Source organism: Hippocampus guttulatus, chromosome 20 (genome assembly GCF_054856545.1).
Source record: "Hippocampus guttulatus isolate MCC_2025c chromosome 20, RoL_Hgut_1.0, whole genome shotgun sequence".
Lineage (NCBI taxonomy): Eukaryota > Metazoa > Chordata > Actinopteri > Syngnathiformes > Syngnathidae > Hippocampus > Hippocampus guttulatus.
In genome coordinates, this window is record NC_141280.1 from 9525664 (window position 1) to 9808365 (window position 282702).

The 282702-nt window shown below is 44.2% G+C and overlaps 9 protein-coding genes and 4 long non-coding RNA genes across 32 annotated transcripts; 7 read left to right on the top strand and 6 right to left on the bottom strand.

Moving 5' to 3' along the window:
* Positions 1–883: 883 nt before the first annotated feature.
* On the bottom strand, positions 884–23845 carry LOC147187953 (estrogen-related receptor gamma-like). Of its 2 annotated transcripts, XM_086100384.1 has the most exons (9): positions 23512–23845; positions 23314–23397; positions 12056–12274; positions 11540–11697; positions 11129–11245; positions 6395–6511; positions 5857–6024; positions 3423–3692; positions 884–2599 (listed from the first exon to the last, which is right to left on the bottom strand). In XM_086100384.1, the coding sequence occupies exons 3-9, from the start codon at positions 12259–12261 to the stop codon at positions 2355–2357; spliced, it is 1281 nt and encodes a 426-aa protein (XP_085956510.1). In that variant the 5' UTR covers positions 12262–12274; positions 23314–23397; positions 23512–23845; the 3' UTR covers positions 884–2354. The 2 variants fall into 2 exon arrangements, with proteins under 2 accessions (XP_085956510.1, XP_085956509.1); XM_086100383.1 differs by lacking the exons at positions 23314–23397; positions 23512–23845 and adding an exon at positions 16819–17022.
* Positions 23846–25382: 1537 nt separating this feature from the next.
* LOC147187954 (G patch domain-containing protein 2-like) lies at positions 25383–37293 on the bottom strand. 5 transcript variants are annotated; one of them, XM_086100841.1, is made up of 10 exons: positions 37137–37293; positions 35767–36010; positions 34845–35395; positions 30969–31033; positions 30682–30873; positions 29253–29349; positions 29129–29168; positions 28576–28640; positions 28408–28492; positions 25383–27694 (listed from the first exon to the last, which is right to left on the bottom strand). In XM_086100841.1, the coding sequence occupies exons 1-10, from the start codon at positions 37184–37186 to the stop codon at positions 27464–27466; spliced, it is 1620 nt and encodes a 539-aa protein (XP_085956967.1). In that variant the 5' UTR covers positions 37187–37293; the 3' UTR covers positions 25383–27463. The 5 variants fall into 5 exon arrangements, with proteins under 5 accessions (XP_085956967.1, XP_085956970.1, XP_085956966.1 ...); XM_086100844.1 differs by having other exon boundaries at positions 28408–28496; XM_086100840.1 differs by having other exon boundaries at positions 29129–29183.
* Positions 37294–40844: 3551 nt separating this feature from the next.
* lpin1b (lipin 1b) lies at positions 40845–57579 on the top strand. 2 transcript variants are annotated; one of them, XM_086100712.1, is made up of 19 exons: positions 40845–41042; positions 43420–43623; positions 43703–43798; positions 47410–47699; positions 49016–49114; positions 49191–49314; positions 49399–49657; positions 50325–50418; positions 50932–51116; positions 51192–51285; positions 52049–52118; positions 52510–52596; positions 53031–53228; positions 53698–53846; positions 53953–54039; positions 54131–54283; positions 55022–55136; positions 55440–55543; positions 55622–57579. In XM_086100712.1, the coding sequence occupies exons 2-19, from the start codon at positions 43432–43434 to the stop codon at positions 55794–55796; spliced, it is 2571 nt and encodes an 856-aa protein (XP_085956838.1). In that variant the 5' UTR covers positions 40845–41042; positions 43420–43431; the 3' UTR covers positions 55797–57579. The 2 variants fall into 2 exon arrangements, with proteins under 2 accessions (XP_085956838.1, XP_085956839.1); XM_086100713.1 differs by having other exon boundaries at positions 55440–55563; positions 55622–55801.
* Positions 57580–58268: 689 nt separating this feature from the next.
* On the top strand, positions 58269–67731 carry gnpat2 (glyceronephosphate O-acyltransferase 2). Of its 3 annotated transcripts, XM_086100663.1 has the most exons (16): positions 58269–58449; positions 58749–58964; positions 59078–59254; positions 59329–59458; positions 61309–61436; positions 61510–61585; positions 61776–61927; positions 62017–62135; positions 63994–64235; positions 65107–65370; positions 65443–65522; positions 66356–66502; positions 66627–66726; positions 66790–66883; positions 66993–67051; positions 67180–67731. In XM_086100663.1, the coding sequence occupies exons 1-16, from the start codon at positions 58438–58440 to the stop codon at positions 67230–67232; spliced, it is 2049 nt and encodes a 682-aa protein (XP_085956789.1). In that variant the 5' UTR covers positions 58269–58437; the 3' UTR covers positions 67233–67731. The 3 variants fall into 3 exon arrangements, with proteins under 3 accessions (XP_085956789.1, XP_085956786.1, XP_085956788.1); XM_086100660.1 differs by having other exon boundaries at positions 66627–66883; XM_086100662.1 differs by having other exon boundaries at positions 61309–61430; positions 66627–66883.
* On the bottom strand, positions 59604–66518 carry LOC147187957 (uncharacterized). Its single transcript, XR_015097689.1, has 3 exons — positions 66377–66518; positions 63966–64232; positions 59604–61406 (listed from the first exon to the last, which is right to left on the bottom strand). It is a non-coding gene; the product is annotated as an uncharacterized LOC147187957 (long non-coding RNA).
* Positions 67732–71373: 3642 nt separating the features above from the next.
* LOC147187958 (uncharacterized) lies at positions 71374–77891 on the top strand. Its single transcript, XM_086100664.1, has 9 exons — positions 71374–71452; positions 73970–74049; positions 74416–74586; positions 74651–74716; positions 75662–75856; positions 75926–76006; positions 76785–76860; positions 76955–77075; positions 77431–77891. The coding sequence occupies exons 1-9, from the start codon at positions 71374–71376 to the stop codon at positions 77510–77512; spliced, it is 951 nt and encodes a 316-aa protein (XP_085956790.1). The 3' UTR covers positions 77513–77891.
* A 177-nt stretch (positions 77892–78068) lies between these two features.
* LOC147187959 (intersectin-2-like) lies at positions 78069–106750 on the bottom strand. 10 transcript variants are annotated; one of them, XM_086100130.1, is made up of 40 exons: positions 106621–106750; positions 103833–103979; positions 103597–103651; positions 98905–98994; positions 98754–98817; positions 98301–98470; positions 96593–96781; positions 95382–95481; positions 93838–93986; positions 93664–93727; positions 93375–93512; positions 92066–92172; positions 91702–91964; positions 91218–91367; positions 90996–91136; positions 90239–90326; positions 89996–90135; positions 89236–89316; positions 88666–89006; positions 87727–87931; positions 87518–87672; positions 87347–87410; positions 86867–86958; positions 86746–86786; positions 86507–86673; positions 86389–86422; positions 86190–86320; positions 85417–85513; positions 85096–85287; positions 81868–81989; positions 81158–81264; positions 80896–81079; positions 80504–80602; positions 80263–80430; positions 79943–80155; positions 79752–79873; positions 79212–79294; positions 79029–79112; positions 78788–78961; positions 78069–78465 (listed from the first exon to the last, which is right to left on the bottom strand). In XM_086100130.1, exons 3-40 carry the CDS (start codon positions 103628–103630, stop codon positions 78311–78313), a joined length of 4998 nt encoding a protein of 1665 aa, XP_085956256.1. In that variant the 5' UTR covers positions 103631–103651; positions 103833–103979; positions 106621–106750; the 3' UTR covers positions 78069–78310. The 10 variants fall into 10 exon arrangements, with proteins under 10 accessions (XP_085956256.1, XP_085956254.1, XP_085956253.1 ...); XM_086100128.1 differs by having other exon boundaries at positions 86190–86317; positions 86867–86982; XM_086100127.1 differs by having other exon boundaries at positions 86867–86982.
* LOC147187960 (uncharacterized) lies at positions 92059–98802 on the top strand. The gene is made up of 3 exons (XR_015097638.1): positions 92059–92194; positions 95347–95514; positions 98731–98802. It is a non-coding gene; the product is annotated as an uncharacterized LOC147187960 (long non-coding RNA).
* Positions 106751–107300: 550 nt separating the features above from the next.
* On the bottom strand, positions 107301–114637 carry LOC147187961 (ATP-dependent RNA helicase DDX1). Of its 2 annotated transcripts, none has more exons than XM_086100888.1 (26): positions 114548–114637; positions 114405–114456; positions 114246–114309; positions 113872–113901; positions 113702–113798; positions 113407–113454; positions 113228–113311; positions 112865–112948; positions 112692–112768; positions 112531–112603; positions 111762–111838; positions 111555–111669; positions 111339–111477; positions 111144–111204; positions 110966–111064; positions 110790–110879; positions 110522–110710; positions 110306–110357; positions 110081–110227; positions 109916–110007; positions 109766–109838; positions 109562–109634; positions 109444–109486; positions 108044–108139; positions 107826–107946; positions 107301–107662 (listed from the first exon to the last, which is right to left on the bottom strand). In XM_086100888.1, the coding sequence occupies exons 1-26, from the start codon at positions 114561–114563 to the stop codon at positions 107532–107534; spliced, it is 2223 nt and encodes a 740-aa protein (XP_085957014.1). In that variant the 5' UTR covers positions 114564–114637; the 3' UTR covers positions 107301–107531. The 2 variants fall into 2 exon arrangements, with proteins under 2 accessions (XP_085957014.1, XP_085957013.1); XM_086100887.1 differs by having other exon boundaries at positions 112865–112951.
* A 279-nt stretch (positions 114638–114916) lies between these two features.
* LOC147187962 (NBAS subunit of NRZ tethering complex-like) lies at positions 114917–207567 on the top strand. 2 transcript variants are annotated; one of them, XM_086100779.1, is made up of 53 exons: positions 114917–115275; positions 115673–115724; positions 115883–115919; positions 116244–116321; positions 116577–116624; positions 117307–117350; positions 120777–120910; positions 121798–121931; positions 123694–123792; positions 125238–125376; positions 125844–125909; positions 126016–126144; positions 127468–127531; positions 128967–129160; positions 130313–130588; positions 133461–133586; positions 133667–133818; positions 133894–134028; positions 139124–139202; positions 141798–141902; positions 141985–142121; positions 143270–143356; positions 144246–144399; positions 145255–145440; positions 146797–146970; positions 147348–147481; positions 148596–148658; positions 151205–151327; positions 151514–151616; positions 152311–152388; positions 152457–152611; positions 153537–153649; positions 155271–155384; positions 157299–157412; positions 158366–158523; positions 159131–159214; positions 160140–160304; positions 160979–161086; positions 163290–163413; positions 165801–165877; positions 167207–167344; positions 175051–175274; positions 175733–175843; positions 178048–178301; positions 180228–180574; positions 182472–182714; positions 185104–185306; positions 186011–186100; positions 186947–187130; positions 196417–196553; positions 198807–198960; positions 200329–200454; positions 205634–207567. In XM_086100779.1, exons 1-53 carry the CDS (start codon positions 115183–115185, stop codon positions 205901–205903), a joined length of 7116 nt encoding a protein of 2371 aa, XP_085956905.1. In that variant the 5' UTR covers positions 114917–115182; the 3' UTR covers positions 205904–207567. The 2 variants fall into 2 exon arrangements, with proteins under 2 accessions (XP_085956905.1, XP_085956906.1); XM_086100780.1 differs by having other exon boundaries at positions 115883–115913.
* An 11640-nt stretch (positions 207568–219207) lies between these two features.
* On the top strand, positions 219208–232581 carry LOC147187963 (uncharacterized). The gene is made up of 3 exons (XR_015097584.1): positions 219208–219475; positions 220159–220231; positions 232514–232581. It is a non-coding gene; the product is annotated as an uncharacterized LOC147187963 (long non-coding RNA).
* LOC147187964 (protein LRATD1-like) lies at positions 228889–230545 on the bottom strand. The gene is made up of 2 exons (XM_086100405.1): positions 230432–230545; positions 228889–230245 (listed from the first exon to the last, which is right to left on the bottom strand). Exon 2 carries the CDS (start codon positions 230206–230208, stop codon positions 229396–229398), a length of 813 nt encoding a protein of 270 aa, XP_085956531.1. The 5' UTR covers positions 230209–230245; positions 230432–230545; the 3' UTR covers positions 228889–229395.
* Positions 232582–241166: 8585 nt separating the features above from the next.
* On the top strand, positions 241167–275141 carry LOC147187965 (uncharacterized). The gene is made up of 3 exons (XR_015097645.1): positions 241167–241223; positions 268010–268133; positions 273961–275141. It is a non-coding gene; the product is annotated as an uncharacterized LOC147187965 (long non-coding RNA).
* The last annotated feature ends 7561 nt before the right edge of the window (positions 275142–282702 follow it).

Below are 282702 nucleotides of genomic sequence, written 5' to 3' on the forward strand. Positions count from 1 at the left end.
AAGTTATTTTCAAAAATATTTTAAATCCGAACCAATGGCGTGCATGCATTAGTTGAAAAGCTTTTATCTCGAAAGTAGCCAACACCGCTCACTGAGGGCAGATTACCGTAATGCACACGATTAAAAATCGCTGTGGCGGCTGCCTTGACTTCAATTTTGTGAGCGGGGGCTGGCCTTACCGCAGTAACCTACTGGACGTGCACACATGTATACACACGCATGTCTCGATGAGCAACAACTACAACGGACCCGAACATGAACGAAACAGAAAAATAAATTGGATACAAGACCAGACTGAGTTTGTAAAAAGGAAATCACTGCATACCTTAGCGTGAGACCTGACAGGAAGGCAGGAACGAACCTTTGGAGCGCGGCAAGTGCAGAAACATCACTATCGTAGATTCCAGATTCCCATTTTTTTAAACAATGACATTAGTGTATTGCAGATTAAACAAACACGAAAGAAAATCAGCAAACATGGATGTATCTCAACAGCTCTGATCGCTAGCTGCAATTGGAGACAGCTGTTCGCTTAAAACCTCCTGTGATGCAGGTCAGGCGCCACCATAGCTTAAAGATGACCTGTTTATTTATTCATTTTAATACTTGCGGGTGGACCTGAAATTGATAGGATAGCTAGGGGGCAGTTATACTAAAACAAAATTATGTAATAGTATAAAAAAAACTCATCATAAAAAGACACAAATCTTTTAGTTTTTCCCCATTTCTCCCGACGGCCCTCGTAGTTGACTTGGGACCAGTCCGCGAACTACCGGTCGACTATGACTTAGTAGTTGGGCACTCCTGCTATCCAGCTATCTGAAACATCTACTGAAGCACATTAATTACTTCATTTTTGTATGTTAAAAGGCGACACAATGGGTGCAGGGGGACGGTCTTTATTGCCCAAAATATTCACCTGAGAAAGAAACAACACAAGTGTCAACCGCTGGGGTAAGACACACGATGCAAAAAAAAACAAAAACAAACAAACAAACAAAAAAGACAGTGCATAGTTAAACCGTCAAATAGAGAACATTTTGATTAAGTCTTAAATTTAGTGGCAAGGGGACTACAACTCTAGTATAAGGCCTTCATTTACAAGCAGAATATTTTGCCAAGAGTCTCCACACAAAACAGGCCAGCGTGACTCCAACGTTCAAATACGTCATGGCAACAAGGGGAAAAGGAGAGCACGCGTTTACGTCCGAACATAGAAGGGACAGTTTCTGTTTGACAGATGTGCAGGAATTTAGTAGGAAATCATACACGCACAAAAAAAAAAAATACTATTACAAACTGGACTGCAAAAAAATTTTTAAAAAAATACCCACCAACTGGTGAGTGGGAGGATGGATGGATTAAAAAAAAACAAACAAAAAAAAATCACCAAATTTTGTTGTTTTTTGCAAGTCATGCAAATGGTTTTTTTTGTGTGTTCTAAAAATTGCAAAGATACTTTTTCTCCAACAAAATCCTCCTAAATTCCTGCAAGAATGAGTTTTTTTTAAATGTTATGGTTACCATTTTAGTTTTTTGCCATAGTTATAAGATACTGTACTGTATGAATGTTTAGAACACAGAAACTTTTATAAAGTCCGCAGAAGGCCATGGTAAGTTGATGAGTAAAACAAAAGAAGATATTTATATATGACAAACATTTGAAAATTCTTTTTGGGGGCTTTTTTTTCTTTTTAATGAGGTGATTCATCTCTGCCGTTTTGTTTGTCGACTTGCCCACAAGTTGCTTTTGAAATACACTTCGCTTGAGCACAGTTTCTTTCACTGAAATGTCCTCGAGGCCCCGTTACGTACGTCGCTCTGCCGCTTTCGAGTTTTGAATCACTTGTTTTGGCGAGACTTTCGACGTTCTCCTTGCGCAAGGAACTCGAAATGCATCCGAGGAAGCTTCCTGAAGGAGGACTTCATCCACAAGGAGCGTTCGCCTCATCCCCGCGTGCTCTTTGTCCATTTTGCGGGAAGTCACATGATCGTGGTCCCCAACCCGTTTTTCCAACACGGACTGGTTCATACGAATACCACGCGACTTGAAAAACTCCTAAGGTGGGACATATCGTGGAGTGCCCCCTCAAGTCTTATTCATTACAAGTTGTTTTTGTTTTTCACTCAGGTGACAGCACATCTGACGCTCTCTCGTCGCTCAAATTCCGGCTTGTAACACAAAGCCCCTAATAAATAAATAAATAAATACAAATCAAGAAAGCGACGGCTCCTAACTTTAAAAAAAAAATAATAATAAACGGTAAGGCAGGGCACTTGTAAGCCAAGGTACTGATGGATTTTCAAAGCGGAAGTTTCTGCGGTCTTGAGGGTGCGCGAGCGCCCGCCGGCGTTCAGGCTTTGGCCTCCAGTAGCTCGAGGAAAAGTTTGTGCATGGGTACGCGACCATCCCGCTTGATGCCGCAGAAGTGCTGCACGGCTCGGGCGGCCGTCTGCCGCAGCAGAGGAAGGCTCATGATCAGCTTGCCGGCCCGCCGAGGGTCCTGCGCGTGGCGGGCCGCCTCGTAGTCCTGCAAGGCCCCCTGGAGGACGTCCTGGAGGTGCTGGACCGCCTCCGAGTCTTCGATGTGTACCGAGTCTGTGGGGGGGCCGGACAAAATGGAAAATTCACAATCTCAAAAGACGTTTGGTACAAACAACATGTGACGGTATTTACAGTAAATACAGTAAAATACTAAAAGAGACAATGATGGAAAGTAATCCCCCCCCCACCCTTTAAGCTAATGGTGGGGCATACATTGCAGTGCCCCAGGAGTCGTACGGTGGGGCAAAGCGAGGAGTGCCCCTAAAATCTCGCCCCACTCGTTTGCTTTTTTTCTTTGTTGACCAAACCGATTATTTGCGTGTTTATTTTACTCAATCCCCTGCGCATTCACATTTTCATAACCCCCCCCTCCCCTCCACTGCAATTATAAGCAAGTATCAATTATTTGCATTTTTCATATCTCCTGAAAAGATGGGGGAGGGGGGGGCACTGCATACTGTGATTATTTTTCAAACATATTTTGTTGCAATCCAACAAAATATGTTTATTTTGAAAATTGTTTTCAGGCTTACTGTGGGTGACGTGACGCTTTCATTTTAGTGTGAGGTGCACAGCTGAGTCTCTAATGGGGCACAAAATGGTGTGCCCCATTAATCTTAGATTGCATGAAGACAGAAAATGACTCATAAATCATGTCAATGGTCATCAGAATGGGCCCGGTGGTCCAGTGGTTAGCGCGTCGACCTCACAGTGCAGAGGTACCGGGTTCGATTCTAGCTCTGGCCTCCCTGTGTGGAGTTTGCATGTTCTCCCCGGGCCTGCGTGGGTTTTTTCCGGATACTCCTGTTTCCTCCCACATTTCAAAAACATGCATGGCAGGCTGATTGAACACTCCCAATTGTTCCCATCGGACTACCTGAGTTGACGAGCGCGATGGCTTTGAGGAGGACGAACTCTTCCCTGTCCAGACTGACACTTTTGTACTTCTTGACCAGCTGCAGGATGGCGTTGTTGAGGTCCAGCAGGCCGGCCATCTTGGACTGGTCGTGGTCCATCACATAGTCCTCGGCGTACGCCAGCCTTTCGTCCAGCGCCAGCGAGCGGAAGACCACGCGCAGGATCAGGATCTCCATCCAGCCGCTCTGCAGGAGACTCATCTGATCGGCAAGCGACAGCGACGGGAAGCCTGTCGGCATACATCCCAGACCCGTCACTTCGCATACGCGTTCGAATTCCAAATCGCAGCTCAACTTGCGGCCGACCGTTGGCCCCGCATGAAAACTAGTTGCGCGACATGCGGCCACGTCCCTCCGTGTGAAAAATGAAGATTTTCACGCGGAGGCGCAGGACACGAGCAAAACATCGACCGAGGGATGACTGAGGACACGCCCACTTTTACTGAGAATTACACACATGAGGACTATTAAATCCTACGGGGACACACGCGTGCAAACACACAAAGTGAAAGAAAAGAGGCCATTTTAAAGAGCGAGGGGTGCGCCGTGGTGGGGGAGTGCGCATTTAATAGCGTCAGTGACATTTATTTGGATACACTGCACCTTCCTGCCTCTGATTCATTGCCCGTGTGGGTTAACAAGCACATATGGATCCACATCATCCAACTGCGTGACATGACAACTAATGAAGTGATAGTTAACCCTTTCAGGTTACACGGTGGATGTAAGGGTTAAGCTAAACCAGGGAGCGAGTGCGCTCACCCGCGGCTGCTGGTTCGTCAGCGGCGCAGGTAAGTGCTACTCAAATCCAGTTTATTATTATCGCCGTTAACTTGAGCATGTGCTTTAGCCTAGCGCACACCTTAGCTTAGCACAGCTCCTGGCAGGGGCAAAAGCACACAAGTGATGCCGCTGAAATCTTATGGTGGGGTAAAGAGAAGTCTACCCGGATATTTTCTGCCGGGGCAAGCAGAGAAGTACAACTAACGCGCAAGTCAAACAAGAGTGTGCTTATTAGTGCTTGTTAGCGTCGAGTGTATCATCATGGTAGTCGTGGTCACGGTCACACAGTCATGCAAGAGACAGCTCCAAAAGACCAAATATGAGAGCGGCTTTTTAGCCCAGCGGCCGAATGAAGCCTCCGCGCCGCTTTGGCTTCCATCAGCGTCCACGTTGCCGGCAGCTGAGGAGGCGGCCCGGATGTGGTCACCTTCCTCCAGGGGCCGGCAACTCAGATGGCTCGGACCGGGCCTCCGGCGGTGGCCTCGTGTGCGACCGTCACTCAGCCCCCCGCCCCCCAAACGACATGACAGCGCCATTACGCTGACAAAAGGAGACTTTTGCATTCGTATTATTATTTAATTAGCAGTTTTGTGTGTCTCATTGATGTATCATTTGTATTCAGGCACTTTTTTTTTTATACCAAATAGGGTTTTGTCAGGATACAACGTGTCCCTTTTTAACCCTGAAAGATTTTTACATGATTGGACGCAATATGTTTATTCTTAAATATGAATTCCTAGATGCCAGTTTGCTTCCAAAAGACTGCCAATGTGCTCTTAAGCAACGCAACGGGCCAGCAACTGTTCTGACCGACGGCTTCCCCCACCACACGGAATGAAATATATATAACTGAATAAACGTTACAATTAATGGCATTGTCGACTTTTGGCTTTCCCCATCAGAAATTGAACTTGAAAACAAAATACAATTGCAATCAAAATATAATATATTAATATAATTTATTTGGAATAGAAAAACAATAATAGGGCAGTTGAGTGAGCCCCCTGAATTCTGCCTAGCAACAAGCAGCCAATCACATTTGAAGAGAAAGCTACGCAATTTAACGTTGGCGCTCCTCCGCTCGCCGGATCTGAAAGAGACAGACGACGACGGCGGCGGCCCTGGGGAAGGGAAAGCTCCTCTTCCAATACTCAGAAACACGCAAGGACAAGACGATGTCTGTGCTGGAATGCGCGCAGGCGCAGGTGCACGCACACATGCACATGCACGCTAATGCTTTGTTTGTATTGTCAGCAATTCAAAGACCAAACAAGACGTAAAAAAGAAGCAGGTGCTTCCATGATGATGTTGAAAACATGAACAATAAAAAAAATTCCTTTTTTTTTTTTAAACCATGTTTTTCATGTGTTCTTCACTGCCCCCTTTTAAATAAAGTCGTAAAGTGCTAGTTTCCCTTTTAAAACAAAATTCGGCGAAGCACTGAATTGGCAGAGAGGCCGGCGGGAGTGTTCCCAAGTCAATTAAAACTTCCAGGTGGCTTGCGGGTCATTCGGTGAATTTTATTAGGAACACGCACACACGCATGTGGCGGTGTGTCCTTTCGAGCACAACAACCGTGGTGATCTTCTTAGCGGGATAAGGAGTGCATACCTGGGATGTGTTTGGCCCAGCCGATGTTGACTACCAGCTCGCGGTCGGCCAGGTCGCACAGCGTGGTCAGCGCCTTGATGTCGCTGTCGGGCACCGTCGGGTCGGCCATGGCCAGGATGGCCTCGGGTTCGGCCAGCAGGAGCAGTGACACCACTTGGTTATCGCCGGCTGGAACGCGAGCAAAACACGTCATAATTAGGGGTGTTCCATACCAGTACATGTATTCACTCTCTTGATGCACTGAGGAAGACTTGAAGTGATTGTGAGCGCGGATGACATGTTCGTCTCTGTGTGCCCTGTGATTGGCTGGCAAGCGGTTCAGGGTGTCCCCCCGCCTACTACCCGAAGACAGCTGGGATAGGCTCCGGTACGCCCCGTGACCCTTGTGAGGTTAAGCGGATCAGAAAATGGAAGGATGGATTTTCAACTTTTGATCTGGAAGCCAAATGTCTCCAGAGCACAACAAAATCAAAGGACTTGATTGAAACTTGCCGTTCCAATACTTTCGGCAAGGACTATATTCCCAAAATGCACTTACGCGCTTTCTTGTGCGGCAGGACACCGTGCAGGTGGCGATAGGAGCAGTCGCCGTCGTCGCCGTCCATTCGTCGCTTGTACTTCTGCCGTCCGCCTCGAACGCGATCCAGACGCACACCTGTGAGGCCACCCCCCCCCCCCAAAAAAGAGCAAAACGTTGTCACCACAGCTCACTTCAACCAACGTCGAAGCCTCCCTTTGAAAGAATGATGGGAAAAAAATGGAAAACTGATTTCTCATATCCAAGTGTTTTGTCGTCATCTTATGTGTGGTCCAGATGGTGGGATTAGAAGTTCAAGAAATGGATTGGCAGCCCTTTGACCTTTCGCCACATGTCACGGCAGGGGAAGGAAATACTAATTGCGGATTAGCCCGGGCACTTGGCAGGTGCCAGTCCAGGGTCACAAGACGCTGTGTGGGTGCGTCAAATGTGACAAAAGTGCTCGCAGTAGTCTGTTACTAAATGAAAAACCCTGTAAAGTAAATTGAGAGATTTGTGTTTAGACATGAGGGAGTGAGAACGACTCAGATGTGGAGCTCTAGTTTTCAAAATGTCACTTTTCTGGATTATTTTAGCCGTTTCGAAAACAGGGCCATGTGACACACTTGGACGTCCAGCATGAGTATGCAAAGTGGAGTTAGCTAGCTAGCCTACAATCTGAAAACGCATCTTCCCTTCTGATAGCCAGCAACGAGCGCCTCGTTGTTGGCTATGCATGCAAACACAGTGAAAAAGGCACAATAGCAAAGATGGGGAATTTTTTTTTGTTTTTAAGTCAGCCTTGACAGTCAGCATGTCGACGGCTTCGGGCTGGTGTGACCGCTTTAGAGCGCCTCGTTGTCAAATTTGTTCTTGACCAATTCAAACCAGTCCAACTTCAAGCCTCACATTCTACACCTTGACGTTTGTATTAATAGCACTGCATTTTTTTTTTTTTTGGTTTGGCATCAGCTGCTCAGCAGTCCAAGAAAATTCCCTCAGAAATGTACATTCTCTCGTTTGTTGCGCTTTCTGTATTTTTAGGGTGCGAAGCACGCCCGCATCCGATGACTGGCGCCATGTGTACATTTGTCGCCTCACGTGAGAAGTGCGGGATTGTTTGGAGTAAAGACATGAAGGAGAGCCGAGGCCAGGCGAGGCGGGAATTGGCGAGGTGGCCGGGGCTAGTTTTCCGGCGCCACAGGCCGCGGGACGCCGATGATCGCGGCCGCCCGAAGCCCCCCCTCCCTGCACCGAGACCCTCGAAAGCAGTGATGAAAGGGTCCCGAAATAGATCAAGAGACGCCAGAGTGCCTTTATGACCGTTTGTTATCCACACAAACTATTCTTGGCCTCGCTTCCTGTCAGCACATTCCGATGTTAAAGTTGCACTTCTTATTCGCACGCACCAGTGGTACGTTTCATTATCGCACCTCGTGGATCTTGCAATTATCCGTACTTTGAGTTTTCATTTTTCCAAATGGCTTTTTTTTTTTTTTTTTACTCCCTTCAGTTGAAGACATATCTATGTTTTATATTGCTTACTTTGAAAATGAGCTGGTTCCTTTTTTTTTTTTGCCCTGCGCAGATGATGACAAAATTTTTTCAAAAATGATCTACCCCGTTGAGATTTTGATGGGTTCATTGGCCTTACGAGACAAAAATAAATCGGGGCTAGCAGCGGCATAGACGAACGTGAACCAGGGAGCATTAAAGTCCCACTCAAGGGGAAAATAAAAATATCTTGTAAAGTTGAGCCACCACACAGAAAAGTGTGATTCACAAGCCTGCCAAATTGAAACGATTAAAAAGAGAGAAAAAAAGGACAAATTTAAGGCACCGTGGGCACAAACCACGCCCCACTCGCTGTCAATTGTCAATCAAATTGCACTGCTGCTGCAAATGAAGGCACACATATATTCATATATAGTGGGAAGGCAACGGATGTTATCTGTTGCTGTTTGAAGTAAATCAGGAAAAGTGAAATGTTAAGAAACAGTTTAACTCCATAACTGAGTACAACAAAAAAGTTTTTTGCACCTATCAAGAAACAAATCTCCAAATTCACTTTACACGGTTTTTATGTTGACCTGGTGGAATTTTGACAATAACAGCCAACAATACGACAACATTCGAGACGACACAAAGCCGGTTTCGTGTTGGTTATTGTGGTAGTCGTTTTTTGGGGGGGTTTTTAATAGGCACACATCTCCTGCGACCGAGTGTGGCCCAATTAAAGCTGTCTGGGCCTTTATTGCGGCCTCTCCAGGGGCGGCGGGCATTACGAGGCGCACTGAAGCGCGTTACGAGCACCGGCTCGCCTTCCGCAGAGCTACGGGAATCCCGCGAGGCATCTGGAGGAATTTACGAGAGCGGGTAAGGGGAGGGAGCGAGGGAAGGGCGATGCTGAGATGCCACTGATGCTCAGAGCGTTAAAAAAAAAGATAATGAAGACAAAGTTGTGTGTTTCCATGTCAGCTTGGACAAATACCAAGTATAGTGTAGTGCAAATCTCATCAAGTCATCAACAGCTGCAAAGAGTGAAGAATATTGGACATACAGTGATACCTTTACTTACGAACGTCTCTTCATACGAAATTTTCAAGTTACGAAACACCTCAACAGGAAAATATTGCCTCTTGTTACGAAAGAAAATTCAAGATACGAAAGGTAAAAATACAGTATGGGCTGCTACTTGCAACTCCGAGTTTCCCGAACGCAACATACTTATAGCTGCTCTGCCATTGGCTGTTACCTAGCATTTTCCTGGCGTCCCATTTGCTAAGAGGGACCTCTACCGGATGTGTCAAAGTGTGTAGAAATAGATATGTGTCTATGCAGCGTTCTCATCATTTGCCTCTCGGGCCAAGGGGTGTTCAGATTGTTTTACGTAAATGTGAATCACCCAGAAAAAGTGTTCACCAGTCGGGCGATCGCTCACTAGGCTGATGTTTGCTTGGACATTTCCGAAGGATTGTTATAAGCCAACAAAAGCAAACGTCCTCGGATCACTTCTTTACAAAACGCCAGGCAAAAGCGAGAACATGAACTAAAGGGGGCAAAAACCAATGAGGACGCAGTTAAAAGTTAAATGACCATCATATTTATTCTTGACTCTTTTTTTTTTTTAATATTATGCTCTCATTGCGGAATAATCTAATTGCAGCATGTATTTGCTACATATTTTGATGCATTTTTATGCTTTAGAAAAGATTTATGTCTGAATTTTGGGGGTGCTTCGAACGGATTAGGGCATTTACATGGAAAACTCGTCTCGACTTACAAAATTTTCGAGGTAAGAAATTTCTCCAGAACCAAGTAATTTCGTAAGTAGAGGTACCACTGTATTATATTCGGCATCCCAAATATTGCATTTTGAGATACAAAATTTGGTGTGAAAACGACACATTTTTATCCACTCGCTGTTGACCGAAAATGACATCACAGTGCCCGGCAGGGTAAGCAGCGTCGGTTGATTTCTCGTTTTAGAGGTTTCTCCACTGGGCTATCATTTTACCTGCGTCCAGCCAGAACTTCACCTATTCGCTGTCAGACATGAATGTGAGCGGACCTTCGTCACCATTAAATGCGACCTTAACCCTCTACCAGCCATCCTAAAATATTTGTTGTCCCCCCCCCCCCCCCCTCCACACACACACAAAAAAATCAGTTAGCAAATCACGATATTTTGTTCAAATAAAAACACTCAACTTTGTCTTTTGTCATTATCATGCAAAAAAGTTTTGGACAAGATGCAGCATTTTGTCACTAAAATCCTTTTTTTGAAGCAAGAGTGAATAAAATTGAAAACCTTTTGATAGGAATGATAGCCACAAAAATGCTTTATTTTTTCACACCAATCCTCTGTTTTGTCATTAAAACACTTTTTTGTTATGGTAATGCTATATTGAAGGAATTCCTAAAAAAAACCTCTAACTGCTCACAAAAAAAATGTTATTAGGATGCTATAGTTGATGATAAAAATGGTACACAAGAGCACTATTTTGCAACACACACACACACATATGCCGGTCCTCACAATGTCGTGAGTACAAGAACATACACACACACACACAAAGCTTTCATGTGCTCGAGCCTGCTTTTCTTTCTTTCATTTGGTCCCCCGCTTTGAGTGTGTGCGTGCATATGAGTGGTCATCGCTCATGTTTTCCTTTTTGAGTCACTTCTAAATCGGGACAACAATATGTCAGCGGACAAGCGGACACACAAGAGCACCTGACCACTGGTTGGTGTATACACACACACACACACACACACACACACACACACACACAGCGCAATGTACACATCGCCCAAATATTGGCACCCACAAACAAAAAAATACAAATGGAGTGGGAACCTTCACTTATGAGGTGCATGACCAAACTCCTAACTCAATACACAGTAACCCCGCCTCCATCACGTGGTCGCGCTATTCCGCAGATTAGTTTTGGGGAAAAAAAAACAAAAACGGGATTTGTTTCAACACAAAGAGGGCTCTCTGTCACACTGCGTGTATAATATTTTTGTTGTCTCCATTGCGCTTTTTCTCTCAATGTTTTTAAATGTGTGTTTGGATTGTCTTCAAAGTGTGTTCAAAAGCGGATGTCACTTATTGCATTGGTGGTCTGGAGTGGGGCAAAGGGCAATTACTGCATTACTGACAACATTTTGACCCCCCAAAAAATAATAATCCAAAAAATGGCGGACCTATGGCACATCCATTTTTGGTTGTTGGGTGTTTTCAGGGCTCACCTTCCCTCAGCATGCCGACGGCCAGACACTTGACGAACCGACACGCCTGGCACGACTTCCTCCTCCGCTTGGTGATTTCACATTGGTTGGAGCCGGGGCAACTGTACTCGATGTTGCCTGAGCCACAAAAAAAAAACACGCGGTCGCTCCTCACTATTGACGTTTTGTCTGTGCCGTCAGAAAGCAGATTTTCGCAAGAGCTTCAAGTAAGAAGTGGCGGACGTGGACGTGCGCGGGCGGAAGCTGCCGGTTGACTTGATTTGCTTGTTTAGCCCCAAACAAGCGCTCGCAAAACTGGTGTGCGGCAGGCACAGGTGCGAGCGCACACCGACCATAAACACCCACCGCTAACTTGAAGTAAAACACATTTGAGGGTAATCTTTTAGAATTGCCGGTTTTCAAAGCGCTCACCCTGGATGGTCCTCTTGAAGAAGGCCTTGCAGGCCTCGCACGAGGCGACACCGTAGTGGTAGCCCGACGCCACATCGCCACACACCAGACACAGGCGCTTCGCCACGGAGCCCAGCAGGAATTCGCATTTCACTTGGGCCTCGTCCTCCACCAACCGCCTAAACAGCCGCACACACGCCGAATGATAGCACCGCTACTCACAAACGTTTCAACCATAAAACAATAAAAACCAACAAAAATGAACAGTTCTCTTTGCCACTTTTGAGTACTGGATCTGGTGGGTCTCTGCCCCACCTTGGCATAAATGCAACCAAATCTGATTTGGATTTCTGTGCTTTTTTTTTTTTCTTTTAATACCTGGCAAAGATAAAAAATGTGAGTTTGCGTTACTATTACAAATGAACACAAGGAAAAAAATCACAAGCTTTGGCCACAAAAACCCAAATCTATTGTTGAATCACTGCTTCCCTAATGCGCGGGTGTACCTAATACTGTGACCAAACCAAAGAAAGACACCTGATTGGCCCTCCGCTGTGGGCGGAGCCCAACTCATTGCCGTGACCGTGGCCCTTGGTCGGGGGCCCGAAGCTGGAGTTGGTGTCCGAGGACGAGCTGGCGGGGCTGGGCTGGGGCGGGCTGGCGTCTCCCTGCGAGCTGCTGGGGCTGGATGGCTCGCGCTTGATGGACGAGGGACACGGGGGGTCCGGACCCCTCACCGACATCCTGCCCACGTGTCTGCAAGAGGACAATCATTAACCTGGGCCGCGATACCAGTATGCAACATCACTACTGGAGTACACTGGAACCTCTGTTTCTTTTGGATTCTTTTTTTTTTCAGTTATTCATTTCTTGGGACCGATGCGTGTTGGTCTGAATCATTTCATACTGTGAGTTGCATATAAAGGGTTCAATGGACTCGTACTCCACAATACAAACTTTAATTCCCAACTCAAGGCAACGAGCCGCCCTGTCTGCTCGGCCACACTCAGGCAAACCTCAGCATAAAATAAAAATGCTTAAAAATAAAAGCATGTGGACTAGAAGAATAACAGTTACAGCACACGTTCTTATTTAACAGTCACGCTCAATGAAGAAGAGTAAAATCGCTTTGGGTGCAATTGCTCTGTAACCCAGCATAGGACCAAATAAAATGTGGTGATATTGGTCTGCTTTTATTTTGAAGGCTTGACTGTTGACAGGATGTCTTACACCACTTCAACCCTTTAAATTATTATTATTTTTTTAACACAGGTCAAAATTGCAAGTGCTATTTGGTAATGGCAAGAAACATGATAGAATCCAAGAAAATGTCTCCCCTCTGCGCTGTATATGCAAAAGTCGTCGATAAGGTTAAAAAGGATTTTAAGTGTTCTTTTTTTACTTCATTGGTCATTTCAGATTGCTTTGTAGGGTGACTATCATGCATGTTAATATCTTTGGATGTCTGAGGCATTGTCATTAATTCTTATGGGAAATATTATTTTGGATTTTGTACAATTTGCTTTTCGTCTGACTTTCTGGAACCAATTAATCACAAAAACTGAGGTTCCAGTGTAGTCGGCGAACATTTAATCCGTGCATTCATCCATCCAACCGGCAGTTTGGGATTGGCCACATTATGCAAACACGGCGGTAAACCACTACACTGCTTTGCTTTCAAAGAGGGGAAATGCCCAAGCAAATTTAGGGAAATATTTTAGGGCTTGATCTGCACTCGGGACAATGCCGCAATCCAATAACATCCAACATGTAAACTTCTTTTAAAATACCAAAACAATTGTCCCCAAGTTGTGAACTAAAAGTGTGTTAGCTGACAGAATGTGCGCCTCTCAAAAACACATTCACACACACTATGTGGCGTCAGACCTTCACGTGTGGGAGTCAAAATAAGAAGCAAAGGCACTCACGTGATTGGGAATACGGTGAAGAACATGCGTGCGCACACACACACGCACACAGCCAGTCGCAGTAAAAAGCATGCGTCTTCATAAACACCCTGACACAGTTCAGCATGCAACTGTTTGTCATCAGGCCCACTCGGGGAGTCGGGGGGCGGGGGGGGTGGAACTCCTCGACTGAATGTCACTCACATGAACACACACATGCACACATGTCAATCTGCTTCCTGCCATGTAAATCTCAGCCTCACGGGCCACAAGTTATTTGCTTGGTCAAAGTCTCTGGTTACTCAGTGAACCGCCGCCACGCGTTCGCCGACGCAGCGCCGCCACAAGACCGCAAGCATGCAGGCACGCGCAGATTTTTTTTTTCCGATGTTGTCAGTAGGGGTCGTTGTGTGCAGAATTTTCGGGGGAGAAAAAATATATTTGCCTTGGCAGAAGTATACATTTTTCTATCTCAAAATGCGGAACGAGTATCACTGGTAGTACAAGGGCTCCCTCTAGTGGAAGACAAAAGCATCACTGAATTAAATACTAATACATTCACAACATATAAAACACAGAATTGGAATGAAGCTTGTTGCTATCCGGGCAACCTGTTGGCCTTTTTATTCCCCAAACCAGAACAATATTTTATTTTTACTTTCAAGCACAGTACATTTTGTTTAACAGCAGTTCAGTTGTATTTAACTTTTGAGCGCAGTACCTTAACCCGTGTTAAGGTCCAAACTGCTTTTTATCACTTTTATCACACTTAGACCTGAAATGTACTTTGAAGTAATAAAATTGGGCACGCCCCAGTTTAAGTTTGAATACAGTGCATTTCCATCTCGCGGTATTCCATCGCTCATCCTTTTCCAATCCACTTTGGGACTATAAATAAACAATACAGCGCAGAGCTTTCAAAGGACTTGCGGTAACCTTGACGATCCATCACGGGAGTCCATATTGGCTTGTCAAGCACGGAGTGACATATACGCGCAGCCATAGACGCCCCACTCGTCATTAGAATGCCCGACCATTTAACTCGACTAATGAAATGGCATTAAGAGATCATGTGATCATCACCATAAAAGCCCATCAAAAGATGACGCGGGCGGGCCGGTGAACGTAAATCAAAGGTAGCGCACTTCTGCCCACGCCGGGACTCCTTTTTTTTTATTGTGCCTGAAATGAGGAAGAAAGCCAGTCGCCGGTCATTAACTCATACGTGCGACCGGGCGACGCTCATATTTACATGGGAGGTCATGTCGGGTTGTCCCTGTCCGTTTTCAATTCCATTTTTCCAATGTCAACAGCAATCAGCCAACCTGTACGTCATGCGAACGTCTTCCGAATGCTTTGGAAATTCTTGTTCTTTCGCTGTGAGCAATTTCCCCCCAAAAGGATTACGCAACGGCTGAAAGAAAAAAGCTTAGCATCTGCAATCATTGTTGGGGAATAAAAGCATGGAGGGACACATTTGGTGGTTTTACCAATAGATGGACTGGAACATTTTGCGTTTCACCAGGATCGCATGGTTTCTATAAGAAGTCATGTAGAATGGATTAGAACCACAATAGAACTTTGCCATTATTTATAAGTTGTATTTATTAATAAAACTCTTATTTTACGATTTTGTTTTTTACTGAACAGTGTGTAAAATTTTCCTTTTTTTCTTACACTAAATGTTAAATAAAAAATTATTGTAAACAATTTCAATCAAAATAATGTCAAATTAAATTGTTTTCTAGATTTAATCAAATAAAATACATTCAGGCCATTAAATATATGAATATATAAATGTCAATAATATTGAACTTTTTTGTCGACAAAATATTTGACATTTTTTTGTATTAGTCCAAGCCTTCCACCAAACAATCAGAATTTAGTTGGGAGAAAAAAACCAACAGTTTATGGCCATACATTTTCTATTTTTATTTTGTGTTTTCGAATAGAAATTGATTTTTATTAGTTGAAACAATTGTTCATTCAAAAGAACCCCACCCCCCTCCAAAAAAAAAAAAAAAAAGCAAAACAAAAACAAAAATGTGAGCGCTGTTCATAACATCCCTTATGTGGGAGTTGTTTCCCACCAAACTGGTTCTACTCATTCACCATCACCAGCAACAAACAAGCCAGCTGCGTAACGGTAACCATTGCAACTATTACCATCGCAAACAAACCTCCACATCAGGTCGGAAAACAATTCCTTAGCTTAGCTTCTACCACAGGACAAAGAGAGAAACACAAACTAACTCTAGGTTGAAAAAGTATCTTCCAGCTTTAGGAATGCAACTTGATTGCAACCTGAGATAAATATGGGTGGTGTTCCACAGGGCTCCATACAAGGTACAGAGCTTTTTAGAATGCACTCCACATCAATGTCACCGTTTTCCAGTAGAACACTAGTGGTGCGTTCCAGAAGTCTTGAGGAGAGGTTCACTACACATAAAACCGGGAAAAAAAACTAGAAACGGTAGATGTAGATTTGTTGGTTTACGATGATGCCCGCCGACAAGATTTCAAAATTAGATATGAGCAGTTACTGTGTTTAATTTGATTGTGTTTTTCCACACTGATATTTGCTGTAATTATGACATACTGCGTTGGCGTAGGTTAGTGATTTGCGTTGACAAATTCCGGTTACGTCACTGGCGGAGGAACAGAACTCCGTCGAAAACCAATGATCCTTTAATCGTGCCGTTTGGTTTATTGGACTTTAGAAGATTGTGATTGTCAATCAGTCTGAATTTCTGGCTTGTCCAATATGACAAAACGGTAATTCTCAAAATTCTCAATATAGGAAGAGCAACGACAATCATATTCCGGGATGGGTACATTTTCCTAAAATGTGGCTCTTAAAATGTATTCATTCAATTCTTTCTCAAGCTTTTTTTAAAAAGGACAGACTAAATTAATAAAAATAGCAAATTTAAAAATTAATCATCAACAGTTTTACATATTGCTGGTATCACGTAGAAATCTCAAATGTCCTTATTTTGTACATTACATATTTTGTCACAGGTCTATATTATTGCTCGGTCCACATGTGAGGGTGTTATTTTTTTTTTGCAAATGGTTGAACAAAAATGCCGTTTTTTGGGTCTCCTGAAAAGTGCTGATTTTGAAGGTAACAGGATTCTGCCCAGAAAACAGTAAAAAAGGAAATAATTATTTCAACCTAAATTGAGCAGAAATTAAACAACTAATAACAAGAATGAATTCATATTTTATTGTTCAAATAATTGGAGACATTTGAACTTTTTTTGGGAGGGTGAGGAGAAAAACTTTGCCCACCCCTGCTCGAACTTGTTTTGCGGTACGCAAAAGAAAATGCAGTCCAGTTTCAGAAAGAAGGAGTGGCTACCCAAGACAACCTTGATGGTGCGTACTCACTGTGCGTCAGGGTGGTACGTGAAGCACTCGGGGAGGTAGAGGTCGACTAAATCCATGTGGGCTTATGCCACCATGCTCCGAGGTGGGGTCAGGAAAAAGCTTTTTAGTTGGGGTTCAGACCAAGCGACAACCTTCCTATCAATCTTCGGGCTCCCCCGTTGTTGTGACTCCAGCAGCCGAGTGACAATGGTGCCTGAGCAAAGACGGACCTTGTCAAGGTCCGGCCGCACCATTTGAAAGGGGCACCCCTCCCCTCTGCGCTGCGCAGAGCCGGCGCGCCATTGGCTCTCGGCTTGGCCAATGGCAGCCGGCAGGTGGATCAAGTCGGAGAGGAGGAGGAAGAACAGGAGGATGTCATCATGTGGCAAGGATGACTTCACATGGGGAGCATTCTCAGGTATTACTTTCTCGTGATTAATATAAAATAAATAAAAATGACAGAGAAGCATGCTGATCCACCATTTCGAGAGAACAGATTTTTGGAACTTGTTGACTGTTAGCAGTTTGCAAAAGCGGAGTTTTTATTATGCACCTTTTTTTTCTTTCTTTTTTTTTTTACTGCATCGTGATTGAACTTTCAAGACCCACACAATATTGTGTTCTCTGACAGAATAAGCACCAAAAGGAAGCCGCCTCTTTCACCGGAGGAAAAAAAAGGTTGCTTCTCGCTTTAGTACACAATCACCAGTAGAACATAGGTTTCACCAAAAATGGACAAAATTTGTATTTTTGTGAACAGAAACAGAACCCAGACTTTGCTTTTGCAACACCCAATAAAAAACAAAAACATTATGAAGGCCTTTTGATGGTAAATTGAAAATGGGCAGATAACCAACTAAGAAACACATCGTGAGCGACATTGACATTAGGTTTTGTTTTGTTTGTTTTTTTACATGACATGGCGTTCGCTTTTAACTTCATGAATTTTCTCATGATCGCAACACAGACTTTCTACTGCAAGACATACAGTACTCTTTATACCTTACATATACATGCACTCTTGGAGTGCCGGTTGCCTTCATCGGTCCAACTTCATTGGCCGAGCTTTACCACCAAATCGTTATCTTCTACTCAAAAGCAGTGTTGATCTCACACCCAAAGCGATGCAACATTGCGCTCTAGAGGCTTACAAACTTGAAATTCACAGACAAGCTAACCGCTGAAGAACATCGTTGATAAATGTATACATCGGTGCCAGTGAGCATTTGGATTCCAATTGATGGAAAACATGTTTGAAGGCTTTGTTTGGTCTGCATGCCAATTATTACAGTCTTGTCCTTTTTATTTCTCCTCTTTATACATAGCTTATGATTCCAAAAAGATTAGTTTGTTGTTGCACACGTGAAACGTTTCCTCTGTGTGTGTGATTGCGCCCAGCACGCCTTACAGCGTCTGTCACTTTGCGTGCGGAGTGGTGAACAGCCTCACATTAGGCACCCAGCCACAGCTGATTAGCTGAAAATGCCACACTGGCTTTAAGTCACTTCAAGCCTGCTGTCCTGATGCTGCCAGGAAGACGGCGAGGAGGCACTCGAGAAACTGTTTTCACAGGAAAGTTGCCGCACGTTACCCAAGATGAGGAAAGGCGAAATATGTAGAATATACGGTTCGTGTTGTCGTGCATCTGCCTTTAAGAGGCGGGGCCTAGTGGGGTGGCCTGTGACATCATAAGCATGTGAGTATCTGGGTATGTGCTGTGGGTGACAGCAGCTCCCGCGCATGTTCATGTTTTATCGTTCTCCAGACATGAACCGAGTGCATCTGTGACTGTGGATCCCCTTTCCCACATGTGGGGGCATTACGGGAAGTACTGTGAAAGAACTGACAGCTTTATGAAATGCGATATAAGGGGAATATTGTACTCTGCATGAAATGGCGGCCATTTTAAATGTAGCCCACATGAATTGGACACTGTGCTCTATTTCGATATGGTTTCTGGTCCAAACGCAGGTGAATCGCACAAGCTTTTGTGTGTTAATGACGTAAACATACACACACACACACGCCCACGTAAGAAAGAGGAGCATCAGGATACAGATCCCGTAAGCGTAATCTACTTAGGTTTAGGTCCGACGCGAAGCCATCCGTCACTTAGCGAGACTGAGGCAAAGAGTCTTGACAGCGTGTGCAAACATCATTGTTTCAGTGCGCCGCCGCGGCAGCCGAAATGCACACAAACGCACATGCGCGCGCTCCCGCTGGAGGTTTTCCCAGAAGGCGGCTCAAGCGGGGGAAAACGAAGGAGAGACACAGACGGGGCAAAAAATAAAACGACAGCGTAATAAAGAAAGTCAGGCCCATTAGTTACAATCAGCTGATTTGAAGAGACTGCCGAACGGACGACCAATTTGGAATCAGATGACTTTTGTTGAATTGATCTAGATATCTGAAGACGGGTCAAAGTTCACTCCAACACACACATAAAAAAAAAAAATAGCACATTTGTCATGCTAGCTGGCCTCAAGGAGCTCCGTGCGTTCGCGCTGATGGAGCTTCGTGAGAATCAAAAGGCCAATGGGCAGTTGAGCCGAATTTTTTTATTTTTTTTTGGTCGAATCAGATTCCAGCTTCAATGTGTTGTCCTCACAATGGGAGGTCCTGGTCAGAGATGGGCATTCTCTGGGACCCATTTTGAGAATGGCGGACAGAGTACGAGAAGGTTTTTTTTTATTTATTTAAAAAGGACGAACTAAGCAAGGCCGGATGTGGGTTTCTGTCCATCTCTTTAATCGTCCCGAACTGAGTTAAGTATGCGGTGTCAAGAGGCAAAATAACAAGGCCAGCATGGAGCCAAACACTGTATTTTCTGAACAGGCTATTAATAGCACAACACTAGTTCGTACGAATCAGTCGCCATGACAGAACTCCTCTCCTTCCTTTTTCATCTCAACAGTATTTTTATAGAATCACTGCCACCTAGTGTACAGTCAAAGAACATAAAGTACCTACAGAGCTCACCAACGATCAATCCAGCCGATTAAGAAAGCTGGCTGTGTTGTATGTTTATCGGTGCCATTTGAGGCACGGATTTCTAAAAGTAAAGTTTTTATTATTATATCATCATCGTCGCTATTTTTGCTACGTGAAATAGTAATTTTGAGTTGCTCATCACTAAGACATTCAAAATACAAAGAAACAGTGATGTCATTTTTGTTTGATTGAGTCTTATCTGCAACAGCCAATCACGGTGTTATTGAGAATAAGATTCGGGACGCAGGCGTATACGCGATGAATATGTTCATGTTTGCATGCAAGAGTCGACGCGTTTCTCTTGTGAAGTGACATAAGATGAATTAAAACTCATTCAGTACCAGCCAATTCTAGACCAAGTCTGAAAAGATGTTTAAAAACGTCTTTGGGATTGAATGAGTTAATCCCATCCCCCATGCATTTCATGTGCCCCCTTAAGGCTGGGCTCGGGTCTGCCTCTGCTGTTAGCCTCTCTCCCAAATTGTCATGCACAGACGGACGTTGTTTTTTTTTTTTTTTTTTTTTGGGGACGGAAGCGGTTTAAAAGGATGAGGACGGACGGAGATGGATTGTTATATGAATGAGGACAGAGACGATGACAGAAGGGTACCCAGGTCGTAGACGGAGGATGGAGGACGGCCCAGCAAAACAGCGTAACGTGCCCATCTCTGGTGCTGCCCTACGTTACGTCAACTCTGTTAGTAATGGGACTGATTCTTGAAGCAATCAGATTTCAAATTTGTCCTGGCGGATCGAGAGTGATGGCCCTCGATGACATCAGAATTTCCCTGGGCAAAAATTGTTACACCCAATTTTTGATGCGTCTCGTGCGAGTGGCAGACATGAGCCTTACTTTTGTGTTCCAATCTGCCATATTATGCGTGCGTATGAATGTCAAGTCAAGTCAACAGTATTTATAGAGCACTTTCAAACAGCCATCGCTGCATACAAAGTGCTGTACATGGAGCAATTTAACATGCACAATAAACAGTAAGACAAATCGGTAATAAAGGCGGTAGAAAGCACCAAACAGTAAAACCAAGAACAAATCTAAGTCATGCTGAGTCGAATGCCAAAGAATACAAGTGAGTTTTGAGGAGGGTTTTGAAGATGGGCAGCGAGGAGGCTTGCCGAATGTTTAGTGGGAGGTCATTCCAGAGAGAGGGACCAGCAACAGAAAAGGCTCGATCCCCTCTGAGCCTCAGTTTAGTTCTTGGTACTTCTAATAAAGTCTGGTCCACAGACCTGAGGCGCCGGGCAGGTGTGTAGGGGCGGATGAGCTCAGAGAGGTAAGGTGGCGCGAGATTATTCAGAGATTTGAAAACAAATAAGAGGATCTTGAAAATAACTCTAAAATGAATGGGGAGCCAGTGAAGGGATGCCAGAGTAGGAGTTATGTGCTCCCTCTTACGAGTACGAATGTGTGTGATACACTTCACAAACACGACACCCGTTTGTTACACACACACACACACACACACACACACACAACGAGGATGATGATACATGCACCCACACGCGGGGGTCCGGCATACAAACACAGCGCGGAAAATTTTAATTTCTTTGTCCACAGGTGGTTTGTTTATCGCTGCTTGCCTGTCAGCAGGTCGGTAATAAACAACATTAAAAAAAATGAAAAAATAAAAAACGAGTTCCACTTGCACAATCTAATGAGAGCCAATGCAAATGACAATAACACTTAGTTCAGTGAAGTGTAAATTTCACAATATTCATTATTTAAGTTGTAGCGTGTGTGAGGATTTTTATCGCCGTGTGGTGGGTGAAGCTCACTGGGTGGTCTTGACACCAGTTGCCCCGCTGCTCCACTCACTCTCTCTACTAATCCTTCACATTGGCATTCTGTCCTAGTGTCCTCCCTCATGTGATCTCTCACCCACACACCCACACACACACAAAACTGGGGGATGTGGCTGCATTCAGAAGCACATTCAAAATTGTGTTAAAAGGGTATTCAGCAAACACCTGTCACCAGTTAAAGTGCCTCTGATTAACCCCAAATAAAGTTCAGATGTTCTAGTAGGCTTTTCCAGACTTTGGGGGGGGGGGCAGAGACATCTTCATCAGTGAGGAGCTGGGTACAAAAAGATTTCCAAGGTGTTAAATATACCATGGAACACACTGAAGATAGAAAGCCATCATCAAGTGGAGGAAACGTGGCAAAACGGTGACATCGACTTGCCACCAAAGATAATGAAAAAACTGTCAAGATGAGCTGTAGGAGTTTACGGAAAGTACTGGCTGTTTAGTACAAATGAGAACAATCTCCTGTCTTTTGTACTTTTGGTGGTGCGCCGGTGCTTACATTGTCACAGAACACAATATTTTGTGGATCATGGTAGATCAGTTAATTCAGGACCACCCAATTCTAGACCAAGTCTGAAAAGACTTGAGTTAAAATGCTGGAAAATGGCTGTTGATACATTGAACTCTGCTTGGAAAACAGCTGGAATGGAGTGAAAAAATGTATCTCTTAAAAATAAGGCCAGATAACTGGTGAGAACGATGAACCGTAATACAGCAGGGGGATCACGGTACATGTAAATATATAATTGATTGGCAGTTTACTACAGAAAAAAATATATATAACCTGGTTCACGCATATCTAAGAGAATTTCTTCTTGGAAACAGCAACCCAAGAAAACCCCTTGGACTCATAAATTGGAGAAAGGCTGATCAAAGCAACCCGTGCGAAAGATGAAACTTGATGAGGCTTCCCTATGAATAGCTTAAAGATGCGCATTTAGCTTTGACCTCCATCCCAACCTTGTTGACGTAATAAAAACGGTGACAGAAAGTTCCTGAAGCGAGGTTGTGCAAGGGGCATTCATTCGTTTCCCCACGGTAAGACACAGCGGACGTGTGATCATGTTGCCGTGCAGCTTTTGGACACAAGCGGCAAGACGTTTCATGCACTGATGGTGTTCAAGGTCAAACATACAGCAGGGGAAGGAGGAGGAATCCGTGAATGGCCATCAATTAAAAAAAAAAAAAAAAAAGTTCAACATGTACATGCACCCCTTGCCACCTGGGGTAGACCCACGGATTTATTGGACAGGCAGACCGCCACAGCTCCTCAGTACGTTGCAGCAACATTAGTCTTTCTTCACAGTGGATAAAGAAGATACACCTGTGAGTATGATTATATTATTCATCTTCCTGATTCTCTAATGTTTATCTTCAAATATCCGTCGCTTCACAGTGACTACCGATGCTAATCGTGAGCCCGTCAGCAAAGCAGTTTGAGTTCGCTGCATAGTGCTTGCAGCTCAATTTTTTGCTAGCAAATCAAAACAAAAACCGTCTCGCATCAAAAAAATTAAATAAATAAATAAAAAGTTATGTCGGGTCAGTTGTATCTCAAGACACCGATTTAGGAAAGGAGCGAGTGACTCCAAACACAGCCATATCGACGCGATGCCGGATACCACAGAGACGCACGAGTGACAAGGAAGATGCTGTCGCACAGTCGCTAACAAAACGCGTATTGAAAAAGCAGACGCTTACCTGGGAATCACGCCTACATCACCTGGGCCGTCCGATCTTCACACTCCTTGTCCTAACGTGCGACCATCCCCAAGTGGACCGTTGCTGATTGGGCAGGGAGCCAAAAACCAAAAAATCAAACACAAGCATCGAACTACTAAACATTTGTGGGGGGGGGGGGGGGGGGGGGTGTTAAATAAAAACCAAAACAGCACCTACTTCCTTCTCCTTCCTTGACGTCTGATACTTGCTGTCACTTTTCACACACTGGACACCCTGCTTGCCCCTCCTGCTCCCACGTCTGCAGTCAGTCAGTCTCAAGGACAAACGCTTCAGTCTCCCCGCCGCCGGGGGCTCTGTGGCTCGGCGATGCCGCAGACACACACGCGCACACAAACACGTCAACACACACACTTGCCTGCATGGGGTTGGGGGGTGGGGGAGTCACCTACCTGCCTGCTTGGACAGCTCACAGGGGAATCCTGAAAGTCAGACGCAAAGTGCGTCCGGGAGAATAAAGGGCACGCAACCCTCCCATTTTCTCATCAAGGCGAGACTCTTCCAGTCGCAACGGGAGATGGTGAGGAAGGGATGGGGGAGCAGGAATGTCAGAGGAGAAAATGGGAGGAGGATGGGAGAGGAAGAACGTGAAATGGAGAAAGATGAGAATAGGCAAGGGAAATTGTCATGTGTTATGCATTATGAAATGTGAAATAACTCTGGTGGGTGGAAATGGTTGCATAAACATTTTTTGAGTTTTTTGCTCATGACCTTGAAAACACGGTAATCCATGCTAGATCACACTTCACATTGCGGTGTCGCGGCTTTTCCTGTTAATCACATTCATATTTTGTGTTGACATACGTTCCCAATGTGATTTCAGTGCATTTAAATAAGCTTCGATGTGATTACAGCATGCGGGAAGGCTAGTAGAAGGCTTCGACCTCAAAGCACGTGTTTTTAAGTTTGACGAAAGGAGCCATGCTAGCGCAAAGCCCCGTCCACACAAATGGCTGCCCCATTGGACTGCTTTAAGAAAAAAATAAAATTGTATACCTCAACTCAGGGAATGCCAGGAGTGGATGAATGATAGCAGCAAACTATCGAGTTCGCTACAATCGCAATTGCAAACCGCAATTGCGCCCGGACAACAACTGATGTGAAGAGCGGCGGAGGGGTGACCCAGGCCAGATGCCGTCATGCGGCACGGTCAGCCAAATCAGGAAAACTGAAAATGGAACAGGGCGGCCCGGTGGACCGCTGTTTAGCGCGCCGAGCCCACAGTGCAGAGGTACCGGGTTCAATTCCAGCTCCGGCCTCCCTGTGTGGAGTTTGCATGTTCTCCCCGGGCCTGTGTGGGTTTTCTCCGGGTACTCCGGTTTCCTCCCACATTCCAAAAAACATGCATGGCAGGCTGATTGTACATTCTAAATCAAGGGTGTCAAACTCATTTTTGGCGCCGGCCACGTTCAAATTACTGTATCCCCTGGAGGGCCGTTTTGACTGAAACCATTGAAAGTAGTCAAGAATAACGGTTGATTCAGCTATTGTTGAAGTTACTATCATGAGGGGTTTGGTAATAAGAAAATGCTTGGAACATATCTCTATTACATATGAGAATTAAAAAACAGTTGGTAGACATTTTAGAAAGGATCATGGAAGTTGACATGTTTGAGCAGCTTTCGCGGGCCACATAAAGTGATGTGGCGAGCAAAATCTGGCCCCCGGGCCTTGAGTTTGACACATATGCTCTAAATTGTCCCTAGGTGTGAGCGTGTATGGTTGTTGGTCTCTGTGTGCCCTGCGATTGGCTGGCAACCGGTTCAGGGTGTCCGCTGAATACCGCCCGAAGACGGCTGGGATAGGTTCCAGCATAAGTGGATCGGAAAATGGATGGATGGATGAAAATGGAACAGTCGGTTGCTGTATCTCTGCAAATGAGTGCGACATTGTTCCCCGTCTTTGCACGTTGTCAACAATTATTTTCAAACATGTATCATGTCTGAAGAAACAAAATGTCTAAATTCACTTTATGGGGTCATTAGTGTTGTACAGTTGTCAGTGTACCAAGAATCAGCGTCATCCTCCGCTTGGTGTCGAGTCACTTTATTGGCCCTCTCCTGTACAAATGAACGTCATCATCTTACAGGTCAGGATCACAGAGTCACACGAAACAAAAAAAAACTATGTTTAAAAAAAAAAGCATTCATTTCAAAGGAATACACAAAACAAAAACAAGATTATAATCCTTAAATCTTCTCTTGATTTCCATGGTAATCCAGTGCACATCCTTGTAGGTACATTACTAGTTTAAAACGATTTCAATCAGCCACTTGTTCTTTATTATTATTATTATTCTTTTACTTTATGGGAAGCCAATTTCCAAACCTTTACACTGTGGAACATTAAAATTAGTGACACGTCAACAACGACCATCATTGAAACCGTTGGATGTACTGAATTTCCACAACGATAGGGTGCACTTGAATGGACGGGGCGGCTAATAACGCGGGGGCGCCCAATTTATCCACTGAGTTCTAAAATCTGTGAATGTTGCGGTGTGACGGTGGCGGTGTGAAAGGAAAGGCGGACGTAACGGAAGATGGCATGCGGATGTTAAATGGGAAGGATGGGCGTGAAAGAGGATGCTCAAGGCACGCCCACTAGTAGGTGGCTATAATCGGACCCCCCGGCACCTTTGAAGAGACACGCCTACGAAGAACAGTTCAAATTTGCACGACCGCCGCGAGAGTGGCTGCCTTTCCAGCAGCTCCTATATTTTGTTCTTCTACTTCCTTTCATAACTTTGCTGCCGTGAATTGGGAATTTCTCCATTGCGAGACTAATACAAGTTTTCTTATCTTAAACTTCAAGGGATCAGTTACGCAGAGGAACATGGCAATTAACTCATTCAGTACCAGCCAATTCTAGACCAAGTCTGAAAAGACGTTTAAAAACGTCTTTGGGAGTGAATGAGTTAAACAGCCGCGAGAGAATTTAAGATAGACGAATCCATGCTTCGCAAGTAGAAGAAGCAGGAGACAAAGCTGAGTCCCCGCGGAAACAAGGCAAGGTGTCCCGAGCTGGAACACCAACTCGAACAATGGCTTCACAGTCCCAAAGAACAGCCGGGAGAACCGTCTCTACAGTCACCATTCGACTGAGGGCAAAAACGCTTGGAGAAGAAATGAAAATCCAACATTTTCAAGGAGGTCCATCTCGGTGCTTTGGTTTTATGAAACGGCGCCAACTATCCATCTGGACAAGGACGACTGTGGCGTGGTAACTTCTGGCAGACTACAAAGGAAAAGCTGGCCACCTTCCTTTCCTGCTGCCGTAAAAAGATTGCAGACAAACCCATCCAGCTCAACCACATCACCAACATGGACGAGGTGCCGCTCATTTCGACAACTAGGTGAACCACACTGTCGAAAAGAAGGGGAGTGGCACGGTAGAGATACACAAAGAAGTCTGCATTTACTGTTGATCTTGGGTGCCATGATAATGGGCAGAAAGTTGTTTCCATGCCTTAGCCCGTCCCTTAGATGGACTTGTGAATGAGGATCGATCCAAAAATAGTGTGAACACATTGTGAAATAAATAAATTACCACCGAATTCAGTTTTGCTCCCGTTGCCTTTTTAAAAACATACGCTAGCGTGCGTGCATGCTAGCAGCTTTTTTGGAAGCTAGCATACATTTTACCAGGCCTCCGTACAATAATGCAGTGTGTCTTGTGTATGAATTAAAAACAGAAAGCGCACCCATAACTGACACCGTGCCTTTTAAGACAGTGCACCATATTGTCGTGAAAATACGGTAAAAAAATTAAATCGTTTAAATTTGTCCCAAAGAGCTGAACATACGTTACCTTGAAGAGCAAAACAAACACGCAGATGTTTTTTTTTTCCTCAAGATGAAGACAACACGGAGTGATGTGCATCCATCCACACGTTATAACTTCACCTCATGACACTATGAGAAATCTTGACGTATGCTCCAGATTGCGCTCAACAATTTCACTGACCTGCGCAGTCCAAGCTGGCGTTCATCAGTGGCTCAACTTTTCTGGTGGCCTGAACGCTTGGTTGATGAGGCAGAAAAGGTCGTAAGATCTCAGTCTTGGCTTCGGGTCACTTCCATCTCCCCAATATGGGGAAATCAAGTCTTCGTCACGCAGATATCCCCCCCCCCCCCGCAGCTTTGATGTCACACGAGTTGGCTCGTCGGCGATCAGATGAAACCCAACCGCGTGCCTTTCGGTCTCTGAAGGGCCCGGATGGGCTCAGTGATGCCCCGCCCCTCGGGACCCAGGCCCACACCCGGAGTCCATCCCATGCTCTGCAACATGCGGTTGCCCAGGTTGGTGTCAGGAATAGGCAGCGCGCTCTCGCCCACCACAGCTGAAACGAAGGGGATGGCGAGCGGACACAACAGTATGATTAACGGTGGATCTGCTCTCTGGCTGGAATGTAACAGAGTCAAGAAATTCACATTTTCATGTTCAATGTGAGAACATGGAGAGGTAGCTCAAAATTCTAAAAATCAAAAGAAAACAGAAGAGTTGAATTCATTTGTGATATAAATTATATTTCACTGCGCACACTAAACATTCATACGTGATCTTATTAGCGACAACAAAGGAGGAAATGTACAACAAATTGTGACACTAAGAGGAAAGTGTGTCCACCCTGAAGAGATTGTGGTCACTTTGCTCCATCTCTTCCTGGAAGTCGAGTCGCGAGAGGTCTACCCATTATGCCTTTTTAATCCTCGCTTTATTTGCACGCAGGGTTAAGCTGCTCTCTCGTTTACACTCTCCAGGGCCAACTTCCGGGCGGGTCCCGGCCAAAAACCTTTCACATTTGCTCTGGCACTCTCGGGCACTCTCTGGTACTCTCTGGCTTTTGAAATGTTGGGCAGAGTGGCTGATGAGCTTATCCGACATCTCTTGTGACTGACAGCCGAGTCTGGTCCGGTGGAGCTTCAACTAAGCTCCGCCGGACCAGACTTTTTTGTTTGTGTTTTTGACTCCTAAATGAGAATACACTTTTTAGTTTTTCATGGACAGCTGATATGAAAGACAAGATGAGGCGTGAGTTGCGCATTCAAGTACCTGAGGGAGCCGTGGACCCGAGGGGGGCTGCCTTCCGCCTCCGCTTGACGTCGCCCATGCACAGAGAGCCCAGGTGGCCGCTTGTCTGTCTGCCAAAACAGATGAAGAGAGCCACATTTTGGAAAGAGGAAGCGGATGAGCAATCAGCTACAACTGCGACGTCCTCACCTGTTGGCCGTTTTTACCGAGCAGCTCCTACGATGGCCTCGATCCGTCCGAGGGTCCCAGTGTAACTGAAGCGGGGGGGGGGGGGGGGGGGGGGGGGCAATCTTAAGAAATGCCAAACTACACTGAAGACCACTGCATGCAAGCTTTTAACTGTTCCCTTTTTTCATGATACAGTGAAACTCCTCTAAAACGAAATCATGTTTGCAGCAAGAAATTTTTCACAACAGGGGGGTTTTCACTGTAGCAAATTTGATCTCAGATGTACACACACACACACAAACGAATGTGTACACGAACACACAAACGTATGTGCATGAAGATTTTTTTACACTAGGGGGTATTTTCACCCAGGTTTCGTTGTAGAGGAGTTTCACTGCATATCAATTCATGGAACAAGGGAGACAAAGCCAAACATTTTGTTTGTCGAGTATAAAGTAGTAAAGGCTCTTGTAACCTTCTCAAATTGGCCTCGGTGTGAAATTCAGAGGCAGCAAAATGGCTTCTATTTCATCTCCGATGCGTCTATCTAGCGGCATGTGTCCTCAAGACTCACCTGCCCATGTTCCCTCCTCGAGCTTGAGCTGAACCACGGCCTGTTGAGGGCAAAACTTTAGCGGATGTGACATCAGAGCACCTCTTCGAATCAAAGCCGCATTTTGAAAAGGAGAGTAACTCACTCGTGACCGTTGTCGAAGGCCTGACTGCTGCCGCCCTGCAGCAGGTCGTTACAGGGCCTCGGGTGCCCGTGGAGTCGGCTGAGCCGGGCCTGGAACCCTGATGGGCAGCAACGATAAATACAGTACATCTCCAAATTGAAATAAAACACTGCAATCTAGTTGTATGCCGGGTATAACAATGTATTCGTATTTAGCACAGTGTGCTAACAGGAAGCTCCAAAAACACATGACGAGACGCTGTTATCCTTGTGCAAGCACAATCAGAGAGTTGGTGGATTTGTTTTTTGGCGAATGATATCAGAAGAAAAAAAAATGGGACAGTTGAAATTTCGGGACACATCCTCAGTCATGCTCCTCTAGCTCATGGAGTGTTTTGGCAATTCACACCTTCACAGGAGGCGGCCAGCGACAGGCTGATCAGACCTGAGCTTGCGTCTCATGCCCAATTAGTCATTAGAGTTAATCCATGGCAGACCTTTTCATGCCATACTGAAAGATGATTTCCCCCATTCTTTCCAATTTCTTCTCCACTGTGCCTCGAAGTTGCTTGAGTCTCAGGGCCAGGTCATCATTTACCAACTCCCACATCTTTATATCAGCACAGCCAGGCCATTTCAAACGTGGTTTGTGCCCTGGAAGTCTCCGCCTGACTGCAGTTCATGAAGTCTGTATGGTTTCCGCCTCTGATATTTGGTCCACCATTACTTATGAGATGGGCGGCCCGGTGACAAGTGGTTAGTGCGTCGACCTCACAGTGCAGAGGTACCGGGTTCAATTCCAGCTCCGGCCTCCCTGTGTGGAGTTGCATGTTCTCCCCGTGCCGGTGTGGCTTTTCTCCGGGTACTCTGGTTTACTCCCACATTCCAAAAACATGCATGGCAGGTTGATTGAACACTCTAAATTGTCCAGTGTGAGCGTGGATGGTTGTTTGTGTGTGCCCTTCGATTGGCTGACAACCGGTTCAGGGTGTCCCGAAGACGGCTGGGATAGGCTCCAGCATCCCCCGCAACCCTTGTGAGGATCAATGGATCAGAAAATGGATGGATGGATAGTTATGAGTTTGAGTCTACTTCATCCATGACAGTGGTGTTGTCGCACTGCAAGCTATGGTTCAACATTAGCTTTGGTTTGTCCCTGGTGCCCCCTACTGGTAGAATCAAACACAGACTCTCACAATTAAATCCACATTTGGCGTTACTCTGCCTTCCGAGTGCTCCATTTGATGTTTTTTATTTTGTTTTGTTTTTAAACTTTTGAGCTGACAGTTGGTCCATTATTTTCTTGATGTTGCAAAAATTTTAATGGCAACATGACATCATGTATCAGGCTTCAATCATAGTGCAGCTAACAGACGTGGTAAAACAACCAGTACGATTTTTTTTTTTGAAAAATGTATGTTATGCTGACATGTGGGGTTATCAGTGCCTACCTCTCCTGGTGTTGGAGCTCATGAGGGGGAAGGAGCCCGTGAGGATGTTGCTGAAGACTGGGTCGTTCAGGTCCAGGTCCTCTGCGCAGGCGTCGCTCTCCCACCACGGGATGACACCCGCCACCCCGCAAGCACCCACACTGCCCGAGCCGGGTTCACCTTCGCAGAACCAGTCGCTCTGCTCGTCGTCACCTGCAAGTGACATTTGCATATGAACGTCTCCTGAAATGCTATTTTGTTGATGCTAATGCAGTGTGAAGTGAAATATGACCGTGAGGTGCAAGTACCTTGCCGGCCTTCGTCGTTGGTGTAGAGGCCTCCGTCGCTGCTGTTACTCACGCTGCTAGTTTCACTACAGGTACAGAAGGACACAACATTTTGTTTTGGAGATGAAAAGAAAAAATACATTGTGGGATGGATTATGGTGGATTTTGATTGTCATTAATTTATTCAGGCGAGGGCTTTGACCGGTGTTCAAGATTAACACAATATTGTGTTTCGTGTACCGAACTTACGAAACGGCCAGCTCTCTTCTAACACCAGGAATAAAAAGATTGCTTCTTGCTTTTTCTGTTCATTAGTGATCAGCAGTAGAACATTAGTACAACTACTGGTTTCTAAACAAAAAGCGGAGGAAAACAAAAATCTCTTTCGGTTAATTTGTTGTCGCGTTTCAGTTAACGTTTTGGATGTATGCATTTTTTTTAATATTGTATCAATGTTATTTTATTTTTAGTTATGTATCAAATTATTCTTTCAAAAATTCAAATTCTCTCATTGAAATACATTTATTTGTTTAAACGTTACCATATATTGGTAATGTACTTTTTATAGTCTTTTTTTATGAAATTCCATCCATCCATCATCTACCGCTTATCCGGGGCCGGGTCGCGGGGGCAACAGCTTTAGCAGGGAAGCCCAGACTTCCCTCTCCCTAGCTACTTCTTCCAGCTCTCCCCGGGGGATCCCGAGACGTTCCCAGGCCAGCTGGGTGACATAGTCTCTCCAGCGTGTCCTGGGTCTTCCTCGGGGTCTCCTCCCGGTGGGACATGCCCGGAACACCTCACCAGGGAGGCGCTCAGGAGTCATCCGAATCAGATGCCCAAGGCACCTCATCTGGCTCCTCTCGATGTGGAGGAGAAGCGGCTCGACTCTGAGCCCCTCCCGGATGACCGAGCTTCTCACCTTATCTCTAAGGGAGAGCCCGGACACCCTGCGGAGAAAACTCATTTCGGCCGCTTGTAACCGGGATCTCGTTCTTTCGGTCACGACTCATAGTTCGTGACCATAGATGAGGGTTGGAACGTAGATCGACCGGTAAATTGAGAGCTTCGCCCTTTGGCTCAGCTCCTTCTTCACCACGACAGACCGATACAACGTCCGCATCACAGCAGACGCTGCACCGATCCGCCTGTCGATCTCCCGCTCCCTCCTGCCCCCACTCGTGAACAAGACCCCAAGATACTTGAACTCCTCCACTTGGGGCAAGATCTCCTCCCCGACCCGGAGGGGACACTCCACCCTTTTCCGACTGAGGACCATGGTTTCAGATTTGGAGGTGCTGATCTTCATCCCAACCGCTTCACACTCGGCTGCGAAACGCTCCAGTGAGAGTTGGAGAGCCCCGTTTGAAGGAGCCAACAGCACCACATCATCTGCAAAAAGCAGGGATGCAATACTGAGGCCCCCAAAACGGACCCCCTCAACGCTTCGGCTGCGCCTAGAAATTCTGTCCATAAAGGTTATGAACAGAATCGGCGACAAAGGGCAGCCTTGGCGGAGTCCTACCCCCACTGGAAACGATTCCGACTTACTGCCGGCAATGCGAACCAAACTCTGACATCGGTGGTATAGTGACCGAACAGCCCGTATCAGGGGGTTCGGTACCCCATACCCACGAAGCACCCACCACAGAACTCCCCGAGGGACACGGTCAAACGCCTTCTCCAAGTCCACAAAACACATGTAGACTGGTTGGGCGAATTCCCACATACCCTCGAGGACCCTACTCAGTGTGTAGAGCTGGTTCACTGTTCCACGGCCGGGACGAAAACCACACTGCTCCTCCTCAATCTGAGGCTCAACTTCCTGACGGACCCTCCTCTCCAGCACCCCTGAATAGACCTTACCAGGGAGGCTGAGGAGTGTGATCCCTCTGTAGTTGGAACACACCCTCCGGTCCCCCTTTTTAAAAAGAGCGACTACCACCCCGGTCTGCCAATCCAGAGGCACTCTCCCTGTTGACCATGCGATGTTGCAGAGGCGTGTCAACCAGGACAGCCCCACAACATCCAGAGCCTTGAGGAACTCCGGGCGGATCTCATCCACCCCTGGGGCCTTGCCACCGAGGAGCTTTTTAACCACATCGGTGACTTTAACCACAGAGATAGGAGAGCCCACCTCAGAGTCCCCAGGCTCTGCTTCCTCCAAGGAAGGCGTGTTGGTGGAGTTGAGGAGGTCTTCGAAGTACTCTGCCCACCGGTTCACAACGTCCCGAGTCGAAGTCAGCAGCGCCCCATCCCCACTGTACACAGTGTTAGTGGTGCACTGCTTCCCCCTCCTGAGACGTCGGATGGTGGACCAGAATTTCCTCGAAGCCGTCCAGAAGTCGGCTTCCATGGCCTCACCAAACTCCTCCCACGCTCGGGTTTTTGCCTCGGCGACCACCGAAGCTGCGTTCCGCTTGGCCAGTCGATACCCGTCACCTCCGACAGAAAAGCTCTGTCGGAGGTGGGAGTTGAAACTCCTTCTGACAGGGGATTCCGCCAGACGCTCCCAACAAACCCTCACAATACGTTTGGGTCTGCCAGGACGGACCGGCATCTTCCCCCACCATCGGAGCCTACTCACCACCAGGTGGTGATCAGTTGACAGCTCCGCCCCTCTCTTCACCCGAGTGTCCAGAACATGCGGCCGCAAATCCGATGATACAACTACAAAGTCGATCATCGAACTGCGGCCTAGGGTGTCCTGGTGCCAAGTGCACATATGGACACCCTTATGTTTGAACAAGGTGTTCGTTATGGACAATCCGTGGCGAGCACAGAAGTCCAATAACAAAACGAAGTCCCCCAGCAGAACAAGGGAGTCCCCAGCAGGAGTACTCTCCAGCACACCCTCCAAGGACTCCAAAAAGGGTGGGTATGCTGAGCTGCTGTTTGGTGCATATGCACAAACAACAGTCAGGACCCGTCCACCCACCCGAAGGCGGAGGGAGGCAACCCTCTCGTCTACCGGTGTGAACCCCAATGTACAGGCACTGAGCCGGGGGGCAATGAGTATGCCCACACCTGCTCTGCGCCTCTCACCGTGAGCAACTCCAGAGTGGAAGAGAGTCCAACCCCTCTCGAGAGAACTGGTACCAGAACCCAGGCTGTGTGTGGAGGCAAGTCCGACTATATCCAGTCGGAAATTCTCTGCCTCACACACCAGCTGGGGCTCCTTCCCTGCCAGAGAGGTGACATTCCATGTCCCAAGAACTAGCTTCTGCAGCCGAGGATCGGACCGCCAGGGTCCCCGCCTTTGGCTGCCGTCCAGCTCACATTGCACCCGACCCCTTTGGCCCCTCTCATGGGTGGTGAGCCCATGGGAAGGGGGACCCACGTTGCCTCTTCGGGCTGTGCCCGGCCGGGCCCCATGGGTGTAGGCCCGGCCACCAGGCGCTTGCCAACGAGCCCCACCTCCAGGCCTGGCTCCAGAGGGGGGCCCCGGTGACCCGCGTCCGGGCAAGGGAAACCTTGGTCCATATATTTTTCTCATCATAAGGGGTCTTTGAGCCGTGCTTTGTCTGGCCCCTCACCTAGAACCTGTTTGCCATGGGTGACCCTGCCAGGGGCATAAAGCCCCAGACAACTTAGCTCCTAGGATCATTGGGACACACAAACCCCTCCACCACGGTAAGGTGACAACTCACGGAGGGGTTTATGAAATTCCAACAATTGTATAATGTATTTCGTGTACTTTTTGACATTCTATTATTTAATTGGACAACTTTGGCGTGTCTTCTCATGACTGCACTTTCTGTCTATATGGCGCAGACCAAGATGATCATCATGAACTTGTGACCTCCTCAAATCACTCATGTGACTTAGCAAGGGTGACAAAATGGCCTCCGGGTGGGACAAGGACGGGGGGGTGGGGGGGGAAGTCCAAACACTAACCACCTGTCGCTCATCTCCTCATCAGAGCCCTTGTGCTCCTCCAGCTCCATCTTGTCCTTGCATCCTTCCCCCACAGATGAAACGGGCTCCTCGCTCTCCACCACCACTCCTTCATCGGCAACCTCCACCCCCAGCCTGTGGGGGGCCAGCTTCCTCTTCTTCATTCTATTCTTACTTCCCGTCGGCGGCAACGGGCCGCCGCCACAGATTTCCATGACCGCCCGGCCCTCGCCGGGGCTCGGCCGGCTGGGCCCGGCGCCCGCTGCGCGAGCCTTGGGGACGGACGGTGGGGCCGGCATCACTGCGGAGGGGGGGTCCGGTTCGGCGGGGGGATCCACGGCCATGCGCTTGACCTTGCGTCGTCGCCTGAGGCTGCGGGTTCCCTCGGCGGACCCTAGCACGCCCGGGTCGTCCGGCCAAAGGGGCCGCTTGCTCCTACCCGCGTCGGATGTCTGCGGCGTGCGGCGTTTGGGGCCCAGCTGCTCGTCCGAGTCGCTGTTGTCGCGAGTGTGGTTGTTTGCGGTGGACACAATTCCTGTGCCAGCACGGTAGTCCTGCGCATTAAAAAAAAAAAAGTTTCAGAAGACCACAGCCAAGGCTAAACATTGTGCTTGACTTGTGTAATTGAAAAATCCTGTTCCACTCTAGTCCTCTAGGTGGCGGTAATGGTGGACACAGGCAAATGGCTAACTCACCTCAATTTGAGACAGTCCAAAAAAATCACTACAAAAATTGTACAACACTTGGCAAAAATTATGCAATCACTGCTTCGGGAGGAATTATGTGACAGAAAACAATTTGTAATCAAATTTAAAAGAAAATTACATGCACAGCAATGGCATTGGTTTATGTCAGCATATGAGCTGTTGTTCATTTCTCTTAGTCAATCCTTAATAATTGCAATCGTGTTGCAGAGTGGACTCACCTTGTGCTCTTCAACGCTGGACTCTGAGCCCTCGCTCAGGTGGGCCGTCTCCCAGGGCGGGTGCGGGTTGTCGGAGCGCCGTTTGCGGCCCCGGCGCTTACGGGCCTGTCTCTTTAGCAGGCAGCCCACGTTCAAAGCGTGTTCTCCGCCGTCACCAAAGCCGCCGCGAGCCGCCTGCTCCGAGCTCTCCTCCAGGGCTGACACCAGATCATGGACCAGCTCGTCCATTGTCCGGCGAAAGTGCCTGAAGAGAAGACAATTGTGTTTTAAGTGGGGTACACGTTTACTGTCAATCAGGCCTAATTTGAGTGAAGTGATCCCAAATTTTCACATTGTTTTTCGCTGACTTTCTCCTGTCTCGCCATGACACCAATGTATTTCTACACGGAGTGGTGCGACTGCAGTAGCATTAGCCCTTGAGGAAAAACGATCCCTGCGAAGCTTCGAAGAAAAGATTTGCTTCAACCTTGTTTATGTCAGATTTGTAGCATGCTGTGAGAAGTGCCAGAAGGGATTTTTTCCCTCATGGGAGAAGAGTCAGGGCTGTCAATCTTAAAAGTTCAACCAGTTATATGTGTACAATGATGAATCCAATTGTGAGTTGGGCCAAGCGACAAACACCATGATTGTACGCTGTTACAGTGCTTTTTTGACAGTGTAATTCAGAAATCGACTGGAATTTCGTATGTTGACAGGACGGACAAGGACGAAAATGTAATTCTCCTGCAGCGAATGCCTTTGCTGGACGTGTTCTATTTAGGACTACTTGTTTTGACAATCGAACGGGACCATTTTCAAGCGGCCAGTCGCTCAAGGACCCACAGACATCTGTCCCCATTTGGGAAGTTGACTGTCACGACACACATTTAGCAATTTGATGACATTATCTCAAAATCATGACAAATTACCGCTACTCCTAGAGTTGGCTTTATAACTCAAACGATCTGAGCAAGTAATTTACCCGAGAATTGTCACTAAAACATTAGTGTCACATACTTACGACAAAAACTCTGCTTATAAGGCCACCTCTAGTTTTGTCGCGTTTTGTTTTGGCAGCCATAAAATCAACTTGGCTTATTAGCTTTGGATGCTAATAACACTCGTAGTTACTAGTTGCTCATTTGTAACTCTTGACTGCCATTTAAAAACGCAACTAAGCTCTAATCGCACTCGTCCAATGCCACTTACGTTCATTTATTGTCTTTTGACAAGAAGCAAAAGACACGCGACAACGACGAAGCTACGATGCTAACCGGATAGCACTGTTAGCTAAGCCGACCTTAGCCGGCTGCTGCTTTCAGCGTCAGACAGCAACAATTTCTTTTCTTTTTTTTCTCCCCCCCCCCACCCCACTCAACAAAATGACCTACCAGCCGTTCCCCGCTTTGCCGATGCTTTTTCGGTTAGCCGCACGGAACATTAAAGCCACTAAATGCCGTGCACGTTTAACCAGAAATGACGAAAGGACATTTAAACATCACAAGCAGCATCCTGACACAAAAGCGAAGCCAAGGAGGACAGACAACACTGAACGCAACCATAGGTGTGAGGGGCCTTCACTTACACTTGGAAAGGCGGACACTCACGGAGAAACAGCTGCTGTCATACAGAGAACTTAAAAAAAATACGTTCATAGCAAATAACTATTTTCAGAAGAATTATATGTGGATAAAAACGTGGCTCCGTCTGAATTAATCGGCAATCATAGGGTAACCGCTTCTAACCATAAGGCGGGCGTTTGAAGTAGTTGTTTCGATTGTATTACTCTTTTATGTTATGTGTTCCGTTGGATTGTTATTTTCCGATAAATGTTCTGGAAATCGCTTTTTCGCCATTTCACGATTTTATATCTGTTTTTAATTGTAAAAATCAAGTGGAAACAGCATAGATATAGTCAGTTTGAATGAACACAAGAAAAAATGTCTTGAACTAGGTGGATTTAAATATTTGTAACGGTAGTCCTTTTTAACATTGTTTTGAGGGTATAATATTACGCAGGAACAATCATTAAATAAGTTTAAACAAGTCTGGGGGGAACTTGTACTCTCCCATGCAATGACGTCTTCCAACCACTTGGAGTCAGTGTTAATCACCACTGGGGGGAAAAAAGTTGCCAGCTGGCCACTCAAGTACATCCCAAAAGGTTAAAGGTTAAATCGTGACTAGAGCGTAACAGTAATCAGAGTGGGCACCCCGGCAGTCTTGAACCTCAGCCGGCGGTAATCTGATCTGATGTTGGACGTCAATGACATTGCGGCCGCGGTTAACGACACGGCCCCTGAGACAACAACAGGTGTCCCCAAGAAAACGGAACAGTGGTCCAGGAAGGTCTATATGACTCTTCCGTGTTTGTGTACATCTCCAAATCAAACATTCTGAGAAGCCACTACAGCAAGTGTCGTCTTCTGAAATGCCGAAGAAGTCAACGGGTCTGACTCACTATAAGCGGGGGCCGGTCTCAGGTTTCCCTGACTTGAGGGACCCAGGTAAATTTAGTCGGTCGCACTTGCATTTTGGATCTCAGACTCATTGAGGCCATCACGGAGTGAGGATCACCGGACTTAAACGCATTTGTGGATACATACAGTACGATGGTGGAATCATGACATCGGCAGAGGAGGGTGAAGAGCTGGAAGAGGCCATTGAACACTATCCCACTGACAAAACATGGAGTTGGGTAATAAAAGCATGTTAGAAGACGCCAGTGTGGACATCGAGCGTTGGGAAGTCGAATGTGGAGTGTGTCGGGAAAAATATGACCATTATATTTTCGATTTGTGGATTACATCTTTTGTAACATCTCGGCTCCCAGTAGAATTTGCATGTGCTTCCTTTTCCTAATTACGTCTAAATAAGAAAACAAAAACAACACAAAAGAAGTATGGCGAGCCTTTTGTATTTGGTCCTTCTCTCACCTTTTATTGAAATGTGAACTAAAACAGACGGAAATAGGGGTGGAGTCATCTTTCGCCATATCGAGGACTTAAAGTCTCATACTTCTCAGAGTCACAGATGCTACAGTGCTACGTGAGGATAGCGACCCAAACAAAAATAATACCCGCACCTATTTTGTATCTGTGATGTGCACAAAAATTTCAAATCTATAAGTAAATAAACATGTTAACTACTTTGCACATTTACTTCTGTCAATCGATAACAAGAACCTTCTGTAAATCTGTTTCAGTGGTTCATCAGCATTTTAGCAAAAACGAAATATTTTGCGCTCCGTGAAAATTGGTTAGGATTTGCAGTGCAGGATATTGGTTGGCACTACTGCCTCACAGTTCTGAGGTTCTGGTTCCGAATCTCGACTTTGGACTTCCCGTGTGCGTTTGCATCATCTCCCTGTGCTCATATGTTGTTGTTTTTTTTTTTCCCTGTTTCCTCCCTAAACATGCATGACTCTAAATGTAGCAAAATTGTGAAGGTGTTTTGCATAATGTTAATGTTTGTGTCACATCATATGACGCTCAGGCCACAACACCATGGCCCAATCAGCGGCCTCCCAATCAGGCCACGCTGTAAAAAGGATTATTGCACGCTACAGTGATACTGTTGAGTCAGCGAAAGGGCGAGAACTCCCGCTCCAGGGCCAATTTGATCATGTGACACCTCATTTGCATACTGCTTTGTAGAAACGCGGTGCCAGCTTGTGAGTCAGCAGAAAGGCCACCAGTCAATTTTTGGGTTCAGAATTCACACATAAGCAATTTAGGCAACAGGAGGCTTTTTAAATGGGGAAAATGAGGCAAGAGGTGGCGGACTCAAGTCACGAATTCATGGTCTTTGGATTGTTTTTGTTCGTCCTGTATGCTGCTGTAGTTTACTGAGCGGGTCATACATCAAGTTGTCGGGCCTCATTCTTGGCAAGGCATCTCGTTCCTTGAAACCTGTCTAAGAAAAGCTGTCAGTCTTGTGTGTCCTCAAAGGGCACCGTCACTATGTGGCGGCACTGATACAAGCTGCAAAAACTCAGTGCCTATTAAAAGGATGATAAAAAAAGAAGAAATTAACCGCCCATTTCCCCGCTTGCTTGTCACAAGGCACAACCTTTCTTCCCAGATTGCAAAAAACGTGCTTCAAATTACGGAAACATCATTAGAGTCTGTTTAACAGCTCGTAAATGTAGGCCTGACATGATGCAATGCACAATTAACAAATTACCCACATTCGGCAAGAAGAGATGATGTAATGACAGGATGTTGGCTGTCAGCCCTCTGCATTCACACAAACACACGCCTACGCATTACATGTGGCAAAAGTACAGATGCCTCCTTCACTGAAATAAAAGCATTAGAAAGTACTACTACGCATCAAATATAGGGAGGGACTGTACGTTAAAAGTCAACAGAAAATTGCACTTCAGTACAGGCACCTCAACAGTTCATTACTTCCCGCCAATGAAAAAAAAAAGTAATGCAAATATTTAAATAGTATGTTTACGTTCACAGAAGGAGGAGCTGAGGAGAGCGAGGAGGAAGGGGCCTGAGGGTATGGTGTGGAGCCTAAATTTGACGCTAAAAACCGCAAATAAGAACTGTGGCGTCTAGGTGTGCTGTGATTGGCTAAGAGGATCACCTCATAACATCAGGCCGGCACGGTGACGTCAGCTGGTTTGCCGCCATAGTCAAAAGAGGCTCAGGTGGTGGGGGCGATATGAATATTTTTACATTTGGCTCGAATATCGCATTTGTACAAATAATTGATTTAATATAATGACCTATGTTGCAGCTCATTATTTTATATCCTTTAACTAAATTACTTACGCCAATGCAAGTGGCTGTAATTCCAGTCGCCAGTTCAATTTAATTTTTCAATGTCATTTTTGTTCATTTTGCTCATAGTTTTATTAAGTGAATCTCCCTTGCATCTGTCTATCTACCTACCAGCGATCTGTCATCGTATCTAGCTCTTTTTATCGCTTTAAAAATACACTTCAGGAAATTATCTGTCACCGCTGTCGCCCTTTCAGCGGTGATTTTAGCAACGCAAAAGATCCACGCTGATTGGCCGATGGGCGGGCGCCTCTACTGTAGCGTACGAGCAAAAACTGTGGTAAGCAAACAGCCAGTTTGCCAAGTGATGCGTCAGCTGTCCGAAAGACACACTGCTGCATTTCTACTTCATATCATGATCAATGTAGGTCACGTTTCATCACGGTGAGATGACAACAGCCTGTAGCGTTAAAATAGATCATGAACAGTGATCGAAGGCAAGTGACTATTTTATAATGCTCCGCTGAGGAATCTGTTTCGTTTTGTCAACGTAATCAGAAGGTAAGAGACACTATGTTTGTATTTCCACCTAAATGTCATTTACGGCCCCTATAGTTAAGTTATTGGACTTGTATAATTCTTGTTTTGTTTTGCTCTAAAAATGTACTAGTGGCAGATCAGCTGTCAAGTAGTGCACTGTTTTCCTTAGCGACTAGTAGTAACATTTTTCTACTTTTGGGACTCTTTCTTTCCTACTAGTGAGGACAAAGAGTCTACAGTATTAGTACATCGATCTAGTGCTGGATATCAGGGACATCCAAACTTGAATGTAAGACACTTATGAGGTCGTAGTGTAGCGAGTGTGCCTATTAGTGCATACTAGTAGATCACAAGTGACACTAATAGTGGAAAAAAATGTAGTGAGGGCAAAGAGTGTATTAATACAAGGACCTTAAAGTTAAGATGGATATCAAATACATGAAAGGACTATAAATGCTCGAACATGTATTTTCAATTTGAGTGTCAGAACCCAATTCATGAAAAAAAATGAAGGAAATGGTTTGCTTTTGTTTTCACTTCCCATGTGACATCACTTTGCTTCATTTTCACGACAACTATTCAGTATTATGAGCACAATTGGCTTCACTTGTTTTATGCTAGAATAAATAATAATCCACTGGTGAAAGGACACTTTGATCCTCTCCTATTTCATCTATAACTGCTTCAGACAAAGTGTATGCAGGAAAGTGGTGAAGATTGCATGACTGTCTGTGTCCTATGTGCTGTGTTGTACTATTTTTGTTATTTTGACTCCAAGATGGCACCACGAGAGTGGCTGCCTTTCCAGCAGTTCCTATATTTTGTTGTTCTACTTCTTCCTTTCATAACTTTGCTGCTGCGAATTGGGAATTTCTCCCATGCGAGACGAATAAAGGGTTCTTATCTTATCTTATCTTATCTTATCTTATCTTATCTTATCTTAATTGTACATAAAGTTATCCCATATTTACTCCTATATCACTACAGAGCATTTATTCAGCAATAGTGGCCTTGCAAGGTTTCACTGAGAGAGACGGTGAAGAATAATGTTGAAGGGGGGGGGGGCGGCAGCCGGTTCCCAAGCTTGGACGAGATAAGTCATCAAGGAGCGGTGATGCCAACGGAAGATGGAGCTTGTTAGGCTCCACAGCTGTGTAAAACAACTCCCACTCTACCAAGCACACAGGAGTGCATCAATATTATATATTCTTTGGATTGAAGACTTGGCCCTCAAGAGCGGAGGAGGAGGGAAAGGGAGTTGTCGATGGCGTTAATACCTTATTTTTTCAGTTCCAAAGTCAAAGCGCTGTCGCTTCTCAGAAAAATGAAAGAGCTCGAGTGGCAAGCCAGGATGAATCGAGCCTTTAAAAATAGCTGCAGTCCGCAGATGAACAATTTTCAGTTTGCACTAAACATTGTGCTGCGTTCAAAATCAATTGTTGTCAACTCAGCTGGCCGAGGCAAATGAAGTGACTGAATCGGAGTCGTGCTCTTGCGCAACACCATCCTCAGCTTTCAACACACAAAATGAAACCCATCTTCATCCGATGTGCATTAGCACATCTGCCTCACAGTTCTATGATTCTGGGTTCAAATCTCAGCATTCCTCTGTGGCGTTTCTTGTCTTCTTGCGTGTGCTTGTGTGTTATTATCTCGAACGTCAAGAAGGTAACATATCGCCATCGTAGATGCTAACAATCAATGTGACATGCTGTAATTACACTCACTTCTCTGACACCCATGTCACTCACCAGGCTAGTCGCTGCTTTTTGAAGCCATAAACACTCAAAGGTACAGCTACTACACCCTAATGACGACAAACACGATGGAAAATGGTTACATACAATCCATCCCTTTAAGTCTTTGGGACCACTTTTGGGGAAGGCCCTTTTCCATTCCACGGTCCATAAAATCCCTCTTGCAATTTTGTGGGGCAAAAGAAGCCAATCAAACACTTTTAAAGATGAATAAAAGTTTATAAACGTACTCCCAAAATATTGTCAAGTCATGCCTGAAATGTATTTGTCACTATTCAACGTCCTTCTCCCACTTCTTATTATTCACGATGCAGCTCCAGTATTAGTTTGTATGACATCACTTTTTAACCACATGACCTTTTTTTTAACTCGGGTGTCAGGAAAAGGCTTTGACAAAATTCCCGCACTTTCAGGGACGGGCACACACAAAGGCATTCTTATTTCCTTGGAACCAGAAGGTATCTGAGAAGAGATTTTTAGAATTCCCGCCCTCAAGTGCGACCAATCACGCTTCTTCAGATGTTGTCTATATTTAAAGGAGACATACATATCATGCAAAACAGTGTAAATGTTTCCAACTGTTAAAAAAAAAAAAGTATAATGTGTCCTTTTTTTGCTTGTGTTCTGCCTGTCCCCACCAGACCCGTCACACCATGAACTACGTGGGCCAGTTGGCGGGTCAGGTGTTGGTGCAGGTCAAGGAGCTGTACCGAGGCCTCAACCCGGCCACGCTGTCGGGCTGCATCGACGTCATCGTGGTGCGGCAGCCCGACGGCTCCTTGCACTGCTCGCCCTTCCACGTCCGCTTCGGCAAGATGGGAGTCCTCCGCTCGCGAGAGAAAGTGGTAAGCAAATGATGAGGCACGCAAAGAAAAACACACCGAGAAGTTTTAAAATACAGATGTGTATATATATATTTTACAGGTGGACATGGAGATTAATGGAGAGCCAGTGGATCTACATATGAAGCTCGGAGACAACGGGGAGGCCTTCTTTGTCCAGGAAATGGAAAATAACCAGGTACAGGAAATTAGAGTGGCTGCTGTTCACTGTACTATGTAACCCTCACTGCAAGCGATGCTGACTCAGCACAAGGCTCGAATCAACCGCCATTCACTCCATGAACTGTGCCGTCTTTTCACAAAGAAAGCATCAGAGTCAAAGGAACAAACAAAACTGACCGAGATGACACAATTACTTCTTGCTAACTTATACAGAAAAACCTAATGGCTACCTTATAGATATTTTTTAATATCAGGTGTCAAGGTAAGATGAGACTTGTTTAACTAGGGCATGACATTTAACTCATTCAATCCCAGCCATTTTCACTGGAGCAACCCCGTCAATCCCAGAGTTTTACTGGATTTTGACTGATCTTGCAAGGCCCACAGAATATTTGGTTCTAATGCTATATAAACGTGGACCCTACCAAAATAAATTTTGGACTCTCTTCTTTCAGCAGGAAAAAAAAAATATTTCTATCTTTTTCCATTCTTCAGCAATTGGCATTACAAAATGGCTAAGTTTTATGAAAATGGCGATTCCTGGGCAAAAAACGGAGAAAAAGAGCTTTTTGTAAAAGCATGCATTTCAAGCACGTGAGGCACCACTGCCACCTACTGGTCGCTTTTTAAAATGAATTACAATGCAAACGGCTTATTCTCATTCACTGATTGCATCAGACCCTCCTCCTCTCTATGGCGCAAAAAAAAGACTTAGTGACAAAGACAAGTACGTCCTTGGTAGGCGGGGCCTAATTTTAAAAAGACGTCTTGTGGAATGAAAGAGTTAATAGAGCAAGTGTTGCAGCTCCGAAAAAAGGAGAGCTGCGGTGTTGGTTTTTTAAAACATACACTTTATTTATGCTTTTAACAGTCTCGAAAAACACAGACACGTCTACGTCCGACTACTTTGCCTTCTCTTCTGTCGTTCGACTCGAGAGGCGTTCAAAGACCGCCTCCGAAAAACGGAAATTAATGATCACTTCAATGACACTAAGGAAAGCGAACATAATGCACCAAAACTGAAAATCAAGCGAGGAAATCATAAAATAAATTATATGGGGCCGTTTGTGAACACACAACAAAGGAATGAATTACAAACAATTCTGAAACAGTCCAGTCTCCTACACAAGGGCGACCTTAGGAGGTTTTTACGGTCTTCAATTGGCTGTAGTTTGCAGGGGTATCAAACTGCAACGCAGACTCGTAAGAGTTGTTTACCTACTTTGCCTCCCTCACAAATGCATTAGCGACCCCAAAATAGCAGAAAGAAATGGTTAAAATGTCAAAGCTGCAAACTAATTTCAAACACACTCGCCTGCATCACAAACACTCTGACGCGCAGTCCCAAATATTTTACACATAGTCGGTTTGGGGAAATCAGGTCACGCCGCATATGTATGTGGACTTGGCACGGCCGCCAGGAATTTCCGTTTTTCCTTTTAGAGTTGGACCACGTTCCTCCGTTTCCCAGAAAGCGTTTACTTATACTCAAGGAGCAGTAAGGCCATAAATCTTCTGCGATCCCCTGATTTTAATGACCCCCGCTAAACGATTTGTACACATTTGAAGATATTTGCTGAAAACGTGCGAAGGCTGACAACAGTATGATCAGTTGCAGAAGTGTAGCATTGAACTATTTTCCCACCATTTTCAGATTTTTTTTGGGGGGGGTGGCTGAAAGTGTGCCGCCCATCTCCCCTCCCCCACCCGATGAGCGAGAAAGCATAACTGAGCAAAAAGTGCAACGTGAGAGCCAGCATGTCGACAAGGGTTCCGCTCTGGCGTGGAGACTTACGAGCGCCTCGTTGTTGCGGCGTGGAAAAGCCGCCAGAGGCTTTCAGCGGATATATTTGGGCGGCTCAAACATGTAGTTACGATATGTATATAGGCGCAAGAAAAATGCTCGACAAAGCATTGTAGAGGTGTTTGATTGACAAGTTAACAGTTGAGCGGTAGGTGATTCCATACATTCAGCGGACATGCACTGGAGTGACGACAAAACAGCTTGATTTTTCACAATTTCCACTCTTCGTTTTGTATGGAGCACTTGACGGATTTGTGTTTAATCATTCAAAATTTGGCCTGGTTCTGAGCAACCTTCTTCTCTACGGCGTGTCATGTGTACATTTGTTTTCAGTGTAAAGGGGATGGAAAGTCTTCCGAGAATGTTGGAAGCCAGTCACAACTCAAGTTCGTGGAACACATAAAAGCAGAGGCAGTTTACCGATTTCTTGGAAAGCGGAATTTTTTTTGTGTGTGCGCGTCGGCCCTTTGGGGTGTATGAGGACTTCCCATGCACGTGACAGAATGTGCTGCCAAAATACATAAATAAGCTAGAAACTACCGAGACGGAGGAACGTCATCAACAAGGGAAGACTGTGGTTTATTTCAGGCGGACAAGTGTTAGGTTTCCGGCTTGAGAAAAGCAGAGCAGGAAAGTAGGAGGTTCCCCCCCCCCTCCCCCCTTCTACTCTCTCCATGTTGTTTACTTTCGAAAAACGTGACTACGGTTACACGCACCACGACATCATCAGTCGTCGACCTCACTTGCTGTCTTGTGCCAGGAGATATAGACACACAATATGGAGCTACAGTAAAAGTTCCTGGAAAGGGCTCTACTTTCACGGAGCCAACTGCTTTTTTTCCAGCTGCTTTTTATAGTTCAGATTGTACTCGGAAACATTAGGAAAAGAAGGAACACCTTTGCTCATCACGCCAACAGCCATAAATATGCATACAAAAGCTAGATAAAATGCAAAACCACAATTTGTAGTTTTCTTTTTCATGCTGAGATGTTGTCATGGAATTCTCAGCATTTCCAGATTTCTAACTTTTGATGACAAATGGCAAGTGTATGGCAGCGCAAGAAATATATATATGTTCAGCGATGGTTGTTTTAAAGTGCTCTATAAATACAGTTGAGTTGAGAAAGCTAATGTAGCAGTCGACGACAGACTCATAAAAAGATGGTCAAGTTAACCCGTTGTCTTCATGCTAAACTCACGTCTCAAGGGATAGGAGGACGTCCTGTGTTCATAATGTTTTAAAGATCAACTGTCACGTGTAAATAACCTTTAATTAAACAATCTACCGTTCAATTTACTGGACTGTGACTTCCTGTTTCCACAAAACAGCGGCGCTATCAATACTAAGCTGGCATTAGCACTGCAAAGAAACCAATGTTAGCCGTGGTTGATAAACTGGTAGCATGACTCTGTCATGTTACAATAACATTAATGGTTTTAAATTTTATTTTTGGGAATCTACAATGAATTCAATGTCTAAAAGAATTCATAAACTTGCCTTTTGAGCAAAAATGTTGCTAATTCCGCGTTGCTTCTGAATACAGTAGTTTCAATTTCCTGAGGGGCATTTGCTCTGCTTCTGTTTACAAGCTAATCTTTTATCCAGTCATTAGCAAACAAGAGATGGTCATCTTTTCACCCGCAGAGTTTGATATTCCAGCATAGTTGCAGCAAAGCTCCTGAAGCTAGCTTAAGCTAATAGCTCATCACATCGCTTCAAGGTTTTGCTGGTAAACCTTCATGTGCACAGGAAATGAATGACACCTCGTCTGTCGTGCCTTTTGTCTCTGATTGGTTGCATGCAATGAATTGATCTCACTAGGAAGTGGTTCCTTCTTACCTGGCCACCTCTCCCATCATGTCGGACGGTCTCGTTCTGATGAGCTCCTCGCTGATGGCGAAGAGCTCGGGGCCTCCCGTGCAGACCTTGGGCTCCACGGGGAGCAGCGGCGAGACCGGAACAACGGCGATGATGATCATGAAAAAACGAAGGAAGAGGAGGAGGAAAGCCCGGACAGACAGCCCGAAGAGGGAGGAGAGCGGCGACTACTCGGAGGACGAGGACATGTTCACTATTGACATCAGCTCTGATGAAGAAATGGAGAACAACAGGTGAGCAAGAGGAAAGTGAGCCATGCTTCCGACCCTTTTCGTAAAACGGGAGTGCTGTGAAATACAGAATGGATTCACGGCATTTCCATTCCTTTCAATGGGGAGAGCAAGATTAAGATTAAGATTAAGACATCACTGTACAGTGTTTACAAGAGTGTGAAAGAGGCTCGTCGGCAGCCAGTCACACGAAAATAAGTGGAATGTCACGCAGTAAACAATGGAGGGCATGCAGTATTTGGCATGCGTAGTGAAAAAGTGGGGGTATGATACGTTTTTTTTTACAATGGAATTTGTTATGCTTGGTAAAAACGAGGGCTATGCCCCACATGTAAGTATGAGTGCACATGACTCAGTCAGCTAGCAATACATCACTGAGGAAAGCCATATGGAAAACATCTGCACGTGACCGTTTCCTCGCGAAGCACACCGCCAAATTCAAAGCCTTGAAGCGTCTTGGCCAACGTGCCGTTCCGAAATTCAGCTTGTGTAAGGCCAGCCTTCCCAGCGGGGGCACATCCAACATATTGTTGTAAAGAAAATTTGGGGGTTGAGTTCCCCTTTAAGGTTTAAGCGTGTCAAAAATATTTACGTTTACATCCATCATCGTCACATTTAATATGATATGTGCAAGATCGGCGTGAGGTCTAAATTTGGACTGGAGCGCTATCAAAGACAAGACTGGAGAATGTTTAACTCGACACGTCCGACCTCATTTTTTAGAGGGGACGACCCAGTGAAAGGCAATTTTGGGTGCCGTTAATGTTGCAAAGTTTACATGTCTCAACCTATATTTCCAATTTGCACAACCCAGAACGCTGCTACACGTGTGTTTCATATTTTGAGTGCATGTCGGAGGGTTGCACGTTCCAACATGAGCTTCTTCACAAAGTGTTGTCCCCCCCTGAGCAGTTTAGTGAATTCCAGCCTGCAAAATCAATGAACAGAATAGCAGCAAATTGAAAACAAATGTGGTTTTTTTTCATTTTTAGGATGACATTTTTAGTATTATTTTGGTTTGAATAGAAAACCATTGACAAAAAATACTAACATGAGACAATATTTGGCATAATCAAATATAAAAAATAAAATAAAAGCATAATCATTAAATTACATCTTAAAAAAAAAAAAAAATTCATCATCCAAAAAATGCACTGAGCCCATGCACCAACTTTGGCAATAACCAGTAAAAGTTTTTGAGAATTTTGACTGACAAGAACCCTTGAGCGGTAGCAAAATAGCAGCCAACATGACCTACTGACAAAACTTATTTTTTTGTTTCGGTTATATTACTGACTGGTACATGTTTTGTGTTTCAGGCTCTCTTCCAGGGAAGCGGCAGTCGGGTCCACCAACATTTCTTTCAAACAATCTAGCGTTTACGCTCGCTCCGACAGCGACTGGAGTCCCCCCCAGAGGTGCCTAATTTGCTCAGACCTAAATTCAAAATGTGTGCGTTATTGTGTTGTAACGTCTTCCACCCCGATTTCTCAGCCCTGGAAACTCATGTCCCGCTTCTCCCAAAAGTGATTCTGAGCTCATGATGAAGCCGTCCACCGCAGGCAATCAAGATTCAGCCATGCACTGGCCGTGGGGGGAATTGCCACAGGCTGCCACTGTAAGCAGCATTATTAACACTTTCCTCTACTCGTAAATGTTTCATGTCCTCGGGATGTAATGTAACCTCCAACCTCCTCTCCAGCCATCCTTCCTTTCAACGAAAGCCGAGCCGCCGGCAATCGGTCCCGTGTCCATCCCGGTATCGCAGAGCACGCATTTCAGAGCCATTCCTCATCAGGTGTCCGAACGGCCGGCCCATGGCGAGGAGCCGGCCGTCTCCAAGGCGATGGAGACGGACTCTGTGACATTGACGGATGGTGCGCCGTTCCATGTGACATCAGACTTGGAGGACGTGACGGGACGGCCCTTGGGAAAGACAGACTCCCCGTCCAAGAAAAAAGGTAATACGAAATATGAGTTTCATTTGGGCCGGCACGGTGGTCGCACGTCTGTGTCACAGTTCAGAGATGCAGGGTTCGATTCTGGCTCCGGCCTTCCTGTGTGGAGTTTGCATGTTCTCCCCATGTCTGTGTGGGTTTTCTCCAGGTACTCCAGTTTCCTCCCACATTCCAAAAACATGCGTGGCAGGTTAATGGAACACTCCAAACTGTCCCTAGGTGTGAGTGTGAGCATGAATGGTTGTTTATCTATGCATGCCCAGCGATTGACTCGCAACCAATTCAGGGTGTACCCCCCCTGCTGTCCAAAGACAGCTGGGATAGGCTCCAGCACGTGACCCTTGTGAGGGTAAGTGGATTCGAACATGTATATTTTTTGGGGGTATATATATATATATTCACACACACACACACACACATATATTTTGTGTGTGTATATTTATATGTACGGTATACTGTATATAAACATACACACACAGTGTGTGTCTGTCTCTCAGAAATGCAGAAGAGTTCGCTCAATGACACATTTTCAGAAATAGATTGACTTGGTTGTTTAATTTTACACAAGATGGGTGGATATACTGGACACACTTCAGATACCCAGCTATTTGCGCACGGGACATTAAAAAGTCAGTGTGAATGCCTGAAATGAAAATGTGTGTTTTTGTAGATAAAAGGAGCCGCCATCTGGGCGCTGATGGAGTTTACTTGGATGATCTCACAGAACTGGAGCCTGAAGTGGCCGCCTTGTATTTCCCAAAGAGGTATAGCATGTGCTTCCTAAGACTGAAACCACCCTTTACAGTGGTTATCTTCCACTCCTTAGTCATCCAAAAAATACAACAGAATTGTTTGTCATGTGTTTTCTAATGTGAATTAATGTGATATTATACTTTATAAAAAGATACAGTAATAAATTAATAGAATGTAATGAACTTGAACAGTTTTTGCCACATTTCTGCTTCAATTCAGTGGACATTGTACTGCTCTTTCTGGCATGTCTGCTTTTGCAAGTGGGGGCAGTATGGTACAGATAAAATTTCTGAGCTCTTCAGTACATCAATTAAAATTAGTAGTTCTTTGCAGAGGACAAAGAAAATACCCTTGTGCGTTCTGTTACATTACGCATCTACACGAGTCACTCCACCGTCAAGTTAAAGCATAAATCGTCCGTCAGACGATGGCTCAAATCTCAACGTGTTCACGGCAGGCCTTGGTCTATCTGCGGAGGATTAACGGATTAATTTCGAAGTTTTTTTTTTTTTGTCTTGTCACAGTGACAGCGGCGCAACAGTTCGGAGCGTGTCGGACCCGATCCCCCGCAGCTCTAGCCTCTCCCCGCAGTCGCTGAGCTCCGGGGGAGACAGCGGCGTGGACGGCTTCAGTGACCCGATGGGCGACTTGCCCTCCATCGCCATCTCGCTTTGCGGCGGCCTCACCGACAACAAGGAGATCGGCAAAGGTAAGGAGGCTCACGCAGGATGGCCTCAGACGCCACAAACCAACTAACTGTCCACTTCCGTGTTTACGCTCACAGAGCAGTTCCATGCCAAGATCATCTCGTACCAGCAGTTTGTTCAGAACCCGTCGGTCATCGATGACCCCAACCTGGTGGTGAAAATCGGCTCCAAGTAAGACGCGGAATATGGGAAATTAAATCACAGTCCACTCAAGTTACTGGAGAGGAGGGGGGTGGGGAAGTGGCAGTAAAACAAGCCAAAATCCCAATGTCATTGTTTGCGTAAAGGTATGGTTTAACAAAATGCAAGAGTTTAAAAATTCACTTAAGTCTTAAATACAGATTTTAACATTCCAACAGGGGTAGCTGCACTAATTTTTGCAGGTTGGGCATTCTAGAGTACAGAAGCCTGAATAGAGAATACCCTGGAACCTGCTGATATCTAATTTGAGTCACCAAAACACATGTTGCGTAACTACGACCCGGAATGGAACACAGAGTACTACTAAGTCAGCATGATAGGAAAGTGCGAAGCCATGTACTATGTATTTCATGAGCAAATTCCTTGTCGTGCTAGTTGCATCTCTAATCATCCAGAGGGCAAGCCTGGCCTGTTGTAAATCTGGTTGTCAATAACAGACTCGTTGAATCAAAATCGAATGATTGAAACTTGCTTCATGAGGTTTCCTCTAACTCTGCATTAGGGTGGGGTGAGTTCATTGGTCTGGATGTACCCCCTGATATTGGCTGGCGACCTGTCCACGCATGACCTCATGTGTAGGACCAACACTTTAGAAAACCACTTTTGTATCGGATCTCAAAAAGCTCTGCAGGTGTACCTAATGAAGCGGCCAGGGAGAGTGTTCAACTGTCATGAGCTGAGGTTGTTTTTTTTTCTGAACGGATATAAATACACCTGCGCTTTCCTTGCTCAGATACTATAACTGGAGCACTGCTGCCCCCATCATGCTGGCGATGCAGGCATTTCACAAGCCACTGCCAAAGGTAGGACACGTCTCACAGACACACTCACTACAAATGACGCACTTGCGTCCGTTCGCATGAGCTCAATTTGTTTCTTGCTCGTACGTTACTGGCACATAATGTACAAGTTGAAGGTTACCTTACGTCAACTCTTCCTTCTGTCCCTCCTCCCTGTTCGTTTACAACCACATTTATCCGTTAGTACACATGCCTGTCTATTATTTACTCCGCCTTCCAGTTCCTTCTGTGCCGTGTCGCCGATCTGCTGGGCTACAGCTTTGTAACTTCATTTTCAGCATCATTATTTGTCACCACTATTAGGATTTTTCTTTTTGCTCTGCTTTTGTTGTCTAAGTGGATTTTTTTTTTGTTTTCCCCCCTGCTGTTTTGTGTTTCTCGTGATCCACTCCAGGCCGCACTGGAAAACATCATGAAGGAGAAGATGCCCAAGAAAGGAGGGAGGTGGTGGTTCTCCTGGAGAGGCCGCAACAGCAAATCGGTACGTTCGCATAGTAGTGCTGCAGTACAGTTTAATTTGTTCCGCTCTAGTAATGCAAAGCATTTGTATCTCAAATCATCTTTCCCCATTGAAGTGAATTGAAATGCAATTAATCCGTTCTAGCCTCCCTCCCCCCAGAAAATTATGTCCTTTTTTAGGAATATAGCACTCTGTAAGATTGTACTCTCTCTCTCTCTCTCTCTCTCTCTCTCGCTGTCCCTCGCTGTCTCTCTCTCTTTCTCTGTCTCTCTCTCTTACATATAAAGATAGATAGATATATTCATAAAAAATGTAAAGAATTACAAAATTTGTGCATCAAGAATAAATAAGAAGATTTGCACAACTACTCTCAGAAGTAGTAGTAATTTTTTCACAGGGGATCATCTCTTGTAGCATTTGGTCACATAAACGTCCGAGTGTCTCCCTTTTGCTAGGATTCCGTCTCGGAACGCGGGGCCTGCGGCTCGGCCGAAGTTGGGCCGTTGTCTAGCCGGCAAAAAGAAGAGTCATCGTCCAGCGATGAAGATCACAGGGTGGCCAAACAGACCTCAGCCAGCATTCAGTCAGAGGCCGGAGTGGCCGTGGGAGGCGTGTCATACAAGAAGACGCTCAGACTCACTTCGGAGCAGCTGGTGAGATGTTTACTCATAAAACCATACCGTGTTCGCCGCAAGATTACGATCCGTCTTTAGCGCCCTTTTTTAATTTTCAATCAATCTTTTTTTTTTTTTTCCTTTCTCAATGTTGTAGATTTGCTACGCTTTTATTTTGAAGTTGTTGCCGGCAGCGCATGGTAGTGTTGCGAATGTAGTTGGGGCTGGTTCATATCGTAAAATGTTGGAGAGCTACTGCCCTTCGTTGTGTCCCTTACACGTCCACATTTCAAGGTTAAGGTCAAGGTCATCTTTATTGTCAAATATGCTTTATGTTTGACATGCAGCATAGATTAAATTTCTTCCTCTCAATCCTCAGTGTAAAGTGCAAACATGCTGTGCATTAAATTCACACACCTGAGAAAAGATAGCAGCTACACTGTATAAAAAGACATAATATGTAATCTGAACAGTATAAACAGTATATCTGTGTGTCCTGTCAATGCAGGTGTCGCTGCAGCTGCAGGATGGCGCCAACGACGTGGTGTTCAGCGTGACCACTCAGTACCAGGGAACGTGTCGCTGCCAGGGAACCATCTACCTCTGGAACTGGGACGACAAGATCATCATTTCTGACATTGATGGAACCATCACAAGGTGTGTGCGCGCGCGCGTGTGTGTGTGTGTGTGTGTGTGTGTGTGTGTGTGTGTGTGTGTGTGTGTGGAGACCGAGTTTTGAAGGTAAATCGATGTTGGATTGCAGATCGGACACACTGGGACACATCCTGCCCACCTTGGGAAAAGACTGGACTCACCAGGGGATTGCACAGCTCTACCATAAAGTCAGCCAGTAAGCATTCTCACATTGATGCTCTGACATTTTGGCACCGTATGATAAAAATTGCTGCTCTAACATTCTCTCTTGTCTGGTCCCGCATCAGGAATGGCTACAAACTCTTGTACTGTTCGGCCCGAGCTATCGGCATGGCGGACATGACGCGGGGATACCTGCACTGGGTCAACGAGAGGGGCACCATGCTCCCCATGGGGCCCGTCCTGCTCAGCCCCAGCAGCCTCTTTTCCGCTCTGCACAGGTACGAAGAGCACCTTGCATGTATTTACTAATACAGGGGTCGGCAACCCAAAATGTTGAAAGAACCATCCATATAGGACAAAAAAACAAAAAACGAATCTGTCTGGAGCCGCAAAAAAATAAAAGCCTTCTATAAAACTTACAATGAAGGAAACACATGCTGTATGTATGTAGGAGACTGGACTGTCTCAGAATTGTTTGTTTTTCATTCCTTTGTTGTGTGTTCACAAACGCCCCCATAGAATTTATTTTGTAATTTCCTCGCTTGATTTTTTTGTTTTGGCGTATTATTTTCGCTTTTCTTAGTGTCAATGAAGTGATCATTAATTTCCGTTTTTCTGAGGCAGTCTTTGAATGCCTCTCGAGTCGAACGAGAAGAGAGAAGGCACGGAGTCGGACGCAGACATGTCTGTGTTTGTCAAGACTGTTAGAAGCATAAATAAAGTGTACTTTTTAAAAAAAACAACACCACAGCTCTCCTTTTTCGGAGCTGCAACATGTATCTATATCTATTTGAGCTATATTAGCCTACTATCAAACTCTTTTTCCACTTTCAAACATTTTTATAAAGCTCCAGGGGGCCACTAGATGTCGCTAAAGAGCCGCATGCCGCTCTGGTGCCGCGTGTTGCCGACCCCCGCCCAATTAGGACATTTCAGTGTTACTAGTGTGACAAAACTGCGTGCTCCTCGTACAAATAAACACTCAAACAGCTTTCCGCATGTACGTACGTTGCCAGGGAAGTGATCGAGAAAAAGCCGGAGAAGTTCAAGGTGGAATGTCTAAGTGATATCAGGAGCCTCTTCTACCCCAACACGCAACCTTTCTATGCAGCCTTTGGCAACAGACCCACGGTAAATATACACACGATCGCACCCGTTGGGTAGAATTTAGACTCCATTTTTATGGAAGTGTCGCAGATAAGATGGAGTCACTCCAGGAGGTGTACATGTATAAACTCACTCACTTTCAAAGCAGAGTTCCCCATGTTTGTATCTTACAAGCGCCACAGGACATAATGTTCTGTCGTAATTCAAGCACTGGATCTACGAAAAGAATCCAAGGATCAAAATGTCCCCTCTAAACTCAGAACAGTACAGCAGTGTCTTAAAATTGATAGCATCTTATGAACCCTTGGTCTCCATTTGGATTGACAGGATGTCTTTTCCTACAAAGAAGTCGGGGTGCCACTGAACAGGATTTTCACGGTGAACCCCAAAGGGGAGCTGGTGCAGGAGCACGCAAAGACCAACATCTCATCGTGGGTCTGCTTTCCATCAGGTAAATCCTGATTATTTTTTCAAATAACTATTAATGTGACTGTGTTGTCCCCTTGCAGGTACGTGCGCCTCGGGGAGGTGGTGGATCACGTTTTCCCCCTTAACATGAGAGCCTCATCCTCGGACTTGCCCTGCTCTGACACCTACAGCAACTTCACCTACTGGAGGGAGCAGCTTCCCCTGGTGGACCGGCAGGGAACCACACCCCCCTGCACTCCTATCCTCAGCAGCTGACCCGTAGTCGTGGTGGTGGTGGTCACACAGAATGCACCAAATGGTACCTTCTTGGACTTTTTTAGCAAGCACAATGCATTGAAATGCACTTTGTGACTGAATAATTTATTCAAGGCAGCTTATTGATTTGAAGTGAGCCTTTATTTTTAGTAGAGGAGCTAAACTTGGTGCCAAATATATACTGTACCTTTATTTTCTTACTCACATGCACACACATTAGTAGTTAGTTGTACATTATAGAACGGTCCATCCCTTTTCGATAGTGCCTACTTTTAGGATTTGTCAAAAAGCTGGAGTCTATTCTAGCTAACTTTGGGCAGGGAAAGCAGGCTAGACCCTGGTTACCAGTCCATCACAGGGCATATACTGCATAACCTCCATTGTGTCCACATCCATGTCTTACTAATGACATTTTTACACTCCTGTATGACCTTTCTGCACGACGACATGTGGCAAGACTACTGCTGCACATGTCGGGGCTAGTAGTCTGCTCCAGGAGATTGCTGGTGTGTGAGGCATGCATACAATTTAGTCCCAGCAATGTTTTTCATGCAGCACAGTGGTTTCCATGTAAGGTGTAATTGCATACTAGTATGCCAAAAGTGGCGCTAGTATTAACAAAATGTTAAATGTAAAAAGAAAATAAAACATATATAAAAGGCAGGCGGCATGGTGGACAACTGGTTAGCACGTCCGCCTCACAGTGCAGAGGTGTAAGGTTCGATTCTGGCTCCGGGCTTCCTGTGTGGAATTTGTATGTTCTCCCCATGCCTGCGTGGGTTTTGTTCAGGCACTCCACTGGCTAAAATTGACATTTAAATCAACATTGACACCAGATATGTGAATTAGCCATATTGTGATGTCACAAGTGGGAGAAATTCACAAGAAGAGTTGAATTGAGCTCATTTCACACTTGATGGCTGGGCAGGCAGTCCAGAAACCCAACTAGTGTACCTCACAAAAGTGTGCACACTCCTCAATTTTCTGTAACTGTTTTATGATACCTTTATTTATAGGGACAACATTGAAGAAATGACATTTTACTACAATGTTGAGTAGTCAATGTGCAGCGACTGCATATAATTAATTATTTTCCCCTAAAAATAACTTACCACAGCCAATAATGTCTTAACCACTGGTAAGAAAATTGAGTACAGCTCGACGTGAAAATGCCCAAATTGGGCCTAATTAACCATTTCTCCCCCTCATGTGACTCTTGAGTGTTCCAAGAGTTCAAATGTTGACTCCCTCTACTCAATAGAATTTCTTTGGCTGACTAATATCAGGATAATGTGAAGCAGAGCAGCTTGTTTTTGGACACGCGTTGGAAAAATTTGAGAATGTATTGTGCATAGAAAGCAAGTTCTTAAAAATATGAACATCTTTGTCATTTCTTTGGTATTCAATGCATTTTACTGCACAAATATGTTGTTATTTTCATTTTAATGCGTCTATTCCTCACCTAGGATTTAAATGATATGTCAAAATTTATTTGCCTGTAATTGCTATCAAATGTCATGTGAAAGAAGTTACAAAGAGAATTTGACAGTATTTCTTATGATGGACTGTCAAAGTAAAACCAACTGTTTATCATATTATCTATCACCTATAATCACAGATGATGTGTATGTATATACAGTACTTTAATATGCTTCAAAATATTCATTATTCTTTCTATGAAAGAGCTTGAAATTTGTAAAAAAAAACATACATTGTGTAAACTGCCCTATCCTCACTGTTTAAAAGTTAAACAAAGTCAAATAAATGACGTTGGTTACTTGGAACAGAAGCGTATTCAGTGTATTTCTTCAGATAAAGCTAACACATAATTGGAAGTTCCATTGACGGGCTTCTGTATGGTGTTGTTATAAGCCTTACAGATATTTGCACAGAAATAGCAAAGACTAAAAATATAACAAATAAAAGGTAATTATTTTATTACCTTTTATTTGTATTCATTACTCCTGACGGGATGTGACGTCTCTTGCCTCAGTGCACCTGTACAGTACTGTAACTGTACTATACTATCATCTTGTATAATTCTTATACTGCCCCCAGGTGGCTACGGCGTGTACAGCAGAAGGAGCACCACGATGATCACTAAGTGAGGCAAATTGACAATAACGGTTTACTGTACTTACATTTTATTTAATTATATCACTATTCTGCATACTTTTAGTAATATTTTGGAGTGGTATGTTTCAATGAAACATTTCTACTCATTTCAATGGGGAATAAAATTACAGTACTGTATTTGGGACTCGATTTCGAGTTACGAGGGAGGTCACGGAAAAATACGATCTGAAATACAAACAATAATAATACGCGGAGACAAATAAATACCAATCATAAGACTTAATTAATGAGTCTATAAAACATTCAAAGATTTTGTTGTTGTTGGGGGGTGGGGTAGGAGACTGTTTTACGAGGAACAACTGAAACCGAAAGTGAAAGCATACGACCCTCTTTCACATAATGCGGAAGGTCTGCTGGCATGTGTCACTGTTTAAGTTTTACCTTTGCCCCCTTCGAGTGTTTGTGTGGATTTTCAATCGAGTTGAACGCCATAACAACCAAAAGTGAGGATTTGGTACTGGGACCGAGTTAGGTTCGGCGAGAGGCACTGGACGACCATCAAGAGATGAAAAACACGGTAAGGAGAAGGCACGTTTGACGTTGCTACAGTTGCTTGCTCAAACAGAATCAGGACTGAATCCACAAATAATAAACTGCGGCTTCTGCCCCATATATTACACAATAAGATGAAAAGGAATTAGTACTCTGTATATAATATAGAATAGATCTTGTGATAACAGGTCAACTGATTTACCTGCTTGCCATTTTTCGGATTTATTTGGGCATTTGAAGACTTGACTCTTTGTAGATACTTTATGGTCACAAGCAAATCCATATGCAATAAATAGAAAGTAACAGTAATGTGGTGATTGTCAGGAATGGAAGTATGTGCCGCTAGGCCTTCAGGAGGATGATAATGATGATGAAGAGGATATGGTGGACATATTGGAGGCAAGGAGGCAGAGCAGTGACATAAGCCATGCCCTGAGGACCTTCAGGCCACATTCCTACAGAGGTGCAAAGCCCTTCTCCGCTGATCAACTCAACACAGCCGTGCTGGCCTCCCGCAATGTACGCAGCGTAATTGTCGAGGTGAGCACGCACCCCAAATTAACACAGAAACATTCTAACCCCTTAAAAAAATGCCACAGTTTTGTTAAATTAACGAAACCAATGCGGGATTTCCAATCCGACGTGTTACCCAGGTTGCCATGGAGACGGGGTCACCACCGGAAGCAGTGAGAGCGCAGGCGGCTGCCATTTTGGAGGAGATGTCCCAAAAGCTGCAGCTTGGATTCGTGCGTTTGATGGGCTTCATGCTCAGCAAAGTCCTCAAGCGCATCTACTCCCACATCTACGTCAACATGGACGCGCTCCACACGGTTGCTACATTTGACGCGTTTTTACAATTCATTTTCATGTCACACTTTCTTTTGAAACATTTTGCAATTTGTAGCTTCAGCAGGTGATATCGGACACGCCTGTCATCCTGCTGCCCAACCACAGGAGTTATACCGACTTTTTAGTCATCTCCTACATTATGTTTACCTACGACATCCCGCTGCCTGTCATTGCTTCTGGACTGGGTAAGTAAATACTTGTTTTATGATAGCCCAAACTGTCAAGTTTTTCCAAGTAATGAGCCATCACATGGTCAATTTTTTTGCTTTGTGTTAAGAGCCCAACATAAATACCGCACTACATCCAATAACAGTGGTCAACAACATTTTTAATCAAAGATGCAAGTACATTTTCTTAATGTATTTTTTGCACTGATTCAGAATCTCGTTTTTCGTCAGTACATCAGATTTTCCTAATAATAATGAGAACATGATAATACAATATATATTAAAGTAATGTATTTAGTAATATTTATGAATGAAGGGTTAGGGTTAGCAACAGATGGAATTTTTTTCTGCACCGTCATAGCTCTAAATGGCCACGCATGGTAAAGTCTGTATTGCGCAAGCTTTTATTGGTCAAACATGAAAAAAAAGGAAATACAGTGAAACTCCTCTACAACGAAATCCTGTTTGCAGCAAGAAATTTTTCACAGCAGGGGATTTTTCACTGTAGAAAATTTGATGTACACACACGCACAACCGTATGTGTACACGCACACACAAACGTATGTGTACTCTTTATTTTTATTTCAATAGTGCATAAGTATGAGCATTCACTTATTTGACACTTCATATAGTCAGTGTAGAAAGAAAAAAGGGAAAGAAATTGCGAAATTTATGATCAGCATTCACTTTTTCACTTACATCAATTTCTTGGATAATGTCTTTTATTTTGCTTCCTCTGTCTTTTATTTTGATCACTTTTAACTTTTAAGCGGTACCAACTTATTCAAAAAACTCAAAACAAAAACAAACATCAAGCAAACAAGTGTATCTGTCAAAGGTGTTAATCTGTGGAATAACTTCGAAACGGACCTGAAAATGAGTAAATCGCTTGCTGAGTTCAATAACTAATTCAAAAAAATAGTACAAACAACCTACATCAATCAGGTCATAAATTCTAAACATTAATTAAATATAATAATAAATCTGAATTAAGTTGATAAATAGAGAAAGGTACTGCAATATCCATTATGAATACACGAGAAAATTGACACAAGAGTGCCAGGGTGTGTATGTATAAAATCCCGATACAAACCAAAAGTATACCACGGTTAAGGGTAAAAGCATGAGCCTTTATGGAGACTTCTTCCTTCTTTCTTTTGTTTCTTTCTTTCTTTCTTTCTTTCTTTTCTGATTGATATAAAAATTATCTATTTATATATAAACACATAACACGGAGTAGGCCTAGATAAAGTTCTTTACTTCTTCCTACTCCCTTGAACATAATAATTGTGTTGAATGATGACTGATTTCTCTTTCCTTTTACTATTTTACTTACCATACTTTCTGCCAATTTATTACTGTATATGTTCTTGTGTTCAATAAACAAACAAACAAACAAACAAACCCTCTCTTCCAATGTCAGAGCTCTTGTCTTAGCTGCTTGACATCCAAAGGTCCGTTTTGTAGCCATTTTAGCAATGCAACGTTCTTGCTGCGTCTGAAACTAACAATAACAAATACTTCCTGGACTTCTCCGCATGTGTAAACCGGTGTGGTGGTTACTGTTGCCGTTTCCGAACGAAGCAGTAGAGGTCGCTGTTTTGTATAACGCAACAGGGTTTTTTTCATTGTATGGGGGGCAGGAAAGTGGGAATGGTGTTCATGCATGAAGATTTTTTCACACTCGGGGGGTATTTTCACCCATGTAGGTTTCATTGTAGAGGAGTTTCACTGTACCGCAAAAATCGAATGTGCTTGAAAAAAAAAAAGACAAACCTAATGCTCTTCATGGAAAACAGCCGCTGTGATATAAACATCCAAGTAGAGACTGACCATAGCTGGGGTTTTTTGCCTTCTGGGATGTGAAGCTCTGGCAGGGATGAAGTTCATGGGCGAGATGCTGCGTCGCTGCGGCGCGTTCTACATCCGACGCGACATCGCCTCCAACAGGCTGTACTGTGAAGTGCTGTCAGAATATGTGAAAACCCTGGTCAGGGTAGGACATGTTTCTGTTATAACCAGTGAGTGTGTGGAAAATCTACTCAACTTAATTCATGTGTTTTCCATAGACAGGATTTGCGCCGGTGGAATTTTACATCGAAGGCTTCCGGAGTCGTTCACTAAAATCCTTGACACCCAAGTTAGGTGAGTGATATCAAATCAATGTTGCACAATGAGATCATAATTGCGTGTGTGTGTGTGTGTGTGTGTGTGTGTGTGTGTGTGTGTGTGTGTGTGTGTGTGCGTGTGTGTGTGTGTGTGTGTGTGTGTGTGTGTGTGCGTGTGTGTGTGTGTGTGTGTGTGTGTGTGTGTGTGTGTGTGCGTGATGGCGCAGGTATGTTGCAGATGGTGCTGGATCCCTATTTTAAAGGCGAGATTGACAACGTCACATTGGTTCCGATCAGCTTGAGCTATGACCGACTTCTCGAAGAATCTCTGCTCGCCCGCGAGCTCCTGGGCATTCCCAAGCCCAAAGAGAGCACCGTGGTCCGTCACGTTCATCGGGTTCCCTTAGGCGCCGGTCATATGCGGTCCGTCACGAGAAAGTAACCTGAGGTCATGTTCTCGTTCCGCAGGGTCTGCTGAAGGCCGCCAGGGTCCTACGTGAGGATTACGGCTGCATGTATGTCAATTTTGGTCGGCCCATGTCAGCCAGACAACTTTGTCAAGGGAAGATCGAGCCGCTCATATCCATGTGAGTCATGCTGACATTTCACAATACCGTATTTTCCACACTAAAAGGTGCATTGGATTATGAGGCGCACCTTCAATGAATAGCCTATTTTGTAATTTTTTTCATACATTGGGTGCACTGCATTATAAGACGCAATCTACAATGCATCCACTAGATGGAGCGAAGTTAACACCAACAGACCGATCAGATGTCAGTAAAACTTATTTAATAAAGCAGCGACCCAGTTCACTTAACCAACAGCAAGTTATAAAATTGACTCGTTAACGTTGAACTCTCTTGCCGCTGCTCTATTTCCGTGTTCAACTGTGTAACCCAGTGATCCCCAAACTTTTTCCTGTGAGGGCCACATAACTTTTCGCTTCTCTGATGGGGGGGCCGGGGTCAGTTTGGAACAGCAAAAGTGTGACTGCAAGAGTACCTAGATGTAAAAATGTATTGCTTTCCAGAAACCCACACAAAATCAAATAACTTTTTTTGATACACTCGCGGTATTAAAGACGTCTTTCTTCTCGGGACACACCACCTCTGCGACAGCATTCATGCATTTCTTGACAAACTCTCCTTACCGCTGCTTGCTATCAGTTGAGCAAACCGAAAGCTAGCCCAAACAGATGGCTGGTTCAGCTGAGCTTGGCGTACAAATGTATTTTGCTGAGCTAACGTTCCTCTTTTTAGCGTTGACAGTTTGTCTGCTCTCATTTGCCCATGCAAAAAATCGTACTTGTTGTTGTGACGGGATTCATAGTGTCTCCGCAGATTGTATTCTTTGAATACCGCCACCGACAGATGAGACAGACAATCTTTTCTTTGCATTGAAAAAAAAATCGTTTCTCCATTTTGGGTTAAATTCCCTGTATTCTGAATAATTTTTTTTCTCTTACCTCACCTTTTCGCCATGATTACGTTCTCTTTGAGAGGGACGGGTTTAGGATTTTTTTTTCTGGGGTTGCCAGATAACGGCACAGACCGCAGAAGGATGGAACAAATGTCACGTTATACTGTATGTGTTTATGAAATTGTTACTAGCTAATAGTTAATCATGAAAATAGTTCATAACTAAGGAATATTTTATTGCAAAAGCCAAATTTTATGATAAAATACAAATATACATAGATGAAAAATAAATCAAAAGACTCTCTGGTATTGTTCAGGGGGGCCGGACCAAATGTGGAGGCGGGCCGGATCCGGCCCGCTTGCCGTAGTTTGGTGACCACTGGTGTAACCGATCGCCTTAAGTTTGAACAGCATGTCTCGAGCAAGGAGCTATTTTGCGGTTGAAATATTACCGTAATGACCATACACAAGGCGCATCGGATTTTAAGGCGTGTTGTGAGCGTTTAAGATTAAGATTAAGATTAAGATAATAATAAGATAAATAATAAATAAATAAATAATAAATAAGATAAGATAAATAATAAGATTTAAGAAAATGGAAGGCTTTTAGGTGTGCCTTTTAGTTCGGAAAATACGGTACGAATGGTTTCAATGTTTCACAAAGCTACAAAATCAAACGCAATAAACACATTCATACACAGGCTGCCGATGGCCTTGACACACATTGAGTAGAAATGAAACCCACAAAGTGATTCACTTATGTAAGTGGGACAGTGCTCCACTTGATCCATAAGATAGTCTGGTGGGGAATTTTTTTTTTGGTCACAATTTCTGTCCAATTTACGCATTTGATATAGTTTCAAATTAAGTATAGTGTAGTGCTTATGACCTGAGTGTGTGTATACAGTGGGGCAGGTGCCCTATTTTTTTCCTGCAAATTAGTCAGACAGGAGATGCAAGGATGACATTTTCCTCCTTTACAAGTTCAATACTCACCATTTTCTCATTTGTCATGTTTCCACAGTGACGCTCTTGAAATGCCCTCAGGGGAGAAGCTGGTTTGTTTGAACCGGCTGGCTCATCTGATAGTTCGAATCCAAGAACGGGGTTCCTTCAGCAGCCCGTGGTCCCTCATGGCTTGCCTTCTGCTGCAGTGGCCGCTCTCGGTCCTGACGCAAACGGGCCTGCCTTGGTCATGCCTCGTCGAGAGGACGCTCTGGTTGAAGCGGTTGGCGCTGAACTTTGGGGCGCGTCTCAACTGGCCTGGTGGGTCCAAATGAGAGATTGTAAATGTATTGTTCAAACTCTTCTTAAGAACTAACACACGTGTTCCAATCAGCCAAACAGTATCGCACCTTATTGCCTGAACACACACACACACACACACACACACACAGTTAGTGCCATTTTGTGGCATGAATTGAGAATTTTAAAATCTTTTTGGTGGTGGTGGGATATCAATTAGTAATCCCTGTATTCAAAATGTCAGCCATACAAACTCCACGAAGGCAGGTTGGATTCAAACCGTAAACCTTAGAACTGTGAGGCGGACGTGCGAACCACTAGGGCACTGTGCTGTATAATGTTCATGTCTTAAAAAAGGAGGGTTGAGTTGTAGACACTTTGCAGCTTTGAGCGAGATCAGACAGATTAGGTGAATGGGAGTTGGCACAAGCATTCACACTCATTTACGGGGATGTTGTCTGGGATTACCGCACTGATCCCAAGAGGGACCTTCTCAAGCATCTAATGTCATCTCCCATCAGTTCAAAAGCGGGAAGTAACCGAGTACCTTGTTACTTTTAAGTACATGACTCTGTACTTGCCGATTTATTTTTGGCTGACATTTTAGTTGACTTGCTACATTTAAAACCAGATCGGAACTTTCCTTACTCAAAACAGGCTCCTTCCTTTTTCCAACCTCATCCATGATGTTGCGTAAACGAAATTGAAGGCTGCGAGAATGATTTGTCGTCAACTGCAGTGTGTCCCATGACCGCCTAAACAGTTTTGGCGCTCACATTTTTTTGGGGTGTGTGTTTTAGGGATGAAAAAAATGTGTGGAGTACAAGAATAGAAATGTCATGTATTACTTTTGTCACCTCTGGATTAGTTGTTGCCATATGTCACACACCAGAACATGTCCCCAATTTGGAGGTGATTTCGTCAGCCGTGGCTCTCCATTACCCCTCGCTTCGCCTCAAGGCACAACGTGTCTTCCTGGTCGTAGAGGAAGTGGAAGAGGTGGCGGGCCGCCAGCCAATCAGCACAGAGGACAGCGTAGCCAAGATGGCGGCGTCCATGTTGATGATGGCGTCCTACCGCAACCAGTCAATTCACCTTTTTGTCCGGCCGGCCCTGCTGGCCACGGCCTTGAGTCTTTCTCGGAGCGGCCGGAGAGGTGAGCGTGCATAAGTGGCTATTGGGTAACCATGGTAACATCAATTAAAACGATGCCCTGGTGTTATCGCAGATGAGGTCTATGCATCCTTCTGCTTCCTCCAGGACATCTTCAGGAATGAATTCATCTTTATTCCTGGTAAAGCTGACAAGGTAAATGGATCAGTCATCTGGTTTTTTTTTTATGTTGTTTTTTTTTTGGGGGGGGGGGCGGTCCATAAAACTGATAAGTATGTAATAATGCCCGTCAGCGTCAGGGGCAGTGGCCGACCTCATCCCTCAGAAATGTCCTTCTCTTTCCATTCCAAGTTCATATTTCATACACAGGAGTGATTCTTGCAAGATCGAACCAAATCGAACATCACCAAAAAACAAAACAAAACATGTCTTCCGATTGGGAAAATATGTCAACAACAACAACAACAAAATTGTGTGAAATTCACAAAGCTAGTAATTTTCACCATTGTCTCAGTTTACATTTAATACAGAGCAGTGACTCTTTCGGACAACAATGAGACAGAACATCTAGAACAGCAACAAAAAACCACTTGATCCAGCAAAATCTTCCTCATTGATGTGTTGACTTACATATTCTATAGAGCAGCGATACATCCAAGGCCAGGCTAAAAACCAAATTTGAACGTCATTATAGAATTATATTTTTATTCGAGATGAGCTGGTTCATACTGGTCGCTTTAAGGTCAGTGCCCGACCAGCCCCCATGAAAATGTACTTTAATTAACCCTTTGAGGGACAGCGGTTACTACAGTGGACAGCTTATCATGTTATCAGGTTACAGGGTGCATGAAAGGGTTAGTTTCTATTTTACTGCATTTAACTCATTCACTCCCAAAGACGTTTTTAAACGTCTTTTCAGACTTGGTCCAGAATTGGTTGGTACTGAATAAGTTAATAGAGAGAAGGCATTCTTATAGATATAAAACAAACAAACAAACAAACAAACAAGGACAAAATCTGAATTTCAGGATTTTGAGGAGGCGTGCTACCTCCTGAAGAAATGCGGTGCCCTCGACATCACCGACTCACAGGAAGTGACGGCATCCGAGGGAGACGGTGCGGAGGTGTTGTCCTTCCTGCGCTCGCTTCTGAAGCCCTTCGTTGACTCGTACCTGGTACATTTCGCCTTCTGTGATTCTAACAGGGCGGTTAAATGTGAGGAAATGGGTTGGATGACTTTTGGTGGAGTCCACCCCGGCGGCTCACGCTGGTTCTTTGATTGGTGCGTTTGCCGTCTAGGTCATGTTGAGGTTCCTCAGTGATCGGGACGCTCACGTCATCACGGAGCAAGACTTCCTACCCGCTGTGAGGAGTCTGGCAACCAAGCTCATCCTCTCAGGTAAGGAGCGCAATCGCTTTTTCATCCGCCGATATCGACTTTCTCCTGGGTCTACGTTGGCAGGCCATCTCCACACCTACGAGACCCTCTCATCCGATCTCCAGAAGAACGTCCTGGCGGCCCTCAGGAGGCTGGCGGCCGTGACAAAGTTGAGGGCGTGAGTAATGAGATTAGCCAGGGAGAAAAAAAAACAAAAACCTGTTTGGCTTCTAAGCTCATTTTGTCTACAGCCTGCTTGACTGTTTTGTCTCGTTTGTCGTTTACAGGTCAGAGAAGGCGTACAGTGTGGATAAAGACGCCGTGAGACAAATCGAAGGCGCACTCTGTAAGAAGTACCACGTTGTGCTGCAATATGACGCGTGTTCCAGTTGTTTGGGGCAGAATGTTGAGAAACTCGACCAAAAGTAGTGCAGACTTTGGGAACGGACACTGAAGTGTTTTTCTTGTCCCTAGCTGGGCAAATCCGTCCCCAGAAGCTCCAGACTGAACCTGACGCAAGATTTTAGTCTCCACTGGAACGTGTCCAGCCTCGGCACCCAGAGCACATTTTGCACTGTGACCTTCACTTGAACCTTTCCTCCTTCTCCTTTTTTGTTGTTCTTCTTTTCTTTCCGGTGTCGTCAAGAAGAGTTCTGAAGACAACAGTCTTCGTGATTGTATTCAAACCAGTTTCAAACCAGACCTTTTTAAAATATGTCTTTCGGATACGATATTTTATGTGTTAGGCTCACACAGAGAAGAAGAAAAAAGACATATATTGTGAAATGACAAATAATTTGAAATGTCACCAGAATGAAGTTGCGATATCCAAAGTATAACGATATCATTTTTATTCTATGCATCAATTCATTATTTTATGATTGTTAATTAATTACATTGTTATGGCATGGATACAAGTAGGCCTAATGTCAAATATCAAAACAAATCAAGTACGTGTTTTGAGACTTTTATTTTTTGAAACTTCTTTACATATCAATAAATGGAAAACAGGCATAACAAAATGCACCATGGACAAACCATCTTTCTTTTTTTTCCTTTGTTTTTACTTGGACGCCGCCGTCTCCTTCACCAGGAGTGAGCGAGAACCACAGGGCAAAGTTCACAGTTCATCCCTGCCGACCGACCGGCCCGCACTGCAGTTAAAAGGCCTCGTTGAGTGCCAGTTGGCCGAGCCACCCGACACTATTCTAGGTACACCCGCGCCGCTAAAATGTCGATATTATTTAGTTCTTTTATTTAGCTTTGCGTCAAGATCCAAATACCACAAAGAAGCTTTTAGTACTTCTGCCACCTTACTTGTGGAATTAATAACCATAAAAGTTAGCAATATTCAACATCGACCAAGATGTACAGTGAACTCCAGTTTCTCAACGTCAAAGAGTGAGACCCAAAGAGACGACAGATAAATTATTTTAAAGTTTGTGTCAAGTGAAAATGGATGCTATGACATCTAGCATGCTTCTTGTGCTAACACATCCCATCAGGGTTGAGTCCTGAAAATATGTCTGCTAATAGCCTCTGGTATCTCACCGGGGTTTTTCCAAGATGTGACAATGAGGCACTCTGCGAGCAGTGTCCCAGACTAGCTTTTTTTGTAGGATCTTTTTTTTGTCCATTCTGACAAGCCGCTCTGAAGCAACCACAACTGTGGACTATCCGACAAGAAAACTTTGGTGCCAAGGAGCTACGTAGAAGTGAGTTGGGGATTTTCATTTTGACTAAAGTAGTGCTTTGCTGCCATCTTGTGGCACCTATTGGCAATTATAAACCTTTTCAGGGGGCATTAATTATTCGCAGCGGGGCTGTTTCTCTAACAGTTTCCCTAAATTTTGTGAGTGGCGTATAGTTGAGCTAATAGGGTTTGATTCTTTTCGCAAAAGCGGCGCTTTTTTCCAACAGCAGGTGTATCTCACTGAGTGTCGGGCAAGCAGGCACTACGTCCGTGCCAAGGATTATCTGTACACGGGCGGCACGTCCACCTTGATCCGCAGGGCGCTGACGGGGTCCTGGCAAAAGACGGAAATGTACTCCAGCACTTTGGAGTTGAGCCTCTTCTCGCTTTCCTTGGCGCGGTGGCGCTCCTTGTCCCAGCGCTCGCGCTCGCCGTTCATCTGCGTGAAGAGATTGAGCTGGATGGCGCGCAGCGTGGCAGCCAGAACGTAGGCGCCGCCCTGCAGCCCGTGGCACAGCGCTGCGCCCATGCTCAGCGCCGCCGCCATCAGGTTGGGCATTGTCTCGCACAGCACGCACGCGCCTTCCAGGAGGTGGAGTGTGCAAGTGCGGCACGTCGGCGGAGCGCCATGCGGCGCCGGGCCCTGGTACTGGGCACTGGCCAGGAGGTGGCGGGCGCAGTCGCTGAAGTGGGCGATGGCGCGGCGCAGGGGCAAAAGGGCCAGGTACAGGTGGCACGCCGCCTTGGTGAGGGCATGGAAGAGCAGACGCAGCTCCAACACGGCATTGCCTGGCCGACAAAACGAGAGATTAGGAAGTGGCTGGGTCAGATTGGAGTCTAATCTGATGCGGTGACTAATGTCACAGAGAATTAAAGTCTCATGAGAAGTCACCTGAGCACGCAAAGCACATCGTTTGACTACAAACAACTCGAAAACAAAGAAAAGAACTACAGTTAAGCATCTTGGGTGTCACATTGACTCGAAAAACAAGCCTGTGCAAGTTAGCCATTCTAAATTAACAATGAAGATCACTACCAGTACTGGGAAGCACTTTTAAGTATCTGTAACTTCTAACTTGATTTTTCTTATGATTTTTTTTAACTCCCTAGATTTGAAAACATCGCTATTTTCTTCCTTGTTAAAATAAGATGATTAGTTTTCCAACCCCCACAGATGACGTGATGTACAAAACAAAAAAGATGGAAATAGAGAGAGGCTATGGCAAATCGGACATGAAATTTTGGTTGAACGATTAATTGATATTGTGAAAATTTATACAACAGCATGTGAAGCAGGGACCCATATTAAGAAGAATTGATGAATGATGTGAGGTCCAAGGATGATTTGTTCCACAAATGTCCATCTAATCTAGAAAAACAGATGCAGGCAAGGCATATTTTTGGTGTCCGTATCATTAGCTAATTTAGCATTAAAAAATAGTTTATTACATTAACAAAGCTAACGGAACATTTTTTGATGGCATAGGGGACGGAACCCGTGCTAGCTCGCTTGTTACTTCTCAGTAAAAACACAAAAAGATTTAATTACACAGGGAAGGTATTTTATGTATGTTTTTCATTTTATTTTCTGAAGGGAAAAAATCATGTTCACGTTTTACTATGATACTTATTTCAGAGTCTGTACTGTTTAAATTGAGTAAAAGGAGTTGTCCAAATTCGTTTTTCTATTTTTTTTCCCACATAAATCTTTTTTGCTCCCAGGCACACTACAATAAAAAGATACAAAATAACAATGCAAACATAAATCTCAGTCTTCCGAGCCCAATATCCTCCTGACTACCAGTAGTTCAAATTTGTCCTCTGTAGAGGACATTTGTGAACCTAAATATCTCCCACCCAGTGCATCCAATCGCATTAACTCCTTTTGTTACTTTAAAGAGGACATTCAGTGCTTTCCAATGACACCAAATTTGTAGGGGTTAGAAAAAGTAAGACAATGGCTTCCCTCAGTGCAAGCACTTTTTATGGGAAGAGGAAAAGTAATACTTTTTATCAAACACATTTTGTCTTGAAATGCTGTTGGCATTTTATTTATAAGCCTCTTATGAACACGTTAAAGTGTTGTTTGAGTTGTTTTAAGTGTATTTGATCCTAGTATTCAAGTGTTTAAAAAATGTAGTGGAATTTCAAAAATGTAGTTTGGAGTAGTCCAATTACTTCACATAGATTGGGGAATTTCAAAATAAATGTGATTTGACAACATTTTTTTCCTGGTAGTCAGGAGGATATGACTGGTGTTTGCGCTACACCGGGCTAGGGGGTGCTATCGGCCCATCAGGAAATTGTATAGCCCCAGTTAAGACCCTCCATAAATTATTTTCTCAGCCCTGTTATGTACCGGTCAAACCCCCCATTCGCACCTGAAGAGAAAAATCCTGGAGGTAAATTGAAATATTACATTTTGAATACCAAGTCACTAAAATTACATGGCTTGCTTAATTTATGACTTAATAAATGTATTTATGCACATTATGAATGTTAAAGTCACAAAAGCAACATTTAATTTCGTATATCGTAACGCACATTACAAACTAAACCAAAACTGAAAGTATGAAGTCAAGGCGCAAGGTTCAGTTAAAGCTAAGTAAACAAACAAAAAACAAACAAGAAAACCCCCCTCTATGCGTCTTGAAATGAAACTATATTAAAATGTTAGTGGGAGAAGGTCCAATTATTATTTTATTTGTTTTTTTACACACGTGAGCGACTTCTGTCCTCTTTACAAATTGGCAACTATAAATCCCATCAAATGGATACAAAAATAAATGTGTCCTACCGTCTATAAAGCAGAAAATCCACAGGAGGACAATACACGCTGCTGAAGAAGTGAACCAATCCATGTGACCCGCTTTTCGTACCCGGCAGTAAAAAGCCCAAAAATAGGCAACGAGAACGCAAAATAGCGTTGACTTGTGATGACGACGACGTGGTCCTGACGCCTTTGACGTCCTCACATGATTAGATGGCTGATCGCGGGGCGTGTGCACCGTGTGGACGACTCGGACGGACGGAGACACCTGCAGGACGCCCAAGGTGCCAAATGGCCGCATGAATTCGAGTTTGTCAAGCCTTTTGCTCGATCCACTGCGTCTTCTGGTCACACGAGCTCACTTTGTTTCATCTTTCTTTTCGGCTTTTAAACTTGAGGAGGAACGAGGCGGCTGTCAGTGATGTCATAACCACGCGTCACCGTACTTATTCGCTAATTGTAAGATTTTGATGTATTATTGAACAATTTCATGTTACTAATCCTCAAATATTATTAACACAAAACGAGGATTTTCAAATCCATTACACATTTTCAAATATTTGCTGTAGAATTTAATTTGAGCACAAATACTCCGCAACTGACAAAAAAAAGTATTGACACGCAACACCTTGGTGATTTCTCGAGCCTCACACCGTTTGCTCCTTATTTTGGTTTCTTTTGTGTTTGTTCTTGTATCAAACTTCTTGGTTCTCTGTATCAAACTTCCAATCAAGATCCTGACACCACACCCCAAGAAAATGTAACTAATTTGTCATTTTCCCCATCCTTTAGGCATCTTCCGTTCATTTTAAAACGACACAACGTGGATGCTGATCAGCTGAACTAAAATGCTGAGGAATTAAACGGAGAGTCCCAAGTTTTAAAGAACATCAAACAAACACTTTTTGTCACTATTGTTTAGTGTCAGGATAAACCTGACAATACAAAAAAAAGGTAACCCTCTCTGGCCCTATCAATCTTGTCTGATAGAATTATGGACAATTCCTTGTCTGAGGAAGAATAATGCCACATCCACAATGTTCCCTGGAATATTAACATCTGGAGAGGGGAAAAAAGATCATTCCTCGTTTTAGCGTGCAATTTTTATTGAAAAATCTATGCTGTGCCTACCAATAAAAATACAAGTAGAAAGCGGTATGTAGCTCACTATAAAAATGTAAAATTAGCGTTTTTTCTCAGCTTAATTTATCAAGTAATAGTAAAGTACACGTTGCATTAAAGCTAGACTGACAAGTCCACTTTATCCGAAGTTACTCAAGTAAACGTAAATGCAGCGGATTACTACCCACTGCCGCCACAAATGTGTATTTTGTGCATGCATTAAATTAAAGGAATATTATATCGTGCATTAACTATACTTATTTCATGGCCACAGATGAGAATTTTGACCGTAGCTGAGTACTCGCATGTGTAGCATGGTAGCGTCAAAGCACAGCAAATAGGAGAAATAAAATGTAAAGTGTTGTCTACTGAACTTGATGGACGAATCAAATCACATGTGGTTTACAGTATATTTTTCTTGAAAACATTAGGCCAATTACAAAATAAATGCTTTTCTTAATGTGGTGCCTAAATGGTCCATTTCTAGAGTGACCTATAAAGAATTTTTTACAAATCAGTTTTTAAATGGAACGGGAGTAAGTGGGCGTACTTTCTGTGGTTGAAAGACTTGAGCGGCCTCTGTCGCAAAGGTGTGACGTCAGGCAGTTGTCACGGCTACGAGACGTGTGCGCACTCACTCAAAACGCCTGCACGAGCAAGCAAGGACGTCATAAGAAGTTGAACAACTGACCGAAAGAAAAAGCGTTTCGGCAGGTAGTTCAAAATGTGCTGAAGCCTCAACTGTTGCTTTTTGGTTGGACTGTCAGTTTGGACTTGTAAACGCCTTGAAGTTTCGAAAGAGGTCTACCGCAATGCATCATGGGAGATGTGGCTTTGCAAGTGGCGGGAACAATGTCGTCACAGCGGGCATCGCAGGCTAGTAACAATGATGAATTTTCATTTTTTACGGCTTATTAGGTGAACCAGTAGAACAATTTTATATCATTTAATACATAAAGCAATGTATTCTTATCCACATTGTACGATTTATGTGAAGTTCAAGCGAAACAACTGAGACATTTGAAGCAGCACAAGCTGGTAATGATTTTGGAGCTGGCATTATAAACTAATCGCCAAAATGACACTTTGCTTTTACTCATGAAAGTATAACACCTCTTTGTCATTCTAATATACAGTGTGAACAAAAATTTGGTACTGTATACAGATTAAAAATATTCTTATTTTAAAAAGAACGAGGGGGAAGGGCAGGTAAGTGTAAATGGGATGGTATGGAATGTAGAAGGAAGGAGCTCACATCACACAAACTCAGCTCTGGACTTGAAATCTTAACACTTGCTTCAGAGACTAACACTGGCTTAAAAAAAGATTTGAAACATAACAGCAAACCCTAACCCGGCTTGAAATGATTATAACCTACTTTGAACCCCTTATCGTGTCTTGAAACCTAACTTTGAAACACTACCCCAAAAACACTAACCACAAACCCCAATTTAAAGCTTTATCCCCGAGTAGTAGATCTTATTTAGAAACCCTAAACTTAGCATGAAACCCTATTTTGTACCCCTAACCCATGCTTGATACATCTATAACGTGATGTCGAGTAGAATGGCAGATTTGTTTAAAATTGTAATATTGAATAGGGACATTTCAAGCACTCGCAAGATGAAACTGTTTTTAGTGGCAAGCTACTTTTGGTTCACCCTGTGTTTTCTTTTTAGACATGCGGCCAAAGAAGAAGACTAATGATGGTGTCCTCACCTATCACATCCCGTTCAATATCAGACTTCTGGCCAGCGAGGTAGGCCACTGACACTGTGGGTGCAGTGCCAATGTAGTATAGTCATGTTTAAAGCACTACATGAACTGAACTAATGTCTTATTGCTCTATTGCGTTGGTGGTTGCTTTCGAATTGTTTTTAGCATGATTATCTTCTGAATTAATTCCGTTTTAAAATATTTTTTAGGATGACAACTTGTCCTAGTTAACACTATAGCGCTGCATTGTGTGGTCAGTGTAGTCCGCTTGGCTATCTTAGTCATCTGATCCCTTCTCAAGCCCTTCCACCCCCTCCCATATGTTTTCTTGTTGTTTTTCTCCTTTGCCCAGTTGGAGATGGTTCGATTGAGGAACTGAATATTGTAAATGTGTTCACATTGCGCTTAGGGTCCAGAGTCCAAGTGCCCGCGGCCTGAGTTGAGACTTAGTGCGCCGGTGACAAAGACGAACTCTCGCTGGTGCATTAAACAGAATAAACGGGATGACGCCACGGAGGCGGCGCGTGGATACAGGCTGCGGCGAGGCACCCTCTCCTATACCTCCACCAGGCTACTGCAGGTAGGGCACAACGCTGCACTCCCTAGCGGAGATGAGATGCTTCAGCCTTACGTTTCTCTCTCAGGTGAAAATGGAGGCTGAAATTCAAGAGGCAAAAGAATTGATTAGACCCTTACTGGATATAGAACAGGTAAGATTTCAAATGGAACTGAACATATACATGTATATTTTTTTCTTTTTGAAAGAATGCATTGTATGTGCACCTACTCGTCTACACACAGTAGTTCAATGAATATTGTTTTTGTGGAAGATGATTTAAACGGATGAATTCTCAATTTTCATTCATTTCAGAGAGCCACCAATGTGTTGGGCAGTATCACACTATGCTGTCGACTGAAATTAAGATCACAACTGCTCTTGTGTTTTTTTGTTGTTTTGTGTTGCTAACCTTACGTGACAACCCCCACAACAGATTGGTTTAACTAAGGGTGCTCTCTCGAAAACCTAAATAATAAAAAGTCTGTTAGTTGTATCTGAAGATACCACTGTAGCTGGTGCCCTCTGAATTTTAGAAAGCGCCAAAACAGCAAATAAATGAGTTTTTAAGCAATTAAAGTAGTTTGGGGGGGGGGCAAATTATCATGAAGCAAATTGAGAATAGGCAGGGAAACACTGTTGCCCGAAAAAAGTTTTTCTTAACATTCTCTTTTATTATGTTTACATTGTATAAATAAAAATCAATTTTGTTATAACATTACAATATAGTATGTATAAAATTTCAATAGTGTGCTATTTTTCTTTATTAAAAACACAAAACAAAAACTGGGGAATGGAAATGAATGTGATTAGCTGGCAACCAGTTCAGGGTGTAGCCCGCCTACTGCCCAATCTCGTCTGGGATAGGCTCCAGCAGGGCCCGCGATCCTTGTGAGGATAAGCGGATCAAAAAATGGATGGATGACCGGATGGATGCGGCTGGAACGGATAAATGGCAATTCAATTAATTTCAATGTGTAAGTTTGATTTGACATCCAAGTAAACTGAGTTACAAACTTGGTGATGGCATAAATGGAATTCAGAAGTCAAGGTACTGAGGAGCTAGCAAGCAAGATGTGTTTAACTTGTCGCTGTGGAGGACTTGGAGATTTTCCTGAAGACGCAGGATGAAGGCAAGATGATGAAAAGGGAGGTGGTTCGTAAGTGGTTACACGAGGACTTCTGGGCTACGCTCCAAAAGAAGCTCGACCACCACATGACTGTCTGCAACCCAGCTGAGATCAAAATGCGCCAGAACTTGTACCAACAATTTCTCAATCACGGAAACGCAAAGGTCTGTTGACGTTTAGCCGACGCAAATTCAGAAATAAGCGCTTGGGCTCACTTTGCCTGTCGCTTTCAGGGCTATGTGTTTTTGGATATTTGTGACCTGGACGCATACAATCCGTATCTCCACCACAGCAAAAAACCACACAATTGTAAGGTGAGTTGTGTTGCATTTGTTTAGTCACGACATGCTTTTGTTTGTTTCATGTATCAGTCTGGATTTTTTTTTTCCAAGGATGCTTTCCATCTAAAATTTCATGTGATGCACATAACAAACTGCTTCGAGTATATATTTTTAAATTTGAACGTTCACCCATTTATTTTGTCTAATTCTTGTTGCGTTATCATATGAATATACAGTATACATATTTTTTTTTAAGTACAGTATTTTAATCCTGCACAAAGTGTAGGATGTATGCAATACTTTTTTTTGTTTCTTGAATGATAAGAAATGAGTGAAAAAAGTAGAATTTAAAGAAATGGCATGAATTGATTTTTACACATAAATTGGTTAAATATACACAATAAAAATAGAGACCTAAAATTTAAGAATTGCACCATTTTAATTAGTTAAAATTAAAAGTAAGGCTCTGTCGCTGTACTTTATTTAATGATTTACAACTATTTTGTATTCAGTTTGAATCAGGTGCTTTGGAGTAGGGAGGGATCTAAAGCAGGCAGGATGTGGCTCTTCAGGAACTGATAAAGACACCTCATTGATAAATATTGAAAGTGAATTAAATTTGATTTTGAATCCCCCTTTTTACATCTTCAGACTGCTCTTCATACCAGGTTGTCATTGAACATGTTTTGGATGTAGAATGTCTATTCCTGAAAGCTTCTTGATTTGTTGACGTTCACCCAAGTGATTAAGTCTTGGCGGAGGTGTGCAACTTGTTTAAAATGTGTGCCCTGCTCACAACATTCCCACACAGCTGAGGTTGGCCGAGCTGAAGGACAAGGAATCGTTCTACGAGAAGTTCAAGATGAGGAAGACTCGCTGTGAAGCAGGTGGCTCGTTTTGGCACTCAGCAGTCACACGTCACATGGCTTTATGTAAATACCCAGCGGACAATATTTTATTTGAATGTATATGTCCATTTAGGGTGTCAGTACAAGTGGATCACTCCAAGCCGAGACCAAGATGGTGACTATGCAACACCTGCGATCGACTTATTTACTGAGCAGTCACCCGACAACAGCACCACGGACAACACAAGGTCGAGGTACTACTAATACACATGATTGGTATCTTACTCTTCACAAAGAAAAATATCATTACTAATTAAAGAGAACATTATCGAAGGTCATTTGAGCATATCTCTTCTTTTAGAAGTATGTATCAAACTGGTAGCTCTTTGCATTAATCATTCCTGAAGATGTCGCTTTCAGTCTTCAGAGAGGTTGCTGTACCTCTGTACAATGTGAGGTGATAAGACATCGATATAAATTTCAGTCTTCATGGCCCTCTGGGGAAAAAACATCACTATGTGGGCCAAGAAAGCACAACTCAAAAATCTCTGTGAGAAATAAAATTAGATGAACATACCGTTAATAACTTATATGTAATGTGTTGCACAGCCTGGACATACCGTTTCATGTACGTGAGTCCTTCGCTCTGGACGGGACTTGCCATCACAGCGGCTGCTGGTTTTCCAGATGAGTAGTGCTTTTTTACCTTCATATCAATGAAGTCTGTTTTATTCACCCAATCACACACACAAACACACACACTGGCGGCGATAACGAAGCCCCAACAAAGAGGACTGTTGATATGTACGATGCACATAACTGTACAGCATGTCCAATTTATTCATTTAACATGTTGACTTTTTACACAACGTCTTTCTGTGCTTTCTGCATTGTGTACATGAGCTAACTCTACCCAACATGTCTGTACCAATAAAAGCATTCCTCAACAGGCACATCAATTATTACCGTTTGACATTGATAAGATTTTATCTGTCAAGTCTTAATCAAACATCATGAGGATAATCAGTTTGGATGATGGATGGATGGAAGTCTTAACTCATTCACTCCCAAAGACGTATTTAGATGTCTTTTCAGACGCCACACATTTAATCCCAGCTCCTCATTTTATATTGACTGTACTTGAAAAGGGTCTGAAAATGGCTATTTTCAGGCCCTTTCAGACCCTTTTGAAAATGGCTATTTTCAGACCCTTTTCAAGAACAGTCAATATAAAATGAGGAGCTGGGATTAAATGTGTGGCGTCTGAAAAGACATCTAAATACGTCTTTGGGAGTGAATGAGTTAATTGTGGATGGCGGTGTACCTAATATTGTAGCCTATAGGTACAAACGGGTTCACAGGTTTCGTTTATACTTGTGTTTTACAGTGCCGCCAATTTATATTCTCATGGCAAGGTCGCTGGTATGTGAAGGCACTTGTGAATGTGTGGCTTGTGATATTAGATTATATGACTTTAAAGTGTTATTAGTCATTTGGGTGGCGGCTCATAAAGCTGCAGGTCCAGCTTGACCCAGACTTCTCCGGTGGGGACTTCGTGGAGCAGCAGGCGACGACCAGCGGCACCTTTGCTCTCCATTTCCTTCTTGATGGTCGCCACGGGAACTTCAGTACGGCCCAGGAAGTCTAGTAAAAGATGGAAGGGCAAAAAAATTTGACACCGTGGCATTATTACCTCTCGTCCAGCAGAATGCGCTAAACATTAATTACAGTTTGTGCTATAAACTCACTGGCTACGGCAATTCGGATGTACAAAGATGGCTGTGATCGGAATAACTCTAAAATGAAGCAACGGTGCCCTACATAGTGAGTTTGCCATTTCTTGTGGCTGCTGCAATATCGTGAGTGTAGCTTATCCCTAATAAAGTGTCTACAAAGCATCTTGAAAAGTAGTCATTAAATCTAATGAAACTTTGCACTGACAGACTCAAATCTGGTGTCCACTGACCGTCCGGCGAAAACTGGTCCTTCTCAAAGATGGTGATGCACAGGACATCCTGGTAGAGGTCTTTGATGAAGAACTGGCAGTTGAAGTTCCACTTGGGGTTCAGTGTGTTGCTTATGGGTCGTGACGTGTAGCACTGGGCCCCCATGGTCAGCTCGCAGTAAGGGTTGCTCTTGCCTGTAGGGAAGCGAGCGATCAGATGCGAGTGACAACATCAACTCACTTTAGTGACTATTATTGTTACCGTTGGGCTTGCAAGCTTTGAGCTCTTGGGCCTCAGAAATGGTCACCAGGAGCCTTCCAATGCCACTTGCCTTCAGAGAACGCGCTACGAAGCCCATAGTCACAAAACGACAACATGGATATGTGAAAGGGACACGAAAGGACAAAATGAAGGCAAGTATGTCAAATTAATGTTTGCACTGACCTTGATATGCCTTCTCCCGTTTTTTCTTCTCCGTCTCGATGAAAAGCTCAGACGCCACTTTGATTTTCTGCACCCACGCCGCTCTAGCAAAACAACACGTTAGGGCCGCAAATGCTGATACAGTCCGATAAGATACCTCGGCATATTCTGATTTCCAGTAATACTCAACTACAGTATATAATTTTATACGTACATCTGGTTAGAAAGCAAAGCGCGGAGAGCCTCTGTCGCCAAACTAAACGCTTCTCAGACGGACACGAACAATCGGATTGGAAGGTGGTCGACTAAGGGCGCAAATGCCCGTTCCTAACCGTTTCTCGACGAAAATACTAAAAGAAAGCAAACTACCCATGCGCTGCACTTTGGACTAGCGCTGGGCATGAAAACAGCCTTTGGTGTGTGGCGGAGTCAACGATTGCCCTTTTTTTTTTTTTTTGCAAACGGGTTCGGCCATGCCGCTCAGAGTGCAGTGGGTTTCCATCAATAATTCTAAAACTGGCACTTTACTTTGTGATGTCCATTTCCAGTGTGTGTGCTCACCTTTCATTCAAGGTGTCAGTCTTGAGCGAATAGACACGGTCGATGTGCGAGACGAGGAAGAGCGGCTCATCGCTCGACGGGTCCGGCGGCATCTTGACCAAAACCTCATTGAGGAACAGCGGCTGTTGACAGAATAAAGACAAAACAAGTGACGCAAATGACATCACGCAGGTGTGACTGCGCTCACTTACAGTCTTGTACATCTTGAGTTGGTTGCCGCTCTTAGGGCTAAAAAGCTTGTCGGGCCCGGAGGAGGACAAGGATTTGGCGCCCTGGGTCAGGAGCAGGAAGTCGTTGAAGAGGAAGGCCCACAATTCCCGGCTGCTCTTGGTCTTGTGCAGACGGCCGCTGTGGAGCAGCTTGCGTGGTCCCAGGCAATTGGTGAGTGAGTTAAACACCAAGTGCTGCCAATAACACCAGACACAACCGTGATCATCCCGAGAGTCGTTTTTACTTCCAAAATAGTTTTTTGTTTAGGGTACAGAAATAATATGAAAGAGGCTCCTCTCACTTCAATGGCGCCATCACACAGCACGTGGCTCTGGATCCACTCGAGGCGATCCGAGTTCTCCTTCTCCCTGACGCCCTCATTGACTTGCGAGCACAGCTCCTCGGCTCGCTCCAGAGCTTCCCTGAGGGGCAATTGATCCGCATGGTGGTCGGGCGTGTGCTCGAGGATCTAAAGCGACGACATACAATATATTCAAGAAGGAGCAACAGGACGACGGGCTGAAACGTGCATCCGTATTTACGTTCTTGATGAGTAGAGGGTAGCGTGTGATTCTCTGCATGGGTTTGAGGAGGAAGCTGGACAGAGGCATTCCTTTACAGCGGTAGTTCGTGGCAATCTTCTGCTCCAGGAAGAGGAGAGAGATGCTTAGTGGGTGAATGCTGAGAGGCCATCTTACATCTCAGTCCAATCAAAAAAAGATTCAATTTTTTTTCGTTTGCAGGATATTCAAAAATTGTTTTCACGTGTGAGCAACTATATGCTCATACTACGGTACTACGATTTTCGTGACCTCTCTTGTTTTTTCAATTCATGAATAAAAATTAAACATACAGTATATTTTTAAATTTGCCACTGAGTGATAGCGCAGCGTTATGTTTGTCAAACTTGAGGATATTTGTGCAAGGAGAGTACTTTGAGGAAGTTCTTGAATTCGGGCTGGTTGTTTGTTTTGGTCTGCAGCAGGGCGGCGGCGTTGAGCTGGCAAGAGCAGAAGCGGACGTAAGGCTGCATGTGCGTCAGCTCCGACGCCAGCAGATCGCCGATCAGCTGCACTGGCATGTTGTCACCGCCCATCTTCTTGCGCACACGCAGGGCCCTGCAAAGCGTGGAAACACATGGAAGCGATGAGGCATGCACACGGAAGACATCTCATCTCAGGTGTTGACGTACGCACTTGAGCAGTTTTGTGTTGCACATGATGAGCTCTCTCCAGTTGACAAAGATGATGCCCATTTCCTCTTCCGTTAGTCGACCCGATTCTGACATAGGCTTGTAGAACACCTGACAAATACAAAATTATTTTCAAATTGGGGGGAAAAAAATCTAATTCTTAAAAGCAGTTTGCTATTTAAAACTCATTTACTCCCAAAGACGTTTTTAAACGTCTTTTCAGACTTGGTCCAGAATTGGCTAGTACTGAATGAGTTAAATCAAATTTGAAAACATGGTATTTAAATGTTTTGGTCCACCATTTATAGGGTTTTTATTTGATTACATAGGTAAGAATAAATCAAAGAAAAAATACATTTTTCCCCCTATCTTAAAAATAAGGCTTAATTTTTTGCATGTATAAAGTACAATAATCCCTAACAATCAAAGACAATATGGTTTTAATAAATGTAATATTTATTTTAAAAAAGTTTTTTTAGGCCAATCTCAAAAATGAAAGATTTTAAAGGTTTTATATATTTTAAATATTACACACCAATTAAAAAAATAGTTAAAGCATTTTACATATAATGGTTAAAACAAGATATTTAGCTTTTACAAACAAATGATTGCATAATTTGTTTTTGGCTTCTTTTTTTTTTTTGGTAAATAGGATTCATTTTGCAGTAATGATGTCATGAACACTAAATAGTGTGTTTGTGTGTGCGTGCAGACCTCCAGCACCAGCTCCAGGTCATCCACGTACGTCTCCTCGGTGTGGATGAGCTCGTGGATGTAACCTTGCCTCTTCCTTTCCCGGGGGCTCATCGTGTCCAGGGTCATCAGGTTTGCGCACCCTTTGAGATGTGCGCACACACACAGGATAACACAACCCGTATTCAAACCTTCCTTTATTATCGGCTTTGTGAATCATGCCATTTACACGAGTGAGGCACATAGAGTGGCGGGCAAGCGAAAGCGAGCACCTTTCATGATTGCATAGGCCGGAATGGAGGGAAAGAGCACAGTGGAAGACATGTTGGTTCTGCTGGTGATGTCACACAAGTGTAAAGTAAAAAAAAAAAAAAATCTGTCAAACTTGCATCAGGAAGCGTTCACGTTGGTCCATTTGAGTACGGCTGTTATGTTACATAGAAGCCCACGTTATTCTACTCTCTTGTGGGCATTACCAGTACTTAGAAAAGCAAAACCACAACATAAGGTAATCATGCTCAAGAAGGTGCCTTTAGAAAGACAATAATTCTCACTTCTGATTGACATGGAGGTAGTCATGTAACAGTATACTGCAGTGTTGCCAATATTGTGGCGTCATTTCACATTTACATTTCACATTTAATTTTTTTTTTAAATAGCAAAACCAAATCATGCTTTGCATCGAGGGAAAAAAGTTTTTTATAGTCTAGCTACCAATAGGCTTTGCTTTCACCCTGCCTGTTTTCACGCTTTTTTTTTTTCTGAACCCAACATGGACAGAATGAAAAAGTCGACTCGACAAATTTATGCCGACGGAGGTAGCATCAGAACCATAGCGGGTGAGGTGATGCAAATAGAGCCCGACCGATAAATTGGTTGGCGGTTTAATCAGTTTGATTATAGCAAATCGGCAATAATCGGTCAATGTGTAACCGATGCATGCACTTTTTACAATGCGAAGATTCCAAATTCTGCAATGTTTTAAGATTGCGTCAATTATCTTTGTGAAATTAACAAAGATGTCTGCCATTATCTAAGATGATGATACGGCTTCGTTTGCAGTCCTTATTTGCTTTTATCCTTAAAAGATCCTCATTTTAGTTTCACAGTTTTCTGCTACTTTGCCTTGAATCATATTTTTTTTCATGTGCAGTATATTGATGTCCTTATTTTCCATATTTTGGCCGATTGATAGGCGTTTGGGTTTTTAGTCCCCAATTGATATTGTCATCTGCCCCCAAAAATCCCATATCGGTCGGGTTGTAATGTTTTCTGCAATGCCAGGAGTTTAACATTCCTTGATCACTTCTCCCACCCTGGTGCGTTGAAAGCAATTGTACCTGTCCATCAATTATTCAATCCACTTGTGAATGCATTCTGGATGATCCGTTATTGCTCTGATGTGGTCATTTTATGGGATCTCTTTGTAAAAGAGGCTAAAGATGTTGTAATTCCTCCCAACAGATGCCATGCCTTGATTCTTCGCCAGGTGGCAATTTTCCGCTTTCAGAATCACAGCCATAACAGAGAGGAATGAGGGAGGTATTTATTTGAGGGGGGTGATCTTTTTTTTTTTTTTTTTTTTGTCGCTGAAACTGTGCTGCATCTATTTGAGGAAATATGGAATCTGATTGTAGTATGCCATGTCATTAGCCCACCTTGAGTAGGGTTCTATGTAAAAGCTGATAAATACAACATATTCCTTTATGGCTACAGTACAGCAATTTTACAGGGTTTTGGTGTGAAAGTTAGTTCAAGAAAATGTGCGGGAAATGAAAGAGGCAAAAGTCCTCGAAAAAAATAAAACAGGCGAGGCTGGTTCTGTTTCTGCAGGTGGCTGGGATTCCGGGTTGTGGGGCGGTGAGGAAGGAGGAGGAAGAGGTGAAAGGAGGAGGAGAAGGAGAAAAGCCCATATTGTTTGTCCTAGAGAGGAAACAAAGGTGACGCAGGAGGAGGGGAAGGTGAGTGAGATGAGAGAGAGAGCAGAGACATTAATATAGTTCGAATATTAATGTGGGGCTCTGGCATGCACGTGCGCCCGTATTAATCATGTCGATGTCAGTGTTACATGGCCGCTAATTACCTCGGGTGGAGCGCCGCACATTTGTTCAGCGATGCTAATTAAACACGCTCGTGCTTGTTAACACGACCACGAGGCGCAGGTGTTCAATAAATGAACCTTCTAGTAAATGCTTGGATTCCATTTGACAAACAAAAATGTTCAGAGCAGTCAATGTAGTAAATATGCTAAAATATAACAGAAAAGTATAGAAATATATTTCCATGATTGTATATCGGATGTATCCCGTAATAGCTGTATGTAAAATAGCAAAACCATCCTTATGGTTGGCTGTTAGCTTCCCCAAAAAGTTAATAATTGGGTGGTCCAGCATATTAACTCATTCAATCCCAGCCATTTTCACTGGAGCACCCCCCTCAATCCCAACGTTTTACTGGATTTTGACTGATCTTGCATGGCCCACAGAATATTTGGTTCTAATGCTATATAAACATGAAGCCTACTAAAATAAAGTTTGGACTCTCTTCTTTCAGCAGAAAAAATCTTTTTCCATTCTTCAGCAATTGGCATAACAAAATGGCTATGTTTCATGAAAATGGCGATTCCTGGGCAAAAAAACGGAGAAAAAGAGGTTTTTGTAAAAGCATGCATTTCAAGCACGTGAGGCACCACTGCCACCTACTGGTCGCTTTTTTACATGATTTACAATGCAAACGGCTTATTCTCCTTCACAGATTGCATCAGACCCTCCTCTATGACGCAAAAGAAAAAGACTTTGACGTACAAGTACGTCTTTGGTAGGTGGGGCCTAATTTTTGTGGAATGAAAGAGTTAAGAATTGTGTGAACCCGATTTTTTTCTCAACATTTCGGCTCATGAAAAAAAACTTTAAAATATCTGCTCGCAATGAAACCAATGACATGTGGTGGCCGACCATGTTAGCTGTTTGGGTATTTCTGGGTCAGACGAGGAGGAAGGCTACAGATTACCGAGAGGTCACCCACACACCAAGATAATAGGCTGAAACATGTTAGTTGATTACAAGAACGAAGATCAATTTCATTTTGGTTTTATAGAACAAGAAGAGGTAGCGATGTAGTCTAATTTGGAATAATTTGGATTATCAGATGTGTTTGTTAACACAATATTTTACCAGCAGGGCATTCTCTCTCATGTGATGACTTTCAGTGCTCTTTTTAAAGTCTATATGAGGTCTTTGGTGTACTCACATTGCTGACTGGGGTCGGACTCGGTGGTCATCTTGACGTAATTGGTGGGCAGCAGGCCCGTAACACCGTCGGCCTCCCCTTTCCACCAATCCGGGTTGGTCTTGTCTAAGACATTGATGAGCTGGCCTTTGGAGAAACTCAGCTCGTCAGGATTGGCCGCCGTGTAGTCGTACATGGCGATGACTTGGCACACTGCAGAGACACGGAAAGCCCTTTGAGTGGTCATTTCATATGCGTAATGTCCGTGTACTTCAGTTACGCGAGAGCTCGCTTTAGTTTAGGTCTACTACTAAAATGGATGATTAAGAAATGGATTGTGACCTGGCAGAGGTGACGCGGACAACTTGTTGCTGGAGGGTCCGAGCAGCTTGACGTGGGAGGAGTGAATCCAGCCTCTCTGACGCTTCTTGCCACGAGCCTGCGCAAAGAAACAATGGAAACAATGACTTGAATCGGTAAAAAATAAATATTCATCTGGAAGTGCTTCCCAAACATACTACTTCTTATGGTGATAAAAGGAAGCAGTTTATTTGAAGTCTGTTTTTAAAAATGTTTTTCTTGCCCAAACATTAACTACAGTAGTTATAGATAAAAGTCTGAGTGTTTATGTAGAGTGGAGGCCATTATTGAAGGAACTGGTACATTTATCCATCCATCCATTCATTTTCCGATCCGTTTATCCTCACAGGGGTCGCGGGGGATGCTGGAGCCTATCCCAGCTGTCTTCGGACAGTAGGCGGGGGGCACCCTGAACCGGTCACCAGCCAATTGCAGGGCACACACAGACGAACAACCATCCACGCTCACACTCACACCAAGGGACAATTTAGAGTGTTCAATCACCCTGCCATGCACGTTTTTGGAATGTGGGAGGAAACCGGAGTACCCGGAGAAAACCCACACAGGCCCGGGGAGAACATGCAAACTCCACACAGGGAGGCCAGAGCTGGAATTGAACCTGGTACCTCTGTACTGAGTTCGACGCGCTAACCACTGGACCACCGGGCCACCCTCGTACATTTGTCGAATTCTAATTGGTGGCTTGATATGAACTTAACGCAGTAAATCAAAATGCTGGGTGCGTTCACACCGACCTGCAGTTCCCCCAGCCACCAGCCAGTAGAGTTTTTGGCCAGGACCACAATAAGTTGTCCAGGAGACAGATTCAGCTGATATATCGTTGGGGCACCGGCAGCAGAGGAAGTGACGGCCTGGGCGATCTCTGCTGACCAATCAGAGAAGAGCACGATGGAATTCAGATCCGTGTGAGTAGTTAGAGTTTTGTATTCTCACCAGGTTTCTTGGTTGGTCCACCAGGTCTTGACACCTAAAAGAAATAAAGTGACAAGCAGCTGAATGGCAATAATATCGCCTCTATTGCAATACTTACTTCCACATGAACTAAAGTTACCTCTGGCTCCACAGGCCTCACGTAGTTGGACGGGAAAATGCCGGATTGATCGCCGATGCACCCTCGCCACCACTCCCCTTCCCGCTCCGTCACCACCACCAAGTCGCCTTCCTCAAAGGTGAGGTCGCCCGCTTCAGGGCTCTCGTACGTGTACAGCGCCACATATTCTTTGTTTTGGGCAACAACACAAGGAGGCGTTAAGTCAGACGGGACGGCAAAGCTTTGAGGGTTTGGCTTACCTTCAAGTTGAACACTATCGCTTCCATCCAGCGGGTCCGTGCTTTAACAACAGTGACACATCGTTAACTCAACTGTTGGTAGTGATAGAGAAACTGGTGTGTGTTGTGTGTGTCTCCATACTCTGCGCTCATTTCACCCTCGCTGGACGAGAGGTTGAGGTTTATTTGGGAGGAGGTAGTGGTGTTGGTGGTGGGCGACCGGCGGGACATGACCTGAGTCAGGACAGGACCTGGAAACTGAGTGGTTTTGCAATGGAATGACATCAAAGACCTCTTTGAAGGACTTTTTGTTTTCTCCCCAAATCATCCCACTTCATTCCTTGACATACATTTACTTCAAATACCCTAATTAAAAATGTTTAACGTGTTCTGCATGCTTGGCCAATAAAAATGATTCTAATTGTGATAAGAACTATAACTAATTGGACTCAATGCACTGTTTGAACGCTACAAGCATACTCCACATACCCATAGCATTTAAAAATAGAAAGATTTTCAGGGCTTTTTTTTTTTTTTTTTAAACAGCAGTTCCCCTGAAGTTTTATTTAAGTTTTTAGCATTGTACAAATGGGCCAAAACAAATCAAAGTTGAACAATTTACCTGTGATGTCTCTGATTGGAGGGGAAGAGCGCCGTTGTCACCTGTTTGTTCGCCATCTGGGACTCTTGAGTGTAAAGATGAGAAAACATCATTTAAGAAGTGCTGTCGCTGCCACACTTTGCGTTCGGTGATATGGCGTAAGATTTTTGGTCTTCTCCCAACTGAGATTACCCGGAGACAGGAAGCAGCTGCATACAGGAAGTCGGTCCGAGCGACGAGGGGCCGGGCTCGGTGCATTTCTCAGCGTAACTGTGAGGGAACCAGCCCTTGTTTCCAAGGTAACTCCCGCACAACCAACCCGGCTCGCCCACCGTCTGCTCGTCCACCTGTAGGCACTCGTTTCATCACAATCGTCTACTTGCGCGGGCAAATAAACAAACCTCTATGAGGCAGTCTGCGTCGATGCTCAGCTCATCCTTGTTGCGTGCTGCGAAGGAGTACAGTGCTTTGTAAAGCGTCACTCTGGAGGCCGCCTGCGCCTCTTGTGCTTTCTTCCTTTTCTCCTCCTCCCTCTTTTTTCGCTCCTCTTCCTCCCGCTGATGCGCCTCCTCCCTCGCCATCCTCTCCTGCTCCAGCTTTGCCCTCCTGTGTCAAAAAAAAACAAAAAAACAATCAGAATTATTGGCCAAATATGTAAAATACACATGGAATTTACTTTCCTAGTTACAACACATCCAGAGGACCACAAACAACAATGACCAACAGAGGGAAACAGAGCGGAAAGCCCACAAATTACTTTCAGATGCGGTACACCCATTTATACTGTAAGCGGCATTGACTAAAATCAAGGGTGCCCAAACCTTTTTGACCAAAGGTCTACTTTTCAAGCCAGCCAACCTTCGTGATTGACCACACGTGGACGCAGAAACACACACGCACGTGCACCAATGCACACACACACAGACAATACAACAATACATGCTGGCATAGATTCTTTATCCTCAATGAAAAATGACTAATATTACTGCAGTTCACCGGGTCACTCACTCACAGTAGTTGTTTCATTCTTAGTCGTTCAGGTGGTAAGTAAAATGCCACGGACACACTTACAAAGCCTCTCTCTCTTAGACACAGCTCCTACCCACACACACACACTCGTTTAGAAAAAGTGTGTTAGAATGAATTGAAATGGGTAAGATGAGTAATCACTGATGTCAAGAATAAATAGAGTCAGTCGGTAAACTTCAGTACTGACTATAAACTTCAGCAGTTGTAATTGATTACACAGTGCAGATTTAATACATGCATGAGAGGTGTTGGATTTTCCCTTTGTATGTATCGTCTGAACAGTGCAGTAGCCTACTTCCTAAGTCCTGTACCTGGCTTCCTCTTCCTCTTTCCGCCGCTTCTCCTGCTCTTCTTCCTCTTTCCGCCACCTCTCCCCCTCCTCTTTCCGCCACCTCTCCCGCTCCTCCTCCTCTTTCCGCTGCCTCTCCCGCTCCTCCTCCTCTTTCCGCCACCTCTCCCGCTCCTCTTCCTCTTTCCGCCGTCTATCCCGCTGCTCCTCTTCTTCCCTCCTGCGTCTTTCCTCTTCCTCCATTCTCCTCCGCCGCTCCTCTTCCTCCTCCCTGCGCCTCTTCAACTCCCGCAGTTTTTCCTCCTTGACGCGACGCAAGTCGTCCAGGACGGACTGCTGCTTGGCCTGCTTCTCCCTCAATTCCTGACAGGGGGCGCACATTGCAACAGCTGTAACCGGACTAGACTGCTCATTACATGTGATCAGATACATACAAATAATAATAATAATGCCTTGGTGAAGCAGCATGGGTGGGCATCGGTCACGCAGCGGATTTTACTTTTTATACAGATACTTACCATCCACAATATCATGAAGGGTGGAGCCCAAAAAAAAAAAAAACACATCTCAAACACAAACAAAACAAGAGAACCTTGAAGAGAAGGAAGAGTTGGCTGAGACAGGCCAGCAGGGACAAAAGTGCACGCAGGAGACAGTCATCCATGTCCTCAAGCTGAACACATGCAAAAGGGAGTGGGACAGGTAGGGAATGATGTGAGTAAAAAAAAAAAAAAAAGGGATGGATAAAGGCATCCAGGAAGCAGGGTTAAGAAGGAAAAGGGAGAGAAAGGAGTTAAAATGCAGTTCCAAGCAGAGCAGTGCCAGAAATCACACACAACAGAAAATAAATAGTTTGTGATAACATAATTTTTAAAAATTACAAGTTTTATGTGTGTAACGTAACAAGATGTATTTTTTTAATGAAACAAATGCAGTTAAGTATCAAAGACCCTACAAACGGAATTAAGTAAAGTGAGATTTCTCTTCCATACGTTTAGATTTTTCAAACTTGCTTATTCAGCACAATTTGCAGAAATCATCCTCAATTCAATTGTGATGTCATGTCTGTGTCATTCCATGCCTCTTCAGAAGCATGTAACAAAGCTAATCTTGCCTGTCCATATTGACTTCTGCAAGTAATTTTTTTTTTCCCCCCTCTCCCTACCCAGCGTTTTTCCTTTCTGAATTCTGATTGTAATTTCCCCATTGCGGGACAAATAAAGGATATCTTACCTTAATATGTCACTTTTGATGATCAATGATATTCGTATCAATTCATACTCCATCCAGGCTCACAGGTGCTGCATGTAATTTCAGCGCCCTTCCACTTTACTAATATGTCTAGCACTGACCTGGAGTTCTTTGTTGTGCTGTTCCATCTGTGCGAGCTTATCTGCGGTTTCCTTCTGCAGGGCGTCCAGCTGGTCCTTCAGCTTGCGACAGTTGACGCCTTTGTTGCTCACGTTGGCGGCCAGGGAGGCCAACGTCACCGCTGCAAGATCCACCACCCAAGTCCAACAGTTGACTTCCTTCATCCGTATTGATCCACATGTGATAGACAAGGTTTGGGGCTTTTGGGGTGGGGGTGGACATACGTAAGATTTTGTTGAGGTTCATGTGACGCAACTTCTCAGTCAGCTTCTGTTGTTCAGGAACCAGCAAGGAGAACTTCTTCTGCCAGTCCTAGAGCAAGTACATGCAAAAAGTGAGTCAAGGTTATCTACATACTTAGTGATATGACATTAAATACTGGTTTCAATTTAAACCTTAAACCTTAATGAGAGTGTGTGTGCTGAAAAGGTTAATAATAAGAAAAGTCACAAAAAGACAAAAAAATGGACAATATTTTGAAAAACAAATCTTGACATTTGAATTTATTTTAAAGTTATTGTAATAATAATTAAAGATTATAAGAATAATATTGGTAACTAATAAGTAACAATTTCTCAAAATAATAGATAAATACAATAATCTGTAAATATGATTGTTTTTTTGGACATGTAGTACACTAAGAATAACAGAAAATGATTAAAAAATAAATAAAACAGTGCATTATAAATATCAAATGTCATCATAGACTCTCTCTCTCCTATATGTGTTTGTATATATATATACCGCTCCTCCTCCTCTTTCCCCACTTATATATATATATATATATATATATATATGTATATAGAGAGAGAGAGAGAGAGAGAGAGAGAGAGAGAGACTTTGTGTGAGCGTGTATAAATTTGACTCCTACACTCAGAACAAAACGTGTAGCCCATAACAATTAAAAAATACATGATAAATTGTTTTGATGATTTTTCAGTGCCATATTATTAGTGGGAGTGTCACAATGTTTATTCGAACCTCAAACTGAAGCTGCAGCGCGTTGATCTCCACAATGCGCGTGTCTCTCTTCTGGTTGATGAGCTCCACTTCGGTCTTGCGGATGCGTCTCATGCTCTGGGCATCGCGGAGGCGGTCTGAGATCTGCTTGTGCTTGTTGCCCTGCGCAGCATAAAGCCAACGTCTTAGCTGTCTGTCCGCTCGCTCGCTGGGTGGTTGGTGGCAGACGGAGAAGCGCCTCACCACGGCCTCCAGCTCCAATTCCAGACTCTTCTTCTTGGCTCGGAGCTGAGAGAGTTCCTGGTGCTCCCCTTCACGCGTCCTGCTCAGCTCCTCCTTGCGGCTACGCTCCCACTGCTCCTGACGCTGGCGCTCCAGTTCCTGCTTGGCTGCCTGCGGCCACCAAAACAACAAGGTGGCACCATTTCAACACACTAAATTTAACTCCACTCTATACACGTACATCACACAACTGTGCAATTACAATTTTAAAGTCAGGTTTCTAATTATTCATATTCAATTGAGTTTACAATTACTTAATCTGATTTATAGATGTATTTATTTTTAAAATATATTTGTTTATAAAAACTGAAATGTGCCCTGATAGGAAAAAGCTTCGCCACCACTGCAACAAGTTTGGTGCTCGTAGATTCATTTTACAATTGTAGGCTGCAACGTGTGCTAAATTGTGTCTGTCTGATAGTTGAAAACGTAGCCTGACCCTCACCTCCTTCTTCTCCATCTCCCTCAGCCTCTCTTCCTCGCGCTGCCGCTCCACTTGGCGCTGCCTCTCCAGGCGCCGCTCCTCCTCCAGCCGTCGGCGCTGTTCGGTTTCGCGGGCTTCCTTCTCCCGCCGCTCCCTGTCCTCCCTCTCCTCACGGGCCCTGCGCTCTCGCTCCTTCCTCTGCTGCTCCTCCAGGGCCTGCCTCCGCCTCTCCAGCTCGGCGCTGCCCTTCGCAAAGTTCTCCTTCAGCTTGTCCTCAAAGGAAACTGGAGAAAGTAAAAGTTGTGCGGGATTGGTCATCAAGTGACCCGGCAAGTGCCTTTTGCTTTATCTTAGCCGCTTATATGACGGTACATGAATAACATACCACTGCTCTTGTTCTTTAGGATAGGTTCTATCTCCAGTGAGTCGATTAAAGAGGGGCTACTGTAAGGTCCGGTGCCGTTGATGAGCTCACCGCACTTGAGGCCTCCTCTGCAATAGACGGATTCATATTGTGAGTAAATGATAGGTGCTAGGGTACATTCCCTGCTGAGCTGAAGTTTTGTTTTTTAGAGTCTTAGTTTAATCACTGCCTCAAGTTTGGTTGACGTGAATCCTTTGCTGAGGAGGAGATACCATCCCAAGCTTTATCCATCATACCCTTCTGATTTAGATAGCAGGAAAATAAACCAACAGACTGTACATCAAACCGCATTAGTCAACAAAAGAACCACTCAATGGTAGGGTAAAGACTAATTTACTAATTGCTATAGACTCATTTACTAATTGCTATCTCCTGAATTTCAAAAAACGTCTTTAAAAGAACATGCTCACTACATATGAATTTCCCACCATGTTAAGTTTTGAATCAGCTTAGCTGTCAAAATGTAAATTGCGTATTGTGTTAGGTCACACACCCAAGCACCCAAGCAGTTGACCTCATGTAAAACTTTTTTGACTGACACTTCAAACATTCGGTAGAGAACAAGGCTGCAGCATTTTGGCCTTTTCTCCTGTTTTCTTTACTCTTAGATTTCCACAAGACATACTTGTACGTCTTTTTAAAATTAGGCCCCGCCTACCAAGGACGTACTTGTACGTCTAAGTCTTTTTTTTTTGCGTCAAAGAGAGGAGGAGGGTCTGATGCAATCTGTGAATGAGAATTAGCCGTTTGCATTGTAAATCATGTTAAAAAGTGACCAATAGGTGGCAGTGGTGCCTCACGTGCTTGAAACGCATGCTTTTACAAAAAGCTCTTTTTCTCAGTTTTTTGCCCAGGAATCGCCATTTCCATGAAACTTAGCCATTTTGTCATGCCAATTGCTGAAGAATGGAAAAAGATTTTTTCTGCTGAAAGAAGAGAGTCCAAACTTTATTTTGGTAGTTTATATAGCATTAGAACCAAATATCCTGTGGGCCTTGCAAGATCAGTCAAAATTCGGTAAAACGCTGGGCTTGAGGGGCTTGCTCCAGTGAAAATGGCTGGGATTGAATGAGTTAATCACTCTTCTGTGATTAAATGACAGGGGAGGCTTTGTTTAATAGTTGTGCCACCTGATCATGATTTGCCTTTTGCCATTCGAAAGTACGTGCCATGTCAAGGTGATGTGGTCTATTAGAATTCATGAAAAAAATAACAGTTGCTGCCACTGGATGACTGCAGTGATTGGAGCAGTTTTCCGGTGGCATGTTACCTCAGAGGAGGCGGTATGAGGTCTTGGGGCAGGGTGAGCGGCAGTGGGCGGCCTGTCTTGGCCGTATCCACCAGATGCATCGCCAAGATAAACTCGTCGGCCCTCAGCTGGCCATCCTTGTCCACATCTGCCAGGTTCCTGAAAAGACACAAGTGAGAAGGCGCGTTCATGTCATTTTTGTATCAAAATTAATCGAATTAAAAAAAAAAAAAGGAAACAAAATCACATACCAAAAAATATATAGCAGGAAGAAGTCATTTCAAAATAGTCTAATAAATGATGAACTCACCATATTGTAGCCAGTTGAGTTTGTGTAAGGTTGGATGCAATCAGTGCGTTTCTTACTTGAGCTCCTGAAAAAAAACCCCAACAAAAATATCTCAAACTTTTTTTTTGACTGCAGCTTTTCTAACTGTCTGCCTGCTTGAGCGGTCAGGCAGCCATTTTGTTAGTTTAGCCGTACCTGACAAGTAGCCGCTCATGAGCTTGTCCAGCGTGTTGAACTGCTGCCGATACTTGAGTCTGGACGCTTGAGGCACGGCCCAGTCGCTCGAGCCTGCCGTTGTCTTGGGGGAGTTGCTGGCCAGCGAAGTGGTGGACGAAGAGCTGGAACTCAAAAACACAGAAAAACAAGAGGGCGTACTAAGTATCTGCACAGACATTAATATATCAGATTCATTGATTCTAAAATACTTTTGTCACTGGAAACATTTACAGTGCAATGTGGGAAAAGTTTGAGAACATCTTCGGTTAAGCACGTCTCCAAGAGTTAAGCTGCCCTTCCATGTTAAAAAAATAAAAGGGTTTTGTGTTTGCTATCTTCCAGAGGCATTGTGAATCATCCCTCACACAAAAGACGCTCGGAAAACCTACAAAAGTTAACTCATTCACTACCATCTGTTTTCAAAATGGAGTTTCCTAAACTATCCGACTCGCATCATGTTGGCATTTTCTCTCCTTCACAATCGATGGCACAAGCTCAGTCTCCTTTTAATCTTTAGCATGTATTCTGTGCCGACCTGAAATCCAAAACAATCGCCATCTACTGGCGTTTGTCCATCAGTACTGTTAGGTAGAAGCTTAAAACATATACATCGGTGGCAATGTTTGGAGTGCGGATAATGTTACCGTCAAGGGCAGTCAATTAGTTCTGAATTGTTGCAAACTTTGGATGACGCCGGAAAAGATCACAAAGGGACTTTGAAAAACTTTGCTCTTCATCAGTGCATGCTAAGACAAATTGCCAATGAATAGAGAAATTTCAGCACTGTCCCGAGGAGCGGCCGTCCTGTAAACTGATGACAGGACGTGTCCTTCGGGCAGTTTGACATACGCCTACGGACTATTGACATGTTAAAACGGGGAACTGTTTTCAAATTGTGAAAGAAAAAAAAAACGCCAGATGAAGTCACGTTAAAATTCAAACTGCATGTGTTTCGAAACAGGACGGATACAAAGGCAAGTGACTTGAGTTGTACACACATTCCTGGCACTTGTTTGAACATCTTCGCATGAGGTGAGGACTCCATACAAAACTCTGAAATCAGATACAAGACCCAACCTGTTCCCTAAAGAAACATGCACGCTAACAAAGCTACCAAGGAGGATCGAGGATATTAGATACCATTGTCACAAAAAGCTTAGAGCTGACATCTTAGTTTACACCATATTATGTCTCACTCGGGCAGTGTTTTGTTTTCAAAAACAACCACAAAAAAGGCACCTTCTAAGCATTTTATTTCAGTGTAAACAATATCAGTCTGGAATGTTAAATGTCCTCCACATGGGTATTTTAGTGAATAAATTGTATGAAAGGAAACGGGGCAAATTCCCGTTCCGCTCTGTTTGCCACTCTAAACTTCCTGCCGTCTCATCTGATTTGAGACAAAAGTACTTCCTGCCCTGCCCAGCTATTATGGCGTTCAATCAATTGTCAACTCGCAACTTTTTTTTTTCTCTACGTTTTGTATAGTCAGACATTAATGGCGGATTTATTTGCTGGATCACCTGCTGGATCCAAGGTCCACGAGAGAGTTGGCCTGAGACATGCCTCTGCTGCCAGGCGGAGAAAACGTCAGCGGAGAGGAAAAACCCGAGAGAGGGAGTCCTGCGAGAAAACAGCACGAGGAGAATGAAACTGGTACACATTTTTGGTGAAATTACCACGTCCTCAAAATACCAACAAACTAGCAAAGTTGAGCCCCAAATTATTCACCTTTGAGAATTAGTATTAATTCATTTTGAAAACTTTTCACCATTTGTTTATTTTTCAAGAAATTCATGAAATATCTCATTTAAATTACGATTTGTTTTCTTCATTTTGAAAATATTTCATAATTTCTTACATATTCTTATTCTTGCGTTGCAATGTTGTAAAAATGAATCTACGATGCTTCATATCTGTCTTTTCAAAACTTGTTATGTAACACAACACCCCCCCCAAAAAAACGCATTGGAGAAAACCCCTCAATTTAAGTATAGTTAAATCACACCACTTAAATATCACACTTCCATTCAACATCCTGAGTTAACTCACACCCCTTAGAAATAAAAAAAAAGGTGAAAAACAAATCACACTTTTACTGACAGTCATTTTTCTAAGTGCAATGTCATTTTTTCCACATTCTTGTGTTATGTCTAGATGACAATTAAAAATGACCTTTACTTGCGAATTTGGTGAGGACATGTATGTATAAAGCCATACGTGACAATTTACAGTCGGCTGGTCAGCCTCGGTGGAGGTCGCCTTCAAGGCTGACATTCAGAGTGGGGGGGGGGGACTTCACAACAACACCTGTGTTTTCTTCATACAAGCAACCTGTAAACCTTGAACGTCTAATCTTATCTGCCTGCGCAAGATTACAGTCGCAGTGCTTTTTGCACTCCGCGCGGGGCGCCTCATCAGAGCACTCGTATCGCAGCCTGGAATCGGACACAAGCCAATCGAGTGCAGCCAAAGGACAGATGAGGGGGGTGAGAGATAGAAGAAAATAAGATGAAGGCTTGTGTGGGTTTACTTTAGGGAAGCTCCAGCTGCCTTCCACATGTCCAAAACATGCGCACGTTCATTGAAAATTAAACCGTCCTTTAGGTGCGAATCTACTGTCAAAGTAAGCTGAGCTCAAATCGACCAACTTGAGGTAACTTAGTTACTCAGTAAAAGTAATGCGTCTGATTCACTGTATTGCCCCCGAAATGGCTTCTCGTGCAGAACCGACCTGCGGCCATGAGAGGCGCGGGGGTGAGGAAGTGTAGGTGGCAGCGGGGAAAGCCGGCGGTCAGAGGCAGCGTCATCATGGGCGGCGCTGGTCGCAGGGGAGTGTTAGCGGGGATGGGGGTTAGGATGGACATGGCGGACATGGGCGGTGGCGGCATGCCAAACGAGAGGTTCGGCAAAGAGCCCATCCCTGCAAGGGGGACGTGGAAAGTGGGTTAGGATGCAGGGTCAGTTGTGACTGAAAAATGGGGCACATTCAGAGATGCAGAAGTCAAAAAAGGAGTGTGACTGGCGTTTCGGTAAATTTCCATGGGAATTTAAGAAATAGAGCAGTCCCACATTTATTGCATGGGATTATGTTCCAGAACTCCCTGCGATTGACGAAAAGCCGCAAATTAGCAATCATATTTGCATAAAGCATAATGCCAATACAAAACATGCATGTGAAGTGCAGGTATCATTTTTGTCAACTTGGCATTGCCATTCCCATGTTCTACTCTGTTGTATTTGGGACTCAATGTGTGGCTTTCAAGGTTGAGGCCTGGCCTGGTGAGTGAGGAGGAAGTCAGCAAACAACAGTATATATAGCCCTGATGTGTCTGCACTAAATGTAGGACAAATCGAAAAATACTTTTTTTGTTAAATTAGCTTCAATCCTCAATGACCGCCCCCAAATTCCAAGTAATCCTTATACATTTGCATAAAGCCCATAGAGGTTTCTAATACAGTGATCCCTCGCTATTTCGCGGTTCGTTTATCGCGGCTTAGGTGTATCGTGGATTTTTTCAAACATATTCATAAAAAATATATCTTTTTTTTTTTAAGTCCGCAAAAAGTCCACAAACGGTCAGCGAGAAGCAGCAAAAGTCAGCAAAACAACAATGAGTCACATACAGCAACATATACAGTACTACATGTAAAGTATATGTTTACTGTATTTTGTTATTCATACACTAGCCTAACCTATCATACCTGTCAACCTCGGATAATACCCACCCTTATAAATGATTACGATTCCCCTTACAAAGCAACAAAAACCCGTACAATGGCTTACCGCGAATGTGCACGTCATGCTTTATCAATCCGACCGTATGCAGCGATGAAAAAAAATATACGACTGAGGATTACTTTTGCTGGTTTGCCGTGACAATAGTAGCGATCGACGACGGCATTGTCGTTGGCTACCAGCAGGTGAGACGATCTGGATTTGAGCCAAAATGGTCTTTGTGAGATCGGTTCACAATTGTTGTTTTTTTTTTTTCCCCCGTACAAAAGTTGTAATACGCCGTACATGATTTGAAATGATAAAAAAACGTATAAAATACGGGGAAACGTACAAGTTGACAGGTATGACTTATACATGTTTAAATCTATTAGTGTACAGCATTAAGTAATGTTCATTGCTACAAAATTGACTTCTACATGCATGTATACCATTAAATTTGGCCTTATAAATATTTTTTATACTCATACACATGTACATGTACCTATACGGCGTGGGAGGGGGGATCACTGCTTTGCGGATTTTCATTTATCGCGGGTGATTTCGGTCCCCATTAACCGCAATCAACGAGGGATTACTTTACATTGAAAATCCTCCATCTTGTCAAATTTCTGTGGAAATTTACTGGAAAAGTTCCAGAAATGTACCACCAATTTTCCATTTCATTGAAACATGAGTCACACTCCTTTTTTTTTTTTTTTTGTACCAAAGCGGGCCGACGAAGGGTGGGGGGCCTGAGCAACAGAAAGCTGCTTCAAGCCCATCGGCAGTGCAACGGGTAAACTCTGGCCCTGCAGCTTCAGCTTAATGAGCTTCATGGCGATGGAGAACTCCAGTCTATCCATCTTGCCGTCGCCGTCCATGTCGGCGAGGTTCCTGAAAGAGACGTCACAATTCACAAGCGCTCGCACAAAATAAAATCGTCTTCAAGACATGCACGGCATGCTGCATTTGTCCCGAATCTCTGGGCAAGCTGTGAGTGATCCCCATGCCTGGTGTAACTAAGATGGTTGTTAGGTGGGTCAGGAAGTAAGAACAGTACAGGAAGTTGAAGCCAAGCAAGCAACCGAATAAAAACACAGCCAAACAATGGAAGCAATTGTACGGTTAAAGCGTTTCCATTTGTAATCAACCAGGAAGCCGAGAGGCCCCGACTCACCAGATCTCGGCCAGGACGGACGGCGGCAGGCCCGACTGCAGGAAGAATCCTCGGGCTTGTTCACCTGCAGACGGGAGAACAAAGGTCACAGAACATTCTGGTGGGACTAGCAGCTGAGAGGATCGCTCAAAAGACATTTGTACGTAAATACCTGAGACGTAGCCAAGGACGGGGGCCAGGGTGTCGAACTGCTTGTCGTGCTTCCCCCGCTCCTCTGGCGAGATGGACCACACTGATCCACCTGCAGACAACAGGTCACGTGTACATTAAATAGACAGTTTGCATTCAAAACATTACTCCAAAAAGAAAAAAAAATCAGAAAAGGAAAAAACAAAATCAAGAATAGTAAACTAAATGAATCATTTTTTAAATCATTTTTAGGTCTTATAAAATGTCATTTTCATCCCGCGCATGACGTCTGGGAGGGCACACACAACACAAAGTTTGGGGGACACATTTTGGCCTGCGCCACAGCATTTGCCTCCCAAACGAGCCGACGTCCGCCCTTGATGCATCTTTCAGCAATGATTTTTAATGCATAAAAATCCACAGTCAGCTGCTTTTACTCCTGCCGCATATCTCAAGGCAGTTTTCAGGGTGGCAATTAAACGTGTAGCTGAGCCGTACAAGTGGAAAAGATGGAGATATCAATCAATTAGTCACGGGGGGAGTTGAGCCAATTACAACGCGATGTCACAACCGGTTTTTGAAAGCGGCCCAGCTGTTTTTTTTTTTTTTTTTTAACGGGTCAGAATTGAGTGTCGGCACGTTATAGTTGCTGATGATGAATGGGGTTGTCACAATGGATTCATCAATCACTTTCTTGGACGCCCGCAAACTCGTGCGTCATTCACACATGCAAATGTCTCACTTGTTAATATTCCAATTCGAAACATTGCAACCTATGCATTATACATTTCGCCCCAGCCGAATATTCTATTCAAATCATTTCATCGTTAGGATAGTTCATACAAATCATGTTCCCACGACAACTCAGCTGCATATTTAATATATATCTCTTGAAATATGATTAACTAGTAAAGGGAGGAGGGTCTAATGCAATCTGTGAATAAGAATAAGCCGTTTGCATTGTAAATCATGTTAAGAAGCGACCAGTAGGTGGCAGTGGTGCCTCACGTGCTTGAAATGCATGCTTTTACAAAAAGCCCTTTTTCTCCCGCTTTTTGCCCAGAAATCACCATTTTCATGAAACTTAGCCATTTTGTAATGCCGATTGCTGAAGAATGGAAAAGGATAGAAACAACATATTTTTTCTGCTGAAAGAAGAGAGTCCAAACTTTATTTTGGTAGGCTCCATGTTTATATAGCATTAGAACCAAATCCAAATATTCTGTGGGCCTTGAAAGATCGTTCAAAATCCAGTAAACCGCTGGGATTGATCGGGTTGCTCCAGTGAAAATGGCTGGGATTGAATGAGTTTTAATCAATTACATAAGGACTTTTGTCATATATCATCGCTGTCAGGTGGAAAACCTGGATGTCCAAATATGGTCAATTTCATATTTTTTCATCAGTGATACTATTGGTTTGTCTCCATATTTTTTTGTTATTTTGGAACGGACCGATGGCATTTCGTTTGATTTCAACGGAGAAAAGGGATTAGATGTACGAGTAAAATCAATTTGACAGAATGAATTCAACTTACAAGTGAAAGTACCATTGTAGTTTACATCATGGCATAAGCAAATGATTAAACCAGCATGCCATTTACTAGGTTGGAGTGATCTGAATTTATTGCACTGCGACACCTTGGGAATGATAACAATAACGCCTTTTATGCCATTTAGCATCCTGACTCATCGGCCTCACCGACTTCAGGAAATGCCAGCCTGCCAATGACGGAATTTCTCCCAACGTAACCCCAACATCCCGTCTTGGCACGCACACACCAGAGCCCCCCGGATCTTGCCTCCGGATGAAACTGGATCAGCAATGTGTTCAAAATGGAGTAGACGAGAACCAACACCATCTAGCAAGGTTGCCGTCACGAAGAAAGGTGCGTTTGACCCCCTTCACCTGCTTTCCTCATTTAGGCCGCTCACTCTGCCCCACGTGAGCATGGTCAACACCTGCGCGGGTACGTTTCGTCCCACAGGCTGACCCACATTCTGGCATTGTCAGCAAAAGCTGAGGTAATTAATCGGCCGCCGGTGGATGCGACTACTGCACTCAACGTGTCGGATTTGGCGCAGCCCCGCAGGGACTGCAAGTGGCACGCGGCAAAGCTCCTTAACGGGCTCGGGAGCATTCGCAAGCTAACGGATGCTCACTGGGAAGCTGGAAGAGAAGATAAGTGACGCTCAGTCAGAAGTCTGCTTTTGAGGTTCTGTGTTAAATAAGGGCGTGGCAGTTTCAGGAAGCCTCCATGCCAGGAGGATGATAATCGTTACTCGTTAGCAGCCAAGAGAGCTAAACGTTGCATATGGTCTAAAACGAAAAGGGCAAATGTTTGGCACAATGAATTATTTTGAATTGATGACTTGATACTTGCCAGTAATTTACCTTTTTAAGGTAAGGATATTTCTTAACATAGTGAACCTGAAAAGCGATTTATCCACTTCATTATCAAGTGTCAAGTACAACTTTATTGTCAAATGTGCTGTTTCCAGCACAGATGAAGTACCTGGAACTGTTTTGTTGGAATTCCATACATACACAAGTGGAAAATATTACTTTGGATTTTGTATGAAACGGTTTTAGAGTCAAGTTTCTTAAAACTGATTCTTCCCAAAAAAAAAACCAAGGTTCTAAGGCACGTGTGCAACCACCTTGATATCATTCTTCATCTTCCAGTCAGCTGGACAAATACTTCCGCCAGCTCTCTCGGGCAGAAGAGCTGCGCGCACACTAGTGCCTCGCGGTGGCCGGACCTCGACCAAAGGTCAAGTCCGCAGTCCTTAGATGTCAATCAAAGATAATCATCGCATCCACTGCGTCCTTCCCGACGTTCGATTACGCGGCCGCGAGCTGCACTGCACCGCAGTGCTACAACGGCGCAAACAAACAAGCGCTCAAACCACACGGGTCCTCCTGTTAATATTGAAGAAATAGAACCCAGCAGAGGTTCCTGTGCGGAATTTCATTTGCAATGTTTCCCTTTGTTGTCTTGGTGCCGTGTTGAGTCAAACCTCCATAGATCAGCCTCGGTTGCCTGCCTGCCCTCGGGGGGTTGAGACCACGTGGTTACCTTCCTGACTATTTACATACTAACCGCCACACCCAGGGACGCACAAATGATTTTTGCCTGCTTGTTGATTGCGACGAAGGATGCAAACCAGTTTTGCTCATGGCTTGACATCAGGGTAGCGCAATTAAGAGACAGTGGGTCAAGTATGGTTTCCACACATTGATCACTTCCTGGACAGCAACTTCATGACACACACAACGCGTTTGGTTTTGTTTTATGGCGAATCAAAATGAACACTTCACACCAAAATGGCAGACTTGCTGATTCTTTTTTTTATATATGCCTTTGGAGATGTGTTTGTGGGTCTACTAATGACAGATATATCGACCCAATTTCCTGATGCTTGGATAAATTGGCTTCAGGGGCTGACCTTTATTGAATGACCCTGAGGTTGCCGTCCATACAAAATGGACGTCTTGTATCCTTTGAGGAAACTTCCACTGAGAAAATATTAACACGGGGAATGTGTGAAGCGTGAAGTGCAATGCGGGGGGAGGATTAATATGGATCAAAATTGGCCAACATTGTACGTCGTGATCTCAACGTACTGCTGCATTCATCACTGTCAGGTTTATATGTCCAAATGTGGTCAATTTAAATCTTTTTTTCACTTTTTTTTCCTCAAAAGTCTTTCATTTTTATCTAGCATAACGGCGATATTTTCAGTTTTTGTTTTGAAGTTTGCATAATATGGATTTTAAAATGCATCGTAATTTATTTCTATGACGTTTCAGGGAGGGAAAAAAAAATCACCTGTTGCTGACTCTCACCCTTAATTAACCCTTTCATGCACCCTGTAACCTGATAACATGATAAGCTGTCCACTGTAGTAACTAACCGCTGTTCCTGAAAGGGTTTATAAATATTACATAATGTATTATTTGCCCTGCGATTGGCTGGCAAACGGTTCAAGGTGTCCCCCACCTACTGCCTGAAGACAGCTGAGATAAGCTCCAGCACCCCCTGCGACACTTGTGAGGATAAGCGGATCGGAAAATGAATGAATGAATAATATATTATTAGATTACTCGGATTATATTATTATTCTTAATATTATAATTCTGAAAACCTGATGAATACAAGGCCAGATTTGGAATCAGCGCCAAAAAAAGGGAAAACTTTACTTGAATCACTGATTTAAAAAATGGAGTAAAAATGTGTTGAGTGGTGTTATAAACTAATTGCAAGTGTTGCAAATCGCTTCAGAACAAATCTCTGAACTCAAGGCTCAACTAGCTGAGAGGTGTCTTAAAAACTGCACCTTTCCCTTTACTCTGTGAGGGCCATGCAGCATTATGTCACCTCAAGAAAGTGGATGTTTGTTAAACAATGCTGAGTGAAAATCGTTTGTTACCATTGGTTAAGCCTGTTTGGTTAAAAACGGATAGCTGGAATGCTTTGGTGCAGAAGGACACTTGGTCGGTCACCAAATGAGTGCAGAGAAATTTGGCAGGGGACTCTACGTGCCCTGTAATATAAAATGTAATACTAACTTCAATGAAGCAATGTTTGGAAAGTTACAATTTAGGAAAATTCAGCCGACAAGGGACAATATGTAGCAATCCAAAACCCATTTGTACACACGTCATACTTGATCCGTTTGTCTACCTTCAAGTTCAACATGTGCTTTCTTACCGTCCATGGCTGCAGGTGGAAGTGTCCTCTGCATGGCTGGCTAGCTCGCAGACATCTGCAGAGAGGGAGAGCAGGCAACATGATTGGGTGAGTAGACCAAGTGTGTGCGTGTATGTGTGTTTCGCGTGCTTGGGGACAGAGCAAGCAGGGGGATATTAGAAAAAAAAAGAAAAAGAAAAAGAAAAACAACAACTACAAGAAGGAAAAAAATGAGGCTCTGACGGGAGGCAGCGTACGTCTTTGTCTCGTGTCCGAGGGCAGGTGGCGGCCTGAGCTGTCTGTCTTGATTCCCCCGGTGACGTTTACGACTTGTGCGTCGAGCGTCCACATCCACCTCGGCCTCGTCCTCGTGGCTCGGCCCGGGATCAACAGAAGCGATTTTTCTTTTCATGCAGACAGTCACATTTACAATGTTAATATGCCTAAATACAAGAAGGGATCAAAATTGTACACTAGCCATCTTTCACACAAGATGGAAAATAAGGCTGTTGCTATCAAATCTTTTCAGAATTTATTGTCCTATTAATATAATTATATCATATAAAAATTGGATGAAAACGTGATATAGTTCGCCAATTGCCACATTTCTTAGTTATCTGTAAATAAATGATTATTTTGCCATCAAAAAGTCTCAGTCAGTTTATAGTCTGAGCACTACAAGGCGCACCTAAAAGCATTTGATTTTCTCAAAAGCCGACAGCGCGCCTTATATATGGATCAAGATTCAGATTTCTTGGACGTAGTATTTTAACTGTTCTGTAAAGCGCTTTGCTACAGCGGTTGTGAAAGCTCTTTATAAATAAAGCTGTGTTGTATTGTATTGTCTTGTATTCTCTTTAGCGTAGCTCCATCTAGTGGTTGCATAATGCAACCGCAGCCACTATGATAGCTTCTACAATAGTGGCTGCCTTATAATGCGGTGCCCCCTATATATGAAAACAGTTTTAAAATAGGCCATACATTGAAGGTACACCTTATACTCCGAAGCGCCTTATAGTGTGGAAAATACGGTACTGCAGCAACTGTGCTGCACTTTCTCTTCTCTTGTGCAAACAAGGCAATGGTATCCACCCTGGTTGACAAGAACTTGAGTGCCTCAAGGTGTGTTGTTAGTGAGTGGTGTCAACTATATAAGAGTGACCTGTCAGCCTCTTTTTCCTTCTTTTTCTTCCTCTGCCCTTCTGGTTTCAAAACAACACTAACGAACCGGACAGGAAACATTTGAATTCAAATTTTCGCTTCGATTGGGTGAGTCGCGTAAAACCACAATCGCTCACTTCGACGACGCTCGGACTCGCCCTGCATGCTGATTGTCACCTGCGCTTGGATGTGCCTATCAATGCATCACTCTGTGTGCATCGTTCTGTGCCTGTGTGTGTGTACACTTTGCATAGAAAGACCATCCTGTTCGAGCACAGGAAGCTTGGCCAAGCCACTGGGAAGAAAGAAGGCTGTGTGCACGTGTGTTTGTATTCACAGTGATATTCACTTCCCCCCTGTTGTGCTGGTGCAGCCATAAATTAAGGTTAAAGCTCCTTTTGGGTCCTCTATGAACAACACAAATGTAACTAATCCGATTGGCTTATGCTGCTTTATGTCACATCACAACAACAAATAGCTAATGCAAGAATGGCACAAGATGTGCCTTAAAAAAAATAATAAAAAATTCAGGAATCGCTGCTGACACTCAGGCGAGAGGTAGGGTACATCCAAATAAGCATGTGAAGATGTGACGATGCCATCAAACAGTCAAAACGGCCCTCTTGGGGGAAACCAGAACTAGAATGTGGTCTTGTGACCAAAATGAGTTTGACACCCCTGAGCTTGAGCACATGCACTGAGCCAAGGCACTCGTTTTGCTTTTGAAAAATCTCACGGCATGCCACCAAACATAAAAAAAAAACAACAACAAATACTGACATAATAATGATTTGGTCTCAGTTCACTCTCGAATGTACCTGTTAGATCAACAAAAATCTGATACACTCACTCACAAATGGCAGCAGGTGGATACGCAAGCTAAATTGTAATTGAGTAATTGGAATCCTCCCGTCTAACGGAAAAGCATTTAATTGCTTTACCTATCAGTGAATGTCACTGGCATAGATGTACAAACAAAGATATGTTTGCAAATAATACATTTTTTTTTTAAATTGAAATTGGATGATTTCCTGTGGCACCCTTGATGAGCTCTCAGGCCACAGTAACAAATCACTCATTTTGAGCACGGGTGTCAAACTAAAGGCCCAGAGGCCAGGTGCAGCCTCATTTTTTTCCTTCCCCACTATATAGTGTTGCACTCCATGTTTTTTTCTTCTGAGTGGATTTGTTTCTATCTTCAGTTTTTTTTTTTACACCAAATCCCTTCTTAACAAATTGAACAGTATTTTCATAGTTGCTTGACACTGTTTTCCCATTTAATATATATGACACCAATAGATTGTTAGGCCAATTCTGTGTATATAATAATCTGACATTTCAATAACTTCACCCGGGAGGGATTCGGAATCGAACCAAGAACCTCAAAATTGTGAGGCAGAGTCACATCAACCACTGACTAGTAGAATTAACAATTCAACTTACAGGAAAGCAAAACCGGTGTCACAACAATAAAGATATTTTTTTAGGTGAAAGAATTATTATGTGGGGGAGGTGGTGGTGGTGGTGATAGTGGGGGGGGGGGGGGGGGTCATGCAGAATGTCATGAACAAGTGTACCTAATCATGTGGCATTTCTAGCACAAGCAGATGGGAAGAGAGGCCCACCAATATATACTGACTTGAGAATGAGGCTCGAAGGCTGGCTGCTGTTTGTCTCCAACAAACAAAGGCAGTATTTGTTTGAAAAAAAGGCAAATGAAAAGTGTCAGGCTTCAGACGCGTAAAAAAAAAGACAGCTCAGATGGGTGTCTATCCGTACGTTGAACACGCTGAGCTGTCTTTTGCACATAGTAATATTTCAATTAAGAAACAAATGCACTAACATATTCGTTGCATAACGAACGACTGCTAACGGGGTATTTACCTGTTGCGGAGGAAAAGCGGCCGGTAGTCAAGACATCCACAGGAGGGCAATTCGGATAGCAGCGGAGGAAAGAGCAAAGCGAGGAAGTGTCGAAGGCGGGGCCGACGGCCGACTGGAAGGGGGCGGAGCCCGGCATTCAAGCCGGAAGTCATTTCGTGCTTAACTTCCCCCTTAGATTTTCAACGTAAATTGTCCCGTGTCACGATACGGGGGCGCTCGCTTTACGACCGAGTGAAATCAACTATAGATTTTAGCTAGAGTGATGCACACAAGAGTTAGTGGTTAAATGTTTTCTTTGTGATTAAAATCAAAGCGTAGGAAAAAAAAAGGCAAGTGAGAGGTCAGCTAGCTTGACATTACGTCACCATGCAATACAATGAAATGTAACACGAGTTGCAAGATTTACCATGTTCTGTACATATATACAGTATGTATAAAAACAATTCGACTAGTTGTTCAATGGTTGAGACAAGAAAAGTTTCAATTGCACCCATTAAAGGCGCCAGTTACATAGAATTGTATTTTCTTTCAAACATCATTGAAACTAGGACTTATGATCTATTGGATATATTATCAAAGCCAGTTTAGACGACTGAAGAAGCTCTTTGCCTAACACTTTGACAAAAGTAACTTGAGCATACTATTGTTTTAATTCTACAATACAAGTAATGACTGGTCACTTAGTGCTCACCACAGTTTATTTCAGAAAAGAAAACGCAGGCATCAAAATAACTGCAGGCAATTTCTCACAATAAAATATTCAGCCAAATTGTATATGCAAAACAAAATATGTTTCTTAATGTTAGTGTTCTTTTTGATAACTGCACAACTCAGGCCTGGACATGGGAGCCGCTCCAAAGTGCTGCAGATGGATGGTGTGCATGCATTCGGTAGCTTCAACCGAGCTCTGTTCAGAAGGCTTTGAAGAGCTGGTTGGGCAAGTATCCGAGGTGGAGAAAAGACGTCTGGGCCTCTCTCTCCAGGTTGGCCAGCTCTTGCACCGTCGGGGCCAGCACGTCCACATGACCCTTGTAGTTGCCACCTAGGACCACAAAGCAGCAGCGGCAGTAAATACGACACAAGGTACAGCAAGGTGTAAACTTAAGAAACACAACTTCAAATCTAATGGGGTTTTTTTTTTTTTTCCCATGAAACGTTATTCTATTCTGATGGCCAGTTTGGACACTGGACTATGAAACCCGTACCTCCCAGTGTCCTGCGTTGACCATAAGTGACCTTCCCGTCAAAGTCGTCCACGGGTACCTTGATGTCGGGCTCGCACTGGGTGATGGTGCACTTGAGGTGTTCCTCGATTTCTGACAGGAGCTGCGATTCAAAAGGTGAGAACAGACAATGCCGACTGTCACAACAACAAAACAAGAACAACAAGTGAAGGATTTTTGAATGCGAGGGCGCCAGTCACCTCTTTCTCATTGTACCAAATGGTGCAGCCTCCATCCTGCTTGAGCCGTGTGTTGTAGCAGCCTCTGCCTCGGTTTGGGCAGACGTGGTACCACACCTGTCGCCGCAAATATAACAATCCGTTGCCAAAAGAATAAGCAATACAACACAGTGTTGATGATAAATTGCTGCTCAAATGGGCTACTGAAGGAATTGAGACACAAAGTATATGGGAGGAGACAAAAAGGCGCAGTATCATTTAGAACATTAGAGGGGAAAAAAAAAGTTCACTATAAATAGTAAGTCCTCTCTAAAGGGGCTGCAGTGTAAACGAACAAGAAAACAGGAAGCTATTTGTGGAATTACTAGATTTCTGTCATCGTTTCCGAATAGACGTTTCGAATTGCTTGCAGATGACACAGGATGGAGCCAAAACACTATATTATTAGGCAGGGCTTCAGCCTCTCGTTGGAGATCCTCCTCTCACTTCAACATAGTTTGTATTGACACCATCTTGTTCACGTTTATAGATAGAGCACAAAACCAGTGATCAATGGTTTTGAGAAAAAAAAATCACGAATGTTATTAGGCAAGTAGTGAATCACAAATAGGCAGGTGAACACGGTACTTTAGTTTAGGAACAATTCCAACGAAAAATAGCATTTGATTCAAATACGCTATATGTACAGGTATATGATAGAGTATACACAAACTCAAAGTTATCATGTTTAAAAGTTTCATTTTGTTGTATGCTTGATTGACCTCGAACGCGTGTGTTTAGAGCACACAGAAAAAAGAGCCAACTTGAGCTGAATGAAACTGAGGCCTTGTTAACTGATAGTACAGACAGGAAGGTTCAACTTCGGGTGGTCAGCACGAAAAGATGTCCTTGAGTTTGTTACAGTGTCTAAATTCATGTGAAATCTACCCATTGTTTATACCGAGAGATGTTTTGGCCTCCAGGTGCCCACTGAGGGGCGTATCGGTGGACTGGGCTGAGAGGCGTGACATGTAAATGAAGAAGGGAGTGTTTTTCTGATATAACACTTGTAATTTGCATACACGATCAATAAAAAGCCGGCAGAGGCTGCAGAGGTCAGGTGTCAGTGAGAAGCGCACACTGAGTGGCTTCATAGAAAACTGCGCCTTCTGCCGGCAGCATAGACAATCTCTTCCTGAGCGAACATCTCTGACAGTATGCCTTTACCACGAGCTTACAATAGTTAACTATTTCAACCTTGCTCAATTCTGCCAAACGGGCTGTAGTAAAAGTCAAGACAACGTCGATCAAACAATAAGAACTCAGCCTAAATATTATTAAACGCATGCAAAACTGCTGCCTAGATGATCAGCGGGAGAAATTAAAATACTGGCCAATGTGGAAAAGAAAAAAAAAAAGAAAGAAACTTGAGGAAACTTTACCTTCTCTTTCTCCATGGCAACCAATGAGATGGCCAACCCCATTCTGTATGTTGAAAAAGGAAATACAACTTTGAAGATCCATTAAATAATCGACAAATATACCCGTTAAACTCCTCACCTCTCTGCTCGACCCACTCGGCCGATACGGTGGACGTAGTTCTGCTTCTCATCTGGCAGGGTGACGTTAATCACTGCAAAAACGGAGTACAGTTTAAGATGTAAACCGAAAAAAGTAGCTCATTCTTCATATTTGAACACAAATTGTTGGCTGAACGGGCTGCAGTTGAGTCTGCCTTATATAATACGTCTGAATCGGCGCTACCGTAAGGAACCCCTCGGATGTCAATCCCTCTGGCGGCGACGTCGGTGCAGATCAGAAGCCTCACTTCTTTTCTCTGAGGACACAAGATGACTTCAAATCTTGAACAACATTAAAAACATTGGGCGCTCGTTTTGCAAGTTCTTCCTTGACCTTGAAGCGGTCCAAGTTGTTCTTCCTCTCATGGGGCTTGCGATCGCCGTGAAGACACACACAGGAAAACTGGTGGTTTTTACTGTCGGGACCTGACGGAAAGTGACGATTTTATAATTAAAAAACAAAATAAAACACCCAAGCTTTTTTATTGTATTTTCTTACCTCCTCCCTGCTGGATAAAGTATTGCTCCATGTTGTCACAGTCTATCTTGGTGCGGCAGAAGATGATGGCCTGGTCCATTTTGTGCTCTTTGACAGCCCTCACCGTGTACTCGCCTTTCAGCACCTTGATGGCCTCAGACCACATTTCTGGCAGACGCAAAATGCTACATTGACATATCCTTGGATCAAGTGCAGTATGCTATGTAGAAATGTTCCAAAACTCACCGGCTGAGTTGCCCCCTGGTCTGGTGTTATCTTTGGCATGGACCTCATCAGTCTAGCACAACGGCAAAGCACACACAAAAAAAACTCAGTTACAGTTTGCTGCCTAAACGGGCTACCGTGGAAAAGGAAATGCAAAGGAAACAAGAAGACGCGACCATTGAGAAATGGGGGCGGGGGGAAACAAAAAACAGTTGACTGTAAATACCCCCAACTGACCCGGACGTGGTTCTTGCCCAGCCGCTCCCAGAGGCGGTCGGCCTTGGGGTTGACAGGCACGACCACGTGGTGCACGGTCTCGGGCACCGAGTCCTCGCCCTTCAGGTCCACCCAGGTGGGGAAGTGCATGATGCGCTCCGACAGTTTCTTCACATCGAACGAGTGGAGCGTGGCCGAGCACACGATCACCTGCACCCAGCCATCTTAATCTTATAAAATTGTGTAATACTTGGTCCAGGCCGGTTTTTGCAGACCCCCCTCTCAGTACCTGCAGCCGTTTTCCATCAGACGTCACTTGAGGGATCTGATTATGGATTCTGTTGATGAAGTCCGTGTAGCCCGCTGTCAAGAGGCCATCCTGGAGACGACAATTCAAGCGTGGCGGATCAGTTGTGAACAACCGCAAACCAAAATCATCCAAAAAGGATTCTGGATCATCCGTACACATTCGTCAAGGACCAGAAAGCGGACTTGGGACAGGCTGAGCTTTCCGGTGGATATGAGGTCATCCAGTCTACCGGGGGTCCCCACCACAATGTCCACCTAAAAAGGGAGGGGACACCAATTGAAAAGGCAGGAATAGGAAGTCCACTGCAACTCAATTTAGGTGGCGGGTACGTACACCTTGCTCCAGAGCGGACATTTGCTCCTTGGCAGCCACGCCGCCGATCACCAGCAACTCCCTGCCCAAAAAAAAAGAAAAGTCACATTTGTACTGGAGCGATGGTGACATCTACTGGTCAGCTATTTGCATTGCGCTTCAAGGAAAAGTAGTGAGGGAGCAAAAAAAAAAAAACAAGACAGATTTGCGTGGCACCTGAGTTTGGGGCTGACCACGTATTTTTTGAACTGCGTTACGTTGTTGAGGGTCTGCTCGGCAAGTTCCTTGGACGGCTCGATGATCAGCGCCTTGGGGGCGTTGCTGGACCCTTTCGCCTGACTTACTTTGGCACTCCCTGCCACAAACAAACCAAATTCACGGTGACGATCATTCTCAGTGCAGCAGACAGTTTTTATTTGGAAAAATATTAACCTGTCTGCGAAGACTTGACCGTATGGGCGTCTGGTGCCTGATCCAAGGCGACAAAGCCGCTCTTGGACGGATATTTGAAGTCCTCCCCGCCAAAGTTGAATTTCAGCTCAGCATTCTGCCGCACACACACAAAAATGGCATTTTCAATGTTGTGAGTTGACCTCGTTTGTGTTTATCATGACCAATATTAAATGTGTTAATCAATACCTTGAGTACACAGGACGCAAAGAAGGGCTGATTCCTGAGATTTTGAGGGATCTCGAAAGCCAAACCCAGATCATTACCTGGTTGATTTGGAAACAAACACATGACACCAAACTGGGTGAGTCCTTTTACATTTTAAAATACGGATTCACTTACCGGACACAACATTAGATACCCTTGTGCAATCTAACGAAAGTTCTAATTAAATTTCATGGAACTGTTGAATGGGAATTTAGCACGATTTGGCCTTGTAGAGCCATTTTAAATGTTGGCCTAAACAAATGAGAATCCTACAATGGTCTGTTTTAAAATGACAGTTGACGGTATAAGATAAGATATCCTTTATTTGTCCTACACTGGGGAAATTTACAATGTAGATGTGGACAAAAAAAAAATCTCTTAATTTTGGGCTTTTATTTTGAAATGTTCAGTCATTGGTGGAATTGAAATTAACTGAACTGCTTGAGGTTGGAATAGTTTGAATTGGTCAAGAAATCCTATTTTGCGTTAAAAAAAAAAAAAATTCTGTCACTAGGCGAAATTCTCATACCTCCAAAATCACTTACTAACAAAATTAGTTAATAATTTAAATACTGTATAACGTAGCTGAAATTTGTAGTTACAATAGGGGATGATATGAGGGACAGCTCTCACGTTGATGCAAAGCAGTGCAACCAAAATAGTCATTTTTAATACCTTCCACAACTGAGCATTATTATATGAAATACTATCATGATGAGACAGTTTATAACCTTAATAATAATAATAATACCATTTTTGGAGAAGGAAATGTGGCCTTTGTCCATGTCAAGGAAGCATCCAATTGTGTCATGCATGGTGAACTCCTGCAAAGAACCAAAAAATAATAATTTTTAATATATATTTTTAACCGCGTGCAACGCCAACCCACTGAATGCAAATTTGGTGTTTCACCTCGCCGTAGCTGTCAAATTGCTTATTGTTCGATTTCTTCCCGGTTCCGCCAAAACCAAACCCGTACTTGTCGGTTCCTACGGAGGAAGGAAAAAAAGACATCGTCAAGCAAAATAAATTCTAATGATAATTTTAAGTTGGTTGTGTTGGGGGGGGGGGGGGGGGGGGTTTACCTAAGTCGAGAGCTGCCTGGGTGGTCGACCAGCCGATGCGACACAGCCCTTGGTCGTGACATGAGACCTCGTAGTAGTATTTCCCTGCTTGCACAACCGCACACGTTACAACGCATTGATCGATTGATTGATTATGCACAGTATAATAATGCCTTCAACAGCAAACACGTTCAAAATCGTATGTTTTACTGTATTATCGTTTGTTGAAGAGTCTGAAGTCTAGATGATGCGTTCTACGTTGTGGCAGACTTGTTTTGAAGCTAGCTAGCATTGGGAACATCCACACTCCATTAGCCCTTATTAGTAAAGCGTCCCTGGAGCGGATTGTGTTCAACCTCCAGAGGTTGCACGGCAATGGCTTACCTTTGGTAACACCCTTGGTGGAGCGGGAGCCGTGCCATTCCTTAAACTCTCGGCTTTGGCAGCACAGTCCGTCCGGCCCGATTGCTAAGATGAGGCGACAAATATGGGAATTTCAAAAAGAAGTGTAATGTTGAACGTTTGCAATTTTTTTTATTTTTATTTTTTAATGCTCTTCTTACCGAATGCAGCGCTCCGGTCGTATGGGTTCATCTGCCAATTGTTGAAGACTGACAAAGAAGGCACCATATCAGCATTATAAATCATCAACAGACCTCAATAAGATACAGTTCAAATGAGACATGATCCCCCCCCCACCCCCCACACACACACACACACACAATTCCAAGCATGTGAGTTCATTTCACACTTATCCTTAATCCTGAGATTTGAACTTTCAGTTATTTCAGTCAACTTTTCACGACATGTCCCCTGGAACTTTTCTCAGTCACGTGACTACGTTATAAAGACGCTCACCAGCTCCGCCCGTTTTGATGTTGGCTCTGCCTTTTTTGCCCTGCTGCTGGTCGGTCAGCGTTTCATGCACAATCTGAATGACAGGAATGCTGAAAGCCTGCCAATCACAAACGTTTCATATCATACAGCTCGTACAACCTTTGACAAATTAAATGAAGGTCCATACTCACTCCAGTTTTACCGCTACCAGTTTCTGCTGCCTTCAAGTAAGGGAGAGAAAAAAAAGATACTATCAAGGATATCTTAAATACTATCCTTGTTGCAACTAACCACGTGTTTGTTAGATTTGTATGTCCAATCAGATTTCAGTCTCAATGCGTTGCAATAGTCATAGTCAAGCTAATCTCGAACTTGTTGTACAATGTTGTTTTACTGTCTGCACACCTTAATGCATTCAATAATCAGCACCTTTGGTGAGCATCCTGTATGTTACAAAATATATTTATAGATAAATATCAATCCCCAACTCTCCAAAAGATGCACGTAGCACAAATGCGTTTTTCGGAATGCACGGCCCACAACTGCGAAATGTTGACAGGCTCACCATGAGTACATCTCCTCCGCCGAGAATCAACGGAATCGACTCGGCTTGGATGTCAGTCGGAAGCCTGACATGAAATCATGGCAACAAAAGCACATTTATGATTCACTTGACATAGACAGCAATTAATGTGCAAAGGTTATCAAACAACAAGTGACTTACAGCCAGTCCATTTCCTCCACAGCCTGCGCGATTTCAGCCATAACGCCCATTTCTACACAACACGACGTTAATTCACAATACAAATCACACCAATAAAACACGTTGCGTTTAATTTTGTGGTCATTTATGAAGTTAAAACTCACCAGAAAAGGCAGCCATTATTGCTTCGAAAACCTGCCGGATGTAAGTGTACACGACTCAACACGCATGCACTTTTTTTCTTTTGCGGATCGAAAGGAAACAGCGCTGTCATTATGGTTCCGTGATATTATTTTTACGTTGCACAATTGATATAGGATCAAAACAAATCTTAAATCAAATCTGTCGTGATAGTGTTTGATTAAAGCAATATAACTAAAATTATAAAAAAAAAAGAAATGTAAACTCAAATTGAATGACAGGGACTATATGGTTGAATATTTTTATAAATTAAGAGATAGGCAGTCATTGACAATGAAAAAAACAATTATCGTAGTGAAAAGCGCTACATAATGTCTTGTTTTCAAAAGAATCGTTACGGAAAAAAATCTGCGAAAAGCCGAAGGAAAAATCAGAATTGAAGATGGGATATGAAATGGCTTCACTAGTGAGGAATATCGAAGTGTAAAGTATGATACAAATTTAACAGAAGCAATATTCCTTCCCTTACCCCCATTATTTTAATAAAATCAAAGATAACAAGTATTTACGTAAAATACGAAAGGATGACTTTACACGTTTTGGTCCCTCGCGAGTTGCCGTAATCAACTACGACAGCTGTGCTTTGCAGTCAGTCAACATGGCGGACGAAAGCGTTCTCGAAGGCGAAGATGAGAACATTTTGTACGATTTACTCGTTCTTACCGAATGGCCTGCAGAGACTGATACTCAGGTTAGTCGGCTGCCTTTTCCAACATAAAATGTCGCGCATTTTTTGCCGCTGTTACCCCAGAAAAGTAGCTGCAACGTCAAATAGTGACGTGGTGCTCAAGCCAATGCGGAGCCACGTAGCCTAAATATTCTCTAACTTCATGTCTATCAAAATAGTTTTTTTCCTTTTCTAACCACTTATTGGTCATAAAACACACTTGTGAGAATTGATTAACTTTTTTTTTTACTGATGGATGCTGCACTCCTCTAACGAGGCAGTCTCAGGTATATTTGGTGCCATTCATAGCAAAGAGCCATTAAAGACACTATAATTCTATAAATATGCCATTAAATGACATACAAACACCCAATAATGTCGATTTAAATAAATCACGTCTTTAATTGTCTTGTTTTTGCAGCTACGAGGCAACAAGGAACAAAATACCTCCCTTGTAGCAAAAGCAGTGACGGGTAAGGCACCTTGTCGCTCACATTTGGTTGAAAGTGACATAGATGTAAAATTTATTTGCTGATCGACTTGCTTTGCATGCTGTGTAGTTTAAGTGTTTTGTCTTAATGTGGTTAGACGTGTGTGTGCTAAGTGATGCCTTCCTTTTCTTTTCTTCCAGGGCCATTTCGCATCATCCTGCACTATTTGTGGTACAGGTAATTTTAATAAAAAAGAAAATATGATAAAAATCGTTTTGAAATGAGTATTTCCAAAATTGATAATATTTTAATAAAATCATGAAGCAGTGCTTGGGTCGCATCAAAAAGAAAATGTTGACTGCGAGAATAAAAGTTGTGATTTTCCAATAAAAGGTTGAAAACAAGGCTATCTAAGCCCGGCCCTCAGCTTTTTTGTAGTGTAATTTTGTTTTTGTGATGATAGCTAAAGACATTGTGAAGGTTGCCGTTCTGCAAGTGCTGTCTCATCAAGGAATGTGTTTCTTTTCAATGTTGTGACGTTTTGGATGCTGTCACTTCCAGTCCCTCCAGCTCTTCTCTGCCGCTCGGCCTCCTGCGACTAGTGAACAAGCAGATTGGCTGGCAGCTGGTGCTGGCCAGGTACACGCACATACGCTAGCTCATCATCTTGTGGTAACCACACAATGTTTTTTTTTTGGGTTTTTTTTTGGATGTTAATCGATCCGGCTGCCGTCGTCGTCCATTAGTTTAAGGCACTCGACGTGGCTTATTTGATACTGTCTCTCTGCAATCGTCTTGAATGTGTTTAATATCCTTGTCTCCAACAAGGACCCCTCCACTAATTGTCATTTTATGCCCCTCATGTTTTTTTTTTTTTTTTTTTTAACTCTGCAGTAACGGCAAGCTCCTTGCGGTGGTTCAGGACCAATGTGTGGAGATCAGGTAATTCCCGGGGCCCGTCTCAAACCGTCACAACGTAAGCGGTCTTCGTATACTTATCTATTGAGGACGGAGTCTTTATTGCGATGAAAATCATTGGCATTATAACTATTGGGTCAATGTACTTCGGTACACCCCAGTTGTGTGAATAACACAATTCAGCCCACAAAGATAGACTTTGGGAGAAAGACTTCGAAGGCCAGATTGGATATTGCAAAGAAGTACAGAGATAAGCAACAACATTTTGGAACAAAGTTTTATGAGACTAATTGATTTATTGAGTGATTAATTAAAGGTTGAAAAATCTTCAGTGATAAAAGATACGGGTATTAATTTGTTTTTGTTTCGCTATGATTGTTTGTCACTCCAGTCCACAGCACTTTGTATGCAGCAATGGTTGTTTTAAAGTGCTCTATGAATAAAACCCAGTTGAGTGGCTAAAATGAACCTTGTGGCTGAACGTTGTTAGCTGTAATTGATAAAAAGCTGAGCTGGGGCACTGCTGGACTGTTGTTAAAACCACAGCCTTGATTGGAAAGCCTCCACTTTGAGCCGCTGCGGGGGCACGAGGTCGGACGAAGGTCAAGTCTGCCAGCCTCTCTTCTGCGTCCATCGTTCCACTCAGTGTGTTAAAACACACACGTTGGTATGTGTCTGTGTTCACCATTGCTTTTTTTCTTTTCAGATCTGTTAGAGATGACTTTGGCTCAGTTATTGGGAAGTGCCAAGGTAAGTGTCACTTAGTCCTAATTAACATCATGTTTTGCTTGTTACCTATGTTTTCGCATTGCCAAAGTCCCTGTCAAGTGAAAATAAACATCCTCTTCATTTGACCCAGCACAGAAAAGAGTCTTGTTGGCAACCCGGCCAAATTTGAGTGTTTAAAAAAAAAAAAGTCTCCTCTCAAAGAGGTTTCAAAATAGTGAAAAATGAAGCCCCTCTTGAATGCTGTGTGCGTGTCCACGCAACGTGCTCATCTTCAGTCAGCCTAGCTGACAAGCCGTGGATGGAGAAACCCTTTGTGGCTGCGATTATTTTACCCATCCGCAGTATTACATCACAATCTATCAACGTTCAGTAGCACTCCAGAGACGCAACTCCGCGTAAACAAGCAGTTCAAAAACATGGCTCGAATACGTCTCCCGTTGTGTTGTTTTGATTCTCTTCGTTGCATTCTAATGCCCACAAAATAGCAGGATATATTTTTTTCTTTTTTTCCCTTTAAGCATTTGCCTCTTCTCAGTGCATTGGCGTTGGCATTCTTGTCCATGCGCGCTCCCGCCTTACCTAAAGTCCGTCATCGCCCCACCTGCTCGCTTACATAATTCATGGCTGTTGAGCTGTGATAAATGAAGCTTCTTTACATGGAAGGCGCGCTTGGCGGATTTTCCTCCCCGACTTCCACCCACGTGTTTTTGGGCTAAAAAAGCCATTTATGTGGAAATGGAGTCCCTCTCAGTAGCGGATAGCGCGTGTAATACATAATGGCGTGGGGTGGGGTGGCGGGATGAGGGTGGAATAGGAAGAAAAGATTGAAAAGGGAGCTAGAAGAGAGGACATCGGTGCGGTTTTGATGCTTGCCATCGCCCCCAACATTAGGTACCCCTGCACAATCAAATGACAGAAATACTGCACATCAGGGGTGGCCAACCCACGGCTTGGGAGCCGCACGCAGCTCTTTGGCTGGTTCAATGCGGCTCCCGGGCTTTCACACGAATATTGTCGAAAACGCCTCGGTGATGGCGCTGCCATTTAAACAACGGTGCTTAATACATAGAACGTACTACGTCAGCCTATCACCAATCCCCTTACTTGATTGACATAGAAGGCAACCAATCAGATGACTGAATCACCGCTCATGCACAGACAGCGGCGCTATGTGCTAAGCTAGTCAGCGAATTTCATCTGTTTTTAAGGCAGGGGTTCACAATACGTCGATCGCAATCAACTAAGAGCCAGCAGCATGGTCCCAAGTCGACCGCGAGCGGTGGGAGGAGGAAATGGGGGAAAAAAAAAGATTTGTGTGTTTGTGTTTTTAGGTTTCATTTATGTTCGGGCGCTCAGGCTGTTGCTGTCGAGGCGTGCATATGTGCGCGAGTGCATGGTCGTGTGCGCGTGTGTGTGTGTGTGTTCATATGCTTGCACGTGCACGATCCGATTGCGGGAGGTTGGTCAAGTCAAGTCAACTTTATTGTCAAATGTGCAACATGTGCAACATACAGCACAGATGAAATTACATTACTCAGGAGAGAGAGGAGCCACTGCGGGTGCCCGCGCCGCCATCAAATGTCGCTCCAAAAGTCGATCTTTGGGCAAAAAATTGTGTGTGTGTGTGTGTGTGTGTGGCTCTTTGCAGTAACACAGTAAAAAAAATGGCTCTTAGTCTCTGACTGGTTGGCCACCCTTGCTGTACATGGACAGATTAAAAAGTGATTCATTCAACAAAGATAATAATGAGTTAAAAAAAAAGTACCCTCATTGACAAATAACCTGACCCATATATCCGCTGTAAAAAATCAGCTGTGGCTCTTCAGCGTAAATGTTTGACAACCTCTGATCTTTTGTGCCCGCATGACTGTATTATACTGCCCGCTGGTAGTCAATTTGCGCACATCACGAGGATCTGCAATCAATTAATCACGATGCACAAATTGTTCAAGTCTTTCCATTACACCGGTAATTATTTCGCCACAAAAAGGACATTTTTCCCTGTTGAAATGATTTCCAAGAGTACCTCTAAAATGTCACCAGGTGGCAGTATTAAACTAAAAACGCCTACCAGTGTAATCTATCAGTCAACTACCTGTACCTTCAAACTGTGACAAGTTGCTTTTTTTTTGTAACTGTGCAACATTCAACTCTTAGTTTATAATAAAGTTCAGAATCCTGTTAAGTAGTCATGCGGGTGTGCCTAAAGAAATGTCCCGCGAGCCTTTGCAAATGATGCATTCATAAAGCTCTGCCTCAGTCTTGAAGGTGTGCAATTTCCACCTTTTCAGTGTCCTCTGGAGTAATTTGAGGCATAGGCCCTCACTCACCCTGGCAGGTGTCAGATTTACTGTTTGTCACCTGCCGTGTCCATTCGTCTCGTCCGTGTCTCTTGTTCTCAAAGTCTCGTCATCTGTCATCTTTTATTTGTTGACCGCGTTGCCCACCAGGGCCCACATACGCATTTGCTCAGCCAGCTCATCCGACACAAGAAACGCCCAGCGCGCTGTTATACCCCAGCAAAAAAAAATATATATATAGTATATATATATATTTTCACAACTTTATTGCTTTGTAACAACACAAACAGCAGCGGTATTATGCTTCACACTGTTGAACCAATATATGCTATAGTATATTTAATGTCATACACCAAAAGAGAATTTTTATTTCACATTTCCACACCATTTGCATCACTGAAATATATACGGATGTGAAACATGGTGAACTGTTCATTCATTCATTTTCCGAACCGCTTTATCCTCACTAGGGTCGTGCTGGAGCCTATCCCAGCTGTCTTCGGGCAGTAGGCGGGGGACACCCTGAACCGGTTGCCAGCCAATCGCAGAGCACACAGAAACAAACAACCATTCGCGCTCACACTCACATCCAGGGACAATTTGAAGTGTTCAATCAGCCTGCCATGCATGTTTTGGGAATGTGGGAGGAAACCGGAGTACCCGCAGAAAACCCACGCAGGCCCGGGGAGAACATGCAAACACCACACAGGGAGGCCGGAGCAGGAATTGAACCTGGTACCTCTGCACTGTGAAGTCGACGTGCTAACCACTCGACTACCGGGCCGCCCCATGATGAACTAAAATAAAGTAAAACTGTGGACCCAGAAATGCGTTTGCATAGCAATGCTGGCACTTAGTGGTGTTGTACAGCTACAGCGCTGCTGAAATGATAATCAAGTAGTAACTAAATATTGGCATTTTTTTTTCTTCATCGATACCGACATTACCATGACACGGTATCGCACAAAACTCGATACATTGGAAGAAAATGACATCTCAATGAAAATATTTTAATGAAAAATGACATTGGACAACCACGTTTGTTTCAGCGATATCGATAACGATAACACGCTTTTGCTCATCTACCTTGCTAATGACTCCTCACTTGTCATCGCATCGTAAAATATGATCACGCTTTCTTCTGCAGTGCCAAAGGACCCCAACCCCCAATGGCGGCGGGTGGCGTGGAGCCACGACTGCGCCCTGCTGGCCTTCGCTGACAGCACGGGCACGGTTCGCCTCTTCGACCTTGTGGGCAGCGAGCTGTTCGTCATCCCGCCGGTAATTGCACCCACACCCCGCACGTGTTCGCATAAACCAGTTTCTGACCAAAACAAAGAGCTTTTTGCGAAGCGACAAGTGTGAAGTCGATGCAACGTCTCCATCTAGTGACAAATGTTCGTCATTACAGTGGTTTACAAACCTAAATTTCACAGACAAGCTGGGCCTCCTTCCGCACCTGCCCCTTCGGCAATGTACTTGCTCCCTTGGTTCTCAATAGGTTTGAGGGCAGGGGATGGTGGCGGCCACACAATGCTCCCCCCACCCATTTATTTCCATTTTGACATGGAATGACACATTATCTCATCTTTTGTCATTTCTATGCCACGGCAGGCCCGATAGAAACTCTTTTTGTTGCAGAGATCATAAAATTGATCCCAAATGAGAGGGGGGGGGGGAAAGCCGCTTTTCTTACATTGACAAAAAGTCTTAGTCGCGCGACATGCCGACTTCACCCGTCGTCTTCTCATATAACTTTCATCCTTCCTTTTTGTTCACATTTTTTTTCCCCGTCGTCTATTCTTCAGTCCCATCTCACGGCCCTCCATTTTTAATGTGTCACACACTTCACTTGGTACTCCTTCAAGCCTCTCTCGATCCTCCCTCCATCCTTCTTATCCTTCAGTCACACCCCCCCCGCCACCCCCCATCGTTCGATGACTCGTATCCAGTCCATCTATTCCACTCCATGCTTTACTGCCACATATTAGCATTCTCGTCCTTGTTTTCGCTCATATCGTCTTCCTATCCACCCCGTCGCAGGCAAAAGAATTGCACTCCTTTGTGATCTTCATATTTTGTGGCTGCTTTCATGCACAGTCTCAATCAAAACATCTCATCGGCTGAATTTTCCCGTTGACCGTCATCTTCTCATGTCCCCCCACCAGGAGCTGAGTTTCCCCGGGGATTTCAGCAGTGCCGTAGCGGGCCTCATCTTCCTCGAGTACACAGGCGGCGCTCAGTGGTCGGCCGAGCTGCTGGTCATTACGTACGGGGGTGGGCTCAAGAGCTACCTGGTCAGGTGAGTGGGCACTTTTGATTGACACACGATAGGTGAAAATCCACAGTATAGAGAAACCTATTTTCCCACTGAGGAGAGGGAAGGGCAACTTTGATGCTGTTGGGGGCTGGCAGTTTTTTCAAACACCTCAATTTGAAAAAAAAGGCAAAATCTCAAAGAAACTTGGATTCACAGGGTGGTACATTCCTTTACGGCTATTCCTATGATTTTTGTCCCTCTCCCGCAGCCAAGTTGAAAGCATTGTTATCTTTCTCAAAGGCTTCATATAGTGTTTGCTGTTGACTCGCTTGCCTTCAGCTGACAGCGCACCTCTTTAGACATCAATCAAAAAGCAGCCACCACCAGACTTTTAGTGTTGTCACTGACATTCCAGCCGGTTTTCCTCAATTGAGCGCTGTGCCACTATGAAGACAAAGAATACTGGGAAACCTGCCAAAAACATCGACAAGAGTGTCCTAAGTCTGGCCGGGGTAATTTCTCATTAAATTATAGAAATGAAAGGAAACTGTAAGGAACGAAAAAAAAAAAATAAAGCGAGGCCATGTTTACAGAATGTACCGAACCCACGCCCCACTCATCTGTCAGTCAAATACCACCTTGATGACCTTGAAAAATGTCACTGTCATCGAGTCATGATGTCCTCCAAAAGAGACACAGTGCTGTCATCTGCATCTCCGCCCATTCCCATTTAAAAATAAATAAATAAAAAATACCGCAGTTGACGACAATTTCCATTGCCGGAACTCATCGCTAGATTTTTCTTGTCCACGGCCTTTATAGAGTTCTGTCCTATACCTTTGCCAGTATAAAAGGAAAGTCAACCCTAAAATTTTCTTGACAATAATTTGTGGGATGTGCCCTCACTAGTCTAAACACGACATTCTGGTGAATATTACGTGTGTGGAATATGAATTACGCAGCAAAATCCACCTGTTTTTAGCCATTTCATGGGGCGGCCATTTTTACCATCTGCTTTCCACTGAAAATGACATCACAACATTTTTGGGTTGAGGTCCCCTTTAAGCGCACTTACGTTACGTGAAATTCTTTCACTCATGTCTAATGTCACATTATGGAGAGAAATGTCCACACGCATGTGCTCAAATGCCGTTAGGACAGCCGGCACGAACGAAACATGTACACGTGAATGTGCATTTCAGCGTCCGACATCGTTTTAGTGAGGCACGCATTCGGCTTGTGATTGAAGCTAATCCCTTCGTGCGTGCTTTTCCGCAGAGCAAATGTGAAAGCCTTGCCTTTTGAATTCAGCCTCGTTTTGATAAAGCATTAGTGGAGACGTTGCATGTAAATCTGGGTGGCTTTGCGCACCCCTTTTTCCCCCATGCCGAATGCCGGGAAAATGTTTCAATTATTTGAGGCTTTCACTGCACGTCAACGCGTGTGTGTAAATCGAGAATTAAGTCGTGGCAGGAATGTGCAGGTTGGCTTTTTGTAATGATTGGTTCTCATTTTCGTACCGAGCTTATTGCTCCTCTCCTCCTCCTTATGCGGCTGCTTGGACCATTTGAATTGAACGTCGGGATTCACAGTCGCATTGCCGCGAAGGTCCTCAGGCTCTACTTTGTCCTCTGCTTTTCATGTCCGCCTCTTCACACAGATTGCGTGTTGACGTTATCTCACCTACTCGAAATGAATCAATGTGTGTGGCTTTATTAACTCATTAACTCCCAAAGACGTTTTAAACGTCTTTTCAGACTTGGTCCAGAATTGGCCGGTACTGAATGAGTTAATTCTTTTACAGTGTGGGCACCAATCAGAATTTCCAAAAGAACCACACCTTCAGCTTCTCCACCTACTACTCCCACGGCATCACCTCGGCTATCTACCACCCGGGCCATCGGTAAGTGCATGTCTCCATCCCTTTATTCGTCCGTACAGTTTATTAAACGCACGTTTGCCCCCAAACGAGTGCCCTCCTCTCAGTTTTGCAAATATTTCATGATAGCTTTTCATGGGACAGTGCTGCGTCGGACTTGAAGCACCAGCAGTCAGTCTGGGGAAAACCCAGCCTCCCTCTCATGCCGATCTGCCGGCTCATCATGCCTGTCCTCTAATGCGTGACCCAAAACGTAGCCTGCTCCCACCGCCACATGCTGCAGACGGCAAACAGCAAACAGATTGACTTTGGCGGATGAATCTTGCCTCGGCGGCTTAATGGCTCCTGACAGCCACTGTCAAGTGTTTGCCAGCCGACGGACCGGATGAAACTTTAATGATCTGCGGTGTGAAAAGTGGGTTAGCGCAAGCAGTTGCATATAGATAAGAACGAGAGGAAAAGAGGACAGAGAATGTACAGTGAACCTGCGTTTGTAGCGGGGAAAGAGTTCCAGACCTCGCTATCATGACTAAAGTACACCTACAAAAAAAAAGTCACATCGGAGGTCTGCCTTTTTGGGTTGAAACAGGCATTTTAGGCTCATTTTGGGCAATTCAGAGGGTCCTTCAAACTCAACCCCTGAAACTTTTTTTTTTTTTTTTTGTTAACAACCTGAAATTGGGTATGTCGATCATGGCTAGACTACTGGAGTTGATATCCGATGCGTGGACATTGCGTGTCGTCCCCCTCGAAATCCACACGTGCGCTTAATACACCCGCAGAGGTTGGGGCACTTGAGGTTGTCTGGCGTCTGCAGCGTGCGGTTCAGGACATCCATTTGGGTTAGAAGCCCTGCTCGCTGTTGATCTTGTGCGCACCAGGGTGCAGTGTTGAGCTAAGTAGGACTGCTTCAACTGCCCCCTCACACATTTCCACCTATGGTCAACTTGGACTCTTCAACTAACCGACTCGGGCAGCACGGTGGTCAAGTGGTTAGCAGATCTGATCCCCTAGGTTCTAATGTTGCCACTTTTTATTTGATAAATGCTATTAAAAAAATGGAGGGATGAATAGGGCGCGTCAACCTCACAGTGCAGCTCCGTCCTTCCTGTATGGAGTTTGCATGTTCTCCTTGTGCCTGCGTGGGTTTTCTCCGGGTACTCCGGTTTCCTCCCACATTCCAAAAAACATGCATGGCAGGTTCATGGAACACCCTTAAGTTGTCCTGAGGTGTGACTGTGAGCGCGGATGGCTGTTTGTCTCTTGTGTGCCCTGCGATTGGCTGGCAACCGGTTCAAGGTGTCCCCTCCCTACTGCCCGAAGACAGCTGGGATAGGCTCCAGCACACCCTGCGACCCTTGTGAGGATAAAGCTCTTCAGAAAATAGATGGATGGATGAATATAACCAAACGCGACTCTTCACAAGGATGCCGTGTTACAGTGTCCGTTCATCTTTTCGTACGTTACAGGCTACTGCTGGTGGCTGGCTGTGATTCGGGGTACGACGGCTCATCCAAGGCCTCCGCTTGCGGTCTGACGGCGTGGAGGGCGCTCTCCGGCTCGCCTCACTACAAGCAGGTCACCAGCTTCGAGGACGATGTCAACACGGTGAGAAGAGCACGCCAAGGACATTAAAAAAAAAAAAAGACGTCTTATTATGTCATGAAAGAAATCCTTTTTTTTCCATGCAGATACGAAAACAGGCTCAACATATTCTTATTTAGCCTTGCAGTGTTAACAATGTCCCGAGATGCTGTTCTCCCATCGGATGACGATGCGCATTTACGGTTGCATCTGTTTAAATATGGTCAGATTAAAAACATACAATTCCAGATGAATTTATCGCACGTCTTTGCAATACGCATATTGTATGTGCCATTATCCTGAGGACATTATTTTTCGATAGATTGTGCAGCCCTACGCTACACAACACAATAGAAAGTAAGTCAAGGCTCTGGCACCTGGGGACACCACTTCAGTAGTAGCTAATAAAAAATGCTTGCAAAGTGCGAACGTGTCACCTGTGTGTGTGTGTGTATGTTTGTGTGTGTGTGTTTGTGTGTTTCTTTTCTCAGAGCCACAAGCGAGGTTTCTTGCGAATGCCCAACTTGAGGCTGTTCAGCAGACAAGGGGATGAAAAGGTAGCCAAACTCATTTCTCGTTCTTTGCGCTCGGGGACATTTGTGAGCACTTTACCCTGACCTGCGTGTGTGTGTGTATGTGTGTGTGTGTGTGTGTGTGTTCCAGGACGGCGTGTTCCGTATGAATCTGAGCCCCGACGGGACGCTGCTGGCTGTCATTCATTTCTCGGGTCGCCTGTCCCTCTGGGATGTCCCCTCGCTTAAGCAGAGAGCGGTGTGGGAGCAGGACCAACAGGTATCTTATGTTTCTAAATCATCCATGAGGCTTCCGCTGAGTCAGAAACCATCGCAGCTCACTCTGGACTGGTCGCCAACCAATCACAGGCCACATACAGACAAATGATTAGTCTCGTCACGTTCACACCAATGGACAATTTAGAGTAGCAACATGAGAAATTTCTGAAAAATGACATTCTCAAAATGTCGGATTGGAATGGCCGCTTTTAATGTGAGTAAAATGCAGCAGTAATTTTAATTGGGTGATGGCTTCCAGAGAAAATTCGTTTTTTTGGGGGGGGGGGGCTTTGTTTTGTTTTTTGGTCTTGGACAAAAGGCCCTTTTTTGACTTATGTGATTTTTCTGATAGAAAATCTGCTCCAAAAATGCCCTAAAATTTGTGTAAAACACTAAAACCAGATTGTTTTTTCTTAGGAAGATTCCCTTCAAAATATCCACCAATCAACTTGTATGTGACAAATTTCTGAGGGGGTTCTTCAATTCTACATGTCAAAATTACCCTGACAATTCAAACTGTCATTTGCCCCCAAACTTCCCTGGGCAGTAGAATAACTTTTGTGCTTCAGACAAGATGTCACATGGCTATTATAACGCGAGGCGAGCGACTCTGACTCACCTCCTGGCTCAAGTTGAACTTGGAGTGGCTTTTTTACATGATGTTTGTCAGGTTTGTCCATCATTCAACGTCTTGGCATGTCATTCCCTTATTACACTGACCAACAGTACATTTTCATCAGACGTGTGTTTTTGAAGGCGGCACGGTGACTGGTTAGCACGTCGGCCTCACAGTGCAGAGATACAGGGTTCGATCCCGGCTCCGGCCTTCCTGTGTGGAGTTTGCATGTTCTCCCCGTGCCTGCGTGGGTTTTCTCCGGGTATTCTGGTTTCCTCCCACATTCCAAAAACATCCATGGCAGGCTAATGGAACACTCAAAATTGTCTCTAGGTGTGAGTTTGAGCGCGGATGGTTGTGTTTGTCTAGAAGACAGCTGGGATAGGCTCCAGCACGCCCGTGACCCTTGTGAGGATAAGCGGATTAGAAGATGGATGGATGTGTTTTGGATTTTAAGAATGTCTTCACTTTTTTTTTTTCAACCACATCAGGTTTTGGAGATATTTTCATTTTAAGGTGTGAGGTTTGATTCGCGTACTTTTGCACAGAGTGAGCTGGCGTTCGTTCCGCTTATGTTTAGTGTCTGAGAGAAGCGATCTGTTTTTGCAAATGTGTGCCGCATTTGTGTGTGTATTTCCGCCTCCTGTAAGTGTAAAGAGGGTGAAGAGATTAATCTTCATCGTTTCCTCTTCCCTCCCTCGCCGGCAGCCAGGATTTGAGGAGATCAATCCGGAGTGGAAGACATCACTGGAGAGGAGGAAGAAAATAAAAGGTAACGTGGCCCATGGGACTCTCAGCACAACACAGCATTTTTTTTCCCTTATTTTTAACGCTGACACAGCATGGCGTGCCGAATACGGTTTAATGGTCTTTGACACGTCTTATTCACGGAATTATACACTTATTTAGACCTCTTGACTTTATTTCATCCCACCATGCTGTCCTTTGACAGTTCAGGGCCATCGCAACTGAAGGCTGTGTGACAGTTCGCTTAAAAAAAAAAAAAACATTCAAAAGACGTGAAGAGCGTGTCCATGTTTAAATAAATCCTACGCTGCACATGACAGCTCGGTGTCACCCCCAAATAACCTGTGACCACTTATTTTTTTATTTCAGGTTTTATGTAAAAATGTCGTCTTGTTTATCTTAATTTTTGGTCGTGGAGCAATGTGGCACTGCATGTTTAACCAGGAAAACAAATTTGAAGTGAATGTTGGAAAATGTAATAATCGATGCCACTTTGAAACAATTAATTTAACAAACTCACTCCCAAAGACGTTTTTAAACGTCTTTTCAGACATGGTCCAGAATTGGCTGGTACTGAATAAGTTTTTAGAGCATAATTTTCTTCGAGCTTTAAACACCAAAATGGCAAAAAGGAGGGTTAAAAAAACATTGAAAAAGTAAGATCTTACTATATTTAGCACCCTTATTTATTTATTTATTTATTTTAAAACATTGTCAGTTTGACCCACAACAGAACAGGAGGGTCGTAAGTTCCAGTGGAACAACTACAACAACAACAATACAACAAAAGTCATGTCAACACTCCCCCTTAACAAAACGACTGGATGCAATTTTTGGGGTAATTAAACTGCACTACCACCTGCTGTTAGATCTCACTGGATTGTGCAAGTGTCGCTAATAAAGTGTCCAGTGGGTGTTTTCCCAAAGTCAACCAATGTGAAAGAACTTTACGATGGCAATAATGCAAACGGGTACAAAAAGCTTAAAGAGAAAAAGTGGAAAGCCGATCTTGTAGTCACAAATAAAATGCTCAACAAATCTTTGCCAGCTTGTCCTCCAGATTGTTAGTTGAACAATAAAATATGCAATTAAGCCCTAATAACAAGGAAAATTGGACGATGAAATGGCGGTCATGAAATGTTGCCCTTTTCCACCACCACAATGGATCTCAAATCAAAGTTTTGCCTTTCAGGTTTTTTCTGGAGGCTTTTACAAAAATGTGCCTTTTACCTTTTGGAATGGCAGTCATTTTATGCCAGAGGACCCCAATTTGCATGTCAAAGTAGTTGGATAAGTAACTCGAAAGTGGATCGTTGTCCAGTTATGGTCCCTCCATTCCACTGCTACGTTAAGATAAGATCGTTCGTTCACACAAATCATGAATAAAAACGGAAAAGAAAGTATACTTGTGTTGTAGTATTAGTCCATTATGAAGTATTCACTTTGTGGTGTGTGTTCAGACAAGGAGCAGTACCATCTGCTGGTGGATGTCAACTGGTGGAGCGAAAGCGTGCTGATCCTGGCCCGCTGCTCGGGCGCCGTCACCGTGTCGTCCATCAGGAGCCTCCGCAACCTTCTGGGCAAGTCCTGCGAGTGGTTCGAACCCTCGCCCAGAGTCACGGCCGCACGCCACGGCGGATTCCTGAGCCTGGAGGTACGTCGTCATGTTGCTTTGCTGTCTTCGCAACGGACTTACAGCACCAGCACCATAACTCTACGACTACCACGACCACCACCTTTAGATCAGCGTTTTGTGAATAAATTGAGAAAATGTAAGAGAGAACAGTCATTCATGTCATTTTAAGGAATAATAGCATGTTGGAAAATAGAGCGTTGTTGGGATTTAACACTTTGTCCATATTGCAACACACAACTGTTATGGACCAAAGAGCCAGTCCAAAATGTGATTTTGTGTGGAAATACTTATTGTGTGATGATGAATACACTGTACCTCCCTGCTTATTCTTTTCTTTCATTTTTTTTTTTTTTTTTTTCTTTGCATTTTGGAATCCAAGAAGGACCTTGTTATCAAAACACCTTCTGGTGTTATTCCACTTTTTTTTTTTTTGGTGTGTTACATATCAACTTCTCACATAGATAGCGAGAGATTTCTTAACCTGACAACTTTAGAGGAAGGTGGTGGCCCTAAGCCTGTGTGAATGTGTGTGTGTGGGGGGGGGCAGGAGGTAAGCAGTGATGTAGTACTTGTGCATGCAAATGCAGGCTGAAGGAGCAAGATTACATTTGTGCAGAGGCGTATTTTGTCCCAGTACAAGCACAGCATGCTCAGTTTTGTCATTCTCGTGTGAAAATGCACCATATTGCTTATCTTCAATGCTGGCAAAAGGACTTGTATATACTACTGTATGCACTTAAGATACAGCTATTTGGATTAAAACCAAACAAACAAAAAGTACTTACTCAATTTCTGGTCTTAACTAAAAATCAAAATGTAAAAACTGAAATCTACTTAAAACTCATTCAGTACCAGCCAATTCTAGACTAAATCTGAAATGACGTTTAAAGCGTCTTTGGGAGTGAATGAGTTAAGTATTAAAGTGAAATTGAATTTTTACTGTCAATGTTATGCAATGCCTATTTTTATAATGTGGCACAATGGAGGAACCCCCCCCCCCCTTTTTTTTTTTTTTAGAAACTTACAGTGCGTGTACTGCGAAGCACCCAAAAAAAAAACAAAACAGACATGCCGCATGTTGATTAAATACAGTAACAAGCATTTCTACTTGGTTACGTCCTGTGTCTGGCTTATAGTTGGCACATTTGTATTCTGTGTTGTGCTCCCCAGTGCGAGGTGAAGCTCGCCCAGAAGCGTGTCCGCCTTGAGAGCAACGTGGGCGGCGCGACCGGCGACGACGAGGAGGGCGACGACGGCGGCGACTCCGATTCGGACGACGAGTCCTCCGCCAAGGCTCGCTACTTTGGCTACATCAAGCAGGGCCTCTACTACGTGACGGAGATGGAACGCTTCGCGCCGCCTCGCAAGCGCCCCCGCACCATCGTTAAGAACTACCGGCTGGTTAGTCTCAGGTCTACCACGCCCGAGGAGCTCTACCAGAGAAAGGTATGAGGTTGACAAAAATCATTTTAAAAGATGTAGTTTTTAGTATTTGACTTTTGACTCCCATATTGCAGCTGTCCAACAAAAAGCATGTATCTCCAAATTCCAACAACAATTTTTCACTAAAATACAAAGTAGCATGTTGTTGCTGTACAATGAAAAACAATTTTGTCTTATCTCCCCCAAAATATAAAAAAATGGCGGTAAGTGGTTTTCAATTCAGATTTCTTCCATTTTCTTTAGAATTTGTAATGCAATTCATGCGAGACTACAATGATAACAACAAAGCAGAATCCATTTGAGCTTCTCAGTAAAATTCCAGCCGAGTGAACTGACAAAACAAGTGTCGTCTTTGTTGGCGCTGATACCATCTCGCGGCGTTCGCTCGGCTGTCTCACAAAAGCTATAGGCAGCTATCAGCCGCCGCTCGCGACAAATTGCGGAAAAGGCACCAATCTGCACTTTCACAAAGCCCTCCAAGTTTGAGCACGGTCGGCTCATCAGTCATTTTTATGAGCCTGCATCCAGCGCCTTCTTCATCACTGTCATCCTCATTGGTGGACATTAGTCTTGCCCATCAAATTCCAACAGCCCAGAGTTAAAAGTAATACATCATTATTACTATCGCTTTGGAACACTCGTTGTCCAGACCGCTCGCAGATCCACCCCCCCCCCCCCCTAATTCCCAAATACACTCTGCAGTCATCCCTCACTATATCACTTATTGTGGGTTTAATGTATGGCAGGATTTTTTTTTTTAATTGTACAGGACAGTTATGTTTCCAGTAAAGTCAATGCTGTTAGCTAATTGGATATGGCCTACCACCAGTACAAATTGTGATCCATAACAGGGAACAAAATACAGTCATCAGAAGCAATAAACGTTAGTGCGCCATCCACTTCAGAAAAGTAAACGGCTCCCATGCCTTAAAAAGGTAATTATCGTTCTTGTGCATTTCTCTGTACTCTCCGTTATCATTGACTGTTTGAAATGTCCACATGGAAACAAGACATGACCTGTTCTCTTCCTGACATATTTAGCAGAGGAAACGCATACAAGTGTGATTTCCTCCACAGTCGGACCTTCCCACAACACATGCGTTTGTGTCTCTCTCTCTCTCTCGCTCTCGCTCTCGCTCTCGCTCTCGCTCGCTCGCTGGCAAGGCTGCCGACATTTTCATTAGGCCAATCCGCTGAGACGGTGTGCGAGAGGAAGGGAGAGAAACGTTTTTTGATGTCCTCCTACGACGGCTTTAACTGTGCGGGCTTCTCGCTGCCCTCAAGGATGTGCAGTCTGGCTAATGTGCTGCTTTGTACTCCCACACAGGCAGAGATGGATACACTGTTTGTGTGTGTGTGCGCCCGTGTGTGCGTGCGTCTGTGTGTTTGCACATGCACGCAATGCGCGTGGGCTCGCTATTGTCGAATCAAATAATTTTGAAGATATGACACAAAAGCGTCTGTTTTGCCAGTAAGGGCCGGCTATTTAAACTGTCACTTAGAGGCTGATGCTCATCATTCCTGTTTTATACCTGAGCCCCCCCCCCCCCCCACACACACACATTATGACGGCAATTAAAGCACTACCTACTGTATCCTAACATATTCAGGAGGATTTCTGTTCAGCATCACGAGTAGGCTCAGGGTAGGCATTATGTACACCAGCACAATTAACGAAACAATATGTTCGGAAGAACTCCACTGCTTGTGTAGTATGGAATAGACACTACCCCCCCCCCGGCCCCCCCACCCAAACTATAGAATATGTATGCCCCACATTTACATGCAGTATCATTCATAACATTTCAAAGTATACTGTAATTTCAAGTATATTCGTTCTTCTGTTGTCAGTAAGGTACAGTTAACTTGTGCGTTCCCCTGTTGTGACTCCTATGACAGAAAAATAGGTTTGTGTTCAACTAAACAGGCCCACATTTCACACTGAGCAAATACATTTTTACATGATTTCAATATACAGTCAAGCATCGGTTTTCGAATGTCTCTGTTCTCGATCAAATAATTTTTCGACCAAAAATTTCGAGTTTTTTATGCCTCGGATGACGACCGAATTTCGGTTCTCGAACAAACTGAGCGCACTTGAATGCATCACTTGACTCCTCTCGCCTTCCTTACACGAGGAAGTGACGTTTCCTCGTGTAGCGTTCTATTGCGAACAGACGTGTTCAATAAAGATTAAAAAAAAAAAGAACGTGGTTCGGTTTTGAACAAATCGGTTTTCGAACAGCCTTCTGGAATGGATTATGGTCGAAAACCGAGGTATGACTGCACATTCTTTTTGAAACAATAATGCAAAATACAGTATGTGCCCTGGCTCAACAAAGGATCGGAAACGCTCTTTGTAAACACCACAAATGACTTGTGGTGTACCACAAGGCTTGCTACTCAATCCACAATATTTTATTTTAACTAGATGTCCATCCATAATTGTAAAATTAAATATCTTCTGTCATTACAGCACAAAACTAGTGGCGTTTTGCAATACTTGCTCCTAGGGCCATGCTACATGAATCAAATCAAAAACATTTTATTTAGATACTGGTTTTCATACATTCAAATTGCAACGTCCAAATCGAGTATTAAAGCTCGATGGGATAGATCTGCTCCGCATTGCAAGTTTGAGTTACGTCTCTGGCCTAGGACACTGTGTGCTATTTCGGGCACCACTGTATCCTGCCAACACCCATAAATTAGGTCATGCAAAATAAATAAATACATTTTAACAAATGATACAGCGAGGATAAGGACACTGAACCGGGCAATATTGTGATTTAAAAAGTCTGTTTTGATTCGTCATTTCATCATGAGTCACATATGAAATGTTAACAGTTTCTTCATTTGGGTTGTTTTCCAACAGATCGATAACGAAGAATACGGTGAGGCCTTGTCTCTCGCCCATGCTTATAATCTGGACTCAGACCTGGTCTACCAGAGACAATGGAGGAAGAGCACAGTCAGCATCGCCTCCATACAAGATTATCTTGTACGTAGGACACAAGACAAGCCCCTTTTTGCCATTTTGCACATCATTTCTTGACACCGTCTCCAACCTGTTGTCCCCAGAGCAAGATCCGCAAGCGCTCGTGGGTCCTGCATGAGTGCGTGGAGCGCGTCCCGGAGAACGTGGACGCGGCCAAGGAGCTGCTGCAGTATGGACTGAAGGGCACCGATCTGGAGGCGCTCATCGCCATCGGCAACAGAGAGGACGGGGGCAGGTGCGCGACTCGTTTCCTTTTAAATTCAATAAAGGTGCGGTGGTGGGGAAGCTCACCGGCGCTGTCGGCTGTCAGGTTCATCATGCCGGGCGATGTGGACCTGGACGACCTTCCCTATGAGGACCTGTCAGATGAGGAGGAGGCGGAGATGCAGACGGAGAAGGAGAGCAGGAGGAAGCGAGAGCTGCTAGACAAGGTTGACTTCAGCAGGTTAGTGAGCGTGTGGCATGCTGAAATGCTGACAGGTAAAGAGATTGGGAAACTTGCTATATTTCCTAAAATAGTGCCCAGGGTCTTGAATGTACTCACTTGCAAAGATGACTGAATTGTCAATTCATGCGTGAATTTCTCAAATAGCATATTTTCTTGTATAGGGGCGATGGGACATTCATTTACTCGTTTCCACATACTGTTTCCATTGTAAAATGTGTGTGTGTGTGTGTGTGTGTGTGTGTGTGTGTGTGTGTGTGTGTGTGTGTGTGTGTGTGTGTGTGAGTGAGGCTTGGCCACTGGACGGCAGTGTAATAATCATGCAGACACAAACAAAGAAGTGTTTCACAGTTGTGGCTCAGTAAGATGCAGTAATATGAGTCATTGAGTCACTTTTTTATCACAGAGGATAAAGAATATATGCCTGTGATTATTATATTTATATTTTCTGTCTGTGTTTTGCTCCACCCTTTATAGTCACATATATGTGGTTAATCTGTAATTGTGGCGTTCTGCATTGTGCTAGCATTAAGCTAGCTGCGTGCATTCTTAAGGCAACTTTGTGTGTGCGTGCGTGCGTGTGTTTTAATGCACTGATCAAATTGTTGGTTGCAAAAAGCAGTTGAGCGACGCTTGTATCTTGAAAAAAATTGTTTATCAGCTTTTGTCCTCCCGCGACCCTAGTGAGGATCAAGCGGTTCGGAAAATGGATGGATGGATGAAGCTTTTGTCCTGTTGCCTTCTCTCTAAAGGTTGAAAGTGGCAATGACATTTCCCTGGTTTCAGCCGCACTGGTTCGAACGTGGAATTAGTTGCTAGGTGTGGGAGGAAACAGGAGAGTGGGGCGTCACCTTTAACAATAATGACTTTGTGGGGCGACATTACCGTGGATGAGAGAACTTGGCGGCGGCGCTAGCCAAGATTAGCGGCTAATCATCTTGCTGTAATTTATGCCTTTGTTGTTAAGCGCCTGAGGAAAGACTAATGAAAAAGCCTTCAGTGGCCACTAATCACCTCTCAAATGTGCAGATCCACTTGCACACCATCAAGCCCTTCCCACGCACATTAAACACAATTAAAACGTCCAAAAGGTAAATGCGGGGTGAAAACACGCATTTACGCAAATAAATGGCACTCATTAAAAATACATTTATGTGCAGATGTAGCCTTTTCCGCAGCTGGAAGCTCTCCATTGTCACTCCCGCTCATATGGCGCTTCACTGTCAGCTCAGTGAGTGCCAGCACAAGGTGGGCACATTTCACTCCTGAATTTCGGTCCCTGAAAACAAAATATGATTGGATAGAAAGAAATGACTTCGGGCTGTAATGAATTGCCTTCTTTATAAATTCTTCTGCGCGCCGGTGTGTATGTGTGTGTCTGTGTGTTGGGAGCTAATGGATGTACCCATGTTGCCTTGAGGCCTGCGGCAGAGGCCAGAGATGGATAATAATTCTCTTAATTTCTTTTTAACTACACCGCCGTTACAGAAACGGCTTGGTATCGATCACGTCTGCTCTGCTCTGTCTGCGTGCGTGTGTAGATGAAGACTATATTTAACAGTTGTCTTGTCCGAGTGCTTCCCCTGTCCCTCAGGCTACTCCTCGATGTGCTTTGAAAATATTACGGTGAGCCCGTGTTTACTGCGGAGGGGATGCTTTGCACACCCAGCCGCAGTCGGTGAAAATCTGCAATAAAGAGATAATGGTTTTACGCCTTTAAACAGCGTATGAGGTACTGCTGCGTTTTGATATTAAGAAATAAAAGCACGGCTGCCAGGAATTGCTGTTGCTTTTGCAGCCCTCGGAGCGAAATGAATGACCTGACAGCCTCACTTTGTTTTTGCTGCTCTCGTTGTTGCCATTTTACTTGCTGCGGAAGTTTGTAATACTTGCAGCAGAGCATTCACTCATTCCCAAAAGTAATAGTACTAAGAAGTAAATAAATAACTATAAAACCCCGAGACGTATTTTATTTATTTATTTTACTCCTTATATTTCAGCAGCTGCAAACTGGTGCAAACATTTTTCAACAAAAAAACGATTGTTTTAATCTTTTTATCACCACCTCATCCGTCTTGTTTTTGTTTGCGCGCGCGGTTCGACGCCAGTGTAATAAAGTCGCAGTGTGACGCTGTTAAAATACACCTCTCACCACTTCTGGCCTCCAAAGAGCAACACCGTAATTAGCTCCAGTACGAGTCCTAAACCGGCGCGCTTTGATGCGGCGGAGGGCACGATGAGCCGGTGTTAATCTCCAATAGTGTGTGTCGAAGAAGCCGATAAGAAATGTTAGTGCGCCCTGCAATGAGGGATTAAGACTGCAATGGAGGGGTCGTATCCCCTGTGGTCAACTCTTCACTCAATTGCACTCGCAGGTTTTTGCACACAATGGTAGCGACAATAGTTTTGGATTATATCAATAAAATAAAAACTAATTGTCATTTTTTTGTGAAAATAATGTATGAAATTAAAATAAAAAGCCGTGAATGATAAAAAATTAAATTTGAGAAAAGTAACAGGGTAGTTCCATAAAACACAAAATAAATTTAGATTGAGCAATAATCAATAACCTATAGAATTTAATTTTAATATAAAGCTACAGTAAAATGTCTTGAGTTAAAAAATAAAGTGAAAATAAAATATCAATATAGTTTTGTATGGATTATTTGAATGAAATACATAATCACGTCAACCTGTTGAATGTAATTAATTGTCTTGGATTATTTTAATTCATTTCATTAAAAGAAAACCATAACCTGTAAAAAAAAAGGCAATATAAGCTAAATTGTTTGCGTGAAAATGAAATAAAATTAAAAGAAAGTGTTTTTGGATCATTTTAATGCAATACAAAATAATAATTAAATCAATCTATGATATGATTCATGGAAAAATGCCTTCAAAAGTGTATGATTAAAAACAAAGTCATAATAAGAAAAGGTGGTCAAATGGTTAGCACGTCAGCCTCACGTCGGCAGAGGTGCAGGGTTTAATTCTAGCTCTGGCCTTCCTGTGTGAAGTTTTCATGTTCTCCCCATGCCCGCGTGGGTTTTCTTTGGGTACTCCGGTTCCCTCCCACATTCCAAAAACATGCATGGAAGGTTGATTGGGCAATCCAAATTGTCCCTAGGTATGACTGTGAGTGCGAATGGTTGTTTGTCTATGTGTGCCCTGTGATTGGTTGGCAACCCCGCCTGCTGCCCGACACTTGGGATAGGCTCCAGCACGTCCGCAACCCTTGAGAGGATGAGTGAATTTGAAAATGGATGGATGGATGGATGGATGAAATCAAAATCAGATTTTTGGGCCAAGTATGCAAGAAACACACAAGGATTTTACTTCCTAATTACAACCCGTCTGGAGGAACATAAACAAGACAGCAATAACCAAGATGGGGAAGACAGAACGAGAAGCCTGGAGGGTTGCTGTTAAGTGCCCCGATATCTTAGATGTGAAAGGAATACAGTCGCGAAAAGGAAGGGTAAAAAAAAAACAGCCTCCAACCATTCCCCTTAAATGGCAGGATGGTTTGAGCAAAAAACCTCAGAACATGTATCGTACATTTGAAAAAGCAGTCCAACAATTCTCGAGACTTAACCTGTAATGAACAGGGTGTCGGAGGGAGGAGAGGATGTGTAATGGGTTGCACAGAATAGGTACGCTCAAGTCTCTCCAGTTGTGCTACGGGGGGAGGGGTGGAGTGAATAGGAGTCCAGACGTTGACATTGCGCCTGCAGCTGCAAGACCTTATCAGTCACAGGCTCGGGGAGTCGTGTAGGGAGAAGGAGATAGGAATACTCGCATCTGTGTGTTTTCCCATCCAGGGGAAAGTCCAGATAACAGTTGTTTTTAGGAAAAGGCCATCTAAAATTTCAGACAGCTTTGAATGTCAAGACAGCGTCCGCTTTCGCTGAGAGCCATAGCAGAAAAAATGGATGGATGGATGCATCTTTAAAATAAAGCATTGTTTTCCAGTTTAATTCATTCAGTACCAGCCAATTCTGGACCAAGTCGTTTAAAAACATCTTTGGGAGTGAATGAGTTAAAGACCCATGAGAAAAGTTGAAAAATCTTGTTTGTGTGTCAATTTGTAAAAAAAATTAAAAAAATTGTAGTTTAAAAAGTATTTAGTGACATTTCTGACTTTGCCAACGAGGATGCAGCCTTGAGTTGAATACCTGCTAACTGTTCTCATTTTGGCCCATTCTGTGGTTCCAACCTTGCTGGACAATAATTCAATTTTCCAAGGCTTGTGCAATTGAAAGCTCTCACCTGGACACTCGCCTTGCTCTACTGAATAAAAATAGCAACAATAATATTAATAATAATTAAATGATGTGAAAAACAACTGTAAATAGCACTGCGTTTTATCCATTTTGTATTTATATTGCACTTAATTCAACGGTGTTTGTTTGTTTTTTCTTCTTTCTTCTTTCTACCTACATTCTTGCTGCTGGAGGCTGTAAATTTCCCCAGTGTGGGACAAATAAAGGATATCTTATCTTATCTTACTTTACTGCCTTTCATTCCTTTCCTGATTGGAAGTAGCGTGCATCCAATAAAGCACGGCGCCTTGTTATTTGCGGGCGTACGCTTTATTTACAGCCGGGATTCAATTACGCAGAAAATGGATTTTGCCCGGGCGTACAGTACAATCAGTCACGTGGCTGACAACCACCTTCCGATGCAGCTCCAAAAAAAAAAAAAAAAAAAAAAAAAGACTTTCTGGTTGTTCTGGTCAATTGATTAGGCGGAGATGATGCCTACTTGGCACTGGATGATATTTTGGACAATATTGGGAAAAAAAATCTTTTCGAGAGGTGACATAAAATGACCATCTTAAAATAATGTGGTTGCACAAGTGTGCACACCCTTCTCCAACTGGCGATTTGGCTGTGTTCAGAATTAACCGACCAACATTCAAACTACTCAGCAAACACCTGCAACTATTCCAAGTGCCTCTCATTCACCACAAATGAAGTTTATCTGTTCTAGTAGGCTTTTCTTGACCTGCTTTTTTCACCATCTAGTTTTTATGCTAACAGTTACTGCTATGGACAACTATATAATCCAACCAAATCACATTTTGCTGTCGCAGACTGACGCTGGAGCAGAAGGAGTTGTGTCGGAGCCGACTAAAGCTGCTGTCGTACTTGGACAGGCTGGCGACGTACGAGGTAACATTGACTGGATCTGTTCCACGCAGGGACAGATTCATGGCCGTCATTGTTATTGTTGACGTAATGCTGGTGTAGTTACGCTATTTCATGTCCATCCAAAGGTAGTCAAAAGCTTTCATTAACTCATTCACTCCCAAAGACGTATTTAGATGTCTTTTCAGATGCCACACATTTAATCCCAGCTCCTCATTTTATATTGACTGTACTTGAAAAGGGTCTGCCATTTTCTGCCAATATAAAATGAGGAGCTGGGATTAAATGTGTGGCGTCTGAAAAGACATCTAAATACGTCTTTGGGAGTGAATGAGTTAAGCATTCTCACTTTAAAAGCGTTCATATATCTTGCTCGAATGGCAAAGCGCAGAAAGCACTTGTTTGGTTCACCCGTTCACCAAATCAAAGGTTGCGGCCGTGCTTTTTGTCTTCTTATGGTCCACATGAATGCGTCTTTTTTTTATTTACTGATTACGCCGTCTGGTGCCATGAGCCTCCGTGGAATATTAATGAAAGGCGTCATCGACACGCCAACTCCAAAATTAGCTTTAAGTAAACGTCTTAGATAGCTGCAACAAAGCTTCATTCTCATTTGATTTCAAACAGTATCGTGGTGCCTTGAGATACGAATTTCATTCATTGAACATTTTTTTCATGTGCATGTTAATGAGGAAAAATTGCAGTTCATAATACCAAAACTCAGGGCCAGTTATTTCAAAGAATTAAATGATTTCAATGAGTGGACGTTGGCCCCTGGGGGCAGTTGAAAACAGACAGATGGCTCAGCGCCGAGCTTAGCTCATCAGTACGGCACTAAAGTTAGCACGTCCACATGTGCCGCTGCACATTTATGTTCAGTCTGTTGCTTCAAGGTTTATAGCACTGCAACGTAGTTGCTCTTTAGCGCTACCTTCAAGCTAGCAAACATAAAAGCTGAGCGCGCACAATGTGTAATTGTCACTTTTGCCTGTATCTTCAAGTAAATAAATAAATCAGTTGGACGGTGACAAGTATCCCAAAAACCTCGACGGTTGAGTCAGTCGTATCTCAATGCACCGTCGTATTCTCTGTTCTGTTTTTGCCTCACTCGGAGCTCTCACGAAACCAATGGCTTCTTAACTGCACGTTAAGTCCTGCCCAAAGCAAAAAGAGGCTTTTCTTATCTGCCTTCCATTGATATTCTCTCGGAAGCGCGCTAATCTCATTTCCCCACTTTTGAAAGGTTGTAGGCCATACATTTCGTGAGATGCATTTGAACAATCTGACACAAGAATGGATGGCTCTTTGCCAAGAAATGTGCTTTTATTGCACCGGTGAAGGCCACCAAAAGTATATCAAGCGGGAGAGTTGAGATTCAGGGTGAGTAATGTGAACGGCGCCACCTTTTTCCACGCGCCATAAATTGCCACGCGGTGCGGCGCAGCACACTTTTTCTCAAGCAGCCAGCAGGAAAAAGATGAGATTTTAGCCTGCTAAGATAGAGCCCAGCCAGACGGACATTGTCATGGTAACCGCAGCTGCGCCCTCGCATCCGTTCTCCCCGGCCGTCTATGAATACGATATTACTGCGGTTTTATCATCCCAACGACGCACGCCGTCGTCTGAGCACGGCCCATTCAAAGGCTGCTTGCCAGACCCGCACGCAATTTTTAAAAAATCCCCCCCCCCCCCCCCCCCCACCCATTTGAAATAATGGGAATAGCAATAATATGTTCCTGGTCAAATTGACTACATTATAAAACCTTTGTCAATGCAGACACTGGGAGCTTTTTTCGAAGTGGAACTTTATTGCAAAGTTCATTTCTAGCTTTTTCCATTCTTTAGTAATCAGCACTAGGACATGAGTTGGTTTCTCTCAATGGTGACACATACTCTCTTTATACCATATACATAAACATACCGTATTTTCTGGACTATAAGTCGCTCCTGAGTATAAGTCGCACCAGCCATAAAATGCATAATAAAGAACAAACAAACATACATAAGTCACACTGAAAACGGCACGCTGAATAAGTAATAATAATAATAATAATAATAGATTTTATTTATAAGCGCCTTTCAAGACACCCAAGGACACTTTACAATAACAAATAACACATAAGTGTACAATATGCTATGTTACATGACGCATAAACGACGAACTGAGAATGTGCCTGCTATGTTCAAGTAACATATTAAGAGTTATTCAGAAAATTATAGCATAAAAACCATCAATGTCACTCCAAATCACTAAATCCAATGGAATCTTCATCCTCTTCATCCTCTGTGCAACTCCACCAACTCCGGAGGTAGAAGATGCAGCGCTTCCTCTTCTACGTCGCTTACATCAGACTCATCGTGGTTTTATCAACACAGGTCTAGAGCGGCCTCTTGCGGTTTAATGTGAAAATAACATGTGAAATGATATAATAAAGTGTTCATAATTTCACTCCAGGGTATAAGTCGCACCCCCAGCCAAACTACAAAAAAACCTATAGTCCGGAAAATACGGTACTCTGTTGGAGTGTGAGGTGCCTAAACTTGTGCAAGAAACTCCACGTTACGCGTTCTTTTTTTTTTGTCTTTGTAAGTATTGTCATCTTATTGTGTTCCATACAGGAAATACTCGGAGGTCCCCACGCCGCTGAGCAGAAATACGACGCCGAGTTCTTCAAAAAGTTCCGTAGTCAGAATATCATTTTGTCGGCGCGGAACTACGCCAGGGTAAAATGGAATTCCAACCGCAACAACTCTCTTTTTATACTCAAGCGCCACACCCCGTCACCAAAATTGCTTTGCGCTACAGGAGAGTAACGTACAGGCCCTGGACATCCTCTTCACGTATCACGGGGCAGAGCTGCTCGAACATCGACTCGCCATCCTTTCCAACTTCCCGGAGACCACCTCCCCGCACGAGTACACCACCTTGCTGCCTGAGGTCTGGTGAGTATCTGGTACCACAAAAGAAAAAAGATAAAATGCAACCTTTAGGAGCCTTGAGAATACTGAAACCATGCCCAACTCAACACATGTGCACAACAAGCTTCAGCACTGAAGTTGTACAGTGCTCAATTCAGATTTCACACACACACACACACACACACACACACACACACACACACACACACACACACACACACACACACACACACACACACACACACACACACGAGCGTCTTCTTCCCTATTTACGAGTGCTTGTGTGACATTTTGTATGGAGGTGGGCCATTTGCGGCTCTGCAGTGAGCATCCATCACGGCCAGCCGGGGCTCGCCGCAGGCCGCTTCCCCGTCATCCGGCAGCTTAAGTGCGCCGGCCGCACTGCAGCACGAGAGCGAGTGAGCATGCGGGAGGGGGCAAGAAGAAAAAGTAGCGGCAAGCAGCCCCGCCGCGATTATTGATCAGGTTACAGTAGCAGAAAAAGAAAGGGAAGCTCCAAAGATTCACCACTTGGCTTGTGAATTTGTCTGTTTATCCTTTATTCTCCCCCCCCACCCCCCACCCCCACCCCCCCGACATGCTCAGAGCTCGGGAAGATTGTCGGAATTATTCATTCCCCACATCTTTGCTCTTACATTAATATTTACTCTCCATCTTTCTTTCATATGAGATTTTCCTTTTTAAAGACAACCTTCCAGGGCTCTTCGTCTTTTTTCAAATTCCGCGTGTTAATGAATGAACTTGTTGAAAGATAAACGTTCCATTTTTAATAGAAATCGCTTGCCACTCGGATGATTGTTTTGGGCTTCTTTAGGATTGTCACGGCGTTAATCACTGCACAGAGAAGCTTTTGCGGGTTTGTCATGGTCGTTTTACACCGGGAGTCCCGTTCAAGTGGAAATAAAATGTCTTGCAAATGTGACACACCACACAGACGAGTGTTACTGAAAAGCCTGACAAATTTGAATGATTAAAAACATAGCCAAGTATGGAAAATGTTGAAAAAAGAAAATGGTTTTCTTTCCCATGCTGTGTCTTTTTTGTCTTTTCTGTTATTATATACTGTTTTGTAAAGCGCTTTGTTACAGCTGCAGCTGTTGTGAAAGCGCTATCCAAATAAAGATGTTTTTGTATTGTATTTTTGTGGTCAGCGTGGACGAGCGAGGCGAGCAGGCGCTGATGGCCTGGGACGAGCAGCGGCACCGACAGACCGACTGGTGCGAGGCGGACCAGTGCAGGTAAGATCCCACAATGCTCCTCTCGTAAAATGCCGTCCCATCTAGTTAGTGTGGGTCCAGGCGGCGAAAAATAATCAGCCCTGTTGTCCGAATGTGAAAGGGAGCCATAAGCAACTCATGGTTTTCTCAAATCATCTTTCCCCACAGCAAATGAATGGAAATGCCTTTAACTCATTCAGTACCAGCCAATTCTAGACCAAGTCTGAAAAGACGTTTAAAAACGTCTTTGGGAGTGAATGAGTTAATCTGTGCCAGCATCCTCCCAAAAAAAAAAAAATAAGACAGCAGTGTGTTTTTAAAAAAAATGAAATCATATTGTACTTCATAAAAACATAATAGAATATAAAATAGAAAAAAATGGAAGTATGCACAAAACTGATTGATTCATGGTGGCCCATTCTGGAAAACTAAGAGTTTCGCTCATGTTTTTTTTTTTTTTTTTTTTGCACATGATAAAGAATGTGAAAGAAACACAAAGAAATTGATTTGTATCTCCAAATTTTGAGATTTTTGTAAACAAAACAAAAAAAACGTGTTTCCCTTTTTAAATTTTTTTAATGATTGCTGTTTCATTTTTTTGTATTGACACATTTCGCTTTAAAACACAGTTCACCATTCCATCCAGTTCTTTCTGTTTTGGATATAATGAAAACAAAATTTAAGTTAAAAAACAAAGAGAAATACTTCAAAATGTAGAGCTACTTTTTCTTTTTCCTCCAGATTTGCAATTTTTTTTCTTCCATTTTTTAAAAAAATGTTAAATTCCATTCAAAACACTAAGTAAAGTTGCTGTATCAGACTCCAAAAGTCCCTGTACAATTCGTCGCAACATGCTTTTTATTTCACGACTCTATTCTAACTAAGTGTATATCCGGATAACCTCGGTCAGGGCCGTGTTGGAACAGAACCCGTTTGACGATAACGCCTTCCTGTACGAGGACGCTCCGGATCTGCTGCGCTTCCGCTCGCAGACGCCTTCCGTGCGGCTCTTGGGCGACTGGTACTGCAGCCGAGCGCGGGATATAGAATCCTGCTCCCGACAGGTACGTCCAACGCCCAGCTCCCACCCGCCCGCCACATCCAGCCACCTTCTCAATCACATTTTGCAGCGTTGCCTTGAGACACGAGTGACCTGGCTCACATGAGCTTCTGATGTTGTCACATCACGCCCACTCCACACTTTTTACCTCCTTCCCACTCATTGATCCAGCTTGTAACAACAGATTCTCCTGTCTTGTTGACAGCGCTCACAAGCGTGCCGCCGTCGTTTTGAGGATTTGCGGGTTCATTGCTCATTTTTCAAGACAACTGTAGGGAAATCACACCTTTCATCATCCACTCTGATGATGCCACTACTCGTACGCGCATGAGTGTGTAAGACACCGTCTTTGTTAATCTCCGGGAATCACAGCAGCAGCTCTCTGCTTCTTTTCTTCTCTCCCTCATTCTTTTTTAATTAGACCGCATCTGCCTTTCTTGCTGTGCGCATCACGTTACTTCGGGAGTCCCCAGGGATCTTACCTCAGCCCCTTTACGCCTCAGCCCCGTACACTATTTTTTTTCCCCACCCGTGTGCTCATGCGCTTGACAGCAAAAGGAAGTCCGGACCCTTTGCGTGCAGACCTTGGCCAAGGCGAAATAAAATTGAATGCAATTTTATTGTAAAATTGCCAATTGTGCATATTCTAAAACTCTTTTTTTGTGTGTGTTTAATACTAATTTTCTAATATATTTTTGTAAAAGTGATATACCCCTGTTGGAATGGAGATAAATCATTTGTATTGTTTTATTTGTAAAAGAACAAAAATGCAAATTTGACACCAAACAAAAACTGTAGACAATAAGTTATACACAAGCAATGCTGAAGGATATATATGCCCGAATGTGTTGCATTTCAGGTGGACTGTGCGCTGTCGTTGGTGCGTCTGGGGACGGAGCGCGCCATACCCGGGCTGGACCTGCTTTGCAGCGACCTGGTGACGCTAGAGACCCTCGTCTACGAGACGCTGGGCGAGATAAACCTGACCCTACGAGACCTGCAGCAGCTCGCCGACATCGACAAGCTTCGCCTGCTCATGAAAAACGTAAGGCAAATCATTTGTGACAGTATCCATCAAACCGGCTATTGTTCTGTGTAGAGAAAAAGTGTTGATGTAAATTTGGGAGATAATCTAAACTGAGCATTATTTTTTTTTTAATTTTTTAAATGTAGATTTCTTTTATTATTTTGTTAATGGGGTATTTTGTCATCCTTTGTGGCAAAATCAAAAAAGCAATTGTATTAATGATTTGTTCAAATAATTTGAACAAACCCCCCCCCATCAAAAGTTGGTGTCACACTTCTTATAATTTAAATGTTTTTGGTACTTTTTATGTTTGACTAATTGGTTTCAAAGTTTGTCAAATCATTCTTATTCTATCATGGCAAAGGATATTAAAATTTGCTTGATTGATTTAAAAATACTTTTTCTATAATTTGTATATAACTGTAAAAAAAAAAAATCCTGATATATATTTGTGAATTTAGTTTGAAGGCAGCAGCTTTCCTAAACGTTCTTTTCCTGTTAGTCATTACAAGTACGGACGTTTCACGGTGTCGTTTGTTCCGCAGTGTTTGTTTTCCTTTCTCGTTGGAGCACACTAATAAAAGCTGACAGCGGCGATTGCGGCTAGCGTAGCGACCACAGTGTCCTTGGAGTGCGTTATATGAGGCGAACGGTCGCTAATGTGCAGCCTGTTACTTGGGCCTGCCAGAAGCTGCGCCAGTAAGATCAGCCAAGCGGGCCGCCAGACAGCCAGCAAATGTCGTTTACTGCCACGACAACAACCGTTTGACTGCCCAGCTGGGACTCTCTCGCTCTCCTATGTTCTTCAATTAAACAACCTCCTTTGCATGCATCTTATGTCCTTCTTTATCACAGATCAGCCGAGTTCAAGTACTGTATTTGAGATATCCTTCTCCCTTCTAATTCGAGACCAAAAAAAATGCTTGTTTCAGAGCATAGTCAAAGAGAGCAAGCCATCCATCCATCCATTTTCAAATCCGCTTATCCTCACGAGGTTCGCGGGCATGCTGGAGCCTATCCCAGCTGTCTCTGGGCCGTGGGCGGGGTCCATCCGGAATTGGTTGGCAGCCAATCGCCGGTTACACATAGACGTACAACCATCTGTGCTCACCTTGGGACAATTTAGAGTGTTCCATTCACCTGCCATGCATGTTTTGGGAATGTGGGAGGAAACCAGAGTACCTGGAGAAAACCCACGCAGGCCCGGGAAGAACATGCAAACGCCACAAAGGAAGACCGGAGCCAGAATCGAACCCTGCACCTCAGCACTGTGAGGCGGACGTGCTAACCAGTCGATCACCGTGCCGCAAGCCATTTAAAATGAATTTTGTTCATTTTCTTTTGTCAAGTTAATCGATGTCTTTGCGCCAGCAGTCCTGCAAGGAACGCTACGTGAAAGACGCCTTCCAGTGGATGGTGCCCTTTCTGCACCGCTGCGAGCGACAGAAGGAGGGCGCAGCCGAGCGTCTGCTGTGGGACTTCCTGGTGGGACTGGCCTGCAGCGACCTGGCCTTCCCGCTCCTCATCTTCCAGCACTCCAAACCTGACGTGAGTGCCACGAATTTTTTTTTTAATTTTTTATAGAAATCATTTTAGACCAAACTAATTGTACATTTCTGGAAATATTTGATCCCTCTTATTATTTCTAACTTGTAAAACTAATTTGGCAAAATATCTTGAAACAGATTTATTTTTCTGAATTAAATACTGCCGCTTTTCATGACCCAGATTCATGAAATCTAAGCAGCGGCGCTTTTTTTTCAACAATTATATTACTTTGTCAATTTATAGAAAAATGAATTAAAACTCAGCATCAAAAAGGGTTCTTGACAAATTTTGTATTATTTTAAGATCAAATCGTTTGTGATTCGTTTCACCAAGTGTTCATTTGCATTCATTCATTTTTTTTCCTCTCTTTCATCCAGTGTGCGCAGAAAGTAATCGGGGACCCCGACCAGCTGATGGCGGTGGCGCTGGAGTGCATCTATTGCAGCGAGAGAGACGACCAGCTCAGCCTGTGCTATGACATCCTGGAGTGTCTGCCTCAGAGAGGCTTCGGGTAAGGCCAAAAAACAAAACCTGGCCCGCTTATCTCTCATTGGCTCCACTCTGTTCTGCTCGCTTTCCACTTGAGAGACCGCATGCATTTTAATAGAAGCAACCAGCACCCCCCCCCCCCCCCCCCAAAAAAAATCTGAAAACAGTGAGGCCGAATACATTACAGGACTTTTTTTTCTTATTGGATCATGCTCCCTGTGTGCACCTTGATCCTTATATGCTGTCACATGTCTTCTGTACAAGTGATCAAGCTTTTGCTGCCCCAGATGACAGCAACTCAAATGCATTTTTCCCGATATATTGACTATTACAGCACCGTTTCATTCGATGCGTCTGACTCGCTGTCATACACGGGATACCTTTTTTAAGAGGCTCTTATATACTGAGCACTTGTGCTTTTGCTTTATGGGGAAAAGAGATGCGCAAGTGCTTTCTTAAGGGAGACGAGGACTGAAGGGGATTGAAAGGTGGAATGAGTTGTGCTCAAATAGAACAGACAATCTGCGACATAAAAAGCGGGCAACGCACGCACACACACATGCTAGGGCTAGTTGGTCCTGGGTCAACTCTCGAGCGAGTGCCGCAGCAGCCTGACCCAGAATCGTCGGCCTGGAGGCGAAGCGTCATGGGGGTCTCTTATTTTTAGGTTAGCCTCGTAGCGGGCGCAGAACAGGCCACAGTATTCAATTGAAACATGTTTCCAGCTTTCTGATGGACAGGCTCGGCTGAATCCTTTATACCGAAAAATCAGGGCAGGTCGTTTCTGAGGCAGGCAAGAAACACGCTTTTGGAAAACAAACAAAATGAATAAAATCTACTGCTAAATTGAAATAATTGAATCTAACTTGGTGTAAGTAGTAATGTACAACCATTAAAATTGTAAATTCATGCAAATTTCCAACATTTTTGCAATAGAAAAATCTGAACTTTTTTCCATTTCCTCTGCCCCCCAAAAAACTATGACAAATTTAAATTCATAATTCATTTAAAATTTACGCCAAGCCAATAACCTTCATGAAGTGGGCTGCAAATGGTCCCTGGGCCAGATTTTGGACACCCGTAAATTCACTTTCAAAAAATCCTTGAAAAACAATGCTGTCTTTCTAACTCTCCAGGCCAGAGACGGACGTCACATCATCTCTGCACGATCGGGTGGACAAACTGGAGAAGCACCTCAGGTAACGCCAACCTCATTTCTTCCCTGATACAGCTGAACTTTTTTTTCCCCACCTAAATTTAGTCTGGTTTTTGTACATCCTCTTATTTTTCTTACAAAAAACAGCCACTCATCCAAGGCATTTCTTAAGTCAGGTAGGTTCATTGGATGGCAAGATGCCTTCCGCTCTACCAGCTTTGATCGACACAAAAGCAGTTACACTCAGGCAACATCTGTGAAACACATCCTCTCAACAAAAAACACTTCAAAATAAAAGCTTGCAGTACAATAGATTTGCAACACTATCTTTGACCACATGGTGGCTTCTTGAGCAGCTGCATGCAATGAAGCAGCACAAAATAGTTTGATTGCTAAACAATCCATTTCGGGTCGGGCCGAGCCGGGCTTCTCTCTTGCTGACTTTTTAAAAATAAATATATAACAACGCACTGTGATGTTGCTCCCCAAACGTCACAGTGCGCTGAGGCGTTTCGAGTCCGTGAATAGTTTTGGCCACGTGAGACCGTGGTTCGCAAAAAAACAGAAGTCGCCTCATCACAACACGTACTGTACTAAACTCTTGCAATGACAATTCAAAGAACTCCTTCCTGTCTCTGTCTATTATCCACCCGTCATTGTTCTTCTTTGTCTCGCCGCTTTTCTGTCTTAAAGTGCCGCGCTAGATTCTTAAGGACGTACTGCTGCTGTGGCCTATGGCCCAATTTTCAACGGCCTTAAATTTTTCCCGTCAACTCTTAAAAAAATCCGTCAATGATGGAAAATTGTCGGTTAATGGAGCCTCTGCAGAAACAGAAATGTAAATGTTTAGACAGTCTTGTTTAACTTAGATTTCGTTACAAAAGACAGGTTTTAATTTGTTAGCATAAATCACCCCTCCTACTCCTGAGTCCTCACAAATAAAATATGAAATTTCGGGTTTCCTTCGGGCTCGGGCCTGCAAAACAAGTAAATTGGTCGGGCTCGGGCCGGGTCGGGTCGGGCTGGATTTTTCTTGTCCCGATCTTACCTCTACATCATATGACCAATGAAAAAGTCTGTTCAAATGTTTAATATATTAACATTCTTCTGTTTCGAATCGTCACTTTTGACAGGAGGTTGCGCCACCATGTCCTCCGGGTAAATGGATATATTGGATTTTACATCATCTCCAAAGGGAAATATTGCTTTGGATTTTGTGCGATTTGGTTTTAGTTAAGATCAGGAAAAGCGAGGTTCCCCCCCACCCCCCCAAGTAAAACCAATGGCAATCATGCAGCAATTGAGATGTTCGCTTTGGAGTGATTGTCGCCTCCCCTCATCCCCTCATAATGGGCCTCTGATGGAGAACAGCAACCGCAGTCATCACACGCGCACGCACAGACACACGTGCAGAAATATTTCAAAGCGGCAGCAACGGTCCCGTGGCGTTTCAACGGCCTGGGGCGTTTTTCGATGCTGCGGTTTAAAATCACCAACATGTCGCGCTGCTCTTCTTCTTCATCTGCTCCTCCTCGATTCCCCTCAGGGTGAACCCCTCAACGCGCAGCTGTGATGGGGAGGAATGAGGAGGAGGAGGACCTGTGGGGAGGGCAAAGGGTGGCAGACTGAAGGGGATGCAGATGAGGAGAGGAGGAGAAGGAGCAAGTCGGCTTCATGGTTCAGTGTTGCCGTTTCTTTTTTAAACATTTTCTTTGGGGGGGAGGACTGTGTGCTGCTTATGTAAATTAGCCAACACTCTCATGTTACGTTAAATTGGAAATGCAGGTTGGCTCCCGCATTGATTTTCGAAAAACAGGCGGATAACAAAATATTTGCTTGGTTTTATGTTACACCGAAGACACCTCTGATGGGAAAAAAATGTGTTGGAATGAAATAGCTCATAATAGTAACAGCTCATAATATCTTGATGAATTCGCCTCACACACTTCTGAGCCCGTTACAGCTCATTTACATCATTTCAGTGTGGCTGCTTTTGAAAACCTGGCCCCCTCAAAGACACTTGCACTCGGCATCATGACGTGGCGGGTGTGTCTATCATGAGTAGACCCACAAAAAATCTCAAGCAGCCATCCCCGAAAAGACAGAAAGTTTACCATTTAGGTTTATAGTCATCATTTTGGCATTTTCCAAGAGTCATCATGACAAAATTCAGGAACATGAGTTACCCCACAAAAATCTTTTTGAGAACCCATGCCTGAAAACACAGAGAAAGCCTTCCCATTTAGTTGGAAGAGGCCATTTTAAGGGTCCGTCTCAATTGCCAAAAGAAATCCTGAATCATGTGTACGTTTGTGTGCACGTGTACTTTCCGTACAAACTCGAAGAGCAAAACACTAGACGACTCAGATTGTACGTTTCCAGTCTCCACCCTGTGAGATGCTCCAAAAGAAAGCTGTTTTTAGCTGCTAATAAATGCACAGCGAAAGCTCGTCGCCTCGCGCGGGCTTTTTCGGTCTGGATTTGCTGGCGTCAGGATAATGAGCAGCCTGGATTTCACCAGTCAACCTGTCAACTTGTTTTACCTGAAGAGCGTACGTGTGACTTCCAACTCCATGCTTGCGTTTGCAGCGTGGCCGAGGTTCTGGAGAAACACGGGCTGCAGAAGCCCGTTTCGTACGTCAGGAACAGTCAGAATACCCCAGAGGAAGCCCACCAGCTCATGGTCAAGCTGTGCCGACACACCGGACGCAAGTACGACGCCGCGATGCAACGCTCGCTGGCCCGCCTGCGTGATTATCAGCTACCATATGAGATGTCACACAATAACCATGCTCATGTTTTAGTACTGTGCTTTTGTGCTTTTGGATCTCGGGACTGATTATATGGATTAAGGTCCCATCGGAGGTAATTAGTTTGGAGCTCATATTTTGTGTGCAGGAAGCCTGCAGTGGGCGAGTCCCTGTGGAGGGGTCTGCTGCAGGATCTGCTGGACATGCAGCAGAATGTCTACACGTGTCTGAAAGCACACACATGCCACCAGGTGCAATGGAAATAATATCCAATTAAATGTGATGATGAAGAATCGGTTCATTGCTTTTATTTTTTTGCAGTATTATTTATTCAAATCTTTTTTTTGTCATCCAACTTTGCCTTTTAAATCCGGATTTATCTTTTCCTGCCAGTTTGTATTTCATTTTTGAACGTCGTATATATTTGAAAATGTTTGTTTAAATGTTTTATTTATTTGGTATTTGTTGAATTTATTTGAAAAAAAATGTTTTTTTTTGGTCTGTTCGTTTTTATGTTTATATCATTTTATTCAAGTTTCTAACATGTAAATGTTGTCTTTTTAATTTGAAATTTCTTCCCTTATTTTTCATGTACAATTCCAAATGTTTATCCAAGTTTCATATTTACTTTCCATTTGACTTTAAAATTTAATGTTCCTAAATTGCGTTTTCAGCTTAACTCGAGGTTTTTTTGTTTTGCTTTGTTTTGTTTTTTTAGTGGAGCACTTGAGCAGCAACCCCAGCCGGAACTAAGTGTTGTAGATAAATGCAAATCGAGCACAAGACAATTAAAGATAACTTAATTCACATCAACAATAAAACGGTAACAAAGTAAAAAGAATACAAATAAATAAGAGTAAAAGGAAGAGTCCAATCTTATGCTGTGTTAAAAGCCAAGGAAGTAAGAAAGCTTTTTCTAAAATGCAATTCCAACTTTGACTGCAGATCTTTGTCGAGTCTCTGCTGTGCTCCAGCCGGCTGGAGAACGTGCGTCTGGCGGGACAGCTGATGCACTGTTCCACGGTACGTTTGCGCTTCCCAGCGGAGTCCGTTTTGTGAAGCGTGTCTCGTCATCCCTTGGCTGTTCCCAGATCAGCCAGGAAGATTCTGTCGGTGGGTCGTCGCGTGGGAAGGGCTCCGCCGTCAAGGTGGCGTACGACAGCAGCGTGGAGTTGGTGCTGGCCGCCGCCAGGGAGTACTTCAACTCCTCCACCACGCTCACCGACCCCTGCATGGGACTGGCCAGGTGAGGCCTGCGCACAAATCCATTGCTTCCTCGTGTTTGGCAACAATCGGCCATTGTAGTTTTTGCACCAGGTAGACCTCAGAAGGTTTCGATTTGTTTTCCATTTCCTTAAAAAATATTTCCCGGATATTCCGACTCGACATTAATTGTCTGACACAAATCCCAAAATGCTTTTGTGCAAATAAAGTATCATTGATTGCACAGACCGAAATGGTCTGAAGCCCAATTATATTTATTTTTTTCAATCATTTGTTTTCGCCCCTGCCCCCCTCCCCTTCTCTCTCTCTTCTCACCGTCGGCGTAATTACGCGATGGAACGGCCCGGCAGCAAGAGCGCCTCATTTGCGTACTAAGTGGAGTGAAGTGGGAATGTTGTTTATTCCGGCAAAGCGCGCGAATCTCGGAGGCACATCACATTCATCTGAATAATGTTTGATTTGGCCGTAATGAAGCGGCTCATTTGGCCCTGCTACAAAACGCACTTGGTATAATCGCCGCCTTTTGTTATTGACGTTGCAACCCCAATAAACATACAGTGCTCCCGCCCCCGCTTTCATTTTAACCAGCTTTGCCGACAATCGTGAAAATCTGCCTCCCTCACCGAAAAGCTTGAGGATTGCCCATAAATGCTGCAAGATGGCAGCAAAACACAACCTCTGAATTAAATGAAGCTCCTCACCACACTTTGTCATAGTTCCTTGTCACCGGGCTTCCGCAGAGAGAAGACATGCCTGTGAGTGTTTGTATGTGTTGCTGCTCCATGTGTGTTAAGTAGGAGCTGTATTCCAATTATCCTGACATCGATGTCGAATTTCTGTCAGCCCATTGATGGCTTTTCACATATGCTCGCATTACGGGTGCGTGTGGAACGTATCCCCCCCTGGGTTGACGTTATTGTCTTAGGTGTGGGTGTTGTGTCCTTCAGGGCATGTCTGCAGCTGATCAGCGACTGCCCGCCGGCCGTTCAAGAGGAGCTCGACCTCATCGACGCCCTCAGCCTGCTGCATGACTTTGGCGTCAACATCCTGCCGCTACAAGGTAAAAGCCATCTGCTTTATGGGGAACTTTGAAAATGGCTTCACCCAGCACAGTGACAATCAAACGGCCAGACAAGTGGCTGCTGAGCTTTTCGTGCCATCAGCAGGTTGCAAGAGTGAGTTGTGTCCACACTCACGCAAACGCTGAAACGTACTAGAAACCGTTTGCCCTTCTGGTTGTGATACATGGTGGATTTAAGAACACGTCTTCGATACTGTCCTTCATCTGGACTTGTTGCAGAAGATTTAGCTGTAAAAGTAAAATCATGCCGAGGGAGGAGTCTCTGCTGCACCAACGGAACACGACGGGTAATCCGCCATGTTCTCAGAAAAGTCGCGTCTTGGATTGAATGGAGTCAGAGCTCCATCTAGTGGACAAATCCAGCAAGCGTGACTCTTAACACTGAACCGCATTTGCTGTTTCGTTTGAAAGTGTGACTGTATTAGCATTCAAAAACTCCGGACAATTAGGATTATTTGAAAGACGGCAACTGCGGCCGATTAGGAATATTTTAAAAAGGGCAAATATAGACCGATAAAATTGCTCATTTTTCTATTGGACTAACATTTATATTATTACATACCTGTCCCCATCCCTCACCTCGTCACTCACCTCGGAACCCTTTTCTCCTCCTCTCTTATGCCCCCCTCTCAGTAAACCTCTTTTTAAAATTTTTTTTATTCCCACCCGAGTCGAGTTCCATTGCCAAATAGCAGGACAAAGGCGACACTGGGGGAGAAAGAAAAGGTTGTTTGTGTAAGGTTATTGTACGACTTTTTCCATCGCTCGGGGCCGTGCCATTGTGGCGCCTGTCTTCTGTTTAAAAAGAGGAACATACATACACACGTTTTTATTTTATTTTGTTCTCATCTAAAGCACACACGGAGGTGCTGAATGGAAGGATTTGATAATAGATGAGCTCTTTCAGCATCAGGTGATGTGTGTGGCACCTTCCACACAATTACGGAATTCATTTTTGTGCAAGGCCCAAAGCATTCTACCGTTGCTGCTGGCGACTTACAAGTGGAATAACCGCTTTAAAAAAACGTTTTTTTTTCCTGTTGTTCCTTGCCTCTATGTTCAAGCTATAAATGTTAAAAAAGTAATAATAATTGTGTTAAAACTATTTAAGTTGAACCTACCTAACCTTTCAATTTATGGTGTTCCTTATCTCCACATTAAAGCTAAATAAACATTTGAAAGATATTCAAATTAAAAATATTATAATGAGAACTAAATAGATGGGGTGAAAATATTCACATGAATGCTACATTTAGGAAATGTAAAATGTATAAAATGAAAGCATTGAAAACACTAAAATGAAACGAATGTTGATGTTATTCTTAAACATTTTTTACTTTGATATTTTCATTGATGTTGGTATTCTCATTTCATTTTATTGTTGCCTTACATTTTTCTCACAATTTAAGTGTGTTGGTTATTTTTGAAAATATTTTCTATTAATTAAAAAAAAAAACTAAATCTTTTTCATTTGTTCATTTTCAATGGTCAGATTTGTATTAGCACCGATTGCACTTTGGAAATGTTCCACCCATTTGTGTTTTGGAAATGAGTGTGTGCCTTCCTGTCTGAGGTTTTGCCTTTGTGTCCCGCCGTGCAGTGCGTCTGCGCTCCGACCGGCTGACTCTGGTAAACGAGTGCGTCACCCACTGCGCCACAGCCTACAAACAGTCCACCACTCTGCTCAGTGTGGCGTCTCTTCTGCGAGTGGCAGGTACTTTGGCTTCATACTCCGCGCGCCCGCCGGCCCACCTCATCGTGCTTGGCTTAGCCAACATGCGTCATTCACATGATCATTAGTACAGTAACTTCACTAAGCAATGCAGCTGTTTGTTATCGCAGTCGTGTTTCAAATTTGCCTTCACAGCACCAGATGGCTGGCCCTTGATAACAGAAGCAATTTTCTATCCTCTCATTGGTTGTTCAGAGCAATACTTGACACTATTTTCATCTTCAGTATCTGTTTTGTGGCTCCCCGTTGATTGACAACTGAAGGCAAACAAAGAAGGCATAATACCAAAAGTTTTTTGTTTTTTTTAAGTTCATGTTTGATTTAATGGAGACAAAATAATTAGATTTATTTAAACTCCCCTCCCTAACTCCCACTCCCCCCCAAAAAATTAAATTGATATCCCAAAAGACTGGCCTCAGGGCATTCACCACTGACAGCAAGAGATGAGAGGTGGAATAAACACGTTTTCAGATAAAATGTGACGTGGGCTGCTTTTGAAGGATACACAGCTCTCGGACTGCAAATTTAATTTTTAATATTGATTTCTCATCGGCATGGCCACCACAGAAATGATGAGAAGGAAAAAAGGATCATGAAGCATTTGCCTGGCATCCAGGATTTTGGAATGGACATTCAGCTGATGGGGTTTGTTTTTGTTTTTTTTTTTCCCCCTCACCTGAAGTTGGCCCTGAATGACATTGTGCAGACTTGCGTGGATACTTTGTAGTGATGCTCCAAAGAGCCTCCTTGCAGCCTTGTACTCATGAATGGGTTCCCCACATGATGCGGCAAAATTTCCATGATGTTTTAAACGGCGTCACTTGCCCTAAAAACTCATCTTACATTATTCTGCATGGTCTAGTGATGGACTACATGTTCCGACGTCATGGTCCTGTCACTACTGTAGAAACAAATTTCCATCATAAATAGCGGAACCCCATGGATAGCTACTAGTGATGTTCCACTAGGCTCTATGCCAAATCCACAGATTTTTACATTGTGTATGGTAGTCTACATGAATGTAAAAATTCGCTAGCATTAAAGTACATAATTAGCAGTGTTCCATGAAGCTCAATACTTTACATAAATGTGGAGTTGTCAACATTACTTATTTTTCCGGTCAGAAAGCTCGGTAAGATAGATATATTTCAGCACATTCAGATTTAAAGTACGTTTGAATTCCAGTTATGTCATTGCCAAAGGAACTAACCTGGTGGTAAATCAAGCACCACCTCAACATAGACAGTCAAATAAACATTTGTGACATTGTAACAGTAACACAAACACAGCTATTGTTTGACTGGAACTACTCCAGTGGTAATGCGGGTTGAATTGTTTCTTCAGTCATATCGTACTGAGCAGCCTATACAAAAACACACCTTACATCCTCTCTTACACCTTACATCATCCTTGTAAAAATATATACAGTATATATTTTTAGTTGATCATGTTTTGTCATTGATAGAAGAAACAATGCTTGACACCAAAAGCAATCCCGCCAACACTGTGTCATGCAGCACTGATTCCCTCCTTTATGCCTTCTTTCTCCATATTTAATTTGTGCCCGGCAGCGATGAAGAGCCACCGCAGTAACCTCATTTATTGGGGCGGACGGCGATTAATATGCGAACTCGTCGCTCCGACCTTCGGCAGGAGGAATGAGATTTATTGAGACAGATGTTAGACGTGACGAGCAGGATTATGAGTTTGGCGTGTTCATCGAGATGAAGCCAAATAATTTTTTTACAAGCCGCATTTACGTGTGTGTGTGTGTGTGTGTGTGTGTGTGTGTGTGTGTGTGTGTGTGTGTGTGTGTGTGTGTGTGTGTGTGTGTGTGTGTGTGTGTGTGTGTGTGTGTGTGTGTGTGTGTGCGTGCGCGTGTGCATGCATGCCAAGGGGATGATGAGGCCACCCGCAAAGGCCAAGTGTTGACCCTGCTCGCTGAACAAGCCCTCCAGTGTCTGGACTTCAAGGCTTCTTACATCCACTGTCAGGATCTCATGGCTGCAGGTACGTTATTAGCGCAGCGCTAACTAAATTACTAGCTCAAGACACACACACACACATTGTTGCATGATGTTACGATTTGTTGATCTGCTAACAGCAACTCGAAAATGAGCAATTTCTAAAGTTTGCAGAGGTGTCAAATTCCTTGCTTGATTATTTGGGGAAACTTTGTACTTTGTTGAGCCTGTTAGTGGGTTGATGCTGTCAATGCCCAGGGCAGCTTCAAACAACATTTTTTTTTTGCCGTTATGCATTGATGCTTCTTGTATGTTTAAATAACATAAGCATCATCTGAAGACTTAGAATGACTGTGAGCTAAACGTCAACTGAAAATGACCAGTTTGAAGCTTGAAATTTGAAATTGTTGTGTATAAACAGACCGTTGAAGATGAGCGATCTGATCTTTTTATGCTTGTGTTATACTGTGTGGACGTCTTTTATTGGCTTTCATGGTTGGCTGTACCGCTTGATAAGACCTCTTTTCATTGGTTGCTTGGCTATACATTCAGCACATGCAAGAAGACACAGAGAAGAAAGGATGGTTAATAAAATCCTAAAGCGATGATGAGCTTCTCATATGTGACATGATGCTATATATCCTCTTTGGAAGCTTCATTTTTGGATGGATTGAGTCTGTTTTTGACCTTTCCATTGACATGTGCCAGCGTTTTAAACAATTACCCTGCTCGCATCCCGCCTCAGACGGTCCGATTCAAGGTCGACTGCTTTTGTGTGTGCGCCACCCGGAAGCGCGATTACTAGAACACAATATATTGACGTGTGTAATTGTTCCCTGTGTGCTTTACACAATTAGCCTGCTGGGATTTAATGTGATTATGTTTTGTCTGGTCTCGCTTGGGGAAAAAAAAAATAATCGCACTGAGTAAAATTGCTCCAAGGGAAATCGCTCCAAGGGATGCGGCAGACAGTGTGAGAAAGTTGGACATGTTTTTCAGGTTACAGTCCGGCTTGGGATGTTTGCAGTCTGCTGGGCCAATGCGAAGGCTTCACCGACCTGGAAGCCAGACAACAGCTGCTGGCCTTTTCGCTCACACACTGTCCGCCCGACAACATCCACGCGCTCCTGGCCGCCTCCAGCGACCTGCAGACTCAGGTAGAACCCGCGCATGCACCCACAAGAACTTGTTTGTAGTAAGCCAAGTGTTCAGAAAATTTGGAGTGGAATTCTTTGCCAGTCACAAGAAGGAGTCATGCAAACTGTGACAGTTTTTGAGGTGGAGTGAAATTAAATACGGGAGTTTCGGCCACTTTTACACTTGTTGCCAACAGTGCACAATCGGCTGTACCTTAAAAGTAGCCGGTCCCAAGTCCAGTAACAATCTAATCTTGTTACAGTGGACTCATGCGTCTTCCTGGGTCAGCATTTGTAGATTCATATTTGCAATTAATTTCTTCTTTTCTTTGTGAAAGCCATGATCATGTGCAGTTTTTTTTTCTCACCGGCTTATTTTTTATTTATGTATTTAATTATTTGTTTCACCCAGTCCCCCACTTATTTTGTGTTTATTTTCATGAATTTTATTTATTTTGTTGATTATTTGTGCATTTTTGCTGGGGTTTGTAAATTACCGATGAAATCAATTCTGATGACAAGCTGTCGCAGTACCAAAACAAACGTGAAAATATGCTCAAAGAATAGTCTTCTCAGTATAAAACTAAAGGGATGCCCTCCATCTTGTGCTGCTCTTTGTGTTCTGCAGGTGTTGTACCAGGCAGTCAACTACCAAATGGAGCCTGAGATTGCAGAGGGTGTGAGCGAAGCCGATGAGAGCAACTCATCCAAGGTGTGTTTATTTGTATGGATTTGGTTCATAGATTTGACCCCCAAAGTCTCTGATCGATTAGCTTATCTGGCCTTCCGCTCCGAATGTCCTACATTTTGTGATTTCCTACGTTCTTCCTGAACCTTTACCGAGGTGTAAATCCAGTGTTAAGGGTTCTCGGTTCTTTTGGATAATTCATGCTTTTTCTTTTTTTCTCTCTCGCTGACTCTCACCTGGCCGTCAACCGGGCCAACTTTATGATGCCTTGAGTTGGCGTTTAATGTTTAATGACTTAACATGGCGTCGCCTTTTGAGGATGGATGGCTGCTCATCTGAAGCTATCTGCTGTCATTTTGTTGTCCCCTGCTCCTCACCTTTCAAGACGCTCGCGCCCTCCAAGCATCTCCAGAGGCCTCCGAGTGTGTTTAGTCTTCAAAACAAACATCTTGAGTGAGTGAGTGTTTCAAGTATTGATGACACATTCAGCAGCCAGGCCACTCGCCCTCCAAAATATGACTTTTGAAATCCTTCCCCGCTGGGGGTGGGAAACCAGGCACTATTAACTCTTTCACTGCCTTGGATTTTTATAGTTGTCAACTGCAATTCTGCCGTATACAGCCACCGACGTATATATTCGTCAAGTGTGCTTTTCAACAGAAAGATTGTCAGCATGAAAGAGAGTCTACCCTAACTTGTGTCTGGAATTCAAGTTTTTTCAACTGCCGTAATGGCCCACACATCCTGGTGGATGGCGGTGAAGATTCTGTGGTGAATCTCATCTAGCTAGCTAGCTATGTCTTTGTCTCTCTCTCTCTCGCTCTCTCTCCCTCTCTGTGTCGTAACTCTCTCACACTATCTGTCTCTCTCGCTCTCTCTCTCAACCTAACCTACCTCCCGAGCTATACATCTCTCTCTCCATCCTCCCGCTATATTTGTCTGCTTTCAGGCGGCGGGTCCCCATGCGGTGACGGCAGGGGAGCTGCTCCACATGACGACTGCCAAGACCATGGAGGTGCTGGCCACGACAGGTCTGACCACCAAGGCCGTGCTGAACGCAGTGAGCGATCACCGCTGGTGGAAGCAGTCGCTCAACTACCTGCGCCCGCTGCACGTATGTACTGTTACTTAAATGTGTTTTTTTACGCCGTCAATGAAAAAGGCAGGACACAACGCCGGCGCCTGTCATCCACATGGAAGTCTGTGCTCAAGCAGACCCCTCGACTAGACATAAAACCTTTAAGTAGCAATGCCAGGTAATAGATCAAAATAAATCTTACCTTCATGGCTGGCCAGTTCCTTCTGCACTGAAGTATTACAGCTTTACATTTTTTTTAACGGAACTGGTTTACTCAAATAAGTCTTTATTCTCTAAAAAAAAAAAAAAAAAAAACATTTATACTTTCAATCTTGAGGTGACATAACTTGACCCCGCTCCTGCAGAGTCAGGAAGAGGCAGAGTTTTACAACACTTTTCAGATAGTTGAATGTTCAACAGAATTTTGTTCTCAAACTTTCAATTGGTTAATAATGGCCCAAAATAAGGATGACCTTTATGGTATCGATTTTGTGAAAAACAATTAAATTGACCATATTCGGACAGACTAGATTTCTGCTTAACAGTGACGATATTCACGAATGCATAGAATATAATCTATGATGATGATTACGGTGCATCTTTACAGCTTCCGTCATGTATGTACTCTTGAGTTCTTCTTGACTTGCATCTCGGCCCTTGAAAATACGTGACGCGTTGAATAAAGTTGATTTTCAATGTTGTTTTCTCAGGGTCAAGATGAGGCCAGCGAGGAGCGCTCGAGTGAGAATTCCAAACTGGAACGTCAAGGATGTTGCTCTTTCTATCAAGAGCTCATTGACCTTCCCTATGTCGACCCGGTGAGTGGATGCACTTGATGCGACCTGCGTTTTGCTTCTAATTTCAACGGAACGCATTGTGGAAAAGTCACCAACCATAGACAGTCCCTTCTTGTGTCAGTTCTGGAGGACTTTTTACAAAAATCGTAATTTAAAAGGCTGATTGACACTCGTGATCCAAAGTTAGCTTTAGCCTTAGAATTTAGCCTCTCTGAAGTATTCGCTGTAAATATCCCAAATAAAGACATTTATGTTTTGATTCCAATTTGGACTACCAAATTTAGCCTCTTCGTATGTAAATGTTTTTTTAGAACAAGTAATCATGAGATAGAATTAACAGTAGCTAGCCAAAGCTAGCTCCAGCCCAGATTTGTCAAACTCAAGGCCCGGGGGCCAGATCTGGCCCGCCACATCATTTTCTGTGGCCCACGAAAGCAAATCAGAGATGGCAACTTTCATGATGCTTGCTAAAATCTCGATCAAAATTTCAAATTCTCATTTGTAATAAATACGAGTGACACTGTAAGCATTTTCTTGTTGCCAAACCTCTCATGACAGTAACTTAAACAATAGGTGAATAAACCATTATTCTTGACTTTTTAAATGGTTTCACTCATAACGGCCCTCCAAGGAAAACGGTACCGGTAACTAAAATGTGGCCCGCAACAAAAATGAGTTTGACACCCCTGCTCTAACCTTAGCATGAACCATAGGCCTAAAGTTACCCCTGGCGTCTCTAAATTCTCAAATAAAGACACTCACATTTTAATTTCAACTTAAGGAACTTATTTGACTATTCTTGTAAACATTTATTTGGATTTTGTACAACTATCATCAGATAAAAATGCGGATAATGCTCATTGGGTCCAAACATATGTGATAATTATCGGTGTAAAAGAAGCTACGTTCCATTTTTTTTGTGTGTGTTAAACAACCACTGAACATAAACATACACTGTCATAAACAATTAGATCATGCCTGCTGAGGTACACTGCAGTTGTCTACGACCATGTCTTTCCGTTCTTTTTTTGCATTCTGGTTGCGCTTATTATTACCCCTCCTCGCCTCGAGCAACATTCTTAAATTACAGCAAATATGCCTGAGTGGGTTCTTGACTTGAGGCGTTTAATTAAATTTTCTTCCTCCTCCAGATGACTTCAAACAGCTCAAAATAAAAAAATTTAAAAAACGAGGCGGGGAATAAATTAATATTGATTTCGCTAAGTCATTTTAATGCCAAAAGCAATTTGGGAGTTGTCGGCATTAGAGGAGGAAGAGGCGCAACGGCGTATTATCCAAAATGACTTGACATGTGGGGAAAAAAAAACAAAAACAAAGGCGCTGCCACGTATAGTACACAGCCATAACTGTCAACAGAAGAAGTTAGAGAAATAGAAACATTTAAGTAAAATAGTGGAATGACCTTTGATGCTGGGGAAAAAGGAATCACCCTGAGCATTTTTTTTTTCATTTTTATTTTTCAACCGAGAAACACAAAACCTTGTGGATTTGCTCAAAGTAGTTGACCTGAGGTGAAACTGACAAAAAAAATAGATCTCCTCTCATGTCACTTTAATCACCATCTGCAGGAAGCCGGTTGAGCATTTTTTCCATATCCGTGATATCCAGCTTAAGGCCCATCAATATTTAGTGTGTACTTGTGGACCAATAGTGACACTTGAGCTGCAGCTCAAGTATTTGGACTACATTTTCAAAACTGGTTTCCATTTCCGAACGTTTTTGGATTGAATTTGGAATCTGTCCGGCGGCCCGGTAGTCCAGTGCTTAGCACATCGACTTCACAGTGCATAGGTACCGGGTTCAATTCCAGCTCCCTGTGTGGAGTTTGCATGTTCTCCCCGGGCCTGCGTGGGTTTTCTCCGGGTGCTCCGGTTTCCTCCCACGTTCCAAAAACATGCATGGCAGGCGGATTGAACACACTAAATTGTCCCTAGGTGTGAGTGTGGGCGCGCATGGTTGTTCGTCTCTGTGTGCCCTGCGATTGGCTGGCAACCGGTTCAGGGTGTCCCCCGCCTACTGCCCGAAGACGGCTGGGATAGGCTCCAGCACCCCCCGCAACCCTAGTGAGGATTCAGCGGTTCGGAAAATCGATGGATGGATGGAATCTGTACCAATACTTTTGTACAAACTATCAGAAGATTATTTTTTGTAGGAATACTCTTGCTGTTGTTGACCAGTCTTTCATCTTGGGTGTTTTTCTTAGAGTCAAGACGTGTATTCGTCCTACAAGGATGTACCCCCCGAGAACTTTGCCGAGGTGTTGCTCAGGACCGGCAAACTGGCCGAGGCCAAAACAGAAGGGACCACTTTGTTTCCTGCAACAGAAGGTAAATATTAACAAATTCCCCCACGATCCCAAAACAATGCAAAAGTCGATTTTGCATCAACTGTCTGCTTGAATTCACGGTGACGCGCCATCAAAGTAGTCCCGGTTGGCTGCACGAATGGCTTTCGTCCAAAACACAGTCGAAGAGATGGCCTTCAAGACAATAAACACACTCATCCATATTCTCCAACAGATGATAAGATGGAGGTGCCATATTTGGAGAGTGACCCCCCCCCCCCCCCACACACACACACACACACTCGTGACCACATTTGCACACACAGTGCATGTGTGTTGACGAGGCTTTTTCACAGCCGCCTGCGCTGATGAAATCTTAATACATCAGCCGTTCGCTCACCATGTGTACAATTTGGCTCTGACCTTGTTGCGCGAGTGAAAAAGTGTGCGCGCCTGTGTGTGATCTGACTGTGCATCCGCCGTGCTGCCTTTAACATTCACATTTCGCAATGTTGCATTTCATCCGTTCATTTTTTTCCCCACCGTGGAAATGTGGCAAGGCCTGTCCTTCGATCAAAATGCGACTGCTCATTTCAATTTGACACGTGAACGGCAATTTTGGGCGGGTTAATCAAATATTACACTTGACACTACTTTCGTACTCGTCAAATTAATCGGGCAGAGAAAATATGTCACTGTCAACCATGCCTTCGTGCCCCCCGCTCCCAAACAAACACAACTTCGTTTGTTGACCGCATGATTGCATGTTTTTGTCCTGTACGTGTGAAATTAAGATCACCTTTGATTCGCTCACCAATTTGCTTGATGTAACTGCAAAGGTACGTGTACCTCTGTGACTTTTGAACACGGTCCGCCTGTGTTGAGTTTTTTTTTTTTTTTTTTTTTTTTCCTGAGCTGAAATAGCGTAGTCTTTCAAGTCAGGGTTATCTATTGCATTGGGTGTGTGTTGATCCCTCTGGTAATTCCTGTCCCGATGGTATCGCTCGCTTGAGAGAGGCGTGTAATCAGCTCATTGGGAGGTGTAGCTCATTGGAAGCCGCGGGCTCGGCGCACCGAAGCCGATGACGACGAGGAGGAGGAAGGAGAAAAGAAGACTCGTCGTTTTGTCACAGTGGTATATCGCTCCGCCCGTTGGCTGGATGCTAACCTCTGTGCTGCCCTTTTCTCCCACCCCCCCCAAATCCCTTTTACTCTCTTCTGGCTTCTGTTCCATTGACCCGTTTTGTTGCTGTCAGGCTGAAACCTCGTATGTCCAATTTTTTTTTCTCCACAGATTGATATTATTGATCTGTTCCCACGTCATCTGTTTTTACATGAATATTAAACAACAGTGTTGGAAATAACAATTCTCTATAAAAGTCCCGCCTTCTGCCTCCTCTGCCTTGAACAGGGAATTCAACCTCTCTTCCTAATTAAAACGAATAGTTTTCCACATTTTATTCCCCCGTCATTTTATTTTATTTTGTCACCTCCCATCTGACGAGCAACGCCGCTTAGGTTAATGATTCATTTCACTTGCCGCCCACACAACTATCGACAGTCATTGCAATTATACATCCAAACGGTATGCGCATTCTGAAATTCATCAAGAGTGGCCCAATCATTTTGCATATGCTGCAAATGACTTTTTTTTTTTGCCCCCCCCATTGCAATGCACAAAGGCGTTTCAAACTAATTCCACACACACACCGTGATGGAATTGCTTAACTCATTCACTCCCAAAGACGTTTTTAAACGTCTTTTCAGACTTGGTCCAGAATTGGTTGGTACTGAATGAGTTAAGGACACCTTCTCACGCTCTTTTTTTTCTTTTCATTGTGTCATTCCAAAGTGGAACTGCATTCTTGTGCATTCATTCATTCATGATAGCACATGATGACTACATGAATTTCCATTGTATGCTCACCTCCCCCCCAAAAATTTGGATGATCACTCTTAATGAAATTTTGTTGCTGTTGTTTTGCTTTAATAGTGACCTCATAATGCACATTGACAGAGTGAGTTGGTATAATCACACACCAATATGACTTACGCCCTCTTCTGCAACATGCCACAGAACCGCTGCAGTAGATTCACAACGTTTTAATCATTCGCTTTCCACAGATGGGCATTGGCTAATTTGGCATTCGGGCGAAACTTTAAAAGTGCACTTTAGATGAAAGTTAGGTGGAGTGCTCTTACTAGGAATGGCCGTGTCCTTTTTAATCTTTGAATAAGTGAGTCCTCTTACATGCCAGAAGCATACAAAAGCATGAAAAAGATAGACGAAGAGTAGCCAAAGTCAAGGGGGAGATTTTTAATGATGCTGCCCAACTTGTTTCCCTTACTCACTCACTGTCATTTGTATTCAGACAACACAGCAAAAGACTCCCGTTGGTTGTTAATCCAACTCTTCATCCTTGTCCGCAGTGTTGCTGCAGCTGGCCAACGACGCTTTTCCCAGGGACACCACGCTGGCGCTGTCCTACTTGCTGGCGCTGCCCCAGGTAGGTGGACGCCAAGTCCGGCACCGACAGCTCAATTCCAGTAGAAGCGCCGGGCGCAATTTCTTACAGCTTCTGTCCGGATTGATGAAACCCTATTCATTTTTTTCCCTTTTTTGTAAGCTCTCTGTTGGTGGGGGAAAAAAAGCACAGCTATGAGAAATTCCCTCACATTGGTCATCTGTCAGCCGCCGCTTGTCGTGAGACCCTTGATAGCATCATGACATGATGGACCGAGCGTCTTTCGCCACTGATCGTGGATTTCGCTTGAAAGATCAATAGAGTTGTGTTCAATCTTAACCCGCGTAAGGCGAGACGGGAAAAATCACAAAATGAGTTTCTAGCTTTTTCCGTTATTTAGTAATCAGCAGTAACACATCGGTTGTGTTTACCAAAAATGCCTGTTTCTGACCAAAAAGCAGGGAAAACATTTTTTGTGTGTGAATGCCAAGCACAACGTTGGCTTTGACCCAAGATATATTTTGCGTTTCTGACACCCCAAACGACAAAACAACAAAAACAAGTCTGAGAAAGGCCTTCTGATGCCAAAAAGAATAATTTTGAGGGGGCTATGTTCCAGATCCATCCCCACTAGGTGAAAATCTGCAATGCAGAGAGGCGATATAGTTTGTTTCTTCATAGTTTTGACGCATTCCAACTTACAAAAAAAAAACCCCAACACATTTTAAAGTACGTAATCCTTAGCGACTATTCTCATTCTTTTGCTGTCAACAACTGGGAGACAATCATATCACACCAAGGAAACAAAAACAAGACAGGCGTCTGGTTTCTACAGTTATCCAAAAAGCGGCACAGTATGCGTGCGTCAAGTTGCTTTTTTGTCTCACAAGAAACAATTAAAGACTGTCAAGGATTGAATGACTCTGTGTCTCATGTGTTGTGTTGTATTATTTTGTTATGTTATTATGACTTCAAGGTGGCGCCGCGAGAGCGGCTGCCTTTACAGCAGCTCTTCTACGTTTTGTTCTTCTACTTTCTTCCTTTCATAACTTTGATGCTGTAAATTGGGAATTTCTCCATTGTGAGACAAATAAAGGTTTTCTTATTATTCTTAAAATTCCAAGCTTTTCACCCGAGCCCCTTCCTCAAAGGAAAGTCAAAACAACTGCTACGGAACACACATGGGGCAGCAACACATACAAACGCAACAGCCGACAATACTCACAGGCATTTTTAATTCTCTCTGTGACGTATGTTGTGGCCAAACGCGGTACTACACTTAAGCATGCAACTGTAAATTTCAGTTTTTTTTTGTATCCTGTAAAAACATCTTTCAAATATCTAACTTGTCATCTGCTGTTTTCTCTGCAGGTCCTGGATGCCAACCGGTGCTTTGAGCAGCAGTGCCACTCGGCCTTGTCCCTCCAGCTGGCCGCTTACTATTATTCGCTACACATCTACAGCCGCCTGCAACCTTGCTTCAAGGACAAGAAGCACACGCTCTACCAGGTCTGGTAACTCGTCGTAGGCTTGATGATGTCACCACATATTTCAACGAGTGAAGGAAATAACAGCAGAAGGAAAGAAAAGGGGGGAACCAATCTCGCTATTTCGCCAGGTAGCTAGATACTATGTACGATATCCATTTTTCTATTTCTATTTGTGTTTGTGTGTGTCCCAATCTGCAATAAGTGCACGTTAACTCTCTCGTTGAATTGTTTCGTCTCTATCGCATAATTTCATAGCCGCCCCAATCAGACCCACAACACTCGAGGCGCAGAAGTCATTTAGTTGCAAATAGTGGCGGAATTCTCGGAGGGGCCGACTCAAGGTGTTTGATTTGTTTTTTTGGTTTTTCAGCCTTTAAAAATCAACAGCATGTTTTCACGCTACACTAGACATGGGGAGATATTGAACCTGAGGCAGAGAGAGAGAGAGAGAGAGAGAGAGAAAGAGTGAGCAGAATTCAGCCGAGCTCATTTTATAAGTTGATGTAAGCTGGTGACAAAATATTTGGACCACTTCTCAGTGCGGAATGTTGCTCCCTTGAGAATGCCGCTACACAATCACGCCATTTAAATGATCCAAATTAGCAAAGAAAAAAAGTATGTGAAATCATTGGTTTATAAGTTAAAAATTAAAGTACATTTAAATGAAATGAAAATTAATTGAAAAGAAAATATTCATGCAAAATGATCCGTATTTTTCTTTTCTTATTATTTCTAACATTGTTAATGTTGTTATTGCTACATGAAATACAAAAATAGGTGTATTATTCACTTATTTTTCTAATCAATACATTTTGTAGAATTCCTTCAAATTGTATTGTTGCACTTTATTGTATTGAGAAATTTTCCCCTCCCATTTAAGACAACTAAAAAATTTGAAACCGTTCTGTGATGCATCTGAAATAATCCAGTATTATGCAAAACATATATAAAACATTGATATAAATGTGAATAAAATATGACATAGTCATGCTTTCAAAATGAATTTCACCTAACAAGTGAGCCTAATTAGCTTTGTCAAGGACCAACTTTTCACTTGTGTTGGTTCTCAGTAGATTGAGTCGGTGTACCTAATGAATTGTCCAGTAGTTCCACTGTAGAAAACGTCCACCGGCATTTGAAAGTTACCGCATCATCCCGCCTTCATTTTCTTGTCACCTGTCAATTTTCATCTTGTTCCGCCCGCCGACTTATTTATTAATTAATCAATTTATTCATTTTCTGTCACTTACACCAAGATTTTGTCACGCGCTTTTGACTTGCAAAGCCTTCTAGCGCTCCCTTAACATCCGATCGTCGCGCACACACACAAGAGCGGCTGCCTTTCCAATGGCAGCCCGAAGGCAGAATAAGCCCACGTGTCTTCATCTCTCACGTTTCACTTTTCAAAATGGCCACTGATGTGACGATTCTACCACCTGTGGCACAACGTGACGCGGCTTTCGCGACGCCTAACCTGACCTGATCAATTGCGCCGCAAAAAGAGAACTTTCCCCACCTGGGCATTTTATCTTTCTGCCTGCTGACGATTGATCAGGAGGACTAATGGAATACGTCTGCGGGAATGGCGACACGCAAATAAATCACCTGGATCGGCTGACTTGAACCCTTGAGGTTGTTTATGTCCGCCTCACTTCACCTTCTATTCATTTAGCAGTGTTAAATGTAAATATAAATCTCACCAAACTTCTCAAGGGTGAGGATTAATGGCCAATTCCTTGTTTTCTAACTTTAGCTCATATATATATATATATATATGTATATGTGTGTGTATATGTGTGTGTATAGTGGATATAAAAAGTCTGCACACCCCTGTTCAAAGGCCAGGCTGTGATCAAGATAAATTGTTTCACAAAGGTTTCCACCATTATCATGACCTCTCACCCGATTCAACCGAGACTCAAACCCAGAACCTTGTGTGAAGCAGATTTGTGAACCGCTAACCACTGTGCTAACCCTCATGTTATTAGATATAAAATCAATTTTCTCTATTGAGTAGAAAGTTTACCGCAGTCGTTCAAGATTTCATCCTGGGTAAAGATTAACACATTAGCCCAATAGCTAGCGGATTGATTGAGACACGAGCCCTTTGTTTACATTTGGCATTGACTGGCGACTGCTGCACCACTGGGCTGAATCTCCATTGTTGGAGCTGCTGCCTTGTTAAGTCGCCATTATGGAAACTCACTACAAGCCCGACAACTGCCAAGGTTTTACAAAATTGCGTCTCCCTGAACGAGGATTTCAAGTGGGCCAGTTTTACACTGTGGTGCAATTTCAATCTGTCTCCCTGTTCAATTCAGTTGATCACTTGGCGGTTACAGTATTTTTTTACATTTATTTCTTTGGTTTGGGGGTCGGGGTGAAGGGATTCTCAAAAGTCGCCGCTTGCTCCCTATTCATGCTTTAGCCACTGTTTACACTATTAGCACTAATGAGTGCACTGACTGCTATCTATGACATAACTACAACTCATTAAAGTCATTACTCGCTCACTTGTTCCCCGGAGAGTGCAACCGTGCCGTCCTTCTTTTACAAAAGAGACGCGCATGTGCTTGCCACTGGATTTAAACTCGTTGGACGCCGGAGGGTATCGTATGTTGGAATACTAGTCGGCAGTCGTATGTTTGTGTTTGCCAGGTGACTCACTCTTTGCTTTAATGGGACGGCAGCTGTTGGGTTAGCCGGAAAAGCCAAGGGCCTCCGCGCACCTGGTGCCATGGCCAGAATTGTATCTGGATAGAGAATTAATCCACAAAGTAAAAAAATGTTGCAGTGAAACATGGCCTACCAGTCCTGTCCTAACTTTTGATTGGCAAATCTGCCTGGGAGCAAAGCAGCTAAGGACTTAAGGTCACGAGACACACACACACACACACAGTGTAATTATCTTTTGCAAATACCATGAAGCAGTGGCCCATCTCATCCAACCGGCCCATGAGCTTCCATCTCAACATTGACTAGTGTGAATTAGAACTGAGGAGCTGACATGATGTTCCCGCAGTCCAATTTCCCGCCGCAGGCCTGAATCACATCGGCCGTTAAGGCGGCTCGCTACATCTGGGCTGTATTTTTCCAAGCGCGCAGGAGAGCAAGGCGCCCCTATTGAATTGCCTTCAGCTGCCACACTTTGTGTTCCTGGCAGTGAAATTAAAGAAGCAAGGCTTACATGCATTCGTACGGCCGCTGTCCCGGCTTTCCCGGAGGCCATTTTGGAGGCAAAAGAAGAATGAAAATAGCCTCATTAGTTTTTCAGTGAAAGGCAGCGGAAAAACGGGCAACTTGTCGGGTGCAATGCCTGCACCGTAACGATAAGCCAAAGGGGCACTTGGTCCACAAATCGGTTACGCACACATTCCCCACTGCCACTATGCACCTAATTTTCTTTTGTCTTTAAATGACAGCGTGACAAAAGTATTCTTTTATGCTCTGTGGCCACAAAAAAAGAAGAAACACAAATAGCACTAAATGCTGTGTTAAAAAAATAAAGAAAATAAAGAAAATAGTCTCTTCACTTTACAAAGGAAATACATTCCTATGGAAGCAGCATAACCAGGACTAACCTAATTTCAAGTAGTACTGAAGTCATAATTATAGTAAACAGTTGAATTAAAACACTTCTCGGACATAACTATTTAACGGTTATATGAAAAATGGTAAGTTACGATGCCAACTGAGCTTGCCTTGTTGTGCTGCATGACCAAACTAAGTACTTCCTGTATTTGTTATATCCATCCATCCATCCATCCATCTTCTACCGCTTATCCGGGGCCGGGTCGCGGGGGCAACAGCTTTAGCAGGGAAGCCCAGACTTCCCTCTCCCTAGCTACTTCTTCCAGCTCTCCCCGGGGGATCCCGAGGCGTTCCCAGGCCAGCTGGGTGACATAGTCACTCCAGCGTGTCCTGGGTCTTCCTCGGGGTCTCCTCCCGGTGGGACATGCCCGGAACACCTCACCAGGGAGGCGTTCAGGAGGCATCCGAATCAGATGCCCAAGCCACCTCATCTGGCTCCTCTCGATGTGGAGGAGAAGCGGCTCGACTCTGAGCCCCTCCCGGATGACCGAGCTTCTCACCTTATCTCTAAGGGAGAGCCCGGACACCCTGCGGAGAAAACTCATTTCGGCCGCTTGTATCCGGGATCTCGTTCTTTCGGTCACGACCCATAGCTCGTGACCATAGATGAGGGTTGGAACATAGATCGACCGGTAAATTGAGAGCTTCGCCCTTTGGCTCAGCTCCTTCTTCACCACGACAGACCGATACAACGTCCGCATCACAGCAGACGCTGCACCGATCCGCCTGTCGATCTCTCGCTCCCTCCTGCCCTCACTCGTGAACAAGACCCCAAGATACTTAAACTCCTCCACTTGGGGCAAGATCTCTCCCCCGACCCGGAGGGGGCACTCCACCCTTTTCCGACTGAGGACCATGGTTTCAGATTTGGAGGTGCTGATTTTCATCCCAACCGCTTCACACTCAGCTGCGAAACGCTCCAGTGAGAGTTGGAGAGCCCCGTTTGAAGGAGCCAACAGCACCACATCATCTGCAAAAAGCAGGGATGCAATACTGAGGCCACCAAAACGGACGCCCTCAACGCTTCGGCTGCGCCTAGAAATTCTGTCCATAAAGATTATGAACAGAATCGGCGACAAAGGGCAGCCTTGGCGGAGTCCTACCCTCACTGGAAACGATTCCGACTTACTGCCGGCAATGCGAACCAAACTCTGACATCGGTGGTATAGTGACCGAATAGCCCGTATCAGGGGGTTCGGTACCCCATACCCACGAAGCACCCCCCACAGAACTCCCCGAGGGACACGGTCAAACGCCTTCTCCAAGTCCACAAAACACATGTAGACTGGTTGGGCGAATTCCCACATACCCTCGAGGACCCTGCTAAGGGTGTAGAGCTGGTCCACTGTTCCACGGCCGGGACGAAAACCACACTGCTCCTCCTCAATCTGAGGCTCGACTTCCTGACGGACCCTCCTCTCCAGCACCCCTGAATAGACCTTACCAGGGAGGCTGAGGAGTGTGATCCCTCTGTAGTTGGAACACACCCTCCGGTCCCCCTTTTTAAAAAGAGGGACTACCACCCCGGTCTGCCAATCCAGAGGCACTCTCCCCGTTGACCACGCGATGTTGCAGAGGCGTGTCAACCAGGACAGCCCCACAACATCCAGAGCCTTGAGGAACTCCGGGCGGATCTCATCCACCCCTGGGGCCCTGCCACCGAGGAGCTTTTTAACCACATCGGTGACTTCAACCACAGAGATAGGAGAGCCCACCTCAGGGTCCTCAGACTCTGCTTCCTCCAAGGAAGACGTGTTGGTGGAGTTGAGGAGGTCTTCGAAGTACTCTGCCCACCGGTTCACAACGTCCCGAGTCGAAGTCAGCAGTGCCCCATCCCCACTGTACACAGTGTTAGTGGTGCACTGCTTCCCCCTCCTGAGACGTCGGATGGTGGACCAGAATTTCCTCGAAGCCGTCCGGAAGTCGGCTTCCATGGCCTCACCGAACTCTTCCCACGCTCGGGTTTTTGCCTCGGCGACCACCGAAGCTGCGTTCCGCTTGGCCAGTCGATACCCGTCAGCTGCCTCTGGGGTCCCACAGGCCATAAAGGCTCGATAGGACTCCTTCTTCAGCTTGACGGCATCCCTTACTGCTGGTGTCCACCAGCGAGTACGAGGGTTGCCGCCACGACAGGCACCAACCACCTTACGGCCACAACTCAGATTGGCCGCCTCAACAATAGAGGCACGGAACATGGTCCACTCGGACTCAATGTCCCCCGTCTCCCCCGGAACATGGGAAAAGCTCTGTCGGAGGTGGGAGTTGAAACTCCTTCTGACAGGGGATTCTGCCAGACGCTCCCAACAAACCCTCACAATACGTTTGGGTCTGCCAGGACGGACCGGCATCTTCCCCCACCATCGGAGCCTACTCACCACCAGGTGGTGATCAGTTGACAGCTCCGCCCCTCTCTTCACCCGAGTGTCCAAAACATGCGGCCGCAAATCCGATGATACAACCACAAGGTCGATCATCGAACTACGGCCTAGGGTGTCCTGGTGCCAAGTGCACATATGGACACCCTTATGTTTGAACAAGGTGTTCGTTATGGACAATCCGTGGCGAGCACAGAAGTCCAATAACAAAACACCACTCGAGTTCTGATCGGGGGGGCCGTTCCTCCCAATCACGCCCCTCCAGGTCTCACTGTCATTGCCCACGTGAGCATTGAAGTCCCCCAGCAGAACAAGGGAGTCCCCAGCAGGAGTACTCTCCAGCACACCCTCCAAGGACTCCAAAAAGGGTGGGTATGCTGAGCTGCCGTTTGGTGCATATGCACAAACAACAGTCAGGACCCGTCCCCCCACCCGAAGGCGGAGGGAAGCAACCCTCTCGTCTACCGGTGTGAACCCCAATGTACAGGCACTGAGCCGGGGGGCAATGAGTATGCCCACACCTGCTCTGCGCCTCTCACCATGAGCAACTCCAGAGTGGAAGAGAGTCCAACCCCTCTCGAGAGAACTAGTACCAGAACCCAGGCTGTGTGTGGAGGCAAGTCCAACTATATCCAGTCGGAGCTTCTCTACCTCACACACCAGCTCGGGCTCCTTCCCTGCCAGAGAGGTGACATTCCATGTCCCAAGAGCTAGCTTCTGCAGCCGAGGATCGGACCGCCAGGGTCCCCGCCTTTGGCTGCCGCCCAGCTCGCATTGCACCCGACCCCTTTGACCCCTCCCACGGGTGGTGAGACCATGAGAAGGGGGACCCACGTTGCCTCTTCGGGCTGAGCCCGGCCGGGCCCCATGGGTGTAGGCCCGGCCACCAGGCGCTCGCCAACGAGCCCCACCTCCAGGCCTGGCTCCAGAGGGGGGCCCCGGTGACCCGCGTCCGGGCAAGGGAAACTGAGATCCTTTAATTTTTTTTATCATAAGGGGTCTTGGAGCCGTGCTTTGTCTGGTCCCTCACCTAGAACCTGTTTGCCATGGGTGACCCTGCCAGGGGCATAAAGCCCCAGACAACTTAGCTCCTAGGATCATTGGGACACACAAACCCCTCCACCACGGTAAGGTGACGGCTCACGGAGAGGATTTGTTATATCTAGCTCTTTTACTGGAGCACAAAGCAAGTTTGACACTGTTCGAGAATGGACCTAGTATCGAGACTTGTGGAACGCTACAAGTTTTCTGCTGTAATGTAGGGAATTTCCATATAATATTTCACATGTATTATAAAAATATGTGCTATACTGCGTTCGGGTTGGTGAGTGATGGACTATGGTGCTTTTCCGATTTGAAATTCACGCCAGTATGACTCATCATTACTGCAGAAAACTGGTGATGTTCCACTAGGTTCATTACTCAGTCTATAAATATTTATGGTCAAAATTGCCTGTTATTACAAAAAAATAATAATTGTGGTGTTCCACAGGTCTCAATATTAGGTCCGCTCAATGTGATTGTCAAATTTACCAGGACAACCTGTTTGGTATTGTTTTGATTTTACATTTCCTTGGAAGATTGCAAATTTGACTTCAAACCGCCATCCTACCTTACACACAAAAGTTTAATTTTCAGCCTCACTTTTGTTCATTTTTACTCATCGTGATTCACACCAGAAGATTAGCTTGAGAAAAAAATAATTAGCAGCCTGTGCCAACATGTTCGCATGACTCCCTCATCTTCCTCTTGTCGGCAGGCTGACCCGAAGGAGCTTATCCGACTGGTCACCCAGCACGTGTCGGCCTACTCGGGCTGGCCCGAGGATCTGCAGAAATTGATCGTGCAGCTGCAGAGGTACAACGAGCGATTGAGCGACTACACGCAGGCGCAAGTGCTGCAGGGTCTGGGCCGTGGCGTTGACGTCCAGCGCTTCAGCTCCGACCCTGATTACAAGAAGGAGACCATCCTCGGCTTGGCTGAGTGAGTCCTATGCAAAAAATATATATGTATTTATTTTTCCGTTTTCGAAAGTCTGACCTAAAACTAACAGAATGAAATCCAAAGCGGTATTTCCCAAAACGGAAATAATGTAAATCTGGTTAATCTGTTACAGAAGTATTAAAAAAAAAATACATTTTTATAGATAGGAAAATAATGAGTAAAATTTTTGCCCAATTGTGTAAAAGAAGTTTCAAGACCTATCTCACAGTCCAAGCAAGCTTTTATTAACAACTCAAGGCAATAGCAAGTTTACCGGTCTGCTTGGCAACACTGACATGCCCACAAATTGGGGCAACATTGTCGAAAACATCCTTTCAAAATTTCAGCCTTCAGAAGTCCTCATGTATTATGTCAATATTTGCTTTGAGATGTATGTGTTTGTGTGTAGCATGAATGATTGGTCATTATTTTCCCGTCCTGTGTTTGCGTGTTCTTAGGACCCTGGACGACGGCGTGTATGGCATCTCGTTGTCACTGGCTAAGCGCTACCGTGTTCCTCTGTGGGAGGTCCACATGACTCATCTGGAGTTCCTTTTTACGGACAGCGGGTATGCACATGCACGCGCACGCACGCGCTCACACATATGCACACTCTCTCACAGACATACAGTGATGCAGTGCATTTTTCTTTTCATCTTGTGCAAATTGCTCAATTTTGTCTCATTCAGACAACTTTACCCAACTTGCCTCTAATGGACTGTACGCACTCTTGCGCGGGATGGGAGTCAACTTTAGCTTTAATCACGGGATTGGGACAGGAATAACCAATACTAAAGGGAAAAAAAACCTTAGAGTCCATGCGGAAGATGGGTGGGGGTGACAAACTTATTTTATGTAGCTGACCTCCAAAATGGGAGTGGGAATTATTCTGAATGGGAGCAGGATGGGATGACAGTCGTTTTCACCGGGACCGGATGAGACAGGGTTTTTTATTTAATTTTTATTTTAATGGTCTGTAAAGGGATTTTTTTTTCTCTGGGGGCGAGATGCAACGGGACTGAAAATCCACTTCCGTGTCACCCTCTCACACATACACGTGCACCCATGGCAGCCACATCATTAGGTACACCAACCTAGCCTAACTGATCATTTCTTACTACCAAGTTGGACACCATTGTGTAAGTTACATGGCACCTTCGCCAAGGGAGGTATGGCACCTTCGCCTTCATTGTGAGCTCAACGTGCAGGTTTTTTTTTTCATAATACTGCTAATTGGCATTCAGGAAATACATTGAAGTGCCTTGGTGGAGGTACTAATGCGCAGTTTATAGAGTCATCTGGTGAGCATATATGCACACACTGAGACTCATTTGTTTCAATTGACATCATTTCTTAAATAAGGGCAAGTCACTGCAACCTTTTGTATATTTACCTTATTTATACTTGCAGCCCATTGTGTTTTAAAAACTGTGTGCCGGGTCTGCATATGCATTTGTATGCTTGCGTGTATGTGTTTGAGCACGTGCATGTAGATCAGTGAGAAATATTCACCCTGTCATGACAGGATATAAGAAAATGCTACATGGATTGTGTTTCATGATAAATTAGAACCAATAGTGGGCCATGTGTGTGTGTTTTGGACAATTATGTGTGAAGCCGTCTGTGTATTTGTGTCTATGGGCATGTTATTGATTGACTGCATGCGTGACTGCTGTTAATATTGTAAATGGAGCTGGTGGAGGCCACTGGTTCATTGCAGAAGAGACTTTTGCTTTATTTCACTGAATAGAAAGTGTGGCCAAGATTGATTACACTAGCGGATCTCGACCGCAGCATTTGGTCGCGGGCTACATACATAGCCAGACAAAAAATACACAGTATATATGTTGTCTTTCTAGTTTTTAGAGCAACCAGGTGTCTTTTAAAGCAGAGGTGTCCAGATTCGGTCCTCAAGGGCCTGCTTTAAAGAATATAAGATAAGATAAAGTAAGATATCCTTTATTTGTCCCACACTGGGGAAATTTACAATATTGGGGATATTCAGCTCCCAAAGCTTGTTTCAATGAGTGTCATGAAAATTGGTCGACATGTCTATCATTACTGGACAGGCCCACAAAAAAGTCTCAAGAACACATCCCTGAAAAGACACAGGAAGTCCGCCATTTCTGTTCGCAGAAGCCATTTTAAAGTCATTTTGGGCCTTCCCCGGGGTTCATTCAAAGAATATTCTGCCCCCGAAGCCAGTTTCACCCAACGACATCAAATTTGGGACACATGTATATCATGAAGAGTTCCACAAAAAAGTCTCGAGGGGCTGTGCTTAAATGATACATGAAGTCTGCCCTTTTGGTTTGAAGTAGGACAATAGTAAGATAATCTTGGTGTTTTTTAACGGGCATTCAGAGAGAAAAAAAATCCACCCCCAAAGTCAGTTTCACTTGGCAATATGGCATTTGGTAGACATGTATATCATGAGTAGTTCCACAAAAAAGTCTCTAGATAAGAAGCCATGGTAAAAAGACACAGGAAGTCTGTCATTTTTGTTTGCAGTAAGACAATAGGGGATTATCTTGGTGTTTTTCAAGGGACATTCAGAAAGAAAATTCCGCCCCCAAAGTTACTTTCACAGTAGGAAATTTGGTAGGCATGACTTGCATGGGTAGACCCACAAAAAAGTCACAAGAAGCCATGCTTGGAAAAGGCAAAGGAAGTCTTCCATTCCTATTCCTTATCAAAAATGCGAAATGATCAGTTAGGCTTACTGTATGTGTGAAGTTATTCTACATATGTGATGTCCCTAATTTTTTCGCAGTCTGTCCACCAAGGACATCGAATCCCGCAGCGAGTCACTGGGCCTGTTGGCCACGCTGAAGAGCGACCCACAGAGCTTTTACGGCCACATGAGCAAGTACGTGCTGCCCAGCGTGGAGGGCAGCGACCTGAGCCGGCTGCTCTACTACTACACACTGCTGGACGCCGCCGGCTGCCGACCGTACGTGGCCGCCGTCGCCATCACACCTGACAGCCACATCAAGTTGCTCAAGAAGCTCCGTGCTGTGGCCAGCGGTGAGTTGTCAATTCAATGTAAGAAGTTATCATCACACATGTACAGAAATAGTACAGCCAAGAGAAACACGACCAAATGACTAGAAAAGACTCTTGGAAGTGGATAAATACAATTTCATGGAGCAAATATTCAAATTTAGGTTGCTTATGTTGGTCAATGCTTCTGGTGCTCTGTAGTGCTTCGCTTGCCCTGACCACTCACCACCAGTGTCCTCTCCAAGGTGGTTTGTGAGCAAGTTTCACTTTGTTACCGCTTGAGTGCGCAAAGTTTACAATTGAACGGCTGGTGATGCGGCGACCGGTCTCTGAGGACTTTGCGGAAAGGTCAGCGGGGTTTTTCACGCCTCACTTGCGCCGTCTGCTGTGTGATGACGCTGCAGCTTTCCACACAAGCTGCCGGCTCACGCGCAACGCCATTGCCAGGTTGTTATTGTTTTTTTGCCTCATAAATTGTCACAGAGAAGCTCGACTTGTCTTGCTTGTTACTTTCCATGAGGCACTTGTGCTTTTATTTAGTTGTTAGTTTCAAATTTGTTTGTGTGAATGTTTTAGTTCTCGAATTATTTTTTTAAAAACTATTTTCAATTTTTTTTTCATTTTCTAATTCTTGTTTGTTTACACGTTAACTGCTCATTTGTTTCCACTTTTGCATTTTTGTTTAAATTTTAACACGACGCTCGTGAGGCTTAAGCAGTTTAGATCAATATTTTTTTCAATTGTCAGATATCAATTTTGTTAATATTTTTTTCCTTATTACATTCTAATTGCAAAGGTTTAATTTACCTTATAAATTACCCAGACACATATATATGTACATACATATACATATATACATACATATGTAATTGATTTTTTTATTGTCAAGCAACCGAACAAAATTCTTTTTCCGGTAATGCCCCACATGATTGGCCGCTTGTTGCTTGGCAGAATTTGTCACCCGCAACCATCAAACTGCCCCACCTGCCAGCATCATTAAAAATGCATATACTTCCAATCTAATGTGTTTTAATTGTGGGCTGACGGCACCCCGCGGACGGGCAGACACATGTACATAAATACATGTGAATGTAAAATATATACTGTTGGGAATGACACAAAAGCACACGTTGTACCCTATTTGTGTATGCGATTTTGCTCACAACACGATACAGACGGCCATTTGAGTGGGTGAGTGGGCGGGGGAGTGAGCATTCGTATGAGTGCAACCTCCTCTCTTCTTTGCAGCTCAAGTGTCTGCCTGTGTCTGTCTGGAATTACGCGTGTGCGTGTGGGTGCACGCGTGTGCGTGTTTATCACGGTTTGATGTGTGCATGCGTGTGTGTGCGCGCGCGCGCATATGTGCATCTGCCACCCATAGGCGGGCCACTGTTGAATATTTCAAGCTCAGACAGGCTGCCATACTAATGCGTTTGTCTGTCTGCTTTACAGCACGCATGACGCAAAGCAACAACAGCAGTCACGTGCATATTTTGTGTTGGGACTATACATCAAGATGGAAAATATAAATATTGTATTACTGTAATTTGAATATTAAAAAAAAAAAGCTAACCTAGCATTGTTGCACAAAGCTCCAAATGAAAAAAAACCCGAACATTTTTTACATTGTGCAGATGCAAGTAACCATCGTAAAGTGTATAACATTTAAAAACTGTTACAAACAAAGAGTTCAAGATATTTAAAAGATGAGTATAGAAATAAGACGTCGCTTACTAAAATTACTAAAAGAGCGAACAGCGCAAGAGCAAGATTTTGGAAAACAGTTTTAAAAAGGCTTGGTATGGGAAAGGCATAGTTTTAACCTGATTTCTGGTAATGGTCAAGAGTCCCCACACTCATTTTATACAATGTATTTATTTTTAACTAACCTTTCCTTTTGAATATGCAAACCAATAACACGGCAAATTAATTTCTTTCATTTGGTGGCAGGCTTAAACTACCGCCACCTCACGGACGAATCCCGGGACCCGCTGGCCGCTCTCGAACCGGTCCTGACCAGTCAGAACGTGTTGTCCATCTCTAAACTGGCCCATCTGCTGCCGAGGCCCGGCGGCATTGGCCAGGGGGCGACATTGTCCGCCAGTGCGATCCACGCCACCTGGCTGCGCAATTTGTTCTGGAAGGGCGACGCCCATCTGCTCAAGAGCCCGCCTCTCAACGAGCAGGACTACCTGCACGCCTACGACACCTGCGCCAAGTACCTGGACAGGCTGCTTCCTGTTCATGCCGTCCACTTCCTGGATGATATCACCTTCTCCACTGAGGCCATCACACATGTAATTAAGTTCCCATTTGCAATTGTCATTATTTCTTCATTGCGCTAAAGTAACACAATTATAGCAGCCTGTTGTTTTTCCTCCTCCTGTTGCTCTCCACTCTCCACCATTTTTTCTAATCTGACTACTTTTTTGACCCCCCTCCCTCCATCCCTCCCTTGAGTGAGCTAATTTCTGCCTCTCCCCCTTTCAGCGCCAATTAAAGTGTAGCACCCAGCAGGCTCCACTATGCTCCCCGTGCGCACTTTAACTTGCACTTTATCTCCCTGAAACCTGCTGTCATGCCTTTCTCCATCAACTCCGAGGGGGGGAAACCTTGACTCCTCTCACTGACTCCTTTTTGCCCCCCCCCCCCCCCCCCCCCCCGACATGTATTCCCCACACATGATGGATGTCTCCATTTCCCACAAGGCCACGGGGCGAGGGCACAGCTGACCGCCCACTGGACCTTATGTACTCGGTGTAATGTTTTTGTCAGAAAGTGGTGGGAAACGCTCACTCTCTCTTGGCCTTATCAGATGATTCATCAGAGAGAGAGAGCATTTTTAATGTTTAACCTTCAGCTTGTAGTTACTGTTGACGCCGCTTACTCATCCACTCGACACTTTTAGGCCCGCCGCGTACTGAGCCACCCGGCCGAAAGCGACTGGACAGAACAGGATTTGAAAAAATGACTCCCCCGCCGCGCATCAGACAATTGAACCTCGAGCGTCTAAACCAAATCGCTGCAACACAAAAACTACAACACTGCAATTTGAGAAATTTACATAGTTTTGCAAAAAAATATGATGCTATTGTCAAGGAAGAACATCTCCCACGTTGCAATGCAGTTTAGACAATTTAAATATTGGATAGCTGCAAAGCCAGTGGCCGATGGTCCACACTCCCAAAAAAGGTTACGATTCATTTACCTCATGAGGCTCTTGTAGGTTGTTGTCATTCTATGTGTGGTAAAAGCCATGAAATTCCACCTTCATTGCAAGGTCATTTTGTCTGAAAAAAAAAAAAGGTGCAATTCATTCACACCATTAGACTGTGTGTGTGTGTGTTTCCTTGAGACAGAATGAAGTCTCCCAGCAGCCAAAGGCCTGCTCTTTTCCTATTGAATTGTTAACTTTCTCATACCGGATCCAATCAATCACACCCTGCTGGTAGCTATCATCTGTGTGCGCGCACACAGACACACGCTTGCACACACACCCAAGCTTGCTGGGGTTATTATTGCTCACTTGTTGGTTTCTACCTGCCTCTTAATGCCTTGAATGTCCCTGTACAGTGAAAATAAATATGCCTTGTCAACTTGACAACACAGGGAAGACTGTATGCAAACCGAGGCATCAAAATGGTGACATATCAAGCCACCCTCGCCATTGTCAGGTTCTGTCGGCGTGTACACTGAAGGTGCTGATACCACGCCCCACTTAACTGTCAATCAAGTTACCCCATCGTCGAGCATTTTTTTTTCTGCTCACACGTAGCTACGTGTTAAACTCTTATCCTCACTCCTATCCTTTTTCATTGTGTCGTACACACACTCACGGCTAACGGGGCACCCTAAAGCAGCCATGCCAGGGACTATACGAAAGGAAGATGCGACTTTGGAATGTATTTTTCCTATAGTGGGTGAAGGACGACACATGCCTGAGCCAGAATGTGTCGTATGCCACCACTTAAACTACAGCACAAAAAAATAAAAATAAATAAATCGGGAAAACTGAATTGGTGAAGAACAGCTTAAAACTGTATCTGCACACCTGAGTACTATGTGCTTCTCAGTCTTTCGACATCATCTTCACACGTGTACAATCTATTTGGAAACAAATCATTGGCGTTGGCCAGTGTTGAGTGTACATGATCTCATAATCATTGATGTCATTCCCTTCTATTTGGTTTCCAGCTCAGCATCCAGGCGCGCTCCGAGGTGCTCCGGCGAGCCACCAACACACTGCGGCTGCTGGCCGAAAAGAGCAAGAAGCGAGGAGGGCGAGCGACAGCCAGCGGTGAGGCGACCAGCGAGCGGGAAGACGCGGAAGAGGCCGCGATGACTTTGGATGACGCCCTGGCCCACCTGCACCAGTCGCAGGCCCACTTGGAGACGCTGAGTCATGACTTCATCACGTCGCTGCGAGACAGCCCGCAGGTAAAGGCCGTCTGCATCTGCCGCATCATGTTCACACGTGACTGGACATACTTCATCAACACTGCACTGAGCAAAAATGACATGACAAAACAACATTTATACCTCGTATTTTGTACACTTAGTTTATTTGTTTTATTATGACATTTATTTTATATCAGTGCACTTTGTATTATTTTGTGTATTTTCTTTGTTTTCTTTTTCTGCTCATTTTGTGTTCTTTGTTGTAATTTTTTTCACATTCATGTTTTATTCTTCGTTTTTTCTTTTCAATTTTCCAAATTGTTTGGCTTTTTTTAGATTCTGTTTTATGTTCTATATTTTGATTTATTGAAGTGATATTTTTAATATTTTTGTCTTGCGTTTGTAATTGGTGTTTTCCAATTTTTAAATTCACTTGAAAATTGCTTTTTCCAACTTCATATCATAATCTTTCAATAATATAAAATATAACAATGTAATTGCAACTTACTCTGGACCAAAACATCTTAAAATAGTTAAGTTTCAATATTTCAGTTTTTTGATTCATTAAATATTTTGTTTATTGAGGTGGGAAAAAAAATGAATGACCAACAAATTTGGACTTAAATATCACTACAATAATATATAATTTCAAATGCAATAACTTAAAAATTTGCCGATGTGCAGTGGTGCCTTGAGATAGCTGGAATCTTTTTATCCTATTTAATGATGTTATTGCAACGTTTTTATCAAGTATAATATTATAGAATTCTATTTTATTTATTATAAAATTCTTGCGGGCGGGTCGGTAGTCCAGTGGTTAGCACGTCGGCTTCACAGTGCAGAGGTACCGGGTTCGATTCCAGCTCCGGCCTCCCTGTGTGGAGTTTGCATGTTCTCCCCGGGCCTGCGTGGGTTTTCTCCGGGTGCTCCGGTTTCCTCCCACATTCCAAAAACATGCATGGCAGGCTGATTGGACGCTCTAAATTGTCCCTCGGTGTGAGTGTGGGCGTGAATGGTTGTTCGTCTCTGTGTGCCCTGCGATTGGCTGGCGACTGATTCAGGGTGTCCCCCGCCTACTGCCCGTAGACGGCTGGGATAGGCTCCAGTGCCCCCCGCGACCCTAGTGAGGATCAAGCGGTTCGGAAAATGGATGGATGGATAAAATTCTTGCGGGGTATTACCAGAGCCTGGAATGGATTAATGGCATTTGCGTTCATTTTAATGGGGAAAGATGATTTGAGTGTGTTTTGAGTTGTTAGCATGGTCACGGAATAAATTAAACTGTCATCTCAAGGCATCAATCACTGCAGTTCTTTTGGGGAATTGTTTGAATACACACACACATAACTGCACATAAATACTGCTGTCTCTTGCCTCTATGACGTATTTGGCGGCATACTTTGTTGTTTTTGCTGTTCTTCCCATTGTGGATTTTCTATCCTTCCACGCTGGAGTGTGTCTGTCGCGCTCTTTCTCACGAAGCAACTTCTCCTGCTGTCACCTTCCTGTTGCTGCGTGTGCACACTCGTGTGTGGACGCACTCAAGAAGGGAGGTTATGATTTGGCAGTGTTGCTATGCAACGGTGAGATATGAGTAAAAGACGGTCATTTCTGACTCCCACGCTCTCTGCATGTTGATCACATTGAAACCCCGATTTCCACTTTTGTTTTATTTTTTTGTTTTTGTTTTTTAATCGCTATTTTATACACACGGTCCTTTCACAATACAAAATATGATGTGATGACACCCACACACCCACATACACACCCAATGTAAAGCTGCTCCGAAGCCATTGTGTCCTCAGTTCGATCTAATGGCTGAACAATCAAATTGTCCTTTTTGTTACTCATGTGGATCCAGATTTGCTTATTTCCGCTTTTATCTTTTTCGCCTCGTCTGACCCCGTTGTAAAGACTGTCAGGGAGCGTGCATTCTTCCAAGCCGGCCGACAATAATAAAGTCTGCAGCATCACATCGGCCATCTGGGCCCAATTGGACCCTTTCCCGAAAGACTTCCGAGTGACTTACGACAAGAGGCGAGCGACACGTACCGAGTGCAACTTCAAAACTACTGGCCATTTGAGCTGGGGGCCAAAACACTTCTTTTCACTTCACAGCCATCCGTCAAAACAATACAAAATAACGCGGTGAATATCGCCCCTGTGACAGGCTGCCGTTACACTCTGCGGTTTTAACTACCACAAATGTTTATCGCCTGTAGGGCCTTTATTGCAATGGCTCCTTGATGGCCTTTTTCCCGTGAAGTGTAGCAAGTGCATTGTGGGAAAGCGTTGTTACAATAGACCATATTGTATTACTGCTCCTTGCTTTTAGCTTAAACGGTCCTAAGTATATCCATTTGGTACAATGGCGGCACTGTTACGCCCCTTTCCATTTCATTTTGGTTTGCTTTCTGGTCCATCCCAGGAACAACTGCGGGGCTACTGCCGACTTTACGATCTGTCCCGCTCCGAGAGGTCCAAGGTCCACGAACTGGCAGTCACCATGGCGACCGATGGCCAGCCTCTCCAGAGTATCCGCCAGCTCCTGCACATCGCCTTGGGACAGCAAGACCTATCGGTCAAAAGTGTGCTGCAGGACGCCGTGGCTAGAGTTGTCGCTGTGCTCAGGTACCCTATGATATATATATATATATTTTTTGGTGACAATATCAAGGTGCAGCAATTATCGGTCATATATTTAGTTAACTCGTCAACCCGCTTTAAACGCTCTCTTCAAAAACAAACTCTTTGACAAAATGCAGTCATGGTATCACAATTCAGTTAAGTTACTGAGTTAAGTCATTAAATTGATAAGCTATCATTCAGCCTGCCGTGTTTCTTTTTTGGAGTTTGTGGCGGTCCAAGGGGACGGCCCAAAATTGCTTCCATTGGTGCTTATTCTGTCAGACGGCCAGCAAAAAGCTGAATCCATCAGTGACGGACTGACGGACCTTCCATCGATATTGACGGAAGAGCGTAAATGCACACTTCTGATAGTTTGTTAATCAAACACGAACAAATTAGCAACTAGCTAAGAGCTAACCAATTCCAACCAATCATAATGTCCTCATAGGAGTGAGAAGCTCAAAATACTAAAATGATATTTTAATAATTTTTTTTTATACATTGATTTCCTTGCACAGCGTTGCATTTCAATTGGGTAACTGAAAGAAAAGACTTTGATTTCCTTTCCTGAGTGCTTGTCCCCCCCCCCCCCCCCCCGACACACGTCTTCTTTTGCACCTCTTATCTTAATGAACTCTTATGTAAGACCATTCCTATCATTTTGCACTCACTTTTCTGGTTTCTGGTATGCGTGTGTTTGTTTTCAGCGGCGACCCTGACATCCTGACAAACCACACAGCAGCCCTCGACGTGCTCAAGGCCATGGCGATGGCAGTGCACAGCAGTGTACAGGAGGGGTACGTCGTGCACACATGCCCACGCATTGGAAACACCGTTTGATTGACACTGTCAGAGACGTGTTAACACTGTTTATTTTTATGCTTGTCACTATTGAAAAGATTGTTCCTGAAAATATGTTGGTTAGTATTAGACTAGGTTCGCTATAACGCTAGGGCTAGCTAGGTAGTTAGTAGGCTAGCAAATTAGTCATTCCGATAAATGCAACAATGGACGGTGAGAGACTAGTCAATTAGTTAATTAGCTAGCCTACTAGCAAATGGTTGGTTGGTTAAATGTGTAAAAATGCTTTTTTGTTGTAAATTTTTTTAGTTCATTTTTTAAATCTAAGATTGCTAGTTGATCAGCAAGCAAAAATTTAATCAGTCAGTTTAATGTAGCATTTTGGTAAGCAAACAAATATTTGTAGGCTTTCACAAAAATACATCATTGGTATTGGCTTCCTAGACATCGAGTTAATTATTTAATTAGTTGATTAATTAGTTAGCATAAGACAGCAATTCTTGTTTGATATAATTAGCTAGCCAGCTAGTTTGTCCACCAGCAAATGAGTTAGCTACATTGATTCAGTTGGTTAGCTAGCAAATTAGTTAGCTCGCAAATTATTCCAATTGCAAACTAGTTGGATGGCAAGCTAGCGAGTAGCCTCAACCACTTGCCATAGTTGATAACCTGTTAATTAGATTTGGCAAAAAGTAATTCATTTCTTTCTCCCAAATTAGCAAGGGTACATTACATTCAGTTGTGGAGTGTGTGGCCTTGGCGAGGTCTATTTTTGTCCAGAAAGTCTGTGTGGAAAGCTGTCTCTCATGGGACCTGACACGCACCCAATCTCACTCTTTCAGTGACAGCATGGTGAGCTCTGACGACCTGCTGGCCTGGCTGCGACCGTTCTGCGGCGACCCGTCGCTCCCGGTGCGTCCTCGCATCGCCGTGCTGCAGATCCTAGAGAGTAACTTCACCATGTGCGACGCTGATGTGCGTCTCCTGCTGCTCTACAGGACACAAGCAGTCCTCAAACACACCGAGGTAACACACGCACACGCACACGCACTTATACACACTAAACTCACCCAAAAGATCAAAAGAAAAATAAAACACTGTTGTCTCATGTAACTCTATGAAAAAAATACTGTATTACAATATATATTTTGGTGTATATACATTTTAAGAATGTCCCGATCACTTTTTTTTTTCCTCCTGAATCTGAGTGCAAGTCACTTGATTTTAAAAATCTGCCTTTTCCAAGTCCCTCGTCCGATACCTCACTGATGCATTAAGAAGCAGGGAAAAAAATGTGCATCCAAATTGTCTCAATTGTCTGTTTTGTTTGTATTTGTTTTAGATACATTTTTGTATGCCTTTAAGTTTAGGACAACATTGGCTTAAACCAAGTTAACATCTTTTTACAGAAAACCAGCATAGCGGCACAAAATAACGATGCAAAAAAATAAATTAATGAAATATCCTGTCCTAAATAGATTAAAATGTAAAAAATAAGATAAAATAGTAAAAATTCAATTTATTTTTGTAAGGCAGTTCAGATTATTTTGTTGCTTTGTTACCTCTAGAAATTGTGGTGCTGGGGGTGTTTGAAGTTGAGAAAGACCCCAATGCAGGCCTAGCTACACAATGCACAGAAAATAAACGATGACTTTGTTTTGGTAACGTATGGTGAAGTGAACCTTTGCTGACAATATTCCCTCAAATTTCCATTTAAATTGCTCGGCCATTCCGTCACTTCATTGACTAATTAAGGGTCTGCAGAATTCAGGTGTTCATGTACGCTTGGCAGCAGTAGACAGGTGTGTGTGTGTGTGTGTGTGCGCGCGTGTGTGTGTGTGTGGTCCCATTCGCTATAGTTGCTAGGCTCGCGCACACACACACACACGCACGCACACACATAGAGTTGTGCACTACGGTGGAAGTGAACAGCCAAAGGGAGCAGTTATAATTAATCTTTTTATTTATTTTTTTTTGTGAAAGGACGTTCTACACTCTGTACCTTCTCTCTTGTTAAAGGTCTTTCAATATGCATGCAGTCTTGTTCTCGACACATTTGAAAGATTTAATGCATAACATTTCTCTACTTTGAGTGGGGGGGGGGTTTCCTCCATCCGTTCTGCTCCCCAGTTTAGGAGCAGATGGTCATCCTAAAGCGTGCTCCAGAGATATTCAGAGTACCTCTCCACAAACAAATCTTATGTGTCGTCATGATGGTTGTTCAGCACATGGTTAAAGGGATTAAATAGCTAGTTGTCCACTGGCCAAGTAGTTACTTAAAAAAAAAAAAAAAGAATAAATAGTCATGAGTGAGGTTTGTAATATTAAGCAAAAGGTAGTCCATTTGTCAAATTTGTCAGCAAGTAAATTTGTTGGTTAATTAGCTAGCTAGCCGGTAGACTGTTAGCTAATTTGCCTGTTAGCTGGATGTCTTGAAAACTAGTATATTTAATGATCAGTTAGTAGGATTACTTGTTCACTTAGCAAACAAGTTATTGTAGTATCAGAGTCAACTGTCAAACTAGTCATTTGGTTAGCTGGCTAGCTTTTTGTTATTAGGATCAGGCAGGCATCACTAGTTGCTTAGTACAACCATGCTAGTCTCATGTCTGATGAAGTAGTTAAATAGCTAGTTAGTTAGCCAGTTGTTCAGTTTGAAAACTGCTTAGCTAGTTAACCAACCAGTATATTCCGTTTGTCAGTGTGAAAAATAGAAAACTAATTAAGGAGTTTGTCGTGTCACTTAGTCAACTCAAACTAGTTAGTCGTATTTGACAAAATAGTTTTGTAGTTGCTCATTTGGGGGGAAAAAATAGTTAGCAAACTAACAATTAATTAGAAGGATTAGACAAAAACAGTTTGAAAAGAAGGGGCCATACTTTGATGTCTCATCAGAAAAACAAGACGCCGACAGAGAGGCCGACACTTAGCATTTAACTTGTGGCGAGGTGAAGCCTTGCATAGATTTTGTGACTTCATCTGGAGTGATTAGTCAAAACCAGCGGCAGTTAAAATGTCACCCCTGTCAGGACGGGAGCGCGTCTTTTGTTCGCGAGTGTAGCGTGCACGCGCGTTAATCTATATTGTGCGCCACACGTGCCCTTTTGCCCACCAGGGCAATAATTTACTTTATTTGTTTGTGACATTTAGCAGACAAAAAAACTGACATGAATGCAAATTCTGCATGCGTGCGTGTGAACCCTTGCACATTAAAGGAAGGATTGTAGAATTACCTCTGCCAAGGAGGATTTCATTTTCATTTGCAATTCATCCATTTTCCAATATATCCTCATAAGGGTCGCGGGCATGCTAGAGCATATTGCACCCGCATTCAGGCAGGAGGTTGGGTACAAGCCCAATTGTAGGGCACACATTGACAAACAACAACCATTCACACTGACAATCACTCCTAGTGACAACCAAGAGTGTTCCATTAACCTACCATGCATGTTTTTGGAATGTGGGAGTAAACCCGAGTACCCGAAGAAAACCCACGCAGGCATGGGGAGAACATGCAAACTCCACCCACCCAGTAAGGTCAGAGCCTGCAATTGAACTCTGGACCTCTACGTTATCAGACAGACGTGCTAACTCCTCGAACACCAATTTTAATTTGACAGAAAAAAAAAAGATTCAAACATTAACAGCAAAACTTTCTCTTGTATGAAACTGTAATGTCAGTTTCAGAATGAACGCAAGTGGCTGGCTGGATACATAATCACCGCAAAGGTAGTGAGGCCACTCTCAACACGTCACAGGTCGCTGTCGTGCTATCTCGTCCTTAAACTGTTATTTTCCTTATTTTTAGCAGACTTCATCTGTGACCCTCAGGCGGTCTTCTGCAGCCAACACTTTAGTTAGTTTTCAAGCTTATAGCCTGGAGAGACCGCCTCTTGTCATCTAGCCGGTCACCACCGCGGATGATTCACTCTGTAAAATAAAAAACGGGAGCAGCGCAATAAAACGAGAGCAGAGTGAGGAGGAGTGGAAATAAGGCGAAAAAGACAAAAAGCCCGAGGAGGAGTTGAAATCATTCCAGTTGGAAGAACAATGTGCCATGAGTTGGACGGGGAACACTTGTTGTTTAGGTTTGATGAGTTAGGCCTAATGCTCGCCCCATTTGAATCAAAAACGAACTTTGACTGAGCAGCTGTGGTTAGTCAATAATTTCAGTCGCTGGATGACCCGGAGCTGTTCGCGACGAGAGTAATCATACATTTTCTCATAAAAGCAGACAGTGGTTTGAGCGAGCTCATCTATTCTTTATCATCCATCCATTTGTTTATCTATCTATCTGTCCGCACACCGGCCATCCATCCGTCCATTTGTCGATTTGGCTAAACAAGCCGTCGATACAGGAACTGAGAACATTCAGAAAGAGATTGTGTCACCCAGATTTGTCCAGAATTTTTGCCGGTGTTGTGCTCCTCAGCGATCGCACCCCGCTCGTAAGTAATTGCGAGGCGTTTACGTGTGTTCCTTTTCTCTTTGACCTTTTTTTCCTCACTGATGGAATATTCATGGGACAGCCCCCCCCCCCCCTCAACCCCACCGGGAAGGCCGCATGCATGATGAAGGACAGCGCAGTCTGGCTCCAAATGGGCTTCATTTTAAAATATACTGTGTGTGTGTGTGTTTAATATTGATATTTTGTGGGCTGAGCTTTCATGTCAAGCAGGCGTGTGTGTTGGCGGCCGGGAGGTGTGTAGTTTCAATCTGTTTTCTTCTTTTCATATGGTTTCACCTTGAGGTCCATACTTTGTTACCCCGACACCCATTTCAAGTGCCCCTCAGCTTCGCCGTGGACGACTGGCAGCCGTGTGACAATATAAACACCCAACCAACCGAAAAGAAACAATCGTTCCTGACCTAAAAGCGGAGCGACGGAGTTTGTTGCGGAAAAGAAACGAGCATGTCGATCAGAAGGCTTACTTTTATGCTAATATGTTTTGTTTCTGTGACACTTCAAATTATAAAACAACAAAAACAAGACTGAGAAAGGCATTGTGAAGGTGAAATGATTTATTTACGGATGTACAACAAAACAGGCAGCGTGAGCGGCACTGAGTCATCGAATGGCTCTCGTTGAACGTTTTTTTTTTTTTTTTTACATGGCGTCCACCATGATTCGATGAACTGCGCCATTATTTTCGAAAGACTCTCACACGCCTTCCCATTACGACACGCTTTAAATATATTTGTCAATGTGTTTAAATACCTTTTTGTATATGTAGTGTTCCCCTCCTACATTGTATTTATTTTCTCCATAGGATACTTATAAAAGTCTGCGCTGCAAGGCTAGGAAAGGTGCTGCTCAAGTCAAAAGTAGAAAACAGCAGACAGGATATTTTCCATGCGCACGATGTGCGTGTTTCAGCTACACTCTTTGACGCGGCGATAAACCGCCAGAACGCAACATCCCGCTGGCCCTGAGGCTTCTTTCGCCCTTCTCTTGTTTGTGTCTCATTTAGTCTCTTATCGGCTTTTTTTTTTCTTTCTTTTAAATCCTCAACATTGCTCTCCCTCTTTCTCCTGCCCGTTGTCTTTTCTCTCGTGCGAAGTGTGCGACCTCTACAACTTCATTCCCGCCCGCCGCTCGGGACATTAGCCGCGGCGGGTGGATGAATATTGATGAGCTGGCGGAAAAAGCCCAAAGCATCGACGCCGCTCCCTAGCCGATACACACTGACAAGCCCAAATGGGGCCTCCTTCCGCTGCTTCTCTCTGTCGCGCGGGTCAAGGACAAATAGAGAAGGTAAATGGCCTTAACTTAACTTTCAAGAGCCGATCACGCTAGACTACTGTGTATCCACACAATGTTGAAATCACTTTAAAGACGCCGGAAAGTGAATTCCAAGATTTATTTTCTTGATACTGTAAATCAGGGGTGGCCAACCAGTCAGAGACTAAGAGCCAATTTTTTTACTGTTACTGCAAAGAGACACACATTGCGATCGACGTATTGGGCACCCCTGCCCTAAAAACAGAGGTAATTCGCTGACTAGCGTAGCACTTAGCGCCGTTGTCTGCGCATGAGCGGTGATTCAGTCATCTGATTGGTTTCCCTCTATGTCAATCAAGTAACGGGATTGATGACAGGCTGACGTTCTGTGTATTAAGCACCGTTGTTTGAATGGCGGCGCCATCGCCGAGGCGTTTTCCTCAATTGTCGTGTGAAAGCCCGAGAGCCGCATGGAACCAGCCAAAGAGCCACATGCGGCTCGCGAGCCGCAGGTTGGCCACTACCTCTGTAAATACATTACTCGTTACTGAAAATGTGCAACAAGTAGTCAAGTCTCAGTTGTGGAGATGTAGTAACTAATTAAGAACTTGATTGCCTTGGTACCGCATCAGCAGTTAGTCACCATATTTGGGCTATGCAGTTAGCTAGCTATGTCGACACCGCAAAAATGCATCTTCCCTCTAAAGCGAGCGCTTTAGAGCCCGTCGTTGTTAGCCGAAAGTGCGCGCACGTCACGCAGAGGGAAGACAGAAGAGCACGGATGGTTTCTATTTATTTATATTTGCGAGAAAAAAAAAAGTTTGACCTAACTGACAGCAAGCGTGTGGAATGGGACTTCAGGGGGGCATGAATCGCAATTTTTGAAGACTTGTCACATAAATGTGCCTTTTTTTTTTCAATCATTCACGTTTGCTGGATTATTAACATTTCTTTGTGGAGTGTCGAACTGGCGTATCTGTTAAGGATTTTCCACATTTCTATTGAATATAAATGTGAATGCATGAACCCTTACATCATGGCCACTGGTACTCTTTCATCATCAGACACAAATTATCATAATCTTCAGACCTACATTGTCATCTGTGCTGACCACTTCTTCACAAAATCTGATTTAAAAAAAGAGAAAAAAAGTATTTTATTTGAACTAGTCGAACTTCATCAATGGAATATGATCATGTGTTTAGTTCCTAAATGTAAACTTTGGAGAAAAGTAACCGGTCAACCTCCACTTAATACCAAGTGAGGCTCTTATTGTAATTTGTGATACAAACACAGCATGCATTTAGCAAAAGGTAATCATCAGACTTTTTATGACATGGAAGTGTTTCAACGTTCTCGTCTTTTCACTTGATTAACATTCAGGTAATGATGGAGAATTATTTCAAGTAATGACACGCAATGACCTCATTTGTTTCTCCGAGTGTAATTAAGCAATGACTTATGTAAATTTGGCGTAGATAGCTATCATTAATTCTTCAAGCATTTTCTTTATTTGTCCCGACTCCACCTCAAACAATAAGACTCCTGTCTTGATTTTATATTCAGCCTTTTAATTGTGCCAGCCGCCTCATTAGCATGCACACTTTCATCCCACTTTGCTCGTTTAACATTGTACAATGCTGCAAATCCTCGGGGTATGCACCAAATTAGTGCTCGGACTAAGGAGAGAAAAAAAGGGGCAGCAAGACACTGAATCTTTTCCTAGTTTTCTCTCCTCAGCACTTTAAGACCATTAACATGCATTTAAAGAAGACGCACTCTGCATTTTTTTTCACCTTTGAAAAGAGTGTCCTGCTGTTTTAAGAATCTTTCCCTGACTGACTTTTGTTAAAATGCGTCAAATAGCTCCGGATTAAATCTGTCTCCAGTTGCAGCTGATCCAATGACAAGTCTGGCTCTCGTTACCTTGACAACCAGAGGCAGCGCTACTTTAGGGCGTTGCAACTAGACGAGCAGCTTCTATTTGCGGAAGCATAGACTGAGTGTGTGCTAAAGTTGTGCTAATTTGAAGGAAAACAAGACGTTCGGAGGAAAAAAATTGACCTGAGATTTGTTTTTATGTTACAATAAAGCGAATCACTCAGTTTTATTCTTAACTTTATGTTCGGAGTCTCAAGTTGCAAAGTTATGGGGAAACAAATTCAAATAGTAGCAAATTTTTGCAATTATGGGGTTGAGGGACCAAGATTGAACCCTATCACTGTATTCTGAGAACAAAATATTATGTCAATAAAGTTTAATTTTAACAAGAAAATGCAATATTCCAAAAAACATCCGTTTTATGTATCATTACAAGCTCACATTTTGTTCTCTTAAAAACTAATACTTCAATGAATCATTAGAAAAACAACAATAAATAGTATAAATTAATTTTCATTATATGGCACAGTAAAATAATGTATATGTCTAGTAACGATAATAATATAACTACATTCAAATCAAGAAACCAGATCAGTGCAAAATTGCCAGATAAAGAAATGCTCAACCAAAACATAGTTTGTCTGACAATAGTTGGCCATCAATGCTAGCAAAATGCAAAACTACAAATGGGCAAACGGAATAAGCAAACAGCTTCCTGCAATACTAGCCGGCATTTTTTTCTCTCCACTCTGTCTAAATTCCACTTTGCCTATATACTGAGCAAACCAAAAACAAAAAAAACAAACATTAAAAAAACAAAAGAAAAAAACAGCCGCTTACAAATCTGCGTGTTCATTTAGATTCGGCGGATAAATGACACACGCCGGCAGTCACGCGGCATCCATTTTCTCTTTTTCCTTTTTCCCCCAAAAGGAGACAAAGCGGTGTGACGCTAACTGAGTGGTATTAAAGAGTGAGGCCAGACTGAGGAGGCGTTAATTATCCATTAGAGCAGCGTGTGGTCCGGAGGAACACCATTAGCAATGAATGAAGCGCACCACATTTTCCCCCCTTCAGCGTTAAGTAAAGATAAACGATGGTACACTTAAAGAAAGGCGAGCACTCTTTGCTAAGATGAATGGACTATGATGTCCATTTCCCTCTACCCGCCGACAATAAGTGGCAACTGAAATGACGACTACACCACCTGCCTTGCCGCTTGCATATCTAACATTAGAACTTAGCGAACTAGCTAGCTTGCTGCCGACTCAACCTGCTTGAGCTCCATCGACCGCTAACAACATTAGAACTTAGCTAACTAGCTACCTTGCTCCCGACTCAACCTGCTTAACCTCCATTGAACGCTAACAACATGAGAACTTAGCTAACTAGCTAGCTTGCTGCCAACTCAACCTGCTGAACCTCCATCGACTGACCTACTAACTGTAGCCACCCAGAGCGACACCCTGTAAAAAAGCGCAACTTGTATTTGTTGTTGGTGAAACAGTAATTTCACTTCTTACAACACAGGTGTCAAACTCAAGATCTGGCCCGTCACATCATTTTATGTGGCCCGCGGTATGCAAATCAAACATGTCAACTTCCATCATGCTTGCTAAAATCTCTACCAAAATTTAAATTTCTCATATGTAATAAATCAGAGACATATTATAAGCATTTTTTTTGTAACCAAACCCTTCATTACAGTAACTTAAACAATAGTTGAATAAACCATTATTATTGACTTTATTTGGGTTCAGTCATAACGGCCCTCCAAGGGAAACTATAACTAAAATGTGTTACTATAACTAAATGCGACAAATGAATTTGACACCCCTGTCTCACAACCTTAAAATATAAGTGATTTGGCTTTTACGGCAACAATGTTAGTTAGCACAACAAAGCGATTAAGTTGTTTGTTCCCTAATGACTTGCTGAGTTGTTTTTACTTCTATCTTGAAGTTGAGGGGAGGGGGCAATTCGTTTCCTCTGAAAGGTGGGAAAAACGGCAAAACTTAAATATTGAGTTTGATTGCCCAACTTAAAATTTAGAAAAGTTTTTTGCCCTGAAATTGCGAGTCAACCTTTGTTTATTTTTTTTAACAGTGTGCGGACCAATTTTCACACCAGCATGCCAACAAATGTACCTACCAACCAACCCACCTACTACCCCTCTGACGATGAACCTCACCAGCTATCTCCAAACAGTACGATCAACCGTATATACCAACCAAACTTACATTCAGGTCCATAATTTTGGGGACATGGACACAGTTGTCATCGTTTTGCTTTGTCTGCCAATTGAGGCTGAATCTCTGCAATTGAAGCACGTCTTGTTTGTTGTTTTGTTGAGCCAAAAAGAAAATTGTCCATTTCCCAATATTTCTGGTCCTGACTGAATACCGCATTTTCATACAACACAAAATCCCAGGCATCTCGAAAGATCAGTCAAAATGCAGGAAGCCAGCTGACAATGTCGGGAACGCTGCTTTGAAAAGAACATTTTCATCTGTTGCATCGATGGTCAACAATGTCATTAAGGTTTGACGCCATACATGTCACTTTCCCACAAGTTCCTTTTTAACAACACAGTTCAAAAGAGTACAATCTGATTTGTTGTACCTCGGTAGCGGTCCGCATCCGTGGTGTCGAGATGGCTTTTTTGGAAGCAGGTCGCATGACCCAATCTCCTCCCTGCCACTCCGCCAGGTGCAGATAGAAGACGTGGAGAACGAAGAAAAGCGCAACAGCCTCTTCCTGGAGCTTTTGGAGGCGGCGCGCCAGTGGGAGCACTTCCAGACGCTCATTTTGCTCCTGCAAGCTTGGCCGCCCTTCATGCAAGATGTGTAAGTGGAGCTTATTACTTCTTCCTTGCTGCAGCTGGGTGTAGACCAAGGCTTGGCGGCTAGTTCTGTTCTTTAATCCAGCCTACCAGGTGTTTGCATGACCAAGATTCACACAATAGTTGTTGGAATCATTTTGCATTTGGGAGGGGGGGGGGGGGGGTGTTGGGGGTGGGGGGTGAAGGTTGGTCACTAACATGTACTGTATTTATTAACTTCACTTAAATTCACTTGTCAAATCTTCCGCGCAAACACTACTGAAAGCCAAAGCGAGACAACGCTGCCATCTACTGGGCTGTGTTCATCAGTACAGACAGGGAGAAGCTTGAATTCCATGGACAAGCTGGGCAAGACTCCCCCTTCACACCTTGAAAAAAATGAAGTGACGAATAGACCGTAAAGAAATTGAAACATCTACGGCAGTGAAATGATACTTCAAAACATTTTTTTAAAGCAAATGTAGCCCAAAGTTTACCCACTTTTGCTGTTATTTTCCATGGCTGAGAAGCAAAGCCGAATTTCTAGACCACAGCTGGTGCGAAATTTATCTCTGGATAAGGCGGGCGGTGCATGTCTCCGTGCAGCAGCTGGCGTGTCTCAGCAGTGTTTGGTTGCATCAACGATGGATCCGTAATGACGTCCCTCTTCAACCCTGCTGACGACCGTGGGGGTTTATCCCTGCGGCGCAATGGCAGCACACACACACCAAACCCCCCCCCCCCCCCAAAAAAAAACCCTGAAGAGAATTGGTTTGGATGTTTGTCAACTAGAATATGGTGTTCATTATTGATGTTCACCACTGCCCTGTGAACCAAACACTGACATCTATGTGAGATGGACGAGCCGTCTAGAAATGTAGCATGGCTGCAACATGCTTGGGACATCAGAGCGATCTAATTTATGACGGGTACTCCTCTGGTGTTAAGAGTTTTTGGATCCACCTTTTATTGTGATCACCAAATAACTGAATGGTTTCTTTCCCACACCCTTTCAGGAAATCACTTTGTTAGATTTGATGTTGTCCTGCTTACAAACAAACAGCAATAAAAAAAGCGTAGGCAATAGTCCCACTTCCTCCTGTTTAATTAGGACTCACTTTGCTGCCGTAATGTGACGCGAGCTTTGAAATGAATTCACGACAGCACAGAGGATTTATCAGCACCGCCAACACCATTTGCCTGTTGAGACGTTTTAAAGCAGGCGTGAGCCACGCTAATCATACACGTGACCTAGCCCGTGTTGATCAGTGGAAGCGTCGCACGGACGCAAAATGGATTTTCATCCCCCTCATACACAATAATATCACAATCAATAATGAGGCTAGGCGCGCTGTAACGCTAACGTCACCATTAGCCAGCTGTCGGCTCCCCGTTGTGCTAATGATAATGCTGGAACTAAAAGCAGCATCTGGAAGAAACGCTTTGCAGCTCTTTTAACGCCTTTTTGTAGTGTCATCATCTGTGGAGGTTGGAAAAAAATGAAACCAGGATCTTTTGATCGAGAAAGGGAGAGAATATACAATATCTGTTTTCAAATGTAGGGAGCAAAAGAAATGTTGCTCATACCCCATATTGACGTTTTAATATCATTGGAATTGATGTTTCTTTAACGGGTCTCAACTGGCCTTATTGGAAACTGTTGGTGTACTTTGCGCAGGAAGAAATTGTGGTTTCAAAAGGAGGTCAACTGATGCTCACCTCCACTGGAAGAAGACTAACCCAGGTGGTCAGACATAAGGTCAAAATTTAATAGGCAAGTTCATTAGGTTCAATGTGATGGCCGTCTCAACAAAATCCGCTCCCTAAAAAAAAGATGACAATGGTTATCTGTTTCTTTTTTGGATTAATTGGCAGGTAAGGAATTTCAGATAGGTCACTTGTAGGCAAGTGTAGTTACGAAAGTAGTTCTAGTGGTAGCTAGCTAGCGAGGAAATGACGATGCTAATGAGGTAGAAGGCTAATAAGGTAGGTACCTAGGTTGGTTGATAGGTACTTAGGGAACGGTGGTTGTTAGGTACCTGTAGCTTAGGAGGTAGCTAGCAATAATTAGCAGTAAGAGTTGCTAGCTTACGAGATGGAGATCTAACTGACTTAATCCACCTTGTAAAACCATCGAATATCGTGCATCCTGCCAACTAATCCAAGCTAACCCCAAAATGTGTTACTGGATATCATTATTTTGTGTGTTTGTAACTGTTAATCAAATGCTGCTGTCGGACAGCAGATGATGACGCTTGCCCTCGCTTTCTGTCCCCAGGACCACGTCCGAGCGTAACCCCTGGGTTCTGCTGACTTCAACCATGCTGACCCACTGCCAGGGGCCCAAGGTGGAGGTGGAGGTGGACCTGGGTCAGCAGGTGTTGACCATGATCCGAGCCCTGTACAACACCAAGCACAAGCTCCCAGCAGAGGTGAAACCACACGGAATATGAGTTGCTTTGATTGGCCATTTGTTGCTAGCCAGAATTTGCATGTTTCGGACAAAAATATCACTAGAAGTATCATAACCATTTATTTACATGGATTTTTGTAGCGCTGCAGCTACCGATTAAAAAAAAAAAATTAAATAACCTATTGATTATTTTTTTCGATGAATTAATGAAATAGCCCACCCAAGAAACTGGTGTCAAAAAACAAACACAAAATGTTGGCAGTGTCATTTTTGGTCAATCTCATGAATCACGTTGACAGTACAAGCAGTTCTTTGGGCCTCTCAAGTTAAAAAGAGGTGATTAGCGACAAAATAACGTCATGCTCTAAACATTGCGGGCTAGGAAATTTGAAAAATCTGCGCGCGATCAACCACTATAATGCACAACTGGTTACCTGGCCATATGTGCTTTCCGTTAGCATGATCTCAGTGCCTCTTCTTTCATGGCCTTCTGAAGTTGCTAGCTGACCTATCGCTGTATGCGATGCCCCGATAATGATAGTCACGGTTCTCCGGGCTGAATGCCGCTCTGTACATCTATCGCCAGCTGACCGTGATATTAGTTTAGAGCTAATGTTATTCAGCTCGAAAAGGGGACCGTCTGCCGAGCGGCTGTCTGGTATTAGCGTTGGAAATGTGGGTGGGTGTGAAGGGTGGGGAAGGGGGTCATTTTACTGGGTTCCGCTTTAATTTGAATGCGGCAAAATGAAACCAGCAGAGCAGAGGAGTCAGATTGCATTGTAATAGCCATATATTACTCGTGGTGGCGGCACACTATGTGCTCATGTGCACTGGAGACCTTCCTAAAGGCATTATCTACCTCAGTGGCTGTTCACAGAGCATTTTTATTTTACTGTCTTTTCCATTCAGTTTCCTTTGCGTTTGTCGCATTTCTGTACGACCCACAGCTGTTATTCCATTATTTCACCCCACCCACCCATTTTCTTATCATTTTATCCTCACGAGTGTCACGGGCGTGCTGGAGTCTATCCCAGCTGTCTTTGGGCAGTAGGCGGGGGGGGGGGGGGGGGGTTGGCTAGCCTGTTAACAACGAAAATCGTCAAGTTAGAAGGTAGTATCTAGGTAATTGCTAGCTAGTTCATTCGAATATGTCGCTAGCTTGGTTATGAAAGTCCTTAAGGTTAGTGGACCGTTAGACAACTGTTCTTGATTACTATGGAGTTGTATGTTTTTATCTTCATTCATTTTATTTGGTGACACAATAGCTGGGAGTGAATTATGTTCTGTACCTTGGCTTCAATAGGTTTTCCTCAACTTTAACCCTCTGGTTTATTGACTTTGCTCCATTTTGAAGCCTCCGTCCACTCTCCATCTTTGTGTCCTGCAGTGTATCCGAAGTGTGGCCGAAATGCTGCTGCCCAGCTTCCAGCAGCCCGCGCTCAAGCTGATGGCTGAAAGCGGCAACGCCGAGCTGCTGCAGCTAACTTTGGCTCAAGTCAACGGCATGACCACAGTAAGTACCACACGAAGCACACAAGGGTTGACACCGCTGTCTTTGGATCACATCCAAAGTTGATAGGAGTACACACTCATGTCGTTGAGCAATGTACGGACACTATTTTAGGGGTATAACAACTACCGAGCAAATGTTCCAACCAATAAAAAGGTCTTTGAGGGAGGTGTTTCATGGGTGGAGTAATCCACTTTTCCGAATTACCGTACATCACACACCACAGACCAGAAGCCACAAAGAGGAGGAATGTCCTCGTCTACCCTGCGCGTCATTCATGCACTTGACACCGCTGCACTCGTTTAGTGTGTTAGATAAGCAGCTAATCAGCGGAGCCTCTGCGGGCCACTCGGCTGTTTCCTGATCTGATAAGCAGTTGTCACCAAGCGGGCCCACTCAGACCCGCCTTTTGTGCGGGGAGCTCATCAAGACAAGGTACGGAAAACTCCTTTGACTTTAATGAAACCGAACTGCGCTCCTGGTTCAGTGCATCTCTGACGTGCGCGTGCATGTGCACGCAGAGCTGAATGAAGGTGAGGGAGGGGGAAACAGTTTTTCACACGGAAGCTTTCCAGTTCCCAAACAGGCTGCGGCATATGATCAGATAATACATAATGTTTGAATTTTTCTTTTGAGCTAGTGAAGCAGCATGCGGTGCATGAGTTTGGCTGGCTCTCAACCCAGGTCTACAACGTCATACATGCTAAAGGTTGTACGACACAACAATTTTCATGATGTACAGTGATCCCTTGCTACTTTGCGGTTCGTTTATCGCGGGTTCAGTTCGGATTTTTTCAAACATATTTAAAAAAAAATATTTTATTTATTTTACATATACATACAGTACTGTATATGTTGCTCTATGTGACTCGCTGTTGTTTTGCAGCTTCTCGCGGACCGTTTGCGGACTTTAAAAAAAAACTTTTTTTTTACCTGTTTGTTAATTAGACACTACTTCGCGGATTTTCGTTCATCGCGGGTGGTTTTGGTCCCCATTAACCGCGATAAACGACGGATTACTGTAAATCGACTCCAAGTCGGTTCATCGGCGACCTTTCCCGAACTATACCGCAGTCCCCAACACGGATTGGTTTCACGCAAAACTGTGTTCCCCCAGCCACGTAGCCAAACAAATCATTAAAAACAATACAATTCAGCATTAATTAATTATTGGGAGTCACGGGAATCATTTTATGCATGTTGGGCCAACAAGGCGACACAGTCTTCAAGCAGCGATCAACCTCTTCAACACGCTGCTGCATCAGAACAGATTCTGCCTAGTGCTTTTTTTTTCTTTCGCCTCGATGAAGCAGCAAGTGTTTGTTAATTGGCATTGTATGCCTTGTTCCTATTTTGAACAATTGTACACTCTGTGCGTCATACAGCAAATGTTCCCGCTCCTTTCATCGCCACCGGCATGCTCAACTTTTGCAATTAGGCGTCACTTAATGGGCTTTTGTTTTTCCCTCCACCATAACAAGCAAAGTGAATTAGCCAAGACTTTGCTAAATGTCACTCTTAATTCACCTGCCTTTTCATATTTGCATAAACAAGCCTCGAGGTTTCATTCTCTCCCACCGCAGCACAAACGAATCTGTTTGACAACGCCGCTCGCCGTGACTGACAGCCGTTATCTCGCCGCTGCGGCCGCCGTCTGCTTCCCGTCGCCCCAATAAGCACATGAATTATTTTCTTCACAAATGCGATACCCCCTGAGATCGCACTTATACCAAGTTGAATTCCTGGAGATTAGCGTGTCATTAAGACGCCGTTGTGTGAAAACTCTCTTGACATGCTGATTCAATGAGAAGCGTTGGCGAGACACTGGCTGGCTGGGGAAATAAAGAACAAAACAGGAAATGAAGGAGCTACTACCACTACTTTATGGACCAGCAGGATGTGAAAATGGAGGAAAATAGAGTTGGGCCCACAAAAAAAATAAAATAAAAAATCCTCCTCAAGGTCTTTGAGTTGAAATATTTGAGGGTTGTGTCCCAAAGCTTGTGACTGAGTGATCCGTGCTCCACTTTTGTGTGTGTGAGCTTCATGTTTGAAATGATACAAAGATTCTGGCCACATGCATTATGGATCAGCCAGTGTTGTTGCGGCGATAATTCCAATCAAAGTATTCCGCCGCGACAAGATGGATACAGGCAGGAAACGAGGCGGTGGAATGGCAAACAAGTGTGTGAAATATTGACCAGCGAATGCGGGCGTCGCCGTACACCCAGGCGGCAAACGCAACCTGAACTTTCGTGTTAGTACGCATGAACACAGCCAGGAGGTCATAACAAGAGCGAGGGTGGGCGGGGGTGTTGTTGACATCTTGTGGCGGAAGTTTGATGTGTGTTAGCTCACTTCGTCACACCGCACGCCAACTGTGTGCACATCTGATTGAAGATGAGATAGAAGAAGCGACAGACACAGCCAAGGCTCAAAGAATGCAACCAAGGCAACCACCAGATAACATGCAGCACTTTGGCAAATAAAAATAAAATAAAATAAGCTTGCACGTAAAGGGAAACATCATTGACAGGCTAAGGGATAACTTCTACAGTATGTGGCGCTGTGATCATGCTTTCAGCTATGGACATTTGATCACAAACAGTGCAGCAACAAATGTCGACAAAAAATATTGAATTCTCTGTTCGCTGTGAAAAACCACATACTGTATTACTGCAGTTATAGTGAGCCACTGAAAGTACTCAAAAATCTTGGTTGTGTGGTGAACCCTAAAAAAAACGTTTTTTTAGGGACCGTGATTATAATAGAGTACAACGTGAAATGAAAACATGGCACACACATGAACACTGAGCTAGCCATGCAGTAAATGATACACAATCACCCATTCCATAAACCACCACTGGAAATGGATTGATGATGTTTTTCCACCTCACTCGAGTCCCGAAAAATCTTTTTTGCTCTATCGCCAGTGGGTCCACAAGTTGGACCGCCTCCTTGTTGACTTGTTGCCTGATTTCAAAGGCTTCCGCGCAGCAAACCACAACCCAGATGGTGTCGCACATCACGTGCTGTGCGATGTTCCAGAGTCCCCTCTGAACACCGCTGCCGTTCGCTGAGCCCTGGAATAAGAAAAAAAAAGTGACAGGCCGTCATGTTGTACAAAGGACAGTCAAAATTTCAGGCTCTTTTCTGATAGCACCCCCCCCCCCCCCCCGCAACCCTCCGTCTCCATTTCCACACTGCTGCGTCACATCTATTTCCACTTGGCCTGTCAATCCCACTGTCTGCAGGCTTCAAATCTTCCATCTCTTCCCTCTCACGAACACACGTCAAACTGTAATAGCCTGGGAGGTGTGTGCCTCTGTGTGTGTGTGTGTGAGTGTGTGAAGCTGAGTGACGGAGTAGCAGCCTGCTGCTCAAGCACCTGCTGTTTGACCCGAAAATCTCGTGCCGACCAGTTGCAGCACTAAATTATCTTGCGAATTGAGTTGAAAATCGTGAGAAAAGTCCATCATAATTCGTGTAACTGAGTAATTGTCATTGGCTCATTTTACTGGGGCCTAGCTGCCAAAGAAATTCAATGTTAGATGAATTATTATTTATAATTATTATTCAAATAAGCCAAATTGTGCCATCACAAAGACCTTTTCAGCAGCGAAAATAACGTACTTGGTTGTTTCACTCATTGACTGCGGTGGATGTTTATTTTCGTCGAGTACAATGCAAGCATTTACTGTCCATGGGGCCAAGTATTGAGCCTTGTGGAACACCATCAGTATTAACTTATGGCAGGGAATTTTGAAATTAACTTTATACATGTCAAGTACGTCTTTCAGTGGTTTAAGTGTGGACGAGAGTCTTGCCCAGCTAGTCTGCGAAATTCCGCTTGGTAATCCACTGTCTTGACAAACACATCCCTGCTTTGAAGTAGAAGCTTCACAGCCACAAGTGACGCTCATCCAAAGGCCGCTCTCAACACGTCGTCTAGCTAGCTAATGGTTAGCCAGCTAATAGCCAGCCGCTATCCTGAACAAACAACAGCATAGTGGCTGCCTCGCGGATTTTTGCCAATGATGACTGAGGAACTACTGTCACCCTTTTTTTTTTCATTTTTAACTCCTCCTTCAGTCGCCATGAACTTAATTTATCAGTAACCTTGTTTACAAAGAAATTTGCAGTTGAGTAAATGAAACCCCCCCGGCCACCATTTCTACACATCCATTATTTGTGTTTTTAAGGCCAAATTGTTCCTGAAGAGGTGGAAAAGCGAGTTGTGCGAGTGCTACCAAGTGGTGGGGTTGCACTGGCAGACATGGGCTCCGTATGCATAATTGAGCGGGCTCAACTCCAGAAATACCCCATCAGGGACGTCTGTGTGCACTTAGCGAGTAACACTCACATCCAACAGGTGAGAGGCTGCATGGCAGGAAGCCACTCTCAAGTCTGACGTGACATAGCTGAGCAGAAGATGCAATGAAAACATGACACGGGTGATTGTTTGTGCCTGCGTGGATGCGTGTTTGTGTGTTTGCTACTAGTAGCTGCACAAGCGCTAGCTTGGATGTGACCCATTTCCCAAAGCATCGTTCTTGAGTCAATTCCAGCAAGGGGCAACGCACAGGCTACACTGGAATTCAAACGAGAGCTTGTAGTCTCAACACAGCTCACTGTTTTATTCACATCAGTACAGGCAAAGGGCCAAGGGATGACAGATACAATAATAGAGAATAACTGAAATAAACAAAACTTTTTTCAATATAATTGCTGAAAAAAAATATTAGTGAGGTGGAAACCAACTGTTTACTGCCACACATATTCGGCGAATGTTTTTTAATGTCTTGAAGTGGAAGAGGGTCTCCCCAAAGCCCATCTGAAATTCAAGCTCGTAAAACAACTTTCATGACTCACAGATTCCTGTAGGTGGCGACATTGCATCTCATTTTAGCAGAAGAGAAAGTTTAGGTGGTGAATCTTGGCTTGTCACCTCGAGTGGGAGGGGAATAAATGCCAACATGTTGATTGTCGGACACGTTTGGGCACCCAACTCTTGAACCGAGTATATATGTGGGTGGAATAGACAAGAGTTTTTATCGCACTAGCTTGGGGAAAGTGTGGTCGCCATTGTGAGAAATGATGATGCAGCTTGTGGGGTGAATGACGAACACAATGTAACCCCCCCAACCCCAAAAGTACCGTAATCTGTTTGCTCCTTTTCCAGGAGGCGGCGGCGGCAGCAATTTGTGATGACGAACTGCTCTCTCTTCTGCTGGACACCGGGCTGCTGGTGGGCTGCTCGTCGTCCGCCGCCTACCCACTACTCCACGCGCACATGCTAGCGCGCCGGCGGGACGCGGACGAGGCCGCCGGCCAGCTGCTGGCGGTGGGCCGTGGGGCCGAGGCCGGCTCCCTGCTGCTGGCCCACCGCGGTGCGCATCCAGCGCACTTCACCTTCAACTCGGCCCTCGCTGTCCTCAAGAAGTGGCTGTGAGGTGGGGCGGTACACTACCATAGACTTTTTTTCAGGCACGTTGGGAGCTACAAAATATCAATGGAAAAAATGGCTTTAGTTAGCAATCAGACAAAAATACAACCCAAAAAAAAAAAACAGTCATGAATTAACAGGCAGGCGGATGCTTTACAGTCTCCGCGCGCCGGTGGTCAAACAGACTCATCACCATTGTAACAATGTCACATTAATTCACGAACGGAATTTTAGCTCCAAGCTGTGTCGTACTTGCGCTAACAGAAACAAAAGCCAACCATCGTATTGGCTGCCTGTTCTTGGCAGAATTTAAGAGCAAATTGGACAAAAGCTTGGCGAGAATTAAAATATTGTTTTAAATCATGTAAAAATATCTCAGCTTGGTCTTAAGTAAATTTCTGCCTGTTTAATGCGGTACCTGAATGATGCTACAAAATAACTTCGCAAAATAAATACTGTGCAGAAAACAAAAAGGTGCATTCAAATTCCTAGATGATGACATATAACAAAAAGACCAACTGCGTTGGGGGAAAAAAAAATACGAAACATATTCAACGGTATTCTCGGACAGATAGCAGCCATGAAGAAAGCCAGAAGACTAACAAGTGGCCGATCAAGGAAACGGCGGTTGCGCGTCATAAGCCTTCCCAAATGGTGTTAAGTTTTGTGCAAAGTCCTTCTAAATTCTGGGAAAGCATGCTCACATTTTTTTTAACGTAGTAAAATGTGTAATTTTCTCTCACCACAACAAATAAAAGGAAAAATCACCTCTGAGTGATTTTCATGTCCTTTTTTTTTTTTTTTTTTTGGTTTTGTTTGTTTTTCGGGACTTTCCTTTCATTTGTCATTTTGAGCAGGCGGTCCACTTAACATGTCAGCGCAAATGAATGCCTGTTTCAACGACGCAATTAGCCTCAAACGTCATGTTCTGCAACAGAATCAAAACCCTAGTTGTGACCCAAACATTATTTTGTGCTGGAGGAGATGGCACGCGTTCAAACATGCTCATTCCCGTTCTTTCGAGGACTCTCATTGGAATCCTTGCGTTGACCTTTCAGCTGTTTTAAGTTGAAAGGTCAAGCTTATGCAGCAGCATCAGCAACACATGGAAACAGCATCCAATACTTGCAGGCTCCTAATTTTGTATTTCCTTTTCACAAATTAATACCATCGGCTGGTCCCCAAATTTTCTTGTCACCAAGTGAAAGTGTTTTGTCAAAAGTCAACCAACTTTTTTGATTGGTCAAGGGTCTGAGTCACCTTGTTTTGACTCTGCGGGAGCCTTGCTGCATTATGTCTCCTCAAGCGTGGAAGTCTCTCACGTTTTTGGCAATAACAATTGAAAATAGTTATGTTAGAATAATTTGAGTAAGGTGGGGGGGGGGGGGGTTCCGCTTTTTTCACAATAGCTGTTGTTCATCGGTGCTGAAGGAACCAGTCAGCCACGAACGTAAATTTACATGCAGATTTATTTCTACCTATTAGGCAGCCATGTCAGTTCCTTTTTTTTGTTTGTTTGTTTTTTTTGTATGACATGGAAATGTTGTGTTCATGTTGCCACACAACCAGTGTCAGATCACAACATAGGGTGTCATCACAACTTTAACCATCCCCTATTTGATAGGCTATAGAAATATGCCATTAAAAATAATAAAAATCCAGAATAATAATGTTGCCTTGAGTTCTGAGTTTGTAACTCAAATCACACCTTCTCAAAACATTTTTGCCAAATGATATGAATAGAAATGCCATCACCCGCGACCCTCTTCGGGATAAGCGATGTTGAAGATGGATGATGGATGGATGGATGGATGGCAATGCCATCATCGTCATCATCATCACCATTTTCCCCGGTGCTCCTTCTGGCCACCAGGGGGCATTATCATACAGTCACGCAGATACAGTACAAACAAAGAAGTCTTTCACAATTACTGTAACTCAGCAAGAATAATATGTTTTTTGCAGAAGATAAAGAATAAATGGCAGGGATTATTATTAAGATGAATGGACTGGCTTTCCTTCCTCCGTAAAAATGTCTTTTATTTTCCCCATTAGAAATAGTCGCATACGATTCTGCTTTGAAAAGCTCAATTCAGACTTGTTAAATTGCTCCTGTTGATATACGTTTGCTCCGTTCCACGGTCGTGGTTATAAAACTTTAAAAGAGTTTTTGATGAGTAAATTTTATTGTTCTATTATGTCACGGGAGCACAAAAAAAAAAAGAAAAAAAGGAAACATTTGAGTTCCTTCACGCTCCTCTGTTAAAGACTTGCCTCTGCTTGATTTCGACTTTCTTCAGTCGTTTAAAAAAAAATCTAATAAAATCCAAGCTTGTCCTTGGTTGTAAATGTGTCCGGAATATAAAAATCCAAAATGATATTCAGGCTTTTTTTTTTTTTTTTCCTTTCACACCCCCCACCCCCACCCTCTTAAATACGTTCACATTCGCCTTTCAAAGCACTTCTTATAATTACCGTCGATATTTTTCCATGTTCACCTTGATTACGGGTGCTCATGATGCTGCTCATTCATGCAGCAAAAAAGCTCATTTTGTAAATGATGGATAATTTTGGGGGGCGGGACGAAAAGAAAAATCATGTGAGCTCGAGAGCACAAAATCTATGTTCATTTATTCCTGTGTCCTGAGGTCATTTTCTTGATTTGAAAACAAATGCTCAATCTAATAATGTCACATATTCATAATCACTAAAACATTTTGGGGGAAAAAATTAAATAATTATTAATGACATCAAAATAATGCATTTTCTAATGGAGGAAATATTAAATACAACTAAAAACCTTCATCATGTTGTGTCGACAAGTCAAGTGTTTTTCATTAAATAAATTAAATTTGCATTCAAAATGTAATAAAGATGAAAACAAAAATAATGGCAATAACACCTATTCTAAATCAATGATACAATTAGACTTTTTCTGTACTGCTTATGCGAAATCAATCAAACATGTCGCTTTGTTTTTAACACTTTGACTCCATTTCGTTTCTGGGGCCCTAAAATGATGCGGCCAAAAATGCCAAATGACATTGAAGCGTCTCTATTTTTCAGCCCCAATTGCTCCAGACAGAGTCTACAATCCATCTCAAACCGTAATGAGTAGTCCCCCCCCCCCCCCACCCTTCCAGTGTCCAAATGCTCCCTCAACACGTATGCTTTGTTAACAACACAGCTCAATGACAAATTGAGAGCTGACCGGCCATGGACGCCACAAGTGCTGGTGTTCCATGGGGGAGAATGGGGCAATCAGTTGCCTTGGCGACGGCGAAGCAAGACAAACGGAGGGGGGGGGGGGGCGCGAGAGGGCGGCGGGGGTCTCTCACAAGCAAAACACAGTGTCGACCATCAGCAAGTCCTTTTAACACGTTTCCCAACAACACCGACAAAACAGATGCTGCGTATCTTCACAAATAAGACAAATTGTATGAAGAGAATGCTGCTCAAGCCCCAAAGGTGGAGGGGTGCGCCATCTACTGCCAAGGAGGATTGACTGTCATATTTCTTTTGCCATTAGTATTGGTGGCGAGTAGCGGTAGCATCCACAATGATCCCATACCTTAAAATCATTTTGTTATCAGCCCGATATCGATACCTGGAATTGGTACTCACCCATTCCTTGATCTAGTAGCTCACAGATGTCAACTAGCATACAGCTCTGCCTCGCTAGTAACTTATCGTTGTCCTATTAGTACACATAAATGTCATCCAGTAGTCAAAGAAAATTAATAGTAAGACACAGTTGTACCGCTAGTTCACCCCAGTCCTTTTACTAGTATGATGACTTGTCTTGTGAGGACAATGGGTGTTCTAGTCGACGCACATCGGGGCCTTATGATTTATTTTTTTTAATTGCGGAAATACTCCAAACGGTTGGCCAGAGTAACCTCTTTCACGACTGACTGCCTTCCAATAACACATTTGTGTTATTGCGTGCGTCCGTGCGAGTGTCATCTTCAGCGTGTGTTGGAGAGACGGGATCCACCGAGGGCAGCGGCCTGGAATCTTAACTAATACAATCAGCAGCGGCATGCTGAGAAATGTTGAAAGCAGATGTCGGGGCTTTAAAGCTAATTAGCAAAGAGGCGTGCGTGTGCGTTGCTGTATGTTGACAAGCGTGTGTTGGGCTGTGAAAAGCGCTCAGAAGTCAAAGCTTCAGCCGAACGTGTTTGTAACCTTCAAAGAACAGCATGACAAATTTGTGTGCTCAGTTGTTGCTATGGTGACCGTCCATCACTTACAGTGCTGTTTCCAGTGGAGAGGCCAGGTCCAGACTCCAGAAAAGCGGCGTCTTGAGATACGAGTTTAAATTGTCCCTCGACCATGTTTGAACTCAGAACACTCTTATCGTAAATTATCTTTCCCCATTGAAATGAATGAAAATGCCATTAATCCATTCCAATCAACCCCCCACCTTGTACGATAAAAAAATAATTGCAATGTTTTTTGTTTTTTTAAGCTTGAAATCAGCACTCGTATATTTTCCGTCAGAACACCACATCATAGAATAATCGATGATAATTTAAAGAATCAAACGGATTGTGTCAGCGGGCAGCAGTCACACCGACACAAACATAGAAGCGTTTCACAACTATTGGAAGTGACCCAATCAGGTGCAGTTGAAGTAGTCCTTTTACGCAGAGGATAAAGAATCTATACACGTGAACATTGTTTTATTGTCTGCACATGTTACGTCCGAATAGCCGTAATGTAAAACATAACACCACCACACATGCTAGGTTATTTTTTTTAGCCTTTCTATGGCATTTTGCATTGCGTTAACGTTATAAAGTTATGTGGTGGTTTTCAATCTCTCAAATATTTGCTCAAGGCCAAACAAAATCTGAACAATATCTCCAAAAACTCGTAAGTCGGGGCCGCTCGCCACACACCTCGCACTTGTCACTCCGTGGTCAGTCGCATGACTACCAACAGTAGGTCGTTGCCATGGTAACCCAGACTCCAATGCGCACGGCTTTAAGTTTGGTATAACCGTCAGTGGACCAGCCAAGACACGTCTGGCGCTTGTACAAGGGCGACGAGCGCAGATCAATGACAGGCAGCGTTGGATGTTTCAAACGCCGCCTGTCGGTTGTCAATCAGCGAGCCCAGGGAGAATCACAGCGCCCAATTGGTGGAAGCCCCACGGCGGGTCCTGGGGGACTCGCCAAACCAATCAAAGGCTGTTAACCTCCGATAAAAACACAAGCGGCTCACTTGGAGTGCGGGGGTGACACTTGGACCAACGCGGCTGTGCTTACAAGGTGCTGATTATGTTGGCCAGCTAATTAGATCAAGCAGATTAATGCGGCACTCTGGCGACTAATTACGCTGATGTGCTCGGTGCGCTCTCGTTGATTCGTCCTTATTGGGGGGGAAAAAGCCCCTTTGGTAGTTGTCGTCGATGGTTTTGTAGCCTGCTCAGGAGACCGGCTAGCGGTGGGGGGCTGCGCGCGGATGACCGCCGTCATGGCGGCGGCGCTCTTCCGAGTGGCCGTTGTCATGTAAAAATCTTGGTTGCCATGGTGATCAAACATAACAAGGTTGTGAGATGCGTTTTCTCGTCGTCAGAATGCCTCGGGGGTGGGGATGGGGATTCAACTGGCACTCTGGAGGCGCGCAAGCAGCGATTTGGAGGGAAAGCGGCAAAACCCAAGCTGATCAGGACTGCATTGGTTGATTGATTGATGAATGGAACTGAAGGATTTGATTGCCGTATTGTTTATACCTCAAGGAACTGATTGTCCGGCCCTGATTGGTTGGTGGAGGGAGTGATCGGTCAGTCCCTGTTGGATGCTTGTCTGATTGATAAATTGATAGATTGGTTGATGTGCCGATTGGTAGTGGATGGTTGGTTGCCTGGTGGCTGGTTTGTCTCATTAAAACCTGTAGGATTGATTCCTTAGCGGTTTAAAGATTTCTTGATGGACTAATCAGAGAAACCGGACCGGTTGGTTGTTTGACCGACCAATTTGGTGATTGACCAGTTGACTGATTTATTGATGGCTTTATTTGTAAATCTTGATTGATTAATTGACTGATTGATAAGTTTCTCTTGGTGTGTTGGCTGGTTGAATCATTGATGGTTTGGCTTGCTGACTGGTTAGTCGATGTGTTGATCAAACAAATCCGATTTGTTGATTGATTGGCTTGACCTACTTATTGACTCAATACTTGATTAATTGATCTACCAATATTGATTCATTGGTTGATGGATGAATGGATCAATTACTTCTGGTTGGTTGGTTGGTTGGTTAGTTGACTTGGCGGATGTAATACAGTTGATTGTATTGACTGATTGGGGAATGACTGGTTGACTTAATGATCAACCGAGGCCACTTCGTGTTTGCTTGGTTGACTGATTGGTTCCTCGACGGATCAATCAATCCTATTTGGCTGGTGTTTTGAATTCTTGATCAGTCTGTGTATTTTCCCTTCTAATGAACGTGGAATGCCAACACGTGAGCATGACAGCAAAGTTTTTCTGTCTGCTGGGTAGTTTCCCCCCATTGGTTTCTTCCACTCGCGATCAAGGACGCGAAGTAGCCGCAGGACTGCAAACAGCCGACAACCGGCAACATGGGAGCCAAAGCTTATCTTTGATGACTACACGGCCCTGAAATTAATTCCGCGTATTGCAGTTATCCCGTCTGTTGTGTTTCAAGGGGGGACACGATTCGAGTTCAGAGCGGAGGCGTGACCAGCGCACAAATCGCACAGATTTGCCGCCGCCGCCGTGTCGAGCTGCTTGGGCGTCCAGCAAGACGGCAGCTTATTTATCTGCCTTGTCGCCGGTGCGAAAAATAATGACGGCCCTGCCTGCGGGGTTTGATGTCTCTTCGTCGCCTGTCCGCCGCCGTCACAGAAATCCCCCAGCGTGGCTCGTTGCTGTCATTTGACACTTCAAAAGACATTTGAAGATACTGCAAATTTCGCTTGCTGTTCTTGATCACGTTCACTGTCAGCACCACTTAATTAGCTCGGCAAGCAGCGAGGCCGAAACGAAACGGGATCACGCGACACCTAATGTCTGATTGTGCACTTGACAGCCAAGAGTGAAGCCGTTTGGAAGCTGCCGTCCAATACTGCTTTACATGATCAATCACTAAGAGCCTGATGGACGCCAAAGGCAGCCCAATCGATCACATCCAATTTGGCATTCCATCCATCCGCCCGCTTTCTGTAATCGCTTGTCCTCATTAGGGTAGCGGGAATGTTGCAACCTATCCCAGCCGATTCAGGAGCTCGAGCCGTGCTACAGATAGACAAACAAGCGAGTGCGTTCACACCATTGGAAAATTCAGAGTCTTTGACAAAACTGCAGAGAACATGCAAATTCCACACAGGAAGACCTGAGCCGAGGTCCGAACTCAGGACCTCTCGACGGTGACGTCAATGTCGGTAAGGTGGCGCGAGGCCATTTCAAGATTTGAAAACAAATAATAGGATCTTAAATAGAACTCTCAAATGTATCGAGAGCCAGTGAAGGGGTGCCAGAGTAGGATTTATGTGCTCCCTCTTACGAGTACCAGTCAAGAGGCGTTCATGCAGCAGCATTCTGGACCAACTGGAGACGCTTCATGGAGGATCGGCTGACTCCAAAGTAAAGTGCATTACAGTAATCCAGCCGAAATGTGACCAAGGCATGAATTCCTGTTTCAAAGTGCTCATGAGAAAGTTTGAGGCTGTTGGCTTCAGATAAGGACCTAGTGACGAGCCTTGGTTCTTGGGGGAGGCGCTAAGTTTAGCTTGGATTAGTCACAGAGAGTCTTTGTTCCAGTTTTTTTGTAATTAATTTAAAAATATGTACACGTATATTTCTCCAAGTAAGTAAAGAGTGATCAGATTCTCATTTGATAACAAAAAATATATATCCATGCAACATGTTTACTTTCATTTTTTACTTAAATAGAATCATTTGTGAGGCTCATTTTTAAAGCTAATGTACGCGCAGTTTGAAATTATGTTCAACTGTTTCGGATCATACATTGTGTTTGATTTATGGTTTATATAATTAACAGGCAATTTTGAGCGTGCATCAATGCCTTGCAATTTTTCAATATTCGTGTTGGGACTTTGCTTAAAAAAACGACTGAAGCCACTTTCAAGTATTCTTTTGTTTGTTTGAGGATCTTTCTTGGAGGATTTACTGCTAGCCGATATGCCATTTTACGTCATTACATTTGGTTCTGTTGCATTTGATTCCGTTTTTTTTTTTTTTTTTTTTTTGGTTCCCAAGATGAGCCGAACCATCACATTAAATCAAAGGTATGTAGCGAATATTCTTCCACAAATACTACGAGATGCCGAGTGACGTATTGGGAAGATGTGTAGAAAAGTGTCCCGTGCATGGCAGCCGGCGTTTCATCCGTCCTGGCTACTACTTTCCCCGCGTTTGGTAACCCTAACCCAGGAGGCAGGCACGGCACGCAAAGGATGCTCAGTTGCCACGGTAACCACTACGCCCATAAATCCCCGAGCTTCCCTCAAATATGCGCCAGAGGGCCAATTTGAGGCTGGAATGGAAATTTGAAATTGGAAGTATCCGTCACACTCACATGCCAGTAGGACCTGGTACAGAACAGTACCGGCATTTTCAACTTTTAAATACAGTGATGTCTTGAGATACGACAAACTTGTTCTGAATACTTGTATCTCAAATCCCCCCCCTCCCCCCGCTGCTAAACAATGTAACAGTTTGCGCATCATGATTTCATTGACATTATGTTCCTTCTGGTGTGCGCACCTAGACCAACAGGTGGCAGCAATACTGACATAGGATGAAGAATTTTGCCGCAAAGTGACTCAATCAGATGCAGAAATATATCAATTTTCGCAGAGGATAAAGAATATATGTCGGTGAGTTTGAATTGTCTGTCTACACGCGTTGCAGGCCGTTTGCATTCAAATACCTCTTGCTCAAAAGGTTATACTGTAACTACCGCAACGCTGACGGCAGTTTCGTTAGCCCGTCGATGGCATTTCCCATTGTGTGTTCGCAGGAATCTAGTGGACTTGCAATATTTTGTGGTTATTTTGAAGCTTGTTCCTTTTTACGTGTAACGGTAAAGGCTTCCCACTTGTGGGCTTTGGTGGGTGCTGCTTGTTTTGCTTAGCAACAGGGTTCAAGTGGGCTCAGCAGTTAACTCTTAGACGTGTGTGTGTGTGTGTGTGTGTGAGAGAGAGAAAGAGACAGAAAACAATTGAGATGATTACAGCCTTTTGTCGGGAGGCGTTTATTGTCTTATTCGGATGACTCATCAAATGATGGGTTCAGGCTCGGCGGGAAGCCTCGTTCATCTCGAGAATTCCGCCACAAGGTGCTTCCTGGCTCCGAAAGAAAACGGGATAATTAAAATCGAGGCGAGCGATACGTGAGCAAGCGGATGTTAAACGGTCATTTTATCGTCTCTGACCTGACAAACTGTCACCCCTCCCCCCTTCCCCCTGTCCACACCCTTTGCCTCCTCCAGTGCATCACCAACGCTGACAACAGGTAATAGGTAAACAATAGGTAACTCCTGGGGGCGGGTTTTTAGACTGTGGAAAACTGTCAGCTGCGACAGTGAGGTGACGCAGACGTACAAAGGCTGGGACATGTCTCCGACGCGTAATAAGCTTCATTATACAGTGAAGCGCCGTTTATTATCCGCGATATATTCCACACCTGCAATAGGTAAAAATCCACCACATAGAAAGAATGCCTTACAAATAAAATGAGATACTATTTGAACAAAAAGAAATAAATTAATCAAATTCCAGGCATGAAAAGTATGTACATCAAGAGTGTACTGGAAGAATGGGTGAACTGAGCTCCGGACCTTGTGGAACGCCGCCAGATTTCATACTGTCACAGGAAGCCATTGTAATTGTATGTGTGAAGTACAATTGAAGTCAACTGAATTACAATTGAAGTCAACTGTAAAAACATGTGGTTCTAGTATAGAGCCTGGGGAATACCTCCAGTATCTATTACTAACCCTTCGTCACTACGCAACATCGTATATTGCGGCCAAGAAAAGTGACATTGTTGCCATTTTGTGAAGAAGGGCGAGCAAAGTCAAACGCACCATCGACTTGTTTATAAAACTGACCTGAAGTCAGCGGCAATAAGTTGGTTCACTCGATTACTTTTAAGCTGTGTTTTTCCAGTTTGAAATATTTGACCTCAGTTACACTGCGTGTGGGGGGTTGTTTGTGTGTGCTGTAGACATTCCATTAAATCTCATACACTACACACAATCACACACACACACACATGCGTGAAAAGAAAAAACAAACAAAAAAAAAAAACCTTATGGGCGCTGCCACGAGACCTCGGTTAATCATCCTCACTGGCCAAAAGTCACAGGAGCCACAAATCAATGTTTAAATGTGTGTCTGCTGTATTAAGCAGTCGATCGATGGCCCGCGGCAGCGCGATGGCCGGCTAAAAGGCCTTCGTGGCGGTGGGAGGGGGCGGGGTGTACGTGTGCACGCATGCCAAAAAACTCACTTCACTCCACCTGATCCATTGAGTCAACAATGAGCACGTTTTGACCTTCTCCTTGCTTCTTTTCTATCCACTCCGGCTTGTCTTCATCTGGACAAATGGATTGGGACACATTACTCGGTTTTCTTTGTAAATGTCATCTGTTGGCTCAAATTAATTAAAATAACTGTTTATTTTGAAATGAACATAATTAGATGACAAATGATTTAATGAGTTACATTGATCAGCTGCATTAAGCACATCCACCGGGTTACATAAATGTTGACGGACACAGTACGAGCCCTACACACACGGCTAGAAATCGGAGCACTCGCTGAGCTAGCATAGCATGCTAACTTTGCACAAAACAGCTGACTAAGCCACAGATTCATTAATTGTACATACACAAAATGGCGGCAAGACCACAAGAAAGAGATCAGAGCCTTTTTCTCCTGTCCGAAAGACTTAACACTGGCTCACAAATAGATGTAGAATATATTTTAACATTCTGCTACATGTCGATAAATCACTGAATGGCTTTGGGTCCTGACCATATTCAAGAAATGCTGATGCAATATCAACCCTGTGAGGCTCTGGCATCTGCAGATTTGGGTCAATTTGTGGATGCCAAAGTTCAAAATAAACACGGTGAATCTGCATGCATCGCTGTGTTGTTGCACACAAATGGAATAAGCTGCCAACAGAAGTGAAGTCAGCCCCGAGTGTCGGTGCTTTAAAATCCAGGTTAAAAATGTTGCTTTTATTAAGGTCCTAAAAACAATTCTGAATCCATCCATTTTCTAATCCGCTTATAAATATTAAACCATTTTTAGAAACCTAGTTTTATTTCTTTACCTTGAAATGTTTTTGTTGCTTTTTCTGTTCATGTGTTTAAACGGTCTCAATGTCATTTTGGTAATTTTCACAAGCTACCTGTTTTCTCTGCTTTGCGTCTGAATATCGCTAACTGTTGTGTTCGTAAATGCTCGTAGGTGTTGTGTCAGTGTGAAGCACATTGAGTTGCCTTGTGTGGGATATAGAAATAAAGTGCCTTCCAACCGCTCTCTTTCATGCTTGCTCCGTCACCAACAGATGTCATCTCAGCTCCTCTCCGCTCATCAGTACAGCACTATTAGTTATTTTGCATATGTAAGGCTGTTAGTACTGTTATAGTCTCATGTGTTTTTGCAGTTTGTGTGTGTAAATAGCAACATAGATGCCGTTTCACGTAAGCATTCAGTTAGCACTCCGAAACACTAAGCTACATGGTTGTTTTAAATACACAAAGTTCTCTTTGTAGCTCTTTTTTGTGGTTGTTGTTGTTGCTCACAAGACAATGCAAAAAAGGCACACATGTATTTATTTTCCTACAATACTGTGCTGTTTTTCTTTATTAAAAACAAAAAATAATGGTGTATTTTGGGGGCAGCAACAAGTCTCAGTGGACAGAGGAGCTGTCTGACAGAAGAAGGCTTCTCAATAGAATTTTCAAAGACCTGCTTCGTAAAGATGGGGAGCTTCATTCACTTTGTGCAGATTGGAGTCAGCACATGGGTTGTCTTTCTCGGAAAAGGGTATCGTGTAAAAGCCCAAAGTAATATTTGAGAACTTTCCAAACACGCACGCGGGGTGGCCGGGATCCTGATGGGAAATGTCAAGTGGCTTTTAAGGCACACAAAGAGAAGCCATTAAAAGGGTTTGGCGTGACAAGGCCGTTCTTCTACTCTTCCCCCGACCGAGCCACCGCGCACTTCCTCAAATGTCAGCGACAATTTCGCGCCGACGCGCTCGCCTGCTGCGATACGTCAACAAAAACACTCCGATTTGATGGATGAGCCAAGCTCCACTTCGGGATTATTCAATGCGTCGGCGCTTTGCACACTGGTTGAATATAGACTTTACTTCCTCCCTCACCTCACCTGCGTCTGATTAGCTCGCTGGAAATTGCTTCCACTCGTTTGCTTTCTTTGCCCCCAAGTTTTTCGACAAATGCGCAAGCTTTTGCGGATTTTCCTACACAATCTCCAAAAAGTAAATCAGGGGCGCCTGGTTTTGAACGTCAATCTGTGCTGCTGTTTCAACCCCCAATTGTGAGTTAATCGTTTTTTTTGGGGGGGCACCACTTTTGGGTCGACATTGTGACGTCACCATGACGTTTCTCACATTTCTAAAGGCGTAACATTTGTAAACTTGTTAAATTATTAATTATTTTCATTTTATATTTGAGCATTATATTCTTTTGTGTTACAGTTACTTAGGTTATATTCCGTTTAATAATTGCTTCAGCAAGTTTATGTTGATATTGTCTGATTGGCTGAAGGAAACCAAGAAAGTGTTTGAGTTACCGGAAAAAAAGGTGTGTTCTCGTTCGTTCGGAGGTGCGGACGTTTGAAAATAAAAAAAGATGCCTTCAAAGGATTCCATCTCTCCTTTTGCCAATTCTTAAAGTAGAGCTATCCAGTACAAAACTACGAACCCCTCAACTTTACACATTTACCAAGATTTTTTTCCCCCACCAAGAAACGACCTTGTTCATAACATTCACACGGGATTGGCATTTCTTTGATTTAAATTTATTATCGCCAATACGCAGTGATGAAGTCGTCAGACAGTACTGTATAACAATACTCGTGTAAGCTTATGTTAAATTATTATTTTCATTTTATATTTGAGCATTATATTCTTTTATGTTATAATTATCTAAATTATATTCTGTTTAATAATTGCTAAAACATTATGTTGCTTGCGTCTGATTGGCTAAAGAGAAGCAGGAAGTGTTTTCGTGAGTGAAAGGGGGTTGTGTTCTCTTCATCCGTTCGGAGGTGCAGACGTTTTTTTTTTCTTTCTCCTTTTAATGAACATTAAAGGATTCCATCTCTCCTTTTGCCATTCGTAAAGAAGAGCCATCCACTGAAAAACAACGAACCCCTCAATTTACACTCGCAATCAGGCTGGCATGTTCATGGCCAAAATGGTCATCACGGTCGCAGTTACTCATTAAGTTATGGAAGACGTGTTGTCCGAGTTTTCAACAAACAGGTTTCACGGCTCCCCCTGCCTGCGTGACTTTCCTCTCACGTTCCAAAACATGCATGGTAGGTTGTTTGGAAACTCCAAATCAGGGGTGTCCAAACTGTTTTCTGTCTCTCTGCTGCAACACACCTGATGCAAATGATCAGGATCGCAAGTGTTCCTCGTCCAACTACGAGATGACTAACCGCTTGATTAGCTGCGCAGCCGTGCTCGCGTTTTAAATGTAAATATCGCCAACGATTTAATTTCCCTTAAATAACGGATTTGTGGCTGTTGGGCAAAAATCAGTAAACAAAATAAACTTGTTAGTCAAGACACCATAATTTTTTTCCTACAGAAAAACTCGAATGGTGAGTGACGACTCTGCAGTCTGCCTTTCGGGGATTTTTTGGGTAGGTTGTACTGACTATGTCGAAAGCGTGGTAATGAGAAGACACAAGGAGAAGTGCCCACGCTCACATCTGCCAACGCTTACATGCTAACCAGCCCGTTAATTGCACCTCTGTGACGCGCCGTTTGCGTTCCATCCGCCTCCCTGTCGTCCCTTTTGATGGCTCTCCAGTGAAAAGCCAAACCCCATTGCTCGGCCACAATTAAACCGCAGCTGGCCTGGATTTGCGCCACAATGACTCCGTGACCTCCGCTTCGCCGAAAATCATTCGTTCATTGACGAGCTTGATGAGCCGTCCGCCTCTCAGGGGGGTTAAGTGGTGTTGAATTTTGTTGTCTCTCTGCCTCTTAACAGCTGAGGCCCACGACATGATCCTTCATTAAGTCCACCACGGGGAGTGCACCGCTCACAGCGTCAACAAAATAAGGTAAGATAAATAAATAAGCAGGCCAAACACACTCCAGCGTTCTGATAAGACCCCCGTCCCTGAACGTTCCACCATTAGCATTTTATAATTGCCTCCAGGCTTTCCATTTGAAAGTCGGAATTTCACGTCTGTAAAGGTTTGTGTGGTTATTGCGTGATCCCTGGACCACTTCAGGCCTCGCAGCGGATTATTTCATTACTGGAAGACGACGTAAGGGTTGGATGTCAGCTGATGCAAATACATGAAAAAAAAACATGTTTTCCTTTTCCTAACGTAATTGAATTAATTGAAATGCGGACTGAAAGGCAGCTTGGGTATTGGTAATGAATCTCATATCAATTAGACAAATGTATTGTCTTGTTGATGATTTCGGGTGTAATTTTACACCTTGAAAAATTTGTGATTATTTAAAACAACCAAACGACGTTGCTTTGAGAACAAGCCTCGAGATTAATGCTAACACATAATTGACGTGCTAACAATTATCGGCAGTTGCTTTTTTTAAAAACCATTGAAGCAACAGGAATTTGGAAACAATTGGGGTAGCAACACATGTAGACAGACAATGTAACAGTACTCAGCCACAGGGGCGTGCTGGCTGATGGGAATTTCGGGGGAAAATTACCCGAATGGCCGGTGTATTTCTGGTTATCCTTTGGTGGCATGTGCACCTTCTGATGATTGTATCCTTCTATGCTTGTTACTCCTGGTTGTTGGAGTTGTATATTCTGAGCTATTAAATTTGAAACAATAAATACTGTCGTGTATTACTGCCACACCGGTCTGGGCCATCACGGCTGCCGTACGCGTTCTTTGGGGAGGAGAAAGAATACATGCTGAAAATCGACAACATAAAATGTGATCTGTGCAGATAGAGACGGCTCTAATACGATTAACCTCAAAATTTTTCGGCCAACTTGATGGACGTTGTAACTAGTTGCATCAAACGTTCTTTGCATAGAGCTGCTCTGTATGTGCCCTTCAATGCTAATGTAGAAATAATTTTTTTATTTCCTCCCCTTCTCTCCCTGGAATCTGACATTTTGCATCAATATTTCACTGCCTCTACTCACTGCCGACTGGGCGTCAGAATAAGGCTTTAGCTATGCTCCACCACACACTGCTGAAGGACTGTCGAGCAGGCTGCAACCCCGCAGGGAGGCTACGAATTGTGTCTGCCATTAAAGGAGAAAGAGCGGCCGCCCCTGCCGCTGCTGCCAGATGGCGGCGAATAATCCTTTTGCTAAACTTTTTGATTCACACGCTGAAGGTTGGATGTGCCGCCACGTGGACGAACGATCTGAGGCCATGACGTCCGGGCTGACAAAGTCTACCGGTCACGGCCTGGGTCAGAGAGCGATCACGTTCGGCTGCTGTTGTGCTCAATGTTCCATCCTGATTCAATTCTGTTTGCTCCGGCAAGTCTAACTATGAGAAGAGGAGGCCTCATGTGGTGCGGCAAAATTGCCCGGTAGCCACAGACCGAGATGGTTATTGCTTTGACTTGTTTATAAAAGTTTGCATTGTGGAATCCAACTTACCCTCTTTTGAACCCGTTACACATCACTTGTGAAATGCTAAGGAAAGACTGCACACTATTTTGTGTGTGCGTGTGTTTTGATTGTCAATAGCGTTCCAAGAAAGGGCTTCTGTGTCAGTCAAAAGAGTTGGCCACCTCCAACCATCGCGTGTCCTTTTCGGGCCGTCTATTAATTATCGATGATGACGCTGTCGGAGCTTGCTCCCAAGCCCCCACTAATAGCGAGGTTTCACTGTAATTTGTATGCTGATGCAGTATCAGAATGTGCCCATCCAGCAAGCATGAAGCTTGACTGCGGACGAAATCTGGCCGTTTTGTCATTTTGACCAGGAATGATGAATTTGAGTAATGTCCGACTTGGCTGGCTTCTATGCAAAAGGCAAAGGCGGATAAATGGGCAATCTGCTGATTCGGCACAGAGAGGCCAATTGTGTGTCTTGCGAAGCGGGAGTAAAAGTGTACGTTATCCTTGGAATGGTTGTACAAGTGAAGGTTGCTGTCACGTTCGGAGCACGGCGGAAATTCATTTCGAATGAAACCAGTCTTGGCTTCTCTGAAAGGTCCTTATCCAAATGACAGTTTCATAAATAACTTTTGCGGCTGAAGCTAAAAATGCCAACTGTGCATGTCATGCCGTTTCCATTATGATTGTTGTTTCCAACCTTGTTTTTTTTTTTTTTTTTTTTGCAGCACCACTGTTTGGATTTATACCTTCAAGTCATCGCTATTCGCAGCAAAGCTCACTCAGTTTGTATTTTACGGCTAAATTGAGCTTTCTGAAGTCATTTGCAAAATATGTTACTTGCCTCGCTACCTTGAAATTTCTCCTCTGCGTCGCCTCTGTGGTCATTTTGTCAGGGCTGAAGTTAGTCATTTGATACAGTGAACATAACGCAAAGCAGAAGGTCATCCATCCAAAGACTCGGATGTACTCGCTGCATTTTTTTTTTTTTTTTTGACGATTAGAAAGAATTTTTGCCACGATGGGCATTAATTAGCCTTTATACCTTCCACATATTGTACTCCCGGGCTTTTATTTCATCACTGCCGACGGCCATCCTAGGAGTCTTTTTTTTTTTTTTTTTCCCACAATTTTCTGCTCGGCTTCATATTCCATTACTGCCGGATTATGCCATTCTCTCTCACTGGCACGCGTGCTCGTTTATGATTGCGCTTGTTCCACAAACACCACTTCGGTGGCAATTACACACAAGAGCGTGCATGCTCGCGTTGTCAATACACATCAACCTGCGCATCATTATGAACCGACCGCGTGCTCGCTGCTCAACGTAGATAAACATCAGCAGTGTATTGCTTGTTTTGTTTATGAAGATGGTAGGCTCAACAGTGAAATAAATTTTCCTGTATGGCTGATTTAAAGCCACACATGGAAATGTATAACGTTATTACTGTGGTACCTTGACTTACGAGTTTGAATTGTTCTGTGATCCAACTTGTAGCTCAATTTACGAAACCACAAAGCAACATATCGACCAGCCAAAGGCTCCTAGCTCCAAAAACTCTTCTAACACTGAAAGGATAAATAATTACAGCACACTCGGAGTGAATTCCACTACTCATGCTCTGTACAACTTTATTTGCAATTCATGGTGATCGTTTTTTTTTGAGGAGTGAACTGTAAAAAGATGTGGGCCTCGTATAGATCTCTGTAGAACACCGCTAGTATCAATTTCCATTCTATGGTTATGTTGTCGCAGAACAGTTTTGTGAGGGTGTTAAAAAATCGGTCAAAATACTCTCAAATGCCTGTTTTGGAATTAGAAACGGAACCTGTAAACCAGCGTCACGCAAAAGATTGTTTAACCTCAAAGGTTCAACTGTATATTCCCCAACTAAAATGTTTCCCCCCCATTATCTGAACATGGTGTGTGACGGTTGCTTTACACCTTTTCTAATAATTTATCCGCCCACCCTCCCTCCAAGAGATGTTTTATGGCTTAGCCCTACCTCGCACGTGTTGGGAGCAGTATTGTGCTTGACGGGAGCTGTTGTAAATATGCAAGGCCACGCCGCAGGGATGAGCTGCGTACTTTTAAGCTCGGCTCTGAAGGAGCCATCCAGGCCACAACACTGGCTGTCAAACGTATTTTCTTTTTCTTTCCATTAGCTTTTTTTTTTTTTCTTACAAGTACTTGGCGTTCTGGCCTGAGAAGAATTTGTACCATGAGGTAAATATCAAGGATCTTAAAATGAGACATATTATTAAAGCATGACTTCCAGTGCATTTTTAGGGTTGGGGGGGGGGGGGGCGATATGGGAAAAAAATGCACTGGAAGTGTATGAAAAGTAAGGGGCCCTTGCGTGACATTTTACCAGTGAGGAGGTTCAGAATTGCTCACCGTGATTTTTCCCCCCTCCCCCCAGTAACCTTTTTATCCCCCATGATTCCTTAAGAAGGGTTAAAGCCACAGCAAGGTGATGGCGCGGCCATGCTCGGGCATTCCTATTAATCATAATGTGATTGTGCCGCACCTACTGACTGAGAGCTCGCTTAGTAAGAAAGTGCAGGGAAGGATTTGGACCACACACGTTAAAGTGTCAGGCCGGTGAAGTGGACGAACCTATGACGGCACACATCTTAGCCCCGCCTCCTCCTCTTCAACTAATCGCCATTGTTAAGTCTGAGTTAAAACGCGACAGCGATCTTAATAAGAGGTGCCCTCGCTTTGTGTCGGAGTTCCGTTCCTATGGTAATAAGGGGCATCTAAAACGATCAAATGAATAACAGACGTGTTCTTGTTCACTCTGGGAACATAATCTGAGGGGACTGCCGTTATCTAGCATATATTGCTATACTTACCTACTGGAACACCAAGTAATGTTGACATTGATGCGGAGAATGCTGTACAAATCTGTGGACTTAGTAGGGAGCCTTGTGGAACACCCATACTGTTCTATGGTAGTGCCGGACCATTTCAACATTGTTGAGTATACTGTTGAAATCTGGATTTAGTAGATAGCCTCTGTGGTGAAGGGTGTCTTCGGCTTAGGAACGGAGGTCTGTTCCTACCGAGGCAACGTAACCCGAACTTGCTGATGTAGTATCAAAGTCACATCAGAAAATATCTATATGGAAAAACACCTCTAGACCATAGATGTAAACCAATCACATGAAAGCTTTAAACATGGCCTTCACCAGTGCACAAACTAGTTCATTGTGTCACCTTGAATCCTCGCATGTCGTGCCTTTGTCAACGGAGGACCCCCTAAAAGGGACATAATACATGCACATCTAGTCAAACGACACTAAGCCCATTAAATAAGGAAAACAATTAGCAAAAATAGCCATTGTTATACTTTATGGTCTGTACAGACGCACTCAGTGGGAGATGTAATTGTATTATTCATGCGGTGATGTCGACATGAGCCCGTGTCTCTTCCTTTGAGGATCCAGCAAGCTGCTTTGTTGTTAACGTTGTTTTTGTCATTAGCATACCAAGCCGACAGACGGTGGAAGCATCCTTTCGATTTGTTTTGACAGTCGAGACGGGTTTGTCACGCACTCTGAAGGCCAGTCAGTCAGTCCGTTTGTACAGGTAGAGGGCCTCAGTCGAAAGTCGTTGACTTTCCGTCGATCGACTCGCACTGCTGGGACTTCAAAATCCGCTGAGTGAATATAAATGTGTCTTTGACCCATGACAGAGTGCTGGTTTCAACTCTGCCATGTTTGAAATTGTCAACAAAATTGCCACGTGTAGAAAATTATGCTTCAAAATGGTGACAAATCGATCCGTCCTTTACGCTTTTGAACGCCAGCCGGCGTGGCCGCTGAATTCACTGAAACCCCGCCCCACTCAAATGTCAATCCAGTGTGTCATCAGGCACCGTTTTAGCCACGCCCCCTCCACCTAAATCAAGAAACCTGAAATGGTGAAAACTGTTTATTGCAAAGTGAAATGCTAGACAGTTCTCACTCTTTTCAGCTGTTATCTTCAATCGTGTACATTCAAAACCATATCTCTGAATTCCCTTGACAGGCTCTTCAATTCAAACCTTACACCTCCGCCCAACTGACATTGTGTGTCTTCATGCTGTCGAGAGACGTCATGAAACAACCCGTACAGTGTTTGATCTGAATTCATCCCACAACCCGTCTTGAAAATATCAAAGTTGGCTCGCAGCGGATTCTCATTTTTCTCATTTCCAAAGACTGCACGTTTATTTCTTCAAGGTAGGGGATTTGCCAATGGGCAATGGCCGCCGCTTTACCTCTGACGTGCCGAGCGGTCAGCAGTGACGCGTCGCTGACCTTTTTGGAAGACGCCACCCGCCGTCCTCGCGCCAGAGAGACTCGGAGGTACGAGGCAGCGCAGAACTGCAGGGACTTAGGCTTCCCATCAAATCAAAAATTGATATGCCAACGTGCAATCCTCGCCTTTAGTTTCATCACCTTTGCCGATGACCGAAAAGGCTTTTGCGGGGAAAACTTTTGATTGGTAAAAACTTTGCACGGCAGCACAGTGAGAAGCAATCATTTCAGCAAAGTGATAACCATCATCGTTTCGGATACACCTCCACTCAATTGACGTTGTTGGGGGGGGGGGTATGGATCGAAAATGTAAGGACTGCAGGACGCACAGTTCATAAACCTTATAAAACCAATGAATTTGTTTACATACGGTTTAAACAGTGCTATTCTTTTTAATTGTTAACTTCCACCGACGTTTCTATCCGTCAACTGGAACCCAACTGTCAACTACCACTAGCAAATATTTATTTCGCCAAATACATTTTTTTCATTGTAGACTTTGCTGGCTTTGTTCCAGAGGATGATGCGAAAAAAATGGAGGGAAGGGGAGACAACACGTACGCTCAAAACACTCGTGCTCAATCACCAGACTTCCCAGTTTGCGGCGATACGAGCAGTCATTCGAATGATTTTTCTCTTTGACTTGCGAGTAAAAATGAACTGCAAGCTTTAAGAAATGGGTATTTGAACACAAACGGTGCTGCAGCGACCTGTAGACGGACAACCACTATGCACAAGTATATACTCTTTATCCTCTGCAAAGCTAGTTCGATGTGAATTTGAAGGTATTTGTTGTTTTACCACATTGGTGCCAGTCTCTGCGACAAGACCTTCAAAATGTGGTCTTGAGTTTGAAGTATTACAATGTTAGTGTGAGCACAATCAGAAAAGGCGGAGGTTGTTTGTGTTTGTCTTACACGAGTAGCTGTCGGGCATACACAACTGCGAAGGGTTTGCGCAAAAAGCCCCTCAGTGGATATATAGTATAACAACAGCGTTTACCTTCCGCCGATAGCTGACCAAAAAAATCAAATGTGAGGCAGCCCCTCATGAATAAAGATGCGGGCAACATATGGCCCAAGCAAATCAAGCCGCTCAATCTTGGAGCTTGTTGCTTCGCAGGCTTCCACGGGCTCATGCGCACATATGGCCACTCGCGTCAACACACACGTAAATCTTCCTCGCAACATCAACCGCCCCACTGGCCTCATTTTGCTAACTCTCAAGGGCAGGAGGCAGCAGGGGATGGGGGGAGGGGGTGACGTGCGCACACCTGAGCCAGCCATGATTTAATGCAATGATGATGAACCAAAACAGCCACAAGCAAGTCTCGAGACTTTCTGACCTGTTCACAACAATTTAGCCGTTTTAGAATAGAGCAGATGAATAAAAATAGAGTAGTCCAAACTACAAGTAACCTTTTTGATGTTTTTACGTTCGAAATGTTTGCTGTTGTGACGGACCATAACTAGCCACATATTTTATCTAGCTTCCTGATTGTAACTTACAAAGTCATTTTCGACAGATGTCGAGTGGACCTATCGTTGAGCCCTGTGGAAAGCTGCCACTTCTGTAGTGTAATCCCAGGCAGTTTTGGCATTCCTGACTACACAGCAAACAATCTAAGAACCGAGGAGCAAGTTTTGCTCAGACTAATGATACAAATTTGGAATCTGATTGGTTAAAGAAACAGTCCCATTGCTGTTTGAGTTGAAGTGGCATGAGATAGCACTGCCACCTCTGAAGGCAGTTTGGCATGCAAAGGCTGAAATCTGATTGGGAGAAAAAACAAACAAAAAGATTCTGACGTACATGCACTGGAACCAATGCAGCCAAGAGAGATGAAGAGAATCGACTCTTGGGAATAAATGAATACAATTCAATTAGAATTGTAAATGTAGGTCAGTGCTTCTGTTAGTGGTTAGATGAGCACACGTCTGTTTCCTGAGCAGAAAACTCACCATTCTCACTTTAGACACGCGCGCACACTACGGGGTCATCACTCAGGATAAACTTTGAGACATTAGACAGTCGGCATTTTGCTGACCTGGATCAGAATAGGATTACAAAATGCTCCGTATGCATGCGCAGCCCATTTTAGGCAAGAGAATGTAATCGCAAAGACCACCAAGGACCCTAGCGACCTCCGATTGGATCGACACGTGGCCGAGCATCGGCAGACAAAAGCGCGGGCCGACGTACTCCTGCATCAGGAGCTCGTTGGCTGCCGCCGAAACCGCTTGAGGCGCCGCCGCGCGCGTAAACACCGGCGGAAACGAGCCGTCCACATTATTCAACCGTGTCTGGAACACACTTCAAAAATCTAGTTTTGATATTTTTGATGTAATTTTTGTGTTTTCGAACTCGTACTGGAGAATGAGCTGCTTTCAATCTCACTTTCATTTTTGGCTAATCTTGTAGCTAGTCATCAATTAGCACCTGACATGCATGCTCTTGGGATGTGTGAGCAAACCGGAGTAGCCATGCAAGCGTGTGAAAAACATGTGGGAAGCCTGCATTCCAAGACAGACCCCGAAAACGACAAGTTGGCTAAAACACATCCCGGTCTCTGCTGACGGGGGACCAGAACGGACCTTTCATCCTCCGTCAAGCTATGCACCTGCTTAAACTCCCCATGAATTTTTTTTTTATTCCCCATGGAGGCTTTTGCATACCCAGCACAGATGACCATTTCCTGGCGTTTCAAATACGGCCAGATATATGAAGTCGATCAGGCCCCAGGCAGGTCAGCAGTGCATGAATAATTCAGACGGTGAGTAACAACTGCAGTGTGTGTGTGCGCGTGTGCACAAACCTAATAACACCTGCTAGAACAAGCGCTTGTTTTCATATTTCAACCTCCATTTATTTGAATCAAAAAAGGACAAGGGGGGAAAAGAACAAGATCAGGGTCAAAAATCCACTCAACGCAAATACAAAAATAAAGGAATACATTTTTTTTTTTAGCAAGATGGCTGTGGTTTGAGAGTCAAGTATATTGTCCTCGTATGGCAAAGAAGAGGGGCGCTTTCGAACAAGCCGAAAATGCTTGTTTGTTTTTCTGCCGTTCGGCAGCTTATGTGTGACCAGGAAGGGACCTTTTAACGCTTGAAAATAGGAGGGGGACCCCCCTCCCCTTCACCGCCCCCCCCAAAAAATGCAGCTTGGGGGGGGGGCATGCCCAGTCATGAGAGGAGAACGGGGGGGGGGGGGGGGGCGGCTTGTCTCGTATTCGCGGTTCCACATTCCACAACGGCACAGCGTCTGCGGTCTTGAAATACATCACGGCCATGTCCAAAACCAACAGGTCGGCAGGACGGGGGGAGATTGAACAGTAGCCCCACGCCCCCCCGATCACTCCTTGCCCCCGCCGCCGACCAGGGAGAGCTCCTCGAGGATCCCGCTGGCGTCCACCCGCCGCCGCTCGCGGATCAAGTCCTCCAGGCTGCGAAAAACCAGCGTGTGCACGCCGCTGCCGGCCAGGCGCACCTTGAGCAAGTACTGCTGTTCGGCCGAGTGCGCCTCGCCGCCGGCCTTGAACTCGCGCTTGCCGAAGCGGCACCAGGCGGCGAAACTTTCCGAGTTGGTCCAGCAAATCTCGTCGCTGCGCAGGCCCACGTGGCCCGCCGCGTTCTGCACCACCAGGTCGGCGGGCAGCGGCCGGTAGCGGTAGCGGCCGTTGGCGATCCTGCCGCGGCGGCCGTTGCACACCTCAAGCAAGGCGTCCCGCCGGATCTCGCCCTTGTGCAGGTGGATGACTCGGCCGTCGTGCTCGCACACGGCCCAGTGCGGCGGCTGCGCGGCCGCCACCAGCTCCAGCAAGTCGCCCGGCTTGCACACGCCCAGCAAAGTTGTGGCCGCGTACACGTCCAGGTCCTCGTTCTCGCGCAGCTTGGAGAAGATGCACTCGTGCGCGCGGAACGCCGAGTACTCCACCTCGCTCAGCGAGAAGGGGCCCTCCGGTCCCCCGTCCTCGTCGGCCGGGCTCAGCTCCTTGCCGAAGCCGCAGTCGGACGACGGCGTGCGCTCGTCCGCCGCCTCCTCCTCGTCGTCGGAGAAGAAGTAGGCGACGCCGACACGCAGCTCGTCCTTCTCCAGCCCGGACGGATCCCCCGTGGGCAGCTCGCTGTAGTTGAGGTGGGTGATCCGGTCCAGTTGGTTTCCCATCAAGGACCCGGCAAGGCAGAGGCATGGACTGCGGTGTCTGCATGGGAGGGACAAGCAGAGAGGCGTCACCAAAACACGCCAGTGCGCACATTTTACGCACGGGCGCTGCGTCAACAAAGGCGCTCGACTGGCACTTGCCAACGCCAGCTCCCCCCGATGGAACGCACGAAAGCTGACGCGCGACCCTTTTTAACGCACGCAAAGCCCCCAAAAGAGAGAATACCTGTGCGCCCCCCAGGCAGGTGCTTAAATATCCTTCACTTCCATGAGCGCGCGTCCTCGCTCCTCTTCCGCTCTCGCGCCGCACCGTTCCGCGGATGGAGTCCGAGCCTGCCGACACTTGAGCTCCTCCGGCGTTCGCCGCCTTTATGGAGCTCGCTGAGGCCCCGCCCCCTCCTCTCGATCAGCCAATGGGGAGCGTGGGTGGGAATCGCCATTCAGCGACACCTTCCAATCGGAGGCGCGCGCGACCGTGTGGCCGCTGGAGGTGGTTGTTCCTGTGGCGGGTGCGCCGTTTGCGCGCGTGCGTGTGTCGCATAGCTGTGGAAATTCTTGACGAGTGTGAGCAGAGGTCCGTTCAGTCGACAAACGGCGACAGACAAGTTGTGTTGTTCTACAAGCTTGCGCTCGAGGAGGTCACCGCCGAATGAGCACAACATAACTTACAGGTCAATTTGTGAAGCTTTGCCAGCCTTTGTGGAGCCAGGGCACAGTTTATATGAGCAAAAAAAAAATATGAAATTGAAAAGCCAGAGCAAAAACTCTAAAAAGTCAATCCGTCATGTCTCAGGTTTTCAGTCGCAATTAATGGGTGATGCAATGTTTCCTTGAGATACAAGTTGAATTTTTTTGCACTTGTATCAAATGCAACTGCCATATATCCATTCACACCCCCATGCCCCAAAAGAAAAGCAATGAAATGTTTGCAGTGTGTTTTTCGATAAGAAAAGAAAAACTGACTCATGACCCAATTAAACCGAATGTAATCATCTTTCTGGTTTTCCTGCTTTTGCGACTGGGTGGCAAAATAATGCAATCATCCAGACACAGATGAGTAGACTTCTATTACTATCAAGTAAAATATTCTAATATCAACCATTCCCTCTAGAACAGGGGTGTCAAATATACGGCCCGCGGGCCGGAACCGGACCCCAGGGAGGTTCGAGCCGGCCCGCGGGATAATCTAAAAGTGGGAAAAAATGCATTAAAGACACAGAATGAATATTTTAAATAAAATGCAATTCCTGGATTATCCACTAGGGGGCACACAGTTTTGATCACAATAGAAGACAACATTGTTTTGATCGGGGAAGAAAACAGCAGTCTCAGTCTGTCACCGAGATAGACCCAACGCAGCAAATGATATGAAAGCGCCAATCAATGCTTCTTGAGACCAAAACAAAGGAAAGAGATGAGATTTTGATGATTCATAGCACAGTATTGGATTGGATTGTATGGTATCATGTGAATGTTTCGGCCCACTTGACATCTACCGAGTCCGTATGTGGCCCACAATGTGAAATTAGTTTGAGACCCCTGCTCTAGAAGATAAAGAATATCTGACTGTGAATGTTATATCTGTCGACACGTGTTGCTCCACCATTTGTGTTCAAATACCCATTGCTTGGAGCGCTCAGTGCGCAATAATCCGTAGACTGTTAGCATGTCCAAGGCGTTTTGCATTATAAGTTACCAGCAAGCTGGGTCTGTTTTGAAGGCAGCATTGTTTGGTTTTAAAACGTGTGCACCTTCAATGTTCAGCTGGAAGACATGCCACGTAGAAAACGGCAAAAAGAGGCGGACTAGGTCCCCAACTAAACTCCAGCCATTGTAGCTGTACTCAGAGAACAGCGGGAGAATGCCTGCAAGTAATGTTGTCTGCGTTGTCACTCCGTGTGTGTCAATTAGCAGTTAATGGAAGTTTTTGTATTTATTGCCAATTCCCGTTTGGCATTTTTGTGTCTGTGTGTGACGGCAGCACCAAAACAAAGAAGTCCCCAGGGAAATGATCCCAAACTGTGTAACATTTTTTTTTTGCCTCGCCGGATGTTGCGTCAGCCCCCGATGAAACTCTCATCAAATTTGCGGCGCGGGCGAGCCACTGTCGCATGCATAATGTAGCGTGCGCAGCTTTCATATAGCGAGTACGGCTGCACCCGTCTTTTCATCTGCGCCGCCCAGAGCTGATCGCTATCCTGCCATTTACATCACCCCCCTCCCATCCCCCCACCTGGCCATGGTTTTTTTCCCCCCTCTTCACCTCCTCCTCAACAGCAATGTGTTCTTCCCTTTTCCTCTCACACAGCTCCTGAGTTGGCTCTCCCAGATGGTGGCGGATTGCGCCGACATGTAACAGTCCTCGCTCTTTGTTTCCAGCGGTGGCGGGCAAAGAGGAGGGGGGGGGGGGTGTTTGTGAGGTGAGATATTGCCGTACGCGCGCGCACGCACTCACATAGGACAAAAGCCTCCACTCGGTGCTCAGCCCTCGTCTATTTACACTTGCGTCTGAGAGGGCTTGCCTGTATACGACGTAGTGGGTCGTTACTGCACAGTAAGCAGAGTACTTGTTGGCGCCCCCCAAAGTTCATGGTCCTGACACGAGGCAAACAGACCAAACCCGTCAAAGGGAAATTGGCCTGTGAGTGACAGGAAAGAATGCATTTCCAACACCTTTTTTTGTGGAGTTTCTCTATGCTGATTCGAGTGATATGCCCATGTTAGACGTTTTTTTTTTTGGTCCAATCGGATTTTAGCCTTCTGTGTTGCCATGGCAATCATTTGCCTTCAGAATCAGTCGCACTAGACGACGCGATTGAAACTTCCATCATCAGCATCACCTGTGACTTGACATCATTTCTTTGGTTACGATTAAGGGCATGTTGGGATGCCCGCAAATCTTGATGGCCAGATCACGTTTGAAAAAGAGACCACACTCCTCATGAGTTTTTTATTTTCTGGGATTAATTGATTTTCAAAATATTAAATATGTATTAAATATACTATACAATAATATAATATAATATATAATATAAATAAAATATTAAATATAATTAAAAAATACAAATATTTTTGTCATGTTATTGTATAAATATTGATTGGGAAGTGCCCCAGATGATGATGATCATCTTGTGTTTTTGTATATTGTAAGGCCAGTCATTGTGCAGTGTGACCGATTTTACTATTCAGTCATTAAATGCTAAATACTCCTAAAAATGTGTGCAATAATCGAAAACAACTTTTTTTGTTTTGTTATGTGTAAATGTTCCGAATCAGTTAATTTTCGACAGTCCAAGCAAGGCAAACGCGTTTCCAACATTCCGTCACTGCTGGGCAGAAACCTCGTCCTCTATGTCCAAATATGGTCGTATTTGTATTGATGTTTTTTGTTTTTTGACAGTAAGCGCACGTACTTAGCTTAGTTACATTTGAGCAAGCCCGTTTTGTGAAAAATGATCGCTGTAAGTAACTCATCAGCGTAGCAAGAACTGGTCAGCCACTAAGGAAAGAGCACGCAGATTTATTTCTGCTTCATTTTAAAAACTGTTTACACAGCGCGTCAGGGTTTTTTTTTGTTTGTTCCATCACTCATAACTTTCGAACCTTACAAAAAAAAAACGTTTTGGGGCGCGTGAGTGCGAGTCTCGGTTTGCAACAAATCCAAGCGTGAGTGTACCGTTGGCTCCCATTTAATTGAGAATCGCGTCAACGTCTTTCGGCGGAGACGTCTGGCGAATCGACTGGGCAGGAAATTGGAAAAGTTTTGACGCGGCAACATTTAGTTTTTTGCCAACGTGAGTAATTGATTTGGCAAAATGTTCACCGTGAAACAGACGCTCCCGAAAATCTCACACAAACGCAAACGGCAAAGTGTAAGTCATTGTCTTTGAGTAGAAAATGGAACGTTCAGCCAGGCCTTTTTACTTGCTGACCGGCTTACATGCAAGTAGATGTTAAAAAAAAAAAAAAAAAAAAACATCCCCGGAATTTTTTTTTTTTTCGCAATTTGTGTGTGTGGATGCAGCCTCGCGTCTGCGTGTGATTGAAAAGCAGCTCCTCGGCCGATGGTCTCTTATCGGCTCCCGTCAGACTGCGACTCATTCCGGAGGTTCTCGGCTGACACACCGCAAGCTCGTCCACGTGGCTTTGAATGCCAACTTCTTCCTCATATCGTCCTTGCGACTGTCGCAAGACACGCCGAGTCTCGCGAGTTGCCCTTATGTCACTACGCCACTTGCCAGATCTTCCGCCGTTCGGGAAAAGTGGTGCAGAGGGACAGTTTGCGCTCCCCGACGTAACGATGTGCACCAATGTGCGATATAAGCCTCTCTCGTACAGGTGTCAAACATCCATATGGGAATTTATCAAATAATAATAACCTACATCGAGATTTTTTTTCTCAAGTGTTTTTATTAGTCTTCAGGCATGGAAAAAAAATGGCCGTTGTCCATTGTAGTGGTTGATGCACACCGGTGACATTAAGATGAATTAATATTAGAGAAAACAACTTGTGAATAGATGTCCACTCTAGTAACCGCTGTGCCTGAAAGGGTTCGAATAATTTGTCGATCTCAACTTGTTTTCTAAAATGTCTTGTGACACAAGTGACAGTTGGATTGCATGTATGTCCGTTTTTTGGGTCGTTTCTCGCCTAAATGTCTAAAATGTCACAGGGACGCAACGATGGCAATTGCACCCGATTTATCGGATGTGGTTCGCCGATGAAGATGAACGTTGTACAGTCGAACCCCGTTTCAACGTACCCCGTTTACATTTTCACCCCGATAACGTCCCCATGACACGTAATTTCATTTGCCGATTTTACTTTCAACGAGCACCTTTGTAATGGAGACTTTCGGCCGCAACCTTTCTTATGAACAGCAATGGATTCCCCTCCGTTGCTTAGCAACGCTACTGATCGACTCGTACATTGTTGTACTTCTGGAGGCACGGCGCAGTCCAGAGCACATGCTCTGAGAACGTGGCTGGTAAACAGAAGCAAATCTCGCTGTCTGTGAAGGCTGAAATTGTCTCTCACTTGTCGAATTGGTAAAGTCGACGATTTCTCGACAATCATCCGTAAGGGCGACAAAATCATGGCAGAGTTCGAGGCCAAAAGTTGAAAGATGATCGTCACATCCTGAACTGGAGAAGGCACTTTATACCGCATTATTTGTTCATGTTTTTACATCTATAAATATTCATGCTCTATTATGCATCGTAGTTGGCGGCCATTTTATTGGAAATGGTCACAACAAACTACCGTTCTAACGTGCAAGATTTCCTTATGTCCCTCGAGGTACGTTGTAACGAGGTTCAACTGGAACGGTCATTTTTCATCAATGGCTGCAAGCGTATTATATGACATATTAGCATCATATTTGCCTCCCCCGCCGCTGTCCCCTCATCTAATTTGAGCTCGGGGCATGTATCGGACTGGGCGGCCGCGCTTGGACAGGTCCATTGGTATGCAAGCTGGCGTCGGCATGGGGGCGCAGGATAAAAGTGCTAATCAGTTCCAGTGAAGCGGCTCCAGTCCCACAGCACAAATGTGCCGACATCAGCAGCGCCGCCAGACCGTGTGCGCTATTGCCCAGCAGAAGTCGGCCGTGTCAGAAGAGGTCAGACGGAGGTCGCTGTCGGCGGCTCCAAACGTTATGACGCTATGACAAGGACTAATTGTCTCGAGCGGAGTCATCCCCACGCGCTTGGGCGAATCCCATTTAATGCGACCTTGGGCCACGCACTTGCAACCGGAGTGAAACTGATGCCAGCGCGAAGGAAAATGTGGCGTCTCAAGAGTTGGTGACAACGCGATGGTGTCAACACATTGACAAGGCCTCAATGGGATTGCACGCTCTCCCGATTCAAGTTGGATTAAAATCAGGAATTAATATTCATTAGTCCAAGTGAAAAATTGCCCTTTTGAGTCTTTGGCCCAGGAAAAGTGCAACAGTGTAGCGCTCCGCCTCGATTTATAACTCGGTTAGCATGAAAAGTGGCGCGGAGGTTTTATGTCCTCTTGAGGAAAAGTCTGCAAAATAAGATCATACAGGTTTTCAGCAAACTAATTAGCTTTCGGCAGTTAAAATGGCTCTCTGATTGATGCCGCCTGCAGCCATGATTTGTTGTTTCGGTTGCGCTGAGCTCGCAGCACATCACAGATGTAAAACGCGCCACAGTCACGAAGCAAGACGTGCTAGCGTTTGATCACTGCTAGCGCGAGAAGCTCAAGCAGGCTGCAGGCAAACTGATTATCGGGACAAATGGGACAATTCTCCCCTGTTGTCTGTCAAAGTCAGGCAAAGGCCCGATTGTCAGAGGTCTCCAAGATTTTCTGGAGTCATTATCCTCTCTCGAGTCTCAACGACTGACGGTCTTAAGTGTCATACTTGTGCTACTTGGAACGTTCAAGTCATTTTGACGTTGATGTAGAGGGCGCATAGTATCGACCCCTGCGGACCACCGCTAGTTTCCCACTGTAAAGCAAGGCTATTGTGACAGTCGTGTGAGTGTACTGCAAACGGTCGACTGCCTTTCACACAGATGGTGCGGGTTCCACAACCCAAGCCACTGCCGGTCCTGGGTTGTGTGGGAATTGATTGACAGCTGAGCAGCATTTGGTTTCAGCGTATTTAGCAGACACGTTCACATTGTTTGAGAGATATTTGATGATTTAAAAAAAAAAACACTCAAATTGGGCAATAGCATTCTTAATGGTGCATCAAAGTTACAAGTCCTTCATTTTCTTTTTCCAGGGACCGAATTGCATTGGTGCATTAGCTACCAGCAGAGACGCCAAAACCGCGCTCCTGCGTGTGGAGCCATGTGAGCATTGTCTTTGTGTGCCGCCCCCCCCGTCCCCTGCGTGACTCGCCAGCCTAATCTTCCATCAAACACTCCCGCGGAGGACCTTAGCTTCCCGCGATGGCTGCCGAGTCCTCATTAGTCGCCGTGTGTGACAATAGTTGCGATGTAGAGGTTTGAATTCGGAGGCCAAGCGGATCGTGAGACTTATGTTCATATCAGACACACAAAGCACGCAATGATGAATTAATGGGCAGCCGGTGTCGGGAGAATTACCTTGTCTCCTTTTGTGGAGAAATTGCAGAGTTTACAATGCAATTTCATAAGCGCGCTGCTTTAGGGGCTCCCTAATATGTGGCTCTAATCAAAGCTACCCTCTCAGCTTTGTGCAGGGAGTGGATTTATGAGGCGCATGTGTGATCATGCGTTACCTCCACGCTGCTTTTCTGCCCCGCTCATGTTCATAGATGCAATTTATTTAGTCCCTCACGTTAAACTTCAATACGGCAGCATCTGTTTTTCGCCAAATAACAGGAAGTCCTCCAACAACAAACGCAGGTTTTTTTCACAACTCATTTTTGTCCAAACAAAGGGGATGCATCACATTAAGTGATGCTGATTTATTCTCGCGCTCTGCCAGCTGTTGCCACTTAGCACGATACAGCTGTGGTGTTTATGAAAATCATGGCCAAAATATATGTGTATTACCTGGCATCTGTTCAAGTTGGATGCCTCGCCGGTGAAAAGAGGTTTGCTGGCGGGGTGAGACCCCCGCGCTGGCTCTTTAGGTCCCTTCGGTGCTCATGGGAGGCATAGATTGGCGGCGGTCTCGATAGGGAGCCAGGAGGGTCGCCGCCAACCTGCACTTGACAATTACAATGCTTCGGTAATCCTCGGCATTGTTTACTGTTTGAGCTGTTGTGTTGCTGCTCTTTCAGAATTGGATTACAGTTAATCTTCACTATTTCTTTTCGTTAGGGCTCACCCCCCGCACCCCCCCCCCCCATGCTGTGGCATTGAGCCTTGATCAATACCCAGTGTCTTTTTTTTTCAGGGGTTTTTTCCCCCCTTTTTAAGTACGCAATCAATGATTTATAATGGTCACACAAGTCCAATGTTTGCTCGCCGTGGCGGCCGGTGTCATTTGTGACCCCGGCACAACTCAATTAACGCGAGCGATAAGACAGGAAATGAGGAAATAAACACCTCGTGGCGCGTCTGTCTCTCTTCCGTGTAAAACAATCATCTCTACAGTCTGCTGCCAAGGGGAGCAATTACATTTTCATACGTCCTTTTTATTTTTATTTTTTTTGTCCTGCTCATGCAGCTCAGGACAGACAACAACCTGACTGTTACTCGAGCGGCGCGGAATTCGCTTGCAGGAGAACCGAGCGAACTTTTCAGAAAAACATCCACTTTTTGCCGTAAAAGAGTTTTGGGCGCGAGCGTAGCTGCAATAATGAAACGCAATTTCAGGCCCGACATCGAAACAATGAGCTGAAACGGGCAAGTGTTTCGGAAGCGCCGGCGAGCCGTAAAGGTCACGCTTCTCGCGGCGCTTGAGAAATCTGACAGCCATTGTTCTTTTCCCCACCAGAAGACATTATTAAGAGATCTTACTTGTTCACAAGATTTTCTACATGTTGATTGCAGCCTCTCGGATGGAAATGCGCCGCGGTATAACACAAGTCAGCAAATGTGAGATACGAGTGCTGTGTGGTGGCAGTGAACGCGACTCGCTTGACAACAAGCAGCACTTTTGGCAGACCAATCCAATCTTCAAAAATGAGGCTTCAAAAAGAATCAGTTTTTCTTTTTAACAGCCAGGCAAAGTCACGAGCTTAATGCTAACGCATAATGGGAAACTCCATAGACGGGCTAACAAATTGCATCTATGTGGCAGTGTTACGAAGATAAACGGTGGAGCAACACGTGGATGAATAACAGGCCCCGCCTCTCAAAGGCACATGCATGTATACAGACACATACGTATCATATTTTCTTTCAGATTTTTTTTTTCCAAATACATTTGTTTTAAAAATATCTTTACATCACTTGGCATATGTTCTGATGACTTTTCAATAGAGCTAGCTGCCTATTTTTTTCCCATTTTCCTTTCATACTGGTGTCCAGGGGTGCCAATACGTTTGTGCAAGTTTCATGCAGTTCCTCTTCTTCCGGGTGTGCCCTTGACGCCGCCCCCCCCCTTACCTCCTCCCTCCCTACCATGTTAAACAAATGTTGCCTCATCTCTCATCTGACTTGAGCTCTCTCTCTCTCTCTCTCTCTCTCTCTCTCTCTCTCTAGCCTTGCAGCCTTTGCATCACCACACATTCTTTCCCACCTCCCGCCCTCTCACTCCTCCTGCTGCCCGCCTTCTCCTTGTGCTTGCCTTCTCAAGCCTGGCGGAGATTTCGAGTCAATAATCCGGATGTCATGCAAGCGCTTTGAATGAGGAGGGGGAGGACTCGGAAGGGTTGAGGCGGGGGGGGCGCGGGGGTGGTTGGTGGGGCTGCAATTTTCTGCAGCCTTGACTTCTTCAGTCGGGTCTTCTCAGCTTCCTCCTCCTCTCGACAGGGTGCTATTTCTTCTACCTTCCATTTTTCACCATTTGATTTATTGAATTCATTCAGGGAAAAAAAAAACATCCCTTCATTCACGCTTGTTGTGAAAGGAGCTGAAGGACGAAAACATCTGAGAAAATTCACGTTGTTAAAGCCCCTGGGGGAAAAAAAAAACGTGCCAAACGATTGGATGTTTGTGATCAGGAGAGGTCCGCATAGTTGTGGAACAGCAGCAACTATTGGGGGGTGAGGGGGGGCCAAATTGGAATTATATAAAAATTAATAATAATAATAATAACAATTTCAATACAGTGGAAACTCAAGCCGTTCGTCCCGCTCCAGAATGCTCTGGGCGGTTCCGCTGCGCGCGAGGAAACCACGCCCTGCTTAAGTGTCCATCAAACACCAACGCTACGGTCTGGAAAAATGGATGCTACGTCATCGAGTGTCTGTCCTACGCGAACATATGAGTACATTTTTGCGCTGCCATATTTGTATCCACTGAAGGCCTCCGATGCCCGCAATATATCTCAACAGGTTGTCGCGAGGCTTTTCCACGCCTCAACAACGAGGCGCTCTAAAAGCATCCTAGTCAGCGCAACCCCCTTGTCCACACACTGGCTCTCTCGTTGGACTTTATTAATTAAAAGTAATTGCCGTGCCCCCCCCCCCCCAAATCTGGAAAACTGAAAAGACAGTTGAATGCTGTATGTCCACAATTGAGTCGTACATCATTCAGTCTTACACGTTTCCAGCAGTTATCTTGTAATTGCGTATGATGTATGAAAAACTCATCTCTGAAATCTCCTGACAGGGCGTTTCGACGCGGAAACAGTCAATATTTTCCATTTACGCGGAGAGCCGAAGGACGCGTCTTTCCTCGAATCGGCTGAAGTGTTAATGATTTACGCGGGTTGTCCGTGGCGAAGGGCTTATTTTATTTTATTTTTTTCTCTTTGCCCGAGCAAAAAGTGTCCAAATGTAGCACACTGTTTTTATTGGTCACGGCAAGGAAAAAGTGGGCCCGTGAAATCAATCTTTGGCCTTGCGTGATCAATGATTTAATTATTGCTATTCCCAAAGAGAGAGAGAGAACCGAATGGCTTGCTTTACACGCCGGCTGGCATGTGCAAGCGAGGCCGCTGATGAATGTCCCCCCCGCCCCCCCTGCATTTTAGTCACCCTTTTTCAAGGTGCTTGTGTATCCTTGACCGTGTTTGCGCATGCGAAACTGTACCCGGTGCATTTATACGTCCCATCACTGCTGTCTTTTGCCGTAAGGTTAAAAAAAAGAAAAAAAAAGCAGCAAGGATTTTGTTTCACTCCCAGGCTCCTCATGTCTTTGCAAAGTGGGGCCATCAGTTGGTCCCCAACCAACGAGTCACCGGTGTGCCAAAGGTGCATAACAGGTGACATAACATTTCAAAAGCGATTTTGGCCAATCCGCATCATAGGCGTGCACAGTCTCGCAAATGAGACAATTGAGCACTTTTTTTTTTTTTTTTTTGTCATGACTGTGACCAAAACAAAATGACAGACGAGAGACAAGTTGCATTACTGTCAACGTTATTGTCTTCCATTTTCCATTGCAGGTAGGACAGACTTGTTGACCACAACTCGCACTCATCGCCACCTTCCACAATAACGGTGAGTCGAACTCATTTGAATCTTTTGCGGTTATTTTGTTTCCGTGCCGATCCGTCCCAATATCGCTGAACGGGAAACCGGCCCAAGACACAAACAAGGTTAAGGACCACTGATTGAAGATCACTATAGTCAATATAAATGAGAAGGGAAGCGACCCTTTGCAACTGTTCTTTTGCCACATCAACTGGTTCATCCCGTCATAAAGACATCTTGTCCAAATGTCGCTTCAGCGCCAACTCATTTTCTTGTGTGGTCATCAAATCGGTGTCATTCCAGGCCCATACTGGAACACTGCCGATGTATTTCATACATACCCAATTTTCATGTTGACACAGTGCTTTTCAGTTTCTTTTGCTTTTGCTTTTCATTTCCTCTTTTGAGAGCCTTTTTGCTGCATTGCTATGCTCAATATATGAAATATTGACTTTAATATTGTCTTGTCAGCCTGTTTCACGCAGCGCTATAATGTTAGTTAAACACAAAATATTGACTCGACCTAGTATGAACTTGTGTGTGTGTGTGTGTATACACATGCGGGTGGGCACGTATCAAATTAATTTCCCCAATTGAAATGAAGTAAAATGCTGTTGATTCATTCATTCAAGCCCTCCCAAAAGGCGGCACAATTTCTATTTTTTTACGAAAAATAATATGGCCGGCGTATTGCTCAAACACCCGCTGCAGCTCCTGTGTGAGTGTGCTGGCGATGATGTCATGTCGCATTTTTTCTTTTTAATATAAAGGTACAAAGCTGCAGTGGCCAGTGCCAGTCTGAAAGGCACGTGTTGGTTCCACCTGGGTCACAGGAAGGCAGTGAAAGAGGCTACTGGGGACTATTCCTCTGCCCTAGTCATTTTTTTTAAGAGCCAGTGTATGCCCCTAAGGTCTGTGTGAGGGGAAACAAGGTTAAAGTTGATGTGTGTGACGAGGAGAAACTCCTCACTTGTCAAAGAGAAAGAGGCAAAAGGTGAAATTGGACTCCAAAGTTGTCTTCTCAGGCAGGCCGGCCATTTGCATATAGATGCGCTTGACCTTCTCGCCGGCAAGACACTACCGCTTCATCACCAGGCCGGCCGACTCTGGCACCAATTATGCACAATTACGAGTATGTTTTCTTTTAATCCCTGGATCAGTGGTGCATGAGGGCTGAGGTCTGGCTTTTAAGAAGTTGTCATTAAAAAACACCCCAGAGACGCATGTTTTTTTTCCTTTTAAATTGAGTCCAGTTTCGCACTAGAGCTGAAGCTATTTTCTTATCTTGCACGGGGACTCGATGAACATTTTAAAACGTACATATAAATACAAAGGAATGCACGCTGGAGCTGTTAATGTTCCTGAAAAATGGGTTCAGCAGTTAATTCACATTGATACACATCAAAAATCTGTGGACTTAGGATACCGCCATGTGGGACACCACCAAAATATTTTAATCAGAGATGTACGTAAACTTTGGAAGATTTTTTTTTTTGCGCTAATTCCATTTTTTTTGTTGTTTTCTGTGGCACATCGGGTTTTCATAAGATTAAGTCAAGTCAAGTCAACTGTATTTATAGAGTTTTTAGATTTTTGATTAATTTTATAAATTTATAATTTATAGATTAATTCAACAATGTCCATACATCCATTAGCTGAGTTGCAAAACTGATATATTTGGTACTTGCTGTAAATTGCAATGAATGGAAACTATTCTCGCAGAACCCAAAAAAAAATAAGTCTCAATAACCTCCTGTGCTAGAACAAAGTAATCGTAGCCATCTCTGTAAATTCGCTGTTATCTAGTGATTTCACTCGACAAGAGGTCCTCACTTTCCTCCAGAGTTGCCCATCCCAGCTCTCTTTGGGCAAGAGGCCATTGAGCAGCAGACATTTACAGACAATACAACAATAATCACAGGCATATATTCTTTATCATCTCCAAAAATGGCGAGTAATGCAGCTCATTGAGTCATATTATGAAAATATTTTATTAAGAACACTACGCACTATTTTTTTTGTATTTAAACAACATGGTACCACTGTTTATAGCAAGTGCACTTTGTCCAAGCAATTGGTTGAATTTTAATGAGCAGTGACTGTACGTAAAACAAAGCCCAATCATTTGAGAAATTCAAAGGCGGATCAGTAAGCTCTGTTGCGCGCTGCTTTGAATTTATCAAACGTGGCAATGACGTTGCTTGGCGGTCGTCATATCTGCATGCCAGAGCCATTAACTTGCTGCCCACTCAGGCTGGGATGGCGATGCAATCTAATGAAACTGTCTCTGCAGGAGCCAGCTATAGTATCAGCTGCCGGGAGATTAACGGATGGTAAGGCGGGTATGTTGTGGAAACAGAAAAAAATAATAATAATCTACTCTATTTTAGCTCCGCGGACAGTGTGACCCCCCCTCCTATGTCGCAGTATGTTTCTTTTTTTGGTTGTCTTTTTCCAGTATATTCACTTACTGTAATGCCATTGCATCTGTGGAAAAAAAAATGACTCCGATTTCAGAAAATGAGTTATCATTAAGATGTCACGCAGTTCGTAGATCTTAAAAATGCCACAGAGGCAATAAATGGCAGACGTTCTGCGAAATGAATTTTTACCAACGAGCTACCTGTTAGCTGCAATTACTTCAAAAACATGTCATGTTTCTTTTACGAAACGGACATCTTCGTTTACAGTAGGTCAATATCAAAATTGCCTGTCCTAACAGTGGAAAACTTGTGGCCTTCTGCAAGGGTCGATACTCGTGCCACTTTACAGAAATTAGTTGTTCTTAATAGAGGTGTTGAAGAAAGGTTAGATGAGAGAAAAATACTGGGAAAGTATTGTTTAGTACGGAATGTATGGCCTGGAAGTGTTTTTCAATCAAATATTTTATTTAGTTATGATTTTAATACTGCGTTCAAATTTGGATTACGTCGCTGCAATATGAATGTACCCTTGTTGATACATCTTGGTGTTCAACAAGGCTCGATACAGGTGACACCGCTTCCTAAGGAACAAAACTCAAATGTAAACCGAGGCCCCTGTTAAGATCTATCTGAACTTCCGGATCTTAGGCCAAAGTCTAACACCCCCGTAGCACGACAAATAAGAAATTCTGATGTGATCTCGACCCCATATGACCTGCTCCTTGTGGTCATATATCATGAAAGTGAGGTCTTCAATTTAGACTAAGATGCCTTTTTAAAAACAACAACAACAAAAAGAGGACTTTAAAACCGCAACAATTACACCATCTTAGTCCTGTGATCTTTTTAGAGGAAGCGTTTAATGGGCGTTTAATCTTCCTCCAAAAGGAATTTGTATCCTCTGTCAAGAAACTGAGCTTCTTTTGAAGTCTGCCTATTCTATTATTTATCAGTCTTAAATTTACCACCCCCCAATAACTATTTTTGCATCTCCCTTTGGCTCACCACTGTGTGCTCAGTGCGACCCATTTTGTTTGGGTTCGAGGGAGATTCAGTCAAAAAACCTAATTAAAGTCGCAGATGCACTTACACTAGCAAAGAATCAAAAGCCTACCACAGTTATTGGATTTTTGCTGTCATATATATGTGTGTGTGTGTGTATATATATATATATACTGTATATATTTTTTTTTATATATACACACACAGTATACGGCACAAACAAATATTTTTGAATGTGTACAGATAGCGGCTCTTCCTATTTCCTCATGTACAACCCAGGTGTCGCTTTTGACAGTCCCCAGAGATCAAGTGGCGATTACACCCCGCCCCCACAGCCCCTTACGACGTCTGCTCACCCACACAAGGCACCCTATCTTGTGGGGTGCGCAAGAGTCTTTTTTTTTCCCCCCTCATCTGTCAGTTGCTCACGCAAACGCTTTTATTGAGCCGTAAATGCCAACGCGATTAGCGGTAATTATGTGCGAGTCCACGGAAGGCCCACTTATTGTTACTTACACACCAAGGAACATGAACAAGCAGTGCATGGAGGGAGAATGAATGGACAATTTTGAGTTTGGTGAGGGTTTTTTTTCTTTTTTTTTGTGTCACTTAGTCCCCTGCCTCACTGGAAAATTCCAGGAGAATTCAGACGAAAATATGGCCGTCCTCATGTTTTCAACAGACATAGGATCATTTGGCGGGGAGGATTTGCTTTAGAAGTCAAGGCAAATCTCAATTTAGTTGCTATCCAAAACCGGTAGCCTAAATGAACATTTTTGGAGATAAATAATCGGACTCAAAAATCACATAACTTTTTTGTTCAAATTCCAAGAATGTAGTCACGTTACAATGGTCATAGTGTTAATAATAATAATAGTACATGTGCAATATTACAATCATAAAATTTGACAAACAAAAATGTTTCAAATAGAGAAAAAAAAGTCTCATTATGTATTAGAATAAACTCAAAATTGTATCAGAAAAGAGTTAAATGAGATAGACGGTGGTGTTCACCAAGGGTCTATACTAGGTCCACTGATTTTTACATTATTATACAGTATATACATATATATCATTTCAACGCGGTTGCAAATAAATAAATCAGCACCAACTAGATCTGGGCTTTCCTGTCAATGTCCATACATCTATCCATGTATTTCCGACATAGCCTTCCTGTAAGAGTCATTTCTGTTGTTAATACCTTGATCTATTATATGAGCCGAGCATGAGCTTCAGCGCAACGTTTGGTGCGTTTGGTGCTTTTCGGACAATGGAATCATTATTTATCGTGAAACGCTGTTTAAAAAAAAAAAAAAGAAGAAAAAAAAACGGAAGACAATAACCTTCACATGTAGAAACCCTCACAGGAGGCTGTTAAGATCATATTTGAAATATACACAGTATATACATAAATACAAACAAGAGCTGATCAAAACTGCAAAGAACAAAAGCACACTGAATGGAACTGACAGCAAGCCGAAATCAAAGCGCAAGGAATTAAATCCCCAGGGCCGACAGAATGTTGATGCGTGTTTATTGTTAACTCGTTGTTTGTGTAGCTGATGATTCCATTTCTTGCTGGATTCGCACTGGCCCATTGTGGCAGGAGACACATCAAAGACCATCCCTTTTTTTTTTAAAAAAATTCAGCCCCAATGCAAAGGATCTGCAAGTGGACGCCTTCAAACCTGCCTTGAGGTCTGGACTCATCGAGTTGAAACGCCGTCATGCAACACAGCCTTCTTTTTTCCCCTCTTTTCCACTTGCTGACACGTCTCAGTGTTGAAAATAATCACACAAACCTTACAGGGAAATAAACAAACTCGAGATATGAACTTGAAATCAATAAGTCGGAATTCCAGCAGTGCCCCTTGACAAGCTTGTCTCGACTGGAAGTTGACATGCCAAGTGCTACAACCCGCTGAGCCTGAGCTGACATGTAGGACCTTGGTCCTATCTTGTATTTGACAACCTAGCGTGCTTATCGTTTTTTAATAAAAAGTCAACGGGAAACATTTGTGTGCCCCAGAGAGGAAATGTATCACAAAATCAGACAACAACAAAATGAACGAAACAACTTCTCGATGACATACTATTCATCTCGGTCATCTAAAAATAGATAAACATACAGTATTTTGAAATGCTGACAAAATTACTTGTACTTTGTTACCTGCCGCTAGTCCTACGAAGAGCCTCGCAGTTTTTTTTGGGGGGGGGGGGGGGGCGACTGCTGGATGCTCTGCCGGAGTAGCTCCATAAATAACTTACTGCGGCCGACTGGTCGATTTATCATCAGCACAACAGTTTTGTTTTGTTTTTTAATCATCACCGGTAAAAGAAAAACACCGCAAGGGCGATTTGACTAACTGGTACATTTGCAATCGGCACGCGTGCACGATCGCCAAAATCCTAAGGGGAATAACCTCCAGATAATTGCTTTCATGCAAATTCTCCAATGGGAGACTATTGCACGGCAGCAAATTCTTGCAAATGCTTTTGTACAATTTTAACGCAATAGGCTGCAGCTAGCCTTTTTTGGCGCTCCGCTGCCGCAAGTACAGGTGGGTCCAGTTTTAACATCTGACGGAAACGCATTGAAGACTTTTGTGTCGAGTACGCCAGTCATCAGGTGATGCAGCGCCATGACTATTATGGGCTTTTCTATGTTACGTTTTTCCCTCCAAGCAAGGTCATTTCCATGGCGTTACTTTAATTACAGCGGCCTCGACTTTCATTTCATGTGCGCAGCGTAGAGAACAGAATTGTTTTGCACAATGGAATAAGATCAATATAAAGGCGGAATAGTGGGTGGGGGGGGGGGGGAGGACCTTGACAAATGCTAACAATGCTCAGTTTGGATTGACACGGTCAGAGCACTTCCCTTTTCTCCACGATTATCTTTTGTCCTTGTCGAGCCTGAACGAGCGATTGCGCGCACTTTGTAACACGACCTGGTCACAAGAATACAACCCTGAAGATTTTTGTGCGCAATGCTGAAGGAAATTGGTATTTGTTAACAACCTTACTTTTTCATCCGTCTCCTGGGTGTCTCATTCGCAATTCTGCGACTGTTTTCATCCGCACCCCCGAAGGATCAAGAGTTAACCCGAACAGCTGCATTTGCAAAGTAGCCTATATGCCGTTTTGTCTAAAATAAAATATTCCATTGGTGCAGTGGTTCTCAATTATTTTCTGTCATGCCCCCCCCCGAGGAAGAGGAAAACATCTCGCGCCCCCCCTCCCCCCGCACGACTATAAATAGTATCATTTGTCTATAAAATTGTAAAAGAACACCTTTGCATAACACTGTGTCCTTATTAACGTATAAGAGAATAAAAAAGAAAGAAATACGGACCAACTTACAACAAAGTATAGCTTTAGTAACTGGAACAGAAAAGATTTAAAGTGCATCTGAAATTCTAAAATAACATTAAATCCTTAATTTAACAATAAATATTTTTTGACTGACCATGTCAAACCATACGATTCTAAAAAATAAAATGACATAAACTCAATAACTAATAATGCATTCAAACTAATCAACATTATCTCAGGAGCACAATATTAAAAAAAAAAACTTTAACCAGCAAAACAAAAATATATAAAAGTATTTGTGCTTTTTTTTAAAATCAAAGATGATGTCTGGATTAATGGCTACAATGAGCACGTTTTGCAATGCACAGCTTTTTGAAGCGAGACTTGAAGCAGGACACAGCAACTCTCGGCTCCTGCTCAATGTGTAGCCGGGGACCTGTATTTTAGTTTACTGAAGTAGCAGTCACAAAGCGGCATGATTGTTGGCAATATTCGGCACGTTTTCACTGGAAAAAAAACTCTAGCAACTTATCAGCGTGATTGGGGTGTAATGTCTCGAAGTGGCGCTTTAATTTATTTAGCTTCATGCTGTCCGCAACCAACATTTTTAGACACAGTAAACTCACCGATCTTTCCTCGTCTGCCTCACAGTGAAGCCAAGTGCTACATATGCCTCGTCTTATTTCCTCCCTTAGAATGCTCCCTGCGCAAACTCTGCCAATGAGAGCGCCACTGCCCCCTAATGTAGTGGAGGTGCGACTGCACGTTATTTTAGGACTAAAAAAAATAAAAAAGCATGTTCCCCGAGGTCAAACGCGCCCCCCTTGACGGAGCCTCGCCCCCCCCCCCCCCCAGGGGGGCGCGCCCCACTATTTGAGAAAAACTGCATTAGTGCCATCTTGGGACATCTTGTGTTGTTGCTGTGATGGGAGGATCTTCTTTTTGTCAGGCTAAATGGAGCCTTGTCTAATAGAAAAAAAGTGCTTTGCCGCCATCTCGTGGAGTCTGTTGGTATTTCCAAAGCTTTCAAACCGTTTGCAGGTTTTCCCTATTCATTTTTCGCTATTTATTTATCTTTTTGCCATGCTGACCCCGAATATTTGACAAGGTGGTCTTCATGCATGCTAGTCAATCTACTCGTGCAGGAGACAGGTGTGGACAAAGAGCATACTGATACATGGACCATAAGTTGGATCTCAAACAGCTTTGTATGGCTCACAAAATATTCACTTTGGTGTAATTTCCCCACTTGGTGGGTTGGGCAGGGCTCACTGTATTTGATAGGCATGAGGGCTCAACCTCCATGCAAAATGAAGGGACCTCAAATGTTTCCCTGAGGAACTCCTTTCTCAATGGCATCATTGTGCACATGACGTATTTCGAGCAAGGAAAATTCCCCAACCTCGACTCTCCATTGAAACCAAGAGCAAGAAAACAAAGCTGGCACCTTGGCTTCCTGTACTGATTATTGTGGCGGTGAGTGAAGTGCTTGCACAAGAATGCTTTATAGCTACAGCTACAGATCCCCCTGTACACCCAAGCACAACCTCATAAAACCTTGCCCAGAGAGAGAGAGAGCTCGCAAAGGGGTGGAGGGGAGGGGGGGGGGGGGGGTGGTGGTAGTGCCAGGTGAGAAGATGAAGAAGATAAGGTGCAGATTGGGAGGCGGATGCGGCAAGACAGAAGGCGAGATAAGTGAGAACGAGGTGACAGAGGTGTTGGCGATGGAAATTAAAACGGGGATTAAAGAGACGGCGCGCGTCACAGGAATAACCTCCGCTTCCTTTCTCTCCTTGTCAACCTGTATTTCTTTCTTCCCCTCCCTGAGAAAATGAACCTTGTCCGCTGCTCGGCGCCCGGTGCTCATCTGATTGCAGTGGCACGTTGTTTTGAGCTGTGTGTGCGAGTGCGGGAGCGGGGGGGAGTTAAGTCTGACAGGGGATTTTGTCCCCCTGTGAGCACAGATCTGGGAACAACATTGCCTGAAACCAAATTCTTACTCCTGCCACCCAAGTGGAAACACAAACTGGCGTGTACAAGCAGCTTTGCACCACCGGAAGCCAACACGCATAAAACACGCCGTCCACACCCGTGGGAAATGGGCTGTCACTTGTATTGCGCTTTTCTACCTTTTGGTACTCAAAGCGCTTTACGCTATTCCCTTATTTACCGACTGACGACGCAGCATCAGGAGCAACTGAGGGTTCAGTGTCTTGCTCAAGGACACTTAGCATTGATGTTACTATGTGGTGGTCCATTTTTATGGTGGCAACGTAACCTGAATTTGTAAGTAGTATGCCGCAGGCGATCCATACTTGGTGGTAAAGTCAGAATCACCATACATATATAAATGAAGAACAGTGTCGGCTCTAAATATAAAATAATCTAATTAAAAACAGCAAGTATGGCAGTAATGGATCGTTTGGTTGTTTTTGGGGGGGGGCAGCGGGGAGATTATGCAATTGTGTAAACGAGCTCATTGTGCACCGTTTGTAACCCCCCCAAAACATGTATGTTAAGCACTGTTCTTCATTGACCAAGACCCTTCGTATCCATCTAACACAGGGGTGGGCAAACTACGGCCCGTGGGCCAAATCTGGCCCGTCGGTCTTTTTAATCCGGCCCGCCGAAGGTTGGTACACAATTAAGGTTCGATGTCAACGACTGCATTCATTTCATTTGGACTTGTAATGACAATGGCATTTCAACGCCAGGTGGCACAGTTACTTGAAGTTACAGAGCATAGGGACGAAGGGGGAGACCATACGGAAGCCCGCAGTAGCGCCAAGTCAAGCAAATCCCGTTCGATACAACGGAATAATGTACTCTTAAAGTCTGAAAAACGTGCCAAAAAATGCAAAATACTGCTTTTTAAATAAAGAAATCCAATTAATATTATGTCGAATTTAGTTCACCCTTTTGATCCGGCCCTCCATAATATTTTCTGGTTCTCATGTGGCCCTATGCAAAAAATAATTGCCTACCCCTGATCTAACATATCCATTTTTTTTGTCATTTTGATATTTATGTAGAGTGGACTGAGTATCGAGCCTTCTGGAACCTCGAAAATTTCTTAAGGTAACTCCAGATCATTTTGACTTTCAAGGTGCATAGAATGTAAAAGTCTGCGCGATGCGAACAGTTTTCTGCTCGATTTGACAACACCGTCAAGGGGTTCTTGGTTTACGACGGCGTTCCCTTTCAATGGTGGTGGCTCTTCCCTAATTAGTTAGCTTGATATCTTTACTACATCTAATTAGTTTTTTTTCTTTTGCAAATGAAGATTTATTATCCCCATGCACGTCTTCCGAACAGATGTTGAGATCCAATCCCAAGTCTGCAGTTGGGACGTGCGAGCCTGACCTTTGAACCGAACATGTGATTGATCGCACGTCGGGACGTGTCGTAGTGTTAGCAACCACTTCCTTCAGCCGAAGAGGCCAATTAGGTTTGATGATCAGCTCCTGTTAAATACATTACTTGCCAACGTGCTGCGGCCGCTTTAATGAGGAGAGATGAGGGATGGATGTGTCCTCCCCCTCGTCTGAGGCATTCATTCCCCAATTTATCATATTCATCATGGGGGTAATATTCCAGAAAATCGACGAAAATCCATGATGTCGCGATTGTAGTTGTTTTTTATGATGATTGATGATTATTTGAAAGCTTTATGACCTTCCCCCACACTCCTTATTAACCTTCCCTATGAGGTGAGATGCAGAGAATGTTGGCTCCACTCGCTGAGCCAATCAGAGCCCAGGATACAGAGCCCAAACGCTCTGGTTGGTCACCTCCCGTCCATCAGCCGAGCGCAAGTAACAGCAACCCCCATCTGAGTTTTCTGGACGTGCCCAAGTCTGTCGTCACGAAACTTGATGGGGCTTGATTTAAGGGGACAGGATCGCATTCATACATAGTGAACGTTTTTGTTTTGAATGAGAGAGAGATCTCAGCCTTGTGACTTTTGCACTGCTTATTCGGGCGATGGATGCAAGGTGTACCACTAATTACGGCATTCCAGATCAGCTCTTTGTCCCGGCCGAGTTGAGAGAGGTTGCGATTATTAGAGCCCCTAATTCCCCACCAATTTTCTGCCCTCGTGCTTTTAGCCCCACTGAATTGGGCTTCATCTCATTCCTCCTTTGAGAAATAATTCACATTTGTCACATAAATATCATTTGATATCAATGACTACACACCGTCTCATTAAAAGTACATTTCAGATCAAAAGTGTGGATGAAACTTGCTGGCCCTGGCACCGTTTGGGCATCAGTGCTGGAGGCGGAGCCCCAGAAATGACGGAGTACGCACAATTGTTCCCCCTCTTGTGCCTTTTAAGAATTCCGCGTGAGCATCTGCTCATCTGTCGTCCTTCCTCGCAGCTTCTTAAGGCCAAAAGCCTGCATCTGTTCTCTTGTGGTTCTTATTGCGTCCTCTGCATGACCTGTAGCTCATCGGCAGGGACGGTACTCACGGGCTTATTTACACGCTTGCAACAAACTCGTCTCGGAGTCGGTGAGCGAGCAACCGAAGGAGCCTCTTGCGACGGTGTGTGTATGCGTGTGTGTCATGCCGGCCCGCCAGCACGCGGCAAGCAGAGAGTTGTTTCAACTGTCGGATTAGCGCAGATAGCTTAGTGCTGCCTGGCGTATTGCCGCACGACGTGATGCTACACCGAAGGCTCGCGATTTTAAATTAAAAACAATCGCCGGAAGGCAGACAAGTTTAGGCCTCTGAATTACAAGAGAGAATGTACCTGTATATGTATGATATAAACACTGTCATAGTCAGGAGTAGAAAGCGTATGTCACAGTCGTGAGAAAGATGTCGCAGATCACAGAGTGAATGACGAGCGCGGTTTATAGTTTCAAAAGGCTTTTCTCCATCTTGTTTTTGTTGTTTTAGAGCTGGATGTGGTACAAACCCAAGCAAATCGCTGCTTTGCTTGACATGGTGCTTTTTTTCATTTAAAAAAAAGTTCATTTTCTCTGCTTTTTGATGAGAAACCAGTGTTTTGGGTGAAATCAACCCATCTTCTACTGCTGATTACGGAAACTCTAGTTTACTTTTGCTCTGACTTAAATTGTCACGGAACACAATTGTCCGTGGGTCTTGAAAGAGGAGTCAGAATTGTTCGGTTCAAAACCATAACAAATGTTTTAGGATCTCAAAACTGCAGGCTCAGACAAGCTGTGATAACAAAAACATTTATTTCCCGAAAATCGCACCGACAAAGAAATCGCTGGTCACAAGGAGCCAAGAAAAACAAGGCATAAACAAAAAGCGCTTGCTTGCAAAAGGCATTGTAAAATAACAACGAGAATACCAACAAAATGACAAGAGTCCAGTTTACATGATTACAAGATCAAAAAGCCTACATAATACCAAGACTACATAATACAACCCGGAGAGCAAAATGACTATGAACGAGATCAAGAAAACAACAAAAACAGCGAGCGGGGTTATTAATCCGACAGAGAGGAGCAGAAGCCAGAGTCCTGAAATTCAGGGCGGTCTTGATTAGTAATTGCAGAGCAGGTGGTCCTGCTGGAGGGAAACGCCCTTCACTCCACCTGGGGTTGAAAACAAAACAGACAGACATGACAAAAATGGCTGCCCACATGGGGAACTCTGCTTTGAAAACGGCTGGTAGAGGGTGAGTTAGTTTTTGTTTTTGTTTTTTACTAAGTTGCCTTTAAAAGTTTTTTTGGAAGGGGGGGGGGGGGGTCGGGTTGAACAAATGATTTGATTTCACATTATTTCCATTATGGCATCTGGCTATGGTTCGACTGTATTGCTTTTACAACTTTCTTGATATCGTCACAAATGATTGCTGTAGTTCTTTAAAATATGTCGTTTGGAAGATAGAAATCTAACTCTCACACACACACACACACACACACACACACAAACACATGGCGCACAAACCTCGTCAAATAGGCCATTAGATCCCACTGTTCTCCCCTGCCAGTAATCAAGAGGGACTGTCAGGGCAACCAAGGTGCCAGGCCACTTTGCTCGGAGCTAATTAGGCTGATTGTACACAAGATGGGGTAAAAAAAATAATAAAAATCACAGCCGCACATAATCAACTGGGAGACTGGCGGAAAATGACAAGCCAGAGACGAGAGAGGGGCAGGGGTAGCGCTTGCATCGAATGATTTTTATTTTTATTTTGCTCAACTTTGCCATTCAAATTGACTCATGGACATGCTTTGGTGCTTCGGGAACACTCAAGCAATCAGGTGAAGTGATGGCGGTGTGAGTCACCATCCTGTTGCAAATGTTGCCTGGGCCCTGAGAGCGACGAGCATCCAATATTTGTGCGAGGACGCCGGCTATTAATAGCGGTGGAAGATTTGATGTCCTGCGACAGTGCAGACTTTTTTGAGGGGAATGCTACTGCAGGTGGACGACAATCAAACCGCACTAGCTAGCTAAGAGCTTTGCAAGACAGGTGTTGGACTGCATCACATGCGCTTGTTTAGAGCGCCTTGACACTCGCGTTGATGATTACCGAAGCCCACATCCGCTTTCCCTGTGGAAATCACAGAACTAGGAAGACTTTAATCACTTCACACTCCAAGTGCCATCGTACAACACTTGGGGGGGGGGGGGGGGGAACAACTCAACGGCACTTAAGAGGAGAACAGTCGCACAACTTTGTGGAACAATTTCCCATGACTAGCGAGCAGCGACCTGATAAAGTCCGGTTTTGTGCCTGGCGGGTGAGGGTGGATGGGGTGGAACACCGTGACCTGGGACGTTGCTAGCCGGAAGGAGGTGGTGCTTGGGAGGCTGCCTGGATCACTTCCGCGCCCACTAAGGCATTAGCGAAACTCGCTACATGAGGAACATTGGGGTCATGAAGCTAACATGACATTTACATTCTAAAAATGTAAAATCAAAACCGTTCCAAGTAATTGGGAATGAAAACAATGTTATTGTTCTAATTATTATTATTAAAAAAAATCAAATGCATGCTTCAGGAAGGTGAGTAAATTCAAAATTATAGTATTTCAAATCCAAGCAATTTAAGGGGATAAAAATTATTCTCTTTTTTTATTTATTTTTTGTATTCTTGACTTTTAGTATCTAGTATAAAATAAATACATACAATAAATACATAATCGAGCAGGGGTGTCAAACTCATTTTTGTTGCGGGCCACTTTGGAGTTATGTCTTCCCTCGGAGGGCCGTGATGACAAAAATGGAGTTAATGTTTCATCATCACACTGTATTATTACGTGTACACACACAAAAAAAAGATGGCTTACTAGTTTTGAAATCAGTCAACTATTTGTTGTTTGTTCAATTATTGTTCAAGTGAGTGTCAACAGGGTAGCAAAATTATGACAAAATCTCAACATTATTTATGACACATAACAATTTGGCATTTCGGTACAGATTTTAGTAAGCATCATGAAAGTTGACACCCTAGATTTGCTTGAGCGGGCCACATAAAATGACATGACGGGCTGAATCTGGCCCCCGGGCCTTGAGTTTGACACCTGTGTAATAGAGGGTGGCCCAGTGGTCCACTGATTAGCGTGTTGACCTCACAGTGCAGAGGTCGTGGGTTCAATCCCGGCTCCGGCGTTCCTGTGTGGAGTTTGCATGTTCTCCCCGGGCCTGCGTGGGTTTTCTCCGGGTACTCCGGTTTCCTCCCACATTCCAAAAACATGCATGGCAGGCTGATTGAACACTCAAAATTATCCCTAGGTGTGAGTGTGGGCACAGATGGTCCTTGTTGTGTGCCCTGCGATTGGGTGACAACCGGTTCGGGGTGTCCCCCGCTTACTGCCCGAAGATGTCTGGGATAGGCTCCAGCACACCCCGCGACCCTTGTGAAGATGAAGCAGATAAGAAAATGGATGGATGGATAAATGAGGCTGCGTTAGCTTAAATGAGATGACATTACATTCACCCTCTCAGGGACACGGGTCACTACAGTGGACAGCTTATCATGTCATCAGGTTGCAGGGTGCATTTGGTTAGGGGGCGGTTGCGCTAGTCTTAGTACAATTAGGAGAAGTAGAGTGAATTTTACTGATTAGTTCCAAAATGTACTCGATTTTTATTTATTTTTTTCTCTGCCTGAGACCGCCTTCTAAACAGCATAATCTAGTGGAAGTGTCGCGGTCTTTCAGGCACCCGTAGGAGACTTGACAAAAACCTACATTAGCATGCGCCGTCACTCTCGGTGAGGCTTGTGTATTTTAATGATGACACAGTGCTTCAACACCAATATGTTTTGCATTCTCCGCGCTTGTAATTGATTCACTCAGCGTGGGCGACTCCTCGGCAAGTGTTGAGAGAGAGAAAGAGAGAGAGAGGGAAGGTGGGGGGGGGGGGATTAATAAGATACAGTAAACATTAAACTTTCATTTCCTCTGGGGCATCTGCTATTTTCCATTATTCATCTAAGAGCATGCTATATGTTAATGAACAAATTCTGCGACATGGAACCCGTCGCCTGTCTGCAGGCCCTCTGCGGAGGGATTCCACAACCGCCTTCGTTAGCTAGAGCGCTTAAATTATTATTTTTTTGTTTTTACGTTTGACCACCAACGGGGGAGCGTCGATGGGCGTCTCGGGGCGGCCATGTTGCTTTTGGTTGTTAAATATAAGCTAACGATAGTTTGCTAATGTGGTGTGGCTTTTCTAAATACATTAGACATGTCTGAAGATCAGAGAACGTTGGAGTACCAAAATGTGCAGTTAGAGCGTTGAATTGTTTTCACCATTTTTCTTCCTTTAGTTTAATCTCACTTCCATTTGGTTAGTTGGCTGGCGGCAACTTTAGAGCACCCCGTTGTCTGCCACGAGTGCCCACACATTACACAGAGGGAGAGAGAGAGAGAGAAATTTGACGGCTAGCATGTGGATTATGACTTCTTCATAGCATGGCCATTTTAGAGTGTCTCGTTGACAGCCATAAGTGCACACGCGTCTCAAAAAGAAGGTTAAAAAAAAAGTCCAACATGGCAGCCAGTGTGTCGAGAGGGCCTTCAATTTGTCCTGGCTACTTTAGAGCGCCCTGTTGTCTGGCATGAGTGCACGCGCAACTGTGGTAAAAAGGCAGAAGAGCAGGAGGGTGGGGGGATCATAATTCAAAGAGAGCGTGTTGACCCGGACTTCGGCTGACATGACCACAAAGTGACTTGTTGTTCACCACAAGTGCGGGCATGTCACACAGAGACTGGCTAAAGAGTGGGCGTATTTTGGTATCTCAGATGTGTCGTTCTGTGTAGGCGTAAGCGGCTTGACGAAGTAGCTTCCATTTTCCCAGGTCGTAGCAGGAATATTTGATTGACAGTTGCCAGGTGAGCGTGGTATGCTCTCAATGCATTCACACATCCACAGCGCCTGGAAGTCACGAGAAGGCTTTGATTTGGGTTTTTGTATTTTGTTTTTTCCTCATAATTTGGAACCTTCATTTGACATACTTGGCCTTTTTTTTTGAAATCACTCAAATTTGACAGGCTTTTGAACAACAGCACTCTCCTTTGTTGTCCAATTTACAAGACATACTGTATTTACTGCTCAGCCTTTTTTTTTGCATTTTGTGTTTTTGAGGGACACCAGTGAAGCGTGATTGTGACTGTAGTACAAAATTTTGCCTCGGGTGCCACATGGGAAAGGCCATTGACAGCTCTCTATTGTCCGTAGTGTGTGAATGCTCGTTTGTGCGGTTGCATGCGTTTCCTTTTGAGGCCCTGGGAAGGAGCCGGCCGGCTCTGTGTGCCTCGTTGCTTTCTTGGGTGTGTGCAGTGGACGCGAAGTCGCTGGCCGCTAACCCCCGAGTTATTGGACAAATATGAGCACTCTTGCAGCTGCACGAAGCCAATAAAGGCACAACGACTCTGACCCGGCAGTTGACTTGCTGCTTCTCATTTTCTGTTGCGTGTTGGCTGTGGATGTCGCGTGCGGCTTTTCGCCTTGAGTCTTCTCCTTTCAAGCGTGTGAGGTCCAGCCGCCGCTGGAATAACAGTACCAAAGATAACACATGAGATGAGATGCGAGACAGCATGCTCGTATGCTGACATGTTGATTTGCATTGGCAAATAAACCGAAAGTAGAATTTGAAACTTGTTCTCAATGGCCATCGACACTGGTTTTTCTTAATAAATAAGAAAATAATCACGTTCACAAAAGGCTTGCCATTTCAATGGCAATGAGTCCATTTCTTTTGAAGTGAATTTTGAAAAAATGTTGACATTTTCCGGCACATCTTAGAGATATTTGGTATTTTTCCATTTTAATGTGGTTTTATAATTTAGGATTGTTGTTGTTGTGTATGCCTTTGAGTTCAAAAATGTGACAAAGTGCTAGTTCAAAAATGTGACGTTCAAAATACATGTAAAATCATTACATACATTTAATGCAGTACATGTAAAATCATGACTAAATAAACATGATAAAAATAAATAGTTATCAAGAAATTAATGCAAGACTCAATTTGCATGTATTTTAAGTGACCTAATTAATATTTAAATGGATAATTGCCTTATTCCCATTTTTATTCATTGTTTACTGTATTTTTTTAATTTTATGACTATATTATATTTTTGATATTTATTTATTTATTTTGGGGGGGCATGGTGGTCCACTGGTTAGCGCGTCGGCCTCACAGTGCAGAAGTGCAGGGTTCGATTCTGGCCTTCCTGTGTGGAGTTTGTATGTTCTTCCCGTGCCCACGTGGGTTTTCTCCGGGTACTCTGGTTTCCTCCCACATTCCAAATACATGCATGGCAGGCTGATTGAAAACTCAAAATGGTCCCTCGGTGTGAGAGTGTGCGCGGATGGTTGTTCGTCTCGGTGTACCCTGTGATTGGCTGTCAACCGGTTCAGGGTGTCCCCCGCTTATTGCCTGAAGATATCTGGGATAATCTCCTGCACACCCGCGACCCTTGTGAGGATAAGCGGATTAGAAAAGGGATGGGATGGATGGATCTTTTTTTTTTCCATTCCCCTTCATTGGTTTGTCTTTTTTGAACTCACTTACCATACACATTCTTTATTTTCTTAAAATTTTTTTGTGACCCGCATTATTCTCGCTGGTGGTGGTGTTATCAGATCCGTGCAGCAGGTTGTCCCCCCCCCCAAAAAAAAAAAAAACGTTAAGCCGTTTACTGATGTTGCTTTTGTGCAAATACTTTGCATGCAATCTGCATGTATAGAGAGGCACTTAAGTGGCTCATGATGTCACACACGCCAACATTAAGCCACCTAGTGTATATTTATCCACCCACCATCCTTCACACTGTCGACGCACCTGGCAGCTTATCCACTCGCGCCATTTCCATTTCAAAGATTCGCACACAAAATTGGTCGCCATCTGGTATGTGCGCTTCTTTCATCAGGCTCTCCGTTAGGCGAGCAGGTCGGGCGCCGATGCAAATTGAACCTAAAATTGGAGCCGTTGTGTCCACCGAGCGTTTTTTTATTTTATTTTTTTTTTGTGTGTGTGTGCAAATACAATCCCACTCCGCGTGTCACTCTTGCCTCGAGTGTCGGCAAATATGCGGCAGGGTTGTCACGTGGCCCGCGGGGGGTCTTATCGGTGGCCTTCAGAGAGGCAGATCGTGCTTGCAGCGCCAATCAAAAGAGCTGTCTCACACGCACACACACACACACACACACACACACACCTACAGGTCTGGCTCGCGCGCCAGCCCAAAACGTCTGCTGGGACACGTGGTGGGGAGAGAAATTTCACACTATCAAAAGTGGAATGGGCTTTTTATTGTCAAACCTATACAGTGTATGTCTGTGGGGGGGCTGAGTTTTATGGACTATCTATCTACTCCCGATAGACATGCCTAATAGGTTTCATCTTGCTAAGAGAAAATGGATTTGGGGCTGAGTTTTCTTTCAAGGACCCCCTCATGACTTCATTTGTCTTTCCGGGCATGGATTCTTGAGACTTTTTTTGGTGGGGGGGCCTTCACATGATGACCTCAGGGGGCCTGAATTTTCTTTGAATGACCTCTGGAAATATCCAGAATTGCCACTTCAGCTCGCCATGGGTTCTTTTTTTCCTGGCTACTCATGATAGACATGCCTTGTAAGTGTAATTTCGCTGCGGGGTGCATTCGAGTCAAGCTTAATGGACTGGAGTGGTCGACGTGTCAGCACTCAATCACTATTAAGCATGTAAAGGAAAATGAGCGTGTGGCTGGCGACTCATTAAAACATGGAAGCGGTGACGTTTTCCACGGTTTGCACTTTGACGCCAGACCATCTTTTCTCCTTCGTCACGTACGGAGGAAATGGGCTGTGAATACGTTCTTCTTCTTTTCCTTCATCATCATCATCATCAGGCAGCAGCCAGCGTACTTCTTCCCAGGATGGGCTGTTACTCACCATTGCACTTACATGTCCGGCGGATCTATTTTGCCTCTGCGAAATAGTGAGATTTTATATGGAAACGGCAGGAAATCATGATGGGGGGGGGGGGGGGCACAAAAGGGAACACGACTTTCTCGGCTCTTGTTCCTCTTGAAGCAATTGGCTCTGAAGCTAACTGTACTTTATTAAATGAGTAATGACGTACTTTTTTTTTTGGTTGTTTCAATTCAATGGGAATTGTGCTGCTCCTTCCATCCATCCATTTTCTGATCCGCTTTATCCTCACAAGGGTTGCGGGGGGGGGGGGGGCTTTTCCAGTGTCAAAATGGTAAACCGCAAGATGACGAGGCCTGCTGAAATGCCAATTCGAATTGAAACAGGAACGGCTGAAATGCAATCATGTCACCGGGTAACTTTTGGCCCGCCGAAGCGACTCGATGTCATTGTGAAAAGTGAGATTCCAATGCAAGTCCTTCAAGGACGCGACCCGATCTAGCCTCACCAAGACCATCAACAAGTACTGCACTGCAATCTTCCGCCTCCGCCTTTTCTGAGATTAAATAATGAAATAACACACACACGCACACACACTGGTCACTCCGGTAAGAGCACTTTAGAGTCCTAATGAAAAAGATTGGAGTGCTTCAATGTCCCTTCAGCTTCACTCTAATTCCCTAATTGGGGAACAAATGTTGCCAACAACTGTTGATGTCCACTCAGCGGTACCTTGGTTTAGAAGTGCCGGAACTTTTCAAGTTACAGACAGTCACAGGGTCAAATGTTGTCGCCATCCCATGGGGAAAAATTGCAGCGGTTGTGATTTAGGCTATAATGCTCTTCATAAGCTTTTCAAATAACCCTACAAGTGTATGATTTAATCATCGTGAATCACCCGAGGATTACAGGCTCATGAATCAAAATACTAATACACTCATACCTTTGCCGCTAATTTCCTTCCCAAATGAACCGTAAGCGGAAATGGGTGGCTCCAAAGAGCTCCGTGATCTATCACCATTGTCCAAATGGTCTCTTTGACATCCCTTGTTGTTGTCGCTCAAACGACCTCCTCGTTTTTCCGCTGCAATGACCTGCGGAAGAAATGTAGCGCCGCCAAAGTTGCGACGTCGGATGGGGAGGAGTGAAAAGTTTCTTGTCAAATTGAACCAGACAACACAAAAAGAGATTCAAATTTGTAGATTTTCAACTCCAAACTGCTGAACCGAAGCGTGCAACGAAAGCCCGCTAGCATCATGCTAACACATAATTCGTAGGCTAACGGGAATTAGCATGGAAGTTACTGGTGTGGTGTCAAACTCAAGACCCAGGGGCCAGATCCGGCCCACCGCATCATTTTATGTGACCCGCTAAAGCTAACCATGTATATTTACTTCATATACACTCACTGAAATCTGCACCAAATTGCAAATTGAGCCACTGAGTACTCCACTACAGTGGAGTACGTACATTTTTGTGATGTTTTAGTCAAGTGCAGAAATGAATAGAGTGAAGTATCAACGTTCTGATGAGCAGCGGTACAAATCGTTTAGTTCCACTTGTGACAGATAGGGGGTAGTCGATTATTGCAGTCAGCTCTGTTCGTGCAAGTAAATGTTGTTATATAAAGAGGCGCTATTTGCAGTCATTGTCTGAGAAAAAAACAAACGTCAGAAATTAGCTTGACGCAAAGACGCCAACACGCCGTCTCCGGTCAAGCGGCAACGCCAACATGTTCACGTTGTTTTTAAGTGGGATCGAGACCGGGTGATTGGACTTGAATAAACACCTCCCTCCTAATTATTGTACCCGGTACAAAGCACCTGTCATGCACCGGCGCACCCGCCTCTTGCAATTCCTATCGGGAAAGGATGGACGGGCTAGCGAAGCGAAGGCCGTATTATTTACGCTTGCCGCATTTGTCGGCGAGAGACAAAATAGTGGACGAGACCCACATAAAATTGTATTGAGTCACAAAGCAAGCACCAAATCTATCAAAAGAAAGAGTAGACTATTTTCTTTCACCAGGGTGGGAAAAAAGGTCCTAGCCTTTTCGTTTTTTTTTTAGTAGTCGACATCATAACATGGGTTGCTTTCACCCAAAACACGGGTTTCTAGCCAAAAAGTGGAGAAAAGGAGCTTTTGTTCATTAAAAAAAAAACATACACAGCTTTTGTGATACCTGAAATTATTTAACACCAAAAACAAGACAAATGCACGACTCGAGTTGAGCATCAGTGGCTTTTATTCATGCGTCCGCCATTCCCTCCGCGAAGTGCATCCACCTTTTCTCATGATCACGACGCACGCTGCCTACTACTTACCATGATGCATACCCTGTTGATTCCATACAATTGGAGCGTGAGCTGCCAAAACCCGTCACGTCTCTCTCGCATCATCGACAAGCCGAGATTCACCGTCTTATCTTTATCTTCCGCTTAAAAGCTGTGCTCATGTCAAAAGCAGTTTTCCTTTTTTCCTTCATCCCTTTTATTCGGTTTGAAGCTAGTGTTGGAGACAAAGAATTTTCCACTTGATCGACACCTCCACCCATCTGCAGTTGGCGAAAGGCTACGTGTGTGTGTGTGTGTGTGTGTGTGTGTGTGTGTGTGTGTGTGTGTGTGTGTGTGTGTGTGTGTGTGTGTGTGTGTGTGTGTGTGTGTGTGTGTGTTTATTTGGCGCAGTGTTTCTCCACAGCAATACTTGGCAACAAGTTGTAACCTCCTCTTGCACTGTCTGTGGTTTCTTGAGAAAAGCTGAAAGAAGCACTCATAGGATTAGCACACCAGTGCACCAGGGGAGCTTAAGACCCAAACACACACACACACACACACACACAGACTCAGATGTAAAACCACGTCTTGTGTACTTTTCTCCTTGAAGCATCATTTCACAAGCAAAATCTTTTCTTTTTTTCCTATTTCTTTTTTTTTTTTTTTTTTACTCTCCCCGAGCTGTCAGAGTCAATTTTGGCCCCCTTAACTTTGTTCTTACGGACCGCTTCTCCCCCCCCTGTTCCGCCTCTGTTGAAGTGAGACGTGACGGAGTAATCAATGGCTCCTCATTGCAATCCATCTCTCTTCAGTGCACATCTCCATCACTTGCATTTTCAATAACTGGAGCAAGGTGCATGTGCAGCCACATATCGATCCGGTTGCCCGGTAGCGAGGAGAACAAACGAGGCTGAACGCGAGGAGCTTTTGGGGCATTATTCAAACCCGTTTGCCGAGTCGGAGTTCCTCGCAGTTTGACCCCTTGTCATGATTGACACATCCAGTCAATTTCACGTCACTCTGCAACATTTTTTTTCCAACATGGCATTAGTCTGTGTGAGTTTTGATGATGTCATTTCATAAAAATGTTCAATTCATGCATTTTCACCAGGATCTAAATCATGCATCGAAAGAACAAAACATTTCCTCAAAAGGCCCTAAAACAAGCTGCAAGCCGCACTCGAGGGTAATAAATACCTTCTGGGGCTTGGTTGAGGGTAAATGTTTCTTCTTCTTTCCCCCCCACCCTCCTTCCTATGTGCAACCCACTCGTGAATTCCTGTCAGCTCCAACCTCAGCGCGCCGATAGAACACGGTGTTGCTAATCACTCGCGTCAGCATTCCAATTTGCTCTTTGTCAAGACCGATAGTCCTTTAAAAAAAAAAGAAAAGAATATCGAGTTTGGTGTAAACAAGGATAAAGTCAGCGGCAAGGGCGGGTGTATACGAGCCCAACGGGATACCGCCATTTATTAACGGGGCCCGCAGAAGGTGTCATGGCAATATCGGTGTGAAATATTGGTCCAACAAGATAGGCCTCGCTGATAAATACGCACCCTCGGGCTGCGTTTGGGAGATTAGCCACAAAGTGGATGGCGCCGTCCATCGCAAGGCCATTCCGATGCGTATCGCCGTTGTCTGTCGATTTCCACTTCGCATATTATTATATTGGATTGTACATCATCGATATGGTCGCGATGACGCAGCGGGTTGTTATAACACGATGCCGCAAACAAGTCGTCGCCATCATTTCTGTCTCGTTTGCGCTTTCTTTCGCCCACCCCTATTTTTTTTTCTTTTCCGCGCCCGTACCCCATATTTCACCCACGCCACGGGCCGCCAAGTCCCGGCAAGATAAGAGATGGTGCCGCACGCCTAAAGGCGAGTTACGTAACGCATCAGTGAGGACATTTAAAAAAAAAAAAAATTTAAAAAGAAGAACAGATTTACCCGGTTTCTTTGCTCCCCGTGCAAAACATGACTCACAGAGGCAGTAAAAGAATATGTCAAACCTATGTCTTGTGTTCCGAAACACTTGGATGCCTTCTCCCTAAAGCGCCGTCGCATTCACAGCGTCGCACAGATTGTCGCGTTTGAGGGAAGGCATTATTCATGTCGCCGAGATGGGAACATCGGATTCATTCATGTTTAATGGAACATGAAAACGAGGCATCGGGGAGGAAAGTACAAACACTGATGAAGGGGGCCTTGGGTTTACCGCAGTTGTTTTTATGGCGACGGCGATGGTGACCCCGTTTTTGTGTATTTGTCAGAGCATACATCGGCAGCATTCAACAGACAACATACAGTGTGAAAACACTTGTGTCATTAAAAAAAAAAAAAAAAAAGTACGGTGGTGACTGAGTGATGCTGCCTGACGTATTCTTTTGCAAATTAGTCAATTGGGCACCATTCTTAGCTTCGAAACCTCATATATCGAGTCCATCGTGAACCGCTGACATTTACGGTATGTAAATTTCAGGCCTCGTGGAAGTTTTCTACCGTAAGGCCAGGCAATTTGGACATTCATGTGTCGGGAATATGCTCTTTTAAAAATGTGTACGTACTTGGTAGCGAGCCTTGTGGCATGCCATCAATTGTCCACTGTCACCTCAACTTGTTGCTGAGCAGACATTGTCAATAAAAGCTCGGCTTGCCTTCTGCTGAGCATTTCACAGAACACGACAGCATGTACTGTGTGGCGGACATTTGCAAAAAAAACAGCGAGAACCACAAAATAATTCAAGAAAGAACTTAGAAAATGGCCCACCGCTCTCCGCTCCCATACATGTACCGTATTTTCCGCACTATAAGGCGCTTCGGATTATAAAATGTACCTTCCATGAATGGCCTATTTCAAAATTGATTTCATATATAGGGTACACCACATTATAAGGCGCATCGAATACAAGCTAAAATAATGGCTGTGGTGGTCTTATGCGTCCACTAGAGGAGCTAGCTAGAGGGGCAATACAATTCAGCTTTATTCATAGCGAGCCTCCATGACCACTGCAGCTGTAACAAAGCCATGAGAACTGGTCAGAAACACAGACATGAAACATATAAATACAAATGGCATTACATAACAATAGATGAAAGACAAAAGTTACAAAGACAATTGATTGAACAAAAAGGCACACAAACCTAATGGGCTCACATCCACAAGGGGCTAAATATCCTTGGAAGTCTTGCTTGTCTCCTTCTTCCTTCGTTTAGTCAGTAGTCAACGATGCTTTTGGTATGATCTTCGTTTCATCATGGCTGCGCAGAGCTCACAAAGTAGTTGTCTGTTTGAATGTGTGTTGGCGAATGCACATGCCAATTCGCGTCGGGCAGAACCCTTTTAGGTTACAATTGGTTCCTGCTAATCTTCATCACTAGATGGCATAGGAACACTAGCAGGGAAAATTAAAGGGAAAATTGTCTGCTTTTAGGTGCGCCTTTATAGTGCGGAAAATATGGTACTCACTCCATTTGGACCGCATCAGGTAACATTTTGTCGTTAGACTGAGGAAAAATGTTAGGTTTTTTTTCAAATCCATAAAACAACTGCGATAAAATGTAATTTTGTCATATGTCTGAATGCATGGTTTCTGCCACCTTTCAAATAACACTTTTCCGGTGTGTGTGTGTGTGTGTGTGTGTGTGCGTGTGTGTGTGTGTGTGTGTAAAATGCATGAACAAAATTGTTTCCGCTTTTGGTCAATTGAGACAGATGCAGCTGGCTCGCATCAAAATATCGAATCTTGCCATCAGTGTCTCGCCACCCCTGAACGCCCCCCCTCACCACCCAGCCCCAATCCTCCGCTCAGCCCATCCTATGAGCTGTCCACACACAAGCGTAAACTCAATTTCTCTCCTAATGATTACTTTATTGACGAGGCGAGGGTCCACTCAGTCACACGGGCCGGCAACAAGTACAAGCAAAATCAGCAGGGGTTTGGGGCTGAAGTGATGCACAGATGCGGGGTGAGCAGAAATGGGGTTGGGGGTTGGTACTCTGTTTGTTTACTCTGCATTCAATGTTGACTTTCAATCCTTTTGAATACCACACGTCACACTCGCTGTATTCACGTTATGTAAAATTTCAAGACTGTACGTATCTGTCAAAGGGAGGGTCGTGACTCATGTTTCCTGTGTGCATTGAAATTCTCACTTTGCGCTTTGTACACGGATGCCGAGATCGTATTAAAAGATAGCGAATAATAGCAAGGAAATAACGGGAATGTAGGCGGAAGACCCGCTAGCGGAATGTGACTCATGTTCAATTGCTAATTCAACACACAAAACCAACCCCCCCCCCCAAAAAATCATTAAAAATATCAACTGAGCAGATTCATAACACACAAATAAATCTGCGTGCAAACGTAACTTTGTGGCCGACCAGTTAGTTCTGCCCCAAACCATAACAGCGATCCATTTTCAGCAAGAGGTTTACTCACATGCATTCATTTTGTCTTCAAAAAACAAACAATTCAACAAAAAAAGAGAAATATCAGGAATGTCAATGATATTGCTGCACTTGCGTGTTCCTAGATTTGCTCTGAGGCTATATTGAATGCTTGAAATTGGTTGATTAGGCATAAAAATGACAGACGGCATGGGGACAAACCAACAGTATATTTTTAAAAAGGAAAATGACCATATTTGGACATACATGGTTTCCGCCTGATATTGACTATGTGCAAGTGTGAACGGTTGTTTGTCAAACTAATGAGGACAAACACGATGGAAAATATGGATGGTTGATTTTGTCCAACTCCGAAAGAAGCCCTGGAAATTGCCCAAAATTGTTGCTCCAAACCAAAATGGCCGACTTCATGTTCAATTTTGGACATGCGCCCCTGAGAGTTTCTCATGATGGACCCGTTGTTTAAAAGTCAAGCAAAATTTAGGATTTCAAAGCAAATCAGACAAGCTCGGAGTGAATTCTTTCACGTGCGCGCCTTGTTTATTCCAAAGAGCAAGTGCAATTCTAAGAAGCAACAGCATTGCAGCCTCAGGCGGCGTCTTCATGCTGATGAGTCGCCGTAGTCGCTTGGCACCAAATCACCTGCCGGAGGTGCTGCTTATTTCTCACGCAGGACAACATTAACTTCAAGGCTTAGTCGTTGGAAGGAGGGGTGGGGGGTGTATGAAATGCCATCTCATAATTTTATGCAGAATAGAGCGACCGTGGCTTGCTTCAAATCTGAAAGTATCTGTTTTTGATTAGGTAAACAAAAACAACATAGTGGAGAGTCATCCACCCATCCATTTTCTAATCTGCTCATCCTCACAAAAGTCGCGAGCATGCTGGGGGTTCTCCCAGCTGTTTCTGGGCAGTATGCAGGGTACACCCTTAACCAGTTGCCAGCCAATCGCAAGGCACACATAGACAACCATCCACGCTCACACTCACCCCGAGACAATTTAGAGTGTTCCATTAACCTGCCATGCATGTTTTTGGAAGGTGGGAGGAAACCGGAATACCCGGAGAAAACCCACACAGGCACACAGGAAGGCCAAAGCTGGAATTGAACCTCTGCACTGTGAGGCCGACGTGCTGACCAGTCGACCACCAGGCCGTTGTACTGGTAAGTCACATTTCACACTCCTTTATGAGCGGAATGGTCGACATGTCTATCCTCTATTATTACCGTATTGGCCCGAATATAAGACGACCCCCTCTTTTTCAAGACTCATGTTTGAAAAAAGACATTTTGAACACCAAATTATTTTTTATCCAGAAAATAATTACAGTGCATCTGAAACAAATGATTCTAACAATATATTTGAGAGAAAAAGCATGTTATTTTGCCTCATTCAAATCTTAATACATGAACATTTAAATGTGTAAACTAAAGTGCAATCACATTCGTAAATAGATGGCTTCTGTTTTTTTAAATGTAAATGACATCATAACGTCTCCTCAGCTGCCGGTTAACCTTGCTGATCTTCGACCCACTTTTCACCAGATTGTCACTATGTTTCTCCATTTTCTGCTAATTCTTCAATTATTTTCTTCTCTTTTTTTTCTTCCCGCTTTTTTTTTTTTTTTTTTAATTTTTCGTGACGGGTTCGCTTTGGCCTGGGGAGTCAAGTTCAGCATTGGCTTCAATGATATCTGGCGCCATCTAGCGTCGTGAATGGGTATAATGTCGAGACCCCGAATATAAGACGATCCCCACTTTTTAAGTATTATTTAAATGCAAAAAACACCGTCTTATATTCGGGTCAATACGGTAGATTGCTCGTCTGTGAAATTTTTGCTTTGTAAGCCACTGGAATGACAAACGGAACCCTGTAAATGGCGGTGTTGCATCACTTTGGATTTGAGGTCAGCACGGCTTTTTAGCAGACGATAACGATGAGGCGGTGAATCTCAGCTAATCCCGTCAATAAGAAGAAGATATTTTGGGCGAATTCCTGAGCTCATACTTTGACAATCCTCCCAGCTGGAACTCGCCCAAATGAGCTCCAATCGTAATCGCATATCCTCAACCGATGGGCGAGTTAGCATCGCAAGTTTTGGCCGATGCCATCGAAAGAGGTTGGAGCGTGGCGCCAAAGTTTGAGCATCAGTTTGGGAGCTTTGCCGTGAAAAACGCCTTTGCGAGTGCCTGTCATCTGTGCTTTTCCCTCCTTCTCTAAATTATTGTTCTTATTCATCTTTGCTTTATGTTTGCGCGCCCCCCTTATCAAACACATCCATCGCCGTCCGCTAAATATTTCAACGCCGACGGAGAATTTCTCCTGCGGCCACGTCGTCGCTCCAACCGCAGAGGCTGGGCGCCATCAATATTGCAGCGGCGTAATGCTCCTATAAACACGCATCACTTATTCATGAGCCCCAAACACGTCTGCAACCTCTACGCAAACACATTTCAAAGAAAGTCATCCCAGTCTCGCCTTCCAAGAGCGTGGGGGGGCACTCCTAATCCCTGCGCTGAAGTGAAATTCAGACGATAAGAGCGGATGGAAAAAAAATAATAAAAATCATCTGATCTGTGTATGCTCGAGCGCTACCAAAGATCAGACGCGTGCTTGCGCGGTGCCTGCGGGGGGAGAAATCAACGCGTTTATCTCTCGCTATATGATAAATGAACACTCTTGTACTTTTCGGCGGGTACAAGCGGCATGCGCCTGATTAAATGGGAAAAGCCGTGAATGAAAAGAGTTTTTGTTTACCGGTGTCAGGAAGGTCGCCAGGCAGCAAATGCGCCAAGTAGTCCGTTACAGATCAAGAGACGCTTGATTGCTTTTCTTCGGCGTTATTTGAAAAGCTAATCATCCACAGCGGACGCAAAAAAAGAAGTCTCATTTCGCTATTGCAGATGTTCCTTTTTAACCAATATGCACAATCAATGGCGTGCAAGGGGGCAACATATTCTCCCCGACAAATACATTTTCAAGGAGCATCCAAAAATCGTCTTTTCCCAGGCGGTGCCCTGCCACTGCCCTGTCGACAAACTCGTTCAAAGGTATTGATGGGGGAAAACAACCTTCCAAAAAAAAAAAAATCAGGAAGGCAGCCAACAATTTTTCACATCACTGGAGGTGCACGGCAACAAAAATGTTTTTTTTTGCATTAGCATTAAGCTAGCGGACAAAAGAAAGTAGTGAACTGTGAATGGCAGCACAGTGGTCCAGTGGTTAGCACGTCTGCATCACAGTGCAGCGGTGCAGGTTTCGATTCCGGCTCCGGCCTCCCTTTGTGGAGTTTGCATGTTCTCCCTAAGCCTGTGTGGGTTTTCTCCAGGTACTCTGGTTTCCTCCCACATTTCCAAAAACATGAATGGCAGGCTGATTGAACACTCTTAATTGTCCAAAGGTGTGAGTGTGAGCGCGGATGGTCGTTCATTTCTGTGTGCCCTGCGATTGGCTGGCAACCAGTTCAGGGTGCACCCCGCCTACTTCCCATCGACAGTTGGGATAGGCTTCCGCACGTCTGCGACCCTCGTGAGGATAAGCGGCTCAGATCATGGATGTATATGAGGCTTTACACTGGTTACATACCACGACTGACAAACGGCATGCGTATGCCCGAATGCAGTGGTGTCCAAACCACAGCCCGGGGGCCATTTGCGGCTCGCAACATGACCAAAAATAAGAAAAGAAAAAAAATTAAAAGTGATATTTGAAATGGGCCGCAAGGTTAGTTAAAAAAAATAATAAAAGTGAAGGTGGGCAAAGTGAGTGGAGAGGGTGTCATTACAAATTTGTTGATACAGTGTCAAACTTTTCTCTATATTCAAAAATACAAATGTATGATCATAAGAATAACACACTTTATCTTCAAAACACTGCAGTGAATAAAGATAATTCAATTTTAGAGGCAAGCGTTGTTTCTTCCACTCTATGCTCTGTGGCTGATTTATGAAAACATCACAGTTATGATCCTCCAGTAACTGAAAAATGGCCACTTGACGACAGTTTCTTCTTTTTTGGATGTGGAGATGGGATTCGGCTGCCGTCTCGTGCAGAGCTGGATCTACTCTGTGAGATAGTCAACTGTTGGCCACCCCAAAAAACTTCCTCAACTATTTACCTTAACTCGTTTCACAGAAAGTTGCTGAAATGAACGAGACAATACAAACAATGTACAATTGCTTTCTTAACTGACTTTAGCGTGTTTCAAAAAGTTGGAAGAATTTTCGCACGGCCCTTTTCCCCCTTCCATTTTTCTGTACACGGCCCTCCAACGAAAACCTTTGCACACCCCTGCTCGAATGTCACCTCTCGTTGAAACGCTCTCGCCCTCGTCTTCGCCGGTGCTCCCTCGGCAAATGTGCCGTTATCGATCCCGCTGCGTCGTCCGATTTGTGACGATGCCCTCACTCGATGCGCGACAACCATTCCGGTCGCCCCCCGGAGAGCAAAGTCGCCACAGCTTCCACGCGCCCAAGCGAGCGTCCTCATTTGTAGACGCGGCACGCTGTCTGTCCGTCGCGGCGAAGTCGTCCCGGCGGCGCGGCGAGGCCCACGCGATAAGCTACATCAAACACAAAGCGCAAAGAGGGGCAATTGAGATTGATTATGCAGCGCTTGTGGATGACATTCCCAATGTTTGGACAGCAGCCGTATCTTGTTGGCCAGTTGCAGACGGAACGGAGGCGACAACATAGAAAATCTTTCAGGCTTAATGCGCAGGCGGAATACCTGCGACACCTCATTAGTCTTCACGCAGCCCGTTTGTGCTCAAGGCCAACCTGAACCAGCCCAGCAGCGTGTTCTGGAAAAGTTTCTTTTAGAGGTAAGGCTGCAAATCCCTTTGTGTGGAGATGAAAGGCTTCACGTGTCAGTGTTGAGCTACGTTCTTCTGCTTGCATTGTCAGAATGGAGCGTCACTGGTTCACTGTCACACCATCAAAAGTTTAGTGGGACGCACAAAGCTGCAGAGGAAGCAAGTCACAACAGTACAAATACTTCACAACTGTACTTGAGTAGATTTCGCCGGCATCTGAAACTCAAGTCGCCTTTTGCTCTTGAAATGAATGGAAATGCCATTAATCCGTTCCGCCCCCCCCCCCAAAAAAAACTATAATAAGGAAAATAGTACTCTTTACAGGGTTTTTCCTGGTTCAAATTGAGGCAGCGGTGATACTACCTGCAGCATGACATGTTCTTACAGGAAATATACTTTAACTAAAGAGTTTCAATAAGAATGTGACTGTTAATCATGTTAAAGCATTGATTTATTAAAACTATATTAGAAACTATAAAACTATATTAAATTTTATTAAAAGCATAATAAAGTCCTCATCTCAGAGTCCACAAACTCTTGGGTAAAGATTCATAAAGTGCGAGTACAGTACTGTATTTTCCGCACTATAAGGCACACCGAAAAGGATTCAATTTACTCAAAAGCCAACAGTGCGCCCTATGTATGGATCAATATTGTGATTTCTTGGGCGTAGTATTTTAACTGTTCTTTGAAGCGCATTGTTACAGCTGCAGCAGTTGTGAAGTGCTATGTAAAGAAAGCTGGATTATGTTGTATTCCCTTTAGCCTAGCTCCATCTAGTGCAGAGGTGGGCAAAATACGGCCCACGGGCCGAATCCGGCCCGTTGGTGTTTTTAATCCGGCCCGCCGAAGGTTGGTCCACAATTAAGGTTCGATGTGAATCATTGCATTCATTTCAATTGGACTTGTAATGACCGGCATTTCACCGCCAGGTGGCGCATTGACTTGAAGTTGCAGAACACGGGGAGGGGTGGGGGGGGGGGGGTCTTTTCGACCACCTAGGACCTCTGTATCGCTCTACTTCTACTGGTCTGATCACAACCCATCTGCAGCAATGCACAGCCTAAAATAGGTCATCAACAACACTGTTGTCATTTTTAAAAAATATATTAATACAGTACTTTCATGTTTTTGTTCTGTTGATGTTTGATATGGACTGTCAACAAATGCAGTTTTTTTTTAATATACCATAGCTCGTGCTGACCTGGCCCTTCTGTCAAATTTTAAAAGTCAATGCGGCCCCCGAGCCAAAAAGTTTGCCCACCCCTCGTGGATGCACAACGTAACCGCAGCCACTATTAAAGCTTCCATTCTATGTGCCTTATAATGCTAATGCGGTGTGCCCTAGATATGAAAACAGTTTTAAAATAGGCCCTTCATTGACGGTGCACCTTATACTCCGAAGCACCTTATCGTGCGGAAAATACGATACCGCAAGGTGAAGCACTGCAGTGTATGACTCGAAGCGAGCTCGCAAAGCTAACAGGGCTAACCTCACCCGGCCAGAAATCAGAAGTGAGGCTCGTGTCCTTATTTCCTTCTGTCAGGGTATGCAGGAGCATGACACACGTCCTGTTTTAGAAGATAGCGGCGGCTCAGAAGTTTAAACTGTACGCGGCGAGTGGTTTGGTAGCTCGCAAAAGTCAATGATGCTAAAAGGTTAGTCGCCAGGCGCCCACAATGTCAATAGTGAAATTGCATCATTTGAGCACTTAGCTCCTCTCTGGCAAAAGGTTTGCACTTTTCCTTTCTTGAAAGCACAGCCGTGTTTGTTGGCTTTCAGAATGCTGTCGTCCTTTTTATTGAGGTTGTTGGATGTATTGACAGGATGTCTTTATTCTGATATTTATCGCGCAACGCGATTTTGGGGCGGGACTTGACGTGCGCGTGCGCAGAACACATTGCTCCAGGTCTTCCCTGTGCACTGCTGTTGGCATAGTCCCTCCCTAGTGGCGCGATGTCGCAATTGCAGTTGAAATGTGAAGCTGGCCGCAGGGGGCCATCAATCGCTCAATCGGCACAGCTGGAGCTTTACGCCGTGTTAAGCGATATCACTCGGTTTGGCTGGGGGCGGCCGCCACGCAATTTTGAACGCCGGGAAAATCCGGTCTTGATATTGTACTTCACAAACATGCCCTACATTTGAAAATGGATATTTGTACTTTTTTATTCCTCAGAACTTGGCGAGAGAGCGTGAACCCTTTTGCCATCCCTGCTGAGCTCTCCTCCTTATTTGGGCGGCCTCTTCATCACCGACGTGTTGGTTTCATCTCCGGAGGCCCTCAAAGGTGCCACAATCAGATAAGGGCGCTCGTGTTTTGATTCCGGCAAATAGCGTATCGGGTCTCCCCCACTCGCCGACCGCGTCCCAATTCATTGCTAGTCCAACCCGAGTCACTTTAATGATGATGAATGCGTGCACGGCGACATCTTTGATGCCTTCTCCACGCATGGGTTCGCCCCAGATGGACAATGGAAAATGAAAACGCGTTGGCGCATACTGATTCCAACGTGTTAATGAACACAATCTAAACTCCCAAACGCCTTTTGCGTATGAATTATAATCAGGCAGAGGAGCAACTGTTTTCATGACATTGTAGAAAGAATTTAAAAGCAGAAGACAACCGAAAGTACATTTATAGCAAAGCCATAATCCCCCAATGTGAAGTGAAAAGGAAAGCTAATCATCATCATCATAAAGCGACCGATTTATATTTAGACTTAAAATCGCTCGCAGTGGATGCATTATTCATGCACTCGCACATTCACACTCCGGTGGCGGTGAACTGTAAATGTCGGTAGCCACAGTTGCCCTGGGGCGCAGGCTGATGCTGATGCTGTCACTTAACTAACAGCGGCTGTCAGCGTGCGTCCGCGGCCCCTCCGACCGCCATCAAACATTCGTAGCCTGCCGTACGTACGCCGGTGCGAGGGGCACCGGAGCCAACGTGGGTGAAGCGTCTCGCCCAAGGACACGATGACACATGACTCCGACACAGCGGGATTCAAACAGTGGACGACCCGCTCTATGTATGAGCCACGGCCGCCCCCAAAGCTACCGTAAAATAATTGGAAAAGCACGATGTAATAGCCGTAAAGTTGCAGTCATATGTGGCTGGTAACATGCGACGTACTTACCGTATTTTCCACACTAAAAGGCGCACTGGATTATGAGGCGCACCTTTGATGAATGGCCTATTTTGTCATTTTTTTCATACATTGGGCGCACCGCATTGGAAGACGCAATCTACAATGCATCCACTAGATGGACGATCAGATGTCAGTAAAACCTATTTAATAAAGCAGCGACAAAGTTCACTTAACTAACAGCAAGTTATAACATCCATCCATCCATTTTCCGAACCGCTGAATCCTCACTACGGTCGCGGGGGGTGATGGAGCCTATCCCAGCCGTCTTCGGGCAGTAGGCGGGGGACATCCTGAACTGGTTGCCAGCCAATCGCAGGGCACACAGAGACGAACAACCATGCGGGCTCACACTCACACCTAGGGACAATTTAGTGTGTTCAATCCGCCTGCCATGCACGTTTTTGGAACGTGGGAGGAAACCGGAGTACCCGGAGAAAACCCACGCAGGCCCGGGGAGAACATGCAAACTCCACACAGGGAGGCCGGAGCTGGAATTGAACCTCTGCACTGTGAAGTGGACGTGCTAACCACTGGACTACCGGGCCGCCCGCAAGTTATAACATTGACTCGTTAACGTTGAACTCTCTTGCCGCTGCTCTATTTCCGTGTTCAGCTGCGTAACCGATCGCCTTAAATTTGAACTCTGCGTTGTCAGCATGTCTCGAGCAAGGAGAAATATTCCCGTAATGACCATACACAAGGCGCATCAGATTTTAAGGTGTGCTGTGAGCTTTTAAGAAACTGGAAGGCTTTTAGGTGCGCCTTATAGTGCGGAAAATACGGTAACTCTTGGGATAAATTGTACTTCTCTGAGTAGTTATGTAAGATATTGGGACTTTGCATTCCTGTCTGGGGGCTGGTCGTCATGGATGCGCCCGCCGTGTCACCTTTGGATGACATAAATAAGAACGATGTAGGAAGCAAAGAGAGTTGCGTTTTCAAGCTGGGAATGCAGTCACCATGTTGAATTTGCGTCAGCGAAAAAAAAAGGTTCAGGTACCTTGTGCTATTCACAAAGTGTTATATAGCTTCGAAAGCCCTACCAGTATGTCAAAATTAAATATGACAAAAAAATTAAAATACAGAAAAAAGATCCACAAGTGATGTGCTACAGGTTTTTTTTAATTAAACTTATGTTAATTCCCAAATATTAGTTTTTACTTTGTTGAATTAAAGAAAACACTTTATTCCAGGGGTGGCCCGATGGTCGAGTGGTTAGCGTGGTTAGCGCGGTTAGCGCGTTGACCTCACAGTGCAGAGGTACCGGGTTCGATTCCAGTTCCGGCCTTCCTGTGTGGAGTTTGCATGTTCTCCCCTTGCCTGCGTGGGTTTTCTCCGGGTACTCCGGTTTCCTCCCACATTCCAAAAACATGCATGGCAGTTTAATGGAGGACTCTAAATTGTCCCTAGGTGTGAGTGTGAGAGCTGATGGTTATTTGTCAGTGTGAGCCCTGCGATTGGCTGGCAACTCGTTCAAGGTGTCCCCCACCTACTGCCGGACGACAGATGGAATAGGCTCCGGCACCCCCCCCCCCCCCCCACAACCCTTGTGAGGAGAAACGGATCCAAAAAAATGGATGGATGGACTTTATTCTTCAATGTAATTGTTCAATGTGTACTTACAATTAAATTTTGGCAAAACTGGTTGTCAATCTTATGTTAAGCGGGGCTGTTGGCCTCCAGTGACACGAGCTTTTTATTTAATTAGTCATCAGTAACTTCACGAGATGACACTTAAAGTCAAATCGTAAAGTAGGTTCCTTTTCCAGGTAACTGTGACAGCGCTGTCAGACGATTGGGCCATGATGTCACATAAGTGACTTTCACCAATCCAGTGCAAACAAACGCTCGTGAGTGATAAGTGAGAGCATGTGATGCACCTGTGTGCTTCTTTTCCAATTTGCACTCAGTCGCCTTTTCAATGACTTTGCTGCGATGCCTTATTCAGATTACTGGGTGAGACGGGTTGAATTTAGAATGCGCACGTACAGACGGAGCTCCCGTGGAAGCAGGTACATCAAACAAGGAGGCCCACGGGCATTGCAGAAGGGGGTTTAGTAGGGGGTGGGACCATTGGAGCCGTGCATGCTAATGACATTGCTCACACTTGCTCTGCTGCTTCTATGTACCCGTTCAATATTGATGCAAGCGCACAAACCAGGCTGCAGGAGATCACTTGGGTCCCGTCATTGAGTTTGCTCCCTCACATGACTGACATGTATAGCCATGCAAGATTTTGTTCTCGGGCTATTTTCAGCACATTAAATTGGTTAATGCGTTTAAAAAATAAACAAAAGACAAGAGGACAGTTAGGGGGGGGGATCAACCATATTTGGACACGCAAAGTTTCCGCCTCTTGCAGTTATGTTGCTGGATATAGATGGGTCCATCCATCCATTTTCTATACTGCTTTTATGACACATTTGATTTTGCCATCGCGTCAGTCAGATCATTCCAGATGATTCCATGAATCAATGAAAAAAAAATGCAGTATTCAAATTCAAGCGCCTACCTCCCCCCCAAGCAATAATTCAAGAAATGATGAATGCGCGGCAAGTGAGGTGTAATGTTCTCCCCGCAGGCGCTTTGTTTGCCTAATTAATTTGGCCCAGTCATATCACGGAGAGCCACTTTGCTCTGCTCCTTTTCCTTCCACTACTTTAGCGCAGGTCCGCTGGCTCTTCCTTCTGCTGCTTTCCTTCAGCGTCAAGGCAGAGGAATGTACACAATGATAAACCAGTTTGCTGGCTTTGGCCCCGCCTCTAATTGGGTTTTATTTTCAGCGTCGGGGGCAAGCGTAAGCTCGGGTTTGATTGCGGCAGGTTGTCATTGCCATTTCAAAGGAGAGGAAACGGGTCAGCTTTGCTTGTGTCAACGAAAGGAAAATGTGGCACAGTCTTCATCAGGCTGTTAAGTTTGGATCTAATCTAACTGCAACATGTATTTGTTCCATATTTTGATGCATTTTTATGCTTAGAAAACATTTATGTCTGAAATTTGGGGGGGGGGGGGGGGGCTTGGAACCGATTAGGGCATTTACGTGGAAAATGCGTCTCGACTTACAAAATTTAGCTAGTTAAGACTTTTCTTCCAGAACCAATTAATTTCGTAAGTAGAGGTACCACTCTACTTCCATTGAAAACACGCAAAAAAAAGTGCAGATGATGCTGGCACCTCCTATATCTTCAACTTCAGGGAAATACAGCGCAACCTGCGAGGAGGCAGCGCATGTGTTTCCCACAGGAAATAAAAGGCAATAAAATATGATGCTTGAAAGTCAACTTTGAAAAAAAGAAAAAAAAACTGAAGAAATAGTGAACCCTTCACTGAAATTGTGTGTTTTGGCATTTTTGGGGCATGTTTATACTACATTTAGTCAAACTGTGACATACTGATCATTGTTTCTTCTCCAAAGCTGCAGCATGAGGAAAGTCATCATATAGTAAGCAATCTTTCATGGCACGTTTGGAGGATATCGTATGCGGAACATCTGCTGCCCCTCAATGTGTCTTTTTGATGCTTGCTTATAGCCAAAAGACGTCGCTTCTCATCTCTTTGTCATGTGTCTGTGTGTGTGCGCGCGTGTCCACTTGTATGTGCGGCGGCGGGAGAACACGGGAGATGAAAGTTGGAGGAAACGAAGCCCCGAGATGAAAGGAGACCGATAAAAGGCAAGTGAGGATGTTGTTTTTCTCGTGCATTGTTGGAGAGGTCCAGCAACAGAAAGGCAGAAGCCCTCTTGGATGCTTTGTGGGCCAAATAAATTGACATTTTATGGCCTTTCCCTTACTCCCCCAAGGGTTTTTCTCAAATTCAGCCCTTGGTAGGCATGCCTATCATTTGTCAACCCACGAAAAAAAGTCTCAAGAAGCCATGCCCAAAATGATGGAGAGATCTACCCTATTTTCCGCACTATAAGCCGCACCTTCCATGAATGGCCTATTTTAAAACTGTTTTCATAGATAGGGTGCATTGCATTATAAGGCGCATACAATAGAAGCTACAACAGTGGCTGCGGTTGCATTATGCATCCACTAGATGGAGCCACGCTAAAGTGAATATAATACAATACAGCTTTATTTCTATCGAGCCTTCACAAGCGCTTTACAGAACATTTAAAATACTACATCTAATAAATCGGAATATTGATCCGTATGTAGCATGAAGCACGACACAAAGTCCTTAAAAAATACAGAGTTGATTCCTCGGCAACCTGTGACAACTGGTCACAAAGACAGACATGAAACATTTGAACACAAAATGGCATTACAATACAATAAATGAAAGACAAAAGTCATGCGGAGAATTGATTCAACAAAAAGGCACACAACCCTTGTGGGCTCACATCGACAAGGGGCTAAATATCCTTCGAGGTCTTGCTTGTCTCCTTCTTTCTTCGTTGAGTCAGTAGTTAACGATGCTTTTGGTATGATCTTCATTTCATCATGGCTGCGCAGAGCTCACAAAGTAGTTGTCTGAGTGTGTGTTGGCGAATCACTTGAATGTCAATTAGTGTCGGGCAGAACCCTTTTAGGTTACAATTAGTTCATGCTAATAATCACCACTAGATGGCATAGTAACACTAACAGCGAAACAACTCAATGGAGAATATAAAGAGACTGTAACACCATATTTAAGGCCCATACGCAATTGCATATATGCTTATATCTTATTTTTTGTATTTTTATATTGCATTCTGTACTGTGTACAGTTCATTTTTGTGTTAAAAAATTATTTTGTGCATTTGTTTTCTACTTTTTCTACTTTCTTCCCTCCAAACTTTGCTGCTGTAAATTGCGATTTTTTTCATTCACAATACAATAAAGGTTTTCCTATATTACCTTATAGGGCGCACTGTCGGCTTTGGGGAAAATTGAGTGCTTTTAGGTGGGCCTTATAGTCGCGTTTTCTATTTCCTGGTGCCCCTCAGACAAGATTGAGACCCTGAAACAAGTTTCATTCAGCAACGTGAATTTTGGTAGACATGTCAATCACGAGTAGACCCACAAAATCTCAAGAATCCGTGCCCAAGAAAACCAGGGAAGTCTGCCGTGAACTTTCAGAAACAAACTTGTCCTCAGTCATATGCCCGATCGCCCGCAAATTTAAAGCACATAGACGAGACAGATGGGCCCCCACTAAATTCTGAAACATTTCGTTTTCATCATCGGCGTGTGGCCAGTGCCTGCCAGCCAAATTTGACGAGCGGTCATAAAAGGCAAAACTGTAATAATTCAGCTCCACAAGGCCAGAGCTTGCCCACCCGTGATGAAGGTCAACCCTTCCCTCCCATTTCTTGCGGCTTTTACAATCAACTTGCCGCACTTGAAGTAACTCTGGAAAGAAGTCTGTTTTCTCCACCGCATTACCTTTGGGACCGAAATGCTCCAAATTTCTCCTGAAAGCAGGCTGCTCACCCTCGGCAGTCAGTGTGTAGCCTGAAAGTAAATGACTGTAATAACATTAAGCACGCTGGCAATTACAATGAGAACAAACAACATTTCTTTATTAGAGTATCTCTCATAATGTCGGTCCACGCAGCGCCGCAAAATTGCCACAGAAATAATTAATGTCACTCTCGCTTGGGCTCACGCGAGACTAATTTGCCTCCTGTGTTAAGGGTCAATTTTGTCTGAATCCTTTTTGGCTTTGCTTTTTTTTTTTCATGGTGTGCGGTCGGGAAGCTGTGGGGTAGCTCCCGGCACGTATCTTAGCGAAGACACCGGCATGGATCAATAAAATATCGTGCTCTGATTTTCCGGACTTAACGGAGCCTCTGTAGTGTGTGTGCAGGATGAGGAAATACGGGCCTGACAGACATGCACATAAATGTTCGAACATGGCACAGACAAACGTGATCTATTTAACAGCCAAGACGGCGTTCTTTCACCTCAGCAGTTATCATGTGCAGTTAGCTATGCCCACGACCTGAAAATGAATCTTTTCCTTCGCTCACGTGGCCTCTGTAGAGTGCCTCGTTGTCTGCCGTGGGTTCTTGCAAGAAAGGCAGAAGAGCAATTCAGAGCGCTTTGTCGTCGGCCGTCGTTGTGCACACCCTGCAGAGGAAGTGAAAAAGCAGGTGGACTGGCATGGCCACTTTAGAGCGCCTCATTGTTGGCCTAGAGTGCACGCATATCACAGACAGAAGGTGGAAGACTGAAGAAAAAGTAAAGTGCAATTGGGAAGGGCAAATAAACAGCTTGTAGCAAGCAGACTGAGGATCTTATTTTGAGAACGGTGAGAGTGAGAACAGGCCATAAGGAATACTTTGTGAAAGCATGTTTGAATATCCACTTTTTTTAAATGCCTTTTTGTATCTCTTTCTCTGAGGTCATGTGTGCAGACATAATGAAGATGCAAGGTGAGACAAGTTAAAGCCATCAATTCATTTTGCATTTCAAAAGGGAGGAGAACGATGCAACAATATGCAAAAATAACCCCCCCCCCCAAAAAAAATCTCATTTCCACTCGATCCACCTGAATTACAATAACACGCTTATTATTATTCCAATGTGGGATTTATACACTTCAGCACTTTCCACAATGAGCTGAATTTCCCGTGTGCACACCAAGTAAGTGTGTGAGTGTGTGTACGGGGGCGTGTTTATGAGGCGAGGCACATACGCATTAAAAGGTTAATTCCCGGCGCCCGCGGTGATGATTCATCTTGCGACATAATGCTAACTTCTTCAAAAACAGAGTAATTGGCAAATTTGCAAAAGTGCGCGACACTGACATCTGCAAAATATTAACGACACGCTGCCAAAGTGAAGCAAAATTACACATGGCATATCCGTGTTGAAAACCGTATCGCAGTTGCAGAGCCAACTGTAATTTATTCCCGTGGTACCGTAAAGAAACGGACTAGACTGATGAAAGAGGCCAGTAGATTAATATTAAAAATGTCGTCTCATTCCACCCTTTTTTAAACCTTATTTTCTTAAATAGTGTAGGTTTTCTCATTTTACAAAATGAAATGTTTTAATCAAATAATTTAAATTTCATCCAGTGGTTTTATTCTCATATAATTGCTCAAGTTTTCTTGTAAAAAACGACTTTCTTCTTCATAACTGTAAACATCAACTAACTAGTAAACTAGCTCGCCAGCAAGCTAATGTATTAGCCAACGAGCTAACGACGCAACCCACCAAATTCTGAAAAAAAAAAACATTAACAAATTCACAAACCTTAAAAGCAACCTGTGAGCTAATCAACCAAAAAAATAGCAAATGAGCTCACAAACAAAATTGCTAACCAGGCAACCTACTAAAACAAACTACTGCACATTATCACTTGGCAAATGAGCTAACAGGCGAGCTAACTAAGCAACTCGCCAACAGCAAAAAATATTGTGGCTTTTCCAACTATTGAAAGAAAACCACTGCGATGTGACCTTCCCCTAACGTGCTATGTTAGCCGACTAAGCTAATAAGAAACCAACAATGGCTGACAACACCCGCTCACCATTTAAAAGTTGCGCACTTTTATAGAAAGAAAAATTGAAATGTTCGAAAATTTTTACACCGAATTTCAGTGTAAAAAGCGACATGTAATTAAGTGGAAAAACGACAGCCACAAACATGAGTTGGCGTGTTTAGCCGTGTTGCTGGCTGTGGCTTTTGGCAAGTGTAATGTCAGCACCCGTCCTAAAAGGTACAATTGTAAAAAAAAGTCACGTGCCACTTTTTCCTGTTAGGCCTAAATAGCTGCGTTTAAAAAAAAAAAAAAAAAAAAACAGTGGTGAAAGCTTTTACCAGCTGAAGGACGCA

Bases quoted from the DNA above. Each gene is read 5' to 3' on its own strand.
- LOC147187962 (XM_086100779.1), top strand. From the start codon at position 115,183: ATGGCGGACGAAAGCGTTCTCGAAGGCGAAGATGAGAACATTTTGTAC. The intron at 116,322-116,576 runs GTACACGCACAT...TTAACTCTGCAG, and splicing joins TGGCAGCTGGTGCTGGCCAG to TAACGGCAAGCTCCTTGCGG. The intron at 158,524-159,130 runs GTAGAACCCGCG...TGTGTTCTGCAG, and splicing joins CCAGCGACCTGCAGACTCAG to GTGTTGTACCAGGCAGTCAA.
- LOC147187954 (XM_086100840.1), bottom strand. From the start codon at position 37,186: ATGTTCCGTGCGGCTAACCGAAAAAGCATCGGCAAAGCGGGGAACGGC. The intron at 29,184-29,252 runs GTGAGTTACTCT...CATCCGCTAAAG, and splicing joins GCCTTCGACAACGGTCACGA to TTTTGCCCTCAACAGGCCGT. The intron at 28,641-29,128 runs GTGAGTCTTGAG...CCCCCGCTTCAG, and splicing joins CGAGGAGGGAACATGGGCAG to TTACACTGGGACCCTCGGAC.
- LOC147187959 (XM_086100123.1), bottom strand. From the start codon at position 103,630: ATGCAGAGGACACTTCCACCTGCAGCCATGGACG. The intron at 87,932-88,665 runs GTACAGGACTTA...TTTTTGACACAG, and splicing joins AAAGAGGAAGAGGAAGCCAG to GAGGGCAAAGCTGGAGCAGG. The intron at 81,265-81,867 runs GTCTGCACGCAC...TGTATTTGTCAG, and splicing joins ACCTGGAGCTGGTGCTGGAG to GTGTTCTACAAGCCTATGTC.
- LOC147187961 (XM_086100887.1), bottom strand. The intron at 113,312-113,406 runs GTAAGAAGAGCA...GCCTCATCTTAG, and splicing joins CGACCGGAGCGCTGCATTCG to CAATCGGGCCGGACGGACTG. The intron at 109,839-109,915 runs GTCAAGGAAGAA...TTGTGTCCTCAG, and splicing joins ACAACTTGGACCGCTTCAAG to AGAAAAGAAGTGAGGCTTCT.
- gnpat2 (XM_086100660.1), top strand. The intron at 58,965-59,077 runs GTGAGCACGCAC...CGTGTTACCCAG, and splicing joins TACGCAGCGTAATTGTCGAG to GTTGCCATGGAGACGGGGTC. The intron at 62,136-63,993 runs GTGAGTCATGCT...ATGTTTCCACAG, and splicing joins ATCGAGCCGCTCATATCCAT to TGACGCTCTTGAAATGCCCT.
- LOC147187964 (XM_086100405.1), bottom strand. From the start codon at position 230,208: ATGGGAAACCAACTGGACCGGATCACCCACCTCAACTACAGCGAGCTG.
- LOC147187958 (XM_086100664.1), top strand. From the start codon at position 71,374: ATGATTAGATGGCTGATCGCGGGGCGTGTGCACCGTGTGGACGACTCG. The intron at 75,857-75,925 runs GTCTGTTGACGT...TGTCGCTTTCAG, and splicing joins TCAATCACGGAAACGCAAAG to GGCTATGTGTTTTTGGATAT. The intron at 77,076-77,430 runs GTACTACTAATA...TGTGTTGCACAG, and splicing joins ACGGACAACACAAGGTCGAG to CCTGGACATACCGTTTCATG.
- LOC147187953 (XM_086100383.1), bottom strand. From the start codon at position 16,874: ATGGATTTAGTCGACCTCTACCTCCCCGAGTGCTTCACGTACCACCCT. The intron at 12,275-16,818 runs GTGAGTACGCAC...GTCCTCTTGCAG, and splicing joins ACGTACCACCCTGACGCACA to ACACGTGGGCAGGATGTCGG. The intron at 3,693-5,856 runs GTATGCACTCCT...GTATGCCGACAG, and splicing joins CTGGGCCAAACACATCCCAG to GCTTCCCGTCGCTGTCGCTT.
- lpin1b (XM_086100712.1), top strand. From the start codon at position 43,432: ATGAACTACGTGGGCCAGTTGGCGGGTCAGGTGTTGGTGCAGGTCAAG. The intron at 43,799-47,409 runs GTACAGGAAATT...TGATCTCACTAG, and splicing joins AGGAAATGGAAAATAACCAG to GAAGTGGTTCCTTCTTACCT. The intron at 47,700-49,015 runs GTGAGCAAGAGG...TTTGTGTTTCAG, and splicing joins GAAGAAATGGAGAACAACAG to GCTCTCTTCCAGGGAAGCGG.